This window comes from Budorcas taxicolor, chromosome 5, assembly GCF_023091745.1.
Source record: "Budorcas taxicolor isolate Tak-1 chromosome 5, Takin1.1, whole genome shotgun sequence".
Classification (NCBI taxonomy): domain Eukaryota; kingdom Metazoa; phylum Chordata; class Mammalia; order Artiodactyla; family Bovidae; genus Budorcas; species Budorcas taxicolor.
Window position 1 is genome coordinate 156,060,309 of NC_068914.1, and position 281,353 is coordinate 156,341,661.

Genomic DNA, 281,353 nt, shown 5'->3' on the forward strand with positions numbered 1-281,353 from the left:
ATTCTCCTAGGGTATCACAAGAAGGAGGGACGGAGTCCATGTAAGCAGATAAAGGGTACACATTTCCTACCACTCAGTGCATGTTGAAGGAGTGAATCCCTGGAACGAAGGTGTTGAATTTCTGCGCGTTCCAGCATTTATTCCAATCTCTCCTGCAATGCTGAAAACACACCAGCCTGGACCAGTATCACTGAAACAAAACAGAAACTCAGCATCCCTGGCAAGTGGGAGCGCTGGATAAAGGGTTAGCATATAAAGAGGAAAAAAAAAAAAAAGGAAAAAAGGTAATCATTTTTTACTGCTGAAGTCTCCATTTATCATGTGGTAAGGTGGGATGTTTTTTGCTTTCCTCAACGTGTGATTTCCTCTTGTCAGGGCTTAATTGTGTGCTGAGTTCCTACTCAAGCATTCCAGAGTCTCCTCCTATTTTGAATAATCACAGGTTGTAAGACATACACTTTGTTTTCAAGATGGTGAGCTTCAGGAGTAAGCATGTGCTCAGAGGGTGGAGGCAGCTCCCCTGTCTGAGAGTAAGCAAGTTATGCCAGATGTTTTGTTGTGACAAGTCAGGCTGGTCATAATTACCCCAATTAATTCTCAGGGGTGAGTCACTCACACACACATGTCCGGGTGAGAAATTTTGTAGTTTAAGTTATCTAAGAAAATAGAAAATTTGATTCTTCAGATCCACTGCTCCAACTGGGCAGGAACAAAGACAGCCACAACAGAAATTAACTTTGCAGAAGAGTGATTGGATGGATGCTGAGGGCAAATGATATGCTGTTTATTGACCTCATTTACCTCTAGTAAAGGAGGTAAGTGAACAGACCTGTTTTTGGCTAAGACACTAAAACTAGAGTGTCCAAAGGGAAGTATCACTTTAGCCTTGGTGATGGCAGACAGGCCATTTGGGGATATAGTTGATAAGGAACTAAATAACTGGCAAAAGATGGAAACTGGTTTTTTTTTTTTTAAGGCAGGGAAATTCCAAGGCAAAGAATCTTTCACCTTTATGTCCTTGGTTCAAGCTCTAAAGAACTACAGGTCAAAATGTAATGACATACAATCTCTTTTAGTTGAGTTTGATTCCCTGGGAAGTTAGTTTTCTTAATTTAGAAGCTACTAATTGCAGGCCAAGGTCCACATCTGGTGGCTCTATTGCCTTGGCATATACTGACACATTAAAAAAAATTTTTTTTTTCTTGGCTGCGCTGGGGCTTTGTGTGGCTGTGCTCCGGCTTTCTCAATTTGTGCTGAGTGGGGGCACTCCAACTCCTCATTGCAGTGGCTTCTCGTGTCGCAGGACATGGGCTCTAAGGTGCTTAGGCTTCAGCAGTTGTGGCTTAGTGGTTGTGGCACACGGGCTTAGCTGTTCCATGGCACGTGGGATCTTCCCAGACCAGGGATCGAACCGGTTTCCCATGCATTGCAAGGTGGATTCTTAACCACTGGACCACCAGGGAAGCCCCTACAATTTTTGAAGTGAGTTGACAGACAACACTTAAAGTTGAGAGGTCGTACAAAAATGTCTTAATTTGTCACTTGTTCTAAATTCAAAAGATATGGTAACACGGCATTCAAACTGGCAATTGTTTCAGTTGAATAGCAACTGTTCCCTGTAGACAGGGCCTGTGCTCTCTGGTTCCAAGCTTCCTAAACTCCCTATTGCCCCCCATACACTGAGGCCCAGTGCCACATACCAGTAGCCATTATGTTTGGGCTGCTCTTCTTACATCCCTCCCATGTTTTCTTTTTTTCTGCACCATGAGGCATGCAGGATGATCCCCGAGCAGGGATTGAACTGTGCCCCCAGCAATGGAAGGGTGGAGTCTTAACCACTGGACCACCAGGGAAGTCCCATCTCTCCCCTTTAAAAAAAAAAAAAATTATTTGGCTGTGTTGGTTCTTAGTTGGAGCATACAGGATCTTTCGCTGCGGCACACAGGCTAAGTGAGGGCTCAGTACTCGTGGCTCGAGGCATGTGGGCTCTTAGTTCTCTGACCAGGGATCAAACCTGTGTCCCCTGAACTGGAAGGCAGATTAACCACTGGACCTCCAATAAAGTCTCCCATCCCTCTCCTTTTAATCACTTATATTACTCACCCAGACTCCTAAATTTGTGAGTACTTTTTCTAGGTGTTTTTTTTTAAGAACAGAATAAATTGGAAAATACTGTACACACAGTAAATACTTCATGAAATGTTGGTTTCTGTTATACATATGTACCAGGCGTGAAAACAGTCCAAGTGAGAGATTGTTGTAGGGTACGGTGCATCTGGCAGCATTCATGTTGGGAGCTTAGGAAAGGTACAGAGTTGGCTGGATAATGTGACAGTGCAATGGTATTTCAAACAAAGGAAATGGAGAGCCAAAAAGATTCGCTATGCGTGAGGAATTCCCTCTATGAATAGAAGAAAACCTGAGGGGTAGGGAAAAAGGGGAACCATGTGGAAGACCTTCAATGCTAGGACTTAAATGCTTATCTATGAAGTAGAGGCCCTTTGCAAGAACTACCATTGAAAAAAGGAAAGCCTTCCCAGTAAAGGTCAGACATTTACCAGGTCAAATTTAATCCTTACAAAGCAAAGTGGGAGGCATTAATGTCCTTATGTAATAGATAAGAAAAAAAATGTCCCCAGTACAAAGATCAGTATCAGATCAGAATTCAAATACAGGACGGATAATAAAGCCAATGCATTTCTCATTACACCTTTTTTTTAGCAAGAGCAATGTGTGATGTTTAAAGGAGATTAAATTACCATATGTGTACAGAGCATATTTGAGAAGCTAGAAGCAAGACACTCAAAACACTGAATACTTAATAGTAATCATAAACCTGGGAAATGAAATGGCTTTCTTACTGAACTATAATGAATTTAGTTATTTCAACTAGACTTGTGTAAGTAGTGTCTACTTCAACAAATGAGAAAAACAGTAATTTTTAAGACCATTCTGTTTTTTTGTGGCCATACAGTTGGCTGAGATTATTATTCTAATTATTTCCAAAGAACTATATGCAATTGGAGGTTAAAATTCAGTTTGTAAGCAATATTTTCTCAACAGAGAATACTGTCATTATTCTGATTTTTAAAACTGAAAAAGATTTATTCTAAGGTCCAAGGTAGACAATAATTAAGGACCTGAACACTGTTTAAGATAGTCTTTTAAAAAATATTTTTTTTTTGGCTGCTCTAGCGCTTAGTTGCAGTAGGAAGGATTTTCAATTTTCATGGGCATTTGGGCCCTAGTTTCCTGACCAGGGATTGAACCCAGGCCCTTTGCATTGGAAACACAGTGTCTTAAGCCACCAGAGAAGTTCTTAACTTACTCATATCCTTCTCTTGGCCTCAGACAGCAAACAAATGGAGAATGGGATTGTGAAATTAGGTGACACAGGAACAGTGTTCAGCAGAATTCACTGGGCTGAGATTGAACTTACCTGTCACTGATCAGTATGGATATCTCACTGGGCATTAAATTTTAAGCTCCCTTGCAAGAACTTTTAGAGGCATGCACACTGAAGCTCACACAACACAGTAAGGTGGTGTTTTGCTAAAACTAAGCAGTAGCTTTTCAAACACTTGTAGATCCATGATGTTACATGGACCAAGGTGATTAATAAGTTTTTTTTGGCGGGGGGCATATCTCAAGGCATGTGGGATCTTTTCTCTGACCAGGGATCAAACCAGAGTCCCCTGCATTGGAGTTTTAACAGCTGGATTGCCAGCAAAGTCCCAATGAACAAATTTCAGAAATTGTTTAGTAAAACAAAACATTATGACTTAATATTACATGTTAAAACTAAAGTTAGTTACTAACTAACTAAAGTTAGTTAGAATCAGTGACAGATTCTAGTTATAATCTGGATTATCTGGTGTCTACAACTTTTGATATACCATAACCCTCACCTGATGCTTTAAAACTGCTCAGAGCTCCCCAAACACATCACCCTGTCCAAACTGTTTCCCCCACAAAAATGTGCATTATCAGCAGACCCCATCCCCTATGCTGGGAGGTTCCAATGTGGCCTTCAAAGCCCAGTTTATTACTTGGTTTCTATGACTTCAATTATTCATTCAACACTGGGTACCTGCTACCTGCTGGACACAACAGACTTGTTGCCTGCCATCATGGAACACAGCCTTATAGATGATAGTATCACCAAATGCTAGAAAAAAAATGCTCATGGTGATATATACGAGTATGACAAGAGGGACTTTGATTGGGGGTTGAATGAGGCATCTTTAAGGAAATACTTAGCTAAGGTCTGAAGGATGAGTAGGAGTTAGCTGAGCAGAAGCAGAACAGAGCTTTACAGGTAAAAAGAACAGAAGCAGGAGGGAAAGCAGCCATTTGAGGAACGGAAAGGAGTCCTCATGACAGTCCTATGGCTATGATCTTCCTCTAGCCTTCCTGAGGTGCCTCTCGCTAGGCCCTTGCTTTGTGCAGCCCGAGTTGCACTGAACTGTTTCTGTTAAGCTCAGTCACTAAATTCCTTGAAGGCAGAGATTATCTTAATTCTGTTTTGGACATTCAATACATCACAAATAAGCAAGTGTACATTCAAGACAAAACTCCGACAGATGTCAGAAGACTCATCTCTTCCTTTAGCTCTGCCACTAAGTTGCAATGTGACCTTGGGCCAGGTCCCTGGATCCTGCAGGACTTAGAAGCTCTTTCAAATCCACTGTCTTAAAGGCTTACTTGACTGGAAGTCTCCAGTTATGAATATGCCTTCTCCGGATAACTTATTGCCTCTAGCAGACAAAAAGTACAGATGGTTAAGTTAGGGTAGGATACATCTAAAGTTAATTTTACTTAAATCACACATCCCTTCACATCCTTTTTTTTTGGCCGCACCCACGGCATGTGGAATCTTATTTCCCTGACCAGGAATTGAACCCACACCCCCTGCACTGGACCACCAGGGTGGTCCCTTCCTTACATCCTTAATGTGAGTATATATATGTACTTTACGAAAAAAAGTCAATCAAGTTCAGTCTTCCTAACTCATTGATTTGAATACATTTTGTCTCACTCCCTTCACCATTACTGGAAGCCACCTCTTCAGTTCAAAATTCAAGTTGGGCAGGAAGGAAAAAGCGATGTTTCTAAAACTAACTTTGATTTACTTATCATAAAAGGCATGAGTGTTTTGAATTACAGTAGTAATAAGAGAACAAGGTGCTTAGTTAATCCCAATACCTCTATTTTGAATCACAAATTTCTAGGTGACTAAAATTCCTAGAGTTAAAATTAAATTGGGAAGGGGCTGAAAACCAGAAAATAAACACCTACTTTATTAATATAACGGCAAGAGAAAGGGTCTCCAATTTTTAGAACAAAAATAACATGAACCAGCACCACCTGGTAAAGGTTACAAGATGAAATGCCCACATTTATTGTTCTGCTGGCCCCCCCAACACTGCAGATATTAGGACAACTGCCATCAGAGATTCTCTAAGAACACGCTTTTCACTGCAGGTAGCTTCACAGCTGGCTCTTCAAACAGAAGACGGAAATGACGTATTATTTCTATGTCTAAATAAATGACATATATTTAGAAGCTTTTGGTATGAAGAAATTCTTGATGTGGATAACACATCCTTGCTTCTAGAATTTAAGGAATACCATGAACTAATCTATCAATTTTTCTGATATAGTCTGCCAGAGTGCTCTGCGAAGAATCTTTCTTCCATTCCTACCAGGTCCAGGTGAGAGGAGACAGTGGTAAGGTGCCCTGTACTAACAGGCAGATCCAGGTGATGCTCTGTGCTCCGCTTCCTTTCTGCTGGCAGTGGTAGGCATTTCTTTTGGCAGCTGCAGCAGTTTGATGGGGGGAGGAAGAGACAGCCCACCAATCACCTCTTCTTGAAGCCATATTTTTTGCGTTCATAGAAGAGATCTGTCTTAGAGCTTCCCAAATTGACAATCTTTGGGCAACCATCTCTCTGGAAAACAGAAAAGTTGTTAAAAGTCTCTGAGCTTGAATTGAAAGGAATCTAAGATAAAAATCTGGGCTTCCCTTGTGGCTCAGCTGGTAAAGAATCTGCCTACAATGCGGGAGGCCTGGCTTCGATCCCTGGGTTGGGAAGATCCTCTGGAGAAGGGCAAGGCTCCCACTTCAATATTCTGGCCTGGAGAATTCCATAGACTGTATAGTCCATGGGGCTGCAAAGAGTCAGATGTGACTGAGTGACTTTCACACTAAAATAAAAATAACTTTTGGATTAATGGTTCAGCCATTCATCTTACCAGTTCAGTTATCCTATTTGATCAATCAAGTATTTATTAAGCACCTAGAATTTGCCATCTATCCAGTAGCCTGCACTTAGAATGCTGGATTCTTAGTCCACTTCTGTTGCTAATATGATATAGTGGAGGCAAAATCTAAAACACTTTAAGGTGAACTTCCCTGAAAGCCCAATGGTTAAGGCTGTGCTTCCAATGAATCGAGTATGGGTTTGATCCCTGGTTGGGGAACTAAGATCCCACATGATGTGTGGCCCCAAAAAATAAACAAAACTCTTTAAGGTGTTCAAAGGATTTTCTCCAAGTGAGAGCTAGGAAATGGTAATAATCATCTAAGATCAAGTTCTTCAGCTTTCTTTCACCATCCCAAGAAAGGAGAGAATACCAAGGGAAAAAAACTGAAGACTTTAGGAAATAGTACCTTATATTTTAAGTATCATAGGAGAATACTAAGTTTGATGTGTCCTTATTAATTCACTTGCCACACGGTCTTGGGAGAAGAGTGCTCCTGTGCTAGAGATCGCTGTTGACAGTCCATACTCTGATTTGCAATGTCAGGCTCCCCTGGCCATTTTGTAAGCTTGAGTGGTTTCAGTGAAGCCCCTGGGAAACTGCGTTTTGCAGGGATGATGGCTCCATCAGTTGCTTTGGGATGATGGGAAGAAAACTGGGGGAATTACTACTGGAAGAAGCCTTCCTAGATCTGATGATTTTATTAAACGTCCATGTCAAAGGTAGTTGCTTGACATTGGGCTATGGAATGAATGAATGAATGACTCCAGTCCTCAGACACCTTACTTCTAATTCAGCTGATTTCTTTTTTGGGGGACTGATACCAACACTGTAAAAAAAATCTCTGAGAAGACACAAAGGCAACAATAACATTTCATTATTTTCTAGAAAACATGTATAGGTTGGCCAAAAAGTTCCTTCAGGTTTTTCTGAAAGATGTTGCTGAGGGGCTTCCCTGGTTGGTAAGTGCCCATCTTGTGGTTAAAAGCCACATGGTTATGTGGCTCTTCCAGTGGTTAAGAGCCTGCCTTGCAATGCAGTGGACACTGGTCTGATCTCTGATCCAAGAAGAACCCCCATGCTGGGTGAGAACTAAGCCCCTGCATCACAGCCATTGATGCCTGGCACCTGGAGCCTGTGCTCTGCAACGAGAAGCCACTGCAAGGAAAAGCCCACGCACCACAACGCAAAGCAAGCCCTACTTGCTGCAGCAAGAGAAAGCCTGTGCACGGCAGAAAGAACCAGCATAGCCAAAAATAAACTAAAACACAAGCAAAAGTAATGGAAAACCTCAAGAACTTTTTGATCAATTCAGTACCATGTATTACATTGAGAACTACTGTCTGTGGAGCTCTGTGTGCTGAGGGAGCCAGGCTGTGGGAAGCCCAGCCCCACCAGTGCTAGGTGCTAGGTGAACTCAAGTAAGCCACGTAATCTGTACTGGGAATCTTGGTACAAATGTAAGAACTGCCTCTCCTGACCCAAGATAGCCTGCTACTAGACACAACAGTGCTCGAAGCCCTTTAGGGATGCTATGAAATTCTGCGGTATGATGACAGCCTGTTCAGGTTTACTACGCCTCACTGACTTGCATGACTGGGCAAGCCACTTCTGTCTGGATTCATATCCAACTATAAAATAAGATGACTGGTTCAGGTCAATGTTTACAAACTGTATTTATAGAGCCCTAGAGTCCTGAGAGGTGCCAGGTGACTGCAGGACTCATCCCCTGATCTGTACAGCTATGTTCTCACTCATATTACGACTGTAGGCTCTGGAGACAGCCCACCTGAATTCTGAGAAGTTATTACCCTCTTTATGTCTCTTTTTAGTCATATTATTAAATTACTACAATGGTAGAACCTACCTTACAGAGTTAAGAATCAATAAATGTACTTAGAACAACACCTGGCATATAGCCAGCCTTTAATAAATTATAAGAAATTGCCAAAAATAAATAGCAGCAATTTCATAATGGTCCAACCTAACACACCCACGGCTTCTTTGAAGATAGAACTCCACGTGTTAAAAAGTTGAAAAAAACATCGGAAAACCAATGTTTTAGATTACTAGCTCTTTGGTTTTTATGGCGTTTTCTCACTGACTTATAAATTTCCTATTTTCTTGCCTAAACTCCTGTTTTTATTTTCTACATATCCTGTGGGTCTAGTGGTTGTTCCCAAATTCTAACAATCCTGTGAAAAGTGAGGATGTGTGCACTGGCTGGCTTTTGTAAATGTGCCTGTGAATGGAGACCATGAAAACGACGTTTAAGAAAACCTCAAGGACGGTACAGAGAGTATTCGTGAGCTGAGTTAGGGAGTATATTAAAAACAACCTGCAAATGTCTGCCTGGTGCCAGTAGCTCTTTTAGCAACTGTATGCCTGATACAAATTTCAGCCTTTCTCAGTCCTCCCAGAGGGTAACAGATTTCCCCATTCTGAGCATAGGGAGCTTTTATTTTAGGCAGCTACAGCTTGAATTGAGTGTACACGTTGCATGGGCACTTAATTTCTATAATTTCACACACAAAAAAGTAGACACTAGACTGCCAAATGCTTCTTCCCATTATACTAAATATGTCTGTTAAAACACCCCCATGTGTGCATGCTAAGTCAGTTCAGTTATGTCCAACTCTATGTGACCCCATGGACTGTAACCTGCCAGGCTCCTCTCTCCATGGGATTCTCCACACAAGAATACTGGAGTGGGTTGCTGGGCCCTCCTCCAGGGGATCTTTCTGATCCATGGATTGAACTGAGTCTCTTACGTCTCCTGCATAAGCAGGCAGGTTCTTTACCACTTTAGGGAAGCCCCTAAAACATCCCCAGAAGCCTAAGGTGGGCTCCATTACCAACCACCAAGGAGAATTCAATGCCTATGGATTTCCTTCCTGAGGAGGGCTGAACGTCAAGTCCATTTCTATGGCACAAAAGCAAGCTACAAAAATTACCCTGGACCTGGTGAAAATCCAGTATAAAGTAATACTTAAAAAACCAACACTGATTATGTACCAAAATATAACATACCATAGGGAAATGTGTACAGAACCAAAATGCAGGAAAAGGCAATTTACAAATTTTGAGATCAGAAAAACAGGATTACAGAAAATGGGTCCACACGTCCGTTTATCATCGGTAGCAAAGAATTACCAACAGCAGGCAAGGCCTGCTTGATTAACAGAAACTAGAAGATGAAACACTGATTCTTCCAGCAACTGTTTAATGAATACCTACAAGGTAAAAACCAGACTGTACACTGGTTTGAGATCTTAACAAGGGCATCACATTTTCTATTTGAAACTTGAAGCTCTCAGTAATGTATCCAGGAGGTAAAAGGGATTACTACTACCCTTTGTGGGCTGGGGGTCACGGTGAGATTTCCTCAAAGCCACACACAGTATCTTAGTAGCAAAGCCAAGACCAGAATTTGGGCTTTCTACCTCGTACTCTGGTGTTTTTTGTAATAGAGCTTCCTGGAGGCAAACCCCAAAACTTTCAAAAGGTTTAGGCAGTTGTAGAGAAGGGTAAACTTGTGAATTACCTTTGAAGACTATCACATATCTTTTCTATATATCTAACTGCTCTGCTGTTTACTTTGGGGAGAAGTGAATGGTAGACGTAGCATGAGACAGAGAGGCGCATCCTTAACCATCTTGAGAAGAGAAAGCACTTTAGGGTAAGTGCTTTGAGTTAGTTGATGCATCTTCAAAAAGGATGAAAACATCTTTGACATTACAGTGGTTTGTGATCTGAAGCTCACCCTTACCCAACAAAATCTTATCCAACTTTAATTCCTCTTGTTGTGGAGAAAATGTAAATAAAGTTTTTTGGCATTTGAGATCTTAGTTCCTCAACCAGGGATCAAATCTGTGTCCCCTACAGTGGAAGCACAAAGTCTTAACCACTGGACCACCAGGGAATTCCCAAGAAAATTTAATTTGGATTTTAACCTTTCTCCTTTAGTGGAGGGGTGATAATGAAAAACAACCACCACCCCCCCCCAAAAAAAAGAAAGAAAGAAAAAACTACCACCAAAAAAAAAGGCTGAAAAAGAGTTACAGAGACCTGGGTTCTAATCCCATATCTGCCATTTATTCATCATGTGACCTTGGGCCAAATCTGCCTTTAGGCCATTCATTTCATCTGTATCATGCACAACTTTTAGACAAGAAAGACCAGCACAGTACCTGGCATGCAGCAAGAGCTCCAAAAATACTATTGCTATTTTTCTTGTTATTGGGTTGGGAGAGCTGCGGAAAATAGTTAAGTAAAAGGAGTCAAGGGTACAGGGAGATCAGTAAGATGCCACATTATAAGAAACCACAAATTGGTCCTTTGGCAGCAGTGCCCACAGATATTGTCCCTGACCCCCGAGTACTCTCGAGGCTTTGAAAAAACTAGAGAACACCTAACTTAGCTTACTGGGCTAATTCTCTTATAAATTATGGAAGTTGCTGGAAGAGAGCAGTAAGAGGGGTTGCTTTGGCTGTAGGAAGATTTGTGTGTAGGAAAGTCTTGGGCACTTAATCTACATCATGATCTGTAAGGCTGAGAGGCTGGATCATGTCACTGGACTGTTTTGTGTTCCTTGGAAACTATTGCTGAGTAAACGCGAGCTAGATGCCATCTCAAATATCCTCAGAACATTCCTGTATAATGTGAAGTAAGGGAAGTGGTGACATCTAGAATGAGGCACAAGGATCCGGAGAGATCAGGTCACCTGCCACATGCAGACGAATCAGACAGCAATTAACCTTTATTAAGTACTCTCTGGTTGTAAGTGTATCAGATAAGAACTCTAGCTACAGTCATGGAAAATTCAAGAAAGTGTTGTCCTTAATAGATTCTTTGGCTAGTTTTAGCTAGTTTAAGACTTGCTTGTACTGTTTTTCACTGATATTGTCTCACCATGGTATAGACTGTAATCATCCAACACCTACTGTGTACCAGACGCTCTCTAGCAGGAGCTCCTACAGATGATTTACAGGAGCAGCACAAAAACGTGGACCAGACTTACACTATATGCCGGGACTATACCAAGAGCTGGGGCTTCCCAGGTGGCTCAGGGAGATCCTCTGGAGAAGGAAATGGCAACCACCCCAGTATTCTTGCCTGGGAAATCCTATGGGCAGAGGAGCCTGGTGGCGGGGCTACAGTCTACGGGGTCACAAAAGAGTTAGACACAACTTAGTGAACTAAACAGCAGCAGCATACCAAGAGCTAGAGAAAAAGGAAGACATGAGCAGGGTATGATTTGACAGTCAAAGACAAATGCAAATCAGAGTTTAGGATAAGAGAATGTTCAAATCAGGGACATCCCTGGTAGCCCGGTGTTTAAAAATGCAGGGGACATGGGTTTGATCCTTGGTCAGGGAACCAAGATCCCACACCTTGGAGCAAGTAACCCTGCACACCACAAGACCCAGAGCAGCCCCCCAAAAGAGAGAGAATGTTCAAATCACCAACTAAAATTATGTTTCTGGTACTTTATCTATGACCGTTCTCACTTCCCTAAATAACAGAAGACTTCACTGGTGTAAAAAATAGGTTTATCTGCTCTAATATGTCCCACTTATTAGAGGTAGACAAAATCTAACTGCAAAGATTCTGAGGTAGCTGAATCGTCTCTCTTCAACACAGGCACATCACAGACTTATGAAAGGACACCACAAGGTTTAGTCAGAAAGCTTGGGACTTGACACTTATTAGCTGGGAGAGGGGCTGTAAAATGGGGATAATAATACCCCCTAATTAACAAAGCTATTGAAGAATAAGGGAGATAAGATCTATATAGAAGGGGGATCTTCCTGACCCAGGGATTGAACCTGTGATGAACCCGAGTCTCTCACACTGCAGGCAGATTCTTTACCATCTGAGCAAACCGGGAAGCCCTATATATATATTTAATTATCTACTATTTGTAAAAGGGAATATATAGAATTATTTATCTTCTGGGAATTCGCTGGCAGTTCAGTGGTTAGGATTCTGCATTTCCACTGCAGGGGGCCTGGGTTCCACCCCTGGGTGGGGAACTAAGATCCCCAAAGCTGCCCAGCATGGCCAAAGAATTTTTTATTTCTTTTTTGCCTTATGTCTTATCCTAGATTAGGTAACCAGATACCTCATATTAGCCTATTGTTACTGTATCACACTTTGTTTTACTGTCATAAGAAGAACAGAAGGTGATTCATGGGTTGTCCTCTTCTCCTCTAAGAAACCTGTTTTTGGTACAGATCTATAACTCTCTATTGTATCCTGGCAACTGGCTCAACTGCATTTGCCAGCATACAATGTTAAGGGGAAAAAATGTCACAAACAGAATCCCAAGCAATTCTGAAAAATCAAAGCAAAAGTATTCTCTAGCTACTCAGAGCTGAAATCAACTTGAATAGTCCCAAATTCAGAAGTCAATACATCCACCTGAACAGTCCTTAATGATAATAAAGAGAATTACTGAATGGCTATTATACACCTTGCACCATGCTAGGACTTAAAAATGCAGAATATTGGGAGTTTCCTGATGGCCTAATGGTTAGGATTCTGGGTTTTCACTGCTGTGGCCACGGTTCAAGATCCTGTAAGCTATGTGGCACAGTTAAAAAAAAAGAAAAAGATATTGTTTGTGAATAAAAATGAGAGAGACATCAAAGGAATAGAGGGCTTTCGAAATTGCCAGTGTTGACCAAAATTTGCTTCTCTTGCACTTTTGTCCTTGATACAAAATAACTGCCTTTTGTTAGGCTACACCCAGTTTGGCTCACAGACACTGAAGAAATTATAACCTAGATGACTAAATGAACATATTCATCCACGGACCATACAGTTTGCTGTGGATGGCAAAGTGATACTAAACACAAGGGAAAATCAGATGAAAAGCTTCCTATATATACTCACATCTTTCTCCTGGATGGTGCATTCCTTACAATAATAGGCATCTGAAACTCCAGGGCCTCCACAGATCACACAGCGTCCCTGGTAAGAGCCATAGTTACACTCGTCGCATATGCGCACCAGAGTGCAAGGACGCACATAGGAGTCACAGATCACACACTTGCCATCACCTATAAGAAGAGAATGGAGTTACACCCATGTGCAAATACCTCAAGTCCTTTGCCCTCCTCCCGCTATGGGGACTACACCAGTCTCCTAACAGTGACTTGAGGACCCTCTACTTTGGCATCACAAAACCTGACTTACCTCGTGTCCATCTCAATCTCTACAACACAAAGGAAAAGTTAATCAACTACTGGGTAAAGACCTTAGAGAAGCACCTGGTAGATACGTCTATATAAATTAGTTGGCAGAACGCTGTATATGTCGATGGGGTCATGCTACTTCCGGTCCAAAGCTAAAGATTCTCTCAAAACCTAGTGTCTAAAACGTGCAAGCTGGAGTGAGGGTGGTGGCCTTTAGTTGCAGCCTGGCACTGTGTTGACATTCTTTGGGTCACGTCTACTCAAAGTCCTCCTAGTGCCACCGCTGAAAATGCTCGTTTGCTTGCTCTACAGAAACTGAATGGGCCAGGTGGGCTATTTGGGGAGGCGTGTTCCACTCACACTTTTCACACAGTCTTCCAATGGCTGCAAGATAAAAGACGGTAAAGAGCACAATTAGGATTAAAGTGTTGACGAAGAGGGGACAAACATCTTCGAGCTTGCGGTGGGGACAGGAGCAGGGACTGCAGTGAGCCCTGAGGGGATCTATCCATCTTATCCTCTTAAACTTCAATCCGAACCAAATCCAGAGCCTCCTGAAGCCCCTCACAGGTCCTGCGCAAACTAAGAATTTCTCCCAGCCCCATTCCGGCAGCCTGCCTCCGGCTCCCAACACGCGAGCCCCCGCCCTCTTTTCATCAAGAGACCGAAAACCCGCGCGCTCCTGCACTTTCAACCTAGAGGCGGGGAACGTGGCGCCTCCTGGGCAAGACCCTAAGCAAGTGACGGGAACCCCGGACCTCTTAGGTCCTAATACCATTCCCACCCAGAAAGCCGGGGGCAGAAGGCTGCCTCACCAACACCAGCCTGCTTGCGGCAAAAGATCAAGTCCGGGTGATGCTTAGCCATAGCTCCCTCTCAAGCCACCGGAAGCTTACAGAACTTCCGTCTGACCTTTAACCTCCGTTGCTCCTACCTCTTGGTCGCCGTGATTGGTTCTCTAGACGTCCGTCAGCGTTTATACTCTTTGCACCAAGCCCCGCTGGTTCTCGCGAGATCAAATTCCAAAGCCAAGTTTCCGTCCTAACGGGGGTCAGGTCCTGGCAAGTGTATGAAAGTTACTTTAAAAAAAATCACAATCTTTCCAGAACTAGAATGGGAGAGGCAAATTGCAAAGTACGAAGGTGAAATTTTCACTTCGATAAGACATCTCTTGCCCGGCATCTACTTCCTTAAGTGTTTTTATGTAGTTTTGTCCTCTCCCCTTTCGAGTCCTCACTCGGGAACTCCGCCCAAGGCGCTCGCAGGAGTAGGCGCCTCCGCCGAGGCCCAGCCTTCACGAGGCCGCGTTTCTCTTCAGGCCACGCCCCCAGCCCGAAGGCTTTAAATACTCTGAGTGGCACGTCACTTTCAAGCGACCTCATCTTTGTCAGTGCACAAAATGGCGCCTTACAGCCTACTGGTGTCCCGGCTGCAGGTGAGCGAACTGAGGGCCCTCTGGGTTCGCGGGGGCGGGGTGCCTCCTCCTGTGATTGCGGCTGTGGGCGAGGCAAGACGAGGCAGGCCCGACCTCCGGCCGGCTTTTCGTGTACCTGTCCCTGTCGCGGGGCAAGCACCCACGCTCGCTCCTCCGGCGCCCGAGGTCAAGGCGTCCCTGGCTCTGTCAGCTCTCTGCTCTGTCCCCGCCCAGCTGGAAGCTTGGGTCTAAGAAGCGGCAACTAGGTGAAGAGTGGAGGCACCTCTTTCTCGTTTTCGTGGACCTCACTTTCCACCCCATAGAGTTTCGTTTTCTGTTCCTCAAGGTGAGGACAAGGTGACTGGGGGGGCGCGGTGGTTGTTGAGCCCGCTAGGCCCAGAACCCGAAGGCCTCACTTCTCATCTCTCAGCAGCGGAGACTTGCTAGCCAAGTGCATCAATCGTCGTCAAACCCGAAGTCTGGAGAAAAAAACTATATTCCATCTTAAGGGGATCCTGCAGAACATACAGCCAAGAGTTCCAGGGGACCTTCCGTCCCCAGCCGTAGTAGTTAGTAATGATAACAGTAGTCTCACCTTTGCACAGATTGCAAGACCATTCCTCATCATATCACTTAATTTATATGATCATTTGGTAGGATGATTATTCTCATTTGATAGGTGATGAAACTGCTGGGTAAAAGTTCCTGCTCTGAGTGTTACCCAAGTGCTGTGGCCTTAGCATCTGCCCTACTACCCCGCTGTTCTCTTTGTTCGTGTCACCCTGCCCTCAGAACTTTTTGAGCCAGAGTGTGATCCTGGAGCTGACATTTGTATTTGTGAGAGTACCAGAATGGAGTATTTTGAGCCCACTTTCGTTGCTTTTCAATTACTAGATGGGGAGGTAAAAGAATCAACAGTTTGACCTTGACAGTCCTGTTATGAACCATCTAGAAAATTGACTGTGACTGCCAGATGGCTTTTTCACTCCTAACTTGACAACCCTAGGAAGGTGGTGTTACACACAAAGGTTCAATGTCAAGCGTGTATTTTAATAAAAATAAAGGAAGCAAGCATTTGTGGACATTCTATGCAACTTTTTACATTTAACCTGTGCATCTACTTTGGATTAAGTAGCCAACTATACTTACAGGTTTGAAGAAGATGTACTGTACCCTCAAAAAGTTTTGTGTTACCAGAAGTTATTTATTGTCACATTGCTTAAATTTAAACCGTTTAAAGTGAAGTCATCGTTTATCTTATTTATACTTATGGTCTCTCAGTTCTGGCAGAAACAGGGGATTTGGCCTAATTAATTATCTCTTTAGATGCTTTGATTCTCCAGGTTAACAATGTGGAATAGTTGTTTCTTCTTGATCCTGCTGTCACATGATCTAGTGAAGTTATACAGGGTTGTTTGATAAGGTAAATTATTACAGATTTGTTGAGCTTGGAAGAGAGAACTGATATCACAAAGAATCTTGGAAAGCATGAGCATTAGATGCGCATAGGAAGAGAGCTGAACTCTTCCATGTTAACCCATATGCTAACCCATCTAAGTGACCTTGAACTTGGAAACTGAATACCAGTTTCTTCCATCTGTCATTTGGAAATTATGTTCATTGACAAACGTTTATCGAGTACTTGGTGATCAGTTTCCATTCATATTGTTACAATAATTGTTACAAAGCAATGAGAAAGAATATATTTGTTTATGATCATCATGTTGTCCAACTTCCTCTTTTATAGATAGACACTCCAAGACCTTGAGAGCCTGGGTCTCCTTGTTTCTGCATTTAGCTAAGATGAATGAACAGCATTATACCACGCTGTCTGCTAATAGCCAGGCTGTCTTAAGTAATGGCCAGCTTCCACTGTTCTCTGAAAAGTTGGTAAATTTACCTCTTTTATGTTTAGCTACATTTGAGAAGTGATGGTACTACCTTAGTTGTTGTATGACAGAACCCTGTCCATGCATTCAGTTTATTTACCGCATATTAACTGAGTACCCTCTGCTTCCTCCGGATACAACGAGAAGCACAAAGAGCAGACAATTCCTGTTCTCATGGAACTTCCACTATATTCTAACATATTCTACTGCAGAGGATCTTGGAGATCTTTCTCAGCTGAAGTATTTTGGGCAGACCTTGATTGAACCTTGACTGGACCAAAGGTGATGGCAATTACTACTACCACTAAGAGCAGCTAACATTTAACTTAACTGTGTGCCAGTAGCCTCGCATGACCCTGTGAGATATCACAGATTTATTAACCCTGTGTTATAGATGAAGAAATAGGAGCAGAGCAGAAACACAGTGTAATGGCTAAGAGTGTAGATTCTGGCATCCACTGTCTTACTTTAATGCTGACTCTGAGACGCACTAGCTGTGGCTTTGGGCAAGTTACTTCACCTCTCTGTGCCTGTTCCTCACCTGTAAGATATGGATAATAGTACATCTGATTTATTTAGTAATCATAGTTGCAAAGTACTTAGAACCCTCGTTGTCGTGTCGTGAAGTCGCTCAGTCGTGTCCAACTCTTTGCAGCCCCATGGACTGTAGCCTACCAGGCTCCTCCCTCCATGGGATTCTCCAGGCAAGAGTACTGGAGTGGGTTGCCATTTCCTTCTCCAGGGGATCTTCCCAACCCAGGGATTGAACCCAGGTCTCCTGCATTCCAGGCAGACGCTTTAACTTCTGAGCCACCAGGGAAGCCCACTTAGAACCCTGCTTGCATCTAAAAGAACTATATAAGTATTTGTTGATTAAATTAAAATAAACTTGTCTAGGGCCTTATCACTAGTTGTTAGTGGATGTGGTTTGAATCTGGTACTTTCTGACTCACAAGCTTGAGGTCCCAGCACCTGCACCATACCACTGGTTCCCTTTGCCATCAAGACTCAGCCTGTCAACCAGGGTACCATTAATGGTCAATAACCAGAGAACAGTGCTCCACAAAGTTTTGTATTGTTTGACACCTGCTACCAGGTAGAAAGATAGAAATAAAGTGTAGAAAATGGAAGTGAAATTTTTGAAAAAAGCATATCTATTCTCCAGTTTTTAAAGTTAACTTTCGTGTAAATGACCATGGAATGAAAATAAAAGGGGGTGGACACTTCCAGATACATTTTAGTCTTTGGTTTTGCCTTGAGATAGTGGGATGCTGAGTTCTCACCATGTGACCTTGCGGAAGTTATGTAACTTCTTGCATGTAAATCTGAAGAGTCTGTTAACTACAAAGAAATCTGACACATTTGCAGGTGTTAAAAGTGCCTCTGTAAAGTGCCACATTAAAAAAAAAAATCTTGCTTTGAATTGGGAAATACATCATTCTGGTTCCCTATTCACTGTGGTACCTTCTCAGGTGACCAGTAGTTAGTTGTTGGTTTGAATTAAGTGAATGGATGAACAGATGAGTAAACTTCCAATCTGAAATTTGGGCAGAGTGAGTAGAATCTTGAGGATGAGGGGAGCACACCATTGCCTTTTGAACAGCCTGTTCCTGAAACATTTATTGAACACTTACTATGTGCCTATCTCTATTCTGGGCTTCCCTTGTGGCTCAGCTGGTAAAGAATCCGCCTGCAATGTGGGAGACCTGGGTTTGATCCCCGGGTTGGGAAGGTCCCCTTGGAGAAGGGAAAGGCTACCCACTCCAGTATTCTGGCCTGGAGAATTCCATGGGCTATATAGTCCATGGGGTTGCAGAGTCGCACACGACTGAGCAACTTTCACTTCACATTTAATTGTTAGGGGCTTCCCTGGTGGCTCAGAGGTTAAAGCGTCTGCCTGGAATGCAGGAGACCTGGGTTCGATCCCTGGGTTGGGAGGATTCCCTGGAGAAGGAAATGACAACCCACCCCAGTACTCTTAGCTGGAGAATCCCTACAGTCCATGGGGTCGCAGAGCCGGACACGACTGAGTGACTTCACGACACGATCTCTATTTTAGACACTGAGAGAGTAATGATCAACAGGAATAGTGGAGCTTGTATTGTAGTTCTGGGGAGACAAACAAGTGGGCAAGAAAATTCAGCTGTGAAGTAAGACAATGAAGATACAGGATAGTGTGGTCGAGAGAGTAGAGGTAAGGTTGTGGCATAGCTTTTGACTGGAGTGGTTGGGGAAGGCTTCTCAGAAGAGGTAGCATTTGAGCTGATTGATAAGAAGACAGCCCTTCAGGATTTTGGGAAGGGCCCAAAGTAGGAGGGGAAGGAGCAGTATGTGCAAAGCACCTGAGATGGATCTAAGGATAAGAAATAAGGCCAGTGTGGCTGAGGTGATGTGAGGAAGGTCTGAGCAAGTGGCAGGAGCCAGGGTCCTGTTGGATCTGGTAAGGAAATTGGGTTTTACTCCAAGTGTAATGAAAATCCACTGGAAGATTTTAAATGGTGAAGTGACAGGATTTGATTTATAAGTGAGAGGGATCATTCAGGCTGTATGAGTACTGGTGCTTGAGCAGTCTTGTCTTCATCGGCCCTGGTGTTCTTTGACACCCCTTGTTTTCCCAGCATGTGGTTTGGAAAGCAGTGGTGGGCTCTGCGCCCCTCAGCATGAAGAAGAGGAGGGACTGCAGGGCGGCTGCATTGGGGGAGGGGGGCAGGGGGGAATTGGATGAAAGTTGTCAAAAGGTGCAAAGGTTTATAGTTATAACTAAGTACTAGGGATGTAATGTACATGGTAAATATAATTAACACCGCTGTATGTTATATATGAAAGTTGCCAAGAGAGTAAATTCTAAGAGTTCTCATCACAAGGAAAAAAGATATGTTTCCATTTATTTGATTTTGTATCTAAATGAGGTAGATGGATGTTCACTAAACTTAATGTGGTAATTATTTCATTGTGTAAGTAAAATCATTATGCTGTACACCTTAAAATCTACACAGCTATGTCAGTTATATCGATAAAACCAGGAGAAAACATTTTTTTAAATAAAATGAGAAAAGGCAGCACATAGGATATCAGGAATCTTAGGAGACTTCCTCTAACCCATTCTTACCATGTGGCTCCAAGCAAGGCCTCAACCCCCTGTAGCTCTCTGGTTACACATCTGCAAAATGGGACAATTCATAGCTACCCTCCGATTGAGACGGCTCCTGAAGACCTAGTAATATTTGGAAAGCTCTTTAAACACTTGGTTTTCCCTGGTGGTTCAGATGATAAAGAATCCGCCTGCAATGCAAGAGACCCAGGTTCGATCCTTGGGTCAGGATGATCCCCGGGAGAAGGAAATGGCAACCCACTCCAGTATTCCTGCCTGGAGAATTCTATGGACAGAGGAGCCAGGTGGACTGCAGTCCATTTTTAGAGTGGTCCTGAAGACCTGGTAATATTTGGAAGGTTCTTTATGGACTATAAAAATTTTTGAATAGTTTCTAATGTTGTTTTAAAAATAGGCCTTTTCTAACATTGAGACAAAGAACAGATTTTTTTTTTCCTTAGATTATTCTAGAATGAACCTGTGGAAGCTCTTCTTTATTTAGTGGATCCGAAAAGGTAGGGAGAATGATTCTTTCTTGGATTCATTGTGCAAAGCCTGGGTCAAAGGAAAAGGTAGCAACGTTGCTGTGTGGCCCTGGGAAAAGTAGCTAAGTTCCGGAGCCTCAGTTTCTTCATCTATAAAATGGGCACTGTACCTTCTGTCTCTGGGTGATGGTGAGTATCAGGTGGGACTGTGTGTATAAAGTGTTTGGGGGAAATTGACGCAGGATATATGGGCACTTGGTGAGTTAGTCTATGTCTCCACTCCTCCAGATGGCCTGCAGCCCCCATTGCCCAGCATTTACCTTCAGCTCATGTGTTTAAGAGTCTTGGGACTCCCTTGGCGGTCCAGAGATCCAGACTCTGTGCTTTCACTGCTCTGGGCCCAAATTCCGTCCCTGGTCCGGGAACTAAGATCCCACACACTGTGAGGTACGGCCTAAAAAATAAAGAGTGGCTCTAGTGAAACTGCTTGCTCCTTCTGTAGTGGCCGTGGATACTGGGTGTGTAGTACTAGTGCAGGAAAACCTTTTGGGCACGGCTCTAAGAGAGTTGGGAGAAGAGGAGCAAATGAACACGGCTTCCTGTTTTTTAATTTTCTAAGTTGAAGGGCAGCATTGAGAAGGCGAGCTCTAGAATAACATTTGCAGTATTTCCATCAATAAAGATGAAGTTCCTTGGGGAATTTAGGCCCAGTGAGGAGCATTTCTGTTTTCACCCAGCAGAAGTTGAGACAGTTTCTCAGTGGGAGCTTTAATTCTGTGGCCGGTTGTGGGGGGCCCAACGAGGCCTCAGGAGCTCCTTCAGCTCCTACACTTCCGTGCTCTGTTGCTGGGCACTTCACCTTCAGCTGGACACTGGTGTTACTGTTGTGTTGCCGCTGCTCACTGAGAGAACTACAGAGCTTATTTAAAGGGCCCGGCCTGTGAACGAGCTTCTGTGCTGGTGAGGAAGAAACTGCGTCTTAGCAACTGTAATAGCTTGCGCTGAAGCGAGGAGGGTGGGGGCATGCTAGGTGGAGCTAAGTCCATGCCAGCCCGTCCTACTTGCTTGAGTGATGGCATGTTCAGTCTGCCCCACCGCACCCTTGGCATTTAGAAGATACTGATACTGAGCTGTACTCGTCACTGAACTAGGTCTTGTTGAACAAACACTGCCTCACTTGACCTTCACAACAACCTAAGATGTAGGTGTCATCAGCCTTGCAGAGTTTCGGAAATTAACTAGTTTTAAATCTTTGTATGTGGCCAAGGAAAAGAGGGCTGGAGAAGTGAAACAGTTAAACAGATCCCAGTTGGTTAAATGGCCTGCCCAAGGTCACAACTAGTATGCAGCTGAGCCAGATTTTAACTGCAGAACTCAGGGTTTTTACCCTTCAGTCCAACTGTTTCCCCAGAGGACTCCCCTGAGTATAGCAAGGAGAAACTGGATCTCTGCAGAGTAGGCTAGATGGAGGGGACGCAGTTCGGTTGGCTCCGTGTCCTGTTGGGATGTGGAGATGTTTGAGGCCGTGATTGCCTCCTGCCCCAAATACCAGCAGAGCTTGAGAGGGAGGGCCCAGAGCTGTGGGTCAGCCTCACAGGCTGCCTGTCAAGCTTTCAGAGGAAGCTATTGCCCCAGGATGGGCGGTAGGGGCCAGACGGGGGCTCAGAATTTATATGCAGTTCATGGTGTGCCTGGAGTCTGCTTCAGACGCCAGCAAAGGAGAATTAGGCAGATGAGTGAATGTATCAGCTGACTTCTTAAAGGAACCCCTACTGCCTTGGACCCCATTTAAAGTCTGTGTCTTGGATAGACATGGCTCCCTCCCCCTTCCCAAGCCTCTGAAAAGGACTGCATCACTTTTGTGCCTGCCTGTTGCATAGCAACCAAGCTCATTGATTGCCTAGTGATAGGAGGGAGTTGTTAAGCTTGGGAGTCTTAGGAGGGTTGCCAGACATTCTCATACCAGGAGTGGGAGACAGTTGTTAGAAGCAGCAGAGATGTGGAGAGATGACGCTCAAGGAAGGTGCTGACTGACGTGCATTCCTGCATTGCTCACCTAGACAGAGCCTCACTTGAGGCTTCCCTGCCAGGAAGAGCTGGTTGCTAAGAGCTGTGAGGCTAAAGGCCATTGAGGGTTATGGTCAGAGGAACCAGGAGTCTTTCCCTTCCTGAGACCTTGAGGTCATCTTGCTGGTGAAATGGGTGGCCTCCTGTGGTAGTGTGTTCCCCACTGCCAGAAAGGATCTCTCAGGCATTCAGGGGCAGAATGGGTGGATAGATGGGACCTTTTCAATTCTGAGATGTGCTATCCTGGTGCTTGGGACCTGCTCTGGGGCTGGGAGGGACCTGCTTTGACAGCTGGGAGAGGGCCAGAGGGCATGGTCGGAAACAGCAGGTCATGGTTCTTTCTCTTAACACGTAGGCAGGATGTATGTGAGAGGCAGCAACTCCTCCCAGGAGAAATAAGGAACAGCAGCTTACATTATTGAATGCCTGCCAGGAACCCAGCTGCTGAGCTCTGTGTTTTCCATATATTTTTTCCTTAAAGAAGACTATGTTTAAAAAAGCTCTCTTTCCTTCTCCCAGTTCTGGTTCCCAGAGGCAACCACTGATAGGAATTTTGTATTTATCATTCCACACTTATTTTTTTCTGCTACATTTACAAACAATACATTGTTTCTGGGCTTCCCAGGTGGTGCTAGTGGTAAAGCCTTCTGTCAGTGCAGGAGATGTGAGAGACATGGGTTCGATTCCTGGGTCAGGAAGATCCCCTGGAGGAGGGCATGGCAACCCACTCCAGTATTCTTTCCTGGAGAATCCCATGGACAGCGGAGCCTGGTGGGCTACCGTCTGTAGGGTTGCAGTCAGATGCGAGGGAAGCGACTTAGCACACACATTGTTTCCAATCCTCACAAAACCTCTGCTCTTTTACACCAGTTTTACAGAAAAGGAAGCAGAGGCTCAGAGAAGTGAAGACTCTGGTCTGAGGCCCCACAGCTAGGGGAGCTGAGGTTCTGGGCCGGGCCCCTCCAGCTCTAGAGCGGATGCCTTCCCTGTGGCTAGATTCTGGGGCTGCAGCGTTGCTGCAGTGGCACTGGGCGGGCCAGATGGGGCCGGCGATGTCTCTGTCTCCTGCGGAAGCAGCTGCCTTCAGAGACCAGGCTGCTCCAGGATCCCGGCCTGTTTGGACAGCTCAGCCACCTTCTCCTCCGCTTGCTCTGGGCTGTAGCGCCCTCTGACACATGGTTCCCTGAGGCAGCGCTGGCGTGTGGCATGCTTCGCAGTGTGGGCGGAGGTCAGACTGGCCCAGCCAGCCTCCCCCATGCTTTGGCTCTGTGAACAGGCACAGAGTCTCAGCACAGCCTCTGCCAGAGACGCTCACAACTTGAACTGGAAAGCAAGATGAAGAGCCTGTATTCAAATCATGGTTCTGCCTTCATTCATCTCATCATCAAGCGTTGGTGTCCTGGACTCTGTGTCCTAAACTCTGAGTCTGTTATGGTGACCACATGGGACAAGCCTTCTGCCCTTGTAGAGCTTAGCTTTTAGTGCAGTCTACCTTCTCACCTGTCGGAGTCTGTTTTACCCTTGAAACAAGACAACATGACCTGTGACACTCCCACTCGGCCCAGTTGTTGGGAAGGTGATATAAGATAACCTTTGTGGTCCTGCCTCACAGTTTTGTTGGTTCGTTTCATTTTATTTCTTAGTGATTCCCTGGCGGGTCCACTTGGGTTATAGTCCTTCCTTCGGAGTTTGTTCTGTGTCAGTTAAGCATAAGATCAGGAGAGCCTCCCTCACCCCTGGGAGCCCTGGAGGTTCATACCCCAGCCAGCAGAGGAGAGGGCACGGTCGGACCAGGAAGCCAGATTCCACCAGAGACACTGAGCCCCCTGAAGGACTGAGCCCACCTGGCTGCCGGGCCTGAGGTTGGGAGACACTGTCTGTAAGCACGCTGAGAAGGGCACGGCTCAGCAGGTTCCCAGCCATGTGACCTTGGGCCGGCCACTTGCTGTCACAACCTCTGCGTCTTCAGGACGGTTAGGGAGGCTGAGCTCTGTCCAGCCAGGGTTATAAGAGACACTGTCCTGGAACAGTGGGTCAGCTGTTGCTGTTTACTCCAAAACAGATCCAAGGGCTTTCTGGTCACCCTGAGGGGAGACTCCCACCCAAGTGAATGGAGTTTTGTAGCAAGGAAATACTATAGGAGTGCTTAGAATGGAGAAGACATGGTCATGGTTTTCAGTGATTTGAAGGGCTGAAGTGTGGAGGAGTGACTAAGCTCGTTTGATCTGGTTCCAAAGGACAGGGCTAGGAAGTGTGTTGGTGACTGGGCTGGCTGCTTTTACATGGGTGCTCTCCTTTAATAACCCCCACAGCGTTAGAGGGGCTCAGCAAAACCACACGGCATCGCGCCACTTGTCGGGGACAGAGCTGGGATTTAAGCCCCGGTTTCCATTGCCTGATAGGAAGGAGATGGGTTTCAGTTCAGCGTGAGAAGCATTGGTTGTTAAGTGTTAGAACTGTCTAGTAGTGGAATAGGCTTTCTGGAAGCATATGAGCTCCCTAGAATAATCAGGTTGAATCCGGGCTCTGTAGAGGTTGCTGAAGAGAGGTTTTCTGCCTTGAGGCTGCCCTCGACTTCCTAGTTCCTGAGAAAATGGAGGTTGAGGGCTTATCTGGAAGTATCTGTTCTAGATAAGGGCCTGGTACTTACTCATGAGAATTTCACACAGCCTGGGACTTGAACTTCAAGTGCGGGGAAAAAATTTTCCCATTTCCTAATTGTTGTGACATCTGAGTGGATGGCCAATGGATGATCGCTGGAATGACCGTGGGGCTAGGTTGAACCAAGCATTATGTTTTTCTTTTGGATTGAGAAAGCAAAGTCAAAACCCCAATAATTTTTTTTTTTAATATGCCCAAGTCATCTTCCTTCTTTAAATAATACTGATCTGGACTACTTATCCTCCAGCCACAGTGGCCAAATGTTATAAGACTCAGTAATAGCTATTTTTAAGGTAGAATTAATTTCTTACCTTTTTTTTTCTTATTTATAAAGATACCTATTTAGGAAGCTTGGAAAATACAGAAGTATAAAGAATACCATAAAAATTACCTGTAATTATTCATAATACCCAGAGATAACCCACCCCACCTGGAGATAACTACTGTTAACATTTTGATAGATTTCCTTGTAAAGTTTCTAAAAATTTGTAATTAAAATTAAAAATGTTTAATAATTATTTACAATTTATATTTCTTTAGGTTTTCTTCTGATTCTAAAATTAATCCATGTACAGTGTTAAAGGTTCAGATTACCTAAATACAAAAAACTGTCCATAATTTCACCCTCCAGGGATAGCTGCTGTTAACAGTTTGGCATCTATTCCATTTTGATGTTATTTGATTTCTTTAATTCATTTGTGTCCAACTCAGTACTTAAAGTTGCCAGGGTTCACTTGGTACTTGGAGGTTTCGGTGTTTAGGCTTAGAGCCAGGCTGTCTTTGAATGCTGGCGTATCTGCAAGACCTTGGGTGAGTTACTGTCCTCCTCCAGCCCTCAAGTTCCTCATCTGTTAAATGGGGCTCATATACATTAGGGCTGTTCATCCGCATAACCCTTACTGCTGCTACTAGTAATTATTATTATTGCCATTGTCTCTGCTTAGACACCTCAGCTGTGGCACCCGTTCAGTTTGGGTTCAGGGGGTACCCTGGTCCTAGGGGCTGTGAGGAGATGTGGATTTAGCGTGGACTGGTGTTTAGTGCCCTTCTGGGAATCACCGAGTATTGAATTCCACAGGGTACCTGGCATCAGGCCGGGGAGTCTGGTGGAGGGGTGGTGGTGGTAGGTATTTCTGGATGATCTTCAAAGAGTTATAAAATTTTGTGTTTTCTAAATTTTCTCCAAGAAACATATCCTACTTTTTTAAATGGGAGGAAAAACTCTAGTAAAAGCTATTTAATAAATAGCCTTCAGTCTCTCCCAGCGTCAGGGTCTTTTCCAGTGAATCAGCTCATCACATCTGGTGGCCAAGCATTGGAGCTTCAGCTTCTGCAGCCAACCTTCCAATGACTATTCAAGGTTGATTTCCTTTAGGATTGACTAGCTTGATCTCTTGTCCAAGGGACTCTCCTAAGAGTCTTCTCCAGCACCACAATTCGAAAGCATCAGTTCTTCAGCACTCAGTCTTCTTCGTGGTCTAACTCTCACATCTGTACATGACTGCTACCCTGATAAAAACTTCAAAAGAGAAAACTGGGTTCGAAGGTGAATCCTTGGCTTGACAGCACACAGCTAGTAAATGGTGGAGCTGGGCCTTTGAGCTGTATCTAAGTTCTTTTCACTAGGTGAATAAACCGCAGGTCTTAATTCAGCCTCCTCGGCCCTCCTGGGTGTCTGGCCTGACCTTCCACCACTGCCTGCTTTGTCTTTTACCTCGCACCATTTTGAGTGATTTCTAGCTCCTGCTCGCTTCGCTTGACGATTCTGTATCATCTTACATGCTGACTGTCCTCTGAGTGCCTTGCAAACCCTCCACGGCCCTGCTCAGTGGAGGCTTGCCCAGGGAGAGTTCATTGTTCTCTCTGCTGTACTCCTGCCCCTCGTGTGTGTTTCCTTCTTCCTGCAGGTCACAGCGGGTGCACTGACATGCTGATTGTGGCCAGACTATGTAAGTGTAGGGACTATCTTACTCTTCTTGGTATCTGTGTCCTGCTGACTGGCACAGGATAGATGCTCAAGTGTGAAAATACAAATGTGCTCATGGGACGTAAGTAGGTTACATGATAAGCCACTGTCAGCCTGCTTTGGCCCCCTTGAGTGCATTATCTACGTGGCAGCCACAGTGACTTTTTATTTTTTTAAGGCAGATATAATCCTGCTTCGATGGCTTCCCATTACTTTTAGGATCCAGTTAAATGTTTAACATGTCCTACTGTAAAGTTCATACATACTTATAAGAAGAGATCAAGGCCTGACTGCTTGATCAGTAAAGGTGCAGTGAACCCCTTTCATATTCAGACAGTTCGTTAGTTAGATACAGAATGAGAAGAAGAACAAGCTGAAGGTGCCAGCTCCCTGGGCTCTAGTTGCATACGCTGAAAAGGGCCACACACCGGAACACAAGGAGCTGAGGACTGAACCGAGAGTCGTGGCGGCCCTGGCACCACTGAACGGGTCTGTATTCTGCAGTTCTAGTCTAAAGAGTCCAGGGCAGAAAGCTCCATACCTCAGCAGGTCCTGGGAGGCGAGGAGAAACTGTCTCATGACTGCCTCCCAGGGAGGTAAGGAGTCAAGTGGGAGATGACTTCAGAGCTCCTTTAGAAGCCTTCTGCCCTCTGGTGTTCCGAGATGTTTCAGCAGGTATTCCACCAAGACGCAGAGAGGCTTTAGTCAGGGTTGCTGGGGGCTTTCCTCATGGATCTGCAAGGTCCTTTTCGGTGCCTGGCTCTACTTTACCTCTTAGCTCTATCTTCTGCCATCTCCACTGCCCTTTGCTCCAGCCAAGCTGGCTTTCTCTTTTTTCAACTACCAAGTGCTTTCCTGCCAAGGGGAATTTGCACCTGCTGCTCTCTCTGCCTGCCAGGTTCCCTGAATTCCTTCTCCTAAACCACACTTTATTTGCTTGACTAGTTCCTAGTCATGTTTCAGTTCTCAGATGAAAGATCACTTTCTTGGAAAAAGCCTTTCCCCCGCCTGGATTGGGCTCTCCAGCTTAATGCTGTAGCTGCCTCACCTTTCTTTCACAGCACTTACGTCATTGCTTCCATGGTCTCGTGAGTGATATCTGACTTGATATCTGTCTTCTCCACCAAACTGTGAGCTCACCAGTGGGAGGGACTGTGTCTTGTCTTGCTTATCTTATTAATTCAAGCACCATAGCACAAAGTCTTGTGCTTGTGCTGAGTCGCTTCAGTCGTGTCTGACTCTTTGCAACGCCATGGACTATAGCCCACCAGGCTCCTCTGTCCATGGGGATTCTCCAGGCAAGAAGACTGGAGTGGGTTGCCATGCCCTTCTTCAGGGGATGTTCCCAGCCCAGGGATCAAACCCGGGTCTCCGGCATTGCAGGCATCTCCTTCACTGTTTGAGCCACTAGGGAAGCCCAGCACAAAGTCTGAGGCTGGATAAATATGTGTTTAATGAATTAGGGCTACTACAGTTTTAATTAGGGCGAGGTAGTATGGTGGAAAAAGTTTTGACTTGCAAATTAAGTGACTTGAGTTCTGCTCCAGACTGCTGGATGTGTGTGTTTGTTTTGCTGTGCCACGCAGTGCGTAGGATCCTAATTCCCCAATCAGGGATCAAGCTTGGACCTCCTACATTAGAAGTAGAAGTCTGAACTACTGGGCTGCCAGGGAAACCCCCAAACTGCTGTTAACTAGGTATGTGTGACCTGAGACACTCTTCATCTGCCAAGTGAATAAAAGATACTTGGTGATCTGGGGTCACCTTGGGTTCTGATAATCTGTGCTTCCAGATGGACCATTTATTAGCCTAGTTCTAGAGGGAAGGGACCTAAAATGAAAATCCAGCTGCCTACTTGACCTCTCCACTTGGGGGTCAGACAGGCAGACTCCCAGGCTCACCCCAAGCCAGCCTTTCCTGTTACCTTCCCGATTTCAGTGTATAGCAGCTCCATTTTTCCAGTTATTCAGGCCCAAAACCTCAGTGGTATTCTTGACCTACCTCTCATGCTTTCTTGGCCAGTTTGTGAGCAGAGCCTGTCGGTAGAACGTCGCCTCACGCAGCCCTTCCTAACTATCCTCCTTTGAATTGCACCTCTCCCCACTTCCTTGGTTCACTCTCCCATTGCTCTGCTTCCTTCTCTCTTGTGACACTTATTAATATCTGACTGAGATTTTACTTGTTTCTCTGTCTCTACTTGACTGTCTCCCCTCCTCCCTTAACCTCCTGTAATGTCAGTCCCAAGAGGGCAGGGAGCACTGAAACATTTTATTCAGTGTTGTATCCTCAGTGCCCGGAACAGTGCCTGGCACCCACAATCACTAACTAGTTGATAGATGGGCAGAATGAGTAAACAGATGGTAAAGTTTGGTGGTAGGAGGGAGGGGAGACAGGGAGGATGACAGTGAAGATAGATGTTTTTCACCAGAGTCAACCCTGCTTATCATTTCTCAGATTTCTGGCTACTGCTGAGATAATAGGGGTAATATTAAAACCTAGCATTTTCCTCCTCCTTGTATCTTACTTCTTCAGTGTCCTCCAAAGACAGTTTTGTTCTGGGAAAGATGCATGATAGGGGGCACCAAAGTGTACACATGGAATTGAAGGGATCAACCTGAGGTTACAAGTTTAAAATTTTTTTTTTCAAGTAAGGACACCAAAACAACAGCAAACCGAACCAAAAAGCCCATCAAATCACCCTCTACTGTCACCATTATTTCCTTAAAGGACCTTTTTAACATCAAAGATATAGGAAGGCTCAACAAGGGACGTGTTTTAAGTGTAATAAAATTGACTGAAAAAAATAAAAAACTTGTTATGTCGTCTTTATTTATCCCATGTTCCCGGTGGATGTTTGTGTGTGGACAGGCACCTACCTAGTGGGTGGGCTGAGGTGGGGGCCGCTGGTGCAGGAGGTAGAATGCTGCAGAGGACCTAGGAATGCAGATGCCCGCGGTGGTGGTCCCTCGTTGTTTGGCTTTGATGTTTAGAAGTAACATTTTAAAAATTTGAGTTACACTTGACATACAACTTTCCAGTGGTTTCATGTATACAACATGATTATAGATATGTATATATTGCAAAATGATGACCGCAGTAAGTCTCGTTAACATCCATCGGCATACGTTACGTAACTTGATATTTTTAATTGAAAGGGGTCCCCAACCTCAGGGATCTAATGCCTAATGATCTGAGGTGGAACTGATGTAATAATAATAGAAATAAAGTTCACAATAAATGTAATGCATTTGAGTCATCCCTAAACTATCCTGTAGAAACATTGTCTTCCATGAACCAGTCTCTGGTGCCAAAAAGGCTGCATTAAGGAAGTATTTTCAAACTGCCTATATTGACCTGTTACTGGATCATGAAATTAATGGGGTGCAAGTTACTTTCAAAAAAATAATACAGAAAGCTAAATGGAAAAAGCCTGACCCAGAAGGCCACCTATTGTATGATTTCGTTTATAATAAATACCTGCGATAGACAAATCCATAGAAACAGCAGATCAGTAACTGCCAGCTGCTGGGACAGGGAGGGTGGAGAGGAGGAGCAGCCGCCCGCTTCGGATGGTGGAGAAGTCCTGGAACGAGACCGTGGTGATGGCTGCACACTGACTTGTACATTTAACAGTTACAGTGGTAAATTTTATGTGCACATGTGTATTTTACCACACTGAAAATAATTAGAGAATAAAAACTGTCAGTATACATTGCATATGTCAGGTGTGAAACTTTTGAGTTACATGCGCTGTCAAGTACCTGCTGCTGGATCACACCATAAAGTGTATTTTGTGCCTGTGTGTCTTCAGTCAAAACTGAAAAGTCCTCTCTGCAAGGGTCCTTTTAGCCCAGAACATCTTGTGGCCAGTATTTGGATGTTGCTAGGATACTACAACGGACTTTGAATGACTTCTTCCTTCCCTGATGACTCTCCACAAATGGCATTCGATTTGGGGCAATTCACTCATTCTCTGTTTGGCTTTTGCATCTGTAGCCAGTGTTTTTGATTTAAAACCAAACATGATCTTGTTTGAGCCTCGAGGAGGTCTCAGCATCCTTTTCGCTTCGCCGTTCGTCTTTTCCTTACTTCACTGACCCCTGTATACAGCAGCTACCCTGACACACTGCCATGCTGTCTGTTTCCACGTCTGTCGCATCCCACCAACTTCTGGTCTTGAGGGAGAGCATTGTGGTGTTCTAGAGTCCAGTGTGGTACAACTAAGCTCCCTTCAGGAGTCTGTAGCAAAGAGCATACAGGTGTGCAGAGATAATGACCCTACCCCACCCCACCCCCAGCAACTGAGGCTGCCAGTTGCCTCCTAGCAACAGCCTGGTATGTTTACCACAAAGAATTTTGTTCACGGACCTTGAAGTTTGGAAACCACTCAGAGACAGTTTTTGGGATCTAGGAACATGTTCATTGTTTGTTAAATGACAGGGATTATTTTCCCTGTTTAATAATTATTTTAAAATAATTTGACCAGGCAGGGAGCTAGTCATCACTGGAGTGTTCTGAATCTGGCTTGCTTTCTGTGACACTATACTGGGTTGCATTTGGTGTGTGCACATGTGCATATCTGTGAACAAAGGGCGAAGGCTGTGGCTGCTCCAGAAAGACCTGAGCCCTGGGGGTTTTCTTCCTTGATGCAGATAAATCTGTTGTGATGTTGCTATGCTTTCCCCTAGGCCTTTGGGGAATTAGTGGGTTTATCTGAGCGGGCTTGCTGGGGAGGAGTATTTATAGAATCTCTGAGCTGGAACGCACTCTAGAGAGCATCTAGGCCAGTAGTTCCAAGACCCAGCTGTGTCAGAGTAACCTAGGCTCTTACTGATGCTTAGGTTCTGCCTCTGGTGACTCTGATTGAGCGGTCTGGGAGCCCGTAGGGGCTAGGCACCATGTCTCTGAAATCTCCCAGGTGATTTTGAAGCATCCAGAATAACCTGCTTCTCCCATTTTATAGAAATGGAAAAAAGGCACGGAAAGTCTAGGCTTTTTATCCAAGGGGACGTTGTGACCCAACTCTGAGGCCAGGTCTCTGGATTCCCACCCCTCAAATGTTCCTTCTTGGTCCCCACCGCCCCTTGTCACCTGGGGGATCGCACTGTCCACCAGACCACACACAGGGAAGTGACCCACAGGGTGGGCACTCTGAGCTTGGTGCCTTCCCCAAATGTTGGATTTCAGAATTGAGGTTCAAGGACAAAAATATGATGATACTAGGGAACTTTGGTTTTTTTCTACACCGTCTGAAAACAGTATCACCTTGATAGAATTTGGGGAATTATAGGAGAAAATAATTTTCCATCTTAATCCAAACAGTTTTTTATAATGTTCATTGCCTTTATATATTTAGAATTATTTCTTGAGGATAGAGTCTCAGATACAGAATTATTGGGTCAAACGTATGGATGAGCCCGTGGGCATCTTATTGACAAACTGCTTTATGAAAAGATTGAATTATCAATGGTTTGCTTGCAGGCAGTCTGTAAGAGTATTTCTTTGGTTCTGATTTAATTAAAAACTAATGCTGTCTACATTCTTTCTAATTACAAGAAGTATTACAAAATGAATCTTTTGTAGAAAACTTGGCAAATACAGAAAAACCAAGAGGAAATTTAGGCTGTTATATCTAGCACATGGATTTAACTGTACTTGATGCCTTATTTAAAAGATTTTTTTGTCATGACTTTTTTTTAATTTAAATTTTATTTTTTTTTACTTTACAGTACTGTATTTGTCATGACTTTTTACATGTAAGGAAATATAGAAAACAGTACAAAGGATACCCATATACCTACTGTCCAGAGTCAAAAGTTACCAACATTTTGCCTTATTTGCTTTCTTTACTTCTCCCAAAAGTATCTTTGGTTTCTTTCTCTTTCCACATCAAAATCTAATTAAAAAAAAAATTGCACTGTACTGACGTGGCCTTTGTAGTCTCTCTTAACCTAGAACAGTCCCTCCTGCCCCCTCACACACACACACACCCCCCGTTTTCCTCTATGACATTGACTTCGGGAGGAGACCAGGCCAGTTTCTTGTAGACTGTCCACACTCTGGATGTAACTGATTATTCTTTTATTCCCTGCATTTCTCTTAAACTGGAAGTCAGGTCCCAAAGCTTTCTTCGGTTCAGTTGAATATTTGTTGGCAGGGACTCTTCCCAGGTGGTGCTGTCTGAGTGGAAGGCACAAACAAGGCGGTCTTGCTATTGCTGACGCTCTTTGGACTCTGGGTTAAGGTGGTGGTAACCAGGTCCCTGTAGTGTGAAGGTACGTTTTTTTCCCCCCTTTTCCTTAGTAATGATAAATTCCTGTAAGTTAACTTGCTGAAACCAGGGGTTTGCACATTTTAAAAAACTAGAATGCTTCTGATTGTTGCCCAGATGCTCCTCCCTGATCTTGCTGTGTATGCTATACTACAGTAAACGTGCTTTTCCTTCAGTGATTTGTCTCGTCCATTTTTTCCCCCTGATTACAAAAAGAGCTCACATGTGTAGCATTTGGAAATACTTAGCCTAGAACATAAAAGTGCCCATAATTCTAATCTCTGCAGATAATTGCTGTGAACAATCTAAGCAGATCTTACTAGTTTTTTTTTTTCTGAGCATATTTACATTTGTTAATTACTATTATTATACAGAAATGGGCCCATACCATAGTACTATTTTGCCAATTATTTTCACCTAATGTCATGGAATTTTTTTTCCTGCCAATAAAAGTAGATCTACTTCCTTTTTAAAATTATGGTAAAATACGTATAAAATTTGACATTTTAAAACATTTTCAAGTGTCCAGTGGCATTAACTACATTCACAAAGTTGTAAGACCACCACCATCACCTTGTTCCTTTTAAACAGCTGTAGAATGGCTTTCCTTCATGGGTAGACCAGAATTTATTCAACCAGTGCCCTATTTTTGTACAATTAGGTTGTTCTTTTAGAAACAGTGATGTAGAGAATGTTCCTGCCAGTCTCTGTGTTCTTTCAAATGAGTGTTTTTATGAGATAGCTTCCTGGAAGAAGAAGAAAAGTTAGTCATAAGATAGAGACATTTCACATTTTAATAGGTAGCGCCTAATTGTCTTTCAGAAATGTTCAGCCTGTTTACAATCTAACCGAAAGCATCTGAGACTGGTAAATTATTAATTTGTCTTCTTCTTAACTGTTTGCTGTTACAAGGTTAACCGAACTTGCTCTGTATTCAACCTTGTTCAATAAGGAAGAACTGGTTGGTAAAGTTAAAAAACCCTTTGGTTTAATTAGCCAATGTCTATGTAACACCTCCTGTGTATCAGACCTGGTGTTCAGTCATGTGGGGAATTTTATTATGAAGACAGAGACAGTCTCTCCCTTAGTGGATCTTACAGAGTAGTGGAGACAGATAGCATCTCACAAATGAATGTTAGAAAGTAGTAAATGGGCATACATGAGAGGAGACTGCTTGGATTGAGAGTTCAAGAAGTTTCCCTAAGAAAGTGAAGTTAGTTTGGAACTTTAAGGATGAGTGGAAATTACCTACATGAAGTGCAGATTGGGAAGGGATGGACAGAGCTTTCTAAGCAGAAGAAACAGCATGTGCAAAGGCCCAGTGGCAGAGCCCTTTGGGGTTTGTACTGGGTAAGGAAGTTCAGTGTGTTTAGTGCCCTGGAGGAAAGCAAATTCTGAGTTACTCAGAGACCAAATAGATGAGGTCTCACTGCCAGGACCCCATAAGTAGAAGGGATTTCAGAAGGATGGGAGACTTTCCAAGGAAAATTCTAACAAATTGCAAGTTGTCTGAAGGAGAGACAGAAGACATGTACCTATAGACCTCAGCTTAGATTTTCAGAATGTCTTGGCCAGAGTTGGAAGGAGGGCAGATAACTAAGGAGAGATACTAAGACAGCCGGAATACCAAGACAGACAGAAGAGGGTCAGGAATGTCGAAGGTCCACATGAGCTAAGGCTTCTGAAAAATGCTGATCAACCAAAAGCTGTGTTTGCAGTAAGCAAAATAAGAGGCATGCTTCTTCCGCCAGAATCCAGAAAAGGAGCACAACCTTATCTAATTTTGTGTCTGTCTCCTCCATGAAGGAAAAGAATACAGTGAACACGTATTCCATGAACACACTGTGCCAAGCACTTAGATTGTTTCATTTAAAGTTAATGCCAACATTTATCTCCCATTTTCTCTATGGGGAAGCTAAAGCTTGGTGAGGCTAGGTAACTTACCCAGGGTCACAGCAGTTTGGTGGTGCTGGATTGGGTGGTGTGACTATAGGTTTTGTATCTGAACCATCACACCAGGCTGCCTTCAAATGGGAAAGGATAGGCTCTGTGGGGCAAGAGGGCAGCAGAATCCAGGGGAATTGGCTCATCTTAAAAGAAACAGGCCCGTGCTTGCATCCTGGATTCACTGCTTTCACGTGTCGGACTTGTGACTTAACCTCTTTGACCTTCAGTTTCCACATCTGTAAAGTGGGAATAACAATCATCTCACACAAAATCAGACACGGAAAATGCCTGGTGGCATAGAGCAGGTACCAAATAAGTAATGACTGGGTTTGGTTTTTTTTTTTTCCCATCAATTTTGATATTTATTTTTTATTCACTTGGCTGTGTTGAGTCTTTAATGCTGCACGTGGGATCTTTGATCATCCTTGTGGCAAGGGAGATCTCATTCCCTGACCAGGGATCAAACCCAGGTCTCCTTCATTGGGAGCTGGGAGTCTTAGCCACTGGACCTCCAGGAATGTCCCTATTCTTATTTTTATTCTAAGATCACCCATAGCCTAGTGTTCATTTTACATGTGAGATATACGTGGTCTGTGAATGAATGATACATGGTGTCTTTGCCCTTGAGGTCAGCCTCTTCAGAGTTACACGTGACACTTCATACACTTCAAACCTCTCAGCTCAGCTCTGAAGCAGGGAGCACGGCTGAGGTTTCACCCTTTGAAAAGCTGAGGCCTGGAGGAATCGAGTGAATATTGCTTACAGTCTTACAGCCAAGCTAATAACATCCTTTTACTTTTTTGTTGCAGTTAGTAGATTAGTAAAACAGTGAGTGCAAGTGTTGATTTCTTTAGGACAATTGACAGGTCAGTCCGGCTGTCCCTAGCCATGAAACATAAGTGATGGCTTAGTGACATTTCAGTCAGGTGGTTATAATTATTGTGGGTTGAAGACCTGGGGACTGTCACTAACTAGGTTGACCTGACCAAATGTCCACCCTGGGGAGCCTGCCCTGGAATGGGTCACATTTGCACTGAGACTTGAATGAACAGCCTGAGAGTTGTGCCTACTGTGTGTGTGGCTGACGTCCACTGGGAAGGCCAGCCTATCAGACCTGGGGTGACTGACCCGAACTCCTGTAGACCACAAGGGGCCAGAGGTGGATAGAAACCGGTGCTGAAATTAAGTCAAGGTTAAGATATATTTATAACACACCATGAAATTAAAAGACGCTTACTCCTTGGAAGAAAAGTTATGACCAACCTAGATAGCATATTGAAAAGCAGAGACATTACTTTGCCGACAAAGGTCCGTCTAGTCAAGGCTATGGTTTTTCCAGTGGTCATGTATGGATGTGAGAGTTGGACTGTGAAGAAGGCTGAGTGCCGAAGAACTGATGCTTTTGAACTGTGGTGTTGGAGAAGACTCTTGAGAGTCCCTCAGACTGCAAGGAGATCCAACCAGTCCATTCTGAAGGAGATCAGCCCTGGGATTTCTTTGGAGGAATGACGCTGAAGCTGAAACTCCAGTACTTTGGCCACCTCATGCAAAGAGTTGACTCACTGGAAAAGACTCTGATGCTGGGAGGGATTGGGGGCAGGAGGAGAAGGGGACGACAGAGGATGAGATGGCTGGATGGCATCACTGACTCAATGGACATGAGTCTGAGTGAACTCCGGGAGTTGGTGATGGACAGGGAGGCCTGGCGTGCTGTGATTCATGGGGTCGCAAAGAGTTGGACACGACTGAGCGACTGAAATGAACTGAACTGATAACACACCAAACAGGAATCTGGGTTATTGTGACAAGGGGCACAAAACTTGTGACCTTCCTGTAAACAAACACCCAACACGTGTCCCCCTGTACCGCCACGTGGCTGCTGGCAGGACCTGTGGAACAAGGCTCAGTTTCGCTTAGAAAGCTACAGTGATTGGTTGCGGTGGGGGGGTTTGCCGCCTAGAGCCTGTCCATGCATGGGTGGGCCATGAGAGGTTAAAGGCTTGAGCCTCCCTTTTCAAGGAAAAGAAGAAAAATAGATTCCAACTATATGGTATTCTGGAAAAGGCAAAACTATGGAGGCAATTAAAAGGTCAGCGGTTGCTAGGAATTTGGGGGCAGAAGGGAGATGGATGTACAGTACAAAAGTTTTTATGAGCTGTGAAAATACTTTGTATGACAGCATAGGGGTGGCTGTAAATACTTTGTATGACAAAGTAGCAGCAGCAGTAATGGCAGATGGATGTCCTCATATTTTTGTCCAGACGCACAGAATGTACACCACTGTTCACTTCATTAAAGTGGACCCTCAGATGAACTGGGGACTTGATGTGTTACACAGTTGATCCTTGGTTAAAAAGGAAAAAACTTAAAATGACTTAGGATAGACGATTTGTCAAAACCTTTGTTTCACTGTTATATATGTATATGTATTATATGTGTTTGTGTATTTGTTGGACAGAGATATAAAATGTACTTTTTAGATCAAAAAAGTTTGCAGGCTCCTGTAGTTAAATTGTACTGGCGGATAAAGGCACAGATTAACCTCAAGGAAAAAAAAGATCAAGGTAGAGCTCTGCACAGCTTTGCTGGCTGTCCAGTGGTTAGGACTCCATGCTTCCCCTGCAGGGGACATGGTTCGCTCCTTGGTCAGGGGACCAAGATCTCACAGGATGTACTGCCCCCTCCGAAAAAAAGCCCTTTGATTGGCGGGTTCTTCACCCAATAGAAGAAGGGCAGGCAGTGGAGTCCCTGGTGGATTTTGAGCTGGAGGGCAGGTGGGCCTGAAGTCTGCATTGGGAGGCCGCTCCTGCTGTGCTGGGTGGGGGGTGTGCTGTTCCTAACGGGGTCTGCTCTCCTCAGTGGGTGACCTGCACAGGGAGCGGCCGCTACACACTCGTAGGGGTTCAGATACTGAGGTCAGCAGGGTTTGGTGTCAAAGGGGCGGTGGCCTGAGCTTTGCCTCTTTGCTTGCCCAGGGTGTGAGCTGCTAGACCCGGAGCTCCACTGTTCTTTCCCCACTGTCGCTTCATTGGATTCATTGATTCTTCCTTGGTCATAGTGCACTCTGTGAAGTTTGTCATCCAGTTTAAAATGAACTAACACAGACCTGACAACTTAACAATCATTCATCTGCTGCTGCATTAATAAGTTGTTTCTCCCAAACTTGGAGGATTCAAACAACAGTGAACACTTCTCGCTCCTAGTTCCCGTGGGCCAGGAATTTGGGAGCATCTTGGCTGGGTTGTTCTGGCTCTGACTCACTCAGTAAATTGCGGTCCAGATTGCTGGCCAGGCCCCTGGTTGTCTGTGGCTTGTGCTTTGGCTGGAGCTCTTCACCTGCTTACAGATGGTGTGCCTACCTGCCTGGCGAGGTCATGCTGGGTTTTGGCAGGTGGTCTAGTTCCTCTGTAGGCGGGCCTCTCTCAAGACTGCCTAGATGTTTCCACTGCAGTGGTGTCTTGCCCTAGAGCAATCAGAGAGAGCCGGGCGGAAGCTACCCTTTTATGGCCAGGTCTCAGGCCCCGCAGCAGCACTGTGCCGCGTTCTGGCCAGCTGTAAGTCTGCTGCACGTGCCAGGGGAGCAGGGTTAGCCACCGCCATCTCAGGGAGGGAGGAGCCATCCGAAGCTCATGTGCAGGCTTTCCTCACTAATTTTTCCATCAGTTCAGCTGCTATTCAGTCTCTAATGTGCCGAGTAGCCCAGACAGAAATAAGACAAAGTCCCCCGGACTTAGAGAGCAGGTAGGACGGCAGGGGCTACTTGGGTGGCGCTTTAGGGCTCAGAGAGCCTCCGCACGCGTTCGCATTCTGCCTTGCCGGTGGCAGCTGTGTGATCACTACAGCTGCTTTGCCCTCGTGGCCCATCTCTTCTGGCCCTCAGATGATGGAGGGTTTTCTCAGGTGGATAGAACTTGACTTTGTGACTGTAAATAGCCATTGTGACTATAAATCCCTTGCACTTTCTCCTACCACGGGCTGTGTTCCTGGTGGCTGCTGTATCATTCTGTGCTCAGGCGAGGAAACAGGCTGCACTCACCGAACAGCTCTTAACACTATAATTCCTTGCTGTTTTCACCATTCTGCGCCGTCCTTTGGGGTGCAGCGCCTTAAATGCTCTGCTGACAGTCACTGTTGTCTTCTTGCAGAAAGCCCTGGGTGCACGGCAGTACCATGTGGCCTCAGTCCTGTGCCAGCGGGCCAAGGTGGCCATGAGCCACTTTGAACCCAATGAGTACATCCGCTATGACCTGCTCGAGAAGAACATTAACATTGTCCGCAAACGGTAAGGCTGCAGGGCGAGCTGTGGAGACCATTAGAGGGGTTGGTGTTTCTGGTTTTTCTTGCCCCTCTCAGACAGTGTAGGAGGTGCTTGGCGGAGGAGGATGGTGGCAGGATCTAGGCGTTGAGGGCATAGCGGTCCCTGCTGCGGAAGGGTGTTCCGGATCACTGGTGGGCCTTCCGCCCTCTCTGCCAAGGAGAAGCCTGGAGATGTGGGCCCTAGAGAAGATCTCAGGCCCTCTTTGGTGCTGTGGCCTGAACATCCCAGCTACCCTTTGCAAGACAGACAACTGGCTCTGGGCCATTCCTCTGGGGTCTGCCAGGTCCAGGGACTTCAGAATTACTATATTTCCTCTTTGGTCCATCAGCTCGGGGGAGAGCTCAACCTTGAGACTCAGAAGGAAGCTCAGATGGGCACTTGAGCATCCCTTTTTTCTGGACCTCTCTTTGCCCATGTAGTGAAGTGGCAGCTGTCTTGCTCTGCTGTTCTGAGTGCCAGGTTCTGGGCTGGATGCCGGCTCAGGAGGGGAGATGGATGAGATCCCACAAGAGGAGGGATGGGGGCTGGTCCTGCATGGCAAGCAGCACTGCTTCTGGAGCTTGAACCCCTACAGACAGAGCTGCGCGCCCGCCTGGCAGGTGGCATGGCCCTGGCAGCACGAGGGAGCCAACATGAGCGCACACAGAATTCCCGCTCAGAGCCGGCGAGCGGGCTTAGGTGGACTGGGCCACACGCTGAGAGAGCGACTGGACCTCACCCACTGCTCTGGCCACTGTGCCACACGTGCTCCCGTTGGCATTTGCTTCCACCTTACTGGTGTCCTCACCTCCATTTTAAGGGTCAGGGACTGTCTTAGTCTTTATCTCCAACAGCCTCCAGCATAGCATCATCTAATTACAGTAAGGACCTATTCGTGTCCATCAAGGGTGTTCATCTGATTCAGGTGGTATGAACTTAACTACTCAAAATGTGGCTCGTGGATCAGCAGCATTGGTACCAGCAAGCAGGCCTGGGGGCTTGTTAGACGTAGAGAACCTCAGGCCCCGCCCCAGACCCACTGAGTGAGAATCTGCGGTTTTCACAGGAGCCCCAGGTGACTGAGTGGACATCAGACTGTGAGGAGTGCTGGCCGCTTTCCCGGTTGGTTCTGATGTGCACCCAGGGTTGAAGCCACTGTCCTCATCACTCTGCAACCTTATACAAGTACTTTTTCCCCAGAAAACGCTATTTTATTTATTCTTAGAGCTCTCAGATCACAGTTCAGTGGAAAAAGAATGGATTTTCCTTTAGTCTGCAAAAACACCTCCCCCTGCTTGGGAGAAGTAACACAGAAGCTTGCTTTCACATACCTTGACAAAAGAGTCTTTACCATTGTGTCTTTGCTTCAAAAAGTTAATCAAAAAACTTTGATTTAAATTTTGGTTTTAAAATTTTTTTGTTTTGGTTTAAATTTTTGTTTAAATTTTTTTGGTTTTAATTTCTATCAGCAAAATTAACTCTCCCCTTAAAATTTTTCCTTTGCCTTTTTATTCCAACCCTGCACCAACCGGAAAAGTCCAATCAATAACTCTGGGCATTTTCCAGATTAGTATAGACTAGGGATGTTCCATTTTCATTGTTGTCATAGAGAAGTGGTTCTCATTGAGGGTGAGGGTGAGGGGTTGATTTTGGTCTCCCAGGGAAATTTAGCAATGTCCGGAGACATTGTAGGTTGTCCTAACCCGGGGTGGGATGGTGGTTGACTGTTATCTAGTGGATAGAGGCCAATAATACGGTCAGATACCCTGCAGTATGGAAGACAGCCCCTGCAATAAAGAATCATCTGGCCCAAACTGTCAGTGGTGGCACAGTGGAGAGACCCTTCCACAGAAGAAAGAAGGCTAAAGTGGAGCCATTCTAGAAAGATGCTAAAAGATTAGGATAGATGTGAGGGTGTTTTAGAGGGCCAGGGGGCCTGCCTGGGGACGACTCCACCCCATGACAGAGGAGCCTGATTCTGTTCCTGGGAACCGAGTCTCTGTCGTTCAGTGAAGCTGGGCGACAGATGGACGTTGAGGATCCATTTTGCCGTCCTCACTTAATCCCCACAGAAATGTGGTGATGAACTCGTCCTTAGCTTTTTTATACAGCTTCAGGCATTTGCTGTCAAGGTCTTTGGTTTGAAAGCCCGTGTGCTATTTTTCATCGCCCCTGAGACGCAGGAAGAGGGGCCCTGCTCCACGCAGTGAGTCACTGCCTCCTCACCAGCCAGGGAGACGCTCCACTAAAGGGGGCAGGCTGTACTCCAGGCCAGGCCTATTTTTATTCAAGTTCTCATGACAGCAGAGCTGAGAGGCTTTCAGAATTGGCGGTTGCTCTGCTGTTGCCCACAAAACCAGCGGCCTAGGGAGCCTTTGCTCTCAAGGGATGAAGCCCACTTGGGGGTGAGGGGCTAGAACCCAGGCCAGCAGAAGGGCCTGTCTTTGCTTCCCCGCAGAGTCGTGTTGGTAACAGCAGTAGCAGTGAGGATAGTTGTGGAGCACTGGCTACAAGCCGGGCTGGACCCTGAGTTTCCAGGTGTTATTGAGAAGACAGTGTAAGGCCACGGTGGCTCCTTGCCTTCCAGCTCGGCCCCTTGCTACCTCATGACCAGGGTCAGGGTTCTCCACTTCACTGGGCCTCACCTTGCTCCTCTGAGTTGTGAGAATAAAGTGACTTCTGTACATCCAAGTATAGATATATGTAGATCAGCACTGCCCTGAGCACTGAAAGCGCCAGGAAGAAACTAGGACAGAAAGCAGATCAGTGGTTGCCAGGGGATGGGGGCAGGAGGGAGGGGTCATAAAGGGGAAAGAGGAGACTTCGGGCTGGTGGGTGTGTGCGTCGTCTCGGCGTGGTGACGATTTCATGGGTATATTCATATGTCACAATTGATCAGTTTTGCACTTAAATATGTGCAGTCTGTTCCGCACCAGTTATACCTTGGTGAAGCTGTTTAAAAAACGCGTGCTGTATAAGCTCTGTTATCTGTTTCCAGTACCAGCCCTGGACTTTAGAGATGGACTGGTGAGCTCCCTGGCTTATCTGGTTACACAGTGGGTTTAGTAATAGGGTCAGGTCTAAACCCAGAGCCTCTGACTCTGAGTCCAGTTTTGTGTGTGTGTGTGTGTGTGTGTGGTTCGTTGGGTATGAGTGGAACTCTGCCCTTTTGAGGAGGCCTTGGGTTTGGCTTAAGCTTTGCGAGTGGCGGAAGGCAGAGTGTGAGGTCCAGGCAGATGGGCTATGCTGAGAGGCAGTGGGGGTTGGTGAGAGGTGGCCCCCACGGAGGGAGCTTAGAGTGCAGCGGGGAGGCTGTAACGAGAAGGCAGCTGGACCTCCCCAGGGGCCCTGACGGGAAGGGAGGGGTGGGCCCCACAGGGAAACAAGGTCTAGGAACAGGGTCTCGTGAGGCTGGCATCAGTTTCTGTTCTGAGAGCTGGCAGCCTCACCCGTCTTAGTGGGGTGAGAGCAAGCGGGGCTGATGGGGAGGGCTTTTGTATAATAGGGGTTGTGGGTGCAGGGAGGGGAGGATGGGGTGAGGATGTCGCTGGGTGGGTTCTCTGTGTCCCGGTGGGCCAACTCCACGGGGAAGGTGGCCGTGGCCCAAGAGATGTAGAGGATCCCGGGTGAGGCCCCTCCTGCGAACCTGAGCTTTGGCCATCACTCCTCTGCGTCTCCATTAACTCTAGGGCGTTTTGCTAACGACGAGGCTACAGTAAGGATTAAACCATGAGACACAGATGAACAAAGCGCTCATCAGATAATAGGATTTTAATACGCATGGGAAAATAAATATCCTTTAGGGAAAAAGGAAAACCCTCCCCCTCTTGTGGTGGTGTTATTCCTCAAGTGATTTTGGACATAGCACCAGGCGCTGTGCTGTGTGCTGGGGGTACTGGTTCGTCTCCACCTTGGACGCAGGGTGCCCTCCCTGGCCGCCGTCGAGGTTGCCTTGTACTTGAGAGGGCCTGGCTGTGGGCAGACAGGATCGTGCAGCCGGAACCAGGCAAGCCCCCACTTCTCCTGCCAGGCTGAACCGGCCTCTGACCCTCTCAGAGAAGATTGTGTATGGACACCTGGATGACCCGGCCAACCAGGAGATCGAGCGGGGCAAGACGTACCTGCGGCTGCGGCCTGACCGCGTGGCCATGCAGGACGCCACGGCCCAGATGGCCATGCTGCAGTTCATCAGCAGCGGCCTGCCTAGGGTGGCCGTGCCGTCCACCATCCACTGCGACCATCTGATCGAGGCCCAGCTCGGTGGGGAGAAGGACCTGCGCCGGGCCAAGGTGAGCTGGAGGGCTGCGGAGGCGGGCGGTGGGGGTGACGCGGGGTGGGAGGCACCGCCCCCCAGGTCTAAGGGGTTCTGGTTTAGTCTTGTTCTCTTCTTCCTCTAAAAACACCACTTGCTCTTTGTGAAGATGTTAGAAAATACTGAGAAAACCTAGAGAAAACAAAAATCATCCCCAGTCTTAACCATACTAAAGGTACTCTTCTCAGGTCCTTTTTCTGTAATAAAACAGAGTATGAGGGAAATTGTGCAGGTTCTGATCCTTGTCTCCAGTTGCCCTGGAGAGTCATCTCTCGTGTTCTTCCCAGGGCCCTGGGGACCTCGGCAGGGAGGTGGGTTGAACAGTGTCACTGTTGGTAAACTTGAGGCGTCCAAGTTGTGTGCAGTCCCACAGCTGCATGGGGGTGAGGCTAGGGCCAGACCCTTCTCCCAGCTCCCACTGACCGATAACCCCTGTGGGCTTTCTTCATCTGTGAGTTTTGCTTAATGAGGTGGAAGGGGCTGGCTGCCACACTGATCACCTTGGCTTACCCTCTCTTTCTTAGGAAGCCGAATTCGTGCACCTTCCTCCAGGCTCTGCTGTGGCACCTTTGTGTGTGCCCACTGTTGGCAACATGCGGTCTCTCCCAGCTCTGGGCCTCCACCCTCTCCACCCAGTCATGGAAGTGGGCCCCGCTCTTGGGGGCCGTTGGCAGGAGCTGAGTGCTGGCAGGGCTGCAGCCCGACGGGTGCAGAGCAGAGTGCTCCGGCTCCCAGGGTCGGCGGCTCAGCCAGCCTCTCAGACCCCTGGGAGAGGCGCAGGGCAGCCTGCCCACTCAGGCCCCCCTGCCCACCCGCTCACTCTGTCCTGGCCGCACGGCGACTCCCCTCAGCCAGCAGAGTCCAGCTGGCCGGCCCGTGGTTCCCATATAGCAGCAGCCGTGGCACCTGGTAATGTGACGGGGTCCTGCGGTGCTGGGGACTGGGTCCCCAGCTTCAGCCTGAGAGATGCATGACCGCCCACAGGAGGGCCAGCCCCCTCGGAAGTCAGCCCTCTCCTGACTTTTTGGATTAAAACCTACTGGAGATGAGATTCAGAGTCATGGGGTCTCAGAACCCAATTCCTGCTTTACTTCACCCATGTTTATTGAACGTTAATTTTATGCCAGGCACTGTGCTGGGATCCAGTATGAACGTGGATCTTGGGAGTCCAGTAGAGAGACAGCAGCTAAGCAGTTAGCAGACTGGTAACTGCCAGTCTGTACGTGTGTTCTCAAGGAAGCCTGTGGGGCCCTGGAAGATACATGTGGAGTCGGGGGGGGGATGTAACATGTAAGCTGAGACCAGGACAGATGAGGAAGCACATTCTGGACAGAGCAGAGTTCCTCAAGGCCTTGAGGCTGGAAGAAAGCTGATGCTTTTGTGGAGCTGGAAGGGGCCTGTGGGCCTGGGGCTCTGAGGTGGGCAGAGCAGGAGCAGGAGGGCCTTGAGGCCTCTGGGAAGGAGCGTGGTCAGATTTCCATGTATCTGTAAAGGTTCCCTCTGGTTGGAGCTCAGAGAGGCAGGTCTCTGTGTCCAGGGTCACAGAGACCACCAGAGAGGCATCTAGGCTGAGTCAGGTGCAGACAGCAGCGCGCTCCGTGCCCACCTGGCTGTCTCCCCCGCCCCCCGCATGGACACAGGAGCAGCTGTGGCCACAGCAGCCCGCCTCCTGCCCTTGGGACCAGTTATACCAGTGACTGATTTGTAAATGAGGAGACCAACGGATTAATTATTAATCAGAAAGAGACGGCTTTGGGGACCCAAGCTCTTTATCCACCACTCTTTCACTTAGGGGAACCACACATGCCCTCAGAAGGATGTGTGGTTGGTCTGCAGTTTTTTTTATTATTATTATTACTTCTAATCTTTATTTATTTGGCTGCTCCAGATCTTATATGCAGTATGTGGGATCTAATTCCCTGACCAGGGGTCGAACCCAGGCCCTCTGCATCGGGAGTGTAGAGTCCTAGCCACACTGGACCACTGGGAAAGTCCAGTTGGTCTGAAGTGTAAATGAAGGGGACTGCATGCTTTGAGGGTGTTCCTTGGAGGGCCTAGTGGAGCCCACAGTGAGTCCTTCCTCTGCCTATGGTCCCATCCCTTTTGTCCCTGAGGTCTCACCTGTCCAGGGACATGCTTGGTTGTCCAGTTAAACGTTGGCCTCATATCCATGTGCTGGGATAGCCTTCCCTTCCCCCTGAGGCAGTTGCCTTTGAATTATAGGCATACTGGTTACCGTCTGCTGCCTGTTAGGCTGAAACCTACAGTTGGGAACATGGTCCATCTGACAGTCTTTCATTTGGGGCCCATGAAACATATTACCAAGTGTTGACCACCTAGCACGCGTTAGACAGTGGTCTAGGTGTTCTGAGATGTAGCCTCTGTGAGGGCAGTAGCTTTGTTCCTATTACAGTGTAACGACGGGCTCTGGCTGGACAGGCCTGGGTTCAAACTCTGACTTGTCTGTTTAACCCTAGGGTCTTGAGCAAGACCTCTGAGTTTCTGTTTTTGCGTCTGTAAAATGGGGTTTGTTTTGGCGTGGTACCACTTCCATAGTGGGCATTCAGTAAACGTTAGCCAGAATTACAGGCAAGGCATCTGAGGCTCCAAAGGAGAAACAACACCCAGCATGAGGCGTGGTGGGACCGGGTGGTCCACTCCGTCCCACTGCTTCCCTCTGATGTTTTCCCTCCCCCCACCATGTCCCAGTTAGTCCTGTGGTGTCTTGCCGCCCCCTCGCTGCTGGCCTTGACCAAGGACTTGAGTGCCAGAAGGACCCTTCTACAGATAAGGAAGCTGAGACCCGGGGGGTGGGGCGGGAAGGGATTTGTTCTGGACCTACTCCCTGGCCATGTGTCACAGAACTGGGCTCCGTCTCTGTTTCCTGGTCTTTCTCCTGGGCCTGCCGGCCGAGACTTGTGGGCCAGCATCCAAGCCTTTTGGGAATTATTTGTAGAAGGCCTCCAGGAGAGCGCCTGCCTTTCCAGTGCCAGCATTTCAGTCATAGGGGAGAGGAGGTGGAGGGAGGGAGGCATGAGCAAACTGTTTCTAATGCCCTGGTTATTGATTTCTCTCAACAGGACATAAACCAGGAAGTGTATAATTTCCTGGCGACTGCAGGTGCCAAGTACGGCGTGGGCTTCTGGAGGCCTGGCTCTGGAATCATTCACCAGGTAAAGCAGGGCCTGGCCAGCCTTTGGGGGTGGGCAGAGGAGCAGGCTGCCCTTTGGACCTGGGCAGCACCTCCCAGTCTGTATGAGCAGGGGCCTCAGCGGGCAGTTAGATGACGTTTTCCTCAACCCTTAGACTCCGCTTTCATTTTACAGTTAATTTTCATTGTGTCAGGTTACACATTCTCACTCTCCATGTGAGAGTTTAGGGTAGTTCCTTCTGAGCAGCGTTTTCAGGTTGGCATATTTTGTGCTGTACCTTCTCTGAACGTGCGTATCGCGGTGGTTTTTGTTTTGCTTTTCTCCACAAGCGTCATACCTTGGCTGGATTGCTAATACTTGGTGCGATAGGCACTCTGCAGATAGTAACTTACGCAGTGCTTGCTGGGACCCGGTGAGTCTGGTGGTTTTATTGTCCGCACCTTACAGGTGAGGAAGCTAAGAAATGGAGATTTAATCTCCTTGCCCAGGGACATCCAGCTGACCAAGTGTGGAGTCAGGCTCCTGCGAGCATCCGGGCAGCCTGGCCCTGGGGCCCGTGCTCTGCCCGCTCTGTGCTCTCCTGTCACACCAGGGCTCGTCCCCTCTCAGTGCAGGGGGTGCCCCTCAGAGTCTGGCCACTTGCTGGAGTTCCGGAGGGGGAGGTACCCAGGTCATGTGGCCACATCAGCCAGGAGCTCTCCTGGGTCTCCCCAGGGGTGAATATTCTCTTGACAGGAGAATATCGTGCGTGCGTGCATGCGTCCGTGCATGTGTGTGGGGTGTGTGTGTGTGTGTGTGTTTCTGGGGAGATAGTTGATTAGCTGTTTTCAGCTGGTGTGTGTTCATCTGCCCTCCATCCTGTGTGTGAAACCTGCCTCTTCGTACCTTCCCAAGGTGACCCTTCTCCCCACCCACCTCCAGCCTAGGCCTCACTTCCAGATGCGCTGAGTCAGGCTGTAACCCGACCCTGCCTGGGCTCCCACACCGCCCCACTCTGAAACCAGAGCCCACAGATCACCGCTCTGCCCTTTGAAACCCTCTCCCTCGCCAGGAAGGGGCTCCCCACGAATGGCAGGTCACATTGGTCTGCAGGGGCCAGAAGGCCTCTCTCAGCGGCAGGGCAAGGGATCAGGTGGCCCCAACCTTGGCTTTTTGTCATCAAGGGGACCCCAATCCAAGCGTCCCCCATTCCCCCTGAGCACAGATGCCCAGGCCTTTCTGGGAGCTTTTGGGCCAAGGTTTTTAAAAAGAAAGTTCCTGGGGACTGTGTGATCTCTGTGCGGCTTTCCTCTTCCTCCCCCCACCCCGCAACGTTAGGCAGCTTCAGTCGCCATGTCCGCAGCAAACCTTAGTCCCTTTCCCTCTGCCTCGAATGCCCTGGCCGCTCCCTCCTCCACCGTGCTGCTTCCTCATTCCCTCTGTGCAGCCCTGGCCCTCCGGCGCCCAGCACTGGGGTCTCTGTGACCCTCTGCGGGACCCTCTGCGCTATGGCCACAGAGTGTGCCGCGTGCCCTGTGGGGACCAGGCCTGTGGCTTGTTTACTCCACTCCGCTCTGGGCTGGCGTCCAGGTCAGTACAGAATAGGTCCTCAGTATGTGCGGCTCCTGCACATAGATGCTGCATTTCCAGTTTTATGTTCTCGGTGGTAGTCCAGCCTAAAAATACACTTCTTCCCCACCACACCCCCACCTGCCCAGCTAACCGCTGAGGTCGCTGTCACGACCAGCTTCTTTGTGATGCTTTCTGCTGCCCTCCAGTCTGCGCCGACCACTCCTTTCTGGATGTGGACCACACTCACAGTCTACACTGTGTGATCATGATGAATTCTGTGTGTCTGGTCTTCATGGAGCAGGCTTTACAACCTTGAGTTTTGGAAATTAACTGACTAGTTTTAAATCTTTGTATTGGCCGAGGATAGGAGGGCTGGAGAATTGAAACAGGTAAACAGTGTTCTCTGCAGCAGTTGAGTTTATTAGGGATTCCCTCCGTGTTGGCCTCTTCTCCCAGCCAGCTGGCTTGTTTCTGGGGGAAGGAACCAGGTCTTCTAACTTCTGCATTCTCAAGAGGCGAGACCCCTTGAACCTCACTCAGTCTGCTGAGCAAATGCCTCGCCCAAGGCAGAGGCCCTGGGATTTCTGTAATATTCCAGGGAAGCTGCCCACCTTTCAGTTGGTCTTAACAATTCATAAGAGCCTTTCACCACTCTGATCTCATTTAGCGTCCCCGACATCCATAATATGTGTATGTTGGGACATAAATCCATATGACGGTGAACCACAGAACCTCAGGTAAAGGCTTTTGGCTGCAAAACAAGAAGACTGCCTCTCCCAGGCATTGTTGCAGCTTGCTGCTGCTGCTGCTGCTAAGTCGCTTCAGTCGTGTCCGACTCAGTGCAACCCCATAGATGACAGGCCACCAGGCTCCGCTGTCCCTGGGATTCTCCAGGCAAGAACACTGGAGTGGGTTGCCATTTCCTTCTCCAATGCATAAAAGTGAAAGTGAAGTCACTGGGTTGTCTCCGACTCTTCGCAACCCCATGGACTGCAGCCCACCAGGCTCCTCTGCCCATGGGATTTTCAGGCAAGAGTCCTGGAGTGGGGTACCGTTGCCTTCTCCGATTACAGCTTGAGGGACATGCTTCCATCACGTCCTTGCGGTGGTCCAGTGAGGACAGCACTATTGTCAGCTGCTCTTTACAGATGGGCAGCAGAGGCTCGGAGAGAAGCGCATTGCCTGGGGCCCACAGCTGGGTGGTGGGGCCGGAACTCAGACGCACACATGGCTCCCTTTGGCCGCAGCTCTCCTTGAGCAACCCCGCAGCCGCAGAGCGTCCAGCACCTCAGGTGGTGGGTGGGGCCGCTCTGGGATTGCTGCCCCTGTGGCCGCATCAGGTATCTTGGGGGGAAATGCTCACTGCCAGCTCCTCCCTCCGCTGTGCGGGAGCCAGGCCATGGGAGACTGTCCGCTCTCTGGAGAAGCCAGATAAGCACACTCCACACATCCACCACGTGAGGCAGAGAGTGTTATCGAAGTACCTTTCAGCAGTCAGCATTGTCCCCGGGCCTGTCCCAGGACACACTCTTGGATCCCAGGTCATCTGGTTCTCACCACCATCCTGGGGTCGGGATGGTGCAGCCATTCTTAATACTGTACTAGCAGATGAGGAAACTGAGGTCCAGGGAGCCAGTTACTAGTCCAAGTCATACAATCAGGAGCTTTCAGAGCTGTTCCTGAGCCCAGGCTACCAGTTTCCCAGGTCTCTGGCTCATCCAGGCTACACTGGAGAGGCCCCGTGCAGGAGGCATGCCTAGGACTAACTCAGTGGCCCAGCGTCGGCAGGGGGCAGTCTTGCAGACCCCACTGGAGCCCTAAGCTCCTTTCTCTGCTCAGGGCTTTTAAACAGAAGACCTTGGATTCTTTTTCAGATCATTCTGGAAAACTATGCCTACCCTGGGGTTCTTTTGATCGGCACTGATTCCCACACCCCCAATGGCGGTGGCCTGGGAGGCATCTGCATTGGAGTCGGGGGTGCTGATGCTGTGGACGTCATGGCTGGGATCCCCTGGGAGCTGAAGTGCCCCAAGGTGAGAAGTGGGGAGGGCTTGTGTTGGGGTGGCAGCAGAGGGGTGGTTGGTGGGGCGAGTAGGAGATGTGGGACCCACAAGAGCTGAGCGCATAGGTCAGGCTCAGCTCTCTCTGGGAAGGAGGCAGGGATAAACAAGCCCGAGTGAGAATTCCAGCAGATAGGTTCCTGGTCGGAACGTGGGGCGTGACACACGGGCCTGTGCCTGCTTTCTTGCCCCACCTATTCAGGTGATTGGCGTGAAGCTGACGGGCTCCCTCTCTGGCTGGACCTCACCTAAAGATGTGATCCTGAAGGTGGCGGGCATCCTCACAGTGAAAGGTGGCACGGGCGCCATCGTGGAGTACCATGGGCCTGGAGTAGACTCTATCTCCTGCACCGGTGAGGACGGCAGCCGCAGGCGTGCTCCCAGCCTTTGTGGGCCCATGGGCCTGTGGTTGAGCTGTAGACGCAGCGGCTGGCCTGCCCGTGAGGCTCTGGCCAGTCAGTTTGGGAACTTGCAATGGGCTCTTACGAGGTAGAGGGGAGGTTGTCTAGTCCAGGCCCTTCATTTAATGGGATGCTGGGGCCCCTCAAGGATGGCAGGTCACTTCCCTGTGGCCACACGGAGTTAGGAGCTGAGCCAGCATGGCCATGGCCGTGTGCTGCCTTGAGTGATCCAGAAGAATCCACAGAAGGTGGAGGTGGAGGGCAGGGACTCAGAGCAGGACTTCAGTCACAGAGCAGCCCCGTTCTCACACCCTCCCTTGCCTGGAGTCAGAGCCTCACTCTCTTCCTTTGGGTTAGAGACCATCACCTGTCTCTAAGACCAGGTGGGAGCCAGCACCCTCCCTACTCATCACTCCTGGTGATCTGGCCTCAATGCCTGGGCCCTCAGAAATCCAAGTAGAGTTGGAATGAGCCTTAGAGATGGTTCAGTCCAGACTTCCCTGTCTGCCTCAGTTCCACAGCACCCCCACAGAACTGGAGTTCAGCTGGCCCTTGTATTCCTCCAGTGCTGTGGGGCTCACTCCTGTAAGAAGCGCTTACTGCTGATGGGCATTCTGTTAGGAAGTTGGCAACAAGCACAGACCCATGTCCCAGCAACCCCATGGGGCTGGAGTGCTGGTTGCCGTCAAGACGTCTGTAACCTCCCCAGTTCTGTGGGCAGCTCTGTGGTCCAGGCCGTAGACGTCATTCCAGTATTACAGCTGGAAAACCCCAGGCCCAGAAACATTTCCACCGTGGTGGGGCTGAAAGCACGCAGGCCTGCCCATCAAGCAGGCAGACAGGCCCAGTCCTGATGCCACACTGGCGTTTGCTTTATGGCATGACCATGGGCCTCTCTGAGTCGGTTCCCTCACCTGCAAATGGACACAGCAACGGCTGGGCGGTCTGGCCAGGTCAGCTCTCAACACATGGTGGCCATCTAGTCTGCTGAGCAGGCAGCCAGGCCCAGGATGGGAACTCTGCTCGTAGGGCTAGACTCTTGTGTTCTTCTCCCTGTATCCAGCAGCCACCCTGACAGCCAGGACACTGGGCTCCGGCCCCGTGGTCTCTCTTTCCCTGGCCCTCCTTTTAACCCTGGACCACAAAGGCAATGAGAGTGAGGGAAGAAGTGATGCCAGCTCCCTGGTGCAAAGATGTGTATGCGCCTCTAGCAGGTGTGGGGGCCTCGCCCAGCTGCTCAGCCAGCCCTGTGGGTTCTGTCTCTATACAGGCATGGCGACCATCTGCAACATGGGTGCAGAAATTGGGGCCACCACTTCAGTGTTCCCTTATAACCACAGGATGAAGAAATACCTGAGCAAGACAGGCCGGGCAGGTGAGCCGGTGGGGGTCCTAATCCCGTCTCTGAACTGACTTCAGGGCTCTGAGAAGCCCCTGGAAGTCTGTGAGAGGTTATGTGTGTGACTGCTCCTAAGTGGGTTTCTGTAGCTCTCATCAGCTTCTCAGAGGCTCTGGCCTCTCAGCATGAAACATCATGGCTCAGGAATTTAGTTCCCCTGGATGGGCATCCTTGGGATTTAGTAACCCCGAAAGGGCATCTGAATTCGGTTCTTCTTGGCCTGGTCCCTGGCGCCCTCTATGGGAAGCTCTGGAAATGACGTGGATTTGCTTCTGTTTGTAATTCCTACTCTAGCAGGGAAGGAGGAAAATCATTTGGTGCAAGAACCACTTTCTTAGCCTCCCCCAACAACTTCCCTGAGCTTAGCTTCTTTGAAACCCAGAGTTGGAAATGGGGCCTGGGGAGAGCTTGTTGGGTCTTCTGAAAGGAGGCGACTGGTGGAGCCAGAGGCTGGGGGACCTGGGGAGAGCTTGTCACTTTGTTTCCGAGCTCTTTGTACACAGAATCCTACCTGGAAGACTCTTCCTTTAATTATCAAGTAACTTCTCCTCCTCTAAAATCCAGTGCTTCTCCTCTCCCTGACTCTGAACCGCAAGTCAGTGCCTCTGCTCAGTGTCCCCACGTTCCTGTGCGTCTCCCGTATTGTGTTGTAACTTCTGGCTCACTGATGGCGCCTTCGCTAGACTGAATTCCTCGAGGGCAGGGACTGTGCCCTCTGCTGCTGTTTTGTTCCTTTGTTTGCCCAGTCAGTGCCCAGGGCCCGCTGTGTGTGGCGGGTGCTGGGTAACTGGTCCTTATGGGTGGATGGAGTCTTGTGACCAATTTCTGTCTTACATGCTTCAGTCTCCCTCCCTTGTTGATTTCAGACATTGCCAACCTTGCTGATGAATTCAAGGATCACTTGGTACCTGACTCTGGCTGCCATTATGACCAACTGATTGAAATTAACCTCAGTGAGGTGAGGCAGGGCATTGGTTCCAAGGACTTTCTGAGGGTGGGGGTTGTTCAGGCGCCATCTGGAGACTTCTGGTGGGCCTTGGGGAGAGCTTGGGCAGGTCCCTGGCTGCACACCCAGCAAGGCTCTTGGGCTTTTGGTTCCCCAGCTGGTCATTCAGAAACGTTCAGTTTGCCCCTGCCTCAGCTCTCAGAAAAGCCAAGATTTTACCCTTGAGCTTGCTTTATTGTGAGAATTCAGAGGGCAGGGCCCTAGATTCCAAGCCCTACCCTGGTGCCCTGAGACCTGAAGATCAGGGTAGCATTTGGAAGGCCAGAGGAAGGATGGGCTAGAGGGACCAAAGTAGCAGAACAGAGCAGCTGAGGGTTTAGGCCCTGAAGCCAACCCGCACAAGTTCAAATCCTGACTCTGCCACTTAAGCCTGTGACCTTACTTCAGGCCACTATGGGCCTCGCTTCATCACATGTAAAACCCGAGGCAGTCATGGGAACTGAATGAGCTAATTCATGTAATAACTGTTGCTGATATTTATTGAGGGCTAATTGGGTGCCAGGCACTTCACTCAGTGCTTCACGTTGGTGATAAGTAGCGTCACGGATAAAATGTCTGGCCTCCAGATTCCAGAAGTACCACCTCACGGGAGATAACGGGCTGAGGGAGCCGGCAGCCTTGATTCATCCCATGCCTCTGCTGTCTCCAAGCTCGTGACCTTGGGCGAGGCAGGCAGCTCTGCCATCTGCAGGCGGGAGATAATGACCTTGGGGGTGGGAGGGCTCCAGGAGCGGGTGCATGGACAGTGCCCGCTGCTCGGGTGCTTCCTGGGATGAGGTGTGAGCTGTAGAATGAGAGCTGGCCTCCCAGGCCCACCGTGACTGGGCGAGCAGGAGCCAGGCCACCTCTGAAGGGGAGAGGTGTCCTCACACCAAGCTGAGCTCCTCCCCACTGCCACCCCCCGCCTCTTTTGCTTCAGCTGAAGCCGCACATCAATGGGCCCTTCACCCCTGACCTGGCTCACCCTGTGGCAGAAGTGGGCAGTGTGGCAGAGAAGGAGGGGTGGCCCTTGGACATCCGAGTTGGTGAGTACCCCCTACCCCCAACCCCAGAGCCAGCAGGTCCACCCAGGGCTGTGGACCATCTCCCGTGCTTACCATGGGGCCCTTCCTGAATGGTTCAGGCACTTTGTGAAATAATTTTTTTCCCCTCCACAGCTTCTTAAAGAAACTACTTTTTCTTGGTGTAAAAGAAATACGTATCAGTGTAGAAACTGTTGACAAAACAAGAATTTTAAAACACCCCTAATCTCCACCCTCAGCCAGAACCAGCTCTTTGTACATGCCCATACTGATGTGTGTAAATTTTGTTTTACGAACATTTCCTCTTACCAACCACCATGCCTGATTTTACTTTACATGCTTTACACACACACACTGGCATGTTGGTACCGCTGTTGTCATCTTTTCGTGAAGCATGTGAACCCCGGTGGCCTGAGAGTGAATCTGACTCTGCCACTTCATAGCTGGGTGGCCGTGAGCTCATTGCTTCACCCCCTGTGCCTCGGTTCCCCAGCTCTGAAATGGGGGTGATTCTGTTGACCTTGCTGGGAGGAGGGGCGTGTTGAGGGCCGGTGAGAGCTTTCGACGGCGCCTAGCATGAGGCGCTGTACAGTGTGTGCAGCCTTATTAGTTGACGTAAATAAAAAGAAATCTTTGGGTAACTTAATAATCAGAAAATAAATCACTGAACTGGTAAGACAGACTGTCTCTCTCTGTAGACAGTGTGATGTCATCCAGTCTTTTTTGGCTTTTTGAATAACTATGATAGACTTCTTTAAAAGAATTATTTTCTTCCTGATTATAAAAGCAAGTAGAAAGCCAGAGAATGTTACAAAATATAAAAGAAAATGGGCCCCTCGGTCCTTCCCCAGCAGCGGCCCCTGTCAGTATTGCAGTGGGGGCCCTCCAGTGTGTGTCCACATACAGACGCTGTTCACTCTGAGACAGCGGGTTATACGCTGCCCAGTGTGTTCAGCGTCGTGCTCAGTGGCCACAGTTTCTCTTAAGTGTCTGGGTTGAGAGGAAAGACAGCGAGATAGGTTGCTTCCAATTTCTGTCTGTTGGGAGCAGGGTCGGGGAACCCTTGACCGGATGTGGATCGTTTGCGGTCAGGCGGAGGGCTCTGGTCACTCTCCTCCTGACGGTCCGTGCCCCCACCCACGACGCACCAGGTCTGATTGGCAGCTGTACCAACTCCAGCTATGAAGACATGGGCCGCTCCGCAGCCGTGGCCAAGCAGGCGCTGGCCCACGGACTCCAGTGCAAATCCCAGTTCACCATCACCCCAGGCTCGGAGCAGATCCGCGCCACCATCGAGCGGGATGGCTATGTGAGTGCCCGCGTGCCGCGCCCCGGCTCCCCCACCTCTCCTGCAGGGGCCAGAGCTCTGGGGTTCCCACCAGCCTGCCCCTGACCCCTCCCCGTCCTCTCTCCCCACTGCAGGCGCAGATCCTGAGGGATGTGGGTGGCGTCGTCCTGGCCAATGCCTGCGGCCCCTGCATCGGCCAGTGGGACAGGTGAGAAGCACAGGTGTTTTGTTTTTTTTTTAATATATTTTTTAAAATTAATTTTTTAATCAAAGGATAATTGCTTTACAGAAGTTTGTTGTTTTCTGCCAAAGAAGCACAGTTTTATAGGACGGCCCCTTGTGTCCTGGGGTACAGAGCCCCAGATGTGGAGGGAGATGCCCCTGGGGTGGAGCTTCCAGGGCTGTAGGGTATTAGAAGACTTTTCCAGGCAGGACTAGAAAGTTGGGCTGGAGGTAAAGAGGGTCCCCCGCAGCACTGAGTGGCTGCCTGGCTGAAGCCTGGGGTGTGGGAAGAAGCCAGGGAGGCCGCATCCTGACGCACACACTGGGGGCTCAGGTGGACCCTCCTGAAAGGACGCCATGGCCCCGGTCAGGGATTGCTTGGCCTCTTGTCTTATGTGTGGCTTCTAACGAACCTCGGTGATGCCTGAGGTTCCCTCCTGCTCCGTGGGTGAGTCGAGTCCTGGGAGGAGGTGACCATTTCCAGGTCTTTCCATTTCCCTGTCCTCTGCCATGAGCTTGGCAGGTCAGGCCACGTGATAAGGCCAGATGTCCCTAACTGTGTTCCCTCCAACTTGGCAGGAAGGACATCAAGAAGGGGGAGAAGAACACCATCGTCACCTCCTACAACAGGAACTTCACAGGCCGCAACGACGCAAACCCCGAGACCCACGCTTTCGTCACGTCCCCAGAGGTGAGGCTCCGCCCTAACCCGGGATGGCCTCTGGGGGCCTTGCCCTGGCCAGTCAGGGGAGTTGGGGCCCCACAGAGCTGCTGAAGGAAAGTTGGCATCACAGGGCCAAGGGTTGTCAGAGCAGAAACCAAGAGCCACAGGCCTTGCTGGCCCCAGGCATCGAGCTCCCTGGGTGTGCCCTGCCTGGCTCCCCTCAGCCCCAGGAGTCTAAGGTTTTGTTAGAGTTACCACCGGGGACAGAAGGCAGTCCTGCCTCCACCCGGCCACATGGGCCAGATCCTCAGTGCCCCAGGGTCCCGTTGGTGACCCATGAACAACGCAGGAAGCGCTTGCACTGCCCGAGCCAGGAGGGAGGCTGTGCCGTCATGATGAGCAGCCAGTGAGCTGCGTGCTCTGGGCACTCGGTGGTTGTCCACACACAGCCAGCTCTTTGTGCCCTGTTTTTCCTGCACTGGGTCTTTGTTGCAGTGCGCAGGCTTTTCTCCAGGGGGTCACTCTTATTGCTTGTTGGGTTTCTCACTGCAGTGACTTCTCTTCCTGCAGAGCATGGGCTCCAGGGTGCAAGGGCTCCGTAGCTGTGGTGCACGGACTTGGCTGCCCCACGGCACATGGAATCTTCTTGGACCAGGGATCAAACCCATGTCCCCTCCTTTGGCAGGGGGATTCTTAACTAATGAACCACCAGGGAAATCCATGACTTGGTTTTTTAAATGAGCATTCCAGAAATACTTCAGTGAAGAAATGGCCCCCTCCATGTTTTCAGTGCTCATGAAGGAACCTAGTCATCATGGGAGCATTTCTGTGCCAGGGCCCCATGGGGTCCAGCACTGGCCCTGCCCAAGGAGGCGGTGAGATCCAGGCCCTGAGGGGCAGTAGAGGTGGGTGCGTGAATCCTCTGCAGGCCCTGGTCCCAGAGATATTGCCGTAGCTCCTGCCTGTGAGGGGACAATCTGGACATTTCCCAGCTCCATCTCAGTTTCGGCCTAGGCTTCTGCTGAAGTAACAGGATGGGCGGGGAGTTTGGTGCGAATGACAAACTGGCTGCCTCCATTCCAGATTGTCACAGCCCTGGCCATTGCTGGCACCCTCAAGTTCAACCCAGAGACTGACTTCCTGACGGGCAAGGACGGCAAGAAGTTCAAGCTGGAGGCTCCAGACGCGGATGAACTTCCCCAAGCGGTGAGCAGGCACGGCCTCTGCCACCTGGCCTGGGGCTCAGGGCTGCCGAGATGCTTCCGGCCCAGGAGGGGCGCTCGCTAGGAGGGAGAGCTTGGCACCCGGGGAGCTTGCCTGCCACGGGAGTGTGTCCACATGGGACTGAGGGCTTGGCACCCAACCTGCCCTGTCACCTGCTACAGGAGTTCGACCCCGGACAGGACACCTACCAGCACCCCCCCAAGGACAGCAGCGGGCAGCAGGTGGACGTGAGTCCCACCAGCCAGCGCCTGCAGCTCCTGGAGCCTTTCGACAAGTGGGACGGCCGGGACCTGGAGGACCTGCAGATCCTCATCAAGGTCAGCGGCTCGGGGACGTGCGAACAGCCCTGCTGCCAGGGCACCCTCCCCTGGTGGGCAGGAGGGCCCAGGAAACCACACAGGCCCCCGTGGAGGACACGGTCAGGAGTCAGGCAGGGGCAGGAAGGGAGGTTTGGCTGCGGGGGAGTGAGGGGATCTGTGTCCCCTATTCTGCTGCCCTGTGCCATGCCAGCTGCTCAGGGGCCTCCAGGGATGTGGGCAGTGAACGCAGCATTAGGAGAGCAGGGTGGGCACTGTGACCCTCACAGCAGGCCTCTGTGCACTGGGCTTGACCAGACAGGCTCTGGCGCTGTCGATTCCTGTTCCCGTGGTTGAGCATCGGTAGGGCCTGTGTCTGGGGGCTGAGCTGACCGGCCAGAGGCCTTGGGCCCATGCCACACAGGCACTGTGCTGTTTACTGCAGGGTCTGCCGGCAGTGAACGGCCACCGTTAAGCCCATGTGGTAGACGAAACTGATCAGTCACCAGGCAGAACCCAGACACGTCCCCGGGCTCCTCTGTCTCTGGCATCAGTCTGCAGGTGGTCTTCCAACCTGGGCGTCTCCTACCTGGGTGCCTCAGGCTGAAGGGCGAGTGAGCAAACACACGAGTCCTCCGTGCCTGGCTCTGCCCCCTTGAGGGGGGGGGGACAGCCTTGCCTGAACCCTCTTGGCCAGAGCGTGGTGACGCCAAGACTGCAACCCGTGTCAAAGCCTGACCCGCTTCTCCTGTCCCCACCACCTGCCTCCAGAGGGCCTGTCCATCCACCACTCAAAACCCACACTCCGACCTCTGTTCTCTCTGCTCACCCACCCAAGGTCAAAGGGAAGTGTACCACCGACCACATCTCGGCTGCCGGCCCCTGGCTCAAGTTCCGTGGGCACCTGGACAACATCTCCAACAACCTGCTCATTGGCGCCATCAACGTGGAAAACGGCAAGGCCAACTCCGTGCGCAACGCCATCACCCAGGAGTTCGGTCCTGTCCCTGACACCGCCCGCTACTACAAGGTGGGGCAGAGCTGGCGCTTCCTGGTGGCCAGGTCGGGTACTCCCACTCAGGGAAGGGGCATCCACACTTGCAGCTCTGCAGTGGAATGGCGTCCCAGCGCCACCGAGGCAGCCCCATGTCTGTCGCCCCTGCTGCCCTGAGCTCTGGGTCACAGAAGGGTGGGTCACACCTTCCCAGGCCCTGCAGACAGCCAGGCCCTGTCTCATCCTGTCTTGCGAGGGCCTGGCTGGGGCTGGATTCAGCTCTAACCTCCCGTCCTTGGGGTGCAGGTGAGGAGGGGGGCTCTGGCCCCTTGACTTGTGAACCTTAGGCGGCCTGAGGGCTGAGCAGGAGGTGGGCCAGTGCCACCCTCTCCCTCATAAACTCACTCCTTACTCACCCCCGACAGAAACACGGCATCCGGTGGGTGGTGATTGGAGATGAAAACTATGGTGAGGGCTCGAGCCGGGAGCACGCGGCCCTGGAGCCTCGCCACCTCGGGGGCCGGGCCATCATCACCAAGAGCTTCGCCAGGATCCACGGTGAGCAGGAGCCTGGTCCCAGCCCTGCCCGCCTCCCCTCACTGGCAGCCCAGGGTCCCTGGCCCGCAGTGCCTGGTGGGGCCGGAGCCACGTGGCTGGTCTCCAGGGTGTGTCCACAGAGACCCCACAGCCCCCCGGCCTCCAGCCTCTCCCCCTTCAGGTTTGTCGGTTCTGACACCACAGCTCCCCATCCCTGGCATATACTGGTCTCGCTTCCACACTTGGAGCAGTTGAGATCCAGGCCATGTGGTCAGAGGACCATCTCTGATTGTCCGTGGCCTCAGGGAAACACAGGCATCCAAGCACACTCGCCTAGGGCCCCACGTCACTGGGAGAGCGACCAAGCTGGCCCTCGTGGTCAGTGACCCAGGTTTGTCCCCACATGGCAGGACCCGGGGTGACCCTCCCAGAGCCCTAACTGGACTTGGTTGGTGAGGCTCCTCACAGAGAAGGGAGGGACGGGAGGGACCTGCCCACTATGGACTACTGCCCTCTGCCTTCTAGAAACCAACCTGAAGAAGCAGGGCCTGCTGCCCCTCACCTTCGCTGACCCAGCTGACTACAACAAGATTCACCCTGTGGACAAGCTGACCATCAAGGGCCTGAAGGACTTTGCCCCTGGCAAGGTCAGGGGGCAGGGAAGGAGGGTGGGCCAGCCAAGCCCATTTGTTTCTCCCAGGGCCCTCCTGAGAGGGGAGGGGAGGGTTGCCCTCCTACACCTGGCCCCACCTATGCCTCCTTCCATGAGCCTTTGCTCTAGCTAGAAGACCCTGAATTCTCCAGGTAACCCCTGAGAGGGAAGGGAAATGCCTTCCCAGAGATGAAGGTAAAGCCAGCTCACGCCCCCATTCCATCCAGTCCGTGGCCCAGGCCTGGCACTCCACGGCCACAGCCTATACCCCACAGGGCCCTGTGGTCCCAGGAGTCAGGGCCTCTGGGTCTTCCCGTGGCCAGCCGCCGAGGCCCAGACCTGGCCTAGGATCTGGTTCACCTCGCTGGCCCCAGGCCCCGAAGCAGTGGCCCACGCTCCTGAGCCTCTAGCGGAACCAAGGGCCGTGCTCCCGAGGGCCTGTCCGCCCACACGCGTCCCTCCTCACAGCCGCTGACGTGCATCATCAAGCACCCCAACGGGACCCAGGAGACCATCCTCCTGAACCACACCTTCAACGAAACCCAGATCGAGTGGTTCCGCGCCGGCAGTGCGCTCAACAGGATGAAGGAGCTGCAGAAGTGAGGTCCCGCTCAGCCACCACCGCCGCCGACCTGCTCCTCGGACCCGGCTCCAGCGTCACAAGGGCGGTTCCGTGTCACCAGAACCGGATCCGACCCGATCCAGCCATGGCTCCACTCCGAGATGTGGCGGCCGGGCCTCCTGCCCTCCTCCCCTCGGCCCAGGGAGTGCCCCAGAGCCGGGGGTGGGGAGGCTCTTAACAGCGTGTCACCCCCCCACCCCGTCCTGTTTTTAGTCCGATTCAGATCTTAAGCAGCTTCATGCAACTGTTATTTATTTTTGATGACAGACGCCCATCTAAAGTTTTTCTCTTGCCTGTTCATTTCACTGGTGGCTGAAGGATCTGAAAAAATCCTTTTGCTCTTACAAGGAAAATAAGAATTCACATTCAGTGACTGTCGCTGTGTGAGTGGTGGTGTCTGCTGCTGTCAGCTCCAGCAAGGGGCAGGGGGGGTTCCTTCACAGCCAGTCAGTGGACACCCCCGAGAGCCACGCCACAGCGTGTTTCTCAGCCTCACTGCCTGAGGGGCAGCCTCCCCTCCCCATCCCCACATTCCAGTAGCTTCCCTGATGGGCCTGGGCCCAATATGGAGCCTCTCCTTTCCCCTGGGCTTTGGGTTGCCCTTCAGACACGCAGTGTATGTCTGTCTGTCGTACAGACCGGCCACCACATCCAAGGTCACAGCTAGTCCCTGTGTGCCGTGCCCCCATCCCTTGGCACTGGGCGGCAGCAGGCATGGCTCCTCTCCCTGGAGTGCCGTCCACTGGCACCACCCACAGCTCCAGACCTGTATCCATGTGAGCCAAAAGGCCGGGGTGGGAGGCAGGCTCCACAGCGACCCCTTCATCAGGACAAGACTTGCCTGACAGAAACATGGCGTCCGGTGGGGGCTATAAAACCATGTCCTGGTTCCAAGAGAGGTTTCTGGCAGAAATGAGTGGAGGGGCAGGAGGAATCTGGCAAAGCCATTCTGTTGAGTAAACGATGAGGCCCGCCTCCAGGATCTCAAATCACAAGCAGACCGACCCACAGCGTGTTCACAGTGTGGCCGAGGTCGCAAAGTGACAGCCAGCCCGAGGCTCCCCGCTGTACTGCTGGTGGGAAACGATGGCAGCAGGTTGCCAGCCTTTACCCCTGGCTCAGGAGAGCCCGCCGCCGCCACTTCCTGATGGAGCTGCCCGGCTGAGTCCAGGCCCCCGCCTTCCACACGCGGTAGGAAGGAAGGTGGTTTCCCTTGAAGGTCAGGCTGATGAGCACCTGGCAGCTGCCCTGGACCAGCCTCTTGCTCTCTGGGTTACTTGTGGGGTCACCAGGCTCAGCTGGCCCAGAGCTTGGCCTGAGGCGGCCGGGACCTCTCAGCCCCAAGTCCACCTCTGGGTCATCTCTAGATGTGATCTGGGGTCAGGAAGGGTGTGCTGTCCCGGCTGTGGCAACTTGGTGACTAGATCACTAAGACAAGGGCGGCTCTCCCGGGTGATGCTGTCTTCATTTATTAAATGTCCGCTGTCACCAACGAGCAGAAGTCCGTGGGGACCGCGGCACTCAGGTGGCTCTGGGAGGGGCAGGGGAGGGGACAGCCTGGCAGGGCGCAGACTGCTCCCCGTCTGCACAAGCGGTGGTGGTCTTCAGGGCCAGCTGCGCCTCCTTCCCGAGGACCAGGCGGGGTCCGTGGTCACAGCGTAGGGCTAGCTGCTTGTCCACCAGGAGAGGAGGCCCAGGCCCGGCTCGCTGATGGATCCCTGCCAGGGTGGGGAGAGGGAACCGGCGTGCTTCATCTACCGTTCAGCCTGGAGCCAACTCGGGCAGGAAGCAAAGAGGGGCCCTCTCTTCTAAGTGAGGCCCCAGGGAGGGTAGGGCACAGCCAGCCAGGAGGCTCTGGGAACAGCCAGGAGCCACACCAGCACCCCAGGGGGCAGGTGGACTCCCCTTGCGCTCCAGCCTCTCAGGCCTATAAGGACAGTGCTGGTTACCAAGGACACGGCCCCTGGCCCCTCACCTGCATGCCTGCCCACAAGGGCACCAGCGTGCCAGTCCTAGGCCTGCTCTCCTGAGCCGCTGGTGGTCTGGTCCTGCCAGAAAAACTTCGTGACCTTGAGCCCAGCCTCCAAATCATGCAGAGGGGACCACCCCCCGTCTTCCTGACAAAGACAGCTGCCCTGAAAGTGAACAACCTGGGCCCCACATGACACTAGAAAACCCTTCCCGCAGGCCCTGAAACCCCACTTGGGTCACGTGTCACCGTCTGGCTTCACGGGGGTAAAAGACAAGGGACCCAAGTCAGATCTGGTGGGTTTCAGCTTCCCCAGGCCCTCAGGCCACTCGGGTTTGCAGTGGGAGCAGCCTTGAGGGTCCACCCCCGGTTTCTTCATCACGCAGCTGGCTCAACAGCAGCCTCGTCCAGCTGGTGCTGTCCTGTCATGGGCAGGCGCCTGACTTGCCCGCCCTCCCCAACAGCGTGGCAGCTTTATGACACCGCCGCAAGGACCACTGCTGCCTTGGCCCACAGAAACTGGGTTCCCCAGGCTGGGTCCACCCAAGACGCCACAGCAGGGACTGCACCCCCACCCGATGGGCCCCCCTGCCCCTGGGCCTCATCAGGACAGCTCACCATGAGTGTATACGGAGCTGCCTTCTTGGGCAACTCCTCGCTGGAAGAGGTGGCCTCAGCCGAGCTGGGTCCCGTGGGGGATGTGTCCACGAAGCTCTCGTCCACCACCCGGAAGCGGACCTCCTCGCCGATGTCCATGTACAGATCGTGGGCGCCCTCCTCCGTCTCGTACTCCCACACCCACACCTGCTCTGCCTCGTCGCTGGACAGGGCACACGGTCAAGGCAACAACCGGGCCAGTGGGGAAGCCCTGGGTTTGGAGGCGGGGGGTTCTTCCCATAGTGCCCAAACCCCCAGGAAGAGGCAATTGCAAGCTGGCATGTTTTGCCCGGGAAGTCACAGGAAGAGAGGGCTCAGCCCCACATACAAGAGGTGAGGTCGGGCCGCCTGGAGCCCATGGAGTGACCAGAGTGCCAGGACCCAGGCTTGGAACACGGACATCAGAGCAGAAGGAGCTCGGAGCAGAGCAAAAGCTGCACCGCCACCTGGACCCCACCTGTGTGCCCTCTCAGAGTCTGGCTCCCAAGTTCAAACCTCAGCTCACCGCCCACCAGGGGCCAGGCCCAACCTCCGTGCTTCAGGGCCCGTCGGTATACCAGGGGCGCTAGGGAGACCTGCCGTCCAGGGCTGCGGCGGGGAGGTGATATAGCAGCACGCGTGGAGGGCGCCCTGCACAGGCCCCACGGTCAACCCGAGCGCCGGCTGGAGCTGGCCGTGTGCTCCGCATGGCGCGATCCCGCATGCCTCTGCATGCCTCAGTGCTCTCTGCCGGCAGGCAGCCCAGGAACCTTCTCGGTTTCCAACAGGACAGGGCAGGTCTTCTGACAAGTTCCAGAGTCACACAAAGACCCTGCCCCAGGCCCTGTGCATGCGTACACACACACCACACACACACAGACACACACGTACAAACGTACACACACACCATGCATCCACACACGTACACATGGACGCACACGTGCACACACAAAACCAGGGCCCCCTCCCTCAGCAGATCCCACACTGAAGGGACATACTGCCCTCCAGTGGCAGCCTGCAGGTGGGTCCTGCCTCTCCTCGCTGCCAGGTCCCCTGCTGGGCACTTTGGGCACAGCTGGGACAATATGGGGTCTCTCCCGGTGAGCAGTCTTGGGGAGCACCCACAGAAACAGCCACCCCAGTGCAGCAGGGCGAGGGCCGGGACCTGCAGCACCAGGCCCTCAGACGCGTGCCGAGGAGGGGCGGCGGGCTGGCCAGGGGCCTCAGAGGGAGGCGACCTGAGATGCTTCCTGAGGGGACAACCTGAGCGAGGCGAGCTAGAACCAGGCCTGGCAGCCCCGACGCAGGCGCAGGCCCCGTGGCCCGTGTGGGATGCACAGGCAGGTCCGTGCTTTGGGAGCAAATGAGAAAAGAGGTGGACAGAGGCCAGCAGCATCAGGTCACAGGCCCCAGGGCCACCCTGAGGAGTGGGGACCCTCCTGTGGAGGGGCACGAGTTCTCACCCTGGGAGGATACAACTTGGCCGGCTGCTGCAGCGACTCCGGAGGGATAAGAATGTCGTCGAAGAACCCTAGGGAGACTGGAAGATAAGCAGGTGACAACGTGAGTAGACCAGCCAGCCCTGAGTCTGTGCTGCCCGGGGACCCCTCCTCCACCTCGGAGCCCCACGCCTCTGCCCGGCCTGAGCAGCCACCCAAACCCGAGGTGGGCCCTGCACTACTGAGGCCAGCAGCCCGGGTCACCTCCACCAGCTCCGGTGCCTCCCTCAGGCCGTCTCAGCCTCCTGGCCAAGGCCCCGAGCTGGCCGGAGTCCACACTGTTACAGGACGGACAGCTGAGCAGCCCCTCAGGAAGGTTCTGCTCGTCTAGATGGCCGCTCCCCTGACCACCTGGAGAGGCTACGGGCCCGGCGCCTATCCCCGGCGTGCTCCCAGGTCTCGCGTGAGGATGCAGGGCCAACGTTACCGTGCACTCCCTCCGGGCTGCAGCCTTTGATCTTTCCGATCAGAATCTCGTCCAGGAACGGATGGAACACCACATAGCGAAAGTGAACTGGAAACGGAGATGCCATGGCGTGATGAGCAGGCCGTGAGCAAGGGCCACTCCGGCTGGGGGCGGCCTCACTCACCGGCATGCCAGCCCCCAGGGCGGCACCTAGAGCCCACCCAGCAGTCCATGCCAGGCCTCCCCATGGGCCTAGACCTCATCTCCTGCAAGGCCACTGCTTGGCCCCCACAGGAAGCCAGCAGTGCTGGCCCTGAAACAGGCCCGCTCCCAACCCATCAGCCACGCCTGAGCCCACATCCTGGCCATCAATGACGCCAAATCAATCTCAGCCTTCCTCCGGGCGCTCTCCTTGAAATTCTAACAAGGGCAGAAGCAACTGGCAGAGAGAACCAGGTTTGGAAACAAGTTCCCCATCTCCCGCTGACCAGCAAAGTTTGCCCCAGGCGCAGCTCTGACCTGGAAAAGGATGCTAAAAATGCCCTGAAATTTGGGGGGGCAGGGAGGTTGGGGGAGCCAATAAACCAGCAACAATGCCTCTGTGGGTTCTCAGGTTCTGCCCTAGGTGGTCCCTACTCACGTGAGCCCAAGGAAAGTACCAGGTAGGGTCTGTGCCCACATCACAGACTCTGACTCCACGGCCTGGCAGAAGCCGTCCCTTGATCACTGCTGCCCCTTGCAGAGTGCCTCAAAGGGGGTGCCCACTGAGCGCAAAAGGCATACGGTGTCTAGGGCCTGAACTCCGCCAGGGCTAGATAATAACCACGAGGCTGCCCCCGCCCAGCTGCCCAGGGCCCATCTCAATCCGCCCGTGTGAGTGTCACGCTTCCCCACTGGAAGCAAGCGGCTCCAGGAGGTCAAGTGGCCTGCCCACAGCCGCACAGCCGCTCTGCCAGCGGGAGACTCCAAGCCTTTCTGAGCCACCACCCAGATCCACGGGGTGGGATCTGCCTCCCCTGTTTAACCCCAGACACAGGCTTCTGCGCTCAGCGCCCTCAGCGGCCTGGTCTGCGGCTCACCCCAAGGACAGCGGGGTCCACCTGCCCCCCGCCCCGGCTCCCTGCAGGCTGCTTCCCATGAGTCCACCAGGCAGGAAAGCGTGGGGGAAGGACAGGGGGCAGCTGGTGCACCTCCCTCCCGGTGAGGGGAAAAGCACAGCTGTCCGAGCCTTCAAGACGGGAGAGCCGCACGCTGACCTCGGAGAGAGCAGCTGAGGGCCAACGTCCTTGATGCACAGAACGGAAAAATCCCTCTGCCCGTGTGACCCAGTTCCATCAGCTCAGTTTAATAAGTCCCCACGGAGCCTCTGCCAGGGCTGTGCCAGGCTGGGCTTGGGCATGGAGCTCTCTGGGGCAGGACAACACGTGATCCTGTGCCCAGGGAGCTCGAGTCTGGAACGACCATAAGCAAAGCACTGGCGAGCAGCCCAGGTGTTCGTGGACAGACGGATGGGTAATCACACTGTGACACAGCCACACAACGGAAGACTGTTCAGTCTCAGGAAGGGATAAAGGGCTAACACCGGGAACCACACAGATGACCCTGAGAATATTAGGCTGCAGGAAATAAGCGAAGCGAAGTCGCTCAGTCGTGTCCGACTCCTTGCGACCTCATGTACTGTAGCCCACCAGGCTCCTCCATCTGTGGAATTTTCTAGGCAAGAGTACTGGAGTGGGTTGCCATTTCCTTCTCCAGGGGATTTTCCCGACCCGGGGATCGAACCCGGGTCTCCCGCATTGCAGGCAGACGTTTTACCGTCTGAGCCACCAATAAGCCAACCACAAAAGGCCAGCGCTGTAGGATCTTGCTCACAGGAAATGTCCAGAAGAGGCATATTCAGAGATAAAGCTGATGGATGGTTGGCAGGGGCTGGTGGAGGGCAGGGAGTGATGGCTAATGGGCACAGTGTTTCTTTTGTGGGTGATGAAAATATTCTAGAATTAAGACAATGGTGACAGCCACACAGCTCTGTGAATACAATGCTGAAGCCCCTGAACTGTATGCCTTAAAAGGGTGAATTTCACGGTATGTGAACTATATCTCACTTAAAAACCAAAAGGAGGCCACAGACCAGGTGGAGGGCCAGCTGGGGTAGTGCTGTGTTGGGGGCTACCTCCCAAGAGTCCCCCACTGAAGTTCTAGGGATGTTCAGCCTGAGGTAGGAAACCTGAAAAGTCAAAAAGGATGGGTCTGAAGAACCAGTAAGAAGAGGAAGACCTGTTCTTAGTTGCGGGCCGAGGATAAGCAGGGGTGCCTTAGGACGTAGTGAGTGTCTGCAAAGGACAAATGCCTTGATTCCACTCCAGAGGTGCCTGGAGGAGCCAAACTCACACAGAAGGGAAGTAGAGTGGAGGCTGGGGGTAGGGGTAGCGGGTGGGTAGGGAGAGGGGAGCGGGAATCGGCGTTTAGTGGAGACGGAGATCCAGTGCTGGGAGACGATAAAGTGCTAGAGATGGATGGTGGTGACGGTCAAACAACAACGTAAACTGACTGTCACGGAACTATACGCTAAACGTGGCAAATGTTATGTTCTATCACAGCTTTAAAAAAAATAAAAGGGAAAAGAACAAAGCAAATGGCAGGCACAAGACAGGCTGCTCCGGAGCCATGAGTGGGGCCCTAGCTCAGCCGGAGGCGGGGCCAGCGGGCAGGTCAGGAGGGACTTCCTGGGGGCCGGGTCTACCCAGCTTGGAGGGCATGGGGCACGCAGGGCTGGTGCCAGGTGACACGGGATGAGGCTCAGTGTCACAAATCAAAAGGCTGGCATCTCACGAGCACTTACTATGTGCCGGGCGCCAGGCCAAAGGCTTCCTGTGGTTTTTCTCCTTGACTCCTTGTAATCTCTATGTGAGGCAGGTACTATGAGTATCATACTGTTTTCCCAGAAATGAGTCTCAGAGAGATAGGTAAAGTAACCTGGCCGGGGTAGAAGTAAAAATAGAAGAAGTAGAAGGAGACTGGCAAATGAATAACCCTCTAAGCAAAGGTGGAGGCCCAGTGCTGAGCACCCCTCAACACACCCTCAGCCACAGCCCTGGGGAGGCAGTGGGGGAAGGGGCCCTGGCCTGGGGTCAGCCTCGAAGCCTGGCCACTACCCCACCACAGATCGACAACTCGCCCTGCACGATGCTCCATGGGCCCCGAGGAGCCTGACTGCCATAAGTGTTACCCCATTTTACAGATGAGCAAAGTGAGGCTGAGCCAGGTCGCCACCTGCCCGGGGTCCCCCTGCAGGGGGGTCAGAGCCAGAATTCAACCCCAGGAACACCGGGGACCCAAGCACAGGGGGTCGGTCAGAAAACCAGCAATGACGCCAAACAGCAGAAACAACCCAATAAACAGACAGAATCTCTGCATATTTAACTTTTCTCTCCAGTCTCTCTTGAAGTTCTGGCCCCCATACCACTTGTCTCCTGGACAGCAAGGCCCCTGTTCCCCAGCAGAGACTGGCTCAGCTGGACGGCGTCCTTCGCTGTAAACAGGGCCCGCGTGGCCTAGTCTCCACATCACCATGTGACCTTTCTGCTCACGAGACCGTCCCGTCCACATACAACTCAAAGCTCCACGGCATCCTCGTGAATGAATTAAGTCTCCGGATTCCTGGACACACACACCAGGGAGCCTCGAGGCACGTTCTGGAACGCTTGCACATCCCCGTGCCGAGGCTGAAGCCCCCAGTGGGGGTCAGGGCTGGGTGGGAATCACTGCGGGGCCCTCCCCAGAGAATCTGACTCAGAGGGTCTGGGGCAGACGGGCGAGCACCCAGCTGATGGCGAGTAGCGTGTCTACACCGACTAACCCCAAACCATCTCAACGGCCTCCTGGCCCTCTGCTTCTGACTTGGTTTGTCCCAGCAGGAGAGAGATCAACGCCCCATTTCCTCCCTGAGAGCCCTCCTCCCATGGGGTGCACATCCCTTTGCAAAGTGACTGCAACTCCTCCCACGGGGGGAGCCCTTCTCCAGCCCTTGACGCTGGCCTTGGCCACATGACCTGCTCTGGCCAATGGGATCCGAGCAGAGGCTCAGCCCGGAGGCGCTTTGGTACCCAGTCTGTCTGCCTCCTGAAAGAAGAGACCACGTGGAGCAGAGATGAGCAGCCCAGCCGAGGCCTCCCACCCAACCAGTGTGCCAACCACCAGACACATGAGACCACTCTACACCATCCAGCCCTGGTCAAGTCAGCCCAGAAGACCACCACCGAGCTGACCGACAGAATCAGAGGAACAATTCAAATCGATGAGCTATCAGGGCTCGCTACAAGCCAAGGTCCTGTCCTGAGAGCTTTGCGTGTGTTAACTCGGTAACCCTCAACAGTCCCGTAACTTAGTCTACTCTTAACTGCCTTTTATTGAAGAGGAAACAGAGGCTGCCTATTCCTTACAGCAAACAAGCAGCAGAGCTGGTATCTGAACCCAGAGGCCATGAGTTTAACCATTATGCCCTGGTGTCCCTCAAGGTCTCCCACCCCCAACCAGCCTCCTGTGCCCTTCCTCCCTCTCCCCACTTTTATTCAGCAATGCCGACTCCACTATCTGTCCACTCCCCCTACCTGAGCACACTGACAGCCAGGCAGAGGGGGCTCAGACAACACACAGGACCGCAGGCGACACGTGCGCAGACAGAGCCACAGCCTCAGAGCTGGAGAGGCCTTGATGGAGAGGCCTCGAGAACCACCTCATCCACCTCCCCGTTTTTATTGGTCACGTTGCACTGCATGTGGGATCTTAGTTCCCCGACCAGGGATTGAGCCCGTGCCCCCTGCAGTGGAAGCACCGAGTCTCAACCACTGGACCACCAGGGAAGTCCCTGCCTCTTTTTTTATAGACAGGAAACTGAGGCCCGGAAATGGGAAGATTCTGCCCATACCACCCAGAAAATTCCTGGCAGAGTGCTCAGGACTAGACCCCAGATCTCCTAACCCCAGACCAGGACCCCTCACCAAAAACTGAGCCCCAAGAAACCCAAAAAACCCAGGAGGAGAGCACCCACCTTTCGTGTGTGACGCACCATCCCCTGGGAACACGTACGCATCCTCCAGCTTGGTGATGTCAAACAGACAGATGCAGAGTCCCACGTTGTACACAACCTGTGTGTGTCCATGGACACGCCAAGTGACTCCGAGGCCCAGCTCCCCAGGCAGTCTCTCCTGAGATTCGCACCTCCCCCCTCCACGGGGCAGGTATCCCCATTTTAAATGCACTGGGGCGCTGCCTGAGGCAAGGAACTCCAGTGGATGAGCTCTAAAAAGAACAAAGCCTTTGGTGACAAGACAGATTCAAGTCACAACACCAGCCCCACCACTCCCTGTGTGGCCTGCGAGGTCACTTCTCTGAGCTCAGTTTCCCCATCTGCAAAAATGGACATACCAGGCTGCGGGGCTAAATCCAAAAAGAACAGATGTGAAGCACCTAGCTCAGTAGCTGGCTCACTCGCTAGAAGAAACCCTCTCCAATCAAGGATCATTACTATTAGTAGCAAGGACTAGGTGGGGAACCCCCCAGGTTAAAACTACACTTTTCCAAGGTCCCAAATCCATCCTGGAGCTCACAGTTCAGAGTGTCAGAACCACAGCTAGTCGCTGTTCTGCTCACAAAGTCTCAGACACACAGGTGTGGCCGCAGGGACTGAGGCTGGCAGAGTGACACACAGGAGGCCCTGAGACTGGGCAAAACAGGCCAAGGACGTCCACAACCCGTTCCCACCCAACGATGCTCCAAAGGACTAGCCGCTCGGTGTCTGCTTATCTGACACCAGCATCATCACATCCCAAACAGAGACCTTGCAGGACTGTTTACGGATTAGCAAGAAGCTCGGAGAAGTGAGTCCTGGCCAGACCTCAATGCAGTGAGGCCCAGAGTCCAGCTGGTTTTGGAAGCACAAGGAGGCAGGCGCCCTTGCCTGCGCCTTGGACCACTTTTGCAAGGTCTCCTCCCAAATGACTCAATAATTCAAATGCAGAAATACTTGTCTGGGAATTCCCTGGCAGTCCAGTGGTTAGGACTCAGCACTTTCACTGCTGAGGGCCTGGGTTCAACCCCTAGCTGGGGAACTAAGATCCCACAAGACTCAAGGAGCAACAACAAAAAAAGAAATACTTGTCGGAACAGATCAGAGAAGGCCCTGTGCCACAGGAGGACCTCATTCCCTTCTTGGACTTCTCATAGCTTCTCTCTTTGTCCCCTCAGAAGCCCCCTCTCCTTGTATCTCACAAAGCAACCAGACACCACCCACTAAGGACTCTGTGAGTTCCCGCCAACAACGCCCCAGGTCTGTACACCCCACCTTCTGTGCCTTCAACCTCTGTGGCAGGACCTGCCTCCAGTCTCCAGCCAGCCAGTCTTCTTCCTGCTGGCTCTTTCTCAGCCTACTGGAGATGAAGGCCATCACTCCAGTGAGGTCCTGTGGGCCCTCTATGGGCTGGCTCCCACCACTCTCCAGCCTGCCCTCCCTTCTCTCCCTCTGCCCTGGCCTCATCAGTCTCCTCCAAGCTATGACAGGCTTGATATTCCTTCCTGCCACAGGGCCTTTGCACATGCTGTTTCTGCTTCCTGCATAGCTCTACTCTGCCCGGAATCCCCTACGTGAGTTCTTCCTCACCACCTGCTCTCAGCTCAAGTATCACCCACTAGCAAAGCCTCTTGTCTCCCTCATTGTAGGCGAAGTTCCCTCATTCCACAGGCTTATGAGAACACTCGTCATAGTGTAAGTAAGTGAAGTAGCTCAGTTGTGTCCCACTCTTTGCGACTCTGTGGACTATACCCTACCAGGCTCCTCCCTCCATGGGATTCTCCACGCAAGAATACTGGAGTGGGTTGCCATTTCCTTCTCCTGGGGATCTTCCCGACCCAGGGATCGAACCCGGGTCTCCCACATTGCAGGCAGACACTTTAACCTCTGAGCCACCAGGGAAGCCCATAACAGTTATCTCAGTTTGTCATCACACACTCAACTGTAGAGCCTCTTGTTCATATCTGCTGTCCCCACCACACTACAGAGTAGAAGCGTGTCTGTTTTATTCATTCAACAAACAATTATGGAACATCTGCTCCGTGCCCAGACTCTATGGGGGCTACCTGCGGAGAAGAAGAAGGTCACTGCCCTCGTGTAGAGGAAAAGAGAAAAACAGTAACCCAGTAAGCAAGCAAGGAGAGAGTGTGGCGACTGCTAAGAAGGAAAGAGTGATGTGCCACAGAATAACTGCTTCAGAAAAGGCAGAGGGAAGGCCTCTTGCTGGCACTAAGGCGTGCTGGCCTGGCACGTAAAAGGTGCACAAACATTTCTGTTGAAGGAATGAATGGCTAAACCTCCTGACAGCTGAACTACCACCCATCTTCACAGCAACAATGCATGGTTGGACAACAATGATTATTTCCATTTTGCAAATGGAAACCGAGGCCCAGCAGGGGAAATGACTTGATTTAGATTGCAAATTATCAATAATTTGGAAGTGGGGACGCTGCTGCTGCTGCTGCTAAGTCGCTTCAGTCGTGTCCGACTCTGTGCAACTCCATAGACGGCAGCCCACCAGGCTCCGCCGTCCCTGGGAATATTCCCCAATTACAAGAGCCTTTTTCAAACCCAATTTTTGATTCTCTCCAACATCCTAGTGGGGTAAAGGATGAGTTCATCCCACGTACAGGTGAAGAAACCGAGTTCTGGGACGTTAAGCTCCTTGCCTAAACGCCAAGGGTTGGCAAGTCCAGGCCGGCGGCGGGTTGGTATGCAGTGTTGGCCCTTCCCGTGCTAAAGACCTGCCTGCGACCCCGCGGACCCAGTACCTTGTTGGCCAACTTTTTGTTCAACTCTTCGGCGATGGAATCGTTGAGCTTCCTCTCAAACTGCCACGGGGGGATCCGCACGGTGTCCACCATCTCCACGAGGACAAACATCCCAGCCTGGGCCGGGGGCTCTGGGAGCCGGAGGATCAGTCACGCACCAGGGCCTGCGGCGGTGGGGATCCCTGAGCCCGCTCTGTGGAGTCCCCAGGCCGGTAAGGCGGGCTGCGCCGTAGGGCTCGGGGTGTCCCGTGCGGGGCGCGCTCCGATTCGACAGATACAGAAAACAGGCTCAGCGGCGGCGGGGAGGTCTCCTGGCTGAGCCGGAACGGCGCGCGGCCCGCCACATGCGGCCCCTCACCACGCGCCGCCGCCACACACCAAGCACCCAGACGCAGCCCGCTACCGCAAGACCAGGGGCGAGATTCCGAATTCAGTAGCTTCCGGAGGGCCGACCAATAAGAAGCTTCGGCCCGCCCCCGACGCGGGGCGGGGCTGCCTACCGGCTCGTGCGAGGGGCGGGGGGAGGCGGGGGCGGAGCCTCCCCTTCCGCCTGCGAGGAGCTGTCAAAACCCTCAGACAACGCTCTCAGGTTGCTAGGCGACCTCGGTGCCACCCAGTCAGCTCTCGCCTAGCCTGTACGTCCTCTCCTTGCTGGTCTCAGACAGTCCTCTGCACTACTGCCCGAGTGATCCTTTCCAAACGCCAACAAAATCTGCTTAGACCCAACCGGATTCTGGAAACGGGGAGAATTAACCGGAACCAGGCAGGCGGGACCTTTTCGGATAATAGAAACGTTTTGTGTCTCCTTTTAGCAGGTGGTTACACAGATGTATCGGAGAAGACAATGGCACCCCGCTCCAGTACTCTTGCCTGGAATATCCCATGGATGTAGGAGCCTGGTAGGCTGCAGTCCATGGGGTCGCTAAGAGTCGGATACGACTGAGCGACTTCACTTTCACTTTCGTGCATTGGAAATGGCAACCCACTCCAGTGTTCTTGCCTGGAGAATCCCAGGGACGGGGGAGCCTGGTGGGCTGCCGTCTATGGGGTCGCACAGAGTCAGACACGACTGAAGTGACTTAGTAGCAGCAGACACAGATGTATGTAATTGTCAAAACTCATCCAACTCAACATTTAAGATCTTTCTTTGCATTTAACTGTAAGCAGATTAAATCTCAATTGAGAAGCAATAATAAATTGGGACCAGAAAGAAAAAGAAAGAAAACAACCCCTCAGTGGCTTCTTGTGCGTACTAAGTCATTTCAATCGCGTCTGACTCTTTGCAACCCTATACAGACTGTAGCCCGCCAGGCTCCTCTGTCCATGGGATTCTCTAGGCAAGAATTCTGGAGTGGGTTGCTCTGTCCTCCTCCAGGGGATCTTCCTGACCCAGAGATCGAACCCCTATCTCTTATGTTTTCTGCACTGGCAGGCGATTTCTTTACCACTAGCACCATCTGGGAAGGCCCAGTGGCTTCCCATTCAGTTCAGTTCAGTTCAGTCACTCAGTCGTGTCCGACTCTTTACGACTGCAGCATGCCAAGCTTCCCAGTCCATCACCAGTTCCCAGAGCTTACTCAAACTCATGTCCATTGAGTCGGTGATGCCATCCAACCATCCCATCCTCTGTCATCCCCTTTTCCTCCTGCCTTCAGTTTTTCCCAGCATCAGGATCTTTTCCAATGAGTCAGTTCTTTGCATCAGGTGGCCAAAGGATTGGAGTTTCAGCTTCAGCATCAGTCCTTCCAATGGCTATTCAGGACCGATTTCCTTCAAGGTGGACTGGTTGGATCTCCTTGCAGTCCAAGGGACTCTCAAGAGTCTTCTCCATGGGATTTCCTTGGTCGTTCAGTGGTTAAGACTCATAATGCAGGGGGCCCAGGTTCGAACCCTGGTCAGGGAACTAGATCCCATATGCAGCAACTAAGACACAGTGCAGCCAAATAAATGAAAAATAAATTTGAAAAAGAGTTTTCTCCCACACCACAGTTCAAAAGCATCAATTCTTCTGCTCTCAGCTTTCTTTATAGTCCAACTCTCACTTTCATACATGACCACTGGAAAAACCATAGCTTTGACTAGATGGACCTTTGTTGGCAAAGTAATGTCTCTGCTCTGTCTAGGTTTACCAGAGCTTTTCCTTCAAGGAGCAACCGTCTTTTAATTTCAAGGCTGCAGTCACCATCTGCAGTGATTTTGGAGTCCCCCCAAAATAAACTCTGTCACTGTTTCCATTGTTTCCCCATCTATTTGCCATGAAGTTATGGGACTGGATACCATGATCTTAGTTTTCTGAATGATGAAGATCATGGCTTCCCATTGAACTGGTAATAAAATCCAAAATCTTTCTGGTAGCTCACAAGGCTTTGCAGGATCTTGACACTACCCACAGTCTCATTTTATTCTCTCCCGGCATTCCAGTCTCATTCATCTTCCTATGGTAGCTAACGTGGGCTTGGGCTAAGAGAAGTTAGTAACTTAAGATTATGGGTTGCTAAACGGCAGAAGTGGGCCCCACCGGAATCTCTACACTACACAGTCTCTAAAAGTTGGTGGGTCATGGAAATACACTGCAGGGTGTTGTGTGTGGTTTCTTTTTAATATTTATTAATTTGGCTACATTGGGTCTTAGTTGTAGCACTCAGGATCTCTGTTGCACCATGGGGAATCTTTCACTGTGGTGCACAGACTCTGCAGTTGTAGCCGTGGGCTCTGGAGCACTAGGGCTCAGCAGTTGCCGCCTGCAGGCTTAGCTGCTCTGAGGTCTCTGGGATCTTAGTTCCCCAACCAGGGATTGAACCTGAATCCCCTGCACTGGAGGGCAAATTCTTAACCCCTGGACCACCAGGAAGTCCCTGCAGTATGTTTTAAACAAATAAAAAGAGACTTGGAGTGCATGACAGAGACAGTCAGAAATGCATGGTCCTTCAATTTGCTGATTTTACGCACATAGGGATATCTCTGTACGTCTGGCTGCCGTGACCAAATTTGGCCTTCTCTGCATCTATATTATTTATAGGTCTGTCTGCTTTTCCTAGGATTTGAGCTTCTTGAAGTTGGGAGGAAATGAGACTTTAGCTCTTTATTCCCACAACTGCCCAACATCATTTCTAAGATGCCTTCAGTAAAAGTGTTTAGGAGATCATATTAATTCTTTCTCTCAAATCTCTCGAAGTTTTCCTTCTTCGTTTCATTCCCACAACTTATTGCCCTGAAGGACTTTTCATTGCTGCCCCAGAGCTTAGCCACCATACATCCAAGCTACTGGCCTCAGTCTTTCTTGCAACTGACCCACCCACTGTCACAAAAACCTTCCCTTCGTGGATTTCTTTTGTCTACACAGAGAGTTCTGGACTATGCCCAACTTTCCTCTCCAGCCTAACCTCCCTTCTGTCCTCCAGTCACTGGGAGCTTCCAGCTCCAAGGATGGAGAAAGTCCTTTTATAGCCCAGTCTTGAACACTTCTTTACCTGAAAAACTCCTACTCATCCATCAGAACCCAAATGTAATAACTTTCTCATCATTTATTCAATACAGTATGTGACAACTGTTAGAGATCCAGTGGGGAAGGAGAACTGGTTTCTAGGCCCAGCTTAAGCTCAGAGGGGTTGGGATAAGGAGAGGGAGGTCAGGGCCAGAGGCTTTGAGAAAACCAAAAAATGTTTCAGTGGGTTTATAGAGGAGATGAAAACTGGTAAGACTGAAGACCCCTGGGCAGGGTCCAGATCACAAAGGCCTTATTATTATATTCATTAACTTTTTGGCCACACCCCACTGTATGTGGGAATCTCAGTTCCCAGACCAGGGATGGAACCTACATCCCCTGCATTGCAAGGAGATTTCTTAACCACTGTACCACCAGATCCATTAACTTTGAATTCTTACACCAGCTGTATAAGGTAGGGGTTATCATCATCATCATTATCTAATTTATCTCACTATCATTTATCTCATTTCAGTTTGCCTCATCTAAGGCAAAGGGCTTCTCACGTGGCACTAGTGGTAAAGAACCCATCTGCCAATGCAGGAGACGTAACAGACACTGAGTTTGATCCCTGAGTCCGGAAGATCCCTTGGAGGAGGGCATGGCAACCCACTCCAGAATTCTTGCCTGGATAATCCCGTGGACAGAGGAGCCTGGCAGGCTACAGTCTGTAGGGTCACAAAGAGTTGGACATGACTGAGGCGACTTAGCACGCACTAGCGCACAAGGCAAAGAGAAGTTAAGTAGGTCATTCAAGGTCACACAGCTATCATTCAAGGTCACACAGCTAGTAAGTGGCATAGCTGAAATTCAGACTCCAAAGCCCTCCTAACCACTGGGCTTATGCCACCACCTCATTAGCCCAGGGGCAGCAAAGGGAAGTGTTGGAAGGTTAGAATCAGGAAATAACACCAGGACATGTGAGCTGGAGGAATAGTGGGAGGGAGGAAGCTGGTGGAGAAAAGAATACCAGGGAGGAAATTACTGGGTGGCCCCTGTAAGAGGAGGCCCAAGCAGGTTGGTAGCCATGGAGAGCAAAGTTGGGCCGAGTCCAGAGGTCTTTAGAGGGTGGTCTCAGATAGGGTGCAGGACCTGGGGATGGAAGTGGGAGGAGCCTAGGCCTGAGGCCTTTCACTGAGATGGGAAACTGGAGGGGGGCCAGGTTGGGGCGAAGAGGCCAGCGCTACTGAGTTCGATGTTTTGGGTTCCCAGGCTTCTTTTATGGTGTTCAGCTTACGGGGTTGTAACAGTGATTTCTTGGCACGATCGGTTTCCTCATTAGTGAAAACAGGGACCAGGCCTCCTTGTTAATTCTCTGCGTCGTTCCATGAAAGCTTTGAGGTGGCTGACAAAAACACAGAGACTTAGTCTGCCAGCTCCTTGCCGGCCCAGGACTCTTCCGTCGTGTCCCCCTCCATCCTCCCGGCCTAGCCCTGTGCCTGGCACAAGGTCAGGGCTTGTAAATACGTGCTATTTGAAGGAACAAAAGGATACCAAAATAATTGCTAAGAACAGAGGAGTGAGGGAGAAATGGAGTTGGAAACTAATCCAGGAGGAGAGTCCAGTGGGTGGTTAAGGGCATGGAGTTCCCACGCCGCAGCGCACTAGCTGAGCAGCGGCGGCCAGTGAACCTCTCAGCAGCTCATGGCCTCCCTGTAAAGTGGAGATAATAATAGAACCCATCTCAGATGACTGTCCATCAGTGGAGGGCTGGATGAAAAAAGATACATGGTGTACCATTGAGTAAAATAATACAAAGCCGTATGAAAGGATGAGAATGCATTCTGTGTATGGATGGAGAATGATATTGAGAATATATTATTAAGTATAAAAATGCAAGGTACAGAGCAGTCTACATGGGATGTTACTGTTCATGTCAAAAAGAGAAAAATAATACTGTGTGTCTGTGTGTGTTTCTGTGTCTGTGTGTCTCTGTGTGTGTCTGTGTGTTTGTGTGTCTGTATGTATATCTCTGTGGCTCTGAGTGTGTGTATATCTGTGTGTGTTTGTGTGTCTGTGTGTGTTTGTGTGTGTGTCTGTGTGTATATCTCTGTGTGTGTCTGTGTATCTGTGTGTGTGTCTATGTGTGTGGGGGGGTCTGTTTCTGTGTGTGTCTCTGCGACTGTGTGTGTATCTCTGTGTGTGTGTCTGTGTCTCTGTGTGTGTGTCTGTGTGTGTGTGTGTTTGTGCGTGTCTGTGTGTTCACCCAGGTATGTGTGCACTGATCACACTGGCTGTCTCCAGGGCAAGGAACTGAATGCCTGAGGGATGTGGAAGAGGGACCGGGTAGGAGGGAGAATGTTTTAAATGCCCTTCAGAATCTGTGATGTGTGGGATCATGGGGCACAGTGTCCACGGGCTTTGACCCATTAGGGTCACCAATCAGAATCTCAGGAGCAGCCTGTTGAAATCTCTGGCTGGGAGATGGGGACGTTCGAAAGCCGGAGTTCTCACTGCTGGGGGATTCCCATCACTAGGCGTGTCCTGAGTCGCTCAGTCGTGTCCATCTCTTTGTGCCCCCATGGACTATAGCTTGCCAGCCTCCTCTGTTGATGGATTTCCCAGGCAAGAATACTGGAGTGGTAGCCATTCCCTTCCCAGGGGTTCTTCCTGACCTAGGGATCAAACCCAGGTCTTCTGCATTGCAGGCAGATTCTTTGCTGCCTAAGCCACCAAGGAAGGGCAATGCAGGAGACCCGGGTATGATCCTTGGGTCAGGAAGAACCCCTGGAGAAGGGAATGGCTACCACTCCAGTATTCGTGCCTGGAGAATTCCATGGACAGAGGAGCCTGGCGGGCTACAGTCCATGGGGCTGCAAAGAGTCAGGACTGAGCGATGAACATACTTCTGTATTCTCGTGCAAAATGTGCAGTGATTGTTTTAACCTTATTATAATTTGTATCATGGGAACATATTACCTATTCAAATTCAAAGCGAAATAAAATTTAAATTAAAAAAAGCAATTAAGATTTTTTCCCATCTTAAAAAAACCCTCTCAGCCCTCTTTCCCTCCAGCTAGTGCCCCATTTTCTGCTCCCTTTACCAGCAAAACTGCTTGAAGGAGTCAACTGCATTTACTGTTTCCAAATCCTCTCTTCTTGTCTGTCTTCAGCCTGCTCGGTCAGGGTTTTGGCCCTACCTCTCAACCCACGCTGCTTTCTCAGGGTCAACAATGGCATCTATGCTGGCAAATCCAGAGGCAATTCTCAGTCCTCAAGGACCGCGCTTATCCTGGCTGATCACTCCCTCCTCTCCAACACCCGGGTCCTCCTCCCACCTCCTCTCCCCACCTCTAGACGTGGGCAGGCCTCAGGGCTCCGCTGAGCAGTCTATACACCTGTCTGCTCACATCCCCATTTGGAGACTCAAATTTCACCTGGGCCAAAATGGTCATCTCTTCCCCCACAAACCTGCTCCTGTTAGATTTTCCATCTTCAAAATGGACTTCATCAGGGACTTCCCTGCTGGTCCAGTGGCTAAGATTCCATGCTCCCAACACAGGGTGTCCGGGTTCAATTCCTGGTTGGGGAATTAGATTCCCTCGTGCTTCAACTAAGTTTGCAGGCTATGACTAAAGGTCGCACATGTCACAACTAAGAACCGGTGCAGCCAAATAAGTCAACTAATTTTAAAAAATAAATTAAATGTCACTCAGAAATTCTCAGTCCTCCTTTCCTGACCTGGCAATGCTTCATCTCACTGGAGGAAGAGCCAGTTCTTGGGACAGCCTTCTTAGCCCTGAGGGGTGCACCAGTGATCCCAATGACCGCGTGCACCCTTGCCTCTGCCTAGGGGCTGTTTGTCAAACCCTGGGCATCCTCCCCACTCACGGCCTCTGCCTGACGCTGTCTCCTCTCCCTAGAACATTCTCCCTCTCAGCACCCTCATGTCTTCCTTCCTCACCTCCTCCAGGTCCATCACCTCAGTGGTGCTTTCTCTGGCACCACCCCTCCCATTTGAAATTGCAAACCACCACCCCCCACTCCCTCCCTCACCTCCCTGTGTCATGGCTTTCCATAGCATTTACTGTCTCCTGACATGTGACATGGTTATTCATTAGGTTGTTTTCCTGCCTCTCTCCTTCTTCCTGACTGTAAGTGCCACGAAGACAGGGGTTTGTATCTGTTTTGTTCACTGTTGATTTCCCACTACAGTACTTAGAAAAGTGTCAAGTGCACAATAAGCCCAGGACAAATATTTATTGGATGATTAAATCAGATGAGGAAAAGAAAACATTAACCCTGAGATACGCATGGTCCTGTAAATGAACTTGCTATTGACAAAGGAAGAATTTGGCTCCAAGATTTCCAGCAGTCAAAACAAAGAGAAAAACATCTCAGTTATAAAATGGAAACTGTTGGTGGTTTAGTCGCTAAGTCGTGTCCAACTCTTGGGACCTCCTGCCAGGCTCCTCTGTCCATGGGATTCTCCAGGCAAGAATACTGGAGTGGGTAGCCATTCCCTTCTCCAGGGGATCTTCCTGACCCAGGGATCGAACACGGGTCTCCTGTATTGCAGGCAGATTCTTTACCAACTGAGCTACAAACTGCTGCTGCTGCTAAGTCGCTTCAGTCGTGTTTGATTCTGTGCAACCCCATGGATTGCAGCCTACCAGGCTCCTCCATCCATGGGATTTTCCAGGCAAGAGTACTGGAGTGGGTTGCCATTGCCTACTCCGAGCTACAAGAGAAGCCCCAAATAGAAACTAACCAATTGTAATTGGTTAGGAACGTTTCAATTATAAAATATAAACTAACCAGGTATCTGGATTTTCCTGATTCTGAGCTCTCGAGGGCCTTCTCCAGGTTCTCAAAGCATGGAAGCTCTGAGGAGCAGGATGATGCCCTTGGCCATGTCTGGAAAGGCCCAGGAATGACACACACCCCGCCGTGGACAGCTGGGGAGCACTGGGGAAAGTAGTCCTAGAAGGGACCTAAACAGAGCATCCCAGGACATTACTCTGCTCTGGTCTGAGCCAGAAAACAAAGTAGAGAAAGTCAATAGATGTTTGTTATGGTTGCTGTGCAGGAGGCCCTGCTCTGGGAGGCTTGTGCTCTGGCAAGGAGGACCCACAAGAAACAGGAAAACAAACAGAGGCAGGTCCTCTCTCAGGCCCTGCTGTTGAGAAAGCTCACATGCAAAATCTGATGGTGAGGGAGGGGCGACTGCCCCTCTGGCCAAGGCGGTTGGGGACGGCCTCGCTCAGACGGTGAGCGTGGAGGGAGCACTCAGTTTGGGAAGCCTGGAGGTGTTCAGGACCGCGTATCTGCGGGCAGATGGCTGATCGAGGCCTGCCTCACAGCCATCCCAGGGCCAGGTCAGCTGGGGGTCAGCCTGGCTGATCCAGCCCCAGTCCTCTGGGAAAGGTGCGGGGGAGGCTGGCCGTGGGTCAGGGACCCCCACCCCCTTCTCATCACAAAGAGCTCCTCCTAGTGGCTTGAGGAGATCCAGGCAGCTACATCACGCGGAGATGCTCACCTGGGCACCTTAGGGCAGGCTCCAGCCCCAGGCAAGGCCAGGAGAGCCTCCCACACCCCCAGCATCTTGCCTGCCCTGACTGCTATCCTGGATGAGCCGTGAGGCTGCCAGCGACACTGTCTCATTTCAGATGGAGGAGCGGACCTCTTGTCAGGCATCCCCCCAGACCCCACACAGCACGGCCTCTGCCCTTCTATTCTCTGCACCAGCCACATCGGAAACCCTAAGTTCCTTGAATATGCAGTGTTTTTTTGTTGTTGTTTTTTGGTGGCAGGGCATGACATGCAGAACTTCCTCATGCAGCAACAAAGACCCAGGACAGCCAAAAATAAAATAATAATAAAAAGAAGAATCCACTTTCCAATGCAGGAGATGCGGGTTCAATCCTGGATGGGGCAACCAAGATCCCATGTGCTTCGGGGCAACGAAGCTCACACGAGGCAACTACTGAGCCCATGAGCCGCAACAAAGACCCAGCGCGGCCAAGTTAATGAATTAACTGAAAAGTAAATAAATAAATAGGATGCTTGTGGAGGGCTGCACAAACCAGTGACATTTAAAATGAATAAATAAATAAAAATAAAATTGCTAGTACAGGCTGCAGATGAGTCCCACAGCATAGGATATGGGTGTCCAGGGAACGGAAGACATTTCAGAGCAGCGTGATACAGCAGAAAGGACAATAATAACGAAGCCAGAATTCTTGTGCTTTAATTCCAGCTCCGTTACCAGCTGTGTGGTGCTGGGTAAGTTTCTTAAACTCTTTGTGCCGAAGTTTCAGCATCTGTCAAGTGGCACCAACACCTTAGGAGGAGTGTACGTACCTTAAAGGGTTTTGTGGATTCAAGGCAGTGGAAGGCTAGGACGGGGCCCCACCGGTGGGCTGATCGTCAGTAACAAAATGGGGATTTTAAAGTTCAGTTGGAACCAACAGGACTAAGGGGCTTCTTTCTCCTGACCCACCTCTACAGCCTCCTTCCTACAGTGAGGAAGGATTTCTAGGGGGTGAGCTTGAATTCTTGGGTTTTCACAGAAATAGCCTGCATGGTGGAGCCCCGGGTTTTAAGCAGATGATTTCTTTGTTACTCAGCTGCTGGTGGGTGGGTGGGTGGTGCCTTGGGCTGCTCATTTCCTGAATGAACAGCTGTGCCCTCTCGTCTTCGTGGAGAATAATCATAATACTACTTCAAACCTCAGCCCAGCCTCCTTCATTCACGCCTCCCGGCTGCCTGGCAGCCGCAGCACATGCTCGCCCGCCGGCGGGGCAGGGAGGGCCTCAGAAGGGGAGGCTGGACGTGCAGGGAGGGGTAAGGCCCTCGGCCCTAGTGTACAGCAGACCAAGCCACAGCGTCCTCAGAGCTGGCCTTTGAGGCCCTGCCTCTCGGCCTCGAGACTCATGGCCTACCTCTCCGCCCCCGCGCCCCCTCCAGCCACACCAGCCTTCTTCCCAGTGCTCTGGCATGCCAGCACTCACACCCACCTGAGGGCCTTCGGACAAACCACCCCCTCTTCCCACAGTTCTCTCTAGACCCTGGCAAGACTGGCTGCTTCGTGTCACCAGAGGCTCAGCTTAAACATCATCACTCCAGAGAGGTCCTCCCTGACTACTTCCCTCTGCTGGCCCGTGACCCACCGTGCAGCCATCAGGACTCAAGGCTGGACCAGCTCCGGACCTCTCTACTTCAGGTACCGCCTTTGGGACTTTCTGGTGGCCCTGCAGCAGGGACTCTGTGCTCCCGATGCGGGGGACCCGGGATCGACCCTGGTCAGGGGGCCAGAGCCCACATGCCAACACCAAGACTCAGCACGACTAAATAAATACACAGATATTTTAAAAATATGTTTTAAAAAGTCACTGCCCTTGTGCCAGAGAAGTTCTCTTCCTGCAGTTCTGCCCACATCATTTTTTCATTGACTCCTACGTCACCCAACTCACTGGCTCGCCCTCCGTGCCTATTGCTAACCACTTTTATTAGGTATTTGTATCTTTCTGGTCTCCCTTAAAACTCTCTGCTCCTTTTTATTTTAATAAGACTTCTTTGGAAAATGCCAGGCTGCGTCAGCTGTACTAAAGATATACGAAGGACAGACTTTCTTCTTTCCTGAGGAGAAGGGATGGGTAGGGGGACAAGGAGCCAGTCTTGGGGGGGGGGGCCTCCTCCAGCCAGGCTTGTACACAAGCTGCCCTGGAGCCTCCAACAGCCCCCTCAGCAAGGGCCTCCTTCTCTGCTTTCCAGAGCTCATGGGGGACCAGAGTCGTGAGAAGCTTGCCCAGGTCACCCAGCTTGGAAGCGCTAGGGCGGAGACTCACACCCAGGCCTTCCCAGGCTGTGGAGTCTGTGTGTGTGTGTGTGTGTGTGTGTGTGTAGCTACCTTTCACTCCCTTAGGGGCCTCTTCAATTCAGTTCAATCCAGCAGAAACAGCTCAGGGTCTGCCACGGGCTAGACAGAGGAAGACATGAGTTCTTGTGACTAGACTTGCCCACATGGGTTCCCTGAGGAGGAGCCCAGAGCCAAGGGAGGAGGGAGCAGTGGCGGGCAGGGGCCACTCTGCCGAGGGGACAGAAGGGAGAGGGAGGCTGGCGAGTCCCTGGGGCCCTGCTGTGGCCTCCACGCTTCCAGACTCACCGTCCACCCCACAGCCTCCTGGCAGACACACAGACAAACACACACACACACACCACCCTCCTTGCTCTCTAACTGCCAGGAATGCAGGCTGTCCCCAAGCTCTTCCCCCTTGCATTCCTCAGCAGCTACTCCCACCTGGCAGGGCAAATTATACCCTGGCCTGGCAATAAAAGCCACTTTCCAGAAAAAGAAGCTTCGGGGCCCCCGAGAGACGCAGCTCACTCTCTCACACCGCCCGTGTCTGACTCAGGGGCCCGGTGTCCCTTTAAGCAGGGAGTACAAATTCCCACCCCGGTCCCTCCCTCCTGCTCTTCCTGACGTCAGGAGGAAGGCGTGTGTGAGTGAGTGAGGGGCCTGAGGTGCCGCATGCCCACACACACACACACACACACACACACACACACACACACGGAGTCAGACACACAGCACATCTCTCAGACCCATCCCTGCTCATCAGCTCCAAGCACGCCAGAGAGAGGCCGAGTCTGAACGGCTGCGGGAGGCTGTGTGGGACCTCGGCCGTCAGAGAGAGGTAAGGGGCTAGACCCTGGGGCCTCAGGCACTTCGGCCCTGGAAACTGGCTCTAACGATGGGGGACCAGAGGGAGGTGCAATGGCGGGGGGTGGGGTGCTCTGGGAAGGTGGGCCCCCTCCCCTGGGGCTGGCCCGGCCCAGTCCAGTTTACAGAGGAGAGGCAGGCATGTGTGAGCGCGGAAGAGCCCACCCGGCCATCCCGCCCCCCTCCCTTGCTCTGCCTGGCCCCCAGGGGAAGCTGAGGCTGCGTGGTTCCCTGTGAAAGGGTGTGGGTATGTGTGTGTGTGTGTCTGGGACTTATGTCTGGCTCAAGAGGCAGAGAACGGCAGACACCTGCCAAGCTGTAGCCGCAGCCTCCTGTCTGGGAACCAGAGGGGAGAGAAATGACTGAGACGCTGAAAGCAGAGTGCAGCAGGGAGCGACATGGATCGTTGCCCCTGGAATTTGGGGCTGGGGCCAGGGAGGGACCGTCAGGGGTGGGGGGCGCGCGGGGTGGCCAGCAGACAGTTGGACCTGGAGCAGCTGTCTCATCCTGACTCTGTTTCTTCCGCGATGTGTTGGGGATAATTGGGCTAATTGGCTTGGAGAGGTGGCTCCACGCTTTTATTTCCCCCTTGGCTTTGGAGCCACCCCTACCAGGAGCTTTTGCTTCTCCAAGGCCACTCCTCTCCCCTGCAGGCTGGTCTCGAGCTGACCTCCACCCTTGCCAGGGCACAGCCCCTGGAGGGCGGGGGTGATCAGCCAGGGTCCACTGGATCCCGTGCCGTGGGATTCACGTACTCAGGCAGCCTTGGGTAGTAGTGCCAAGTCCCCAAGTGGCCTGACCCTGGCACAAGGAGTCCAGGCAGAGATAAGGGGTGATGCTGGCACCCACAAGGGAGACAGCAGGTTCCTGCCAATCTGCCAGCCTGCAGACTCTTCCCAGGGAGAGGGGAGGGGGCCGCGGGGAGCGAGAACAATAATAAATACAGACTGTGAACTGCCTCATCTGCTGGGGCTGGGGGAGGGGAGGAGGAAGTGCACCCGGGTAGAGGGTGGGCCACCTTTCCGAGAGCCTGGCAGCACGCCCGTCTGGATGGGCTCCAGGGGAGGCCTCTCCCTGGGAAGGGGGCTGTCTGCAGCCCCCTGGGGGATGGAGAGCCTGTCCTGCAGACCTGGCTCTATCTCAGAAGCCTCTGAGTCCTCCAAATTCTGGATATCTCCTCCCCTCAGCATTTCCTTGAAGTCTTTTCCAAAAACATCTATTTCCCATATTTGCCCCGCCCCTCTGGATCTGTCTGACCCTCCTCCAAAAAAAAAAAAAAACAAAAAGAAAAGACAGGTGTGAGTAGGAACCAGCTCACAAGGGCCTGGGAGAGGCCAGAGGACACTCTTGGCCACAGAGGTTTCTCCCAGGGATGGGCAGTGGTCACGGAAGTCCACTGGCCGTGGGGGGAGCCTCCCTAAGAGGAACTCGGGGGTCCCACACTGCTGGCTGGTGAGGGAGGGAAACCCGCAGGCTGGTCTGGAGGCAAGTCCCCAGGAGTGGCACCAGCAGAGGGCGCTCAGGGCCTGGCTGAGCTGATCATACTGGTCACAACTAGCTCGGCCAGGACCTGAAGCCTGGTGGGAAGAGGAGGGCTCGGGGCAATTCAGACCTTTCTCCACACAGACTACTAAGATGGGAGACGAAAAGCAATGGGGCAGCTCTTCCCCTCTGCCCCAAGCCAACAAAATGATGGGCACCAGGATAAGTGGCCTGGCATTTGAGTTCAAGCTCAGCCACTCTTAAGTGTGACTTTGACCCGTCCATTCCTCTTTCCAAGGAGGGCTCAGAGTGGGAAAGCAACTTGCCCATGGTCATACAGCCCGGCAGGGCTGGGATGTGAGCAGGGCTCTCTCGTGGTGCCCATCCTGGCATCCATACCCTCATTAATGCCCACAAAGCCCAAAGGCCTTAATCATAGGAGCCCTCCAGGGCAACCTGGGGACATGACAAGGAGGAGAGTTAAAGGGTCTCAATTAAGCTCGAGTATTGGCTGGGGCAGTGCCCACCCCCCCCCCCCCCGCGCCTGCCCCGTACACACACGCTCACACACACACACACACACACACGCTGTGGGAGAGGGAAAGAACCAGGTTTAATTAGGTCACCTCCAGCTGCTCCAGCAGCTTTGGCACTGATGTATTTTAAGGAGTGTCTGAGAGACTGGGAGAGGGCAGGGGCACTGGGGAAGAGCCAGCTTCTGCCTGATGGGCTTGAGGCTGTCTCCTCGCCCTCCTCAGGCCCACCCTGGGTAAGCCCTCAAAGTCCGGAAAGCCCTTCCGCCATCACCCCGTGTTCCCTGTCCTTCCCCCTAAGCCATCGGACCCACGCCTCCCACTGCCTGTCCCTTCTCAGTGGGGGCTTGGGCTGGGATGCTTTTATGGAGGGAGTTGTTTTTAAGCTTGCCGTAGTTGGCAAGTGACTCACCCAAGGTCACGGTCTGAGTCAGCACAAAGCCAGGAATAGAACCCCAAGCCCCGTTCTTCCTTCTGCAGGGGCGGCGGGAGCTTGCAGGGACGAGCAGTCCTCCCTCCCTCCCTCCTGCCTGAGGCCTCTGTCCCAGCCCCCCCCAACCAAACATCTCCAGGATGCTAAAGTGCAGGCCCCAACTGGCTGTGTGACCCCAGCAAGACTCTTCACCTCTCTGGGCCTCAGTTTACTCCTCTGAAGAATGGGGTTATAATGATAATTACCTTGTAGGGCTGTTGTGAGGAATAAATGAGGAAAGGGGGCAAAGGGCTTGCACACCTCTTGGCACGTGGTTACTAATCCATCGATGGTGGCCATGATCTTGTTGTGACCAACCACCCTGTGTTCTGCTTGTCTGTCTGTTCCCCCCGGACCTGGGCTCTCTCAAGGCACGGCTGTCTCTTCTGTTTGTTGTCCCAGTGCCTGGCAGTCACACTCAGTTACGCGTGTGTTTTTGACAACCTCAGAGGAGAGGTGGAGTGACCCTCATGCGTCATCAGGATCAATGATGATTCATGTAGCCGAGGAGAAAATTGAGGCCCAGAGAAGGGCAGGTGCTTGCCCTAGGTCTCACAGCACCGGGTGGTTGAGCCAGCTTCGTTTCCCTGACCTGCCCAAAAGGAAAGGGATTCACAGGGTCAACAGAAGACTCTGACAGCCATCTCCTGCCCAGTTCTTTTGGGGGAGTGGATAATTGGAGGAGCCCCAACACCAGGCTGATGGTCACCTGCTGATGTGGCTGAATCACCCTTCACAGCCCCATGATGCTGTATCAGGACCTTGCCTAGGGTTATCTCTGAACAGCTCTGCTGTTTTATTTTTACCTCCTCTGGCCTTTTGTCTGCGGAATTACTGGGGCTTGATCTGCATGCAGGGAAATGAAGAGAAGCTTGGCTGGCAGGGTCAGAACCAAAATACTCTCGGGGCACCACTGACACAGCTCCTTGGCTCCTCTCGGAACCTGGACAGGGACTTTGATTCACGCTATTTGACAGATGGGTAAACTGAGTCTCTGGAGAAGGAAATGGCAACCCACTCCAGTATTCTTGCCTGGAGAATTCCATGGACAGAGGAGCTTGGCAGGTTACAGTCTGTGGAGTCACAAGAGTCGGACACGACTTAGTAAACCACCACCAGAGTCTCAAAGAGGAAGTGTTGAGACTTCCTTGAGGGTCCAGTGGCTAAAACTCCAAGCTCCCAGTGCAGGGTGCTCAGGGTTCAACCCCTGGTCAGGGAACTGGATCCCACATGTTGCAATTAAAGATCCCACACACCACAACTAAGATCTGGTACAGCCAAATATCTAAATAAGTAGATATATTGTTTTAAGGGAGGGTCACCCCGCTAGGATACTCTAGACCCAGGAGTCAATCCTGGGTCATCTGGGACTCAGGCTGTCCTCTTGCCCTCCAGCTGCTAGTTCTGAAGGGCATCATACCAGGCCAGAGATGGCCCCAGGCAGGCATACCAAATCCCTTAGGGGCCAGGCTCTAGCTCTGTTTGAGTTGAACCAAATGTTCTACGAACACATCTAGTTCTCTGCTCTCAGTTATTTCCCCTTTGCTTTCTCAGGGAAAATTCTTCTGGGAACTTATCCTCAGAGGAAGATACCATTTGCTTTCAGACAAGATCTGGCCTCTGTCACTTACCTGCTGTGTGACCTTGGGCAAGTCACTTAACTTCTCTGAGCTTCAACTTCCTCATTTGTAAAACGAACACAATTGTAATTTCAACCTTTTGCAGCAACTGGGAGATTTAAAAGTGGAAAATAATTTCTGTAAAGACTCTGTGGGTTTCCCTGGTAGTCCAGTGGTTACGACTTCACCTTCCGCTGCAGGGGGTGCTGTTCTATTCCTGGTCAGTGAGCTAAAATCCCATATGAATGGTGGCCACAAAATCAAAACATAAAACAGAAGCAGCTTTGTAACAAGTTCAATAAAGACTTAAAAAGGACTTTTTTGTAAAGACTATATAGCATTCAGACGATCAAAGCCCTCTCTTCCCTTGCCCCCTTCTGCAGCAACATTCTGGAGAAAGAATCTGAGCTGGAGGCTTGCTCTGCATCCCCTTGTTTGGCTCTCTCTAGTTTCCCAGGCTACCCTGCACTGGGCAGCTTCTTCAAGTCCAGGGCTCTGGCATGGATCAGAGAGGCAAAGACTCTGTCCAAGGTCACACAGCAAGTTGGTAGCAATACAAGGACTGAACCCAGGACCCCTGACTCCCCACTCCAGGGCTCCAGAGTCAGATTGCCCTGGTTCAAGCTCTGGCTCAGACATTAATTGCTGTGTGGCCCTGAGTGATTGAGAGCCTCCCTGAGCCTCAGTTTTCTCACCTGCAAAATGGGGTCATAATAGCAAGAGCCTTAAAGTACTGACACAGGAACTAAATGAAAGGAGAAACTGTTAGGGGCAGGGCAGGGACCTAGTGGGTGGGCGAGTCCTCGGGGAAACAGGAGAGGTGAGAATAAAGGGTGGGTTTGGCTCCAGGGTCTCTTCTTTCACCCGCTCCCTCTCCCCCCCCAACCCATGCCCACCTCAGCCACCCTGCCTGGGAGGAGCCCCCTCTCAGGTAGCACCTACTCAGTGCTTCCCACACTCCATCCCGTGTCATCCTCACTGACGCCCTTGGAGGGGGGGCTCTCGAAATCTTCATTTTCCAGCAGAGGAAGGAGAGAGGGGAGATCCCAGCCCCAACTCCTTCCCAAAGGCCCACTCCCCACCTTCTCCCAGGGTGGGTGGGGTGATGGATGGTGAGTGGGAAGGCATACATGTTCTGTCGCTGCTGTTTTTCCATCTCCTTCCCCTTCCCCTCTGCTGCCTGGCCCACTGCGGGAGGGGAAGGAGGAGGCTGCCCTCCACCCCTACCTTGGATAGTGCCCCTTACCCCTCCCCACTGCCCACATTGCATGGAACCTGAGAGCCGGGCTCGTTCAGTCTTGGGTCCGGAGGCCCGGCTGGCCAGAGCAGGGCCCAGCTCAGCTGCATCTCCCTGGCAACAGCTGTGGACCGCCTCAGCCCCTCCCCTACCTCCTTCCCTCCCCTCCACCCCCCGCGACCTCCCAGCACAGGCTGTCACTGCCAAGCACAATACCAGGCCTGGGAAAGCCGTGCAGTGGGCAGCCCAGGACCGCCTTGCTTCCTGGAGAAAGGGAGGCTGAGTTTCTCTCCCTGCCGCCTGCCACCCTCACCCAGGTAGGGTAGGGGGCATCCAGGAGTGCACCCCAGGGCACCTCCTGCTTTTCTGCTGTCATCCTGGGTAGCTTTGCTCCCTGTCTTCCTTTTCCCTAACAGTGTTATCGAGGTATCATTCCCACACTATATAATTTATCTGTTTATGATGGACAAGTCAGTGGCTTTTAGCGTATTTATAGAGCTATGCAACCTCACTATAGTCAACTTGAGGACATTTTCATCACCCCCTAAAAGAAACTCTGTACCCATTAGATGTCACTCCTCATTTTCCTTCGCCCTTCCCAACCCCTAGAACCACTAATCCTCCCATCTCCATGGGCTTGCCACTTCTGAACATTTCACGTACGTGGAATCAGGTAACATGCCGTCTTTTGTGACTGGCTTCTTCCACCTAGCAGCGTGACTTCAAGGTTCAAGGTTTCAAGTCCAGCTGTTGTAGAGCTCTATCAAAACTTCATTTCTTTTTATGGCTGAATCATGTTCTATTTCATGTGAACCACATAAAGACATAAACCACATGTTCATCTGTTTATCTGGGGTTGGGCCTTTGGGTTCTTTCCACTTTGGGGCTTTTATGAATAATGCTGCTGTGGACATTCATGAGCAAGGTTTTGTGTGATTGCTTTTCTTCTTGACGCTTCAGTTTTCTTCACTAAAATGAGGACAAGGGAATTCCCTGGAGGTCCAGTGGTTAGGACTCTGCTCTTTCACTGCCAAGGGGGCAGGTTCAATACCCGGCTTTTAAAAGTCAATTGATTAGTTTCTTGTTGTTCAGTTGCTCAGTTGTATCAGACTCTTTGTGACCCCAAGGACTGCAGGACGCCAGGCTCCCCTGTCTGTCACCATCTCCCGGAGCCTGCTCAAACTCAAGTCCATCGAGTTGGTGATGCCATTCAACCATCTCATCCTCTGTCATCCCCTTCTCCTCCTGCCTTCAATCTTTTCCAGCATCAGGGTCTTTCCCATTGAGATGGCTCTTCGCATCAAGTGGCCAAAGTATTGGAGCTTTCACTTCAGCATCAGTCCTTTCAATGAATATTCAGGGTTGATTAAATTAATTCAATTAGTTAACTAAATGGGGATAACAATGCTAAACCTGGCCCCTGCCTGCCTCCTCAGGTGGGCTCAGAGAGAAAAACCACACCTCAGCGTGAGGGCCCCTGAGGGGCAATTCTGACCCTCTGCCTGCCTCCCCACGCCCCCGCAGCAGCTCTCCTGGCTGGATGGGATGTGCTGGGGGCCTGCTGAAGGGGCGGGACACTGAATCTCCATCCCCAGGGACGGCAGAGCCAGCTCATCACCTTGACCCAGAAAAGTCCCACCTGCTGTAGGACATTGAACAGTGGCCAGGAGACCTGCCAGGGAGTTGAGTGGCGGTGACTCCTCAGCTATTCCGGTCCATGCAGGGCTCTGGAGTCCGAAGGCGTCTTAAACTCTTCCCTGGAAACTACGGGTTTGCAGGGGGCAGGGCAGAGATGGAGGTCAGAAATAGACTTAGCTCAGAGGTTCACCTCTGGTCCCAGGGTGGTGGGGGGAGTGAAGGAATGGGGGTGAGGGGATGGAGAGCCTGTCACCCTCACTCCTATATGTCATGGGCCATGGGCAACTCTTTGCATCCCTGCTTAGTCAAGCCTCACCATAGCCCATGAGGGAGTGAGGCAGGGTGTCTCAGCTCCATTGTGCAGGTGAGGAAGCTGTGGCTGTTCAGTCACTCAGTCGTGTCCTGCTCTTTGCGACCCCATGGACTGCAGCACGCCAGGCTTCCCTGTCCTTCACCATCTCCTGGAGTTTGCTCAAACTCATGTCCATTGAGTTGGTGATGCCATCCAGCCATCTCATCCTCTGTTGTCCCCTTCTCCTCCTGCCCTCAATCTTTCCCAGCATCAGGTCTTTCCCAATGAATCGGCTCTTTGCATCAGGTGGCCAAAGTACTGGCACTTCAGCTTCAGCATCAGTCCTACCCAAGAGTACTCAGGGTTGATTTCCTTTAGGATTAACTGGTTTGATCTTGCAGTCCAGGGGACTCTCAAGAGGAAGCTGAGGCTGGAGGAAGTGCTACCCAAGCCAACAGCTAACATGCAGTGAAATTGGAGCTCTCTTGGTCAAGGCGTCCTGCTGGCCCCGCTGTGGCAGGCCACCCACTCCAGGCTCAACAAATAGTCTAGCATCTTTTGGAGCCCAAGAGTTTCCGATCCCAGGGGACCCGGAGGGTGAGTGGGTGCATGGATGGGGTAACTACATTCTTTTCCTCCACAGAGAAAAATACAGGATGAAGGACTTCCCTGGTGGTAGAGTGGTTAAGAATCAGCCTTCCAATGCAAGAGAGATGCAGGTTTGATCCCTGATCTGGCAACTAAAATCCCACACACTCAGGGCAACTAACCCTGATTGCCCAACGAAAGATCCTACATACCCAACTAAGACCCAATGCAGCCCCCCCAAAATAAAATGGATGATTTTTTTAAAAAGTTTATCCAGGCCCTGAGCTGTTGTCAGGGGAACTTCTATTGATTAGCATTGACAATAGCAATTTATTGGGTATCTACACTAAATCATTGAAGCCATAGTCACTTTGCACGGTAAGCATTCTCAACTTTCTTTTAGAGAGGAAGAAACTGGGGCTAAGGAAAAATCTCCAACATTCCAAAGAGCTCACCATACCCCAGTCCTGTTCTAAGCACATAGAATGTCATCTAATCCTCACAGTGACCTCTCTATGAAATAAGAACCAATGCTTTTCCCATTTTACAGAACAGGAAACCAAGTCAAAGGCTATGAGTGTTGACCAAGGCTGCACAGCCAATAGGTAGAGACGGATTCAAACCCAGGTCATTGGGGTCTGGAGCGCACACTCCCACCCGCCATGTTGCAACTGTTGAGTGGCTTGCTTGAGGTCACCAGGTTACAGGTGACAAAGCTGAGATTCAGACCCAGGTCTGCAGATTGGAAACTGCTGGCAATTGTGCCAAACTGTGTTCCAGGTCATCAGCCACTTTATGCATCCCACCTCCTAGGCCCCCAAGTTGAAGAGCTGAACTACAGGCTGGAAGGACTTTGCGGTTAGTCTCAGTCAGCTCGGTCCACCATTAACAAAACACCACAGACGGGGGGCTCCACGGAGACATTTAGTTCTTCTGGTTCTGGAGACTAGAGGTCCAAGTTCTGTGTGGCAGCATGGTCTGGTTCTGGGGAGTGTTCTCCTCCTAACTTGTAGACCACCCCCTGCTAGGGCTTCCCAGGTGGCTCAGCAGTAAAGAACCCACCTGCCAACACAGGAGATGCACGAGATGCGGGTTCGATCTCTGGGTCAGGAAGATCCCCTGGAGAAGGAAATGACTGACAACCCACTTCAGTATTCTTGCTTGGAGAATCCCATGGACAGAGGAGCCTGGCAGGCTACAGTCCATGGGGGTCGCAAGAGTGGAACAGTAATGAAGCGACTTAGCACGCACGCACGCCCCCTGCTGGCTGTGTCCTCACAAGGCAAGAGCAGAGGAGGCAAGCTCTTGGGAAGGGGTGAGGAGGGAAGGGTTTCTCCTTGTAAGGACACCGATCCCATAATGGGGGCCCCACCCTCCTGACCTCATGTAAATACTTTTTTATTTATTTGGCTGCGCAGGATCTTAGTTGCAGCACTTGGGAATCTTTAGTTGTGGCATGAGAACTCTTAATTGCTGCACGTGGGATCTACTTCCCTGACCGAGGATCAAACTTGGCCCCCCTGCATTGGGAGCAAACAGTCTTAGCCACTAGACCACCAGGAAAGTCCCCTTCCTTACCTCATCTAAACCCAGTTACCTCCCAAACGCCCCCATATCCAAATACCATCACACTGAGGGCTTCAGATTTCAATAGGTGACTATTAGGAGACCACAGTTCAGCCTGCAGCAAGGTTCTAAGACCCTTTTGTCTTTCTGGTGAGGACCCTGTGTCAGGGAGGGGCTGTGAGTGGCCTGAACTCACGGTTGGGAGCAGCAGGCAGGCCCAGCCCTCCAGACGTGTGTCCAGAAGCTGCCCACCCTGGACCACACTCACCTGTACCTCTCTCTTCCCCCTTCCAGACGGAGCCTGTGGCTGGTGAGGCCGCCGAGCAGGGCCAGGCCGGGCCCTGCCCGTCAGGACGCCCAAGCCCTTCACCGGCCCCTGCGCCTGGGAGCCCATCAGGCTCTCCCGCTGGCCCCGCCATGACTTCGGAGCCTACCCCGCCCGCGGTCGTGCCCCCGCTGCACTCCCCCAAGTCCCCTGTCTGGCCCACCTTTCCCTTCCACAGGGAGGGCAGCAGGGTCTGGGAGCGAGGCAGTGTCTCATCTCGGGACCTGCCCAGTCCCCTGCCCACCAAACGGACCAGGACGTATTCAGCGTGAGTACCAGCCCCTCGCCCAGGCTCTGCTGATCTTTCCCAGGACGGGGCTCCAGGTGGGGCTGTCCAGTCTCTTCCTCCGCCATCCCCTGCTATCCTCACCGCAGGGCAGGGGAGCTGTGTAAGGACCTTCTAGTAACTACGAGCGTTCATTCATTCAGTCTACCAAGCTGTATGGAGCTCCTTCCCCAGGGGATCCAGTGATAAAAAAGGCAACACTTCAGTCCACAGACTGCTTATAATACAGGGGGAGTTTGTCCACAGTTCACAACAGCTGGCAGGGTTGGGGGAGAGGACCCAGTGTCGGGCTTCGGGGAAGATATCCTACCTGGCCTTGGAAGATGTATCAGGAGAGGAGGGAAGCTGGGTGCTCCTGCTGGATGAAACAGCCTGGGCAAGAACCGTGGCACGTGGCTGACCTGTGGAGAGAGGTGGGCAGGCTGGACAGAGACCAGCCCTGGGCCTTCAGAATTAGGTCACTGTGGCGGGGGGAGTCAAATTGAAGAGGAGGTTTGTGCCAGCCACTTGAGCTTCCCTGGTGACTTGAACAGTAAAGAATCTGCCTGCAGTGTGGGAGACCTGGATTTGATCCCTGGGTCAGGAAGATCCCTGAAGGGAATGGCTGCCCACTCCAGTATTCGTGCCTGGAGAATTCCAGGGACAGAGGAGCCTGGTGGGCTACAGTCCAGGGGTCACACAGTCGGACACCGCTGGTGACTAACACTGTCACTCATGGGGGCCACACGGAGGCTGGTTTGGCCAAAGGAGGGGTCTGATGGCAGGTGCGGATTGTCCCGTGTCCACACCAAGGCCAGGTGCAGAGCAGAGGCTTAATAATTGATGCATGAAGGGCTGAATGACCAATGAGCGAATAGGACGGAGACTGCTGCTTTGGGAGAGAGTGAGCTCCCTGTTCTGGGAGGTATTCACGCCTAGGCTGCACATTCTTCACTCAGCATTCTTACAACAGGAATTCGCATCAGCCAGACCAGCCTCAGGTGGGGAGGGTCCTGTGTACAGAGAGGGGAACTGGCTGGCAGTCAGACGACCCACTTGCTGGGCCACCCGGGAGAACCAGTTTTCCCTCTCTGGGCCTGTCTCCTTATTGTCCAGTGGGGCGATGAGAGGACTGAACTAGTCGCAGGATAGGTGGTTTCTGCTCCAGGGAGGGTTTTCTAGGCAGGCTCTGCAGGCAGGGTGCAGGAGGGCTGGGGTGGGGGGGCATCCAGGGACGCAGGGGGCGGCGTGCTCAGGCCACATGTCCAATCCTCCTACCCGATCTTTAGGACAGCCCGTGCCTCGGCTGGCCCCGTGTTCAAGGGCGTCTGTAAGCAGTTCTCACGCTCACAGGGCCACGGCTTCATCACCCCTGAGAACGGGTCGGAGGACATCTTCGTGCACGTGTCTGAGTGAGTCCCTCCCAGCTCCCTGTTCTCAGCTGGGCCCTGCTACAGGGTCCCAGCAGTGCCTCCAAAATGCCTCCCTAGGCCTCTGCCCTCATTGGCTGAAGCCTGTGGTCCTGGCAGCTTTTTTTGCTCCTAGGGCCTTCAGGGACAGGGGTGGAGGAGGGCTGGGGCCAGGTGGAGAAAGGGGAACCCCAGAAGCCCTGGGACCCACCGCCTGAGTCCTGGATCCTACTCCCACACCATGGGGGTTAAGAGGGCTGGGCCAGCCCCTGGGCCTTTCAGCCTGGAGGGAGGCTAGGAAAGGCGGGGTGGTCTTGGTCTAGACCCCAGCCCTCACGCTAGTCATGGCCTGTGGAGTCCCTGAGCTCTGAGCCTTGGGGACCTCCCTGAGTCCCTCTCACACTCTCAACATTATAGCAGTGGTCCCTAACCTTTCTGGCACCAGGGACCAGTTTCGTGGAGGACAATTTTTCCATGGACTGGGGAGGGATGATGTCAGGATGGTTCAACCACACTGCATTTACTGTGCACTCTGCTCCTATTATTACACCAGCTCTGCCTCAGATCATCCGGCATTAGATCCTGAAGGCTGGGGACCCCTGCTTTATAGAGATGGGCAGGTCTGATTCCTCTTTTACGAGTCTGGCTCTGGCTCCACGGCCTAGGGAAACCCAGGGTGAGGCTGACCTCAGACCAGACCACAGGGGTTGTCCAGGGCCGAGACCTCTCCTGGGCTGACACCCCTCTCCCCGCCACTAGCATCGAGGGGGAGTACGTGCCGGTGGAAGGCGACGAGGTGACCTACAAGGTGTGCCCGATCCCGCCCAAGAACCAGAAGTTCCAAGCTGTGGAGGTGGTGCTCACTCAGCTGGCCCCACACACTCCCCATGAGACGTGGTCCGGCCAGGTTGTGGGCTCCTAGGCTGGGGGGCCCCGTGCCAGCCGCCGAGGGAGGGAGGGAGCCACACAGGGTAGACGGGCCGCAGCCAGCCCTGCGCCCCACCGCGCCGGCCAAGCCAGTCCCCCGGGCGGCCTTGGTGTGAACATCTGTGTGTCTGTGCTTGTGGACAAGAGTGTGGGCCTCCATCCACCCCGTGACCCTTCTGAGCTGGACCGAGGCGGAAGCCACCAGACCTGCCTTCTCTGCTTATCTGCGCTGTCCTCCCGCCCCTCCCCGCTACATATGCACAGGACCCCCTTGCCCTCCTAACACCCGTCCCAGGGTCCACTGAGCCTCTGAGGGCCAGTGTCAGGCCTGGGGCTGGGTGTCAGGGCATTGGTGGGCCCTGCCCTACCAGCTTGCTCCCCTCGCCTCTGTCTCAGGCCTGGCCGGCGGGGTTGTGGGGAAGCGATTCTGCCTGTGCCACTCACACCTCCCCCTCTGGGCTGGGGTCTCCCCCTGGGACCTGGATCTCTTTCCCCCAGAAGCCAGGCCAGTGAGTGCTTTGGGGGAGCCCCCTGGCCTCTTGCAGGGGAAGAGGGTGAAACCTGGAGGCAGACAGCCCCCTTCCCCCACTGCCAAGGCCCAGCTCCAGCTCCTTGCTCCTCTCCCCGCAGCACACTGGAGAGGTAGGAGGCAGTGGGGAGCTCCTGGCCAGCCCTTCCTCCGCAGCCTGGCAATGGCTGTGAACCCCAAACTGAGGCCATGTCCACTACCCTAGCCCGTGCTGAGCCTCGCCGCCTCAGCTCTCCTTGGAGCTAAGGGTCTTCAGTGGGGTGGGGGCATAGCTCCCCCAGCCTGGATGGAGCCACCCCCTTTGCCCTGACTCACAAACCCCATGCCCACCCATCACAGCTGTGAGGACCCAGCGGTAGACACACACACACCCCTCAGGCAGGGCCGGGCAGGGGCACCCACCAGAATAAGCCCTTAGCCTGGGAGACCACCAGCCCTGCAGGCCCCTTGCTGGACCCTGTTCCCAAAGCCATGGGGTAGAGGCTCCCGCTGGCCCCCAACAGGCCAGTGGCTGAGGTGTGGTCCCGATCTTGTCCATCCCTTAAATGTGTGGCAGCCCTCTCCCCTTTGACCAGGACGGGTTTGTGTGCACTCTTGGGTAGCAGGCCACCCCCCCCACCACCACACTCCCTTCCAGAGAACACATCACCTGTGGGGGGGAAAATGGGGTTCAAAGGAGGGCTTGCCAGGGAGTCACCCTTAGGAGACCCAGTCTGAGTAAAAGAGGGGCCCAAATGCCCACGATGGGGGGTCAGTGACTGTCTAGGAGGATCCCAGCCCTGTGGCTACGTGTACCCCATCCCTGTCCTGAGGCTGGAAGACCAGAGCTGTTAGGGCGTACTGGCCAGCCCCCTAAAACTCAGAATGGCCCCAGTTTGAGCTGGGCCTACTCAAGCAAGGCCTGAAGCCTTTCACCTGAGGAACAGGCTCCCTGGCTTCCTCAGAGGAAGGTTTACTGGTGCAGGTTAACTCCTGGGAACCCCCAAGACACCACCGCCCCCACCAGGAGTAGGCTCCCCCCTTTTAGGCACGAACCAGGAGGCAGACTGTGCTAACAGCAACCCTGGGCCACCCCACTCATGGCCCCACAGTGTCCAGTCAGACCTCCTGAGACCCCCACCAGCCTCCTGGATCCCCCATCCTTCCTGACACTGGCAATAAACCCTCAACTGTGACTCAGCCTGGCCCAGAGGTGCCTGTCTATCGGGTCCCGGGGGAAGGGGCTGGGGGAGGACACCCCAAACAGCTCTTGTTTGGGGTTCAGTGGCCCACCCTCCTGGACTGCATCACATCTGCTGTGACCTGGGCCAAGTCCCTGCCACATGCGTCAGTCTCATCTGCAAAGTGGGGGGCCGGAGCAGTGTCTGTGACTGGGGCCAATTAGCCACTTGGATAGCCATATCACGCTCCACAGGGTTTAATATCCATGAGATAAAGTTCTCACGAATGTGCATGGTCCCCACTGCTCTGCACCCCATGGAGGGCAGGCAGGCAGGCAGGGCGGGCTCTATCTCGTACCAACATTCGCACACGCTTCCCGCGTAGACAGAGACCTGTTCTGCCAAGAGTCCAGGCAGCAGCTGCAGCCAGGGCCATTGGGTCGGGCTGAAGGCTGGAAGCCAGGCCCACCAGGAGCTGACCAGCTGCGGGTGGCTGTCCACACAGACCCTGGGCCCGTAGAGCTGGGCCTTCAGTAGGTAACACGAGGCAGGGGTGCTGGGCCAGAGGAGGGGCCTGGCACCCCCAGTGCTGGGGCCAGGGGCTCTCTTGGCGTGGACAGAGCTCCCTGAAGTCCCGAAGGGCAGGTGTGGGCCCTGGTCACGCCTCGTGGGCTGTCTCTGGGAAGAAGAGCTCACGGCATCGCTGCACCGTGTCCTGCGGCGACACCACGCTGTGGCCGACCGTCCGGGGGTCAGTGTAGATCTCAAAGTCGTTCCCGCCCTGCACACCGAGGAAGGGCAGTGAAGGCATGTGTACACGCGTGGTGCCTGGAGGAGGCTCCCAGGCTCGGGGACCAACACCCACCTGGGCCTGGGGTCCCCTCCCCACACTGGCTCCTACAAAGCTGCTCCTCCGGCCCCCTCAGAACCGCCAGGAGGCCCACCTTCTTCATGACATGGGCCCTGACTTGCTCTGTGACACGGGGCACGTGTCCAACCAGCTGTGGGTCCCAGCCTTCCAATCTGTATAATGGGGCTGGTGAACTCTGACTGCTTTCTGGGAGTTTCCCAGGAGGTGTGTCCCATTATCCCGTGTCCTGGCCCTGATCCGGGGGGGTAGGGGGACCTGGGCCGAGCCTGAGGCACACTTACAGGGCTGGTCTCGTTCCCAAAGAAATGGATGGTGTCGAAGCAGTCCTGGTCCAGGCTGTCCAGGCAGTAGCGCTTGTCCCAGCCCTCGGGGAAGACGTCAAAGCTGATCATGCCTCCTGCAGGGTGTGGGGAGTCGGGCAGACGAGGTGAGCAGAGGGGTGGCTCACGGGGCCTTGGGCAAGGCCCTTCATTTGTTCATTCATTTCAACAATGCCTGAGTGCCTAATGAGCACCAGGTGCAGGGCACAGACAGGCTCAGGATCCTCACGGGGTTACGATCCAGGTGGGAGGAGGGGTGGGAAGTGACCAGACCACCTCTCAGCTCATGTAAGTCAATGGCAGGGGTCAGGGGTGGAGGGGTAGGGAAGCTCCCCAGCTGGTGTGTTCGGGGGACAGCTCTCCAAGAAGGTGACACTGAGCTGAGACCTCAACCAGAGTGGCAGCTGGCCGGGAGCCATATGATCCTCAGGGCAGAGAAGGGGTGTGCAGGGCCTGAATTTCATTAAAGTCAGAGGGAGCCTCGGAAGGGCTCTAAGCAGGGATGTGACAGGGGCTGTTTGTCCACAAGGCTCCCTCCGGCCACCGTAGGGGGAAGTGGCAGTGAGGGTTGCCTGGGTTTAGGGAAAGCTTTGGGGGCTAGGGTCCCTGCCTGTGTTGGCTCAGCCTGCCCTTGATGCACCTGGGGGACTGGGAAGGGTTTCTGAAAATGCTCAGGGTGCAGCCTGGCCTTGGCAGGGAGGCCCTGCATGGTAGACCTCTCAGGCCCTCCATGGGGCGGACGTACCACGGGAGAATCTCAGTCCTTTGCCGGCAAACTCGGTTTTCAGGGCTTCCACGAACTTCTCCCGGATCTTCTCCTTCTGCAGAAGGGGAGGGAGCAGACTGAGGTTTAGGGGGCCACGTGTGCTGGGCCCTGGGCTGGGCAGACAGTGCCTGTGAGTTCACTGAGCCTGCCAGGTGGAGCTCATGACCCCCACTATACAGATGTGGAAGCTGAGGCTCAGAGAAGGCCGATGCCTTGTTCAGGGTCACCCAACCTCAGAGGCAGGGCCAGAAGTCCTGAAAGTAAATTCAGTGCCAGGTGTGCTAGCGGAATTCGGGCAAGGTATCCTGAAGGAGGCCTTGGAGCAGAGACTCGAGGAGGAGGGCTGAAGGGATGGGACGGTCTGAGTCCTGAGTCACAGTGTCCACCTCAGGGCGGGGCTCAGCCCTGTCAGCTCTGCCCAGCCCAGCCATAGCTCAGAGTGTTAAGAGCCAAGAGCATGCAGAGACCTGTGAGTAAGAGGCACTGGTGGTTTAGCTGCTAAGTCGTGTCCAACTCTTTACGACCCCATGGGTTGTAGCCCACCAGGTTCCTCTGTCCATGGGATCCTCCAGGCAAGAATACTGGAGTGGGTTGCCATTCCCTTCTCCAGGGGATCTTCCTGACCCAGGGATTGAACCCAGGTCTCCCGCATTGCAGGCAGAATCTTTCCCAACTTAGCTATGTGGGAAGTGGCAGCAGGCAAAGAAGTCAGCAGGAGTTTGGGACGATCACAGCACCCATCACGTAGCAATGTGCCTTCATTGAGCACCTTCCACGTGTTCCTGGTTCCTACCCCTCTGGGCGGGACCTTGGAAGCCTGCAGCATATCTATGGACACCAAGAAGGGGACACTCACTCACCAGCCCAGGGATTCCCCAGCCTGGCCTTGCTGGGGCCACAGAGGGGAACAGCTGCACTGGGCCTGGAGGGGAGCGTCTTAGCTGCTGAGCTGACGGGGGCCATGGTCGCGGGAGCAGACGGCAGGCTCGCTGTGGCCGAGGCACCAAGGTGGGCAGCCCCCATCTGGCCACCTCGAAAGATCAGCAGGATGATCAGCACACAGAGGGCCTGGAAGCCAGGCTGGGGAGCTTGGACACATCCCAGGGGACCAAGAGCCACTGAGGATTTCAGAGCACGGGGGTTAAGGCGCCCAGATCTGCACTGTAGTCAGTCAGTGATGGGTAGGACTAGAAACGGAGGAGAGACAGGTGGCGGCCAGCAGTCTGGAGCCTGGAAATGTGGTCCAGGGAGCACATGAGAGATAAAGGCAGGCTGCCTAGGTCCCAAGCCCAGCCGCTGTGCCTCCTGGCTATGACTCTGAGTCAATTTCCTGGGCTTAAAGATGTGTATTGAATGAACCCTGACATACTCTCAAGGGAACAGAGATGAGGGATATAACCTTCCCAGAAAGCCTTGGCTTCCCAGGGAGACCAGCATCTATCAGAGGCCACTCTGTGGGTCCAGTGTTAGTGCTAAGGGTGCCCCAGGCTCAGAATAAATGGTCCAGAGCAGCTGCACTGTCTGTCTCCAGAGAACCAGGCTGGTCACCAGACAGCCCCACATACCAAGTCCAGCCTTAGCAGAGACCAGCACGGTGTCCTCAGGCTGGTTCACATGCTCTCTGGCCTCAATGTCCTCAGACCCTGTCCTCTGAGGCGTCTGAAGGAAGGTAAAACATTAGTATTAGATCTGTGCTGGTGAACTGCACACAGATCAGAAGGTTCATGTCCCTCTCCAGTATCAGAAAAGGGCAGAACAAGACCCAAAATATAAGAGAAGACCCTGAGGGCTGTGGGAAGAGTCAGTGTGTTCCACCTCATAAGATGGGAACTGTGATTATTCCCACTTTACAGGTGAGAAAACAGAGGCACGCAGCAGAGAAGCCCCTTTTCCAGGTTGCTGGGCAAGTCAGAGGTGGAGCTGGGATGGGAAACCTGGGTGGTTCGAGACAGGGCCACCTCTCCATGTGTGTGTGGGAGGAGGTTCTTGGCCAGTGCTCAATCACACACTCCAACAAGGAAGTCTCCATGCCCGCGGGCACTGCCTGTGGGCCTTGGGGCCCCGGGAGGGAATGGGGATGAGCTGGATAAGCTGGGAGTTGTCACCAAGTCCCACACAGCCTCTGGGAAACATCAGAAGGAAGCAAGCAGAAGGCCAAGTTCAAATCTTTGGGCTGCAACTCATTCCCTACATAACCTTGGGCAAGTCACTTTTCTCTGAGCCTCAATTTCCTCATTCATAAAATGGGGATAACATCATCTATTTCATTCAAAAAGTATGTCTCGAGCACTTTTGTCAGGCTTATGCTGGGCCCATGGATCTAGCAGGCAACAGCCACAGAAATCCCAGCCCTGAAGGAGCTTACAGCTTTACTGAAAGAGACAGATAACCAAGATGTAAAAACAGGTGATGCCCTGGATTAGTGGGTGGTAAAGGCTGCCTGGGAAGAAAGAAAACTTTGAAGAGGAGGAAGTACAAGGAGGCACTGGGTTATGTGTCATGCTTAGGGAAGGTGATACTGGCAAGGTGACAAAGAGGTGACACTTGAGCAGATGTGATGGAGGTGAGAAGACACAGCCCTGAAGCAGGAGAGTCTGCTGTCTCTAGAATGAGCAGGGAGGGCATGGCTACGGCAGAGACAGCAAAGGGGGGAGCAGAAGGGCAGGCCAGGGCACCTCCCTGGCGCTCCAGTGGCTGAGAATACGCCTTGCAATGCAGGGGACAGGGGTGCCACCCCTGTTCAGGGAACTAGATCCCACATGTTGCGAGGAAGACCTGAGGCAGCCAATAAATAGTTTAAAAAGGGCAGCCAGTGGGAAGGTCAGAGACGGGCTGATATGAAAAGGCCTGGGGGACGGCCTCCAGCCCTGAGAGCGGAGGGCAGGGAGTGATGAGCAACATCCAAGTCAAGGTCAGTGGGGGCAGTGCACCCAAAGGTGACAGGCACCTTGGTGTGTTCCAAAGACAGACACACAGGGAGAGGGTATCTGAGCCAGGCAGACCCCTCAGGGCTCCAGAGACCACGGGAGATTGGCCGGGGGCCCATGGAAGGACTGTCAGGCAGGGCAGCCAGATGTGCTTCAGAAGGTTCTCAGTGGCGCTGCTGGAGAACAGGTGGGCAGGGTGCAGAGGCACACACAGGGGTGAAGGGATTTTTTTTTGAGACCAACTTGGGCGGCTGAAACCCCAGGAATTACTGTTGGGCTCTATGGGGTGGGAAGGTGGAAGAGATGCCCCAGGTGTTGGCTCAGGCGAGCAGGCGGCTGGTGGTCCTGGTCGCCAAGGGCAGTGACCGAGCCAGCAGTGCTGGGAAGACACAGAAGTGCCGACAACCATGGCACAGAGCGGGTGTCCGAAAGGGTACCGGTCGAATCAGAACAGCCTGGCACCACCGACCCTTTTCACGGATGAGAAAATAAAGGCTCAGAGAGGTCAAGTGACTGAGGTCCTAGAGACTAAGGCTGACAGTGGGTGGTGGCACCTTGTCTAGTTCGGAGAACTCAATTCGCTCCTCCAGGGTGCAGCTCCGGCCGATGGGCGAGATGTTCAGCATGCCGTTCCGGAACTCGATGAAGGTCCCACTGGGGGCGAGGGGGCGGGTAGAGGGGCGGGGAGGCGGAGCCAGAGAGAAGAAGGACCCTGAATTCAAATCCAGTCCCACCGGGACTTCACCGGGGACACGCATCCACCCCTGGGCAAGTCAGAGCCCGTCTGCGAGAGCCCAGGCCCACCACTCCCATTCCGGGGAGGGGGCCCAGGAGGGGCGGGGTCTCACCGCTTCTTGGGCAGTCTGAGCAGGGCCATGTAGCGGAGGCAGAAGTTAATCAAGTCCTGCAGGAGCTCTTCCCCCAGGTGGTTCTGGATGGTCTGGGCAAGGGACACAGGGCTCTGAGGGTAGTGGGCACGGCGCCCCTCCCCCCACAGGACAGAAGGCACCCAGGGACTGTTCCACTGTGGAAAAGTGTCCCAAGACCCAGGGGGAGAGGCAGGGCACCGACCTGCTTGGAGAGCAGCCGTCCATGCTTATACTGCACTGTCCCGTTCTCAGCAAACACATAATCAAACTTCTCGATAACTTCAGGTCCACATAGAGGCCAGAGGGAAAGACACAGTGTGAGACCAGATACCCAGAGCCAAAGAGAGAGGTGAAACCCACACTCCTTGGTCTGGCATTCAAAGCACCCTTGTTCCATCCCCAACCTGCTTTTCCAGCCTCCTCGCCTTCACAACTTGGTTTTTTTCCAAACATCCACACAAGCCCGTCACAGCCCTGGGCCTTCCCTCCTGCAGCTCCTTCTGCCTGGGATGCCCTCCCCCCTCACTTTTCCTCCAAGCTCCAGTTCCCTCCTCTGGAAGTCCCCTAGGACTTCCCGGCAGAGGACATCATTTCTGTCCTGCACTCCTACAGGCCCTGGGCACAGGAACTTCCCTTCTGTTTTACAACTTCCATCACTGTGCCATCGAGGCTGGCTGCACAGGGGATGTTTTTGACTCTGACTGCCACCAAGAAGTGGCTGGAGCACAGCCAGGAGGCTGCTGTGGGGTCGGGTAGGGGGAGAGCACCCGGACGATGGTGGGGTGATGGAGACACAGATACAGGAGATCAGGGTGCGGGGAGACATTTTTGGACTTGCTGATAAAATAGACAAGGGGTTGGGGAAAGGGGGCTTTCTTAATGGCTCAGATGGTAAAGAATTCACCTGCAATGCAGCAGACCCAGGTTCGATGCCTGGGTCGGGAAGACGACCTGAAGAAGGAAATGGCAATCTACTCCAGTATGCTCGCCTAGAGAATTCCATGGATTCAGGAGCCAGACGGGCTACAGTCCATGGGGTCATAAAGAGTATGACAGGACTGAACAACTAACACTTTCACCCTTGGGGAAAAGTCTCTAGGTCCGCAGAACTGCCAGGATGACTTTAGAATCCTGCTCTGTTAAATGAGATTATCATACCCACCCTAAAGCATAGTTGTGAGGATTAAATGAAAAGAAGTTAATACAAGGTCATTTTCAACCTGTGGTAGCCCACTTTAAAGATGAGGAAATCAAGACTCAGCAGGGAGAACTAGGAAAGGAGACTATGTAAGGGCTGGATTCTGTCTGCTTGGTTCCCTGCTGTTTCTCCAAAGTCAGCACAGTGCCTGGCATATAGTAAGTGTTGAGGTGTTTTTCACTCAGCTGTGTCTGACTTTGTGACCCCATGGACTGTAGCCTGCCAGGATCCTCTGTCCATGGAATTCTCCAGGCAAGAATACCATTCCCTTCCCCAGCAGATCTTCCTGACCCAGGGATTGAACCCAGGTCTCCCACATTGTGGGCAGATTCTTTATCGTCTGAGCCACCAGGGAGGCCTGGCACATAGTAGGTGTTGACCAAATGTTTGTTAAATCCCTGGAGCAAACACCTGCCTATTCACTCGGCTTCCTTTGCCCCACAGAAGCAGGACTGGGTCTTTGAAGGCACATTGCTCCAGGGGTCTCCCAAACTCCCCACACCCTCCACCCCCACCACCCAACTGTGGAATTGGTTCTGGCCTCTCCTTACCTTCATCCCCCTCTCCCAGCTGCTCGGCAATTTTCGAGTAGTCAGAGCCGCCCACCACACCGATCTGCACCCTACTTCGCAACTTCTGCAGGAAGGCAGCCACCTCTGGGTCGATTTTCTGCAGGGGGCAGGGAAGCACAGGCTCCGTCGGCATGTCTGGGCCCTCCACCCAGCCCTCACTCAGGGCTCAGAGTCCTGGGAGCCCATGTTCCACCCAGATCTGGGGCCAGTCAGGGTTTAGAACCCAGATCTCCAAATTAGAAGCGCTTGGGTTCAAACTCTGGCTCAAGTTCCTCAATAGCAGGATGACCTGAGCAAATGGCTTTGCCTTTGCCTCAGTTGTCCCATCTATAAAACGGGGATCACAGTAGAACCTGGAGAGGGTCACTGTTAAGGATTAAATGAGACAGTGCTTGGAAAAACAACCAGCAACTGGCTTCCCTGGTGGCTCAGTGGCAGAGGATCTGCCTGCCAATGCAGGAGACAGAGGGTCATTCCCTGATCCGGGAATATCCTACAGGCCGCGGAGCAACTAAGCCCGTGAGCCACAACTACTCAGCCTGTGCTCTAGGGCCAGAGACATGCAACTACTGAAGCCCAAGAGCCTGTGTTCCACAGGAGAAGGCCCCACACTGAGAAGCCCAAGCACCTGCAAGGAAGAGTAGTCCCTGCTCTCTGCAACTAGAGAAAGCCCTCACTCACAGCAACGAAGACCCAGCACAGTAAAACTAAATAAATAAACAAAACAAAACAAAAACAACTAGTGACTAATCACTTGAAAAGATGTCCCCCCAAGGAAATGTAAACTAATGAGTTTCAGTCCTCGTTACTCAAAGCTGACACTATCTAGGGTGGACATAGGAGAAATGCACTCAGATGTTGCTGGTCAGAGTGTAAATTGGTATAGCCACTTGGAGGGTAATCTGGCAAGATCTAGCAAAACTTTACATGCCAGGACTCGTCACCCAGAATTCCCCGGGTGTATATGTTCACTGGGATGGTTTATAACAGTGAAAAACTGCAAATAAGCTAATCAATTGGAGAATGGCACACAGCTGCTCTGAAATTCTATCCTGTGCTTGCACAGAATAAGGCAGGACTGTGTTCCCAACATGAGAGCACCAAAACCCGCTGTTAATGGTTAAAAGCAAGTTGCAGGAATTTCCCTGGTGGTCCAGCGGGTAAGACACCGAGCTCCCAACGCAGGGGGCCCGGGTTTGATTCAGGGAACTAGATCCTGTGTGCTGCAGTGAAGATCGAAGATTCCATGTGCCGCAACTAAGACCTGGTGCAGCCAAATTAATTATTTAAAAAAATTATGATATCGACTAATTTTTTTAAAGCAAGTTGCTGAAGGGCACACACAGTATGATACCAGTTGCTAAAAACAAACAAACACACACAACTTTGGGATGCGGCTGGGCCGCAATCCTGACTAGTTAGAAGGGACTTTACCCTTCTCTGTTACGCTTTCATTCTTAACAAGAGAATGTGTTTGTGAATATGCGTACAATTAAAAATTAACTTAAAATGTACTATGGACAGATCTTAGGTGGATGGACAGACAGCACTGACACTCTAGTCTTGTTTAGGCCCTGGGAGCAGTGGGAAGGCAAGGTGGCCAGATTGCCTCCTGTGACCCCAGGGCTCTCATTCAGGGGCCGGGATGCTAAGACCAGGCAGGGTTCCTATAAGCCCCTGCCTTGCCACCCAGATCTACTGGCTCCTGCTCTAGGAGATCCCTCAGTAGGTCCTGGTGGACCCAGACCAGAGGGCAAGAAAAGAGGCCTGCTTATCCACGCACCCAGCTGCGGGAAGCAGGGGTTGGGGGGGGTAGATGGGGGTGGGAGGCTCATCCTGAGTTAGATCCAATGGGAGAAAAACTAGGTGTGGAGCAGAGGTTGGAGCATCAACCCAGTGAGATGCTTTTAGAAAGAAAACCACACTCCCACCCACCCTGTACCACAACATCCCTACGGAGACCAGACCAGCCCCCCACCCCTTACCTCCAGGAGGAAGAAGCCCCCAAACTCAGCCTGAATGGTACAGAAGCCCTCCCTCCCTGGAAGAGGAGAATGGAGGTGGGAGAGAAAGTGGGGAAGGGGCTTGAGAAACTAAATGCAGGCCAGCCCGATTTTGCTAAGGGATGGCTCCGAGACCCCCACCGATGGCTCTCGCGCCCCACCGATCGGGACTCTTAACGCTTGGGTGTGTTGTCCTGTATGGAAACCCAAGGTCCAGACGACAGCTCCGGGCTACTGGTGTGACCTAGGGCTGAACTGGGGGTGGGAACCAAGGCTGGGGAGACGGGGGCGGGGGCGGGGGCTGGCGTCCCAAGGCAGGCCTGGCGGGGGAGGGAATTAGGCCCCTGCTCGCAGCTTCTTCCCTCAAGAATCCGACCCATTCCCCTCGCACCCAGGCAGAGAAAGTGGGCGCCGATGCTCGGGGGGGGCTGTGACGTGGGGAATCGGGAGGGCTCATTCCCAGCGTGCAGCCCTGGGGTGTCAGGGGCCGGGTGTTGCAGCAGCCCACGCACGGTCCCAGGGGATCTGGGATCACGCCGCTGCAAGTCACTCATTAGGCTTCTGGGTGTCCGCGTGACACCCCCAACGGGAGCTTCTGAACGAGCGGGGTCCTACCTGGCGAGCCGGCGTGAGGGTCCCGTCCACGTCAAACAGGCAGAGGACGCGCTCCTTCCTGCGGGCGCCCTCAGCGGTGACGGCCATGGTTGCAGCTCCCGGCGCCCAGCTGAGACTATGGCTGGGGCCGCCGGAGCCGCTTGGGATAGAGGACGGACGGGGCGGGGCCTAAGGGGGCGGGGCCAGCAGGCAGATCGGAGAGCGCCAAATTGGGAAGGGGCGTGGCCCGGATGCGGCCGACACCGGGCCTGCGCTGACGTGGGACGAGAATTCTGATGGCACTAAACGGAGAAGGGCCGTGGCATCGGGAGGGGCAAAACCTCGCAGGTTCCGTCAGTTCAGTTAGTTTAGTCGTTCTGTCGTGTCCGACTCTTTCCGGACCCCAAGAAATGCAGCACGCCAGGCTTCCCTCGGATTTTACCAAGCCGAACCGGAGGCGGGCCTAGGCCTCGGCCCGGAAGTGAGGGATGGAACCCGGAAGGAAGGGGCGGGGCCAGCTTTGGCCCTTGGCGGGGTGGTTCCGACGGCAAGTGGGGGCGGGGCGGGGGCGAGGCCTCGATCCCGCAGTGCAGAGTCCGCGGGCGAGGCGGGGCTCAGCGCCCCGCCCCCTCCCTCTAGCAGTAGGTCTCCCCTGCCCCTCTCTGCCCAGTCCGCCACTCACCCCCGGGCAGTCAGTGCCTCTAGGGCTCACCCCCTCCCTCCTAATGCCTTTGACCTACAGATCTCCAGCTTTAAGAAATCTGATGGCCTTTGCTCAAGGCTCTGTACTTTGCCGAATGGCCTTCCCTGACCCTTCTCCAGCTGTCATTCTGCCCACCCCATGAAGTGAAATGAAATGAAATCGCTCAGTCGTGTCCGACTCTTTGCGACCCGATGGACTGTGGCCTACGAGGTTTCTCCATCCGTGGAATTTTCTAGACAAGAATACTGGAGTGGGTTGCCATTTCCTTCTCCAGGGGATCTTCCCGACCCAGGGATCGAACCTGGGTCTTCTGCATTGTAAACAGATGCTTTTACCGTCTGAGCCACCAGGGAATCCCGTCCACCCCTATAAGGTGTAGCTAATGGTTTACTTTCTTTAAGAAACCTTAAGACTTCAGGCCTTCACTGCAGGGGGCACAGGTTCCATCCCTGGTCGGAGAACTAGGATTCCCTGCCAGCCGTGCGCTGCACTGCCAAAAAAAAAAAAAGTATATATGAAAAAAAGAAATTTCTTGGACCCCTCTCTATTCACAACTATTTAACCATCACGGTGACTTCTTCCCAGGTTCACCATCTATGTGACTTTGGACAAGTTACTTGACCGCTCCAAGGCTCTTACAGATGTGTTTCCATATGTAATGGAGAAGGAAATGGCAACCCACTCCAGTACTCTTGCTTGGAGAATCCCATGGAGGGAGGAGCCTGGTGGGCTACAGTCCATGGGGTTGCAAAGAGTCAGATAGGACTGAGTGACTTCACTTTCACTTTTCCATCTGTAAAATGAAAAGAACACCACCTATTTTGTAGGGTTGCTTTGCTCATGAGAAAGAGCCCACAAAGTAGCCCCTCTCTGGATGTTGGTTTTACGGCAAATTTCAAAGTTCTTTCTGCTCTTGGAAATGCATTGGCCCCAGCTTTCTCCTCTCTAAGATTCTTTGTTTCCTCCTTAGAAGCCAGAACCAAAGCCCCACCTCCACTCCCCTCTGTATCCCGATGGGTTGGTTGCCTGCGTAGGCAGGCATTTTTGCTACACCCACCATCTTTACCCTGATACCTGTGATTGCCTCTGGTTGTTTTGGTCATACTGAGACACATGTATCCATTGCTGGCCAAAATCTTGGTTTTCTCTGCCTGCTGAAGCATAATAAAAAAAATACAGAGACAGAGTTTAGAGGAAGTAGAAAGGTGGCTTTAATTCTCAGCCAGTGGAGAGGGGAATACAGTGGGCTAATGCCTCAAGAACTGTGCCCCCTCATTCAGGAGTCTAGGGGCTTGTATAAGATAAAGGAGCTGGTGATGAGAACAAAGGTGTTAGGATCTTGACTTCTTCCTCTCGCATTGTTTCAAAGACAGTCATAGACTGGCTGTCAGTAATCCAATAATTGAGTCTGGCTCTGTGGCCTTCTTTCTGATATGTACCTACAAAGGGAAAGGTGTTGTAAGGATAAACACCAGATACTGGGTGTATTTAGCATAGAGTCAAAGGAAAAATAGGTGTGAACTGTAGCTCCTACAGAAGTTCAGTTCAGTTCAGTTCAGTTGCTCAGTCGTGTCCGACTCTTTCCAACCCCATGAATCGCAGCACGCCAGGCCTCCCTGTCCATCACCAACTCCCGGAGTTCACTCAAACTCATGTCCATCGAGTCAATGATGCCATCCAGCCATCTCATCCTCTGTCGTCCCCTTAAAAAAGCAAGCTTAGTTATAAACATGCACAGTTAGGAGCAGTTTAAAAAAAAGGGCTTCCCTGATGGCTCAAATAGTAAAGAATCTGCTTGCAATGCAGGAGACACTGGTGACTTGGGTCCGATCCCTGGGTCGGGAAGACTCCCCTGGAGGAAGAAATGGCAATCCACTCCAGTATTCCTGCCTGGAGAACCCCATGGATAGAGCCCATGGCTATAGTCCCTGGGGTCACAAAGAGTGGGACAGGACTGAAGTGACTGAGCGCACAAAGTGAAACAAACACTAGGAACGTTCGCGCCTGCTCACTGTTCTCTTTATCCTCTTAGTCCTCAGGAAAGGGAAAGAGAAAAACTCATTCTTTTTTCTTTCTTACTGAAACACATCCACACACCTGTGAGTAAATGCTCTTGATAGGCCTGTTTGTTTTCCCGTCTTGGTAGCTGTGGTACCCTGGGGAGATCCCTGGAGGCAGAGTCCGGAGAACTGCAGTGAGGTGTCTGATAATTTAGGGTCTTGGACAGGTCACCTTCCTTTGCTAGGCTTCAGTTTCTTCATCTACATTAATGAGGATGTAATCCTGGCCTGTTAGGACTGTGAGACCATTGTGGCCAGGGAGTGTTGCCTGGCATCCTCTTGCAGAGAATACCATACCTGACTCTGTGTTGGAACTGTTTCTTTTGACTTGCTTTTCATCGCTGTTACTATAATCATACATAATGGCCTGTCGCAGAGGACCCTGCCCCTCTACCTGACTGTTAAACTAAAGAAAAGCAAAGTGAAGTGGCTCAGTCGTGTCTGACTCTGTGACCCCATGGACTGTAGTCTGCCAGGCTCCTCCATCCATGGGATTTTCCAGTCAAGAGTCCGGGAGTGGGTAGCCTTTCCCTTCTCCAGGGCATCTTCCCAACCCAGGGATGGAACCCAGGTCTCCCTCATTGCATGTGGATTCTTTACCAGCTGAGCCACAAGGGAAGTCCTGTTAAACTAAAGGACCTTTGTTTAGCTCACAGGGAGATTATCTGACCCTGCTCACCTGTGAAAAGAAGAGATTAACATACCCCTTCCACAGGCTTCCCAGCTGGCTCAGTGGTCAAGAACCTGGCTGCCAGTGCAGGAGATGCAGGTTTGATCCCTGGGTTGGGAAGATCCCCTGGAGAAGGAAATGGCTACCTAGTCCAGTATTTTTGCCTGGGAAATCCTATGGACAGAGGAGCCTGGCGGGCCCAGACCATGGGTTGCTCAAGAGCCAGACATGACTTAGGGACTAATCAACTACAACAAAGGAGCCATAACTAGAGAGGCAAAGGGAAAAATCTTTCTTTCCAGTCCCTGCAGCAGAGTTTGTTTTAGTCATTAAACAACACGTTGGGCCAGATACCATTATGGGTCCCAGCAACACTGCAGCAACAAAACCAGAGTGCTGACTGCGGTGACTAAGCATGCACGGGATGTGTGGGATCTCAGTTCCCTGACCAGAGATCCCTGGAAGCAAGGAGGCTTAACCTCGGGACCACTGGGGAAGTCCCAGGAAGCTTTTGTTTTTTGTTGGATGCAGATAGCAAATGGAACCCTCTCGGAGGAAGTGAAGACTGAACTCTTTTTCTGCACTTCCTGTTCCTTCTAGATCTGGCCTCTGGGACTCTGGGTGTTCCCAGGGCCCAAGACCCCTCCCAGGATCTACCTAGTTTACAGGCAGTTGGTGGGGCTGGAACTACCTAAATCAGTCTCTAATATCTCACAGTCAATACCTGTTCCTTTGCTTAAGAATTCCTATAGAGATTTCCCTGGTGATCCAGTTGCTAAGACTCTATGCTCCCATGGAGGAGGCCTGGGTTCGATTCCTGGTCAGGGACTAGATCCTACATGTTGCAACTAAGACCCAGTGCAGCCAAATAAAAAAAGTTAAAAATATATGTTACAAAGTAAAACGTACTATATGATTTCAGTTAAAAAAATGAAGATATATGGGCATGGGAAATGCATAAATTGTGATATATTCCTACAATGCTATACAAAATAACAATGAAAAGAAATGAATTAGCCCTCATGTATCAGCTACATAGAGCTCAAAATTATATAGCTGAGCAAAAAAAAAAGAAAAACAGTAAGAAAAGAAAGAATTCCTATAATATCCATCACATGCTCAGTCGTGTCTGACTCTTTACGACCCTCATGGCCAGGCTTCTCTGTCCATGGGATTTTCCAGGCAAGAAAACTGGAGTGGCTTGCCATTTCCTTCTCCAGGGGATATCTCCCACGCAGAGATTGAACCCTAGTCTCCTGCATGGCAGTTCAGTTCAATTCAGTCGCTCAGTTGTGTCCAACTCTTTGCAACCACATGAACCGCAGCATGGCAGGCCTCCCTGTCCATCACCAACTCCCAGAGTTTACCCAAACTCATGTACATTGAGTCGCTGATGCCATCCAACCATCTCATCCTCTGTCATCCCCTTCTCCTCCTGCCCTCAATCTTTCTCAGCATCAGGGTCTTTACCAATGAGTCAGCACTTCACATCAGATGGCCAAAGTACTGGAATTTCAGCTTCAGCATCAGTGCTTCCAATGAACACCCAGGACTCATCTCCTTTAGGATGGACTGGTTGGATCTCCTTGCAGTCTAAGGGACTCTCAAGAGTCTTCTCCAGCACCACAGTTCTAAAGCATCAATTCTTCGGCATTCAGCTTTCTTCACAGTCCAACTCTCACATCCATACATGACCACTGGAAAATCCATAGCCTTGACTAGACAGACCTTTGTTGACAAAGTAATGTCTCTGCTTTTTAATATGCTGTCTAGGTTGACCATAACTTTCCTTCCAAGGAGTAAGCGTCTTTTAATTTCATGGCTACAATCACCATCTGCAGTGATTTTGGGGCCAAAACAAATAAAGTCAGCCACTATTTCCACTGTTTCCCCAACTATTTGCCATGAAGTGATGGGACCAGGTGCCATGATCTTCGTTTTCTGAATGTTGAGCTTTAAGCCAACTTTTTCACTCTCCTCTTTCACTTTCATCAAGAGGCTTTTTAGTTCCTCTTCACTTTCTGCCATAAGGGTGGTGTCATCTGCATATCTGAGGTTATTGATATTTCTCCCGGCAATCTTGATTCCAGCTTGTGCTTCTTCCAGCCCAGCGTTTCTCATGATGTACTCTGCATATAAGTTAAATAAGCAGGGTGACAATATACAGCCTTGACGCACTCCTTTTCTTATTTGGAACCAGTCTGTTTTTCCATGTCCAGTTCTAACTGTTGCTTCCTGACCTGCATACAGATATCTCAAGAGGCGGGTCAGGTGGTATGTTATTCCCATCTCTTGATGAATTTTCCACAGTTTATTGTGATCCACACAGTCAAAGGCTTTGCCATAGTCAGTAAAGCAGAAATAGATGCTTTTGCGGAACTCTCTTGCTTTTTCGATGATCCATTGGATGTTGGCAATTTGACCTCTGGTTCCTCTGCCTTTTCTAAATCCAGCTTGAACATCCAGAAATTCATGTATTGCTGAAGCCTGGCTTGGAGAATTTTGAGCATTACTAACTAGTGTGTGAGATGAGTGCAATTGTGCAGTAGTTTGAGCATTCTTTGGCACTGCCCTTCTTTGGGATTGGAATGAAAACTGACCTTTTCCAGTCCTGTGGCCACTGCTGAGTTTTCCAAATTTGCTGGCGTATTGAGTGCAGCACTTTCACAGCATCATCTTTTAGGATTTGAAATAGCTCAACTGGAATCCCATTACCTCAACCAGCTTTGTTCGTAGTGATGCTTTCTAAGGCCCACTTGACTTCACATTCCAGAATGTCTGGCTCTAGGTGAGTGATCACACCATTGTGGTTATCCGGTTCATGAAGATGTTTTTTGTACAGTTCTTCTGTGTATTCTTGCCACCTCTTCTTAATATCTTCTGCTTCTGTTAGGTCCATACCATTTCTGTCCTTTATTGAGCCCATCTTTGCATGAAATATTCCCTTGGTATCTCTAATTTTCTTGAAGAGATCTCTTGTCTTTCCCATTCTGTTGTTTTCCTCTATTTCTTTGCATTGATCACTGAGGAAGGCTTTCTTATCTCTCCTTGCTGTTCTTCGGAACTCTGCATTCAAATGGCTATATCTTTCCTTTCCTCCTTTACTTTTTGCTTCTCTTCTTTTCACAGCTATTTGTAAGGCCTCCTCAGATAGCCATTTTGCTTTTTTGTATTTCTTTTCCATGGGGATGGTCGTGATCCCTGTCTCCTGTACGATATCTTGAACTTCTGTCCATAGTTCATCAGGCACTCTATCTATCAGATCCAGTCCCTTAAATCTATTTCTCACTTCCACTGTATAATCATAAGGGATTTGATTTAGGTCATACCTGAGTGGTCTAGTGGTTTTCCCTACTTTTTTCAATTTAAGTGTGAATTTGGCAATGAAGAGTTCATCATCTGAGCCAATGTCAGCTCCACAGTCTTGTTTTTGCTGACTGCCTGCATTGCAAGCAGATACTTTATTGTTTGAGCCCTCAGGGAAGCCCCAGGGAGCTGGTTAAATACAGATACCTCCATCCCACCCCCAGCTCTGGGATCTAGAAGCCTTAGGGTGGGGCCCACAACACAGGACAGGTTATTCCCTTTAGGGGTTGGATACACTTTTCCAAAGACAAACAAAAATCAGCCAGTACCTTAGATCTTTAGTGAACCCGAGTTTCCTTACAAGTACCTTTCACAGTCTCACCACAATCCATTTCACAGATTCAGTTCAGTTCAGTTCACTCGGTCAGTCATGTCTGACTCTTTGCGACCCCATGAATCCCAGCACTCCAGGCCTCCCTGTCCATCACCAACTCCCAGAGTTTACCCAAACTCATGTCCATTGAGTCGCTGATGCCATCCAACCATCTCACCCTCTGTCATCCCTTTTCCTCCTGCCCCTAATCCCTCCCAGCATCAGGATCTATTCCAATGAGTCAACTCTTCACATGAGGTGGCCAAAGTATTGGAGTTTCAGCTTCAGCATCAGTCCTTCCAATGAACACCCAGGACTCATCTCCTTTAGGATGGACTGGTTGGATCTCCTTGCAGTCTAAGGGACTCTCAAGAGTCTTCTCCAACACCACAGTTCAAAAGCATCAATTCTTCGGTGCTCAGCTTTCTTCACAGTCCAAATCTCACATCCACACATGACCACAGGAAAAACCATAGCCTTAACTAGACGGACCTTTGTTGGCAAAGTAATGTCTCTGCTTTTTAATATGCTATCTAGTTTGGGCGCAGGAGGGCCGAGAGGAGCTACTCAACGTTCAAGGTCAGGAGGGGCGGTGGTGAGGAGATACCCCTCCTCCAAGGTAAGGAGCAGCAGCTGTGCTTGGCTGGAGCAGCCGTGAAGAGATACCCCACGGCCAGGGTAAGAGAAACCCAAGTAAGACCGTAGGTGTTGCAAGAGGGCATCAGAGGGCAGACACACTGAAACCATAATCACAGAAAACTAGTCAAACTAATCACACGGACCACAGCCTTGTCTAACTCAATGAAACCAAGCCATGCCCGCGGGGCAACCCAAGACGGGCGGGTCATGGTGGAGAGGTCTGACAGAATGTGGTCCACTGGAGAAGGGAATGGCAAGCCACTTCAGTATTCTTGCCTTAAGAACCCCATGAACAGTATGAAAAGGCAAAATGATAGGATACTGAAAGAGGAAATCCCCAGGTCAGTAGGTGCCCAGCACGCTACTGGAGATCAGTAGAGAAATAATTCCAGAAAGAATGAAGGGATAGAGCCAAAGCAGAAAAAATACCCAGTTGTGGATGTGACTGGTGATAGAAGCAAGGTCCGATGCTATAAACAGCAATATTGCATAGGAACCTGGAATGTCAGGTCCATGAACCAAGGCAAATTGGAAGTGGTCAAACAGGAGATGGCAAGAGTGAACGTCAACATTCTAGGAATCAGCGAACTAAAATGGACCGGATTGGGTGAATTTAACTCAGATGACCATTATATCTACTACTGCGGGCAGGAATCCCTCAGAAGAAATGGAGTAGCCATCATGGTCAACAGGAGTCCGAAATGCAGTACTTGGATGCAATCTCAAAAATGACAGAATGATCTCTGTTCGTTTCCAAGGCAAACCACTCAATATCACAGTAATCCAAGTCTATGCCCCAACCAGTAACACTGAAGAAGCTGAAGTTGAACGGTTCTATGAAGACCTACAAGACCTTTTAGAACTAACACCCAAAAAAGATGTCCTTTTCATTATAGGGGACTGGAATGCAAAAGTAGGAAGTCAAGAAACACCTGGGCTGCTGCTGCTGCTGCTGCTAAGTCGCTTCAGTTGTGTCCGACTCTGTGCGACCCCATAGATGGCAGCCCACCAGGCTCCCTCGTCCTTGGGATTCTCCAGGAGAGAATACTGGAGTGGGTTGCCATTTCCTTCTCCAATGCATGAAAGTGAAAAGTGAAAGTGAAGTCACTCAGTCATGTCCGACTCTGACTCTGCGACCCCATGGACTGCAGCCTACCAGGCTCCTTCGTCCATGGGATTTTCCAGGCAAGAGTACTGGAGTGGGGTGCCATCGCCTTCTCGGAGAAACACCTGGAGTAACAGGCAAATTTGGCCTTGGAATACGGAATGAAGCAGGGCAAAGGCTAATAGAGTTTTGCCAAGAGAACGCACTGGTCATAGCGAACACCCTCTTCCAACGACACAAGAGAAGACTTTACACATGGACATCACCAGATGGTCAACATCGATATTAGATTGATTATATTCTTTGCAGCCAAAGACGGAGAAGTGCCGGGAGCCAGTGTGAGGAATCCCACCCGTGACAAGGTCATGAGGAAGGAAGCTGACATACGCAAGGCATGCTCAGACTTCAGGGGCCCCTCTGGAAATTCCTAAGCATGTACCCCAACAAAAATCTGCCAGTTTTGTGCTCTGCTTTTCCACTCTTCTGACACTCTCTGGAAAAAGTCAATTCAGGGCTTTAGTCTTCTGCATTTGAAAGTGTTTCAACCCAAAAACCCCTCTGATGGCTTTCTAGCCTGCCTGCAGGACTCGTACAGCTGCACGTGTGATTGTTTGAGGCCTCCTGACCGCAGGAGGCACGGGAAGCTTAAAACATCTGAGGAATGCAGGGGATTCCGAGGAGTCAAAGTCACTAGAATAGGACTGATTAAAGGTTTCATTTGTTGAGCCAATACTTGCTGCCAAATTTTCATATCCTTTATTTTTAGATATAGTTGGTATATAGAAAAACAAGTAGTAGACCTGGTATTAGCAACATTAGATCTTTGAGTTAAGTACCTTCTTTGTTATAACCCACAGCACCTTTGTTCTAGAGAGATGTAACTTTAGTGCTTTAAGGAGATGCAGATTAAAGAAAAACACTTCGGGGAAACGAGATTAACATTCATTAAGAAAGACAGCCAAAAAATTGTTAACAAGCCTCTTGGCCAGAAGATAATGGAAATCACCTGAGACCTTTTGTATACAAAATGATATACAGAAAGAGTCTGGGTTTCGAACGCTACATAATTTTGTGTTACCCATTGATCTCCATGTTTTATCAAAAGTATAAAAGGCCTTCTGAACAATAAAGGATGGGACCAGTTTCTTGGACCAGTTTCTCGGACTAGTCTCTCAGCCTGGTTTCTTGAGAATCTGGCTCCCCCCATGTCTCTCTCTCTTCTTCTCTCCCTTTCCCTCCCTCCGCTCTTTAATTTCAGGCTGAATTTTCACCTGGGGCGCGGAGGCCCGCCAAGTCTACTTACTTGCCCTGGCTGTTAAGACCCGCGCGAAAGGGAGCCTAAGGTGAGGCACCCTTAGATATTCAAGCGAGCGCCGGTGGCCCAACGTAGATGGTGCAAATTCCTTGTCTGGAATTTTATTGGTCTTCCGCGTAACCCAAGCTATTCAGCCTCTTCCTCCACTTAATCTTCCTACTACGCTATAGTTTCTTAATCTAATCTTATATCAGTCAATAAACAAGTCTTTCCACGCCAACGCAGTCCACCCTTCGAATTCCCTGGATCCACCGGGGCTGGACCCCAGCAGAGAAGCTCTATACAGTCAGCAAAAGCAAGACTGGGAGCTGAGTGTGGCTCAGATGATGAACTCCTTATTGCCAAATTCAGACTTAAATTGAAGAAAGTAGGGAAAACCACTAGATCACTCAGGTATGACCTAAATCAAATCCCTTATGATTATACAGTGGAAGTGAGAAATAGATTTAAGGGACTGGATCTGATAGATAGAGTGCCTGATGAACTATGGAATGAGGTTCATGACATTGTACAGGAGACAGAGATCAAGACCATCCCCATGGAAAAGAAATACAAAAAAGCAAAATGGCTATCTGAGGAGGCCTTACAAATAGCTGTGAAAAGAAGAGAAGCAAAAAGTAAAGGAGGAAAGGAAAGATATAGCCATTTGAATGCAGAGTTCCGAAGAACAGCAAGGAGAGATAAGAAAGCCTTCCTCAGTGATCAATGCAAAGAAATAGAGGAAAACAACAGAATGGGAAAGACAAGAGATCTCTTCAAGAAAATTAGAGATACCAAGGGAATATTTCATGCAAAGATGGGCTCAATAAAGGACAGAAATGGTATGGACCTAACAGAAGCAGAAGATATTAAGAAGAGGTGGCAAGAATACACAGAAGAACTGTACAAAAAACATCTTCATGAACCGGATAACCACAATGGTGTGATCACTCACCTAGAGCCAGACATTCTGGAATGTGAAGTCAAGTGGGCCTTAGAAAGCATCACTACGAACAAAGCTGGTTGAGGTAATGGGATTCCAGTTGAGCTATTTCAAATCCTAAAAGATGATGCTGTGAAAGTGCTGCACTCAATACGCCAGCAAATTTGGAAAACTCAGCAGTGGCCACAGGACTGGAAAAGGTCAGTTTTCATTCCAATCCCAAAGAAAGTCAATGCCAAAGAATGCTCAAACTACTGCACAATTGCACTCATCTCACACACTAGTAAAGTAATGCTCAAAATTCTCCAAGCCGGCTTCAGCAATACATGAACTTCTGGATGTTCAAGCTGGATTTAGAAAAGGTAGAGGAACCAGAGGTCAAATTGCCAACATCCAATGGATCATCGAAAAAGCAAGAGAGTTCCACAAAAGCATCTATTTCTGCTTTACTGACTATGGCAAAGCCTTTGACTGTGTGGATCACAATAAACTGGAAAATTCTTCAAGAGATGGGAATACCATACCACCTGACCTGCCTCCTGAGATATCTGTATGCAGGTCAGGAAGCAACAGTTAGAACTGGACATGGAAAAACAGACTGGTTCCAAATAAGAAAAGGAATATGTCAAGGCTGTATATTGTCACCCTGCTTATTTAACTTATATGCAGAGTACATCATGAGAAACGCTGGGCTGGAAGAAGCACAAGCTGGAATCAAGATTGCCGGGAGAAATATCAATAACCTCAGATATGCAGATGACACCACCCTTATGGCAGAAAGTGAAGAGGAACTAAAAAGCCTCTTGATGAAAGTGAAAGAGGAGAGTGAAAAAGCTGGCTTAAAGCTCAATATTCAGAAAACGAAGATCATGGCATCCGGTCCCCTCACTTCATGGGAAATAGATGGGGAAACAGTGGAAACAGTGTCAGACTTTGTTTTTTGGGGCTCCAAAATCACTGCAGATGGTGATTGTAGCCATGGAATTAAAAGATGCTTACTCCTTGGAAGGAAAGTTATGGTCAACCTAGACAGCATATTAAAAAGCAGAGACATTACTTTGCCAACAAAGGTCCATCTAGCCAAGGCTATGGTTTTTCCAGTGGTCATGTATGGATGTGAGAGTTGGACTGTGAACAAAGCTGAGCGCCGAAGAATTGATGCTTTATACCTGTGGTGCTGGAGAAGACTCTTGAGAGTCCCTTAGACTGCAAGGAGATCCAACCAGTCCATCCTAAAGGAGATGAGTCCTGGGTGTTCATTGGAAGGACTGATGCTGAAGCTGAAACTCCAATACTTTGGCCACCTCATGTGAAGAGTTGATTCATTGGAATAGACCCTGATGCTGGGAGGGATTGGGGGCAGGAGGAAAAGGAGATGACAGAGGATGAGATGGTTGGATGGCATCACTGACTCGATGGACATGAGTTTGAGTGAGCTCCAGGAGTTGGTGATGGACAGGGAGGCCTGGCATGCTGCAATTCATGGGGTTGGAAAGAGTCAGACACGGCTGAGTGACTAAACTGAACTGAACGAGGTTGGTTATAACTTTCCTTCCAAGGAGTAAGCATCTTTTAATTCCATGGCTACAGTCACCATCTGCAGTGATTTTGGAGCCAAAACAAATAAAGTCAGCCACTATTTCCACTGTTTCCCCATCTATTTCCCATGAAGTGATGGGACCGGATGCCATGATCTTCGTTTTCTGAATGTTGAGCTTTAAGCCAGCTTTTTCACTCTCCTCTTTCACTTTCATCAAGAGGCTTTTTAGTTCCTCTTCACTTTCTGCCATAAGGGTGGTGTCATCTGCATATCTGAGGTTATTGATATTTCTCCCGGCAATCTTGATTCCAGCCTGTGCTTCTTCCAGTCCAGAGTTTCTCATGATGTACTCTGCATATAAGTTAAATAAGCAGGGTGACAATATACAGCCTTGACATACTCCTTTTCCTATTTGGAACCAGTCTGTTGTTCCATGTCCAGTTCTAACTGCTGTTTCCTGACCTGCATACAGGTTTCTCAAGAGGCAGGTCAGGTGATCTGGTATTACCATCTCTTGAAGAATTTTTTGCAATTTATTGTGATCCATAGTCAAAGGCTTTGCCATAGTCAGTAAAGCAGAAATAGATGCTTTTGTGGAACTCTCTTGCTTTTTTGATGATCCAGCGGATGTTTGCAATTTGATCTCTAGTTTCTCTGTCTTTTGTAAAACCAGCTTGAACATCTGGAAGTTCACGTATTGCTGAAGCCTGGCCTGGAGAATTTTGAGCATTACTTTACTAGTGTGTGAGATGAGTGCAATTGTGCGGTAGTTTGAGCATTCTTTGACATTGCCCTTCTTTGGGATTGGAATGAAACTGACCTTTTCCAGTCCTGTGGCCACTGCTGTGTTTTCCAAATTTGCTGGCATATTGAGTGCAGCACTCACAGCATCATCTTTCAGGATTTGAAACTCTAGAGGGGTCTAGTGAATTGCCCTGAGGCACAGATGCAGGAAGAGCAGGTTTGGTAGGCCTTATGGCCATCGGTATGTTCCTTTAAGAGGGAGGCTCATCGCTGGCAACTGGTGCTCAAGCAGGACCCAGGGGAGGCCCCAGTGAGAGCCAGGAGCAGGGTTGGGCAACTGGGACCGAGAGGTCTGGCCAGAAGGATGTTTTCAGAGCAACAGAGGAAGCCAGGCCTGAAAGCAGGGGGCCTGAGACCCCAGCCTGGCCGGATCCTGCTCAGAAGGAAGGCTCTTGGCTCTCTGGACCAGACAGTGGCTGAGGTTTGGAGGTCAGTGACTTCTGTATTTGCTCCGGGCGGTGTAGCTCCTACCTCGTGTGTTTCAGTTACTTTTGTAAGAACCCTCTGAGGCGGGTACCCTTATTATACTCAGTCTCCAGAGGTACGTGCTGACACCAGAGAAGAGGATCTCCCAGCATCACAGCAGAGCAGGATTCTCATCCAGTTCTGTTCCCATAAAAGCTCACATTTTCCCCTGACCCTGACTGTTGGTAGAAGGTCACTAGTCACTGAGTTAATGAATATAGGAGATGTTGACCCTCTTTTTCCCTCCCTGGAATGTGGCCTTCCAAGGGTAGGCAGTCCCGGCCCCATAGACAGGCAACCTGGGTGTAGTAGGTGTACAGTCAGATTGAGAGTTCTCCGCCACAGCCAGGTGACCTTGGAAAGCCCCCTCCCACTCCGAGCCTGGTCCACGTTTATTAATGAGACTGCCGCTGCCAGCCCCCCTGGGCTGTTAGGAAGATGAGGAGTGAAGGGAAGGAGAAGGGCTTAAAGAGGCTCAGGTCGGAAGAGGTCAGGGATGGTTGCTGGTTTTAATTCCATCTCAGTTCAGGGCCAGCGGGAAGGTGGAGAGACTGTGGATGTTGGCTGCTCTTTTCCTCCATTTTTCAAAATGCCAGCAGCGCTTACACTGTTTTCACAGTAAATAAGTCCCTTGAGCTTAAGCTGAACAGCACATGCTCAAAGGTGGTGTTTATGGAGGGGGTGGAGGCTGTTGCTAGGTTGTCAGAGGCCCCTTTGGGGCTCCCTTAGCCAAAGCCAGTGGGGACAGGGATGACTCTGCCCTACTTGGGGCTGGGGAAAGGGGCAGCAGCCCCCCAAACCTGGAGTTAGTGGTCTTTGCAGATCAGAACACAGCCCTAGAACTGGGAGATCCTGGGCAAGTCACTCCTCAACTTTCAAACTTCACTTGTGGGATGAAGCTGGGGGTTGTGGCGGGGATTAGGTGGTGGTCAGGAGTCCCCCTGAGAGGGGCCTTAGAGGTTATCTGATCCAGAACTATCAGATGCAGACAGAGGCCCAGAGAAGGGAATGCCTTGATCAAGGCCTCTGAGGTAGGTCTCTGAGGTCCAGTCCAGGTTGGTCTACCTCCAAATTCAGGTTTTTATGACCTGCCCTCCCCTGAAATGTCAGCCCTACCAAGACTGAACTGCTGGGTTGATTTGTTAGGGGAGTGTAATCTCCTCGGTTCTGTCTCGTCACAGCAAAGATTCTAACCGACAGACATAAAAGCCCTCGGCGCCTCACAGCTCTCAGACAGTCCGTGTTATAATTCTTGGACAGATCAGTTTTATTTAGAAAATAAAGGAAAATACATCCTCGAGGCTTGAGGGCATGCCGACACAAAGACGCGAAGAGAAGAGAGAGAGAGAGAAAGAGAGACAGATAGCATGTGCACCGGGCCCTTTGGCTCCTCTTTTTATACGTTTTTTCTCCTCCCTCTGGGCCTGCCCTATGTATATTGGGCCAGCCAGAAGTGCTGTTCGTTCCACCTGAGGTCCTCACTAGCGTCCTCGGACCTTCCTTTGTTCTGCTTTTTGCGGGTTTTCCCCTTGTCCTTTAGCCACCGCTATTCTGGACTCCTTTTTCCTATTCTAATTACCTAACAGGTTCATTCAGAGCTGGCTTTGTGCCAGGCCCTGTGCTGGGCATCAGGTAATCAGAGCCAGACCTTGCCCTTGGAGAGCCCCAGCTCGTGGAAGTGTGCGGGGAGGTTCCTAGGGAGGAAGAGGTCTGCCCCAAATTAGGAAGGGCTCAGGAAGGCTCTGGGCTTCCCAGAGGCTCAGCAGTAAAGAATCAGCTCGCAGTGCAGGAGTTGCAGGAGACTCAGGTTCGATCCCTGGGTTGAGAAGCTCCCCTGGAGGAGGGCATGGCAACCCACTCCTGTATTCTTGCCTGGAGAATCTCATGGACACAGGAGCCTGGTGGGCTACAGTCCATAGGGTTGCAAAGAGTCGGACACAGACTGAAGCGACTTAGCTTGCACGTAGGAAGGCTCTGCAGAGGAAATGAGGGAGCTGGGCCTTTAGCGCTGAGTACGTGTTGCTCTGAGGACAGGTGGTAAACCAAGGCTGGAAGTGGAGGCCGGAAACCCTCTGCAGTGCTGTGCATGCTAAGTCACTTTAGTCTTGTCTGACTCTTTGTGACCCTCAGGACTGTAGCCCACCATGCTCATCTGTCCATGGGATTCTCCAAGCAAGAGTACTGGAGTGAACTGCCATGGCCTCCTCCTGGGGATCTGCACTGATAGGGACCTGCATGTGCCTTTGGGGGTGGTGGGACGGAGTGGGATGTAGGTCTGGGGACAAATTTGGGAAGAACCTTGATCCATGAGAACAAAGCGTGGCTGTTGCTGCTTGGACTCTACAGGAGTCACGGAGAAGTTGAGATGTGTGGGGAGCAGGGTAAGCTTAGGTGACCAGTAGGCAGTTCAGTTCAGTTGTCTCTCAGCCGTGTCCGACTCTTTTTGACCCCATGGACCGAACCACGCCAGGCTTCCCTGTCCTTCACCAACAACCGGAGCTTGCTCAAACTCATGTCCATTGAGTCAGTGACGCCATCCAACCATCCCATCCTCTGTCGTCCCCTTCTCCTACCTTCAACATTTTCTAGCATCAGGGTCTTTTCCAGTGAGTCAGTTCTTTGCATCAGGTGGCCAAAGTATTGGAACTTCAGCTTCAGCATCAATCCTTCCAATAAGTATTCAGGACTGATTTCCTTTAGGATTGACTGGTTTGATCTCCTGGACCAGTGGTAGCTCGGTTGATAAAGAATCCGCCTGCAATGAGGGAGACCATACTTTGATTCCTAGGCTGGGGAAGATCCCCTGGAGAAAGGAAAGGCTACCCACTCCAGTATTCTGGCCTGGAGAATTCCATGGACAGCCCATGGGGTCGCAAAGAGTCGGACACTGCTGAGACTTTCACTTCACTTCACTTCACCCGTGTTGTACCCAAGGCATTCCGGGAAGAACTGGGCCGCGTGAGTCCACAGCGCCACCTGGTGTTCATCTTCCTCACTGCAGCTTGACCTTACTGGGTTCTATCTAACCAGGGAAAAGGCAGAGGACTCCGGGGTCCCAGGCAATCTTGCAGACCAGGACCAGTCTGGGAACCCCTGCCCCTTACCAAAACAGCCAGTCTTCACGGGCAAGAGCTCACATTTAGTGATGTGCCCTCTCAGGCCAGGGTCCCCATGTGCGCATAAGGAGACATGGGTCTCCTGTTTCAACATGCCTGCAGGAATCCTCCTGTACCATCATGCCCCTCCCCGAGCATCTTACTCTTTTTTTTAAAATTTATTTATTGGCTCTTCTGGGTCTTAGTTGAGGCACCCAGGATCTTTAGCTGTGGCATGTGGGATTTAGTTCCCTGACTGGTGATGGAACCTGGGCCCCCTGCATTGGGAGCAGGCTTCTCAGCCACTGGACCACCAAGAAAGTCCTGAGCATCTCACTCTTTCCTACTAGCTCCCTCAGGCTTTGGGGAAAATTGCTGGAATGACTTCCTCTTGGAATTTCCTTGGTCCAGCACCCCCACTCCATGGTTCTCCTTCCACTTTGCTAGGGGCTTCAGATCTTCGCTACATGCTGGGTAGAGAACAAAGCCAGGGATGACACAGCATGCCTAACGTGTACCTTTGAATCAACAGAAACATCTTGCAAGGATGTTCACAAAACGTTAACGTATCTTAGGATGATGGAATCTTAGATGACTTTTTTTTCATCTTTATACTTTCATGGGTTGCTTACATCTTCTAAATATACGTTATCTTTATACTCATATGAAAGTGCTTAGTTGCTCAGTTGTATTCGACTCTTTGTGACCCCATGGACTGGAGCCTGCCAGGTTCCTCTGTCCATGGGATTTCCCAGGCAAGAATACTGGAGCAGGCTGCCATTCCCTTCTCCAGGGGATCTTCCCGACCCAGGGATCGAAACTGTGTCTCCTGCAACTCCTGCATTGCAGGCAGATTCTTTACCGTCTCAGCCACCAGGGAAGCTCATATAATCCCAACTTTTTCCCTTTTGGAAAAAACAAACTAAGAAATCTAAGCACATCCAAATAGAGCTGGAACAGTACATTAAAAGCTGACAGAAGCGGGCCATGTAGCTGACAGCAGCCCTCAGTCCTGGTAGCTCTTGCCTTTGCGTGTTTCACAGGGGCTGTTCCATTTTTCTTGACATTCTAAGCGCCCGGGGGACAGGGACCAAACCAGTCTGCAGGGCTTCTTCACAGCTCCAGACACACGGCAGAGGTACAGTTCCCCTCACCTCTTGCCTGACAGCTATCCTGTCCTCCTTCCTGATTTCCTGCTGCTCCTCTTGCCATCTGTCCACCCCAACTCCCCCGCCCCAAGTCTGTTCTCAACAGTGCAAACCAGTCACATCGTTCTTCGACCTACTGGGCCAACTCACTCTCCAGCTTCAACATCCCCCACCACCCCCTCTGCTCAAGTTCCATTCAGTCCCTCTGACATTTTCTCACTTGCTGCTGCTCTCTCTGCCTGAAATGCTCTTCTCTCAGATCTGCGTTTTGTCATTTAGTTCTGATTTGTTTACTGTATTTTGAAATTAATTGAGCATCTTAGTTGCCACACATAGGATCTTCTTTGTGGTGTGTAGGATCTAGTTCCCTGACCAGGGATAGAACCCAGCCCAGGGCAGCGAAAGCGCCAAATCCTAAGAACTAGACCAATCAGGTAATTCCCTAGACTAGGTTCCCCCTAAGGACTTCTGACCCTAAAAATGCCAGCTCTTGGGAAGCAAATATGTCAGCTAAAGCCACCTGCCCTGTGTCTTCTGGAAAGATAGAAACTCATGCTCTTTTATGTTTTTAATTGAAGGATAATTGCTTTACAATACTGTGATTTCTGCCAACAACATGAATCAGCCATGGGTATACATATGTCCCCTCCCTCTTGAACCTCCCTCCCGCCTCTTGCACCTTCTTGCTTTATTTTTAAGCTAGCACATTGGAAAGGGGCAGTGCCTCAGTGATGATGTCTCAGCTGGGCGGTGGTGAGACATGGCCTGGATTCAAGAGCTCAGCCACTCGCCACCTCTGCACCCACTTGCCCATCTGTAAAATGGGACCAGTGCTCACATCTCACATCCATTGTGAGGGGAAGGTGCTCACTCCAACTGACCTGACTGAACCCGCAGACACTCACCACCAAGCTGCTATGTCTGGTCATATCAGGGGTCATTCAGAGAGCTGTCCATCCACCCCAACACTTGCTCAGTGAGGTGATGGTAACAAGGTGGGGAGAGATCCCCGGGGCCACAGACCCAGCCTACAGCCAAACTGAAGCCAGAAGTGGACCCTTCTTGTGAGGTGGATGTCCTCTGAGGCCCCAGCACACCAGGCTTCTGAGCCTCTCTCCACCCCCAACCACGAGGTGCCCTTAGGCTAGTTGAGCTCTCTCTGGGCTTCTCCACCTTTATAGTCCGGTGGTGCGTCATAGATTCTTCTCTGCTCTCATCACTTTTTACCCAGGAGGTGTAGAGCCAAGCAAGGGCAGCATGTCTAGACTCAGCGAAGCTCAGCTCAGAGGGAGACAGAAGCAGCAGCAGCCTGAAGTTGCTTCACGTTGGCTTCAGCCCCAGACCCTCAAGCAGCACACAAATGCAGCAGGCAGAAGTGAGTTTATTGCATTAGAAAAAATACCAAAGAAAACCAGCAAACACCTCCATACTAGACACAATTATTAGCTTGACTTCAAGGGTGGAAAGGAATTTCCAAGGTACAAACTTTATTTCTGGGAGGGGGGTGACAGTTTCATCCCCTCTCCTCCCCTCCTGCCCCTTTAGACCCATGGGCGTCGATGGGGGCGTCCCACTGTGATACAATCACACACGCCTCCTCTCTCATTCCGCTTGCCTGTGTGTGCCCAGGTGGAGCTAGCTGGCCACGAGCAGCAGGCTCCTGAGGTTCTGGGATACAGAGAAATGTGAGGATGGGGTTGGGGGTCCTTGCCTGAGCCTGGGCTTCCAGTTAGTGACAGTGGGACTAGGGTGGGGGAGGGAAGGTTTGCCTTCCTGCAGAGCTGAGGGGAAGGCTTACTGCTCCCTCCATGTCCCCAGCAAGCCCTAAGGCACGGGCTTTGGCACAAATGGCTGTTGCGCATGAAGGGCGACTTTCCGTGAACCGAAGGACTCAAAGTCTCTCAGGGGAGCAGCTCAGGCTGACTTCGTGGTACGGCCCTGAGTCTGGAGGTGACTACTAGGAGGAGAGAAATCAACTGAGCCCGGATGTGGGGGAGGACAGAGAAAAGGAGGAGCTTGGGAGGCCCATCATGCTCTGGCCAGAGCACAGCGCCCTGGGCAGAGGGGTCTGGAGCAGGCGCCTGGAAGAGAGAGGGCTGGGCAAGGCGGGCTGAAAAGAGGAGAGCACCTGGCTACGCAGCAGAGCCGTGGCCTCCACCAGCATGCTGCCCTCCCAGAAGGAGCCCGGCCTGAAGCGTGTTCTCCACAGGCCAGTTCTGCCAGTCGGTCCACATTGAATAGCAGCCCTACTAGTTTCTGCTCTGACGTATCATTACCACGCACACTGGCAAATCAGTGGGTCTTGAGAAGGATTAAAGTGCTCACTGGTTTAGCTCCCAATCTTAAAAGTTCCAAAATGTCACTTGATAGCACAGCTCATCATCCTGGACGTGCCCTGCTCAGGTCACAGGCAAACACTAAGGCAGAGGAACATCTTTTCCTCCAGCTGAGACCTGACGACGCCAGCTGCCATGATAACGGCAGAGATGGGAGATGAGGCCAGACGTGAGCAGCAGCTCTTTGGAGAGGAAAGGCAGCTGCTGCAGGCCAGACCCCAGGAGAGAGAGGGTAATTCAAGTCTGAGAACTGGTGGGAGCCGCGGCAGGAGGGGCCCATGGAGGCCAGGGCTGGGGCTCAGGCACCAAGGAGCTCTGAGTTCTCCACATCCTCTCCCCCAACTTAAGGGCTCACAGGAAGCAAGAGAATCTGAAAGCCTCTCCAGGTTAGAAACTTCCAGATTGTTCCCTGCCTTGAAGCTCCTGGCCAACAGCCCTTTATGAAAATGGCCACTCACACCCTCCATCTTGCTTCCTTCAAGTCAGGACACCAGAAATAACACGTGCCTTCAAAACACACTTAGGATACTATAAAAGTCCCTATCAGAAATAACTCTACATTTTCTTGCCACCTTGATTCTGCATTATTATGCTTTCTACATCAGGGACATCTTCCAAGAACAGGGAATCATTTCCTCTTGGTCCCTAGCTGAATACTGCATATTGGTCTGGGTGGGGTGGGTACAATGACTGTCAATAACCTACATTATTACTTGCAGACAAAAGGCCTGGGTCTCTGCTGCTCCAGACCTTCATTAACTGTGACAGGTCAGCTACACGGAGGGAGAGCAGACTGTAGACAGCAAGGCAGGCTCTCCTAGAGCGATGTCAGAGGACTGGCCATCAGTCTAGGCGGAAGGAGGCATGGCTTTATCCTGTTTCCTCTGGACTGGCACTTGCTGTTACTCTCCCCGCATCCTGAGGCTTTTGGTTGCTCCAGTCCGGGCCCCCTGGCCTTGCTGGGGGAGGGGAGGGAAGGCGAGAGAGATCGTGGCTAGAGTTCACTTAGGTTGGGTGAATTTCCCTGAAACTGGCCCCATGTGCACCAACCCTTTGGTTCATTTCATGGTGGCGAGTAACCACTTCCAGGTCACGGATAATGTGAAACTCACCTGGGTCCCACAGCAGGTGGCAACCTGGGTGGAGTATGGGCATTCTCTACAAGGAGGTTCTGGGCTGTGTCTCCCCCAAACAGTGCCTCTTGCTTAAACAAAGCCCCTCCCTTTCTCCAGTGGGGAGGACGCTTAGGAAGCAGCGTCAAAAGTGAACTCACAGACAAGAGAGCCTTAATAAATTAGTATAATACTATTAGAAGGGATGGCATTTTGTTCTGTGTCTTAGCAGCTGTGTCCTACATGCAGCCTGGTGACTTCCTTCCCTGGGAAATTTAAAAAGCCGTCCCCTGGTTGTTAGCTCTGATGTAAAATTATAAAATAGAAATCTGGTAGGGTTTGTTTTGTTTAAAAAGGAAAAGCCCTGGTGAGGCAGGGCGGTCCCATGCAGTCCGGTTAGCTCTGGCCATTGGGTCGGCCCACCGGGCTCCCTCCGGGAGGCTGGATCGCAATTGAGTCCAGGAAGGGCCTCAGGGCCTGTCCAAAGGGCCTGCGGAGAGAAAAGACATGGGTGCTCGGGTGGGCTTGTGAAATGAGAAAGTCAGAAATGAGGAAGGCATACAGTTGGACTTCGGGGGGACTGGGGTCCTCTGGGGGTATCGGCAGTACTCAGGAAAAGTGACAGGTGCAGGCTGTCAGAAGGTGTTGATGCCACTGCCCAGTTTGCTCTCAGAGTAGCTTCGCTGGAAAAAAGACTGCAGACACTGTAGTTTTAAGACACTTTCCAGGACTTCCCAGGTGGTCCAATGGTTAAGACCCCCTGTTTCCAATGCAGGGGATGTGGGTTTGATCCCTGGTTGGGGAACTAAGATCCCACATGCTGTGTGGCACAGCCAAAAATAAAAAAAAGAGACTTTCCAAGATTACTACAACTTTAAATTGGGTTGCCTGCAAAATATCTCAGTTATTGGCTTTCTTTTTTCTTCAGTGGCTACTGCCATTTTTGAAAACCATCCCTGAATTCAAAGGAAGTGAAAAATTCTAAAGCATAAATAGAGGAAACCAAGAAATAGTAAGCCTAATTCAGACAAGTCCAGGAACTCCATGCATCAAATAATAATAGCGAGAACACTCCAGCTACTCAGGGCCCATAACCTAGATCCTGCTGGGGGGTTTAACACGCCCACTAAGGAGTAGGAAGGCAGGGCCAGGGACATGGGGCTCTCCTCGCTGGCTGGACACTGACAACAGCCTTGTTTCCTGAGGGGTTCTGACTCAGGTGTGAAGGATAGCTCACCTTGCTGAGCCTGCTAAATTTGTCAGGATCTCTGCTGGATAGGTCCTCAGTTCAGAGTAACTGAGTCAGAGTCAGGAAATGGGCCTGGTCGTGCAGTGGGCAGAGGCTGCCTGAATGCAAGGGGAGGGAGGGGTACGATGGCACTGAGAATGCATGTCCCCTGAAAGGACACTGCCTGGATGGTGGTCACAGAGCTTGGACCACATCAGGGTGGGAGGGGCTACAGAGTGTTTTTGAAGAAAACATCTACTGAGGGCTGTCTATGTGCTACGAGGTACGAGGTTGACTGATGTCAAAGACCTCAAGGTGCAAGGGAAGAAAGACTGACAGTTTCAAAACAAGTCCCCTGACTAATTCTCCTACTTACTCTGCTCGTCCATCTAAACTGCCTTTTAACTGGGCACTTCTGGGGAGTGGCAAGCTTCATGTGCAGTGGGAAAGACAGATGCCAGGATTCTGTATAAACACTGGGGCCGGCGTCAAGTGGGTTTCTAAGCTCTGCAGTTGCACTCAGGCCACCCTCAGGAGGAGGGTGAAGGTAACATGGGTGAGCCTCTGAGAGCAGAAAGGATGGTGGCCTTCCAAGGCAGGAGCTGCCATCACGACATCCCACCCAGCCTGGCAGGATTCGGGGTCGGGGCGGTGATGGGGAAGGAGGCGGATGTGGGCCAGAGGAGAGACCTTGTGTGAGTGGGGACTTCGAAGGCAGAGACAGAGACAGAGGCCACTTACGTGGAGAGAATTTCAGAGGGAAGGTCAGTGATGTAAGAAGGGATCTTCCGCCCGGTTAGGAACTGTGCCACTTCGTTGCTGAAGGTGTTACAGTTGTTCTCAAAGATGTTGTAGGCCTCACTTCTGCACATTATGAGAAAGGTTTGGGACACAGATATGAGTCAGTAAGTGTGTACATGAAACTGAGATCAGGCAATGGGAGGGCGACCATAGCTGAATCTGAGGACAGGGAATTCCTTTCCTGCACTCCCAAAGCAGAGCCTGGTTTGCCACTCTGGGTATTTAAAGGGAAGAATGAAATAAAAACATATGGCTCCTCCATTTCAGGAGAATCTTTGCATTCACAAAAGCCGAGCTCCGGGGTTAGAATTTTAACAATTGAAACTGACTCAAGCTTCAGTAAGAGAAAACCTGCTCCAGTGTATTTCATCCCAACCTCTCTACAAACCCTGTTTCTGATTTTCAGGACAAAATACTTGGTTGAGAGCAGCATGTGCTGAAATAGCAGCAGCTGCTTTTAATCAGAAGGAATAAATAGCTCTTTCTTCCCTCCAAGTTTCAGCAGTAGGTGTGCCGGATGGAACAGCGGCCTTGGAGGCAGTACTGAGCTCTTTTTGTGGCACGGTAGCTCCTTTCCCATCCTACCTGTTCAGCAAATACAGGGCCAGACCTTGGGCTGAGTGCTCTGGGGGAAATTACCTGGTGGCTGCCATCTGGGGGCCAATTATCTAGTGCGGGAGATGGACACGACTACCGTCTCCCCTGTTCTCCACTCACCGGAACAGAGATTCCCCAAGGGAGGACAGGTACTCCAGAAAGATTTCTTCTGTGACTTCTGTGCTCCCAACATCAACCACAGAATCTGGGGGCCCAAGCAAAGTCCTTCCCTACAAGAGCCAACCCAAAGAAAGCCAGTAAGTCACTCCCTCTGCTGAATTTTTTTCCTTGCCATGGAAGACCACAAATGCTCTGCTCCAACAACTTCTATCTTTCAGAGCACCTGGGGCAGAGGAAGACTTATTTCCTCTTTGTGTCAAGGCTACAACAGCCTAGAGGCTCCTGGAGACTGTCCGTGGCTGTGGGCTGACTGGGTGGCTGAGAAGTCGGGTGTCCGGTTTCTGGTGGGGCCCTGGGAAGCTAAGTCTTCTGCAGGTCAGACTCCTGATACTGTCCACTCCTTCAGTGGATAGACACAGAAACCCAGAGCCCGCAGTCTCCCTTTGTTCCCAGCAGGCCTAGTCACGAGGGCCGAGCAGGACAGCCAGAAATGGCTCACACCTGGCGGCCATCGTTCCATGCCCATATTCATCATGGACGCAGCCAGCTTTTCATATGACACACTTGCTTCCCCCTGTAACACTGGGAAAACGTGAAGAACTGTGAGAAAGCTGGCAGATATTTCCACGATTCAGTTCCTTTATCTGTGAGGCTAATTTAACCAGGTGATAGGGTTTTCCCCTGGCAAGGGAGTTACTGGCCCCTGAAAGGCCTACCAAAACCCCTCAGCCATGGGTTAACAGACTGCTGTGCCATCTATGGGGTCACACAGGGTCGGACACGACTGAAGTGACTTAGCAGTAGCAGTAGCAGATACAAGGAGAGACTGAGGCCCTGGGGGAACCAGCCAAGGGGAAAGCAACAGGATCAGTGGGGAGGAGAGGGCTGGGAATGGGCTGGGGAGTAAGGGCGCACACTTCAGAGCAGCGCTCCTCGAAAAGATCACAGATTCATGCAATAGCTCTTGAGCACCCACTGTGTGCCTGACAAGATTTGAGGGGAGAGCGTGGTGAGCAGATTACTATAGCCAGAGGTGCAAGAGACCGAAAGGTCACTATTTGACCCACTACTCCTCACTAGCATAACAAATATGTTATTGAGAACCTACTACATGCCAGGCCTTATGCAAGGCACAGGAGGTATGTGGACAAAACAGGTGAGATTCTTGTCTCACGTGGAGCTTACGTCTAGTAGTAAAGGCAAACCAATGTATAATTGGACTTCCCTGTGGCTCAGACGGTAAAGCCTCTGTCTACAATGCGGGAGACCCGGGTTCGAGCCCTGGGTTGGGAAGATTCCCTGGAGAAGGAAATGGCAATCCACTCCAGTACTATTGCCTGGAAAATCCCATGGACAGAGGAGCCTGGCAGGCTGCAGTCTATGGGACTGCAAAGAGTTGGACACGACTGAGCGACTTCCCTCCAATGTATAATTATGAGCTGTGATAAGGGTCTTGTTGGAAAAAGTACAGAATGCCATTAGTACATAAAACAGGGGACCTTCCAGTCCAAAAGGTCAGAGAAGACTTGTCTAAGAAAGTGACAATGAGCTCACCTGGAGGATGGAGAGTTAACCCAGTGAAGGATCAGGGCGGTGGGCGGATGTCAGAGGACAGGTTTAAATGTCCAAGGTGTTCAAGGAATGAGAAGGGGGGGGAGGGTAAGGGTGGTGAAGGGCACAACCTGCAAAGGGGCTAACTAGAGAGAGGGAGCGAGCCCAGATCGGATGGGGCCTTGAAGGCTATGCTGAGCTTTCTGGGTTTTATTCTGAGAGCAGTGGGGAGAGTTCTGATTTAAGCAGGGGAATGCCATGATCAGAGTTGGATTTTGAAAAGATTGCTTTGCCATCTGTACAGAGAACTGACTGAGAAGGAAGAGCAGATGCGCTGCTGTGGTCCAGGCTAGAAATGAGGGAGACTGGATTAAGGTGAAAATTCCGGAGAAATGAGAAGAGATGAAGAGGGACAGACTGCTCTGAGATACACTTACAAGGTGGAACTGAATTGGGCTTAATGGAGGACTTGTTATAGGAGGTGGGGAGCCAGTAGAAGGGAGAAATAAGACATGGCATCCCATTTATGAGTATCAAAATGAATATTTTTTTGGTCTTTGCTTGAGTACCTCCTGGGACAACCCTTAGATAGCCCAGACAGGAATTTCTGGGGAAAGGACACGGGATTTGGAGTCAGAGAAACCCGAGTTTAGCACCAGTGCTGCAACCGGCTGCGTCTTTGGGCACCTCACTTTCTCTCTCAGCGCCCTCACCAGCTTCACAGTGACTGAGTTCATGCCAGGACAGAGGCACTGAGCTGGTAATGGTGACAGAAGAGCGAGACGGTCTCAGCTTACAAGGCGCGCACGGGGCTCTCTGTGGAGACTCAGCAACGGCCCGTTTCACCATCACACGCCCAACGTGACAGAGGAACCACGAATGCCAGGGGAGCAGAGGGGGCAGCTGGCTGGCGGATCTGGGAAGGCTATTCTTGAACTGAGACTTGAGGTCATCATGAAGAAGCACGCCACAGGGCTACCTACACTGGCTAGATGCCAGAACTACGGAGGACAGCAAGATTCCTGGACTAGGGGAACTCCCAGGAACCTGGGACGGTGGACGGGGTGGGGGCACTCACTGGCGGACAGCTGGAGATGCCACCACTGCCGAAGAAGAACTCATCCTTGTGCACGACTATGGAGGTGTGCCTGCAATGCAGAGAAGAGGCAGAATGAGCCAGATGGCTTAAAATTGGTCTGAGGAAAAGCAAACACCACCCTGCTGTAAGAGTAATTTCTGCCTCAGGATATGACTTACAAGGTCAACAGCTTTATAATCCTAACCAAACAAAGGTAAGATAAACATCATAGATCAGTTTCCCAGCGTTGGCACTAGTGACATTTGGGGCTGGCTAATCCTTTGTTGTGGGGGCTGGCCTGTGCATTCTAGAAGGTTTAGCAGATCGTGGTCTGTTCCCACTAGATGGCACTAGCATTCCTCATGCCCTCTGTGGTTATAACATGTCTGCAGACGCCACCAACGTTCTCCTCGTGGCAGAAATGTCCCTTGTTGAGAACCACTGCTGTGGATCATGTGAGCGAAGGGGAGTCCTGAGAGTCACCCCAACATTAACAAATCAATACTGAAATAAAGCTCTGCAGACCAAGATGTGTTTTCAGACTTTTCATATAAGATCAGGTGTGTTCAGGGTGGTATGGCTATAGATTGTTCCCAGACTTTTCAAACTAACAGGAATAGTTAACCTGGACCACGTTGAGGGAAAGACCAGATGGTGTTCAGTGTGGACCTATTTCAAGTAAAGGTGCTCATATTACTTCTTGGTCCCAGTCAAACAAAGCGATGGTCATCTGGTCAACCAAAATGTCAGTAGGCTCTAGAATCCAGTCATAACTCTGACCTACGCTTTCCTCAGAAATGGAACAGAGCCCAGCCATCATCCTGTGTCTGACAGACCAATGAAGTTGCGTTTTACGACCCATGTGGGGTCCTCATGACTTCTATAGTTAGAAAACTTGGCCAGGGGTGGGCATACATCATTCTGCCTTTCCTTAGGACAGGTGAAATATCTGCACCACTGATATTTTTAGCTGGATAATTCTTCATTGTGGAGGGGTGTCCTGTGCATTGCAGGATGTTTACGGCAGCAACCCTGGCCTCCACCCATCCACCCTAAACGTCTCACTCAAGACACTGGTAACTTCTGGCTGGGAACCACTGCGTTAGAATGTGAAGATTTGTGGCTTAGAGAGCTAAGTTTTAAACTGGAAGCCACAGACTGAAACCTGAAATGCATGATGCTGTTTGGTTTCATAAACCAGCCAATGTAAGGAGTCCCACGCAACTTACCAGATGCCTTCCAGTTGTTTCCCTGTGGAGAAAAAAAAAAAGAGAGAGAGATTTAGCCACTTGGGACTAGACTAACTTGGGACTTTTGCCCCCCAGCCAGAGCAAATTCAGATCATCAGAGGAACCCATTATAAACCTCTTGGGGGACCTCTGATAAGGTCCTTAGGTTGTGACATAATATGTCGTGTTAAATAAGTTGAAAAGTAATCAGAATCCTTAAGCAGAATTCAAGTAGAAACACTGGTATTGACGTACCCTTTTTTTTTTTTAAAAATTTGTGCCAAGTCTTAGTTGCAGCATGAGGGATCTAGTTCCCTGACCAGGGATAGAATTCGGGGCCGCTGCACTGGGAGTGTGGAGTCTTAGCCACTGGACCACCAGGGAAGTCCAATGTACCCAATTTTACATCTGCTTTTCTTTCTCCTTTAGGGTCAATTCAACTCTATCTTTTTAATTTCTGTCTCATCTACAGAGACAAAGTAAAACAAGAGTATAGAAAAGCTATTATCCACTTCTTCATTGAGCATATGTGAGGTGAAATCCTCTAGAAAATAAGAATGAACTCTGACGATGCCATCCATTTGACCAGCCATGTATTCTGTACCTCTATCCCTCTACGTGCCAGAAGTGATGAGAGATATGGAAATGCAAGTACGAAATGCAAGTTCTGCCTTTAAGGAGCCCAAAGTCAAAAGGAAAGAGAGCCACACATAACTAACTAACACATAATGCTGATAGGCTCCTTAATAGAAGTAAACGTAATAAAGGGAACCTTCAGAGCTGCAATCTAACCAGCGAACAAACAGGGAGGGAGTGGACATTTCTGCCAGAGGGAACAGCACATGCAGACACAGAGCTATGAAAACGACCAAGGCAGGGGACACAGAGGGGGCAGTGATGGCGGGAAGAGGACAAGTGCCGGGGGTGCGGGCAGAAGAGCGCAAAGCTGCACGGAAGGCCGCCCCACACTGCAGGGCATGGCGGGTGCGAGGCAGCACAGGGCCTCTACCAGACCCGGTTTTCAAATGATAACTGTTACCTTCTAAGAGAGAACTATAGGAACAGAAGATGTATTGGAGGGAAGAGAGCTGAGAGAACAGACTGAGGAGGTCTGTGCAGTAAGACACGGGAGATGCAGGAGTGCCGAGGATAAAGAGGAAGCACGGTGAAGGACACGAGAGCGTGATCGAACATCACTCACCCACCTCTGGTTATCATTTCAGGGTAACTGTTTACTGAGTGCTAAGCAAAGAGTGCTTACTTTTGCTTTCAATGCTTTGGTGTTTGCCCTGTGACTTTCTAAAGGAAGAAACTAGGCCTTGTACAGAAGGGGAGCTGATATGATTACACTTTTCCCTTTGCCTAACCTGCAATATCTTGCCCCTTCAAGCAAACTTAAAACAGATAACCTTAGCCTAATTTTCTTTTTTTTGGAAGAGACAAAAGAAACCATGGCTCCTCCATGACAACTACTGATGATTCAGCATAGTGTCATTAAAAGCAGTTAAGAATATGGCATAGGACTTCCCTGCAGTCCAGTGGTTAAGACTCTGCCTTCCAATGCAGGAGGTACAAGTTCAATCCCTGGTCAGGGAGCTAAAATCCCACACACTTCGTGGCCAAAAAAACATTAAAAATGTGAATAATACTGTAACAAATTAAAGACTTTAAAAATAGTTCATATCAAAAAAAAAAAAAATATGGCGTAAGTTCAGATCTGAGCTTTTCCCTTTGCTAGAGGTGGATCCTGGGCAAGTTTACTCAACCTGAGCTGAAGTTTCATCAATACAAAGTTGCTGTAATCAGTAATGATTATTGGTGTAAAGCATCATAGTGTGTGGGACACAGAATTCTGATAAATGGAGATACTGGATATAATTTTTTAAAAAGATCAAAGAAATTCCACTTCAGGGTTGATAGGCAAGATCTAAGAACAGATTTCAGTATCCATCAGATTAGTCCGAAATCTTGTATTACATGCAATCATTTTACCCTCTGCTGTTAGTGCTGCGAGGCTAAATGAAATAACAAAGGAAAATAAAATGTAGCAGAGTTCCTCTGCCTCTAGAGACCAGTCTGCTTTTCACTAGGAGACGGGCTGCTTTGACCACAAGGTCACAAATGGGACAGAGGGATTCTGGCCCAGGGTTTTGGGGACTGTGGGGCAGGCTCTGCCTTGATCCAAACTGAGCTGAGATTCCAGAGATGGATCAGAAACAGAAATGGATGCCAAAAGGAAGTGATAACCCATGTAGGACAGGCACTGAGTTGGATTCTTCATCTCTTCCAGCCGACTCTAGGAGACTGAAAGACCACACTCTTCCTTTCACAATGTGTAAAGTGGAGAGACTAAGTCGCCTTTTAAATCGAGCTGGTCTACTCTTCTGGACTGACACATAAAAAAACAGCTTATTGTCTAAATGGCAGCAATCTGATGTTTATTTCCTTGGAGACAAGCAATGACGCATGAAACGACAGATAAGGGATCCTGCTTTCTCCTGGGTGATCCTGCTCTCATCTACTTTGGGAAGAACACTATACTTATAAGAAAGGAAGTACAGTGTAGTAAAGAAGAACACAGGTTCTGAGAATTCCCTGCTGATCTGATGGTTAGGACTCTGCACTTTCACTGCCCAGGGCCTGGGTTTGGTCCCTCGTTGGGGAACTAGGATCCTGCAAGCTGAATGGTATGGCTAACATTTTTTAAAAAGAAGAAAAAAAGAGAACACAGATTTTAGTGTGGACAGGGCAGGTCTGAATCTTATCAGTTCACTCAGTGAATCAATGTTTATTAAGTGATTATTATACTTCAGGTGATGTTCTTGGCATTAAGGATATGTCAGAATGCAAAGGAGACAAAATAAAAACAAACTCCTTCAATGCATTCACAGGGTGGGGAGATAGGACAGTCAATAAATACTACTAATAAGCATAATAAACCACAGTAGGCTAACAATAATGAGTGATAAAAATAAGAGCAGGATAAGGGAGACTGGGCATTTCAGGGACGGCCAGGGTGGGCCTATTTGAGAAGGTGATATTTGAGCAAAGGCCTGAAGGAGGCAAGGGAGGGAGCCATGCAGAGGCAGGACATGCTAGGTGTACCCGAGGGGCCTTCAGGAGGCCAGTGTGGCTAAAGTGGGTGAGAGGAGCAAAGCAGGGGGTGAGCAGAAATAACGGAGAAGCAGGTCACGTAGGTCAACTTGGTGAAGTTGAGAACTTTTCTAAGCCTGAGCTGTCCAGCATGGTAGTCACTGACCACAAGTGGCTTTTAAAATCAAAAGAACAAATTCAGTACTGCATTTCAAGCACTCTCAACAGCCACGTGTGGCTAGCAGTTAGCCATGGGACAGTGCAGATCTAGAACGTTTCCATCACTGCAGGAAGTTCTATGGGTTGACACTGTGGGAACCTTGGTTTTCGATTCTGTTAGGGAACAAAAGGCATAGTACTAGTGTCCAGCTCATAACATTTCCAAGGTCAAGAGATGACCCATGAAAGAGGCCCAGCAAAGTGCCTGCCACATAATATGTGCCCCGTAAAAAGAATACCTCTTGTTTCTTTTAGGCTTTACAATTTGAAAGTTTTATGGTGGCTCAGACGGTAAAGCGTCTGTCTACAATGCGGGAGACCTGGGTTCGATCCCTGGGTCGGGAAGATCCGCTGGAGAAGGAGACGGCAATCCACTCCAGTACTATCGCCTGGAAAATCCCATGGACAGATGAGCCTGATAAGTTACAGTCCATGAGGTCGCAAAGAGTCAGACACGACTGAGCAACTTCACTTACTTATTTCACTTATGGCTGCTCTCACAGCACCTTGGTATAAAAACTACCTACTTATAGGTCTTTCCCCCTTGTTAGACTATAATGGTCTCAAGGACAAGGGCCATGCTTATGCACCTTTGTGATTCCAGGGCTGAGCAAAGAACCTGGATCAGCGATATTACACGCACAGCTGCGGTGGCTGACACACGGTGCTAATGAGGCCAGAGTTCTTAACCTCAATCTTGGCTGCCCTGGCTTGTTATTCAGATGACTCTGCAACCCTGGCATGTTGCACCCTGCTTCTGCCTTCTCAGATGCCCGTGCTCAATGACCCAGGAGCACAGGTGGCAGGTCCAGGTGCACTGGTTCAAACCCAATCCTACTAAAATACTGGGTTTTTGGTGTGAGGCCTCAGAGACCTTCCTGCCACTTATTTTTACACCTGAAAAATAATGCAAAGTTGTGGGATACAAGTCCTACTTCATTCTCCTTGATATTCTCTGTACTGTTCATTGAACTCAACTGTAAGCTGGACATTATGCATGTGTGTGTGCCAAGTTGCTTCAGTCCTGTCTGACTCTTTGCGATCCAGTGGACTACAGTGTGCCAGGCTCCTCTGTTCATGGGCTTCTCCAGGCTAGAATACTGGGGTGGGACTGCCATGCCCTCTTCCAGGGGATCTTTCCAATCCAGGGATCGAACTCACATCTGCAGCTCCTGCATTGCAGGCAGATTCTGTGCGCTGAGGCACTGGAGAAGCCCCAACCTGGACATACTTCCTCTTTATTCAACCACATCAAGGTATGCTTAAGATCCCATCCACCCATAGGATGGTGATAGAAACTATACAAAAAAAGATCCTCTTATTTATCCTTCTGTCATTTATCAATCCATCTATCAAACACCTAGAACCAACAACTTAAAACGGATTGAGTGGATTCACATCCTTTCTTAAAGTGCTTCATAGTTATCCTTATTCTCACCTCTTTACATAGTGGAGTGGGACAAATATTTATTAACATCATTTCAAACAGGTAAATAAAAATGCATGATTTGTCCAGTGTAATGAGGGAAAAAAAAGGGATATGACCATGTACTTGTTAGAGCAGCTCAGGTAGAAATGTAACGTTAGCTGCCCTGTAAATGTAACATTAGCTTGTCCTCATGGCGCTCTCATGAAGACAAGAACCAGGGTCATGGCCTCCTCTGGGGGTGACCAGCATTGGAAAGTGGGACTGGAGTGATTTTTAAATTTTTTCGTTCAGACTGAGACACAGTAGGTGAGTAGGTGGTGAGGGTTTGAGACTGAATCAGGGCACAAGGCCACTGGGGGATGTGAATTAGACTCAGTGGCTATAAGCACACTACAGAAAAGCAGACTGTTTTCCCACTAGGACTTCCTCAGCAAGCTGCAGAGTGCGTGGGTCAGATGGCTGCATGTCTCTAAGCTTGCTGGCACACCCATTGCATTGATTTGGAAGCCTGTGAGGTATGTGCATGGAAACAAATGGAAGCTGTGGATATTAGCCCTGTTGTTCATCATAAACAACAAAGAATGTAGACTGAGGTCCTGATCATAAGAGTGAAGTCAGTATATAAAGCCAAACAGAACATGCGCCATCTGCCTCCCTCGCCGATTAAGGCGGTGGAGCTTGTGTGTATAGACATGCAAGCTAGCAATGGGACACGCTCACCTTGTATACTGCTGGTGCTAAGTAAATGTCTGCTAATAAGCAAGAAGTGGGTGGCAGGGATGGGACTCCAGGGGCAGGCGGCATTAGCTCATGGGTGCACACTGAAAGTAGCCCAGGCTCACTTTGGGCTTCTCTAGTAGCTCAGTCGGTAAAGAGTCTGCCTGCAATGCAGGAGACCCGGGTTCAACCCCTGGGTTGGGAAGATCCCCTGGAGAAGGAAATGGCAACCCACTCCAGCATTCTTGCCTGGAGAATCCCTGGGACAGAGGAGCCTGGCGGGCTACAGTTCATGCGGTCGCAAGAGTTGGACACGATTGAGCAATTGAGCACACTGGCTCACCTCCTAAGTGTCTCTCCACAGGGACAAAGAGCTCTTAACTGGCAATGTGTTAATCTGATTTTCCAGATTACCAGCAACGTGAAGGGGTTAACTTAAAAAAAAAATCAGCTTATTCTCTAGATGGTGGTTTAGTCACTGTGTCCTCTGTTCATAGGATTCTCCAGGCAAGAATACCGGAGTGGGTTGCCATTTCCTTCTCCAGGGGATCTTCCCAACCCAGGGGTTGAACCCGGGTCTCCTGCATTGCAGGTAGATTCTTTACTGACTGAGCTATGAGGGCTTCCCTGGTGCCTCAGCTGGTAAAGAATGAGGTGCCTACAATGCAGGAGACCTGGGTTCGATTCCTGGGTTGGAAAGATTCCCCTGAAAAAGGAAATGGCAACCTACTCCAGGATTCTGGCCAGGAGAATTCCATGGACTGTATAGTCCATGGGGTTGCAAAGAGTCAGACATGATTGAGCAACTTTCACTATTCTCTAGAACCACTAGGTAAATGTTGAATCTATGTGGGAAAAGGTAAAAAGAAACATTTGTGTATCATAAGTGGACCTCTGGACCTATTTTGTAAAAAAAAAAAAAAAATGCTTATTAGCAGGGGGCTTGCCCCTCCTTAAGGCAGGGAAAGGTCATCACAAAATCAAAATGCAAAACACTGTTAAAAACTGAGAGGTATTTTAATCCTCAGAAAAGGATAGATTTAAAACTACTTAATACTTTACCTCTAGGAGCCAGTACAGGATTCTTTCTCAGGATAAAAATAACTAATTTGTGAGTTCTTTTCTTTCGGTACTGAGTGGGTTCCCTCTTAATTATTGCTTGGTGTTATGAGTCAGGCCTTGTAGCAATGCTTGGAAAGATCTGCAACATCCTGTCACTTACGCCATTTGTATGATATTTACTGAATTCCAGGGCTTCCCAGGTGGTGCTAGTGATAAAGAATCTGCCTGCCAATGCAGGAGACAAGAGGGTTCGATCCCTAGGTGGGGAAGATCCCCTGGAGAAGGAAATGGCAACCCACTTCAGTATTCTTGCCTGGGAAATCCCATGGACAGAAGAGCCTGGCGGGCTACAGTCCACAGGGTCACAAAGAGTTGGATACAACTAAAGCAACTTAGCACGCATGCACAATCAGGGATTCTTGTCCCCAGTGGAGCTTCTAGTCCAGGTGGGGCTGGGGGAGTGGACAGAGATGAGAAAACATGCAATTATAAGATAGAATAAACGCTATTAGAGGAGATCACAGGATGTTATCAGTACTTTATAGAGACACATGACCAAGATTTGAGGGGCAGGGGGATAGGGAAGGCTTCCTGGAGGAAGTAACACTTCAGTTGAGACCTCAAAGATAAGCAGAAGTTATCCAGGCTAAGAGATGGGGAGAGAAAGTATCCCTGGCAGAGAGCACAGCCTTTGAAAAGCCTGGAGGTGAAAAAGAAATGAACAGTTCAGTCCTGTTAGGATGTACAACCATCTTCTCAGACCCTGGGTTTTGTTAAGACAATTAAGCCATAATGCCTTGAGGATCTACTGGGAGAAATAGTTACTCAGATCATTTTCCCCAGGGCTTAGTTTTCCAGTAGAACCCAGCTGAGAAAGTCTTAAGTAGAGACTGTTCAGGATGTGGGGACAGGTGAGGGTGGAGAGAAAAGCAGGAGGAGGATCATGAAGGGCCTAGTAAGTCACATTCGTTTTTTCATTTTGTCATTAAGAAATGGCAGTTATTACTAAATTAACTCATTGGATGGATATAAAACAACACACACAATGAAGAATAAAAACCTAAAACAAAGCACAATAGATGGCATTAAAACATTAAATAAACCCCCTCAGATTTAAATACATTCTGTCTAATCTTTAAGCCTGAGCTTGTCTCAATCATTCCTTTAGTCAATATTTACTGACCACCAGCTCTGAATGACCACTAGGGAACACACAGGGGAGATAGCGTCCCTGCCTTTCAGGAGCTCAAGGTTCTTGCTGAAGTCTTTCTGGCACATTCAGCCCACAATGGCCTGTCCCATCTTTCAAGGCCTAAATAATTGTTTCACCACTCACTTCTTTTTGGCATCTAATCATAATCTCTTTTGGGGTGTTATCTAATGTGGCATATGTACATTATTTTTAACTAAATAAATTCCTCAAGGACAGAGTCTATGTGTTTTATTTTGTTACTATTTGTACTACAGAATTAAGCAAGAAACTGAGCAGTGTAAAATCTCAAATATTCATTAGACTGCATTCTGCCGAGAATATACATTTATATATATTCTATATGCCTAAGTCTTTAAATCTGAGAACAATTTTGAGACAGGCTTGTAAAGAGAAAATAAATGTGATCTTGGAACATGTATATGCAGGCAAAACTTCAGATCGGAAAACAATCAACAAATACAAGAATCCCTTAGCACAATTAAATAAATACACAAACCTCCACATTTATTTTTACGTACTTTAGCACAAAAAGAGGTCAAGGAATTTAAAGAGCAGCCAAAATTATTAAAAGGACAAACTGAAGGACAATCATAATAGCTAATTATCTTAGGCAAATAGTGACCATGAAAAAAAAAGTACAATCAGGCCATCTGCTCGATTAGAAAGTAAGGATATTTCTGGGATCATGTTCATGGTGAGTGAGAGACTGTGGAACAGCAACAGCTTCATGAGAAGCAATTCTAGAAGACTGAAAAGGGGACAGGGTAAAACTGTGGCGTCCACACTGTTTCAGGGGAGAGCGGAATTACACTGGGCTCTATCTGGTCTAGTCATGACTGTAATAGACTAGATGGGGTCTCATAGTGAGGAAGTGTCACAAGAGTACAACAACTAAATTAAAGAGCCAGGCCACCCCACCTTAAAAAAACAAGATTAAGAGGGCACTGCTGATGAGGTCACACTAGTTCGGGACAATGAAGGCCAGGAGGGATGGTCATAAATCTGTGATTATGATTGGCACACACATTGAACTCAGCTATTTTCCTCATCCAGATTTGAAACACCTGGCCAAAAATGCCTTTATAAACTTGAATGAGGTACCTACTTTACATCAATTATAAAGGAACAGATTACACAAGAGAGGTGGTATAGCAAAATAACTGAGAACATGAGCTCTGGAAGTCAAGACTGCCTGTGTTCACAACCCAGCTCTGCTACTTACCAGATGTGACCCGGGGGCAAATTTCTTAATGCCCCTTGTCTCAGGAATCTCAACTAAAAAATGGAGGTAATAACAGGACGTATCTCACATAATTGTGGTGAAGAATGTAACACATGAAAATACTCAGGAAACCGAAGGGTCTGGCAAATGGCAAGCGGTCAGTAAGTTCTAGCTATTAATATACTTATAGAATTCATTAAAAAAAAATCAGGAAAAAAACTGATTTTTTTAAACATTCAAATATATTAATATTTAGGAATGGGAAATCAATGGATGGCTACTCACAGAATTGGGACACACTCAACTTTAAGGTTAGTGATGTTTGGATGGGATGAACCAGTAAGGCAAAGCCCATTTTCCATGTTTTTAACTCTAGAAAGTAATGATTATCAGCTCTGATAACCCTTTTTTCATTACTTTTACAAAAGGCAGAGAAGCAATATGAGAAAAGGGGATAGAGAAGAGAGAATTAGATTTGCAGGCAAGGTGGTGTTCTCAGAAATACTACTGGAATCAAAGGTGCCCAATTGATGAAGTTCCAATTTGGCTGAGGTCTTCTAGGATTTCACATCTATTAAAAAAGCTTTCAGATGGGATGGGAAGGAGTCCCAGTATTCCACCTTCAGTTAAGGCACTTTCTTCTTCACCCATTGAACTCCACAAAGGTCTTCTTCCAGTGCCAGGTCAGGCTCTTTTTGCCTCAGAGCCTTGGCAGGTTAATTCCCCTTCTGCCTGGAACCCTGTAACTACCTCACCACCCACCTTACGACTACTTCTTCCTTATCCTTAAATTTCCAACTTAAAAGCCATTACTCCTGATTCTCTTATTTAAAATAGGTCTCTATTCATATTTTTTATCTCAGCACCTAGTTGGCTTCTTGCACAGCCTAATACTTTTCACAATTTGTAACTGTTTCATACGCTTATTTATTTTTACTGTCTTCCCCACTAAATAGCTCCATGATGGCAGAGAACATCTTTATTCACATCATCTTCACTTCATCTTAACATTGACTAGCATATAGCAGGCACTCAATATGTTGAATGAATTATGAACCAATGGCTCTAAGGTCCCTTTCAGCTAAAATCAATAACTGTTAGATAATAGAACAGAAAATATCCAGTGTAAAGGTGGAGGCTTTTATGGATGGGCCTAGGAAGTATCGAAGTGACACCTCACTATGATCAAGCTAACTAAATGGCTCCATTCCAAGAGGTTTAGTCAGAACTTGACTGATGTAATATACTAGTGACTATCACCTTCCTCAAACAGTGACTCTGTAAGTTTTGCTTTCAGATTTGCCTTACTCATTTTAACAACTGGAGAACTAGGCCCAAACTTCTAAACATGGATTGGCTACGTAAGAATTATCTGAGGAGCTTATTAAAAAGACAGGTTTCTGGACCAAAACTCCAAAAGATTCTTGTTTAGTACTTGTGTAATAAGGCTCTAGAATCCATATGTTTAAAACTTTGTGGGAATTCCCTGGCAGTCCAGTGATTAGGGCTCTGTGCTTTTACTGCGAAGGAAGAGGGGTTCAATCCCTGGTTGCCAAACTAAGATCCCGCAAATCAGCGTGGCCAAAAACAATGCTTATTTTGCAATATATGTATAGTACACAATTCAAAAGATACAAAAAAGTTTATAGCAAAATCTCCCTTTCATTCCTGTCTCCCAGTCTCAAGTTGCCCTTTTCATAAGCTAACACTGTTAGCAATTTTCTTATGTATTTCTCCAGATCATATTTGCCTAGACAACATGTATCCTTTGTTTCAAACGCCCACATGCATATAGAAAGAACTATTTCAGTTTCACTTTTTCTATTCCCATTTAACAATATATGCTGGAAAGGAAGGTATCTGTATTTTTAACAAGCACCCTAGGTGATTTCTGATGGAAAGCCAAACAGGAATCACTCAGTGGCCCAGAGTTAGGTTTAAGTTCACTCCACTAACGGGCTTCCCGTATGGCTCGCACGGTAAAGCGTCTGCCCGCAATGCGGGAGACCCAGGTTCGAGTCCTGGGTCCGGAAAGTCCCCTGGAGAAGGAAATGGCAATCCACTCCAGCACTCTTGCCTGGAAACTCCCATGGGATAGGCTCCTCGCAAAGAGTCGGACACGACTGAGCGACTTCACTTCATTTCACTCCACTAAAACACGTTAGAAACTCAAAGACACACGAACTCAAAGGTAGCCTTGCTTACATGACCTCTCCCCTCTTGTCTCATGGACACGAATTAAAACATTCTCTAATATCTCCACCTAAGTCAAGAAAAACGAGCCATTCACATGGATGCTCCCCAAATGTTCACTTTTCAATTCCCATAATCCTTTCCTGCCCAACAGCACCTGAAATCACAAACCGGACTATTCCTAGGTTACACAAGACATTTTGCTATTTGGGTTATAAAAGAGGATTGGTCTCCTCTGAACTGGGACTGGTTTTCTCTCCTGGTAGTTAAGTAGTTTAATGGAGCACAACCGAAAATACTTCCTTCACTAATCACTACTGACCCAACAGCATCCAATCCTCCAACTGCTTTCTCACCATGTGGGCAAAAGCAATTAACTTAGAAACTGTCCAGAAGACCGCATAAAGTCAGGCCGAACTCGGTGAATTCTCGAGTTCGGAAGCCGGGAGATCCCGACTTTCTTCTCTCTCGGGGCGATTGGCGCGGGCCCCGTGCAACACGCTCTAGCCTTCTCTCCCCACCTACCCCAGGGACTGCAGGAAGAGTTTCGCTTTGGCGCGGAGCGAAGGCTCTCCTCCGCAGTGTCCCTTTCACCACGCGGTGCACTGCGCGGAAAGGCATATCGCCTCCCCTCCGAGGAAGGAGTGTAAGGGGGCTCCACGAGCGTGTCAGGGCACCCACCGGGACACAGCGCCGGCTTATCCCTCCTCCCAGCTGGAGGGGCTCTGAAGGGCTTGGGGAGGGCGTGACTCCTCCCTCCCCTCTCCCGGGATTCAAACGTGATGACTGCAAAGGGGGGCTTAAGGGGCCCCCACCTCAGATGCACACCTTCTCTCCTCGGGTGTTTCTGCATCCTCTGGGCCTTCCCTTGAGTCATGACCCAGGCCTGGCCCCCTCGGCCGGCCGTCCCGGAGCCCTCTTGCCCGGTTCCCGCCCGCTCCCCACAGCCCCCCTCACCCAACATGATGGGGCTGAGCCGCCGGGCCAGGCCCTTGGACAGGTCGTACACGTAGAGCTTCACCGGATAGAGATTCGGCGGCTCCATCGGGACCCGTGGCGGCGGCGGCCACGAAGTCCCTCAGGCACCCGGCAGCGGCTTGGACCTTCCCGTACCCGACGGGGGAGGGAAGTGGAGGGAACGGGAGACCGAGCCCCGGCCCGGCCTCAGGGGCGGGGAGAGGCCGCCCTGGGCTGCTCGCGCTCCCGCACCCGCCACCGGCAACGACTACTGTGAGGTGACAGAGCGGGGACGGGCACGGTCCGTGCGAAAGACAGCGCGGGGGCGGGGACGTACTTTCGCGCATGTGCGTAGTGTCCTGACGGACGGCGAGGGGCGGGGTTTGGCGGGCGGGGCGGGGCTTCGCAGACGGCGTGGTGGTAGTTCGGGTCCGGTGCGGAAAGCGCCTTGTGGGAGTGGGCGTGTTTGCTAGACAGGAACAGGGCACGCTGTGCGTGATGACGTAAGCGGAGTTGATTGGGTGCAAGAAAAGGAGCTTGCGCGTGCGCGGCGCCCCGCCTTCTGCCTAAATTGATCTCTTCCTTGAGTTCAAGGTAGGCGGGAAGGGGCTGTTCTCTGTTTGTTGTTTGCTGGCCAGGGCTGGCTTCATTCTGCTTTGCCTATTCAGACTTGCGAGTCCCTCGTAGCCTCGCGGTGGGGCGGTGTCAGCGAGAAGTGTGCAGACCCGAGTGGGTGGAGGAGACAGCCTCTCATCTCCGTTTCTTCCTTCGGGGAGAAGGCGGCACCTGGCCTTGGAGGGCGGCTTCGTTTGAGACCTCAGCGGGCATAGCTGGCTGAGGAGTTGGGGAGGATTTGGGGTCGGGATGAGGATAAGTGGGTCTGCTAAGAGACGGAGTACCCTGGACTGGGAATCTCCAGTCCAGATGATGCCGGAGACGAGACTGGACCACTAGGTTAGGCTACCCAAGCACACCCATTAGAGGGGTTATCACGGGCCACCGGCCCTGAATCGTCCGTAAGGGATATAGCTCATGAGAGGCTGCTTCAGAAATGGTCCCCATGCCCGTTTACCTTTGCATCTCAATTACCAAGCACTCCAGGCAGCAGGATCCAGCATCCACATTTCTCACAAGTAACCTATAGCCTTTAGGACAGATCTCAGAGGATCCTAGGAGTGGATAACTTTTAGGTTTAAATTTACTTTGTTACTGATCTTCGCTTTCTTTCACCTAGTGAGCAGTAACAGCATGTCAGGGTGGGAGTCTTACTACAAAAATCAGGGTGATGAGGAAGAAGAACAAGAAGAGGGTCTTGAAGCAGGTGGTAAGTGACTTTCATTAACATGTACCATTGTGTGTGTGTGTGAAAGACTTTCCCTGCCTATCTCTGCTGGATGACCCTTATTGTCTCCTGGCCCACCCTTCTCTCCCCAGAGAATCTCCAGTACTTTCCTCCCTTTGAACTTTGCAGAGCTGCTCTGAAAGTGAAAATGAAAGTTGCTCAGTCATGTCTGACTCTTTGCGACCCCTGTGGACTATACAGTCCATGGAATTCTCCAGGCCAGAATACTGGAGCGGGTAGCCATTCCCTTCTTCAGGGTATCTTCCCAACCCAGGGATCGAACCGAGGTCTCCCAAATTGCAGGCAGATTCTTTACCAGCTGAGCCCCCAGGGAAGCCCTAGGCACTTTTATTCGGGTCCTACTCTAGTCTATGGTACATTCCTAGTCTTAAACTTTGGCTGGGCACTGATAGATTGAGCTCCAATAAATTACGCTGAAACATTGGTATTAAGGGTCACCTTAGGTGGCTCAGGTAAGAACCTTCCTCACCCAGGAAAGTAGTTTTTCTCATTCTTGGACCTCAGTGCAAAAATGCTTTCACCCTACAATAACTGCAGCAACCAAAGAGTAAATGTTAGCAACACAGATACAAGAGTCATTCCTTCACCTTAGCCTGGTGTTTTGGGAGTATGTGTTCAGGCAACACAGTAACACATAGGCCAAAGGAAAAGAAACAAGGGTTGCATGTCTTGTTCAGTTAATAAGTTGCATCCAACTCTTTGGGATCCCATGGACTACAGTACGCCTCCCCTGTCTTTCATTGTCTCTCAGAGTTTGCTGAGATTCATGTCCACTGGGGCAGTATGCTATCTAACCATCTCATCCTCTGCTGCCCCCTTCTCCTTTTGCCTTCAGTCTTTCCCAGCATCAGGGTCTTTTCCAGTGAGCTGGCTTTTTGCATCAGGTGGCCAAAGTATTGGAGCTTCAGCATCAGTCCTTCCAATGAATATTCAGGGTTGATTTCTTTTAGGAAATCATGTATTCTACATACTGGTTAATTTAAGTCCTGGGTAGAAAATTTTAAAGTATTTTTATTAAAAGTGAGAAATATAAGAAATATAAAAATGAAAGATCTGTAATCTACATAATCTGCCACTCTTACACAGCCATTACTAGCATTTTGGCAGTTAGCATATTTCCTTCCTATGTCTTTCAGACTATGTGTTTCCTAAGTATATATAGTCTGTTTTTGTTTGTATCTGATTTTTATATAATTGTAATCATAGTGCTTATATTTCCTCCTTTTTAATTTATACTTTCATATTTTATGTTTTTCAAAAAGAATTTTAAACATAACTTTGTGTACCTTTTTTCTTTACTGTACTATAGATATATCTTTCCATGTAACTGCAAATATAGCCTCTGACTCATTTTAAATGTGCTGTGAATTTTTTCAGTCTACCTTCCTTTGGACATTTTAGTTTTCAGTTTCTTACTTTAATAAACAACATTGTGGAAATTTTTGCATAGGGTTTTTCCATATCTTATTTTCTTAATATAGATTCCTAAGAAGTAAAATTTATTGGCTCAAGGTAGAATTTTTCTTTGAGGTTCTTGACATGTATTGCTTTAGAAAAGATGGGTAAATAAATTTATTGCATTAGGAAGAAGCATAGTCAAAAGGGAGACAACCAGATATTATATGTCTTTTTATGAAAAACTCAACATCACCTATAATGTAATTATGCCAGAAAAAAAAAAAAAAGAACACCAAATCTGATGAAGTCTCTATAGGTCCTTTGTGGAAAAGACCGAACTATGTTAATCTACATCAGAAGAATGTAGTCAAGCAAAATCCAGAAGGTGGAAAACTATATGACATAGTATCTAGGTCCTTCGGCAAATAAATTATAAGAGACAAAAGACAGAGGGGCTATCCATGGATTAAGAGGCTTTAAAAACTGTTTTTTTTGTTTTTTTTTTTTAAGTCAAAACCAGTATGTAGGAATGTTGGCTTGGATGATTAAACTATAAAGAAAAATAATGAAAAATGATTACCAGTCAGGATGGTGGTTACACTTGGGAGGAAGGTGGGTGTTAAAATTGGAAGGGGACCTGGAGAGGGCTTCAGGGGTGACTGGCAAGATTCAATTTCTTAATGTGCTGTTGATTTTAAGAATGCTCGCCTTTTTTTCTTTTGGGTTGCATTGCGTGAGCATGGCTTGCCAAATCTTAGTTCTCTGGCCAGGGATTGAACCTGTGTCCTCAGCAGTGAAAGCATGGAGTCCTAACCACTGGACCACAAAGGAGTTCCCTAGGGGCGTTCATCTTATAATAATTCATCAGATTATAGTTTTGCTTAATGGGCTTTTTCTATTTGTTTTATATGAATAATAAACATGATAAATGTGAAACAACTGCAAATACTTCCTTCAAATTTTTTTTCCCCCCATAGGAGATTATTCATATTCAGGAAGAGATAGTTTGATTTTCTTGGTTGACACTTCCAGGGCCATGTTTGAATCTCAGGATGAAGATGAGTTGACTCCTTTTGACATGAGCATCCAGGTGAGACTACCTTTTCATTTAATTAAACAAACAAAAAAGTATTAACACCCCTTTAAAAAATGTGGACTCTTAGAAAAGTTTGTTTGGATTGATAAATGGTGGTTAGCCTCCTAGGATGGCTACCTATACTTGAGCTGAAAAAGAGTAGCAGGAGTTGGAGAGCAGGCCCATTTTATTTTGGGTTTGAGCTTCTGACCCTGGGAATACATTGCTCCCACCTTCTGTGTTAGCTCTGGTAGTAGAAGTCGGCTCCTCTTTCTCTAGAGATGTTTGTGTAAAGGAAGGAAAGAAGTTCCAACAGTTATGCTGTGAGATAAGTCCTTTTGTAAGTAATTATGTGGAAGCTGAGTATTACTTGTGATTGTGGAAGATTATTACAACAAGAGGACAAACAACCTAATTTTTATTTATTAATTTTATTTTGGTTGTGCTGGATTTTTGTTGCTGCACGCGGGCTTTCTGTAGTTGCAGCGAGGCGGGGCTGATCTCTACACTGTAAGGGCTTCTCATTGCGGGGGCTTCTCCTTGCAGCACGTGGGCTCTAGGTCATGCAGGCTCAGTAATTTTGGCTCCTGGGCTCTAGAGCCCGGGCTCAGTAGTTATGGTACACTGGCTTAGGCGATCCTTGGGATGTGGGATCTTCCTCCACCAGGAATTGGACTCATGTCACCTGTATTGATAGGAGGATTCTTTTGTTTGTTTGTTTAATACTCATTTATTTATTAGGCTGCATTGGTCTTAGGTGCGACACTCGAGCTCTCTAGTTGTGCACATGGACTTAGTTGCTCCATGGCATGTGGGGTCTTAGTTCCCCTACCAGGGACGGAACCCATGTCCTTTGCATTGCAAGGCAAATTCCTAACTACTGGACCACCAGGGAAGTCCCTGGCAGGAGGATTCTTAACCACTGTACCACCAGGGAAGCCCTGGACAACCTAATTTAGAAATGAGCACAAGACCTGAATATACATTTCTCTAAAGATGTTCAAATGTCCAAAAGCACATGAAAAGACGCTGGACATCTTGAGGCATTCAGTTCAGTCCAGTTCAGTCGCTCAGTCGTGTCCGACTCTTTGCGACCCCATGAATCGCAGCACGCCAGGCCTCCCTGTCCATCACCAACTCCCGGAGCTCACTCACACTCACGTCCATCGAGTCAGTGATGCCATCCAGCCATCTCATCCTCCGTCACCCCTTCTCCTCCTGCCCCCAATCCCTCCCAGCATCAGAGCCTTTTCCAATGAGTCAACTCTTTGCATGAGGTGGCCAAAGTACTAGAGTTTCAGCTTTAGCATCATTCCTTCCAAAGAAATCCCAGGGCTGATCTCCTTCAGAATGGACTGGTTGGATCTCCTTGCAGTCCAAGGGACTCTCAAGAGTCTTCTCCAACACCATAGTTCAAAAGCATCAATTCTTTGGTGTTCAGCTTTCTTCACAGTCCAACTCTCACATCCATACATGACCACAGGAGAAACCATAGCCTTGACTAGACGGACCTTAGTCGGCAAAGTAATGTCTCTGCTTTTGAATATACTCTCTAGGCTGGTCATAACTTTCCTTCCAAGGAGTAAGTGTCTTTTAATTTCATGGCTACAATCACCATCTGCAGTGATTTTGGAGCTCCCCAAAATAAAGTCTGACACTGTTTCCACTGTTTCCCCATCTATTTCCCATGAAGTTATGGGACCAGATGCCATGATCTTCATTTTCTCAATGTTGAGCTTTAAGCCAACATTTTCACTCTCCACTCTCACTTTCATCAAGAGGCTTTTTAGTTCCTCTTCACTTTCTGCCATAAGGGTGGTGTCATCTGCATATCTGAGGTTATTGATATTTCTCCCAGCAATCTTGATTCCAGCTTGTGCTTCTTCCAGTCCAGCGTTTCTCATGGTGTACTCTGCGTATAAGTTAAATAAGCAGGATGACAATATACAGCCTGACGTACTCCTTTTCCTATTTGGAGCCAGTCTGTTGTTCCATGTCCAGTTCTAACTGTTGCTTCCTGATCTGCATACAGATTTCTCAAGAGGCAGGTCAGGTGGTCTGGTATTCCCATCTCTTTCAGAATTGTCCACAGTTTCTTGTGATCCACACAGTCAAAGGCTTTGCCATAGTCAATAAAGCAGAAATAGATGTTTTTCTGGAACTCTCTTGCTTTTTCCATGATCCAGCGGATGTTGGCAATTTGATCTCTGGTTCCTCTGCCTTTTCTAAAACCAGCTTGAACATGAGGAAGTTCACGGTTCACATATTGCTGAAGCCTGGCTTGGAAAATTTTGAGCATTACTTTACTAGCATGTCAGATGAGTGCAGTTGTGTGGTAGTTTGAGCATTCTTTGGCATTACCTTTCTTTAGGATTGGAATGAAAACTGACCTTTTCCAGTCCTGTGGCCACTGCTGAGTTTTCCAAATTTGCTGGCATGTTGAGTGCAGCACTTTCATAGCATCATCTTTCAGGATTTGAAATAGCTCAACTGGAATTCCATCACCTCCACTAGCTTTGTTCGTAGTGATGCTTTCTTACTGGGGTCCAGCCCCAGCAGGATCCAGGGGTACCCTCAGGAGAGACGGTGTCGGCGAGAGAGAGAGAGAATGAATGTTGCAGTTAAGAAAGTAGAGGAGAGGAAGAGGTTGATATTCCTTGGTTTACACAGAAAGCCGTTAAAGTACCTACATGGGACTTGCTCTGTTCACGAAGGTCTCAGGCGCCCTCTCACCCTCAGGTGAAGGCACAGAGCACCTTCTCGAGAGGGTCTTAGAAGCCCTGGCAGGAAAGTGAACTCAGAGAGCCTCTGTGCTCCAGGGGAATCACCTGAAAGAGAAAGAGAAAGAGAAAGAATGACACGGGGAGACCAAGCCTCAGTGAGCAAGGCCCACAACTTTATTTTCAAAAGGAGCTTTTATACCTTAAGTTGTACATAGAGAATAATGGAAGATGTAGAGTCATGCAGGGTCAGCAGTCCTGACCCTTCTCAAGACCAGGCTTTCTTTCTGCATACCTTTCCATTTACAAAGGTCTTAGGTGATTTACATCATCTTCTGGCCAGAAGGCCTGATAACATTTTATGACTCTTTGTTCTGATAAAGTTTCAGTTCAGTTCAGTTCAGTTGCTCAGTCGTGTCTGACTCTTTGCGACCCCATGAATCGCAGCACGCCAGGCCTCCCTGTCCATCACCATCTCCCGGAGTTCACTCAGACTCACGTCCATCGAATCCGTGATGCCATCCAGCCATCTCATCCTCGGTCATCCCCTTCTTCTCCTGCCCCCAATCCCTCCCAGCATCAGAGTCTTTTCCAAGGAGTCAACTCTTTGCATGAGGTGGCCAAAGTACTGGAGCTTCAGCTTTAGCATCATTCCTTCCAAAGAAATACTTATTTTCTCTAAAGGTGATTTTTCTAAAGTCTAGCACCATTCTCCAAAAGCACTAGATAAAGTTGCATTCCTATAGGGCAAAGGTGCAGTGGGCTATAACAAAGAATTTATTAACTCAAGGTTTAATGTTGTTAATACCAAGGCTACTACTTATATTTCTATATATCAACTATATTAATTAATGCACTCCCAGGCACACAACGAAAGATATGAAAACTTAGCAGCCAGCATTGGTTCAATAATGAAACCCTCCACCAGTACTACTATAATAATTTTTAACTCCTCAAAAGGCTCTATATTTTTAGAATGTTTTAAGCTTCCCGTGCCTCTCGTGGTTGGGAGGCTGTGAACAATCACAGGCATGGTTGTAAAAGTCCGGATAAACCTGTCAGGCAAGTTAGAAAGCCATCAGAAAGGTTTGAATTGAAACACTCCTATCATGCCCAAATCTTCCCTGGTGGCTCAGAGGCTAAAGCGTCTGCCTCCAATGCGGGAGACCTGGGTTCGATCCCTGGGTTGGGAAGATTCCCCTGGAAAAGGAAATGATAACCCACTCCAGTATTCTTGCCTGGAGAATCCCATGGACGGAGAAGCCTGGTAGGCTACAGTCCATGGGGTCGCAAAGAGTCGGACACAACTGAGCGACTTCACTTTCACTTTCACTTATCATGCCCAGGAGACTTATTAACTAGAGCCCTAAGTTGATTTTCTCCAGAGAATGGTGGTTGGGGATAGCCCCCTGTTAATGTCAGAAAGCTTTAGTGAAGACATAAAATAGTAAGACAGACAGATTCTGGTTTTGGGGTAGATGCTCGAGCAGGTCCATGGGGTCCCTCGAGTCCTGATCCACCTTGCCCGTTAGGTCTCTTCCGCATAACCTTGTCATGGGTGGGATCTCCCGTGCTGGCTCCCGGCACTTTCTAAGGCCCACTTGACTTTCACATTCCAGGATGTCTGGCTCTAGATGAGTGATCACACCATCGTGATTATCCGGGTCGTGAAGGTCTTTTTTGAATAGTTCTTCGGTGTATTCTTGCCACCTCTTCTTAATATCTTCTGCTTCTGTTAGGTCCATACCATTTCTGTCCTTTATCGAGCCCATCTTTGCATGAAATGTTCCCTTGGTATCTCTAATTTTCTTGAAGAGATCTCTTGTCTTTCCCATTCTGTTGTTTTCCTCTATTTCTTTGCATTGATCACTGAAGAAGGCTTTCTTATCTCTTCTTGCTATTCTTTGGAACTCTGCATTCAGATGCTTATATCTTTCCTTTTCTCCTTTGCTTTTTGCTTCTCTTCTTTTCACAGCTATTTGTAAGGCCTCCTCAGACAGCCATTTTGCTTTTTTGTATTTCTTTTCCATGGGATGGTCTTGATCTCTGTCTCCTGTACCATGTCAGGAACCTCATTTCATAGTTCATCAGGCACTCTATCTATCAGATCTTTAGGCATTAGAGAAGTGCAAACCAAAACTGAAATGAAGTTCATACCCACTGCTGCTACTGCTAAGTTGCTTCAGTCGTGTTCGACTCTGTGCAACCCCATAGATTGCAGCCTACCAGGCTCCCCTGTCCGTGGGATTCTCCAGGCAAGAACACTGGAGTAGGTTGCCATTTCCTTCTCCAATGCATGAAAGTGAAAAGTGAAAGTGAAGTCACTCAGTCGTGTCTGACCCTCAGCGACCCCATAGACTGCAGCCTTCCAGGCTCCTCCGTCCATGGGATTTTCCAGGCAAGAGTACTGGAGTGTGGTGCCATTGCCTTCTCTGATCATACCCACTAGAGCTGGTATAATTAAAAAAAAAAAAAAAGAACAATAGGAAGTGTTGTCAAGGATGTGGAGAAAGTGGAACCCTCATACGTTGCAGGTGGGAATATGAAATGGATCAGCTGCTGTGGAAAACAGTTTGGCAGTTCCTCAGAAGCTTAAACATAGACTTATTATTTGACCCAGGAGGGGAACTTCTGGGTATTTACCCAATTAAATAAAAAACAGCTTCTCAAATCCTAATTCTGCCACTTACAAACTGTATGATATTAAGAGAGTTGCTAAAGCTTTTGTACATTTTCTCATCTGTAAAATGGAAATAATACTAGTACCTGCTGTGTCAAATTGTCAGAATTAAATATTTTCATTTTTTAGATTGAGATGTAATTCACAAAACAAAATTAGGAAGTAATTTCATAACCATTTTGAAGTATACAGTTTTAAGGTATTTAGTCATTCATGTCACCACTCCCTATCTCATTCTAAAACTTTTTGAATGGATAAACAAAATGTTTATATATAGTCAGTCAGTTCAGTTGCTCAGTTTTGTCCTACTCTTTGGGACCCCATGGACTGCAGCACGCCAGGGTTCCCTGTCTATCACCAACTCCCAGAGCTTACTCAAACTCATGTCCGTCGAGTCAGTGATGCCGTCCAGCCATCTCATCCTCTGTCATCCCCTTCTCCTCCCACCTTCAATCTTTCCCAGCATCAGGGTCTTTTCCATTGAGTCAGTTCTCGCATCAGATGGCCAAAGTATTGGAGTTTATATTTAGGTGGAATATTATTGTTGTTATTTAGTCACTAAGCCATTCTGGCTCTTTTGTGACCCCATGGATTGCAGCCCATCAGGTTCCTCTGTCCATGGAATTTTGTAGGCAAGAATACTGGAGTGGGTTGCCATTTCCTTCTCCAGGGGGTCTTCCTGACCCAAGGATCAAATCTGAGTCTCTTTCATTGGCAATCAGATTCTTTACCACTGAGCCACTGGGGAAGCCAAATGGACTGAAGCCATAAAAAAGAATGAAGTACTGATACAAGCTACAAGGTGATTGAACCTTGAAAACATTAAGTGAAAGAAGCCAGGCAAAAGGTCACATTCTGTATGTTTGCATTTATATGAAATACAGAATAGATAATCCACAGAGAATGCAGGTGGGTAGTTACCCCAGGCTGGAGGGGGAGGGAAGAATGGGGAGCAACTTCTTAATGGGTATGGGGTTTGCTTTTGGGATGATGAAAATGTTTGGTAACTGTTACAGATAGAGGTGGTGGCTGTACAACATTGTGAGTGTGTTAATTGAACACCGAATTGTTCACTTTGAAATGGTTAGTTTTGTTCTGTGAATTTCACCTCAATTAAACATATTACTATTTCTCCACAGAGAAGAATTTCTAAGGATTTATTGTATATCTTGTTTCTCATATTTTTTGCAGTTGGGAATCAAAGAGAGGTTTCTCATGTTCTAATTTCTATACAAATAGTTCTTTCGGTTGACAAGTCAGAATATCTTGCATCTAAAAAAAAGAATAAAAACAATTTTGAACCTTAAAGCAGTGGTTTTCAGTCTTTAACCTACATCATGCAGCGCTTGTTGACACAGATTGTAGGACCTCGCCCCGCAGTCAGAATTTCTGATCCTATAGGTCTAGAGCAGAGTGCAAGAATTTGCATTTCCAGGGACTTCCCTGGTGGGGCATTGGTCGTGTTTCCACTGCAGGGGACTTGTGTTTGATCCCTGGTTGGGGAACTAGATCCCACATACAGAGGCCAAAAAGGAAAGAAAACGCTTGTCCAGCGAAGTTCCAAAGCGATGCCAATGCTTGCAGATCACTCTTTGAGGAACACTGCTTTAACATTTTTTGGATCACGGGCCTCTTAGGAGATGTGATGAAGGCTATATACCCTCTGCCCCAAGATGATACACTTACAGTATATGTAGAAAGATTGCTATGTGTAATTTTACAGGGCTCAGTGAAATGGGAATACCTAGAGAACCCGGAAAGAACCGCCATATTATGCAGTGAATAAGTGGAACATTCACAGATGAACATAATGTATTTGATAAGGAGCAATGAAAAAACATTTACTTATAGTCTGTTTTAGTTTGTATGTGCTGTCTCTGTGTGTGGTTTATTTTAGAACGTGAAGAAACCCTCACCAGATTTTTTATAGAAGTTTGTAGAGTGCTCAAAGAATAGATTAAAATTTTTATAGGAATGATTGCCTTAAAGATTTTAATTGTCTTTAGACTTAATAAATAAAAAATTTTAATTAAAAAAATGACTCCTTGCCGTGAAGATTACTGTCAATGACTAGACATGCCATATATAAGTTCTGCATTCCAGGAGAGAGTTGCTAAGGAGGAAGACCAGGCAGAGTCTCAAGCAGGATATGGAGAGGGGTTGCCAGGGATGGTTTATTCCTCAGCTTTGCAGAATCAGAAACTTAATTTTGTCAGTGTCTCTAGAATTACAGGCCACAAGGACTAACCCACTTATGAGACACTGATTTATCACATGCTGGCTTTGGTTTAAATGGATGGCTAGAACTTTCCTGGAATACTGACGTCTTTAAATGTGTAGTTAAGCAAATTTTATTTCAAAAAATGCTGTTGGTAGTTACAGATTTATTTCAGGTCACATATACTTTTTAAAAAAAACCATTTTATTTATTTATTTATTTTTGGCTGCTGTGTGTCTTCATTGCCTGCAGGCTTTTCTCTAGTTGTAAGGATTGGGGGCTACTCTCTAGTTGGGGTTCTTGGGCTTCTCATTCTTCCGTTACCGAGCGTGGGGTCTAGGTGCGTGGGCTTCAGTAGTTGTGGGGCACAGGCCTAGTTGCCCCACAGCATGTGGGATCTTCCCGGACCAGGGATAGTACCTGGGTCCTGTGCATTGGTAGGTGGGTTCTTAACCACTGGTGGTGGTGGTGGTTTAATTGCTAAGTCACTAACCACTGGATCCCCAGGGAAGCCCCCAGGTCACATATATTTAACATTTGCTTTAATTTTATACATGTATATTTTGTTTCTTAGTATCAAGCTACTAGAGAAATGATAAAGTGGTCTGTCTAGACTCAGCGACTTAAGTAAATGACATCATTGGGACTCAAATTCTGGTTTTCTGATTCTGCTGCTGCTGCTGCTAAGTTGCTTCAGTCGTATCCGACTCTGTGTGACCCCATAGACGGCAGCCCACCAGGCTCCCCTGTCCCTGGGATTCTCTAGGCAAGAACACTGGAGTGGGTTGCCATTTCCTTCTCCAATGCATGAAAATGAAAAGTGAAAGGGAAGTCGCTCAGTCATGTCTGACTCTTCGTGACCCCATGGACTGCAGCCCACCAGGCTCCTCCATCCATGGGATTTTCCAGGCAAGAGTCCTGGAGTGGGGTGCCATCGCCTTCTCCGTTCCTGATTCTACTGCTGGGCTTTTATTTATTTATTTCCCTATAGTAGAGTTTCCTTCCTGGGTATATACCTGGTTTCAATTCTCTGTTATTATCGTAGGAACTGCTTATACTTCTGTTCTGTGTTTTATCACAGTCTGCTTTTTGTTATCATAATGTAAATGGCCAGCATTCTCACTGGTTTGTGAGTTTCCTGAAGGTAGGAGTCACGCCTTACTCTGGGGCCATGTACAAATTCAGCAAACATATATTGAGGGCCCTACTATGTGTCAGGCACTTGTGGAGCTTAAGTTTAGTGGTAAATAATATTAACTGAAGTTTTGTTTTTGTTTTTTCAGTGCATCCGGAGCGTATACACCAATAAGATCATAAGCAGTAATCGAGATCTCTTGGCAGTGGTGTTCTATGGTACCAAGAAGGACAAAAATTCAGTGAATTTCAAAAATATTTACGTCTTACAGGAATTGGATAATCCAGGTCAATAGTATTCTGTGATCAACCTTTCCCTTTCACATGAGAAGGTAACTGCCAGGCACAAGGAGGGCTGTGGAGGAGGAAGCAATGACATCTTGACTGGGAGTACGCTTTCCTACACAAGGGGGTTCTTCCTGGGATGTGGACCTCTGTGGCGTGGGTTAATCAGCACTGGGTGAGAAAGAGACCCTAGGCCCTTCTGTTGGTTTTGTACGTGTGGCCACTGACACCGTTCTGACTTTGCTGCTCATTTAACCCCCTGTCTCCGATCAGGTGCTAAACGAGTACAGGAGCTTGACAAGTTTAAGGGGCAGGAGGGGAAGAAATATTTCCAAGACCAAATTGGCCACGGCTCTGATTACTCCTTAAGTGAAGTGCTGTGGGTCTGTGCCAACCTCTTCAGCGATGTCCAGTTCAAGATGAGCCATAAGAGGATCATGCTTTTCACCAATGAAGATGACCCCCACGGTGACGACAGTGCCAAAGCCAGCCGGGCCAGGACCAAAGCTGGGGATCTCCGGGACACTGGTTGGTATTCTCATTCTGTTTTTTTTTTTTTTTTTAACAGCTCCATTACAGCTCAGTTTTATTCAGCAAACAAAGGATAGTACACCCTCTCCCCAAAGGAGAGGCCCCCAGTCTTTAATTTATTTGATCACGTTTTGTGGCTTGTGGGAATCTTGGTTTCCCAACCAGAGATTGAACTCATGCCCCCTGTGATGGAAGCATGAAGTCTTAACCATTGGACCATCGGGGAAGTCCCTTCCGTTGTTTTTTATTTTGGTCATTGTTTAGTTGCTAAGTCATGTTTTATTGCTTCTTCATAGCTGACGTCAAATATTTGCTTTTCACCCTTCAGAGGAAAATGAAAAAATAAAGTGAAGCTAGAGGAAACCCTTATGTAACATTCCCAGTGAAAACGGCCAGGCCATTAGCTGTCCGAAGGACTCTACCAGAGTGAGCTTTTCTTGACTTCAGTGCCACCACGAATGGTGGTTCTTTGAATAACTTTTCTGAAGTCATTAGAGCAGCTAATCCCCTTAACCACTTTCTCTAAGTCCTGAAAATGTTTATTATCAATCTAGTCTTAGAAGCATTTGTTTAGCATATTTGAACTTAACTGAAAAAAATTGTCCCTTGCTGGAAATTGTTTCCCCTCATTGTTGTCTGTCTTCGCCCCAGGTATCTTCCTTGACTTGATGCACCTAAAGAAACGTGGAGGCTTTGACATATCCTTGTTCTACAGAGATATTATTGTAGCAGAGGATGAGGACATAGGGATTCACTTTGAGGAGTCTAGCAAGCTCGAAGACCTGTTGAGGAAGGTTCGTGCCAAGGAGACCAGGAAGCGTGTGCTCTACAGGTGGGTATTAAGCCTGGGTCAGCACCTTCAAGGCCCCTAGCTAATCATAAGCCATGCATAGCTTTGACCTTCTTGGCAACTTAGCTCTGGGTTGTACCAGCTCTGGGTTATAACAGCTCTGGGTTATAATACTGCCTCACTGTGTTCCTCTTAAAAAATGTGCTTTATTTCAAGATGACACAAGTTATTTGCTTTTCTTTCTCTAGACAGAGCAGGTATGCTGTTTGTCCGAAGTAACACACCTCTCCACTCCTTTGGGGTAAACAACTGTGGCCTAACAGTGTCCCCAGGTTCACTCTCGAGGACATTGTCAGTTTTTTCTCCTCTGTAGATTGGGGATAACAATAGTACCTCATATAGAACAAAAACTCAATGCATGTTAATTATTATCATTGTTGTTGTGTTATTCTAGTTTCTTATTAAAAATGAAAAAGAGGAAGTGTTGGTTGCTCCCTCATGTCTGACTCTTTGGGATCCTGTGGACTGGAGCCCACCAGGCTCCTCTGTCCATGGAATTCTCCAGGCAAGAATACTGGAGTGGATTGCCATTCGTTTCTTCAGGGGATCTTCCAGACCCAGGGATTGAACCTGAGTCTCCTGCACTATAGGCGGATTCTTTACCATCTGAGCCATGGGAACCAGAGGGTTGGATTATCTTCTTTTAGAGAAGTTAGGATTAGAATCCTAAAGCCTCTTCAGTGTTTCTTACTAAAGAGCATCAGGCTTTGATTTTAGACAGCTTTCCTCAGTAGAGAAGAAGACGACCATTGGTAGTTTTTGAGCTGTTTTCAAAAACTACAATTCCACTAGAAAACCCATGAAGTTTTTTAAGGAAACCAAGATGCATCTCTTTGCTGTAGTTAATAGTTTTGTCGTTGGTCTCTCTTTCCCCCAAGAAAAGAGGGGGGAGATTTCTCTTTTTCCTCAAATAAGCACCGTATCACCTTCCCCCTCTTCCTGAAACAGTGGAATATTGTTACTACTCCAGTTTGGAAATCTAGCATATTGGTGGAAGTGGCAGGGAGGATGAAACAGTGGTTGAAAGTAGGTTATGGAGTCTGATTGATTTGAATTATAGTCCTGGCCCCTTTGCTGTGTGGCCTGGGGTGAATCATGTAGCTTCTCTGAGCCTCAGTAAAATGGGAGCAAAAATGGTTCCTCCTTAAAGGACTGCTGTAATGATTAAAAGGAATAACGTAATTATAAACGGTAGCTAGTCTTACTATTTTGTGAAAGAGTCATTATAGGGTACTGGATAGAATAATAATAAATTGGAGCTATTTGAAAACGAATTGCCGAAGGCTTAGAAAATTATTATACTTATCGTTGTTATAATAAAATAACATAATTATTTATTGCATGATTATTATGTGCCAGGCACCGTCCTAAGCTCTTTGTCTCCAGACTCTCAGGAACAAGTCTGATGGCTTGAGCCTGGACCAGATATGCCCATCCTTTGGTCAAGGTAGGGCATGGTACTTTGCTGGACATTTTCCCAGAGCAGTAGGGAAACGGAGATTCTCAAAGAAAAATTGCGGTTTCATGGTTAAAAGAAGAGGGAAGGTATACCAGACAAGCAGAAAGCACAGATAACATAGTACATATAGGGTTATGATGATGATTAAATGAGAGGAGAGCTGTAAATTGATTTAATAAATGGCTAGACTCAATTAAAAAAAATCTTTACAGTACATTCTTTATCATTCTTTTAACAATACGTTCTGAAACTAATTTTTTGTGGTACAGACCCTAAGATGTATTATAGCAAACTCCATTGTATTATTAAAATGCTTTATGTTTGTATTCAAAGAGCTTGAATTATTGGACGGGATAAAACAAATCAGGGCTTGGGAGCCATGAAGGAATTTTAGATAGGAAAGTATAATCTTTCAGTCCAAATTTAAAATTTTTTCTCTCCTTCAGGTTGAAGCTTAAACTCAACAAAGATGTAGCTCTCACTGTTGGCATTTATAATATGGTCCAGAAGGCTTACAGACCTTCTCCAGTGAGGCTTTATCGTGAAACCAATGAACCAGTGAAAACCAAGACCCGGACATTTAATGTAAATACAGGCAGTTTGCTTTTGCCTAGTGACACCAAGAGGTCCCAGGTAGGTCTTCCTTCTTAACTGAATTTTGTCCTGTTGAACTGTTGAGGAGGGAGACAGGATCAGTCTAACCATTTAAGTAACCTTTCACGTGTGCATCCTTCCAGCCAAGTTGTTGTCATTACCCTTTGGAATATGGCATCTGGATCAGTAATACCTTAGGCACTAGAAAGTTAGACCCAGTTATTTGAAAGAAATGTCAGTGAAAACTTCAGCCCTCAGTCACTCAGCACATGCTACTCTGAGTCTCAACAGTCTAATTCTTTGCTCAGTACCACGGCAGAAAGTGTTTTATAGTTGACTAGGTAGCGAGTTGTGTGTACTCAGTCGTGTCCAACTCTTTGCAACCCATAAACTGTAGCCCACCATGGCTCCTCTGTCTATGGGATTTCCCTGGCAGGATTACTGGAGTGGGTTGCTATTTCCTACTCCAGGGAATCATCCCAGCCCAGGGATCAAACCCAGGCCTCTTGCATCTCCTGCATTGGCAGGCAGATTCTTTACCACTGTGCTGTAGGGCTTCCCTAGGGGCTCAAGTAGTAAAGAACCCAGCTGCCAGTGCAGAAGACCAGGTTTGATCCCTGGGTTGGGAAGATCCCCTGGAGAAGGAAATGGCAACCCATTCCAGTATTCTTGCCTGGGAAATCCCATGAATAGAGGAGCTGGGCGGGCTGTAGTCCATGGGATCACGAGAGTTGAACACAGCTTATTAGTGACTAAGCAGCAACAAGGAAGATGAGTTAGGGAAAGTGTGAAGTGTGTTAGATGTGAAGTGTACTCTTTTTTTAAGAGAGAGGGTGGTGGTGGTGGTTTTTTTCCAAACTAATCACAGTTCTTCCTGTGTTTTGAAATGATTCATGCATGTCTTCCTTAATCTGAAAGACTGACTAAGAATGTAGAACCTTATGTCTCATCCTCTCACCTTTGTTTAATCTGTAGAAGGATTTTAATTTATTCGGTTGTGCTGGGTCTTAGTCGCAGGATCTGTGATCTTCCTTGTGGCATGAAGGATCTTCTGGTTGTGGCGCGGAGGATCTTTATTATTTAGTTGCAGCATTCAAACTATTATTAGTTGTGCCACGTGGGATCTAGTTTGCTGACCAAAGATGGAACCCAGGCCCCCTGCATTGGGAGCGTGGAGTCACTGGACCACCACTAGCCACTGGACCACCAGGGAAGTCCCAATATTCTGTTAATTTCTGCTGTATGGCAAAGTGATTCAGTTATATCTAGGGCTTCCCTGGTAGCTCAGCTGGTAAAGAATCCACTTGTAATGCAGGAGACCCGGGTTTGATTCCTGGGTCAGGAAGTTCCCACTCCAGTATTCTTGGGATTCCCTGGTGGCTCAGTCAGTAGAGAATTCGCCTGCAGTGTGGGAGATCTGGGTTCAGTCCCTGGCAGCTTGCTCAAAGAAGGGAAAGGCTACCCACATCAGTATTCTGGCCTGGAGAATTTCACGGACAGAGGAGCCTGGCAGGCTACAGTCCGTGGGGTTCCAAAGAGTCAGACACGACTGAGCAACTCTCACTTTCATATATATATATATATATATATATATATTTATGTTTTTTTATATATATTCTTTTCCATTATGATTTATCTCAGCTCAGCATGTTGAATATAATACTTCCCTGTAGAAAGGTTTGATATCTAAAATTAAAGTTGAATGAGTCATCCTTTCTTTTTAATTATGCAAAATGTGGGAGAGCAATTTTGCATAAGTTCAAGACCTAGGAGGATCAACTAAGTGACTAAAATTAGATATTATTTTGATTCAACCCTTGAGATGTTTTTTGGAGCACAAATTTCAGGCCAGAGTGTCTTGCCCTACTTTCCAGAAGGAGAAGATGACAAGAAATTTCCCCTTCCATTTTGGAGGTAGCTAGCACTCTTGCCTGGAAAATCCCATGGACGGAGGAGCCTGGTAGGCTGCAGTCCATGGGGTCGCTAAGTTGGACACGAATGAGCGACTTCACTTTCACTTTTCACTTTCATGCATTGGAGAAGGAAATGGCAACCTACTGCAGTGTTCTTGCCTGGAGAATCCCAGGGACGGGGGAGCCTCATGGGCTGCCGTCTGTGGGGTCACACAGAGTCGGACAGAGTTGGACATGACTGAAGCGACGCAGCAGCAGCAGCAGCAGCTTTCCATGTTGGTTTATTGATAGGCAGTACCTCTTCTGCTTACTGAGTTTCTTTCTTGATTCATTGTGCCTATAAGAAAAATCTTAAGAGCTCTTTTTTTTTTTTTTAATAAAACTCAAATTTGATTGTTACTAATTTCTGTTACAAATCACATATTTAGGCTCCAAATGCAAATGTTGACATTTGAAAGTGTAACAGATAGTAACAGACGTTTGAAAGAGATGTGTGTATGTCTGCCTCCCGTACTGAGACCTCTCACAGTACCTGACATAGGTCCTCTCAATGAATAGGTAAGGTTTGAGCATCCTTTATGTGTCGGGGTGGTGCCGAGAGTTTGTTGTTGTTGTTCACTAAAGTCGTGTCCAACTCTTTGCAACCTCATGGACTGAGAGTTTAGTACATGTTGTTACATGAGAGAAAGCATAAATGCTTAAAGAGCCAGGTCTTTAGCACCAGACAGATGTGGTTTGGTTCAAGGCCCAGTTTACTTGTATAACGTGGAGCAAGTTAGTAACTATTGAGCATCAGTACTGCTGCTGCTGCTGCTAAGTCGCTTCAGTCGTGTCCGACTCTGTGCGACCCCACAGACGGCAGCCCACCAGGCTCCCCCGTCCCTGGGATTCTCCAGGCAAGAACACTGGAGTGGGTTGCCATTTCCTTCTCCAATGCATGAAAATGAAGTCACTCAGTCGTGTCCGACTCTTAGCAACCCCATGGACTGCAGCCTACCAGGCTTCTCCGTCCATGGGATTTTCCAGGCAAGAGTACTGGAGTGGGGTGCCACACTCATCTGTAAAGCAGAGTTGTTAACATTTATCGCCCAAGAAGTTGTTACAGATGATAAACTGGGTGGCAAAAGTGCAGTGCCTGGTCAGCCCTCAATGAATGTCCATTCTTATTGGTAGGAGGAAGGTGCTTCCTGCCCCTTAGGAGAACGCCGGTTTTAACTCGCTGTTGTCATGTAGCAGCCATTTTGTCTCTGCGTAGCCTCTACATGGCTCTCGTCTTTCCCTTTCTATAGATCTATGGGCATCGCCAGATTGTATTAGAGAAAGAGGAAACAGAAGAGCTTAAGCGGTTTGATGAACCAGGTTTGATTCTCATTGGTTTCAAGCCCTTGATGATGCTGAAGAAGCACCATTACCTGAGGCCCTCCCTGTTCGTGTACCCCGAGGAGTCCCTGATAAATGGTAAGGGGCACAGGCCATGGGTAAACGAAGAAGTGATGTAGAAGGCAGTTTACCGAGCAGCATTTCCCAAATGCCTGCTGCTGGAAACTGTATAGGAGGCGTTACTGGGTGTTTTGAAAGCGTTTCTTATTTTAGAAACATGGGACTAAACAAAGATTTCTTTCAGTTCAGGTCAGTTCAGTCTCTCAGTCGTGTCCGATTCTTTGCAATCCCATGAATAGTAGCACGCCAGGCCTCCCTGTCCATCACCATCTCCCGGAGTTCACTCAGACTCAAATCCATCGAGTCAGTGATACCATCCAGCCATCTCATCCTCTGTCATCCCCTTCTCCTCCTGCCCCCAATCCCTCCCAGCATCAGAGTCTTTTCCAATGAGTCAGCTCTTCGCATGAGGTGGCCAAAGTACTGGAGTTTCAGCTTTAGCATCATTCCTTCCAAAGAAATCCCAGGGTTGATCTCTTTCAGAATGGACTGGTTGGATCTCCTTGCAGTCCACGGGACTCTCAAGAGTCTTCTCCAACACCACAGTTCAAAAGCATCAATTCTTCTGCGCTCAGCCTTCTTCACAGTCCAAGTCTCACATCCATACATGACCGCAGGAAAAATCATAGCCTTGACTAGACGGACCTTAGTTGGCAAAGTAATGTCTCTGCTTTTGAATATGCTGTCTAGGTTGGTCATAACTTTCCTTCCAAGGAGTAAGCATCTTTTAATTTCATGGCTGCAGTCACCATCTGCAGTGATTTTGGAGCCCAAAACAATAAAGTCTGACACTGTTTCTACTGTTTCCCCATCTATTTCCCATGAAGTGATGGGACCAGGTGCCATGATCTTCATTCTGAATGTTGAGCTGTAAGCCAACTTTTTCACTCTCTTTCACTTTCATGAAGAAGCTTTTTAGTTCCTCTTCACTTTCTGCCATAAGGGTGGTGTCATCTGCATATCTGAGGCTATTGATATTTCTCCCAGCAATCTTGATTCCAGCTTGTGTTTCTTCCAGTCCAGCATTTCTCATGATGTACTCTGCATAGAAGTTAAATAAGCAGGGTGACAATATACAGCCTTGACGTACTCCTTTTCCTATTTGGAACCAGAGTGTTGTTCCATGTCCAGTTCTAACTGTTGCTTCCTGATCTGCATACAGATTTTTCAAGAGGCAGGTCAGGTGATCTGGTTTAGGACCTACAATACACTGATACATATTGTGAATATCCAGGAGGGGATATGAAATTAGCATATTTAAAACTTACTTGCTTTAAAATTCTTTCTTGGAGGCATCAGATAGGGAGTTTGGGAAAAACAAAACACAAACCTGGCATCTTCCTTAGGGTTGCAATTAGAGATGCATGAACTTGGCCACTGGACTGATGCTGAAGCTGAAACTCCAATACTTTGACTACTTGACGCGAAGAACCGACTCATTGGAGAAAACCCTGATGCTGGGAAAGATTGAAGGTGGGAGGAGAAGGGGAGGACAGAGGATGTGATGGTTGGATGGCATCACTGACCCGATGGACATGAGTTTGAGTAGGCTCCGGGAGTTGGTGATGGACAGGGAGGCCTGGCGTGTTGCAGTCCATGGGGTTGCAGAGTCGGACACGACTGAGCAACTGAATTGAACTGAACTGAACTTGACCACTGGGTTTATCTGTCCAGACCTATATTCCTCTGTGCTATAACTAATGAACCCCCTGGAATCTGGACCTGACTGGTTTTCATTAGCAATTCAGGCTTATATCATTAGCCTGTTGTTGCTGCTAAGTCACTTCAGTCATGTCCGACTCTGTTCGATCCCATAGACAGCAGCCCACCAGGCTCCCCTGTCCCTGGGATTCTCCAGGCAAGAACACTGGAGTGGGTTGCCATTTCCTTCTCCAATGCATGAAAGTGAAAAGTGAAAGTGAAGTCGCTCAGTCATGTCCGACCCTCAGTGACGCCATGGACTGCAGCCTTCCAGACTCCTCCGTCCATGGGATTTTCCAAGCAAGAGTCCTGGAGTGGGGTGCCATTGCCTTCTCCGATCATTAGCCTAATGACAGTGAAAGTGAACTGACATCAGTAATTCACATTCCTAAATGGAGTGTTCGATGCTCCCAATCTCTTACTCCTTTCCTTTTTGTGCCTCTGCTCCCCCAACTTTTCCCTCTGCTCTGGGTCCGTCACCCCTGAGCTATCTAAGTGTCAAAAGTCCTTTTAAGAAAATGGAAGAGAAACTGTAGGCTTATAACTTGGGCCAAGAGGGAAGAAAGGAGGAGACACCTTTAGGATGTAGACCCCTGGGACGTTTGTTTTCCAGGGAGCTCAACTCTGTTCAGTGCTCTGCTCACCAAGTGCCTGGAGAAGGAGGTCTTGGCTGTGTGCAGATACACACCGCGCCAGAACACCCCGCCTTGTTTTGTGGCCTTGGTGCCACAAGAAGAGGAGCTGGATGACCAGAAAATTCAGCTGGCTCCCCCAGGTAGGTAGAAGAGGTGATTTCAGGGCTTTTGAACCTGGCTTAAGCTTTGGAATCACTCATGGGATACCAGCTCAGACCAGCCAAAGCAGAGTCTCTAGGAATGGAGCCTGGGAATTGTGTATTTATAAGGTTGATGTTGTTGTTAGTCGCGAAGTCGTGTCCGATTCTTTTGCAACCTTATGGACTGTAGCCTGACAGGCTCCTCTGTCCATGGGATTTTCCAGGCAAGAGTACTAAGTGGGTTGCCATTTCCTTCTCCAGGAGATCTTCCAGACCCAGGGATTGAACCCGGGTCTCCCACACTGTAAGCAGACGCTTTACTGTCTGAGCCACCAGGGAAGTCAGCCCCAGCAGCACAGGACACAAAAGGGTGAATCAGGGCTAAGAGAAAAACGACAACTCGGTGACTGAAGCCTTTTATTAGGTCAAGTCTCTGAAGACATACCTTTCTTCCTCAGGCTTCCAGCTCGTCTTCTTGCCCTATGCTGATGACAAACGGAAGGTGTCCTTTACCGAAAAAGTCATGGCCAACCCAGAGCAGGTAGACAAGATGAAGGCTATTGTTCAGAAGCTCCGCTTCAAGTACAGGCGAGTGATGCATTATTCACAGGCTTTTTTTTGGATCTGCCTCTTGAGTTGAAGCTCTAACTGGAGTTTCGACTTAAACACAGACCAAGAGAATATGATTTTATTATTTTCCATTAACTGATGGTTTATAACTCTTTAGGAGCTATGCAGGGAGCGAAAGGTCTGGAATTGTCCGAAGTGTTTATAGCTGGTTGACCTGTTGTGCTGAGAAAGCCAGGTTAGTTAGTTGAGTTTGCTCAACAAAGAAGCAGTAAGGAGGAGGTTCTTGGATGGCCTTCTTCTTGATTGTTGTCACACAGCAAGTAAAAGTAAGTAAATCCAGTGTCACCTGTTGCAAGCTTAAAAGGATAATTATATAATTCCAGTTACTCCCCCTCACATGCATGTAGACCATCTCCCAGAACCTTTGTAAAGTGACACCATTTTTTCACATTCCATCTTTTGTCTCTGGGCTACTTCTGAGCAAACTGACCTTCCTCCTTCAAAGGAAACCTCCTGGTATAGTCCTTTATTGGACAAATGGAAGCAGTGTTAAGATTCTATCATGTGTCAGGCACTGTTCTAGATACAGTTCCAACAGTATTTCATTTAGATAATTCAATGGCATTTTCATAAGAACCTGCCCATTTTACAGATGAAGCAACTGAGGCTTAGAGGAGTGAGGCAACTTGTCCAGATTCACCCAGCTAAAAGGAACGGGGGCCAGGGTTCAAGTCTAGGACTGTATGCCTCTAGGTTCTTTCTCTTTTTTACTCTCACGTTGCTTTTGAATGTGGTAAAAGAGACTATCAAGTTCATTATCTCCTCACCGCCCATCATCCGTCCTTCATCTTTTCTCTGTATGTGCCTCCCCTGGCCCTGCCTCCTCTATTTGTGTCTCTGCCCACAGCTGCCAGTGTCAGACAGATAGGTGGGTATTGTTTTGCTTTTAAGTTCACTTTTGGATCTTTAGCATCAGATAATAAATTGAAAACTGGTAAGAAAGAGGTTGATTCAAGAGAGAAGACTCCCAGCTATTTTACCCTGGGTGTATTTCTCAGCTGACCTTGGGCCTGGACTGTCTCAGCTGAGTTTTTATTTTCGTTTTTTAAATATTTGCATCTTTTAAAATTTATTCATGTTACTGTTTTATCAGAAGTGACAGCTTTGAGAACCCAGTCTTGCAGCAGCACTTCAGGAACATGGAAGCCTTGGCGCTGGATTTGATGGAGCCTGAGCCAACTGTGGACCTGACATGTAAGGAGGCCATAACCGAGCTGAGAAGTTCTTTTCATGGGAGGCTTTCATGTTAATTTTTCCTGCTCCAGGAAAAATTTTTCCTGCATGCATTTCCTGGCAGCCTCTAAGTACTTGACCTTGTTGTCCAGGTCATCTCTGCTCGAGAGATTTTCTAGACCAGCTTAGATTGCCTGGGAACAGATCTGGCCAGTTCCACAGTAAAAGGAGGAGAAAGTGCCAGGTTTCTGAGACCCATCTCTGAAGTAGGCCACCTATGACTCCGTGTTGGTAAAAGTTAAAAACAACAATCTGTACCATTTATTGAGTGCTTGCTGTGTGCCGGGCACTGTTGTCCTATGTGTTGACTCATTTATTCATGATGACCATGAGGTGGGTGCTGTTACTATCCTAGGTTACAGAGAAGGGAGTGACTTGCCCCAGGCATTAAGTAGTAGTGGTGGATGGACCTAGGTTCAGAATCCTGTGAGCTGGCCCAGAGCCCTTGCTCTGAACCGCTGTGCCCACTGCTGCTCCATCAGATGGCATGCTCTGCCTTCAGAAAATGTACCTCGTTACCCGGCATGGAGGAGATCTGCCTGGCCTCTGAGCTCCCTGCTGTTCCCTGTCTGGATTGTGACTCTCTGATGTATTTCGGAAAAGGATGCATGACATTTAGCGATGTCAGTAAATACCCAGTAGAAAACAGCTTGGATTTAAGAAAGACTCTAGACAGTGGTTGAAAAGATCAGAACCGTTAGTTTGGCCTTCCTGGCTTCCCAGTTATTAATGTTCTCTTTCATACTAGACAAAAGGAGCCAGCCTTAAAAGCATAAGAGTTATTGGACCCGGGTCATGGTGGTGACTATCAGCTGGGCCTGGCATGCCCCTGACCCCCCACCGCTTCAGTCTTCTCTCTCACCCTCCTTCAGTTCATACGCTGCACAGCTGGCCTGCAGGGAGATCCAAAATGTCAGTCTGATCATGTCGCTCCCCCGTTCATAGCCCTTCAAAGTCTCCCCAACACTCTTAGCCTGAGGCCTAGTTCCTGGGCAGGCATCTGAGGCTTCCGTGGCCTCGCCATGCTGCCTTTCTAGCCTCCTTGCTGGTCCTGCCCTCCTCATACCCCACCTGCAAGCTGTGCCACCTGCTGTCTCTCATTCCCGTGCCTTCTGCTGAGACTGGACTCAGCTTGCCAGACTGTCTGCACAGAGTCCTTCCTGGCCACTGCCCCACCATGATCCCACATGCCTGTGTGGCCTCTTCCTTCACGGCACTGCCGGCCTTTGCTGCGTTGGTGATTTTACCTCCTCTCGCCTGGCCTGTAAGCCCTGAAGGCAGGGACTCTTGTTGAATCCCCTGGCTCTAGCCCTGTTCTCAGCTCTGCCCCTTCTCTGCTGTTTGACCTCAGCAAAGTAGTTTAACCTCTCGAATTTCCACCTCTGTAAAATAAGGAGAGGTTTCCCTACTCCAGAGATTGTTGGGAGGAGTAAATAAAAATAATAGTAAGTTTAAAGCATTTAAGAGAGTGCCTGGCTGTTGTGCTCATTAAGGGCAGTTGTTAGAAGCTACTTGGTAAATGTTAGACTTTTACTGAACATTTTCGTGGCCAGGTGAGCTGCCTCCTGGAGCCACCTTACACCTCCCCGTCTCAGCAATTCCATATTTTCTTCTCTGGTTCCTGTAGATTTGGACTGGGCAGAGGCTGGGCTTGTGACTCACCAGGCCACTCTTCTTGTTTTTATTTTCTAGTGCCCAAGACTGAAGTAATGGATAAAAGACTGGGCTCCCTTGTGGATGAGTTTAAGGAACTTGTCTACCCACCAGATTATAATCCTGAGGGAAAAGTAACCAAGCGAAAACAAAGTAAGCAGCTGGGCATGGATGTTCAGTGGGTTTTTTTTTTTTTGGCTGCACCGCACAGCTTACAGAGCATACTGCCTGTGTTTTCACCTAGAAGTTTTATGGTTTCAGGTCTTACATTTAAGCCTTTAATCCATTTTGAGGTTTTTTTAAAGTATGGTGTGAGAAAGTAATTGATTCTTTTGCACATAGTTGCCCAGTTTCCCCAGCACCACGTATTGAAGAGGCTGTCTTTTCCCCCTATTCTTGTTTCCTTTGTCATATTTATTGCCTGTGTAATGCAGGTTCATTTCTGGACTCTATCTGCTTCACGGATTTGTGTGTCTGTTTCAGGGCCAGTACTATATTTGATTACTGTAGCTTTGTAGTATAGTTTGAAAGTATAAGTGCTTTTTGAATAAAGGAAGGAAGGAATGAATGACTTGCTCACCCAGAATGATCAGGAGTTTGGGGTAAACTGGTAAGACTTATGACCTTTAACTCCCTCCTAGATGTGATACTTTTTAAATTTTGTGTATTACTGAAGCTGCCTTATCAAGACACCTGTCTTCCCCAAGGTGTGCTAGGTGGGCATCACAGCTTTATGGAAGATGGTTAGCTGCTGCCCTGATCACATGAGGGCCCCTGTGCCATATAGCTGGGATCCCACTGGTAGCCTTTCCAGTCACTCCCACCTGACCTCTGTCCTCAGATGACGAAAGTTCTGGAAGCAAAAGGCCCAAGGTGGAGTTGTCTGAAGAGGAGCTGAAGGCCCACGTCAGCAAGGGCACGCTGGGTAAGCTCACCGTGCCCGCACTGAAGGAAGCCTGCAGGATGTATGGGCTGAAGGGCGGGCTGAAGAAGCAGGAGCTGCTCGATGTCCTCACCGAGCACTTCCAGAAGGCCTGACCAGAGAGCATACAGCCAGCCACCCTTCCACAGCGTAGCCAGGCTGCCCGGTTTTGTTTATATCAAGTCAAAGCCTTTCTTCTGATCCAGGACGAGTCTGCGTGACAGAACTCAAGAACTTGGTTTATGAGACTTTCTGTTGCCATGGAGATAGCCCGCCCTCTCATTTTGCTGTGCCTTACTCTACTGTCTGAATAAAGAGCCTAACTTTGTACTATATATTGTTCTATAGTGTAAAAGAGAAAAGATGTCTCCTGTGCATCCAAAGATGCCGTTGGCTGTGAGCTTTACTTTCTCTCCCACTAGGAATGTGTTTCCTCACAACGGAAACATCAGTGAGGGTAGGGAGGAGTGGGACAGTTGGGGCACATGAACATGCTTAGGGATGGTAGTCCTGGCCAGGTTATATTCTGATCCTCTGTTTTCCCACCTGTTTTCCTTTACACGTGTCACATTAAGATCTAAAGATCAGATTTCAGAAATAATAACAAGGTAACTTGTCTAATTCTTGTACCACTCGCTTCATGAGTACATAGCAACTCCCCTACTCTTGTTGCATTTTCTTAAGATGACATTCAAGTATATGAAGAGATACACATTTTCTGTTGCCCTGAGAATGTGGGTTGCAGTGTAAGTGAAATGAGTTATTCCTGTAATTTTTCAGGGGAGCTGTAGGAAGTTCAAGAAGATGAGAGATTTGATGGGAGAACAGAAAAAGGAGGGGTCCTTGGATTGGGAAAAGGGGAAGAGGAGGGGAGGGATCTCTCCATGTCTCCCCATACCTTCCCTCCTTTATCCTCCCTGCCCCTTTCCTTGTTCCTTCTGCAGTTACTGCTTTTGAAGAATTAGCCTGAGAGAAGGAAGGAAAGCACCTGGAAGGGTTTTTATCCTCTGAGGATGGCTTGTAGGTCCTGTGTCTTTGAGACTAGAATGAGCATTTCATGAGGTGAGTGTAGGAAGGATCAGGTTACTCTTGGAAGAGGTTTTCAGTTTTGGATTCTTTGCTCTGAGTTTTATGGATTTTTTTTTTAACTTCTTTTTGCCTGTGTGTGTTTGGAAAGATGTTATATTCTTGTTTGGATTTCTTTCCTTATTTCGAGGAGAGGGAAAATAATTATCCAATTAGATTTCTTTGAGGAGACAGCAAGATAATGCAAAATCATTTAATACAGGAAGTGTTCATTCTTGTTGCTGGGAAATAAGACCACCCCTGTTAAATGACACATTTTTGGAAAACTCTGGGTTCTAGAGGGGGTTACAATACCACAGAGGTGGATCGAAATCAGGCTGGCCATCTCAAGTAGGAGGGTAAGAATGAGTGCCACCGCTCGCTGGGCCTTTTCTTTCAAGCTGGTGAGAAGGCAACCTGGAGAGTCCCAGGCTTTTCTGTGCACGCCTGCAGGCCCGTGGGGTCCTTTTTGAAACTCTGTCCTGTTTACAAAATGGAGAGAAGAGTTCAAGGGTCAAACAAAACATGGGTAATGTGAATGATGTTAGAAAAATAACCACTGAGGTCTGTGATAAAGAGCAATTGTGTGATCTCTGTTTCTCTGTAGATTAATAATGCTTGCCTTCTCTGCTGTTGAGCTCCTGGGAGAAAAACCATCATGTCCAAACATAATTTGGTTGGGCTTTTGTAAGCTCACAAGTCAGATTTAGTAGATTTACATCTTGGCTCCATCACACACATACAAATGATAGTAGGCAATTTACTTCGCATTTTCAAGCCTCAGTTTACTGATAAGAATAATAACGCGGAATAATGAAAATAAGAAAACACGTAAATGGACAAAGTGCTCAAAAGGCACAAACTTACCTAACTCCTTAAGACTGCAAACATGCTTCAGTCCAGCAGGTGGTGGTGACGCACGGCCACTGAGCAAAAATGGCCTGCGCTTGCACGCCGCAAACCTGGCGCAGAGAGCACGCGGGGATGGGAGGAACGGGGAGGTGCACCCGCCTAAGTGGCAGTCCGCAGAGGCAGGTGGGGGCGGGGCTGCTGGAGAGAACTGCTGCGTCTGTGCACGTGTGTATATGCCTCCAGGCCGAATGCAGAGGGGACATCTCTTTTAATGTCTTATTAAAAGGGTAGAAGCAAAGCAGGACCATGAAATCTGGGAGAGCCTGGTCATCCACTTCTCCGTTGCCTTCAAACAAAATTCCAGCCTCAAGTCCATCTGAGAGGGAAACACACACCTATTATAATGGACCGGGAGCTATGACGACTATCCAGCCTTTCCGGTTTGATCCCAAACCATCCCTGAGTGTGTAATCTTCATTGTAACTGACTGTATCACACATGAAAGCCAGTCTTGCCTGAGGTTTACTCTGGACACACATGCAGCTGGGACCTTCTCACCTGTAGGCCCTGCCAGCACTTCCGCGTTCTTCATCACTAGAGCAATTCTGACATGGTCATATTGCTTTTTATTTTTTGGCTGCACTGGGTCTTCGTTGCTGCTTAAGGGCTTTCTCTAGTGGCCATGCTGGGGGGCTACTCTCTAATTGTGGTACACAGGCTTCTCGTGGTGGCTTCTGTTGTTGCCAAGCACGGGCTTTAGAACACGCAGGCTCAGTAGTTGTGCAAGGGTTTACTACCCCCTGCCTCATGGTGAAGGAAATGGCAACCCACTCCAGTATTCTTGCCTGGAGAATCCCATGGACAGAGGAGCCTGGCAGGCTACAGTCCACAGGGTTGCAGAGTCAGACATGACTTAGCAACACCACCACCACCACCGCCACCTGCCTTGTGCAATGTGGGATCCCTAGCGGATCAGAGATCGAACTTGCACCCCTGCATTAGCAGGTGGAGTCTTAACCACTGGATCACCAGGAAATTCCAGAGGTTGGATTACTTCATCCCCCTTCACCCCTAAATTATTTCAGTCTTTTACGGTATGACACATAAAGATAGATATGCTGGAGTGAGCCCAAGATTACTAGCCCAGTAGGAACAGAACAGGTTTTAGCACAACAGGGTAGTTTTAGCTTCCCTAGGAACCCACTGCTGGAGAGGTTACATTCTAGTGGGTAAAGGCCAGGTTTGCTGCTAAACATTCTACATTCTAAGCATACAGGGCAGGCTCCTATAGGAAAAGATTATCCAACCAAAAATATCAACAGTGCTGAAGTTGAGAAATCCTCTTCCAGAGTGACAGCGACACCTCAATGATTAAGTCTGAATATTCTGAACCGCCAGAAGTCATCTGGAAGTGACTACGGCTTTTGCACAGCTTCCTGGTGAAAACTGAGAAACTACGAGAAACTATTAACCACTCTAATGCTTCAATCAAGTATCAGCTGGACGCCTACCAAGAATCACACTTTCTTTAAACTGGGATATGAATGTATGTATTCTTTATTAGGATGCTCACAAGAACGACACATTAGCACTGTCCTTCTGGTGGGACAGAGAATACACATCTGACCCACATCATAGCAGGAGACAGGCCTGGGGAACGGCTCTCAGAGCTGATACAAGGGTCCACTGAAGAAACTGCCATTCAGCAAAGCGAGGATGCTTCCTGGATTCCACCGTCTCTGCTGCAGCTTCCAGTCAGTCCTCCGTGATGGGCCCAGAATCCTCCATTCCAGAACCTCCTGCCGTGCCTTCAAGACCTAGGTCAAGTGGCCCATGTCTCACCCACCCGGGTGCCTCTGGAATTTGGCAGCATGTCTCTTTGGTATGCTGCTGCCCCGCCACCCTCAGGGGGCAAAGGTGGGAGCTGGGGGGAATACATTACCAAAAGCAAACAGCAGGGTACATCAGCAACCGACACTTTGGGCATACACCCAACAACCTCACAGAACACATGCTTCCTCCCCAAATGGCACATTACGGCCTGCAGAGCAAAGAAAACCCCTTGATGATTCAGATACGTGTGCAACAATCCTGTACGCCGGGAACGAGGGGTACAAGCAGACAGTTATGCCATCATGCCCTGCACAGTAGGAAGCAGGCACCTGAAAGCTGGAACCAATTCTCTATCTCGGCTCTTCCCTGCCTTTAAGTGGTGTTATCCAGCCTGTTCCACCTGTTCTGGGCATTAGTTCATTTTCTAAAAGGGAGAATAAGATGGCAGAGAGGAAGGGTCGAGATTAGGGGAGGGGCTGACAACCTGTAAAACAAGACAATACAAAAATGCAAAAACCAAACTGAGCATTAAAATACTTTATAACAACAGAAGGTAGCTGGAAACACTACGTGCTAACAGACAATATGACACATAACTCGGGGTGGGGGTGCAGAGGAGTCAGCTGGGAGTGCGGCTGAGGCCACCGGTTTAGACCAAGAGCCTTTCGATGGACTGCTGGATGGACTGGATCTGCTGCTTCAGTTGTGAGCCCTCTTTGATGGTGACGGAGCAGGCGATGACAGGCCTGGAGACCCCGCAGGCTCGCCCCAGAGCCTGCTTGGAGCGCACGAACACATAGGGCACGTTCTTGTCCTCACACAGCAGCGGGAGGTGCAGGATGATCTCCAAGGGCTCCGCATCTGCAGCCATCACGATGAACTCAGAGATGCCTCTGTTGAGGGTTTTGGTGGCTGCGGAGAGAAGGACATGAAGTCAACAGGTGATGGGGGCTGGGGCAGGGAAGGCACAACAAAGCAATTTCCAAGGAAAAGAAAACAGGTGCAAGAAAAATGGGCAGAAATGTCCAGGACTAGGCAATCCTCTGTCCCACAGTGGCCCTGGGAGGAGATAGGGAGCCAAGCATCAAATCTCCAATGCCTTCCTCAAACTCTACATCAAACCCGTCAGTTCTGTCAAAATGCACTCTAAATCCTAAAAAGAGCCCTCTGTTCCTGTCCTCTGCCACCACACTCCCCGAGCTTCACCAGCAGGAAGCAGTGCAGTGCGGCACTTCTCCAGCCCCGTGACCAAGGATCAGGAGTCCCCATTCTGATCTGCCAGGATCAATACTTCAGAAAGCTCACATCACGCGCAACTCACCAAGCAAGCTCAACACCCCACAGCACTGTTCAAATCCTTATCATCTTATTTAACTTACACTTTTATTTCTGGCTGTTCCGGTCTTCCTTGCTGCTTGGGCTTTTCTCTAGTTGTGGGAAGCAGGGGCTACTCTCTCAGTGGTGGTGTGCGGGCTTCTCACTGCAGTGCCTTCTCTTGCTGAGCAGCACAGGCTCAAGAGTCGTGGCACACAGGCTTAGATGCTCAGCTGCGTGTGGGATCTTCCCAGACCAGGGTTCTAACTGTGTCTCCTGCATTGGTGAGTGGATTCTTCACCACTGAGCTACCAGTGAAACCCCCTCAAATGCTTATCCGTGACTGCTTATCTCTGTGACCCAGTGCTAGCCCGCAGGCCACACACGCTGCTGCTCCCCATGGTGGGCCTAATCAAAAGCACCCAGCCCTCTTTCCACCTTGGAAATCTAGGCCAGACCCCAGACAGGGACGGTGCTGCTGACACTCCTCTCGGACCATCCTCTGGCTGCCTTACCCTCATTGGCTCCTTTTCGAAGCTGCTTGTAGTTACATGACTGCTGAACAAGGTCCAGTAGTTTCTTGGTGAGGTGGGCATCTGCAAGAGGGTAGGCCTTTGGATTGACGTCAGCCTCGGTCTGTTGCAGGGAAATCAAAGCACGAGTCAAACTGAACCAGAAGTTGTTCCAGACAAGTCACAAAGAACTTCAACCAAAAACTGAGAGGGACAATACGGAGCTTCCCTACTTCCCCTCCCCCAAACACACACATTTAATTTATTTACTGAATCTAAACAAGTATAATTTATAGAAACCCAGCACAAAGTTCTATTTCCTTTATATTTGAATCTTCAGTTTTCAGTAAGAATCCTGGTTTCCAAAACATCAAAGTATTTTCTCATTTATTCTACCCTGCAATTCACATAAAATAGTTTCAGAGTTGCTATACCAATACTACCTCCATCAACTATAAACCCAGCGAGGTCAAAATTTCCTTTTAATCTCACAATATATCCAACTAAAACCATCCAGTCAGAGTACTATATTCAAAAGTTATTCAAACTATATTTTACCTTATGGCTATCAATCTGATATACAATGAAGGTTCCTTTGGAGTAACAGGCAAATTTGGCCTTGGAATGGGGAATGAAGCAGGGCAAAGACTAATAGCGTTTTGCCAAGAAAATGCACTGGTCATAGCAAACACCCTCTTCCAACAACACAAGAGAATACTACACATGGACATCACCAGATGGTCAACACCAAAATCAGAGTGATCATATTCTTTGCAGCCAAAGATGCAGAAGCTCTATACAGTCAACAAAAACAAGACCGGGAGCTGACAGTGGCTCAGATCATGAGCTCCTTATTACCAAAGTCAGACTCAAATTGAAGAAAGTAGGGAAAACCGCTAGACCATTCAGGTATGACCTAAATCAAATCCATTATGATTATACAGTGGAAGCAAGAAATAGATTTAAGGGCCTAGATCTGATAGACAGAGTGCGTGATGAACTATGGAATGAGGTTCGTGACATTGTACAGGAGACAGGGATCAAGACCATCCCCATGGAAAAGAAATGCAAAAAAGCACAATGGCTGTCTGGGGAGGCCTTACAAATAGCTGTGAAAAGAAGAAAGGTGAAAAGCAAAGGAGAAAAGGAAAAATATAAGCATCTGAATGCAGAATTCCAAAGAATAGCAAGAGATAAGAAAGCCTTCTTCAGCGATCAATGCAAAGACATAGAGGAAAAGAACAGAATGGGAAAGACTAGAGATCTCTTTAAGAAAATTAGAGATACCAAGGGAACATTTCATGCAAAGATGGGCTTGATAAAGGACAGAAATGGTCTGGACCTAACGGAAGCAGAAGATATTAAGAAGAGGTGGCAAGAATAAACAGAAAAACTGTACAAAAAAGATCTTCACGACCCGGATAATCACGATGGTGTGATCACTCATCTAGAGCCAGACATCCTGAAATATGAAGTCAAGTGGGCCTTAGAAAGCATCACTATGAACAAAGCTAGTGGAGGTGATGGAATTCCAGTTGAGCTATTTCAAATCCTGAAAGATGATGCTGTGAAAGTGCTGCACTCAATATGCCAGCAAATTTGGAAAACTCAGCAGTGGCCACAGGACTGGAAAAGGTCAGTTTTCATTCCAATCCCAAAGAAAGGCAATGCCAAAGAATGCTCAAACTACCGCACAATTGCACTTATCTCACATGCTAGTAAAGTAATGCTCAAAATTCTCCAAGCCAGGCTTCAGCAATACATGAACCGTGAACTTCCTGATGTTCAAGCTGGTTTTAGAAAAGCCAGAGGAACCAGAGATCAAATTGCCAACATCCGCTGGATCATGGAAAAAGCAAGAGTTCCAGAAAAACATCTATTTCTGCTTTATTGACTATGCCAAAGCCTTTGACTGTGTGGATCACAATAAACTGTGGAAAATTCTTGAAGAGATGGGAATATTAGACAACATGACCTGCCTCTTGAGAAATCTGTATGCAGGTCAGGAAGCAACAGTTAGAACTGGACATGGAACAACAGACTGGTTCCAAATAGGAAAAGGAGTGCGTCAAGGCTGTATATGGTCACCCTGCTTATTTAACTTCTATGCAGAGTACACCATGAGAAACGCTGGACTGGAAGAAACACAAGCTGGAATCAAGATTGCCGGGAGAAATATCAATCACCTAAGATATGCAGATGACACCACCCTTATGGCAGAAAGTGAAGAGGAACTAAAAAGCCTCTTGATGAAAGTGAAAGAGGAGACTGAAAAAGTTGGCTTAAAGCTCAACATTCAGAAAGATTCAGAAGATCATGGCATCCAGTCCCATCACTTCATGGGAAATAGATGGGGAAACAGTGGAAACAGTGTCAGACTTTATTTGTTTTGGGCTCCAAAATCACTGCAGATGGTGACTGCAGCCATTAAATTAAAAGACACTTACTCCTTGGAAGAAAAGTTATAATTAACGTAGATAGCATATTCAAAAGCAGAGACATTACTTTGTTGACTAAGGCCCATCTAGTCAAGGCTATGGTTTTTCCAGTGGTCATGTATGGATGTGAGAGTGGACTGTGAAGAAGGCTGAGTGCAGAAGAATTGATGCTTTTGAACTGTGGTGTTGGAGAAGACTCTTGAGAGTCCCTTGGACTGCAAGGAGATCCAACCAGTCCATTCTGAAGGAGATCAGCCCTGGGATTTCTTTGGAAGGAATGATGCTAAAGCTGAAACTCCAGGCAGGAGGAGAAGAGGACCACAGAGGATGAGATGGCTGGATGGCATCACTGACTCGATGGACGTGAGTCTGAGTGAACTCTGGGAGTTGGTGATGGACAGGGAGGCCTGGCGTGCTGCGATTCATGGGGTCGCAAAGAGTCGGACACGACTGAGCGACTAAACTGAACTGCAGCAACCAGGAGAAGGCAATGGCAACCCACTCCAGTCCTCTTGCCTGGAAAATCCCATAGACGGAGGAGCCTTGTAGGCTGCAGTCCATGGCGTCACACAGAGTCGGACACGACTCAAGCGACTTAGCAGCAGCGGCAACGAAGGGAGAATACTATATATTTGATATTAACGAATTATTAAATTTGTGGGTATTGTAGTGGCATCGAAGTTGTTGAAACTTCTCATTTTACAGACGCATACCTATAATCTGTATAATTTTATCTGTAATACCTATAGATAAAATGCAACCCCATTGGATCCATTGCAAAATAACACATATAAAACAAACTCAGTGGTGCCTCGCCTATTCCATTTCTCCTACCCTATTTTCACCTCTGGACTTTTTTTTTATTAATTTCTCATTTGCTTTCCCTGTGATTCTTTTTACAAATATGTATTTTATTATATACATAACCTGGGTGCAGCCCACATTACCATTCCTGAGCACCGAGCAGTTTGCCAGCAGTGCTGCGGTCTAACCCTGGGTTTGGAAGCTGGAGTGCGGCACGCAGCTTGTGGCACGCGGTGACCCATGGGCGATGGCCCAGTGGATATACTCACCATGTTGAGTCCGCCTTGAACGTCTCCTGCCTGATCCCCCAGGAGCTTGGAAGCGACCCCCCAACCCACCGCCGCAGAGGAACTAGAAGAGAAGTCAGCGGAAGTGACGTAGAGAACCCGCTCGGACCCGGAAGCCTGGTCCCACACACCAACACAACGCACTGGGTCAATCTGTCATGGTACCAGGGTGATGAGAAATTAGAGGAAGTTCGAGACTTCCCTGGTGGCTCAGATGGTTAAGTGTCTGTCTACAATGAGGGAGACCCGGGTTCGATCCCTGGGTCGGGAAGATCCCCTGGAGAAGGAAATGAGAATCCACTTCAGTACTATTGCCTGGAAAATTCCATGGACAGAGGCGCCTGGTAGGCTACAGTCCATGGGGTCGGAAAGAGTCAGACATGACTGAGCGACTTCACTTTCGAGATGTTTCATGAAGTGGGAAAGATCTCTAATTATTTGCTCTTCTTCATACAGCCAGGTGGCTCAGTGGTGAAGAATCCGCCTGCAATGCAGGAGACTTAAGAGATGAGGGTTCAATCCCTGGGTCAGGAAGATCCCTTGGAGGAGGAAATGGCAAGCCACTCTAGTATTCTTGCTTGGAAAATCCCATGGACAGAGGAGCCTGGTGGGCTATATACTTCTTTGTTAGAGTCCGACATGGCCAAGCGACTAACAGCGACTGAGCACGCACATACATTTTATAATTAGGTTTTTCAAATTCTACCAAAAAAAAAGAAAGAAAGAAAAAGAAAAAGCCTGCTGGGATAGCATTGATTTGTAGATTTAAAGTAATCCCAATTAGGATAAAACACCTTTAAGATACAGAATCTGTCAAACCAGTTAAGGATATATATTTACTTAACTCTTTAGTGCTTTTAAATAAAGCTTTATAATTTCTCCAAAAGCCTTAGTATCTTTTAGATTTACTCAGATATTTCAGCTTAAGAAAATTCACCCTATTCCTTAATATTTTAAGAACTTTTATAAATGAATTGGCACTGAATTCTATCATATTTTTTGAATGAGATGGATGAGTTAAGACTCTTCTCCTTTATTCTTAAAGTTTTTCTAGTGTTGGTTGCACAAGGTTGTAAATATAAGAACAACCACTGAGTTATACTTATTTTTTTTCTACTACACACTTGTTTTTAAAATTGATGCATAACTGACCTATGATATTATGTTAGTTCCAGGTGCACAACACTGTTATTTGATATTTCTATACAAACTGATCACCACTGACTCACACACTAAAGAGCGGAACTTTATGGTATGAAATTATCTCAATAAAGCTATTGTTTAAAGTAGGTGTAGTGGCTCAGATGCCACAATGCAGGAGGCCAGGGTTCAATCCCTGGGTCAGCAAGATCGCTTGCAGAATGGAATGGCTACCCACTCTAGTATTCTTGCCTGGAGAATTCCATGGACAGAGGAGGCTGGTGGACCAAAGTCCATGGAGTTTCAAGAGTCAGACAGGACTCAGCAACTAACACTTAAAATTTTTCCATGTTAAAAAAGTTTTAGTTAGAAAAACAAAACTTTAGTTTTTCTTACTGAATTATAATTAACATACAATATTAACTTTGTTTCTTTACTATTATTCAGCCCTCCTACTTCTACGTTAATTTGTTTTGATTCTATTTTTTTCAGGTATTTGTTCCTCTAAGTTTCTGTATTTATAGATATATCACATTGCTCATATTTTCTTGATTAATCTCATCAGAGGGGACTTTTCAAATACTCTTCTGATTCTGCCCACCTTACAATAAGATATATTTTCTATTTCAGTAGTTTCTGCTTTTCTTTCATGTTATTTTGTCCTTTTGATCTTTTCCTAGCTTTTTAATGGCCGCCCCCATCTTAGGTTCCAATACTTTAGTTGTACCCTACATACTCTGATATTTGGTATTTCCATTATTGTTCAGTTCTGTTTTCAAATTTCCCTTATTATTTTCAATTTGACCCAGGAGTTCTTTACATCCTCTTCACACTTTGTTTCTATGTCATCTGCATTTTAGTTGAGAGAATATGGTCTATACTATTATCAATCTTTATCTTCTATAATTGATGGGTGCAGCATTCACTGGTTTCACTACCACCACTAGATCCAGGTTTATTCATAGTGTTATTCACATCTTCTATTTCCATACTGATGTTTTGGCTTCACAATCAATTAAATGCTACATAACTGCGTATCTACTTCTTCTTGTAATTATGTCATCCTCATTTTACCTGTACTTTCTTTCCTTCGAGTGTCGTGTACCCACCCCACCCGCCCCCGCCATTTTCCACTCTAGTGATTTGGAGTTATCTTTATTTTTTTGATGGCTACTGAGAAATCACAACTTATGTTTTTAACTCATCAAAATCTAACGCTCACCAATAACGTCACAATTAACCGCTTCTTAAACAGTTAAGTTCCCAGAAACACTTTAATTCCTATCACTCCTCATAAATATACTTTTTAAAATGCCAAGATATTTTTACTGTAGCTTCCAATCACCCATCTCTGGGAACTAGGACTCTCATCTCTTAATAAACATCAAAGGCATAAAAGGGGAAGACTTCAGGAGATCCACTATGATCATCGGTCCCAACACTTCATGGCAAACAAATGGGGAAACAATGGAAACAGTGACAGACTATTCTCTTGGGCTCCAAAATCACTGCAGATGGTGACTGCAGCCATCAAATTAAAAGACGCTTGCTCCTTGGAAGAAACTGAAGTGAGTCACTCAGTTGTGTTCAACTCTTTGTGATCCCGTACAGTCCATGGAATTCTCTAGGCCAGAATACTGGAGTGGGTAGTCTTTCCCTTCTCTAGGGAATCTTCCCAACCCAGGTCTTCTGCATTGTAGGCAGATTCTGAAAAGCTATGACCAACCTAGACAGCATATTAAAAAGCAGAGACATTACTTTGTCAACAAACGTCTGTCTAAGTCAAAGCTATGATTTCCCCAGTAGTCATGTATGGATGTGAGAGAGAGTTGGCCCATAAAGAAAGCTGAGCCCTGAGGAATCAATGCTTTTGAACTGTGGTGTTGGAGAAGGCTTTTGAGAGTCCCTTGGACTGCAAGGAGATCAAACCAGTCAATCCTAAAGGAATCAGTCCTGAATATTCATTGGAAGAACCAATGCTGAAGTCCAATACTCTGGCCACCAGATGCAAAGAACTGACTCACTGGAAAAGACCCTGGTGCTGGGAAAGATTGAAGGCAGGAGGAGAAGGGGACAACAGAGGATGAGATGGTTGGATGGCATCACCAACTGGATGGATAAGAGTTTGAGCAAGCTCTGGAAGTTGGTAATGGACAGGGAAGCCTGGCCTGTTGCAAGTCCATGGGGTAGCAAAGAGCTGGATACGGCTGAGCAACTGAACTGAACTGAAAGAGGAGTTACTTTCTTGGTTTAATAATAAAAGTCAACAACAACGACAACAAAAGTTCCACTCAATTTTAAAGCCAAACCACCGACCTTATAAATAGCAACTGAAAGTTGCTTAGGGTGTATTTATTCACCTTTTAATTTTTCCAAGGGTTAATTAAATGAGTGAATGAATGAAATCTTACTGCTAGACAACTTTAACCCGTAGCTTGATGTCTTTGTTCTCCTCCTACACCAGACAGCCAAAACCTGCAAGTTTTGATTTGACAATAAATACTGCATGCTCACTCTCTCCATACCAGGCGCAAAGGCAATTAAATGTATTATTAAACTGAGACCACCTGATTCCAAAACTATTCAAGGAACTCCGAAAAATGAGCACTAGTTTAGAAGGTTCAAGTTCTAGACTCAGCAAATACCAACCTCAAAATGGGGGTGGAGCAGCAGGAAAGATATCCATTGGGACCCAAGAACCGTTAAAAGGATTAAACCTCATTATGAAAGTCGAATTGTTTTTGCAAACTCTTCCCTCCTTACTAAGTGCCGACCAAAACTAAGTACCAAGGCACACGATCTGATTAAAAAGTTGAGACCATCAAGAGTTTTAGAGGAGCCCCGCACGTGGTGCTACCAGGACTTTTGATTTCTGAGGTTACCGCCTCGCAGGAGGAATCTTTCCTGCATTCCAGGCTGGGGTTCCCTCCAAACGCAGGCTCCAAACGCCAAAGGCCCCTTTAATCCCTGGCACACGTAACTTGCGACAGGCACTAGGCGCAGACCCAAGGAGATATCCTTCTCCCGAACCTCAGCATTGGGAAAGTGGAGCTGGGGAGGTTGATCCAAAACCAGGGTTCCACATCATCCTCTAGGGACCCCTCCAAAAGAAATATAAAACCAATAAAATCAAAATTTCTCATTCGACTTTCTACTCTGTCCCACGTGGGTTGGTCCCTTTCTCCCAGGCCAGGCTATGCCCTCTCTCCGCTCACCAGAGGCCTTCGGCCAGGAGCACTAACTGCTGACAGACGCTCCATCACAGAATCCGGGACTCATCTCTAGCGTTCTAACCTCGGATCGGGAGAAAAGACAGTGCTTGGGGTTACTCGGCCGTCCGAGCTCGAACCCCTCACCGAGCCGGCGAGACTGCGCATGTTCTAAGCCGACAAGCTAGTGAGAGAACAGAACCCCGAGTCTCCCACTTCCTGGCTCTTCAACCAGGCGCACGCACTCACCATAGCTGCGGTTCAGTGGTACCGTCCCTCCTCAAGAAGCACAGGCGACCTCAGAAAAGAACTTTCCGCCGAGAAAAGTCGCAGGGAAGAAGTGGAAATGGCCGCTCGCGGCCGGAAGCGGAAATGACGTTAGAAAGAGGGCGGCTCTCCCCTTAAAGGACACCAGCGCGGAACGACTTAAGTTCTGGGGGAGGGACAGCCTTTGCCGTAGTTTTAGTGTCGTTCTGTTACCGGTTATTGGCAGGAACAGTGAGTTCAATATCCAAAATATAACACACCAAAACAAAGAATTTTAATGGTGTCATTCCATTGCTAGTTTATTTTGTAGCACATTTATGTGATTTTAATATCATTTTTTTAACTCTACGTGGTAGTAAAGGAATGGTATGGAGATAGTAATTGATAATCCTAAATGTTTTCCTTCATATTCAGATATCTTTGTTAAATTTTCTGGTGAAGTGTGGAGTCCACCAGAAGTGGAATCCACCGAGTAGGGAATTCAGTGGAGTAGGGAATTCTTCTTCCGGTTTGGGGATGGAGGTTGAGTTTCTGGCAGGTTGGGTTTGGAGATGTCTAGGACAACCCACTTTCTTCCTGCCCAGCATGCTGCTTTTTCCCTGCGCTGCTCCGAAGTTCCGCTATTTAAAGCTAGACTCATGCCTCATCACCTGTAAGAGGTCCTCCTAGATCCCTCACCACCTCCAAAAAGTTCTCCTGGATCTTTAATAGCCCTTACTTGTGTCTCTTACCAAGACACCAGGCATGTCTTGGGACCATTTGGATCTAGCCAAAAGTAGACTGTAAGGGGTCAGTTCCAGGTATTTCGTTTGGAAACCTGGAAGTAGAGATCCATCAGGGCACTTGGGACTGATGAAGTGCAGCTCTTTAACTTCACAGATACTGAGGCCCAGAGTGGGTACGTTGCTTGTCCAAAGTCACCTAATGACACAATGGCAGAAGCCAGAACCCGACCCTGGGATTTTTGGCTTTCGGCTTGGGTTACTTCCACCACATCTGGTTACTATGCTTGAAAAGCCAGCTGGATGGATTTGAAGTGGCTCCAGGGTTGAACTTTTATTACATGAAAAATCCCATCAGACTTCATCCATGAAGTCTGTGACATCCACAAATCTATGACTTGTCAAATAATAAAATTTGTCTCCAAATTAAGAAATTCCCACTGATGACTCCTGTTAAAGAGGAGAACCTGTGACTTGGACCCTGCTCCTCATCTTCCTTGGATGCAGTTTTATATTTCCATGTTTGTTTGTTTTTAATATTTATTTGGCTGCACCAGGTCTCGGTCAGGGCTTTCCTTGTGGCTCAGCTGGTAAAAAATCGGCCTGAAATGCGGGAGACTTGGGTTTGATCCCTGGGTTGGGAAGATCCCCTGGAGAAGGGAAAGGCTACCCACTCCAGTATTCTGGCCTGGAGAATTCCACGGACTGTATAGTCCATGGGGTTGCAAAGAGTCGGACATGACTAGCGACTTTCACTTCACTTCAGGTCTTAGTTGTGGTATGCGGGATCTTCAGTTGTAACATTCGAGGTCTAGTTCGCTGACCAGGGATCTGCCCGGCAGTACCCCTCTCCCCCTATATTGGGAACACAGAGTCTTAGCCACTGGACTACCTGGGAAGTCCCCATATTTGCATATTAATTGACCCTATCAACTACCGCTGGAGAAGAGTCTTGAGAGTCCTTAGTCTCAATCCTAAAAGAAATCAGTCCTGAATATTCATTGGAAGGACTGATGATGAAGCTGAAGCTCCAATACTTTGGCCACCTGACTCATTGAAAAAGACCCTAATGCTGGGAAAGATTAAAGGCAGGAGGAGAAGGGGACGACAGAGGATGAGATGGTTGGATGGCAACCATCCATTCGATGGACATGAGTTTGAGCAAACTCTGGGAGATAGCAAACGACAGGGAAGCCTCGCGTGCTGCAGTCCATGGATCAAAGAGTCAGACACGACCGAGCGACTAAACAACAACAATCAGCTACCACTGTTGGGGGATGTATTATTCCTATTTATAGTCATAGGTGTCATTATCATTTGTTTTTTTGATGTCTTGCTTTATCACAATTTCAAGTGGTTTTTTGGCCTACCTGGCATCTTGAACCATTATATCCCAGATCTCCTAGTAATGACTGATAGGAGCTTGGTGTTTTTATGACTATGAGTAGTAAGACAGTAAACTCTACCTAATTAATTCTGTTTCCCAACTGTATAAAATCAACTCATTTTCCATGTTCTCATAGGACTAGCCCACCCTTTCGTAGTTTGCTCTTTCCCTTACTAGTAAGTTAGTAAATGTTAACATATACTCAGAATCAGTTTGTCTGAGAAATTTGTCTTTTACCACGGTTCTGTGCTTAAAACCCTAAATGCTTGCCATGGCTTACGAGGCCTCTCTTCACTGGTTCTCCCCTTCTCATCCTCATGTTGCAGCTTCACCTTCTTTCTCTACCTTCTTCACCCTCCACCTTCTTTCTCTACCCTAAGCACACCCCAGTCTCCCCAAGCCCATCCTTCACCCTCTATCAGAAGTGATGTGCTGTGCTCTTCTGCTCAGCTGACTTGTGTTCATCGCCTCTTCAGTGAAGACTCCTCGATCACCCAGACTAGGTAATTGCCCCTGCTGGATGGACCCAGAAGCCCCCGCAGTTCCCTCTGTAGTCCTCATTGACTCCGTCTTTATTCAGTGTTTGCCTTTCCAAACACACAGAGTGCTTTATGACAGCAGGGCTTGAAGCTGCCTTGGACACTTTGGATACCTATCTTTTGGCACTGTGTCTGATCCAAAGGGCGTTCTTCTTTCACTTAGGGATCTTTGGTGACAAACAAGCTGAAAGGAATTAGGAAAAAGACTCTGTAATGGTCAAACTTAGGTCACACCTCCACTCCTTAGCTGTCCTGAGCCTGTGAAAAAGAATCAGCTATAACCTAGGGTAACGTTTAGCCTTTTCCAGAGGTCATGTATGGATGTGAGAGTGGGATTATAAAGAAAGCTGAGTGCCAAAGAATTGATGCTTTTGAACTATAGTGCTGGAGAAGACTCTTGAGAGTCCCTTGGACTGCAAGGAGATCCAACCAGTCCATCCTAAAGGAGACCAGTCCTGGGTGTTCATTGGAAGGACTGATGCTGAGGCTGAAACTCCAATACTTTGGCCACCTCATGCCAAGAGTTGACTCATTGGAAAAGACCCTGATGCTGGGAGGGATTGGGGACAGGAGGAGAAGGGGACGACAGAGGATGAGATGGCTGGATGGCATCACCGCCTGAATGTGCATGAGTTTGGGTGAACTCCAGAAGTTGGTGATGGACAGGGAGGCCTGGTGTGCTGCGATTCATGGGGTCGCAAAGAGTTGGACACGACTGAGTGACTGAACTGAGTGTTTAGCCAAGATGCATTGTGTGGTATATTGGGATTTTCTTGTGTTTTTTTAAACTTCATTTATTTATTTATGGCTGTGCTGGGTCTTCATTACTGCACTTGGGCTTTCTCTAGTCGTGGCGAGCAGGAAGCTACTCTCTAGTTGCAGTGTGCAGGCTTCTCATTGCGGTGACCTCTCTTGTTGCAGAGCATGGCCTCTGGGGCATGTGGGCTTCAGTAGTTGCAGTGCAAGAGCTTAGTTGCCCCATGACATGTGAAATCTTCCCAGACCATGGATTGTGGAATCAGTGTCTCCTGCCTTGGCAGGCAGATTCCTAACCACTGGACTATGAGGGAAGTCCTGGGGCCTTAGAATAGAGAGATACTTTCCAAATGGCTGGTAAATAGGTGACACCCTTCTGCTGTAACCCCACGGACCACTTTTGTGTGTACATGCTCACTTATGTCTGATTCTTTTTGACTCCTTGGACTGTAGTCCATCAGGTTCCTCTGTCCATGTGATTTTCCAGGCAAGGATTCTGGAGTGGGTTGCCATTTCCTCCTCCAGGGGATATTCCCAACCCAGGGATCAAACTCTCATCTCTTGCGTCTCCTGCGTTGATAGGCAGATTCTTTACAACTGCACCATCTGGGAAGCCCCAGGGACGACTTACAACCTAGAAATTAAGGAGTTAAGGCCTGGCCCATTCTGATTGGCTGATGACCCTGCCTGCTCTGTTATTCAATATTTTGAACATAACCTTTGGATGAAAGTCTTCAGGATAGCATTTATATTCCTATCAACACTGATCCTGAGTTGGGAAAGTAATCCCCCAACAAAAAAATCAGGATATGCTGGGTTGTTAAACAGGAACACACATGTTCGTTAGGGTGTTCATTAAGTGTTTGGTATTGGATACCTGAAGGACAAATGGATGAAAGTATCCCATAGGAAGAAAGAAATCCAACAGACTGCAGTTTCCATCCCTCCATCAACATGGGGGGAACATAATCTCTTCACTCCAGAGGGCAAGGTGTTTAAGTTCTTCTTCCTCTTAATTCCTTTTGGGCCGTTCCCCGGTGTTGTCCTCATCTATACTGTGGACATATAAGCCAGCTCTGATGTCACGTGCAGCAGCTGGAGCTAAGGCCGCAGCATCAGAAGCCTTTGTGAGGTGGCCTTAGTGACAGCGGTTCTGTGAGGCAGGGGCTACCCCGCCCCGCAGTGGCTAGGTCAGCCGTATCAGCCCTGCCCTCCACCTCCAGAACACCACCTGCCTGACCTAAGCTGTGTCATGTTGCTGCCCCTCCTGGGCGCCTGTGCTGTCGTGGGGCCGTTCCGGGGTCCTGAGTGGGAGCCAGTGCGGGGCCTGGTCTCTGAGGATCGCAGCTGCAGGGACCCTCGGTGCTGTGGCAACCTGCTTGTCCTCTGCCTCTTTCTGATCTGGCAGGTCCGGCACTACTGGTATCAGGTCACCAGGACCCACTGCAGCATGAGGAAGTTCATCAAGGTGAGGGGGTCCCACCCACCTCTTTCCCTCCACACCATGATTGTGTCAGTCATTTGTTACAGGGACCCTGTTCTATGCCCTGTGTACCGGAGGTGGATTCAGACTGAACTCTGATGAACTCAGAAAGAGCATTTTCTTGCCTCAAAGCCAGCAGTCACCCTGGACTTCTCTCTCCTTCATGCCACGTTTTCAATCCACCTGCAAGTCCTATGGGCTTTACTTGCAAACCATAGCTCAAATCTGATCATTTCTCAAACCCTCACCACATCCTTTTGCACTATAGGTACCACCTTCTGCCTGGTTCCTGCCTCCTCTCTCACCCAACCATGGAGCTCAGTGCTCCATGCAGCCAAGAGAATGAACTTCTGTCTCTTTTTAAAATTTTTCATCCAAGGATAATACATACATACAGATTATAAGTGTGTATTTTAATTTTTTTATTTTAAAAATTTATCATCTCAACTATTTAATATACATATGTATATTTTGTTACTTATATGTACATATGTTGTATATTTATTTATTTGGGGCTGCATTGTGTCTTAGTTGTGGCATGCGGAATCTTTCACTGTGGTGTGCAGCCTCTTCATTGTGGTGATTGGTTTTCTCTCTAGTTGCGATGCCCGGGCTCAAGAGCCCCCCAGGCTCAGTAGTTGTGACAAGCAGGCTTAGTTGCCCTGCGGCATGTGGGAATCTTAGTTCCCCCAACCAGGGATCAAAAGAGTCCCCTGCATTGGAAGGTGGATTCTTAACCACTGGACCACTAAGGAAGTCCCAGATTATAAGTGAATTTTTGCAAACTGAACACATCCAGGTGCAGCATTAGATTAAGAAAACAGACCACTACCAGCAGCTCAGAAGCTTGCAGACACCACTCCGCTGATTTCTAAAAGCATTAGACTGGTTTTGCCCATATGGCATCATGCAGTAAATATTCCTTTGCACCTGGTTTAGGCCTAACATTATGTTCATGAGAAAGACCAAACTTTTAAAAACAGATCATAACACTTTGCCACTCAAGACTTTGCAACAACTCATGGATATACTTCCAGTCAAACTCAGAACAAAATCTAACTCCTAACCACAACTCCAAGGCTTGGAATAATCTGTTCCGCATTTCTCTCTGACCTCATCTCTTCGTGTGCTGTCTTCCTCACGCACTTGTTCCATTCTGACCACACGGCCTCCTAGCTGTTCTTATACAAACGACCCTGTTCCATCCGCAGGGCCTTTGCATGAATGTCTCCTCACCTACAAGGTTCTTTCTTCAGATGTCACTTGGTTTGTCCCTTGCTTCATTCAGGTCTCCAGTCAAACATCACCGCCTCTGAGAGGATTCTCTGACAAAAGGCGCTAACCCCATCCCCACACTAGCTTTTATCTCGTTTAGAACACTTTTTGATACCTAACATCATGTTGTATACTTTGGTTATTGTGTTTCCAAGTCTGGAAGACAGCTCCCAACAAAGACTTTCTGTCTTGTGCATGCTGGTACATCCAGCACCTAGAACAGTGCGTGGCCTGGAATAAACTCTCTATCTTTCTTTCTTGAGTATTCTCTTTTTCTATAAGTTTAATTAGTTAATTAACTTTGCTGTGCTGGGTCTTGGTTGCTGCATGAGGACTTAGGAGTGGGGATTAATCTCTCGTTGCGTTGTGTGGGCTTCTCATTGCAGTGGCTTGTTTTGTTTCAGAGCACAGGCTCTAGGCACACGGGCTTCAAAAGATGTGGTGCCCAGGCTCAGTTTCAGCCCGTGGGCTCTACAGCACAGGCTCAGCAGTTGTAGTGTAACAGCTTTGCTGTTCCTGCGGCATGTGGGATCTTCCCAGACCAGGGATCGAAGCCACATCGTCCGCACTGGCAGGCAGATCCCTATCCATGGTACCACCAGGGAAGTGTAAATGAATACTTTCCTGAATGGCTATTTTCCTTAAGAGAAGTGACTCCCCATTTCCTGAACACCAGCATCCTCATCGGGATAATGAGGATTACAGCCCTGATCTGTGAGGATTAGATGAGATAAAGTAAATACAAAGATTTTTACTTCTCTGTTCTTACCTACAGGTGCCACCGCAGAAGTGGGCAGTGCCCTCCATGAGACATGACACTTGTTTCAGGCTGACCCCTGAATTCTTTCTCAGTCCTGGCAAGTTCAGGGGCCTGGATGCTCGTGCCCAACAACGGGCCCAAAGAAAGAGCAGGGAATACTGGAGGAGCCTCGAGGGATCATGGACCCAGTATCTGCTCTCTTGTCAGCACCCAAGTCATGCTTTACTGTGGGATGCCCACACCGCTTCTGATCACATCTTTTGTACCACCTCCTTTCCAAGCACCAGTATGCTACCTTGGGACAGTTCTTGGGAAGCATGGCAGGTACCCTGGTGTTGTAGTGATGATCAGACTCACCTGATTTGCAAGCCACGGCCCCCTGCCCTGGACAGGTGCCAAAGGATGGAGCAGCTGTTGGCCCATCCCCAGGAAGAACTGGCACCACTGGAGCATATTGTCAGCATGAGATGCCACCCCACCTCCATGACCCCTCTCCCAAACCTCCCTTCAGCCCAGAGCTTGCCGTTTTGTTCCAGAGAGTTCCTACTGGTTCCTTCCAACCAACGAGTGGGAATGCCCATGTGGAAATCCTGGGGCTGCCCACAAGAGGCCTGCACACCAGGAACAGAAAACCGGACATTAAGTAGAGAGGCTAGTAGACAGACCCAGGCTCCTGGGTGGGCGAACCAGAGAGAGAGCAGAGGGGATAATGCTTGGGAAATTCAGGCATCTGGAAGGCAACTGCCAATAAACTTTGGGATGGAGGACATGGCAGAGGGTAAGGTCCTGGACTGGGGCAGCCGGAGACTAGTAATAAGTCAGGCTGTTGGTGAGATCTTGACACCATGGTGGGAGAAGCAGGACCAGGTGCAAGTGGAAAGTAGAGCTGAAATTCAAGAACTATGGAAGAAAAGTCCGGGGGAGGCTGGAGGTGAGAATCTTCCTGAAACCCAGGCATGTAGAAGAGAGAAAGTAGAACAGTTAAGATGTAAAATTGATGCAGAGACCCAAACACAAATGTGGGAAACTCAGGATAGGAAAAGGGATAAGGATGCTATAGAGACCCAGTCTTTTGAGAACAAGAAGGAGGCCAGAGGAGAGGATGAAGGGAACAGTGAGGCCCAAGTGTTGAGGAAGCAAGGCCAAACTGGAAGTGAGAATGGTGAGGATACCCAGCTCACAGGGTGGGGAAAACAAGAGCAGATTATAGGTGATACTAGTATAGAAATTCAGGCGGAAGAGAGGAGAAAAGAAGGCCAGGGTGGAGGTGAGAATGCTATGCAAATCCAGATATCTGGGAAGGAGAACTTGGGAGAAGTGAAAAATGAGGATGGCATAGAGACCCAGGCCCTGGGGTGGGGAAAGCAGGAATGCGTTCAGAATGAGAATGTTACAGAGATCCAGACACCAGGGTGGGAGAAGCAGGATCAAGATGGAAGTGAGAAAGCTGGGAAGGTCCAAGTATGTAGGGCAGAGATCCAGAAACAACTAAGACGTGAACTTCAAGTGGGGTGGAGTAAGCAAGGTGTAAAAAGAGGGGGTGATGCTGGGGAAAGCCAGATATCTAGAAGGAACAGCCTCAGGGAGATAAGAGAGGAGGATTGGGTAGTGATCCGGGCACAGTGTTGGGGAGACCAGAAACCAGTAGCACGTGAAATTGACAGAGAATTCAAGACACCATTTTGGGGGAGTGAGGACCAGATTGGAGGTGAACATAGAGCAGAAATTCAGGCACTGGAGAAGAGAGGCCAGAGAAAGGACAGAGATGAAGATGATACAAACATCCTGGCACCAGAGGCAGAGAACCAGAGACAATTAAGAGGTGTAACTCAGGTAGAGACTCATCCATCAGGGATGGGGAACCAAGAGCAGTTTGGAGATGAGACTAGTACAGATATCCAGGCAACGGGGATGAAAAACCGGAGAGAGGTTAAAGGTGAAGATAGTAAGGAGACTCAGGAACTTAGGGAAGAAAACCAGTACCAGTTAAACAGTGAAATTAATGGAAATATTCACATAACAAAGTGGAAGAATCAGGAACACATTAGAAGCAATGATGGTAAAAATACCCAGGCATCTGAGGCAGAGAACTGGGGAGAATTAGCAAGTAACACTGATGTAGAAACTAATTCAGCAGAATGGAAGAAAGAGGGGCAGGCTGGAGGCGAGAATGGTGCAGAAATTCAAGCTCCAAAAAAGAGAAACCAGAGAGAAGCTGGAGGTGAGGATGGTAGAGAGACCTGGACACCTGGAGAAGAAAGCCAGAGTCAGCTGAGAGATGACACGGATGAAAAGACTCATTTGTCAGACAGGAAGAACCACGAGCAGATGGGAGGTGAGAATGAAACAGAAATTCAGACACCAGAGAAGACAGACGAGAGAGAACCTGGAGCTGACGATGGTGTAGAAACCCAGAGACTTGAGAGAGAGAATGAAGGACAATTCGATGGTGAAACTGGATTGAGCCACTCACCAGGGGGAAGAAACTGGGAGCAGACTAGAGGAATGGACAAGCCAGAAAATCCAACATCGGAGAAGAGCCAGAGAGAGGTTGGAAGCAAGGATGGTAGAAATATTCAGAGACTTGGGGGAGGGAAGCAGAGACTGTTAAAATGTAAGGTTAATGAAAACATCTGTTCACCAGAGTGGAAGAACCAGGAGCAGATTGGAGGTGAGAATGGTGCAGAAATTCAAATACAAGGGAAGAGTAACCTGAGAGGGATCACAGGTGATGATGGTAAAGAGACCCAGGCTCATGGTGGAGATTATCAGGGAGAGTTAAGAAGTGAAACGGATGGAGAGATCCAGATACAAGGGCAAGGAAACCAGAACACGGGTGGAGAGGAGGGTGCTGCGGAAACCGGGGATGTAGGGAGCCAGAGAAAGTGCAGAGCTGAGGATGCTGGAAGGCTTCGAGTGCCAAGGCAAGGAAACAAAGGGCAGGTCAGAGGAAAGGATGCTGCTGAAGGCCCTCTCCAAGTTGACTGTTCTGGCGGTGATGGGCCCCCAGCCCTCACTGGCTCTGACTATGGAGCCATGGCCGTAGATCAGGAACAGGCTGTGGCCGCTGCTCCCCATCCTGAGCTGAAGGCTCTCCCTGACCAGAACGAACTTTTCCTGCTCGTCAGTGCAGACGGGGAGCATTTGGCCAGCCAGAGCATGGCCACTGCTGGGAAGCCAAGAGTCGATGTCATTCCAGCTTCCCGCCAAGCCAGACCTAAACCCCAGAGAAGCCGACAAAGGGACAGAAGAGTGGATCCAGGGAAGGCCGCTGACCGGACTGGACAGCTCCGGAACCCACAGTCTTTGGCTGCTCCCCTGGGCTTGCCTTCTGCCTGCCCCTCTGTCTCATGTGGCCACGCCCCCCAAGCCGCCACAGCTCCATTGGGTGGTCCCACTGCCCTCACTGTCCTGCCCAAGTGGCCAGTCCTCAAGAAGAGTCAGCGACAGCTCCTGGAGTCCCTTATGCGGCGGAAGATCGCCCACCTGCAGTGGGGCCTCCCCCGGCGGATCCTAGAGTCCTACACGCACTTTAATGTCTTAGGACCACGCCCACTGCCTCTTGCTGGGCAGCGGCTCCCTGGTTGCACAGAGGGTTCTTTACCACTGGCCTGTGAGTTGCAGGGGCAGCAGGAAAGTGAGGCCCAGGGTTCCAGGCCAGGCCTTAAGTCCCAGAAGTTTCGGCCTCACGAAGGGAGAAGCTCAAAACCTACACAGGCCAGAGCTCTAGAGAAGCCTACCCGGTCCGGGTTGGAGCCAATGGGCAGTTCTATCCCTCCTGTAAAGCCTAAGAGAGTCAGACCACCAGGGGGCGCCAGAGAACCACAGGATGTCCAGAAAGAGGCTGCTCCCAGGGCGGAGCTCACGGCTTCCAGGAACCCCAGGCCTGCTGCAGAATCTATTAGCGGGTGGGACCAAGAAAGGGTCCAAGAACCTTCCAGTGAGAACAGCAGGGGGAGAAAGATGGTCAGGCCGGGGATCTCCCGGATGGCAGAGAGGGCTTCCCGCAGAGTGAGGATCTCATACCCCAGGGCAGGCTATGACCACTGGAGGAGGGAACACACATCTCAGAAGCCCCTCAGAAACCAGTGTCAGCAGCCCTCACACAGAAGAGGAAGCCTGGAACCTGAGGAACGCAGAGGGGCTGGGCAGCAGCCTTCCTCCTGTTCCACAGACACCTTCAGCTTCAAAAGGAGTCTCCACTCTGCTGCGGCAAGGCTGAGCATGACCTTTCTGAACAAGAGCTCCCGGTTGCCACACTTGGCCAAGGCCCAGCATTCAGCCCCCAACCTGAGTGTGAGAGGTCCTGGTCCTATGCCGCTTCCCAGAGTGAGTGCCTCACATGCCAGGGAGGGCAGCATCAGAGTCCACACTTCTCTGAAGAGGGACCTTCAGCCACCAGGTCACTGCGGTGCTGGGGCTCCTCTTCTCAACAGAGAAGAACTGGAGGAAATTGAGAACCCACATGGGGCCCTATGGAATCCACCAGCCCCCAGAAAGTCTGGTTTGATAAAATATTTGAGGGGTTTTCTGCTCCAGCATGGCTTTGGGAAGTAGGCTGAGGGCACAGAGTCTTCAAAACACATCGAGAGAAGGCATGAGAGTGGCCTGCTAACCCCTAAGGGGGATGATAAAATAACCTCTAATAAAATTGGTTATTTAAGCCCTGTGAGGGTTCTGATTTCTTTGATGCATGTTTTATAAGTGCCTCTTTTGGGGATGGGATACCATATGGGTGGGATAGTTGCTCTATGGTTTTGAAGGTTTGGGGAATGTGGGTCAGCCCACATTCAGTTCAGTTCAGTTCAGTCACTCAGTCGTGTCCGACTCTTTGCGACCCCATGAATCGCACCACGCCAGGCCTCCCTGTCCATCACCATCTCCCGGAGTTCACTCAGACTCACGTCCATCGAGTCCATGATGCCATCTAGCCATCTCATCCTCGGTCGTCCCCTTCTCCTCCTGCCCTCAATCCCTCCCAGCATCAGAGTCTTTTCCAATGAGTCAACTCTTCTCATGAGGTGGCCAAAGTACTGGAGCTTCAGCTTTAGCATCATTCCTTCCAAAGAAATCCCAGGGCTGATCTCCTTCAGAATGGACTGGTTGGATCTCCTTGCAGTCCACGGGACTCTCAAGAGTCTTCTCCAACACCACAGTTCAAAAGCATCAATTCTTTGGCGCTCAGCCTTCACAGTCCAACTCTCACATCCATACATGACCACAGGAAAAATCATAGCCTTGACTAGACGGATCTTAGTCGGCAAAGTAATGTCTCTGCTTTTGAATATGCTATCTAGGTTGGTCATAACTTTTCTTCCAAGGAGTAAGCATCTTTTAATTTCATGGCTGCAATCACCATCTGCAGTGATTTTGGAGCCCAAAACAATAAAGTCTGACACTGTTTCCACTGTTTCCCCATCTATTTCCCATGAAGTGATGGGACCGGATGCCATGATCTTCGTTTTCTGAATGTTGAGCTTTAAGCCAACTTTTTCTCTCTCCTCTTTCACTTTCATCAAGAGGCTTTTTAGTTCCTCTTCACTTTCTGCCATAAGGGTGGTGTCATCTGCATATCTGAGGTGATTGATATTTCTCCCGGCAATCTTGATTCCAGCTTGTGTTTCTTCCAGTCCAGCGTTTCTCATGATGTACTCTGCATATAAGCAGGGTGACAATATACAGCCTTAATGTACTTGATGTACTCCTTTTCCTATTTGGAACCAGTCTGTTGTTCCATGTCTAGTTCTAACTGTTGCTTCCTGACCTGCATACAGATTTCTCAAGAGGCAGGTCAGGTGGTCTGGTGTTCCCATCTCTTTCAGAATTTTCCACTGCTTATTGTGATCCACACAGTCAAAGGCTTTGGCATAGTCAATAAAGCAGAAATAGATGTTTTTCTGGAACTGTCTTGCTTTCTCCATGATCCAGCGGATGTTGGCAATTTGATCTCTGGTTCCTCTGCCTTTTCTAAAACCAGCTTGAATATCAGGAAGTTCACGGTTCAGGTATTGCTGAAGCCTGGCTTGGAGAATTTTAAGCATTACTTTACTAGCATGTGAGATGAATGCAATTGTGTGGTAGTTTGAGCATTCTTTGGCATTGCCTTTCTTTGGGATTGGAATGAAAACTGACCTTTTCCAGTCCTGTGGCCACTGCTGAGTTTTCCAAATTTGCTGGCATATTGAGTGCAGCACTTTCACAGTATCATCTTTCAGGATTTGAAACAGCTCCACTGGAATTCCATCACCTCCACTAGCTTTGTTCGTAGTGATGCTTTCTAAGGCCCACTTGACCTTACATTCCAAGATGTCTGGCTCTAGATTAGTGATCACATCATCATGATTATCTGGGTCGTGAAGATCTTTTTTGTACAGTTCTTCCGTGTATTCTTGCCACCTCTTCTTAATATCTTCTGCTTCTGTTAGGTCCATACCATTTCTGTCCTTTATCAAGCCCATCTTTGCATGAAATGTTCCCTTGGTATCTCTAATTTTCTTGAAGAGATCTCTAGTCTTTCCCATTCTGTTGTTTTCCTCTATTTCTTTGCATTGATCGCTGAAGAAGGCTTTGTTATCTCTTCTTGCTATTCTTTGGAATTCTGCATTCAGATGCTTATATCTTTCCTTTTCTCCTTTGTTTTCACTTCTCTTCTTTTCATAGCTATTTGTAAGGCCTCCTCAGACAGCCATTTTGCTTTTTTGCATTTCTTTTCCATGGGGATGGTCTTGATACCTGTCTCCTGTACAACGTCATGAACCTCCGTCCATAGTTCATCAGGCACTCTATCAGATCTAGGCCCTTAAACCTATTTCTCACTTCCACTGTATAATCATAAGGGATTTGATTTAGGTCATACCTGAATGGTCTAGCGGTTTTCCCTACTTTCTTCAATTTAAGTCTGAATTTGGTAATAAGGAGTTCATGATCCGAGCCACTGTCAGCTCCTGGTCTTGTTTTTGTTGACTGTATAGAGCTTCTCCATCTTTGGCTGCATAGAATAGAATCAATCTGATTTTGGTGTTGACCATCTGGTGATGTCCATGTGCAGAGTCTTCTCTTGTATTGTTGGAAGAGGGCATTTGTTATGACCAGTACATTTTCTTGGCAAAACTCTATTAGTCTTTGCCCTGCTTCATTCCCCATTCCAAGGCCAAATTTGCCTGTTACTCCAAGTGTTTCTTGACTTCCTACTTTCGCATTCCAGTTCCCTATAATGAAAAGGACATCTTTTTAGGGTGTTAGTTCTAAAAGGTCTTGTAGGTCTTCATAAAACCGTTCAACTTCAACTTCTTCAGCGTTACTGGTTGGGGCATAGACTTGGATAACTGTGATATTGAATGGTTTGCCTTGGAGACAAACAGAGATCATTCTGTCGTTTTTGAGATTGCATCCCAGTACTGCATTTCGGACTCTTTTGTTGACCATGATGGCTACTCCATTTCTTCTGTGGGATTCCTGCCCGCAATAGTAGATATAATGGTCATCTGAGTTAAAATCACCCATTCCAGTCCATTTTAGTTCGCTGATTCCTAGAATGTCAACATTCACCCTTCCCATCTCATTTGACCACTTCCAATTTGCCCTGATTCATGGACCTGACATTCCAGGTTCCTATGCAATATTGCTCTTTATAGCATCGGATCTTGCTTCTGTCACCAGTCACATCCACAACTGGGTATTGTTTTTGCTTTGGCTCCATCCCTTCATTCTTTCTGGAGTTATTTCTCCACTGATCTCCAGTAGCATATTGGGCACCTAATGACCTGGGGAGTTCCTCTTTTGGTATCCTATCATTTTGCCTTTTCATACTGTTCATGAACAGTATGAAAATGTCAGCCCAATGCCGCCTCCTAAACACCTGCCCTCTCCCGGTCCTCAGAGGAGGGTGTACTGAAATTTCTATCATGGTTCTGCCTGTTCTACTGCTGCTAAATTGCTTCAGTCATGTCCAGCTCTTCACGACCCTGGGGAATGTAGTCCACCAGGCTTCTCTGTCCATGGGATTCTTCAGTCAAGAATACTAGAGTGGGTTGCCATTTCCTTCTCCAGGGGATCTTCCCAACCCAGATATCAAACCCACATCTCTTATGTCTCCTGCATTGGCAGGAGGGTTCTTTACCACTAGCACCACCTGGGAAGCCCTGTCCTGTCCTCAGTTCAGTTCAGTTGCTCATTCATGTCTGACTCTTTGTGACCCCATGGACTGCAGCACGCCAGGCCTCCCTGTCCATCACCAACTCCCGGACTTTACTCAAACTCATGTCCATTGAGTCAGTGATGCCATCCAACCATCTCATCCTCTGTCGTCCCCTTCTCCTCCTGCCTTCAATCTTTCCCAGCATCAGGGTCTTTTTCAAGTGACTCAGTTCTTCAGTCAGGTGGCCCAAGTATTGGAGCTTCAGCTTCAACATCAGTCCTTCCAATGAATATTCAGGACTGATTTCCTTTAGGATGGACTGGTTGGATCTCCTTGCAGTCCAAGGGACTCTCAAGAATCTTCTCCAACACCACAGTTCAAAAGCATCAATTCTTTGGCACTCAGCTTTCTTTATAGTCCAAATATCACATCCATACATGACTACTGAAAAAACCATAGCCTTGACTAGACAGACCTTTGTTGGCAAAGTAATGTCTCTGCTTTTTAATATGCCATCTAGGTTGGTCATAGCTTTTCTTCCAAGGAGTAAACATCTTTTAATTTCATGGCTGCAATCACCATCTGCAGTGATTTTGGAGCCCCCCAAAATAAGGTCTCTCACTGTTTCCCCATCTATTTGCCATGAAGTGATGGGACCATATGCCATGATCCTCATTTTCTGAATGATGAGCTTTAAGCCAACTTTCCACTCTCTTCTTTCACTTTCATCAAGAGGCTCTTTAGTTCTTTGCTTTCTGCCACAAGCGTGGTGTCATCTGCATATCTGAGGTTATTGATATTGCTCCTGGCAATCTTGATTCCAGCTTGTGATTCTTCCAGCCCAGTGTTTCTCATTATGTACTCTGCATGGAAGTTAAATAAGCAGAGTGACAATATACAGCCTTGACGTATTCCTTTCCCTATTTGGAACCAGTCTGTTGCTCCATGTCCAGTTCTAACTATTGCTTCCTGACCTGCATACAGATTTCTCAAGAGGCAGGTCAGGTGATTTGGTATTACCATCTCGTTAAGAATTTCCCACAGTTTGTGGTGATCCACACAGTCAAAGGCTTTGGTATAGTCATGTCCTGTCCTATTCCAAGTTAATTCTGATTGAGGTAGGATGCTCAAACAGCCTTTGCTGCTTGAGGAAGGGGTAGTACTTTGCACTGGACACTATTATTCAGGTCCTTTTGAAGGACCTGAGGGAAGAGAGCTTGACCACTGAGTAGCTGCCCTTCTGGGATTCTGCTGTCCATGTATAGAGCCCATGGAGAAAACATTTCTACCTCTTCAGTTCTCAAATACTGGTTCTCAAGTCATTAGAAGCTGGAAAAAACAAGGAACTGTTTGCCTGCTAGTGCCTAGGGCTTCCTAGGTGATGCTAGTGGTAAAGATCCCACCTGCAATGCAGGAGACATAAGAGATGTTCATTTGATCCCTGGATCAGGAAGATTCCCTGGAGGAGGAAATGGCACTCCACTCCAGTATTCTTGTCTGGAGAATCCTATGGACAGAGGAGCCTGGTGGCCTACGGCCCACAGGGTCTCAAAAAGTTGGACATAACTGAGCACGCAGTGTAGTCCTCCTGACGTATGGCCTCCAGAACTGAGAGAATAAATTTCTGTTGTTTCAAACCACCAACTTTGTGGTAATTTGTTAGAGTAGCCATAAAAAACTAATATACCCCAATATTTAGCAGCTTAAAGCAACATTAAACTTTTTTTTTTTTTTTTTGCCACACCATGCAGCACACAGGGTCTTAGTTCTCCAAGCAGGGATCGAACCCATGCCCCTTCATTGGAAGCCCAGAGTCTTAACCACTGGACCACCAGGGAAGTCCACAGGAGCATTTGTTAACTCATAGCTTCCGTGAGTCAGGAATCCAGGCACAGTTTGGTAAGATGACCTTGACTTATCCCCTTCAATGCTAACAGCTTGCTGGGCATTTTGGTGCTAATTAAATTCTTGTAGATTGACCGATTTGCTTAATATATTTAATAAACCAATTTTTCTACTTCAGGATTTCTTCTGGGCTCACAAAATTGGAAGTACTGTGTAGCTCTCTGTGAGAGGATACTTTAAGGGGATCACCTTAGAATCTCTGAGAGAAAGGCATCACCTTAGATTGTCTGAGAGAAAGGTGTCACGTAAATTTAAAATAATAGTGCTGACAGTTTTTGATAAAAATCACCGAGATCATTTAATTTTTTAATAGCACAAATAGATTGTTTCCTTTCCTTTCTTTTTCAAGGCTAATAACAGCGCCTTTATAAATGCTTTTCAACCTTCGGCGTGGTGAAGCCGAATTCCTGCAAGTTACAAGAGCAAACATCATCTTTTAGGATTTGAAATAGCTCAACTGGAATTCCATCACATCCACTAGTTTTGTTCGTAGTGATGCTTCCTAAGGCTCACTTGACTTCGCATTTCAGGATGTCTGGCTCTAGGCTGGTGATCACACCATTGTGATTATCTAGGTCAAGAAGATTTTTTTTGTATAGTTCTGTGTATTCTTGCCACCTCTTCTTAATATCTTCTGCTTCTGTTAGGTCCATACCATTTCTGTCCTTTATCGAGCCCATCTTTGCATGAAATGTTCCCTTGGTATCTCTAATTTTCTTGAAGATATCTCTAGACTTTCCCATCCTATTGTTTCCCTCTATTACTTTGCCAACAAAGGTCTGTCTAGTCAAAGCTATGGTTTTTCCAGTCGTCATGTATGGATGTGAGAGTTGGAGTATAAAGAAATCTGAGTGTCAAAGAATTGATGCTTTTGAACTGTGGTGTTGGAGAAGACTCTTGAGAGTCCCTTGGACTGCAAGGAGATCCAACCAGTCCATCCTAAAGGAAATCAGTCCTGAATATTCATTGGAAGGACTGATGCTGAAGCTGAAACTCCAATACTTCGGCCACCTGATGTGAAGAACTGAATCATTTGAAAAAGACCCTGATGCTGGGAAAGATTGAAGGCAGGAGGAGAAGGGGACGACAGAGGATGAGATGGTTGGATGGCATTATCAACCGACTTGACGGACATGAGTTTGAGTAAAGTCCGGGAGTTGGTGATGGACAGGGAGGCTTGGCGTGCTGAAGTCCATGGGGTCGCAGAGTCGGACACGACTGAGTGACTGAACTGAACAGAACTGATACGAGCAAACAGCTTTGAGCTTAGAGGTTCAAGGTGAGTCCTGAGTCCCTTCACCCGCCTTTAGGTGCCGCTGCTCGCCCGAATTGCCAGGTACTCGGTTTACGCAGGCGCATTACCCTCCTTCTAGCGCGCCTGCGCGGAGCTCTGCCAAGTGCGCTTGCGCATAAACTTGGCGGGAACAGTGCTGTCGCGGTAGAACGCCGGTCGAGGGATGGCTGTGAGGGAGGCGGCGGCAGGCCTCCCCGGGCCCGGGAGGGACGAAGAGGCGGCGCTGCTCTTCGAGAGCGCCCATTACCGGCACGACTCGCGCTGGCTGCTGCCCGTGTCCCCACGCTGCTGCCTGGCCTGCGCGCTGGAGCTGCTCCCGGAGCCCGGCGTGTCGGTGCGAACTGGGTCCCAGCATTTCCCTCACCAACTAGGCCCTCCCCTCAACGGAGCAGGTCGCTTGAACCTGACTCACCTCCGGGGAAACTAAGCCGGGCCCCCGCCTGGTTAAATCTGGCTCCTACCCAGGCCCGCCCCTCACCCTACCCTGCAGGCCGCCCCGCAGCCTCTTTCATCACGAGGCCCTGACCTTGGCTCTGCGCCTCGTGTGGGCCTACGCTCTCCGCACTAAATCCAGGGCTCTCGGGGCCCTCCAAGACTCATTGTCACGCGTTCCCAGCGTTCCTTCTGCCCTCCTCTCAGCCGTCCGCCCTTTGCTGACCCTCCCCTTCTCCAGGGTCCAGCCTTCGCTCAGGCTCCCTCCAGCGCAGCCTGTGGGCTGGGCGCACACACCGCAGGGCCTTATTCCCTTCAGCTCTCTGAGGGAAATGTGAGGCGGGGGCGCTTTGGGCTCTGTGGCAGCAGGAACGACGAGTGGATGTTATGGGCAGGCGGGAGTGGGGTGAGGGGAAGACCTTTCTGAGAGGCAGAGCCGGCTGGAGCGTGACACTCCCGCTCCCTCAGTGTCTGCCCACTTGTTCTGTGAGTTTTTTGTCCATGGACACCTCCAAGTAGAGTTCGGGAGATAACTTGTTTTTCAGATTCTCAGGAGGGGAATTCTTACCATGGGGTGGATGGGGAATCAGCTAGATCAGCGGTCCTCAAGGTTTTCCTCTGGGGATACTGTTCCATTTTTTAAGTGTTGAGGACCCCAGAGAGCTTTTGTTTATTTACTGTGTTGAAAGTAACGAAGTTCAAGATACTCATTTAAAAATAATAGTAAATCCATTACATATTAATGCAATTCTTTTTATTTTGACAAAAAAATAGGTAACATCCCATTTACCATTTTGACTCTTTTAAATGTACACTTCTGTGGCATACATGATTTTCAAAATGAAAATAACTACTTTCAAAACAGCAGATAATGGAAGGAATGTCTGTTTCACATTTTTGCAAATTTTGTTAACATCTGATTTAATAGAGGATGGCTGGATTTCTGCATTTTATCTGTTGTGACATATCTCCTTGGAAAAACTCTACTGTAAACTCAGTGGAATAACTGAAAAAGTCAAATAGCATCTTAGTATTATATGGAAATAATTTTCGTCTTGTGGATCCTATGAAAGGATTTTGGGCACACTCGGTCCAAAGACTATACTCTGAGAACCGCTGGACTAGCTGATAACATCTGTAATATCACTGAGGCTTAAGTTCTGAGACTGCCATTCTTGGACAGTGAGAGATACAGAGATGAATAAGATAATGAGGTATGGGAGAAAATAAGAGAACACATTTCTGGGAATTTAGAAGCTGGACATGTTTATGGTAAGTGCTGTTTGGTGGGATAAGGAGTGAAATTAAGGAAGTTTTTTTTAAGAGGAGGAAGCATTTGAATTACACTTGGAAAGATGGGTGATATTTGGGCCAGAGGAAATGGGGGAGCTTTTTCCAGGAGGTGGGATTAGCAAGGATGAGTTTGGGGAGGTCATTAGAATGTGTCTGAAGGGCAGTTGAGGGAGGTGATATCGGAGAGCCACAGTTGAGATCAGTTCCTGTAAGAGTTTGAATCCAGGCTAAGGCTTGGATCTAGCAGGTGAAGGAATGTCATTGAAATTTTTTTAATAACTCATTGAGGTCACTAGCTTAATGAATCATGTGGGAGGAACTGGTGAAGTTCAAGAACGAGAGACTTGTGATAGCACAGGTTAGAGGCAATAAAAGACGCAATTCACCTTTTATTGAACGTACTTGTCTTAGCTTCAGTTTTCACCAACTGAAGGGGTAATGTAGTCAGTTGTACCTATGTTCTTGTTCTATCCTCAGTACACCCTTTTTTTGATCTATCTTTTGTTACTGTCTTGAACACTTTGCACAGCTGCTACCCAGTTCCCTGTATAGGGAGGCAAATTGAGTGTGAAGATTTATGCCTGCAATGAATGGAAGGATGCATTTTTCTCTACCTACTTCAGTGAGACTTATGAAGGGTCCCCAGTATCATTCTCATAGACTGTGGAAAGAGCCTTGGACAAGACCTGGTTGGATACTTAGATTTGAGTCCTTGGCAAAGTCTCTGACCCTCAGTTTTCTCATCTCCAAAACAGCAATAGTAGTACCTTTTCCTGCTTACTTTACCAATTCAATTAGGCTTAAATGAGCTAGTGGACAAAAGAGTGATTCGTGAACAGTAAAGTACTCTGTAAATATAGTGTATTAGAAACCTTAGTTCTTGTATCATCCTTTGTTTGAACATGTGGATTCCTGTGTGTAAATGATGCCTCTTCATACTCCATAGTTCAGATGATCCCACTGGTGTAATCTTGTAATTGTATTTGGAAATTATACTTGTTTGGGTTCAGAACAACTGAGACTTGGTTGCTACTGAATATTTTCTTCATCTGCCCCAAGTTGGTGCGCAAGAAGCATGTGCTGTCCGGCTTCCGAGATGCTCTCATGAAGCATGCCTCCTTGGTTGTGCAGCTGGTGGCTCAGGATCAGAAAGTCTGTATCCACTTCGTAAGCATGCTTTTTGGTGAGACTGAAAAGGAAACCTGGAGTGAATTTTGCCTGTATACCTGGTACATTTGTTTTTGGGGTCTTGGAGAAATGGTCTTGGAACGATAGTTTCCACTGTTTGGAATGTAAAAGTTTAACTTACTAACAAATTATTTTGTTATAATGGTGAAGAAATGGTCCCCTTCCTAAGATACACGATGCATTGTATGGTAACTGGCTTTACTATGGCTCAGGTATTATTAAAAGTGTGAAGGTGGATGTGTTCTTTTAAAAAGTCTAGACTGTCTGGTCTTTGAACAGGATTAATAGTCAGATCTGGAGTCTGTTGATATGACTGTGACCTTGATTGAGTGACTTCTTTTCTGTACCTTTAGTTTCTTCATGTATAAAATAAGATGAATTAAGAAGTCCCTCCTCTTAATACAGTTATAGTGTCCTAGGGAATGAGCCCTTTCAAGGAGGAAGGGAGCCAACTCAAAGTGAATGCTTTTCTCTGCTAGAGGCTTTTCAGGCTTTCAACTGCCAAAATATTCTTTTAAGGGAGAGAGAATGATCCCCAAGGCTCAGGCAGGCCTTAGCTAACAGCTGGTAGAACTGGGATTTTACCCCAGGTCTGTTACAGACTCCAGAACACACAGTTTTTATACTGTGACACACTGACTATTTTTATCCTTTTAAAGCCAGAGTGCTGTTATTGAAAATCTGGGGTTTGGTGCTGAGGATAGAATTTAGCTGGGACATTGCTTAAAGCTGCTATTAGTCTTAGAATTCATAGTGTGCCTTTCTGGATTTGTTTCTCTTTTAACTGTTAACCATCCCCCTCTTCCTTCTGCTCCAAGGACTGTTATGTAATGTAGAGGATGGGAGCATAACAGACCTCTGTATTGAAGGTAAGATAAAACTCTGTGTTCTCAGCATTTGAAGCCGGGAATATTACCCTGAATTGCTGCTCTGACTATTTGAGACCTGGATGAAGCGTTCCATTTTACAGACAGATAAAGAAAACTCCATTTTTAATAATTAATTCTGCATTTTTTATCTTGGCACGTACTCTGTGTCAAGTACTGTATTCAATACTAGTGATATTAGTGATATATCTGACATAATTCCTGCCATGTTAGAGTTTACAATCTGGAGGAGAGGTTGGCTGATAAGTGCTATTACAAAGACATGTACAAACTCTGCTTTTTTACATTAGTGTTGGGTGATTGGTAGTTGTCTGCACATAGATGGTATTTAAAGCTGTGGAAGTGTCTGAATTTACCTGTAAGACTCAAGAAGAAGGAAGACAAGAGCATTGGGATGAAAGGATTCTTGCAGAAAGAACAAGAACTGTATCAGGAGTCTAGTGAGGAAACACAAACCACTCAAGTTATTTGAACAGAAAAAAGAACTTTAAAGAATTATTAACTAGGTAACTAAAGGCAAAAAGAGAACCAAGTTTTCACCAAGGTAGCAATTTCTGAAAACAGCTGCCACCCCTGGGACTAGGGAAGCAAAGGGAAAGGTTGAAATTATTAAAACTTACAAGTTTGGAGGAAGGACCCCATATATGAAACTCAGACCGCTGAGGAGAGGGATGCTGCTTGGCTGCTGCTGGGTCCATGACCATACAGCTGTAGAGTTAGCAGCTGTAACTGCTAGCAGTTGTAACAAAGAAGTCAATATGATCTGCGTGTACTTTTGACTATCTCTCAGTATAGAGAATGTGGATAAACAAACGTCTCACTTGAAGTTCCGACCACTGGCGTGGGTGGGGAGATCTCCCTTTGCCATTTTCCTCAAGGCTGCCCTGTTGTTATTTAGTCACTGAGTCATGTCTGACTCTTGGCGACCCCATGGGCTGTAGCCTGCCAGGCTCCTCTGTCCATGGGATTATCCAGGCAAGAATACTGGAGTGGGGTGCCATTTCCTCCTCCAGGGGATCATCCTGACCCAGGGACTGAACCCATGTCTCTTGTTTGGCAGGTAGATTCTTTACCAGTGAAAGTGAAAGTTGCTCAGTTGTGTCTGACTCTGTGACCCCATGGACGATACACTCCCTGGAATTCTCCAGGCCAGAATGCTGGAATGGGTAGCCTTTCCTTTCTCCAGGGGATCTTCCCAACCCAGGGATCAAACCCAGGTCTCCCTCGTTGCAGGCGGATTCTTTACCAGCTGAGCCACAAGGGAAGCCCCAAGGCTTCCCAAGGCCACTCTAGAGTGGAGCTGTCATCCTAAAGCCATCTGCTTCTGGTAGATGCCAGCATAGCTTGGAATCCTCTGGAAACTTCATGAGGTGGTGAGCACTAGATGGAGATTGCAAAGCTAGAGGGAGAAGGACTTGCTCCTTCCTCACTGTTTGCTGTTTACTTCCTGCCTTCTTTCTGTTTCTGTCAGTGTTGTTCTAGAATGCTTCTTTACTCTGGGAGTGGTAGAGTCTTCCCTCAGCAGCAGCCAAATCTAGTTTGCCGCTTCCCCACACTTGCAGAGCAAGCCTCTTCTCCACTCCTCATCAAAGACATCAGCAGAAGCACACAAATGATTGTATAGAAGGATAGGTTTGGGGTTGAGTGATAATATTATTGTCAGTTATCAGCACAAGAATTAACTCGTAACTCTTTTTTAGTATATGAAGTAGCAAATTCTAAGGAAGGAAAAAAGTGGAAATAATATAATGATAGTAGTTTTCAACCTTGGTTTCGCAATAGACTTACCTGGGAAACTTAAAAAATATCCAAATGCTTAGACTCTTTTCTCTAGAAATTCTAATTTAATTGATCTGGGATGGAATTGAGCAGTAGTTTTTATTTTTTTTAAAGCTTCCTAGATTATTGTAATGTATTGCCTTGTTTTGAACCATTGATGATAAAACGGTTAAGAATGGAGGAGATAGAAAAGACTAATGCCAATTAACACAAGCAGATGACTTTGATTAGAAGTCTGGGCCTGGGGTTGTCTTCTAGTAAGTAATGTTATTGTGTCTGTTCAGTTCTTATCCAGCTTATGACTCAGCTGAAGTTGGAGCAGACCATTCATTGCCTGCTGGATGAATGTCACAAAGAGGTCAGTAAGTATCCGTGGGTTCTTGAGTACCTCTTGGAATCCTCAGATGTCAGAGCTGGGTCAGCCCTTCTTTGGATAGACTGGAAGATTGAATCTGGAGAGGAAAAGGGACTTGCCTGAGGTCACTGAGTCAGTGGCAGAGCCAGAGTCGGGGCCTGGGTCTTCTGCTCCAGTGCTCTTTGCAGCTTCCTCCCTTTCGCTTTTAGTCTCCCAAAGGCTACCTCCATGTTGGTGAAGTCCATTTTCTGGCATAATCATCCCATGGCCATTCTCTATATCCTCCTAAATATGAACAGATTTCCTTCAAAAATTTATAAAGGAAATATGTTCACTATGTCTTGGCTTAGTATTTTTGTTTGGTTTAAATTGTATACAATATTTTGTACTGAAGGCATTTGTTTTTATCAGCATCTAACGTAAGCACTGAATAGTTATATTTAACCTGCTTTCTTCAATATAGTCAAAAATATCAGTTAAACAAGCAGCTTTTGCATTGTGTTTAAGATATAGGAATAATATCAGAATAATTTTTTTTTGCAAGAGAAAGACAGATGTTTATTTAACACCATTAAGAGCAACATTTAATTAAAAAGTTAAATTAACATGTCATAATTATTCTGCATGTGATTAATGTATAAGATTACATTTATAAATTTATATTTATAAATATCAACACATCATTATGGTGATGCCCCTTTATTACTGTAGGCGCTGTGTTGGTGCTTCACATGCAATATCTCATTCAATCTTCTCAGCAACCCAGTAAAGCTGATACTAATTCCCATCAGAAGAGTTAAGAATCTTACTTAAGGTGCTATAGCTAATCAATACAAAAGGTGAAATAAATACTATTGACTCTCCCTGAAAAGCATCAAGCATTCATGCATGCTCAGTTGCTTCAGTCATGTCTGACTCTGCAACCCTATGGACTATAGCCCATCAGGCGCCTCTGTCCATGGAATTCTCCAGGCAAGAATCCTGGAGTGGGTTGCCATGCCCTCCTGCAGGGGTCTTTCCAACCCAGGGATCAAACTCGAGTCTCCTGTGCATTGCAGGCGGCTTCTTTACCCCTGAGCCACTAGGGAAGCCCCAAGCATCAAGCATAGTACCTGACAAATAGAATGTTCAGTAATAGTAGCTATAATAATGATAATAATAATAATTTTTTGCAATGAACTAGAATTCCATTTTTATGATGTGTCCAACTTTCACCCCTCCAGTTTCTGGCTCCATAGGGGGCAAAATACGCTAATTTTAATTTAGTGTAACAAACACGTACTGAGCTATGTACTGAGGATTCTAAGAGAAATCTGATTTGGTCCCTTTCCTCCGGGGTTTCCCAGTCCAATAGGGGCAGTTGATACTTAGCTAAAGAGGCTGGTTACTAACTGTTGTGAGAGACACAGGCAGTACAGGCTTTGGTGTGGATAGGGCAAGGTGAACTTTGATGGGAGATCTGTTTTCATCCTAACTTACAGAAAGGAATGTGTTCACTTTCTGTAGCTGTGTAGCATGCCCTCCATGCGAGGCAGCCTGGCCACCCTGACCCTTCTTGGCAAGTTGGTAGATGCTGTCCCTGCTCTGGCAGACAAACTTGTGATGGAACATGGTGAGTGACCTCTGGGGAAGAGCTGCTTCTACACTCTCAAGAGCTGCTTTGATCACACTTCCATCTGGGAGGTCCATTCACTGTGTACACCTAGAAAGACATTACTTTCCTTCTATAGGCTTCAGTTTCCTCATCTGCAAAATATGCTTTATATTGGCTAATTGGGGAAAAAAAGTGTTGCTCAACTCTGGTCTTGGGCTGTTTCTATTCATTATTTTAACACAAAATAATTAAGTATCTACTATGAGTCTTTCAGATGGGAGGAGGAATTAATTCTGGAATATAGAAGCACTTTCTATTAGTAAAAGGAAATAAGTTACCTCATAGAGATTTATCCAAGGGTAAATCACTTAACTTCTCTATGCCTTGGTTTTCTCTTTTAGGTTCCCAGAAATCATGTATTGTGGGGGATTATAGGGGACTACCATGACTGCCCCATTCAGGGCAGTAGTTTGGAGTGTCATCTAGCAGTTGACATTGTGAGGTTCCCTTGATCCCTTGGTTGTTTCTGGATAGGTGACCTGATGGAGCATCTGTTGAGAGGTTTAGTGTACCCCAATGAGGGGGTGCAGGCTTCTGTCTGCTACCTTTATGGGAAGCTGTACTCCTCCCCAGTTGCTACTGAGATGCTTTTGGGCCATTTCCGGGAGAAGCTGGGTCCTCTCTTCCTTTCCACCATGGATGGTGCCCAGACAAAGGAGCTACAGATCAACTGCTTGGGTAAGATGTGGGACTGGAGAGAAAAGAGAAAGCTTTTTGAGATTTTTTTTTTTTTGAGGATTTGAGATGCAGACTCATTAGCGGTGGGGAGGCTTGCTGCTTTGCACGGGGTAGAAGTCATGGATTTGGGAGATAAGAGGCACAGACTGTGAAAGATGCCTCGTGTTGGTGTGGTATCTTAAGAACGTCACCTTTGGAAGGAGAAGAAGAGGAAAAGTGGGACAGCAGTTTTTTTGCCTCTGGTCTTTACTGCCTGCCCTGGTGCATCCTGCACTTGCTGCCAAATTAATCTTCATACTGCATAGCTCGTGTCCCGTCAGTTTCCTATTTGGAAAATCATCTATGGCTTCCTTTGGCCTCCAGGGTGAAGTCCAAGTTTCTCTTGTTGTTTGAGGTTCAGTGTACCCTTTCAACCTCTCCTGTTAACTTCCTTGCATAAATACACAAAATCTATCAAATGCTTTTGAGCAGGGAGCTTTCGTATTTTGGATAGAGCAAATGGGCACTGTGGTGATTGGGTGCAGACCTGTTTCAGAGCAGGGGCTACAGGGAAAAGCATAGTCTGGGTAACAACAATTTATTTTCACAGTTTGGGCCAAGAGCTCTGTTTTGAATAGCTCAGCAATACATAGAGAGTGTTCATTCTGAACCAGGACCCCTTCTGGATTTGTACAGATGATTAAACCCATGCTCTAATCTGGAAATTCATAGTCCATTGTGGAGGGCAGATGTGGACAATTAGAATTAATTGTGGTGTGCGCTGTCATGGAGATTGCAAAGAAAAAGGTGGGATTCTATTCAACGTAGTACTCGAAGTCCTAGCCAGAACAATTAGGCAAGAAAAATAAATAAAAGGCAGAAATAAAAGAAGGAAGTAGTAAAATTGTCTCTGTTTTCAGATGATATTACCTTATAGATAGAAACCCCTAAAAACTACACTGAAAGAAAAGTGAAGTTGCTCAGTTGTGTGTGATTCTTTGTGACCCCATGGACTGTAGCCTACGAGGCTCCTCTGACCATGGGATTTTCCAGGCAAGAATACTGGAGTGGGTTGCCATTTCTTCCTCCAGGAGATCTTCCCAACCGAGGGATTAAACGCGGGTCTTCCGCATTGTAGGCAGACGCTTTACCGTCTGAACCACCAGGGAAGTCCAAGAAACTACACTAAAAACTGTTAAAACTAATAAATGAATTTAGTAAAATTGTAGGATACAAAATCAGTTGAATTTCTATATGGTAGCAGCAAACTATCTCAAAAATAAATTAAGAAAACAGTCCCATCTACAGTAGTGTTAAAAATAATAAAATGCTTAGGAACATCTATGGAGAGATGAAGAAACTTGTAGCAGATGTCTGAGGAGCCACCTTGGGCGTGTCCTTGCACCCATGCTGCTCTTGCCTCACTTCCCCACCCCTTTGTTGTCTAGGTTTGCTAAAGCAGCTGCTGAAGTATGACCTCTTTGTGTCCATGCTCATGAACAAGCCTGCGCTGGTAGAAAGTGCTGAAAGTGTTGAGGGGCCACCAGGAGAGACCCCACTGCCTTTGGTGCTCAAAAAGGTAGTTGTCCTGTGACTCCTGGTCTCTAGCGTTAGTAACCCAGGAACCTGAATCTCCTGGGGCTTTTTCCTTATCCTTCTACCTAGGATTTTCTAAGTACTTTCTCACTGGCCAAAACAACATGCTGTTGGAAGACTCAACGTTGGTTTTCTTTCAGTCATGAATCTTAATGTTTGTATCCTCCGCTTTACATCTGGGTTGTCTGAGAATGGAGAATACATGCAGCTGTGGAAACAAAGCCACCTCAGTTGTTTTGGGGATTATTCAAGCTTCTCAGCTTGGTACATGGAGCCCTCTTTCTCTGGGCCCAGCTTATCCCTTCAGCCTTACTTGCCTCTCTTCTATCCCACAGCCCAGCACTCCAGCCAGATGCAACTTCTCCCTGGTCCTGTATATGCTAGGACCTCCTGTTTCTGTGCCTGTGCAGATGCTCTTCCCCTTTGCCTTTAAAGCCTTTCCCCTCTCCTTGGTCTGATTCAGCTTTCAGGGCCTATAGAGCTCCCCTGTCCCCTGGCTCCTTTAGGTAGAATGTGCCCTCTTCACAGTGCTTACCTCACCATGTTGTGGTTGATCAATTGGGAGTTTCTTTAGAGCAGGACCTGAGTCTGGCTGTCTCTGTCCACAGTGCTCAGCACAGGGCTTGGCAGAGCTGCTTATCCTCAGCTGATACCAGGGATGTCACTCATTGACTAGACTGTGGGACCCCTTCTGCAGAAAGGAGAAGGTACCTTGGTTATAAACAGGAAAGGGACAGTTAGGATTAGGTAAGGTAGGAATCAAAAAACCAGAGCAAACTGCCCCTCCTAACCTCCCTGGGATGCCTCTGGAATGGTCCACGCAGGGCCCTTGAACTCTCAAGAGCAAGTCTTGAGTCTTTGAACCACAAGAGCTCATGGTGGGTTAATTTCTGTGTTCACTTAATTGCTGCTGTCCTGGAGTCCTTGGTGGTGTCAGGTTAGAATGTTGCTCCTGGACTTAGCAGGAGCGCACCAAGGCAGCATGAGAGTGGCGGGGACGGAGACTGGAGAGCACCTCCCTAGGGAGAGAGAGCTTCGTGGAGACAGGAATCTTGGTTTAGAGCTCCATCCATACATGGAGACTGTTCCTCTCTTGGCCATTTCGGATGATTAGTGTTTTATTTACTACAAGAATCAGCAAGTCTGGAACTTGGTGAGGTGAGCAGGCACTTGCCTTGGGTGGAAAACTTAAGGGGGTGCTAAAAACTCAGCAATCAAAAAAGAGTAAGAAGACCTCAGCAATCAAGATAAATAGTATTTTAATGCAGAATTTAAAAAAATCAAAGTTAATGCAAAAAATTAATGATGAACAAAATATCAAAATTTTAAATAAGGACTGGTCTGTATTCTTCTACTTCCATTCTTCCTTTTTTTTTTTTTTGGTCAGTCTAATCCCAACACAATAAGGAAATACATTTTAAGCCAAGAATCATTGCTTTGCTTAGTGGTTAAATATCATTTTTCTAAGGTTTAAATACTGTAACAGCTCTCAAACTGGGAGACACTTTACCATTAATGGTATGTCATAGTTTAATTATAGCTCTTCTTTCTTAGTGGTACATAAAATAATGGTTTGCCTTTTATCACTAGGCATGACTGAAATACATGTCATTTCCTGTATAAAAGAGAACAAGATAAAGATTAATATCTAGAAACTCCTTTACATGCAAATGGAAAGGCTGTTTATCCATTTTTAAGTCTAACATAACTGAGATGGGTTTAAGTTTGTAGTCCTCAAGAAATGTGCAGCTTGGTCCTTTTCCTTTGAAGCTCTAAAATCATGCACTCTCTCCTCTGTCTTGTGCTATGTTTTGCTTGTCATTTCCCCCCAGAAGGCCAGTTTCTTTTATACTTAAAATCTCTGGTTGCATTAAACTCTTTCCTTGATTTCTGAAAGTGTTGTTCAGTTCAGTTCTGTTGCTCAGTCATATCCGACTCTCTGCGACCCCATGGAAAGTGTTTTAGGGACTCCTAATAGCTATGGTGTCTAGTAGGAGTTTGGATGTTATTCAAAGTTCAATGGAAATTCATTGAAATACTTAAATTAGAGGAGTAACCTGATTTAAAATTTTGATGAGGGAGGCATCTCAGTTGTGGAAAGACTCCTAGATTTGGATGTGGCTGACCTGAGATGGTGACTGCAACCATGAAATTAAAAGACGCTTACTCCTTGGAAGAAAAGTTATGACTAACCTAGATAGCATATTCAAAAGCAGAGACATTACTTTGCCGGCTAATGTCCATCTAGTCAAGGCTGTGGTTTTTCCTGTGGTCATGTATGGATGTGAGAGTTGGACTGTGAAGAAGGCTGAGCACCGAAAAATTGATGCTTTTGAACTGTGGTGTTGGAGAAGACTCTTGAGAGTCCCTTGGACTGCAAGGAGATCCAACCAGTCCATTCTGAAGGAGATCAACCCTGAGATTTCTTTGGATGGAATGATGCTAAAGCTGAAACTCCAGTACTTTGGCCACCTCATGCGAAGAGTTGACTCATTGGAAAAGACTCTGATGCTGGGAGGGATTGGGGGCAGGAGGAGAAGGGGACGACAGAGGATGAGATGGCTGGATGGCATCATGGACTCGATGGACATGAGTCTGAGTGAACTCTAGGAGTTGGTGATGGACAGGGAGGCCTGGCGTGCTGCGATTCATGGGGTCGCAAAGAGTCGGACACGACTGAGCGACTGAACTGAACTGAACTGACCTGAGTGTCTGCCTGAGCTTTGCCACTTACGAGCTGTGTGGCCTGGCATAGGTAACTTAACTTTAGTGAGCTTTTGTTCCTTCCTTTGTGTTAAGGGTCCCCAAGACCACTCTAGTTTCAGTGACTCACTAGGAAGACTCACAGGATTCAATGTACAGTTATATCCACAGCCGTGATCTATTACAGCAAAAGAATACCAAGCAAAAACAGCAAAGGGAAAGGTATGTGGGATGAGGTCTAGGGGAAAACCAGGCACAAGCTTCCAAGAGTCCTCTCCTAGTGGGGTCACACCAGATGTACTCTATTCCTCCAGCAATGAACTGTGACAGCATATATGAAATGTTTAGCAGGAAAGCTTTTTAGAGTCTCAGTGCCCAAGGTTTTAATTGGGAGCTATCTGATTATGTAGGTATCCTCTGCCTAGCATGTACCAAAATCCTAGATTCCCAGAAAGAAAGCAGGTGTGCAGCATAAACTATTGCTTGAACAAATGGTTTAGTCACAATGAGCCACTCTTATCAGTTCTGGGGGAATTGGGAACCCTCCTGAAATTCAGCTTCCCAGACTCGGTGAGTGACCAACCTTGCAGACAGGACTTTCTAAGGCTACAGTCTCAGGTCTGCAGTATTAACTCTTTTCTGCACACTCTGTTAAGTGAGGCTAATAGTAGAACCTTGCCTTGTCACATCCCAGGCCTGTTGCAGACATCAAAACTGGACGAGGGCTGTGAAAATACTTTGGTCAGTGAAGGCCAGAGCATTCTTGGGGACAGGTTTAGTGTTCTTGGAATGCCACTGTGTTCTTTTGTTCTATTTCACGCCTGCTACTTTTCATAGACTCTTTTCCATAATCCACAGCTGCTCTCCTTAAGTATCATGATTACACCTGGTGCCAGTAGTGTGGGAGGGATTCAGAGACAATCAGGCTCTTGCCCTGAGGCGCCCAGGTGCCTCCCTCTGGTCCTGTCTGTGTTGTGACTGGCACATTTCGCTGCCTGTTTCTCCAGCTTCTTCTCTCCAGAGATGAGACTCTGCAGGTGGCCAGTGCCCAATGTATAACTGCAGTATTAGTCCACTCACCAGCGAAGCATGCCCTGGCCTTCATCCACGCTGACATCCCAGGTGGGAATTCCCTTCTAACTTTCTCCTCTGAGAACCCCAGAATTCTGACTGGAGATTTTTATGTAGCAGCGGCAGCAGCAGTTCTGTTGGGATTCTTTGTTATGCATACTGAAGGGACTGGCTGGTGTCATATTCATTATATATGACAGAGTCTAGAAAATACACCTCAGGAAATCTGAATCCTCTTTTGACAGATTTCTAACTGACCTTGAACAATTTATTACTGACTTTTAGACCAGTCTAGGAATAAACCATCTAGAAATAAACATCTAGTGTGGGGTAGTAGAAAGACCTGTAGAAAAAAAGGAATTAATGTGTCTTGAAAGTTTGTGATGAGCAGGAAATATGCCCTGAGGTGCACTGTAAATGTTGCCACATTTAGGTCCTCATCTTTGCTATTTTATGAATAAGGAAATTGAACTAGAGAAGGGAAAGAGTGAGAGTGAAGTCGCTCAGTCGTGTCCAACTCTTTACGACCCCATGGACTGTAGCCTACCAGGCTCCTCTGTCCGTGGGATTCTCCAGGCAAGAATACTGGAGTGGGTTGCCATTTCCTTCTCCAGGACAGCTTCCCAACCCAGGGATCACACCCGGGTCTCCCACATTACAGGCAGATGCTTTACCGTCTGAGCCACCAGGGAAGTCAGAGAAGGGAAACAGCTGGTTTAAATCGACAAGGCTCAGCATTGGCAGAGAAGGGATACAAAATCAAGGCTCTCTGGCTCTAAAACCTCTTTTCTCTGCATCATGTTGCTGCCCATCCTGAGAATTAGGGGACCTAGGTTCTAGTCCCTTTGACCTAGGTTCTAGTCCCTTTTCTACCACCAGCTGTCTCTCTCTGGACCTCAGTTTCCCCATCTGTAAAAAGAAGAAGTTAGACAATAAGCCAGAGGGCATTTTCCAGGTTTATTTGTGAATTAATGATCATGTCTTAGGGCGAGGGTATATGAACAGATGAAGTGACAGGTATGAGATGCTTAATAAATCTAAACCGTAGTGTTAGTTAAGGGAGCATTATCACACAGTTTTCACATTGCTTCCTCCCTCTCTCCCTGGCCAGAGTTCCTCTTTGAGCATCTCTCCTCTTCCAGTGAAGTGCTCGTCTGGTCCTGCTACAACTGTTTGATACTCCTGGCAGAAGAGCCACTCTTCTTTTCCAAGTGCCACACGGTGTATGGTTGGTACTATGGGTCCTGCATTAGCTCTGGCTCGGGTGGACAGCACCTTGAAGTTAGGTGGCAGCAGCAGTGATGGGCGGGCTGGCCTATACTTTGGAGGAATGTGCTGGTCTGGTCATTTCCATCAGCCCCAACTTGTCACCAGATTCCACAGGCAAGCAGTGATATCCAAACAGTTCTGCTCTCCGTTAACTGGCGGAAGTATATGTTTAGCGAGAAAAGGACACTCCTATCAGCCACGAGATGAATTCCTGTTTTACCTCAAGAACAACCTTACTCAGCCTTGGAGCAGTCTTTTCCTGTGCCCCAGAAATCTCCCCATCTAATTAGTCCCCCAACTTTGATTTAACCTTTCAAAGTTTTTTGAAACTATCCCTTCTTTCATGGTAATACCTTCCTTATCTGTGACTTTTTATATCACATCTAGATTTTTAGACTGGGCACATTCAATTATTCATATTCTGTGTTCCTATGCTATGCCAGGCATCAGGCTGGGAGCTAGAGGTTTAGAGATACATATAACGTGGTCCCTGTCCTCTGGAAGGGGAGGGAGATATAAACAAGGTGGTTAGGGTTATACTCAAGGGGCTGGACAAGAGGTGGAGGAGGTCAGGGGAGGCCCATAGCTCTGCCTGAGTGGACCAGAGAAGGCTTCCTGGAGAGTGGAGGTCTGAGCTGATTCTTTGAGGAGAAATAGGAGTGTATGTAGTAGTGAAGGTATAGTAGCCCAGCCAATAGGCACTGACAAAATACCTCGAATGCCAGGGCCTGTGCTGTGGGTTGCGCTGGGTTTGGGGAGACAGAGGTGAATCAGATAAGGGCCTGCCGTCAAAGATCTCACAGCCCTGCCCCATCAGCTTGTCAGGACTGCTCCAGGAGGGCTGCCAGCAACTGTGTGCTGTCCAGAGCCTCTCCTCTTTCCTGGGAAGGCAGGAAGGAGACTCCTGGGCACTGATCCCTGGCCTCTGCTGTGTCATTTTGAGGTAGGGATCGAGTCGGTGGTGAGGAGCCTACAGGGAAGCCTAAAGATGAACAACACCGAGCTGCACAAGCAGGGCCTGCTGCTCTTTGCTGAGATCCTGACTCGGTGAGCTGAGTGGCGGAGCATCAAGCCTGCAGGGGCCAGACTGGAGAAGCAAAGAACTGGAAGTATTTATTCCTGGTGAGGTCAGTGATGGAAGTCCACACGCTTATTCTTCATTTACAATTTCTCAGGCAGCCAGAAGAGATCAAGCTGTTCACAAGCTCAGCCATGTGCAGAGATGCTGGCCGTGCCCTCCAAGAGGCAGTGAGCAGCCCTGTGCTGGAGGTGGCTGCTGAGGCACTGAAGGCCATTTCTGCCTTTCTGAGGTGAGAGACTCAGACAGACTGAACTTTCCACCTCTGCGTGTACCCAGAGGCCTGTCAAGGCCAGAGTAGCTTCCAGAGGATGCTTGTCCTTTAGGTCAGGGAAATTTCATTGAATTATTTCTTTCCATTATTCTGCTTACTCTGTTCTGCCTTTATGAAACTGCCATTTGGATGTTGGGCATCCTGGATTGGTCATCTGATTTTTTTTGTTTTGTTTCTTTTCTTTGTCTGACAGTTTTTCATCTTTTTGTCATTATATACTAGTTTCCAGGAGATTTTCTTGACTTTATTTTTCAACTCAACTATTGAATATTTTACTGCTACTTTCATATTTTAATTTGGAAGAGTTCCTTCCAATTCTTTGCATGTCTTTTAAAATAAGATTTTATTCTGTATTTATTTTGTGGATATAACTTTTTAAAACTCAGTTTTTTTTTAGTCTGGACTTTGCTTCCACTTCCTTTCTTCTAATTTTTCCTTCTGCCTAAAATGCTGTTCCCCTTAAATCTTTGCATGACTGGCCTCTTTCCATCATTGAGGTCTCATTCAGAGTGTCCTTTCCTAACTGACCCATTTGGCTATTGCAGCACCTACTTGAAAGTTCTTGTTTATTCATCTGTTTTGTGTCTTCTCCACAATATAACATAATCTCCAAGAATTAAGAGATCATGTCATTTTTTTTAAACTGCTATATGCCTCACTCCTAATAGATAGTCAGTTATATGAATGATGTTAAAATGGATGGTGAGACTAAATGATCCTAGGGTCAAAATGGGAAATCATTCCTTAGTAAGATGCTTGATCTTGAAAAAACTAATGAAGGAAACCAATATTTATTTATATAGAAAATTTTACTTTGTTTCTACATTCTCCCTTTTAAAAATCTGACAATATATTTAAGCAATAAAAAATAAAACATGCACAAGGTTTATAATGAAAAGAAAAAGTCCTCTGTCCCTACTTACTAAAGGAAACTAATTTTAACTCATTTTGGTTTTAGTTGCGGTGACTTATTTCCCTAACTCTAAACAATATGAGTACAATGTTATTTCTTTGTCCATTTAGAACATTTCATTGACTTGCTAATAGGAAAGACCAAGATTTAGCTGTAATGCCTTCTCTACATTTCCTTGACATTTTTGCTAGTTAATATTTTGTTTTCAAGCTTTTAAATATGCTTAAAACTTGTATTTCTTGTTCCCTCAACTTGAAGCGGTATCTCTTGACACCCTACTTGGTTAGCTAGGTGTATTAGCACCCTGGCTCTTCCTTAGCTTTCTCCTTACCTTCTACTTCTCAGTATCAGCTGTACCTTTAATTTTGTATTATACTTTTAATTTATATTGTAAAGGTTGTTAACATTTATAGTCTCATCTGTAACCATAATTAAGTCTTTGTCAGTTGCATAAAATTGCTTCTAAAAACTGAAAGAAAGAATAGCATTTATATTATGATGGCTTCAGTTTGTCTCTTCCCCTTTTGTCCTTTCCTGGATTTGAATCTCTAAATCTGGGGCATGAATCCTAACAAGAGTGAGATGAGTAAACCAACAGGGTAACAAAGGCCTAGAGTAAGAGCAAGAGTCAATCAGAAGTTGCCAGGCAGTGCTGCAAGTCTCCCAGGAGGTCAGTGTTATGGGGGACTGATAGCACCTTTCAGGCAGGAGGCAGGGTTTGAGCTGTGCTACAGGGGCTTCCCTGGTGGCTCAGATGGTAAAGAATCTGCCTGCAGTGCAGGAGACCCAGTTTTGATCCGGGGGTTGGGAAGATCCCCTGGAGAATGGCTACGTACTCCAGTATTCTTGCCTGGAGAACCCCATGGACAGAGGAGCCTGGTGGGCTACAGTCCAAGGGGTTACAAAGGATTAATAACCTTATATTATTAACATTATAAATGTTAATTTTATTATGTATACTAACATATACATACATAAGGAATGAGAGAGAGAGATTTGTGGAAGGACTAGGATTGGTCAAAACATGTGGGTGGGGGTTATTAATCCTTAGATGCTTTTATTTTTGACTTTAATTTTCCTGAATGTTTAGTGAGGTGGTCCCTCGGAGGTGGAGTGATTCAGAAGGTCTCTGGGAAGCCCAACCAGCAGAGGGAATGAGGAGTGAGAACTGTTGAAAGAATGTAAAGATGGCAGAGCCAGAGCTTGGCTGTCAATGTAGGATAGAAAGTTAGAGCTTCCATTCAATACTGTTCACTAATTGTAACAGATGTGCCGCACTAATGCAGTGTGTTAATAGTAGGGGAAACTGCAGTAGGGCTGGGGGAGTATGGGAACACTGCGCTATCTTCTGTATTTGTTTCTGTAAATCTTAAACTGTTGTAAAAGATAAAGTCTAAAAAGGGGGAAAAAAAATGAAAGAGCTTCCAGAAGGGAAAGGGGAAATCAAGCCTTCACTATATACAGTTAACTGAGCAATTAGAAGGCCCAATGGATTGCTCTCAGAGTTCAAACACAGCCCAGAGATGAGGGTTAACTTAGGTTTCCCCTTAGTTACTGCATTGGGTTGAATTAGCATCCCTCTAAAATTTATGCCCTTGTTTGGAAATAGGGCCTTTGTAGACACAATTGAGTTAAGATGAGGCCATACAGTGTGGGCTCCTGAATCCAGTGGCTGATTCCCTTAGAAGGAGAAGGGAGTTTGGACACAGGCACTCATAGAGGGCCATGTGAAGACCGAGGCAGAAATTGGGATCATGCGTCTATAAGCCAGGAATGATAAGGATTGCCAGCAACCACCGGAAGCTAAGAAGCAAGGCAGGATTCTTCCCTAGAGCCTTCGGAGGGGCTGACACCTTGACTGCAGACTTCCAGCACTCAGAATGTGAGAATGAATTTCTGTTGTTTTAAGTAACAGTTTATGGTAACTTATCATAGCATTTCTAGGAAATCAATACGGCAAACTATACCCTGTCAAGTAGTCAGTCATTCATTTCTTTAACTTTTTTTTAAAATTTAGCATCAATTTACAGTGCATCTAGTTCTGTTAGGTAAAGTGAAAAGGCAGAACTGGCCCCTGGCCTCTTGGAGCTCACATTTAGACTAACCATGACTCTTGCCTCCTCTGAGTCTATAGAAATATGAGAGTTCAAATGGACCGTAAGTGTTACTTTTCACTTTGTTTCACATTCTCATATTAATTGATTCTCCAAACATAGTTTCCAGTCTCTGTTTATAATCTCCAAGAGAGCTCGCTTTCTCCTAGATACTCCTGTCTACCTCTATAGAGATTTTTTTCAGCTCTAAAAAAATTTTATTGATGTATAGTTAATTTACAGTGTTGTGTGCCTCTATAGCGCTTTGACTCTTAGAAAGTTCTTCCTTATATTCATTCCTTAAATAAAATCTGGGTCCTTGATAACATTTACCTATTGATCATGATTTTCCTCATCAAGGTAGCAGAAATCAGATTTGATTTTTCTTCTCTAAGAGAGCTTGGAATAGGGTGGGGAGGGAGGTGGGAGGAGGGTTCAGGATGAGGGGACACATGTATACCTGTGGCTGATTCATGTTGGTGTGTGGTAAAAACCATCACGATATTGCATAGTAATTATCCTCCAATTAAAATAAATTAATTGAAAAAATAAGAGAGCTTATCAATTATTTGAGAACAGTGGCCATATACATCTCTTGATACACCTTCTGTTCTAGGTAGTACTTCTTTAATTGGGAGATCCTTTTCAGTGAGAAAACCCTCTGTATCCTTAATAACAATAACCATAGTCATGTGCGTGCATGCACGAGTGCTGAGTCGCTTCGGTCATGTCTGACTCTGTGCAACCCTACGGACTGTAGCCCGCCAGGCTCCTCTGTCCGTGGGGACTCTCCGGACAAGAGTACTGGAGTGGGTTGCCATGTCCTCCTCCAGGGCATCTTCCTGACCCAGGGACCGAATCCACATCTCTTATATCTCCTGCATTGGTAAGTGGGCTCTTTACCACTGGTGCCACCTGGGAAGCCCAGTCATAGTCATAGCTGTCATCTATAAGGACTTCCTATCTAGTAAGCACTGTCCTGAGTTCTTTGCATACATTATCCAGTTTGATCCTTAGCATAATTCTGAGGACAGTACTGTTACCTTTCACTTACTAGATGAGGAAACTGAGGGCTGGAGAGGATGAGGAATGTGCATAAAGTCACGCAGCAGACAAGTGCTGGAGCTGGGATTTTTGTCAGATCAGTTCCTGGACCCAGGTTCGGATCCACCACGTGCCCCCTCATTGCCTGAGAACCTGGGGCTATCTTGGGGTACCCTGACCTCACCATAGGCCTACCTTTGTCTCCCTGCGTGCAGGAAGGATCATCAGAGTGCACTGCCTGTGCTGTACAAGGAGCTGCAGGCCTTGGTCAAAGCCATGCTGAGCCGGTGTGCAGACCTGTCCCAGACGCCGCTGAACTGGAGGCCCCTGGTTAGTGCACAGCAGCTGCTGCTTCTGGAGATCATGCTGCTCTGTTTTTTAGAAGACAATTAGTACATTGCATTATCTTTATATGCCACTTTGTAGCTTTTTCTCATGCACACACACTTACAACGAGATGTTATTTTTTACTGTAACTGCAGAGCTGCGAGGCTTAATAATTGTTATCCTCGTTAGGAAACCAAAGCCGCAGGGGTTAAGCAGTTTTTCTCTTAGGTCCAAAGCTAGCAAGGACCTGAGTTTGGGTAGTAAATCCCAGGGCCTGCTGCATACTTTGTCTTTTATATCATCCAAGTGGGTAGGGTAAACATGCTCACAAAATTATGTAAGGCTGGATTCACTAGAATCATAGAATCTGACGAGTGTGCAGTGTGTCATAATTGTTGGGTTTTAGTGGTCCATAGGCTTAAAATATCAGAGGAAATACTATTAATACGTGTGCTTTATGTCTTCTAGATTAACTTTGGAAACTAAGCTCTTTGCACATGATACGGTGGGGGAATTTGTGTGTTTTGGAGCAACTAATATGGGTGTTACAGCCAGTTAGGCTAATGTCGACTAGCCTGTGACAGCTTTCTGCGTATAATAGAACAAGAACCAGTCGTGTGCTTCATAGGGAGACAAGGGGTTAAGGTTCCCCTTTGTACCATGTTTTTAAAGGAGCTACTAGATGTCTGAATTTTTGAGGATATCCCTAAGACCCCCTGGGAAGTGTTAGGTGTGTGGGAATGCCAGACTCCAGTGTGGGAGGAAGAGGTCTGTAGTCCTCTAAGCAAAGACTGGAATACAGAGTATGTACTTGACCAGTAGTTTCCCTCTTTCCTTCTCACCTCAGGGCCACGCCTCCAATAGAAATTCGGAGAGGGCCATTCTTCGAAGAGGGAAGTTCCTCTTGAACACTCTGGAGGGATTTAGAAATGCCTGCAGGTGAGGAGCTCTTCATGGTCTAATGAGGCAGTAGCATGGAGGGTGGGTACAGAGAGGAGTGGACAAAGGGTGAAGTTCTAGAAGCAACACTTGATTTCTGATGCTTTGCTGCATAGTGAGAGGACTTTAGCTGGGGTGGAGAATGGGGATGTGTGTGAGTTTGGAGTATGTGGAGGAGTTCTCTAAAGGTTCGCTTCTGGTGAGGTTTTTGTTACTGTGCAATGAAGTTGTATCTCATTCAGCTTTGTGCCTCATCCCAAGTAACCTAGCGCTCCACGTATTCACTGACTGCTTGTTGGATTAATTCAGTTCTCATCAGCAAACATTTGTTGTACCTATTGTGTGCCAGCCCTGATGCTAGACAGTGAAAGTAGATAACTCAGATCAGCTCTTGCCCAAAAGGAGCTCACAGTCTCTTGGGAACAGAGACAGTTTTGTGTATATGTGTGCAATCCGTTACATTGTCACAAACCTGGGGAAGGCGTTCCAAACAGAGAGAGCACCACACCTATAGGCAAAGAGATGTGAAGCAGCAGACAGCATGGTATGTCGAGGGAAATACTAATACACATAGTCGGGTGGAGTGTCATGTGTTATGGGAGAGAGGGCAGGGAGCTCGGAGCTGGAGGCAGGGCCCAAGACCAGGTTCTCTCTCACTGAGGCCTCTGGAGTTTTCTCCAGGTCTGCTGGTGGGGATGCTTGCCCTGAGCCCTGAACTCAGAAGTCCCTCTAAGAGGATGAATCTGACCTTGTTGCTTAGACAGTAGTAAATATACTCATATTTATCTCTCAGGTTGGCTATGGAATTCCAGAGGGAGCCTTCAGCCCAGGAGAATCCATTCACAGCTCCCAGTGCTGAGAAAGAAGACACTTTGGAGGCCTTCTCAGAATTTCTCCTCAGTGCCTGTGACTCCCTGTGTATCCCCATGGTGATGGTGGGTTGGGCAGTAAGGATCTTGAGGAGGAGAAAGATGTGAAAGCAAGCCAGGCTGAGAGGCACAGGACAGTGACTCGACACTGAACAAGACCTTCTGAGGGTCTTAGCGGTGTTCTTGCAGCTACTTTTCCTTTGGTTTTAAAATCACAGTACAGTGTTTTGTTGTAAACACTTTAGATTAATAGATGCCTCTTAAAAAGTAGAAAGTAGTAGTAATAAAATAATAAATCGGTAATGTTTCAGTTCAGTCGCTCAGTCGTGTCCGACTCTTTGTGACCCCATGAACTACAGCATGCCAGGCCTCCCTGTCCGTCACCAACTTCTGGAGCTTGCTCAAACTCCAGTCAGTGATGCCATCCAACCATCTCATCCTCTGTCGTCCCCTTCTCCTCCTGCCCTCAATCTTTCCCAGCATCAGGGTCTTTTCCAATGAGTCAGTTCTTTGCATCAGGTGACCAAAGTATTGGAACTTCCTGTGAATATTCATGACTGATTTCCTTTAGGATTGACTGGCTGGATCTTCTTGCAGTCCAAGGGACTCTCAAGAGTCTTCTCCAGCACCACAGATCAAAAGCATCAATTCTTTGGTGCGTGTTAATGAAGTGATAAATGCCTTATATTCAGAACTTAATTTAACCTTCCCATTGACCCTGTGAAATAGGTCCTATGATTTTCCCCAATTTAAAGATGATTTTTCTATGGCTGTAAAGCAAGTATATGACAGTGCTGAGGTTTGAACCCATGTGTTTTGTCTGCCTAGTAAAAATGGCAACCCACTCTGATGTTCTTGCCTAAAAAATCCCATGGACAGAGGAGCCTGGTGGGCTGTGGTCTGGGGAGGGGGGGGCGGGTCACAAAAGAGTTGGACACGACTAAGTGACTAGGCATGCAAAGAGCAACAGTCAGTGTGATTTAGGCTTCAGTAAGTAGCACATATGTGAGTTCTGTAACATCAGAGATGGCTACTCTCAAGAGACCTGGTTTTGAGCTGACTTGAGACAAAGATGGTAGGAAGAGCAGGGTCCATAGTGTTGACTGCCCAGATGACCCTGGGTGAGTCTTGTCCTGTTTGAGTTTTGGACATCCTATGAACAGTCCGTTAGTTGGGAAAGGAAACCTCCAAAACACCCACTGGAAACAGTAGATGGCAGCAGGGGAGCATCCTCTGGCTATGACAGGAGAGCCTCTGTTCCTTGAAGAAGCCTTTGAGCTAGCATGCCAGGGTCTTTAGGAGGTAACTCCCAGGGGCCATGGGTTACAACCCTGATTGGCACACACTAACAATAATAGTTGGGCCATTCACTTTGGTTTCTTCCCCTTCTCTGCCTTCCTCCTAGATTTATGAAGTGTTAGAGCTAGATCTAGAATTAGATCATAGAATTATTGTGTTATTCTTGCTTTCTACTTTTCAGTATTTTATATATTTTCTCTAATGAACTTGTCTTACTTTTCTAGTTGAAAAAAAACTCGGTTTGAAGACCAAATGAAAAGTATCTGTAAGAACCACATCCCTGAGGCCCTGGCTATTTATACATGAGGAACCGAAACAGTGAAAGGGGAGGGGGTGACTGACCCAGGGCACACAGTGACCTTGTGCAAAGCTTGAAATAGAACCCAAGTTTCTCTACTCTGTCTACCACATCAGGCTGCCTCGTGATCCTGGTCAAAGATCACATGAAAAATAAACATGAAGGAAGTTTGTGAACCATATTATTATATGTTAGAAACATGAGTGTCATTCATATCACTATAATGCATAGTTTAGAAAGTGCTTTTTACATGTGAGATGTGATTTGTTTCTGGGAGGTAGGACTTGTGGTTATTCCTGGTTTACTCTTTGGTAGATGCCCAGAGCAGTAGCGACTCTTGCACAGTTTATTAAGTGGCAGATGTAAGTCTTGGAGGTAGGCTTGTGACTTCAGGTCTCTGAGCTTTTTTGTGTCCATCAGATGAAAGAATTTAGTCTGTTACTGCTAGATGATGCAGTTTTTGCTGATGCTCTTTCTTCTTCAGAGGTTCAGTCCTAGTGGACTATGCGCTCCCTCTTGGTTCTTTGCAGAGGTACTGGGAGCAGGCCACTCACCCAGCCGTGATGGAGGTTTTCCTCTCGGTTCTGCACAGCCTTTTTGTCATCGTCCCTCACATGAAGGAGAAATTCTCCAAGAAGCTCGGTAGGCCGCAAGCAAGTGTGGAAGTTGGAAGGGAGGCTGGCGCCTTAGGCAGTTGCTCAGGGTACTCAGAGAGAGTACAACCTGTGGGTGGAGGGTTACTCATTCGTTTAGAATCAACATCCACACTCTGCCTAGTGTTGCGTGGAAGGATATATCATCCAGCAATCAGAAGTCTTTAAAGGCAGTTCTCAAATTAATTGATACTTCTCTGAGTCAACAAGGTTCCAGTTCAGAGCCATGGGTTAAACTGCTGTCTCAGAAAGTTGCTGTGAGACTCTGAGAAGTTAATTCCCTGCCAGAAGCCCTAGGATAGAATACAGATTATCCTCAACACGAGCTGGGGCAGTGGTAGCTCTTGTCTAGAATCCTGCTCTTACAGGGGCCCGGAATGGGCAGGACAGTGGTCACTTTTAAGCAGGGTGAAGTGGGAGGGGGAAGACTAGGAGAGTCAGGCAATGCAGGGGACTGGGCCAGGGTCCCCAGCTAATGCGGAATGTTCATCAGAAAAGAAGGTGAACATTTATTCAGCACTTGCTCTGAGCTAAGTATTTGTTAGATCTTCTATATACATATATCTTACTTAGTTTCACAGCAGGCTTTGAGGTATAGATATCGAAACTGAATCTCAGAGAAGGTAAGTTAGTGTCTCAAGGTCACGTTACTAGTTAGCGATGGAGCATATTTGAACCGAGGTCTGTGTGACTCCAAAAATAGTACCACTCAGACTTGAGAATCCCTGTAACAAGCCTGGCTTAAACCACTCTCTTCTTCCCAATTCTCGCAAGCTGCCTCATCCTTCATACGACTGGCCCTGGAACTGAAGGCTAGGTTCTGCAGTGGCCTGAGGTATGTATTGTCCCAAGGGGCCAAGTGTCCTTCTTGACTGGACAAGTGGAAATTTCTGACTGGTGTGGTTTAGTTATAGGACCGTGGAGGGATTGACACGGTGTCAGAATTGCTCAGCACCTGATGGTATAAGCTGGATGGGCTTCTTTAGCTTCTACTTATCTGGTTCTGATAAGACTCTCATTCCATGTGATACTCAGAAGGGCAGCTTTTAGCATCAAAACTGGAAGGGCTCTTAGAGATCATTTGTCTAACCCTCATTTTATAGACCAGGAAGCTGAGGCCCTCACAGGGTAACTGATGCCATGTCCATCAAGAGGTCATGTCCTGGTTGCTGCCAGCCCAGCAATTCCAGAGGAGAGGCTCTCTTATACAGAGTAGAGAGGTTGCTGCTTCAATCTCTCTCATTAGGTTTCTGGAGCAGCCTTCCCATTTCTGACTTGCTACCTGTTTCTGCATTTGCTTGGCAGATTCCACTTGTTACTGCCTACAGTCCTCAAGGTAACCTCAGTGTAGTATCTAGCCCTCCTTCCATATCTCTGGATAGAACAACTGACATTCAGGAGCGAATACAGGGATCCACCTGGGTTTAGATTCACAGTTTTGGATGTTTGTAATTCTCCTGAATCACTCATTTTGGGTTCAACAGTTTCCCCTTTTTCTAGTATTTGCTATCCCCTTCCTGACCCGGGAGCACATTTTGTTTATATGTTTTATTAATTTGGAGCTTAGTAGCTCCACTTATTTTTTTCAGGAAATTTTTCGTGAATACTTCTATGGGCCAAGTGACTAAGTTACACCTGTGGGCAGCGGGTTCCATATTTACTTTTCACAGCCACCTCCAGACCTTCAACTTTCTCTACCAGGGCCATGGTTAGAATTTCCTTGGGCTCTGGTACAAAGCAGTGGTGCCTCAGTACCTGGCAGAGATAATGCTGTCCCAGCCAGAGTAGCAATGTCCTCTCTCTTGTTCTGTCTTCCTCTCCTCCCACTAAGTCACTCAGCCCTGAACCAGGTGTGTTCCAGTTTCCTGTACTACATGTGCATCAGCCTCCTCTCAGCTCCAGAGAAGACAGGACCACCTTGCCAAGAAGGTAAGATGCTGTAGTTTGACCACTCACGAGGTCCATGGTGGTGTCTTAGTGTCTGGATGTCTTGCTGATTGGCTGAGTCATAAGTCAGTACAGTAATAAGAAATCTTTGCCTAAAGCTACCCAGAAGAACCATGGAATCATGGAACGATGGAACTATAAGCTGCTTCCTAGGGAGGGAGGTGAGGTAATAGATCAGCTCTCTGCCTGTCCAGGTGTGGTCTGGCCTGCACAGAGACTAGCGTGATGACTTCTGCCCTGGTGGCAGCCACGTCACAGCAGCCTCTTGTGCTTACCAGCACCAGTCCCCTGCTTCTGGCCAGTTCTCTCTCTTGTCTGAATAGGAGGAGCCCCACTGGCCAGTTCTCTCTCTTGTCTGAATAGGAGGAGCCCCACTTCTGCCTCCTCAGACCCTGAGACCCAGATATCTTGTCATATCTCAGAGCACCAGGAAGAGCAGCCAACCTTACTTACATGCAGACTGCATCTTTTACATTTCAGGAGAAAGGGCAGGTGGGTGTGCGAGGCTCAAGGATATTAATTTTGTTATGATCACAATGATCATAGTGTGCTTTGGTGGAAAAAGCAATAAACTTAGAATTAGGAAACCTGACCTGATTGCTGCCACATCTCAGTGGCACATTCCATCTCACTCTCTACTTGCCTGTAGGCCCATTGCATTGGCAGAATGGACCCTTTCATGTGACCTTTATCTTGGCCCCCTGCTTTCAGTTTCTCATCCTCCAACCGGTCTTCACCACCTGCTGGAGGGTCTATCCAAAAATCCAAGTCAACGTCTCAACTCCCCACGTCAACATCTCAACTCCCCTGGCCTTCAGCAGTCATCTCCAATCAGCAGTCTATCAGGCATTGTTTGACAGTGATGGAATTTCCTCTGGTCTGTCTGTGGTGAAATTTGGAAAGTAAGGGTAATGTAGTGAATTTTCCATGAAGTTGAGTTTATTTGAAACTTAAGCTCTGAGGTCCTTTTCTTTCATATTCTTTTGGCATTCAAATGTTCTTTCTTGTGAGAAACAGAGGTTTCATGAGAAATGCAGGAATCTGCTCTCAGGTTAAAATCCACATTCTATACTCCTAGTTCAAGGTCTTTCCCAGCCTACCTACAAATTACATCACCCAGTTCCTAAACCCTTGACACTCCACATCTTTTCACTGATGGTCCAGTCACATTGAGCTCCTTGCTGCCCGCTAAACATGATGTCCTCTTATGCCTCCAGGCTGCTGAACACCTTGCTTCCTGGCTTGGCAAGCCTTTTCTCTCCTTTCTCTGCCTGATTTCTGTTCACTCTTCACGGTTCCCTCCTCTTTGAGCTTGCCCTCCCCATCGCAGGTGGCATGAGTCACTCTCTCTTCCACACTTGAACATGGCACTGATCATATGTCCTGCAATTATCTGTCTCATTATCTATTTTTTTCCCACCAGCTGCCAGCTACAGGAGGTAGGGCCCATGTGTCATAGCCTGGCCTAGAATAGCCACTCAGCGGACATTGTCAAGTAGACGAATGTATCCGAGTCCTTCCACATGTTACCTTCAGTCTTTCCTGAGAGACTAAGAGAGGGAGAAGAGGCTGATTGCCTTTTGTCCTGTGTGTGTCCTTGCTGTCCTGTGCAGTACTCTGTATGTACAGACACGCATGTGACCATTACCTGCTCTCCTCTGTCCTTTGTGTGATTTTCTCCGGCCTGTTTCCTCCCCAGAGCTCTCTGCAGTGTCTGAGCTCCTGCAGCACGGGCTGCCCCAGATAAGCAGCAGGGGCCCTGAAAGCCTTGCTCTCCTGTCGGATCGCCAGTACGTGGAGGAAGCTGCTCGCCAGAGACAGTACTGCATCCTGCTCCTCTTCTACCTGGCCTACATTCACGAGGACAGGTCAGTGCTTAGAGCTGGCGACTGACAGTTGGTTCTGGAAGCTACATCTGTAGCCAGGTTCAGTTCAATAACTATTTACAGAGGCATCCTCTCCAGGTCTGGTGCTGAGCACCGGGGAAATGGAGATAAGTGAGAAATGGCGTGTATTCCTGAGGGGGTCACAGTTTGGAGAGACAGGTAGTCTCAGGAGTGAAGGACAGAGCCTTGAATGCTGATGAGAATTCCTTGATATCCCTGAGGGTGTTGTTTATGCACCAAAAAAAAAGTAGTTTACTTTGGTTTTAAGAATTACTATAAAATTTATTAAAATTTAAAATCAAAGTACTATTTTTCATTAAGCTTTTAAAAAATTATTGAGGTAAAGTTTATATACCTAAGTTAACCATTTTAAAGAGGACAACTCAGTGGCACTGAGTATATTCACAGTGTTGTGCAAACCATCTCTGTCTAGTTCCAAAACATTTCCATGACTCCAAAGTAAAGCCTCTTATCCTTCAAGCAGTCACTCCCCTTTCCTTCTCCTAAGCTTCTGGCGACTAGCATTCTGCATTCTGTCTTTGTGGACTTATCTATTCTGAACATTTCTGGTAGATGTGGTCATATGTATGTGATCTTTTGCACCTGCTCCTTCCACTGAGCATAATGTTTTCAAGATTCATCCAGTAAGCATAATGTTTGCAGCAGGCATTGGTACTTCATTCTTTTTCATGGCTGAATACCATTATGTGTATACACCACAGTTTGTTTATTCCTTCATTCATTGATGGGCGTTTGGGCTGTTTCCACCTTTTGGCTATTGTGAATAGTAATGCTGTGAATATGTGTGTACATGTGTTTGTTTGAGTACTTGTTTTCTATTCCTTTTCTGTATACACCACGTTTAGAATTGAGGAGTCATATGGTAATACTATGGGTAACATTTTGAGGAACTTGTGAACTGTTTTCCAGAGGAGCTACAGCCCTGCCAGCAATGTTCGAGCAAGGGTTCTGGTTTCTCCATATCCTTGTCAAGACTTGTCCATCTTTTTGATTATAGCCATCCTAGTGGTTATGAAGTGGTTTTTGCATTGTGGTTTTGATTCTGTTCAGTTCGGTCGCTCAGTCATGTCTGACTCTTTTTGACCTCATGGACTGCAGCACCCCAGGCCTCCCTGTCCATCACGAAATCCTGGAGCTTGCTCAAACTCATGTCCATCGAGTTGGTGATGCCATCCAACCATCTTATCCTCTGTCATCCCCTCTCCTGCCTTCAATCTTTACCAGCATCAGGGTCTTTTCCAATGAGTCAGTTCTTCACATCAGGCACCCAAAGTACTGGAGCTTCAACTTCAGCATCAGTCGTTCCAGTGATCAAGGCTGATTTCCTTTAGGATTGACTGGTTTGATCTCCTTTCAGTCCAAGGGACTCCCAAGAGTCTTCTCTAACACCACAGTTCAAAAGCATCAGTTCTCTGGCACTCAGACTTCTTCATGGTCCAACTCTTGAAACCGTACATGACTACTGGAAAAACCATAGCTTTGATTATACAGACCTTTGTTGGCAAAGTAATGTCTCTGCTTTGTAATATATTGTCTAGTTTTGTCATAGCTTTTCTTCCAAGGAGCAAGTGCCTTTTAATTTAAATTTTTATTAAATCTAATTAAATTTGGGGGGGATGAAATTTGTCTATATTTTCTGTTGTCATTTGTTGTTGAGCATATTTTCATGTGCTTGTTGGCCATTTGTATATCTTCTTTGGAGAAATGTCTATTCAAATCTTGTGTCTAGTTTTGATTCAGATTGTTTGAGTGTTTTTGTTGTTGAGTTTTAGGAGTTATCTATATATTCTGGATATTAGTTCTTTATTAGATTTGCAAATAATTTCTGCCATTCTGTGGATTGCCTTTTTACTCTGTTGATAGTGGTTTTGGATGCACAAACTTAAAACTTTCATAAAGTCCAGTTTATTTTTTTCTTTTATTCCCTGTGTTTTTGGTGTCATAACCAATAATTCATTGCCAAATTCAATGTCATGAAACTTTTGCCTTATGTTTTGTTCCAAAATTTTTTTATAGGTTTAAGTCTTTCATTTAAGTGTGTTTCTATTTGGAGTTAATTTTTTTTCTATCATGTTAGGTAAGATTCCAACTTCATTCTTTTGCATGTGGAAATCCAGTTTTCCCAGGGCCATTTGTTGAAAAGACTGTCCTTTCCCCACTGAATGGTGTTGGCACCCTTGTTAAAAATCATTTGACCATATGTGTGGTGGTACAATACTATTAACTAAACTTTATTCAGATTTCACCAGTTTTCCTGTACTGTCCCTTTTCTGTTCTAGGATACAATCCAGGATACCACATTGCATTTAATATTACCTATTTTAAAATGTTTATCAGAGTCTTAATCTGATAGGTGAGACATACCCATGGTAGAAAATTTAAAAAGCATAAAAGGACATGTAGTGAAGTTGGTCTCCTCATCCACATCTTCCTTGCATGTACAAGTGTAGAAGTCTCCCTTCCACAGAAACGAGCCCATTGAACACACAAATGTTTAGTGATAAATATGAGAAGGGTGAACTGGCTGTCAAAGCAGGGCCTCCTGAAACCCCAAAGCAGCACCCTTCTTTTTAACACTGCTGGTCCAGCTGCCTGATGCTTTACCTTCTAGGTGTGAGTGAGGAGTCTCTGTCCTCTAATAGATCCTTGCACAAAGCAGAGAACTGCGTGCTGTGCATGTGTGACAGTGCTTTGTTAAGTATGTACAGCACCCTCTTTGTGCAAGATGTCATTAGGCTGTGGACATGCTGGGACAGAAGGGCAGAGGGAGGGTGTGGCAAGGCAGGACAGCCATCTCTGCCTTTTTCACTCAGACTGTCCTTGGTTGACAGGTTTGTCTCAAAGACGAAGTTATTCATGGCTGTGCAAAGCTTCCTCCTATCTCTGCAGGACCAGGGTGAACGCCCTCCACTCATGGTCTTCAGAGCTTCTGTCTATCTGCTTGCAACCTGCCAGGACAAAGATGGTACCTTAGATGAGGTATGGACCAAAACTCCTGAGGCTTTTCCTCCTTCTCCTGCACCTCTTTATTATGGTTCCTTGGAAGACTGTTTGGTTTATGTATAGAGATGTTGGGCGGCAGAGAGACAGGGTGTGTTGGGGGACTAGAGGGAGACAGCGCTGACACATACAGAGCTTGTGTAACTACCCAGTTCTCTCAACAGTTCTGGGAGGCAGAGGTTACTATTTTTATTTTATTGATAAGAAAATCAAGACTTAAGGATTTCCCTCAAAGTCCAGTGGTCAAGACTCCATGCTTCCACTGCAGGGGGCATGGGTTTGATCCTTAGTCAGAGAAGAAGGATCCTGCACGCCATGGACCTAAGTTAATTAGGTCCTAATTAACCTAAGTTATAAAGGTGAATTAGGTTAAAGGCTGTTTTCTTAGTACCACCTCTGGTTTGTGCAGGAGGAAAAAGGTGTGAGATGTCTACAGATAAGAGTTTATGAAACAAAATGTATTGCTGGGACCTACATCATTGTTAGCCAGGCTGGTCTTGGATTACTTTGATGAGGTTATTTGTTACAGGTTTTCTCCCTCCAGCTTCTTTATAAACTCTTAAGGCTGGAGCAATCATTTCACAATATATGCATTTATCAGATGATTATGTGGTATCTCTTAAACTTCAAAGTCCCTCAGTCGTGTCCGACTCTTTGGAACTGGACTGTATAGTCCATGGAATTCTCCAGGCTGGAATTCTGGAGTGGGTAGCTGTTCCCTTCTCCAGGGGATCTTTCCAACTCAGGGATCGAACCCAGGTCTTGTGCATTACAGGGTTCTTTACCAGCTGAGCCACAAGGGAAGCCCATACCTGAGATATCAGGGAAACTTTAAACTTATGCAATGTTATATGTTAATTATGTCTCAATCCTGGAATGTGAAGTCAAGTGGGCCTTAGAAAGCATCACTACGAACAAAGCTAGTGAAGGTGATGGAATTCCAGTTGAGCTATTTCAAATCCTAAAAGATGATGCTGTGAAAGTGCTGTACTCAATATGCCAGCAAATTTGGAAAACTCAGCAGTGGCCACAGGACTGGAAAAGGTCAGTTTTCATTCCAGTCCCAAAGAAAGGCAATGCCAAAGAATGCTCAAACTACCGCACAATTGCAGTTATCTCACATGCTAGTAAAGTAATGCTCAAAATTCTCCAAGCCAGGCTTCAGCAATACGTGAACCGTGAACTTCCTGATGTCCAAGCTGGTTTTAGAAAAGGCAGAGGAACCAGAGATCAAATTGCCAACATCCGCTGGATCATGGAAAAAGCAAGAGAGTTCCAGAAAAACATCTATTTCTGCTTTATTGACTATGCCAAAGCCTTTGACTGTGTGGATCACAATAAGCTGTGGAAAATTCTGAAAGAGATGGGAATACCAGACCACCTGACCTGCCTCTTGAGAAATCTGTATGCAGGTCAGGAAGCAACAGTTAGAACTGGACATGGAGCAACAGACTGGTTCCAAATAGGGAAAGGACTACATCAAGGTTGTATATCGTCACCCTGCTTATTTAACTTCTATGCAGAGTACATCATGAGAAACGCTGGGCTGGAAGAAGCACAAGCTGGAATCAAGATTGCCAGGAGAAATATCGATAGCCTCAGATATGCAGATGACACCACCCTTATGGCAGAAAGTGAAGAGGAACTAAAAGCCTCTTGATGAAAGTGAAAGAGGAGAGTGAAGAAGTTGGCTTAAAGCTCAACATTGAGAAAACTAAGATCATGGCATCTGGTCCCATCACTTCATGGGAAATAGATGGGGAAACAGTGGAAACAGTGTCAGACTTTATTTTGGGGGGCTCCAAAATCACTGCAGATGGTGATTGCAGCCATGAAATTAAAAGATGCTTACTCCTTGGAAGGAAAGTTATGACCAGCATATGAAAAGCAGAGATATTACTTTGCCAACAAAGGTCCATCTAGTCAAGGCTGTGGTTTTTCCAGTAGTCATGTGTGGATGTGAGAGTTGGACTGTGAAGAAAGCTGAGCACTGAAGAATTGATGCTTTTGAACTGTGGTGTTGGAGAAGGCTCTTGAGAGTGCCTTGGACTACAAGGAGATCCAACCAGTCCATTCTGAAGGAGATCAGTCCTGGGTCTTCTTTGAAAGGACTGATGCTGGGGCTGAAACTCCAATACTTTGGCCACCTCATGCGAAGAATTGACTCATTGGAAAAGACTCTGTTGCTGGGAGGGATTGGGGGCAGGAGGAGAAGGGGACGACAGAGGATGAGATGGCTGGATGGCATCACCGACTCGATGAACATGAGTTTGGGTAAACTCCAGGAGTTGGTGATGGACAGGGAGGCCTGGTGTGCTGCAATTCATGAAGTCTCAAAGAGTCGGACACGACTGAGCGACTGAACTGAACTGAAAACTAGGAAAAAAGACTTAATAGTGTTTAAATGGCAATACTCCTCAAATTGTTCTATAGATTCAACATAATCTTCATCAAAATTCTAGTTGCCTTCTTTTTCTTTTCTTGTCTCAAAATGGACAAGCTGATCCGAAAATTTATTTGGAAATGCAAGGGACCCAAAATAGCCAAAATAATTTTGAAAAAGAAGATCAGGTTTGGAGGACTCACACTTCTTCATTTCAAACTTACTCCAAAGATAGAGTAATCAAGATAGTGTGGTTCTAAATATGTCTAGGAGAGACATCCAGATCAACCGAATAGAGTTGAGAGTCCAAAAATAAACCCATAGGGAATTCCCTGTCTGTTCAGTGGTTAGAACTCAGCACTTTCACTGCCGGGACCTGGGTTCCACCCCTAGTGGGAGAATTAAGGTCCCTCAGGTCAAAAATGAAAACAAACAAAAACCCCGAAAATAAACCCATATATTTTTTATAAGAACAACAGAGACACTTCAGCAAAGGAAAAACTGCCTTTTTAATAAATAGTAAGAAACGAATCGCCAGTCTATGTCCGATGCAGGATACAGCATGCTTTGGGCTGGTGCACGGGGATGACCCAGAGAGATGTTATGGGGAGGGAGGTGGAAGGGGGATTCATGTTTGGGAAGGCATGTACACCCATGGTGGATTCATGTCAATGTATGGCAAAACCAATACAGTATTGTAAAGTAAAATAAAGTAAAAATAAAAATTAAAAAAATAAGTAAATAAATAGTGTTGGAATCAGTTGCATATCTACATGCAACAGAATGGAGCTCGACCCTTAGCTCATATCATACACAGAAATGAACTCAAAACGGATGAAAGACCCAAGTGAAGAGTTAAAACTATGAAGCGTAAAGTCATGAGAATAACATGCTCAGGAATTTGAGCTTTCTTATATGTGTGTATTATTTTGAATTATTTTGGAAGAGAGAGGTTTAATAAATGGTTTAACACACCTCCTCTTTGCTGTCTCTATGCCAGGCCCTGTGCCAGGGCACAAATTAATCTGCCGCAGTCCCTGCCCTCAGACAGCTGAAGTCTAGTGTGGTAGGTAGACACATACACGCTGACAGTTGTGGCACACTGTGCTAAGTGTCATTATGGAGTGGGGGTTTCTCAACCACAGCACTGGTGACATTTTGCACAGTCTTTTCTGTGGGAGGCTGTTTGGTGCATTGCAGGATATTTAGCAGGATTCCTGCTCTCTCACACTAGATGCCACTAGCACTCCCCCAATCAAGACAATCAACAATCTAGACAGTCTAGACATTTTTACTGTCCCTTGGGGAGTGAAATCACCCCAAGTTGAGGGCCACTGTTACAAGGTAAGCACAGTGAGGATGCTTTTTTTGCTGGAGGGTGCCAGTGAAAATAACCTGGACCCTGAGAAGCCAGTACATTTTTTCCCAGTTACATCTTGGCTGTCTCTATTTGTCGGGGATTGGAGTCTCTTGGGGCCTCTGCAAGGTGTATTTAGCCTCTTTTATTCTTTGCCTCCAGGCTGTGGTTGGCGCCATCAGAAAATTCCTAGAGGACACCCCAGACCTGCACCGAGTCTACAGCCACCATCCGCTCCTGCTCAGGTTGTTCCTGCTGCATCCAGAGCTGATGAGGAGGTTTGGGCACCGTGTCCTGGAACTTTGGTTCTCCTGGGAAGAGAGCAGCTGTGAGGAGCTGGACGGTGTCCCGTCTGCTGGGCAGCCCACCCTTCCCGCCAGCGTAGCAGCCCTGTTTCACATACTCAGGAGCAGCCCCAGCATCCTACTCATTTTGCTAGTAGGTGACCACTTGCTCATTTCTACAGTCAGAGGTGGTGGGCCCTCTCTCTCTGGGAGCTGGTTTCCTGAGGTCAGGAGGCACTCACAGCTGCTTCTACCCACCTCTGGACTTACTAGTGTTTCCATGCTAGTAGGAGGTCTTTTCAGCTGGCAGGTGCCTGGTAAATCCATACCCTTTCCTAAGTCTGATGGATGTCTGCTCACTGAGAGATACGTGCCCCTCTAACCCTCAGGGGATATACTTCTGAAATGCTGACCTTTGTCACCATTCCTTCTCGCCTCCCTGTCTTAAGTATATTCTGTTAGCAAGGGTTTGATGTCACAGGGGACCCCTGGGGCATGTAGTGGCAGATGTCTGATTGGCAAAGGGACTCAGCCTCTTTTCTGTCATAACTCTCAAGATAATGTTACATGTGCAACACTCTTCTTTGGGCATACCCAGAATTTTTTTTTATCAGGAGTTTATTGCATATTCCAATGATTTTTTTGTGTGAAGTAAGACATTCCTATAATTTCTGTCAGGTTCATCAGTTAGATAAGGAAGCTGCTTGTATGCAGTTGATTTGATAGGGGCCACATTCATGCTTTGGCTCAAATTCTTCCTTGGATGAGGAAGAAAAGGGAATAAGGAATGGGTTAAAAACAAACCATTAGTGCATAAGGAAAGAAAACAAGATGGGACACAGAGTAGCAATGGACAGAGCTAAGATGCTGGATTTTCTTTGCCAGATAAAGTATTCAGGGTCAGTTCCTCACACAAAAGTAGTTATAAACCTTTGCTGACCTGTTAGGGATCTGAATAGATCTAAGTCTTTCAGAAAAGAAAAAATTCAGATCTTCTGAGGACGATACTAATCATAGTATCTTATTTTTTTTCTTTTTAAACAGAATAAGAAATAGTTTTAGAGAGATTTGCCCAAGGTCACAAGAGCTAAGATTAAAACCCAAATTTTGATTCCGTATTGTTTTTTCCAGTAAACTGAGCTAAATCTCAGGACAAGAGGGAAACCAACCCTGACTTAGGGTTTCACCTAATGGGAGAGCTGTTTGTTTGAGCACAGGGAAGAATTAGACCTAGTTCCTGGCCCATGGGCCAGTGAGGGACTCAGATACAACAAACCCCTAACAACTGAAAGAAGTCTTCTCTGAGCTTTGGTTTCCTTATGTCTAAAATGGAGATAACATGGGGATAAATGAAAGAATACATAGGAGCACTCATGGTATGCTGTACACGGTAGACTATCATTCACTGATTCCTTACTGACTCTGAACCAGATAAAGAATCTTAATCTCAGAAAGGCTTATTGAGGGCCTTCCCTTGTAGTACATTGGTTAAGAATCTGCCTTCCAATGCAAGGGATGCAGGTTTGAACCCTGCTTGAGCAACTAAAATCCCACATTCCACCTGACAACTAAGCCACAACAAAGACATGATATAGCCAAATAAATAAACAGTTTTTTAAAAAAGGAAGACTTATTGAATTCTGAAGGTCATATAGCTAACAAAGGTCATGACCATGACGGGAGCCTAAATAATGAGTTTTTACTAAATTAGATCCTAGAAACATCAGAGTTAAGAAAGAAGAGCAAGGAACAACTTTGTTGTTTGTTCATGTGTATAATTCCTACCATTGCTTCCCAGCTTCTAACTGCAGGAGGGGAAAGAGTCTAAAAATATGTGTTGGTACAATTTCTGTTTCTGATATGGGTAATTAACAGCTGAAAACAAAGCTGTTAATTGCCACTCTTACCAACGGGTGGTCTTTCACGTGGGTTGTTTATATGTAAAAAACAGTGATGTCATAGAAGCTCTGTTTGTTCCCTGCTTGGGCCATGTCCCTCTGGTCGGCCCAGTCCCAGAGTTCTGGACGACTCTGGACAGGAGAGGCTTCAGAGGGGGCCATGCTCCACCCAGAGCCTCCTCACTGACCCATAGGGTGGGGTGCACCCCTTCCCCTGGCATTCATCACAGTGCCCCCTTCGTTTGGCACTTTGAACATTCACTAACTTAGGTTTCTAAGAGACCGGCTTTGGCAGTCAGGCAGCCGTGTGCTGGTGAAGGAGCAGAACTAGGAAACTAGTTTGGCTGTGGGTCCTGTGACCTCAGACAAATCACACCTCATCTGGCTTCAGCCTCACACTCTATAAAGTAAAACGGTTGATGGAAATGAACTGAGATTCCCTTTAGCCTTCTTATTCTGAGAGCCTCTCCTGCCAAAAATGTTTTCTGAGTCTCTGTGTGGTATGTGTATGTAAGTGCTGCGTCCAACTCTTTGCAACCCCATGGACTGTAGCCCAACAAGCTCCTCTGTCCATGGAATTTTCTAGGCAATAATACTGGAGTGGGTTGCTATTTCCTATTCCAGGGGATCTTCCCAACCAAGTCCCTATAAGGTAACAAAGATGAAGCCAACCTCATCCCTGCCCTTCCTTAAATCATAGTGGCTATAGAATTTATAATGCCCCTGCTTTCTTGACAGGCAAACTAGTTAATCTGCCTCAGTGTGCTGATTTGAATAACTGGAGTGACACCTACTAGGAAAAATTATCATGAAGATACAGATAATGTATAAACAAACCTGTAACTACAGTTTAAACACAGAACAATACCTGACATTATTAGGTCCTGATTGAGTGATTGCTATTGATGTTGTTGATAAAAATTAATCAACAGTCTATCTCAGAAGGAAATGGCAAATTTATTTGAGCCAACCCGAGAATTATAACCTGGTAGACAGTCTTTCAGAAATCTCTGAGGGGAATTCCCTGGCAGTCCAGTGGTTAGGAGTCAGTGCTTCTGCTATAGGGAGCACAGGTTCCATGCCTGGTCCAGGAACTAAGATCTTGCAAACCATGTGGTGTGGCCAAAAAAATAAATTAAGAAAGTAAAATAAAAAGCTCTGAGGACTATTCTGCCCATTAAGAGGTCAAAGCACAGTGATTTAAGTTTTTGAGACAAATGGTTAAATGACATATTATTGATCGTTTACACAATTTAAATCTATACATACAAAGGTAGTAGTGGATCACAGGTCATCATGGTCCTTTGCAGAGTTAGGAAGGAAGTTATCCCCTAAAGACTTATGAGTTGTGACCCTTGATGAGATTGAGAAAGAATGTTATCTCCTAAGGAGGTCTGGTTAATTCAGATGTACAATACACTATAAAAGGGGAGGAAGAGGCCCAAGCTAGCAAAGAAAAATTTTATGTTTAAATGTTTCACATTGTGCCATAAAATATGAATTATTTCATCAGTATTATAGTTGTTTCTCTGGCAGCTGTGGGGGTTTTTAGAGAACTAAGCACAGACGCCCCTGTGCTAGCCAGTGATCAGCACATCTGGGCTTGTCTGGCTAGTTGCCTGGAATCATGGTTCTGTGTGTCAGGAGCTAGGAGTCTGTGTGTGACACTGGTTTCGTGGCACCCAGCCCCCTCTGCCTTGTCCAAAGGAATTGACCTGTTTGAGCTGGCAGATCCCAGGAACTCTCAATGGGATAGTCTCTGGTGTAGCTTCTGCTGACTTCCCCTCTAACATATACTTATTAACTCTGAAAGCAAATAAAAAGCAATGTTCTTTCCAGCCTTCTGAAACCAAGGCCTTTACTCCTTGGGGCAGAAATAGCCAGATGCCATGGTGGAGACGGGGCCTGGTCTGGTCCTTGCTTCTCTTCCTGTGTCCTGAATCTGTCCTAACCCATCCTGTCCTTGCCCTGTGACATCTCCACCCCCACCCTCTTCTCCCTTAAGGCACACTCAGGTCCCTGATTCTGAAATAACCTCTTCCTGGCCCTTGTACTTCCATGTGCAAGAGAGGGGCATCCTGAAAAGTAGAAAGAGCTCTGGGCTTGGAGTTGGGAGTGTGTTAGTCACTCAGTCGTGTCTGACTCTTTGTGATCCAAGTCCTACCCTTGGGACTGTAGCCTGTCAAGCTCCTCTGTCCATGGGATTCTCTAGGCAATGATACTGAAGTGGGTAGCCATTCCCTCTCCAGGGGATCTTCCTGACCCAGGGTCTTCTGTATTGTAGGCAGATTCTTTACCATCTGAGCCACCAGGGATTCAGATCCTAACTGTGCCACTTACTAGTTTATCTGAGCTTTGGCACATCACACAATCTCTCTGAGCCTGTTTTTTCCCGTTTAGGATGGACTTGTTTGACAGGATGATGCATGGTAGGTCCTGAGTGAGTGCTTCCTTCCCCAGTTCTGTGACAGCATCATTTGGGGCTCTTCTCCAGCCCCTCTTCACTGCTCAACTGTCCCCAGCTATAATGCCCTCTGAGCTCTGGCTTCCTTCTCTCCTGCTCAGGACCTCATCTGTTCCAGTCCCGTGGACATAGCCCGCAGGGTACTGATCGTACTGAAGACCTTTCTGAGGAGGAATGAAGATGTCCAAGTGGGCGGTCTCGTCCGAGGCCACTTCCTGATGATCCTACAGCATCTGCTGATGGAGCATGGGTCCTCCCCCTCAGGAGGTCAGCCTGTAGCTGCTGGAGGCATGTTTAGACCTGAAGGAAGGTCACTCAGGAGTGGGCATCTCTACTGTGATGAGATCTGCTCTGGGAGAGAGTCAGAGTTTTCTCTGCAAAAGAAAAGTCAGGCCAGTGGGGCATCAAGTGAGAAACTTTTATCTCCTTCTCTTGTGGGAGAGTAGGTGTTCAACATACTTGTGTGTGTGTATGTGTGTGTGTCTGTGGTTTGAGTGTGCTTATGTTTCATGTCTGCATGGGTGGGTGTGTTTGATGCATGCATGCCTATCCCCACCCTGCACAGCATGTGCTCAGAGCTATTTGTCACAAGAATGGCAGCCCCCAGTTGGGAAGAAAGAAGTGGTGAATGTTGGGGAGGTGAGGGAGGCAGCAACAGCCAGCAGGGGCAAGGGAGGGGGTGGATCTGTGATGGATTGGAGCTCCTGGTGAGATCTAAAAGGATGGTTTCCAAATCTGGAATGGGACTTCCTGGAGTCACAGAAGCTTGATATTTGGTATAGTGTGAAAGGCTAGGATTAGTCTGTTTTTTTCCTGCTCTTAGAGAGTTGAACTTTAAAATTTTCAAGCAATTAAGAAGAAGTGGATGGAGAACTATGGCTCACTTGGTCCAGTTCTATTGAGCACGGGGGTTTGGAGGCATGTTTAAGGGGATCTCAGTTCAGTTCAGTTCAGTCGCTCAGTCATTCCACTCTTTGCGACCCCATGAACCGCAGCACGCCAGGCCTCCCTGTCCATCACCAACTCCTGGAGTTTACCCAAACTCATGTCTGTTGAGTTGGTGATGCCATCCAACCATCTCATCCTCTGTTGTCCCCTTCTCCTCCTGCCCTCAATCTTTCCCAGCATCAGGATCTTTTCCAAATGACTCAGCTCTTCGCATCAGGTAGCCCAATGAGGCGTTGGATTTTCAGCTTCAACATCAGTCCTTCCAGTGAACACCCAGGACTCATCTCATTTAGGATGGACTGGTTGGATCTCCTTGCAGTCCAAGGGACTCTCAAGAGCCTTCTCCAACACCACAGTTCAAAAGCATCAATTCTTCAGCTCTCAGCTTTCTTTATAGTCCAACTCTCACATCCATATATGACTATTGGAAAAACCATAGCCTTGACTAGACGGACTTTCGTTGGCAAAGTAATGTCTCTGCTTTTTAATATGCTGTCTAGGTTGGTCATAACTTTCCTTCCAAGGAGTAAGCGTCTTTTAATTTCATGGCTGCAGTCACCATCTGCAGTGATTTTGGAGCCCCAAAAAATAAAGTCAGCTACTGTTTCCCCATCTATTTGCCATGAAGTGATGGGACCAGATGCCATGATCTTAGTTTTCTGAATGTTGAGCTTTAAGCCAATTTTTTCACTCTCCTCTTTCACTTTCATCAAGAGGCTCTTTAGTTCTTCACTTTCTGCCATAAGATTGGTGTCATCTGCATATCTGAGGTTATTGATATTTCTCCCGGCAATCTTGATTCCAGCTTGTGCTTCTTTCAGCCCAGCGTTTCTCATGATGTACTCTGCATAGAAGTTAAATAAGCAGGGTGACAATATACAGCCTTGACGCACTCCTTTTCCTATTTGGAACCAGTCTGTTGCTCCATGTCCAGTTCTAACTGTTGCTTCCTGACCTGCATACAGGTTTCTCAAGAGGCAGCTCAGGTGGTCTGGTATGCCCATCTCTTTCAGAACTTTCCACAGTTTATTGTGATCCACACAGTCAAAGGCTTTGGCATAGTCAATAAAGCAGAAATAGATGTTTTTCTGGAACGTTCTTGCTTTTTTCAGTGATCCAGCGGATGTTGGCAATTTGATCTCTGGTTCCTCTGGCTTTTCTAAAACCAGCTTGAACATCTGGAAGTTCACGTATTGCTGAAGCCTGGCTTGGAGAATTTTGAACATTACTTCATTAGTGTGTGAGATGAATGCAACTGTGTGATAGTTTGAGCATTCTTTGGCATTGCCTTTCTTTGGGATTGGAATGAAAACTGACCTTTTCCAGTCCTGTGGCCACTGCTGAGTTTTCCAAATTTGCTGGCATATTGAGTGCAGCACTTTCACAGCATCATCTTTCAGGATTTGAAAAAGCTCAACTGGAATTCCATCACCTCCACTAGCTTTGTTCGTAGTGATGCTTTCTAAGGCCCACTTGATTTCACATTCCAGGATGTCTGGCTCTAGATGAGCGATCACATGATCGTGATTATCTGGGTCGTAAAGATCTTGTTTGTATAGTTCTTCTGTGTATTCTCTTCTCTGTGCCACTTCTTCTTAATATCTTCTGTTAAGCGGATCTGGAGGAGCTGAATCCTTCCTTTTCAGGGAAGGAGAAGCCACAACTAAGTGATAATAGTGTTTAAGAATCATGAGATTTCTTGGAAACCCATAGTGGAAAGACTTTGAACCTTGGATTCAGATTTGGGTTCAAGTCCTGGCCCTGTCAGTGGCTGTGAGACCTGGGAGATGTCATTTAGCCTCTTTGGGCCTCAGTTTTTTTAACTGTAAAATAGAAATGACAGTCCCTGCTTCCCATGATTTTAAAGAGGATTAAGTGAAATAATGAATTCTCTTACCCAATCCAGAGTTGGCACTCAGTCTGTCAGTTGCCCCTTTTCCAAATAAAGAAGACAGAAAATAGGGGTAAATCCCAATGAACTATTTACTGCTGGTTGGGTGGTGGTGGTGATCTGTCTGTCATTCCCCTTGACCAGCTCTCCTTGTTCCTAACAGCCTCTGGGAACCTGCCTTTGCTGTTGAACCTCCTCTCCTTAGTACAGCTGAGGAATGAGTCAGAGCAAGAACTGGACAGCATGGCCATGAAGCTGCTTCACCAAGGTGCTCTGGAACAGTGCCTGAGGGCCCAGGGTGGGCTGTGGGTCGGCCCTCATAGCACTGGCCTTGCTCCTTTCCTCCACCCTTTCACCTTTTGGAAGAAGCTGGTGGGTCAGTCTATTCCTGTGGGCTTCTCTCTCTATTTTTGAGTAGAGAGAGGTTTATTGCAGGGCCATGCAAGAATGGGGCCTCATGCCCCCCACAAACCCAGACTCCCTGAAGGATTTCAACAAAGCATTTTTAAAGGCAACGTGAGGGAGGAGGGTAGCAGGGTATGCGATCAACTCACGCACAGTTCTCTGACTGGCTGATCGCCTATGGGCTTCTTGATAAAGGACCTTCCAGATCTTCTGCTCGTCCTCTCGGGATGTTTGGAAAACAAAAACCAAAACAAGTCACTGTGACAAGCTCCAGAATCAAGAAGGCCTGATTTTGTTCTCAGCTTAGTCACTAGTTATGGAACCTTGGGCAGCCTCTAGCCTTTGTGAGCCTTTGGTTCCTCATTAGTAAGATAACAGTGTGTACTGATTTAGGGTTGATGTAAGGAGTAACTTTAAGTGTAGAATGCCACAAGGTACTTGGCACAGAGTAGGCCTTCAGTGGGTACTGTCTATGTATCCTTCATTTTTCCTGGCACAAGCTGTTCTCCACCTCACCCTGCAGCTGACTCCAGATCTGATGATCCAGTTCACAGATCTCTAGGCCTTTCCTCTCCCCATACCCCAAACCTTATTAGGATCTTTTACTGCTCGCTGATGCAGCCACCAGTTCATAGGCAGCACCCTCAGGAAGATTTGTTGAGGAAAGCTTGAAATTATTAGGAAAAAAGGTGTGTCTCCAGTCCCTGTGGAGTGTCGTGTCCTCTGGCCACAGGGTAGTATGGTTTTTCCCTGCCTGGAGCCCAGATCTCCTCATGAGAAGATCAGTGTCCAGCCTGGCCTGGTGCTGGTCATTGCCTGCCTATCTTATCAGGTGGCACTCAGCCAGGAGGGAGGTTTGTGTGTGACAGAAACAGCTGTCAACAGGGCCTGTAACAGGGAGACATAGCAGACTGAAGCATATTTGTGAAATGAGTATGTGTTTACATATAACCCTGAATAGTTTTATTGGAGAGCATTGAGGGTAGAGGACTGTGGTTCAGGGGTGGGGCTGTGGTTGGGAGGGGCCTGGTTGTCTGGTTGATCATGAGCCATGTAAAGTCAAGTGTAATATGGCTGCCAAAAAAGTGAATGGAGACTTAGGTAGGTTTATATCTAGGATGGTAGGGGCAGGGGAGCAAGGACTGGTAATGCCCAGGAGGAAGCGGTTGTGCTCTGTAGATGTCTACCCCACAGTGTTGTAACCGCTCTGATGAGGCAGGTGGAGTACGAGGAGGCGTTTAACCTTACCTTGAGAGATTAAGGGAAAATTCATGAGGGAGGTGAACTTTGAGCTGAATCTTGATTGCTGAATCGGAGGAAAGGTGTTAGCTAGATGGAGGTGGTATGACAGAGAGAATGTGGCAACTTTAGGGAACTGCACATTGATAGCTACAGACCTCCTTTGGGAAGGTGGTGAGTGCCTGTTGCTGGAAGAATTCAGAGACTTGATCGTCTTTCTGCTGATGGTGGCAAGTTGGCCTACGTAACCTCTGCAGACCCTGCAACCTGAAGTCTGGTTGGCACAAGGGCTGTCAGAGGCTGCCTTTTGATCTCCTAAACTTGTGCAGTCTGTTTGTACACGCACCGGTGGGCTGCTTGCCTGATGTTTGTTCCTGTGGAGAGTGTGAACATGTTTTTGGGTTTGTCACTGCTTCTTTCCATTGGCAGTAACATCAGGGACACCAGGTTTGTTCCTGATCCCTAAGACTGACAAATGAAATTAGCCAGTTGAGGGCCATTAGCTGTAAGAAGTGTGAGTGCTAAGTGCTGGGGCTCCCTAGGACTCTGATCTCTTGCAGTGAGCAAGCTGTGTGGGACATGCAGCCCCGCTGACTCGGACATCCTGCAGCCCTCCTTCAACTTCCTGTACTGCAGCCTTCACCAGACCACGCTGGGCAGTCAGAGAAGAGGTACTGGGGCCCTGGCTGGCACAGTGAAGAGGAAGGGAGGGTGCTGGGCAGTGTCTGTGGCTCTTGCTGCCCTGTTCTTCCATCTTAAATAAATCAGGGTGTGTGTGTGGCTGGAATGGATGGTCATAAGGTCCTTTCTGGTTCTGATAACCTTTGGCTCCGAAACGAAGCTGGGAGCCTCCAGGTGACCCTTTTGTTCATTCACAGAGCATATGTGGAGCACCTTCTGGGTACTAATTGAGCACTACCTGCTCTTCCCAACCCTCTGCAGCCGCTGCAGTGCTTCTGAGTAGCACGGCCCTGATAGAGCTTCTGGAGAAGATGCTGGCCCTGACCTGGGCTGAGGAGGGCTCTCCCAGGACCGGGCTCCTCTGCTCCGCCTGGCTGCTCACTGCCTCCTTCTCTGCCCAGCAGCACAAAGGCAGTCTTCAGGTTAGTCTCTAACCCCTGTAGCTTTGGGGCATGGGTGTCACTCAAAGGAACGATGAAGATCCGAGTTCTGGTCTCAGCTCTGTGGCTTATTACCTATGTAACCTTAGTGAAGTATTTACCTCTTTGAGCTTCAGTTTCCTTGCCTACAAAACAGGAGAGTAACATGCAAGGCTGTTGTCAGGTTGATTTACATCGATCCATTTAGCACACATGGATCACCTCCATTCCAGGAGGTACTTTAGGAACAGAGGAATAAAAAATGAATACAGTACACACCCCACACTTGGGGAACTTGTGTTGTAATCTTTAAGAAAAGGCTTGAAAGGTAAGTATTCTGTGCCAGGCAAGGGGGAGAGCATGCTAGCAAAGAGAATGAGATGAGCACAGGCCTGAAGTTGCACAAGACATGATTTATGTATTTGAAGAGTGGTGAGGTATTGCAGTGGCAGGGTGTAGGGAGTGGATTGTCCAGCTGAATGGGAAGGCAGAATCCAACCCATGATTCTGGAGTGGTAGGTGGTAAGCTGTGACGTGCCATACACATGGGAGCTGTCATGTGCCTGTTAGAGAAGGTGATGCGGGGAACGGAAGCGCATGGGCTTACCCACAGCGCGCCTCCTGTCCTCTCGGCCCCTCCCCCTTGTATGACCTTGGCGTCCTAGGGCCCTGCATGGGCTCCTCTGTGGGCTGCTCCACTTTTGAGTGTTTCCCCTAAGGCTGGCTACTCCTGGTGGATGTAAACCATTGCCTAGCCCTTGAGATATCCTCTCACTGTGCCCAGCTCTGTGCCAGCCTAATGCCAGGCACTCACTCACTGGTATAGAATTGAAGTGAGTTTTAAAATTTTGGCTTCTAGACTTTAAGTAAACCGGCAGATCTACAGCATAGCAGATCCTCAGGTAGTTTCCATTGGGGTCAACTTGGGACAGGAACCTCTCTGGTTTTCTCTGTTGGGCCCACCCCTGCCCCTGCAGCTACTTGCCTGAATGGAAGCCTGCACCATGTCATCAGTTCTGCCCTGGCCCTCAGCTCACACCCAGCCAATCACCTAATTGCCTCTCCTCCAAGTCCTCCCCTCTGCCCTCACTCAGGCCTGGTCATTTATCCTCACCACCAAGGCGGCCTGTTGACAGTCTGCCGGCCCCAGCCTCTCCGTCCCCCTGCCTTTCTATCCCCACGGCACCGTCTGTCCACACTTCCCCTCTGCCCACTCTCCTTCAGCACCTTTCTGTTCTCTTCATGGCTGCTGAGACCCTTCCTACTAGGCCCCTCTGCAGCCTTACTTCCTGTCATTCTGCCCTCCTCTTCAGAGCACGTGCTTGCTTTTCTCCCAGTTCACTGTGCTCTTTCACATCTCCATACCTTGTTTTGTTTGTTTCTGGTTGATTTTTAGTAGCTGTTATTTTTTGGACAGTTTTAGATTTACCAAAAAATTGAGCAGATAGCACAGAACTTGCACACAGCTTCCTCTATTAACAGATTAGTATGGCATCTCAATATCTTTATACAAGTTGGTTCTTCTGCCTAGAACCTGCCAATTCCACCAGCCAACAAGCATTTTTGAGGAATTGCTTTGTGCAAAACTGTGATAGATCCAAGTGGAGGAGAAGCTGCCTGGAGGCAGCTCATGTTCTGGGTAAGGAGAGCAGAGCACACTCACAGCTTTGAACCTGTTGCCTAAACTAACCCCTCAGTTTGGTCACTGCTTTGACGTCAAAGAGCACATTCACAGTGCTGATCCTCAGCTGTTCTTCACAATGGCTCTGGCAGGAATGAAAGCAGGTGGTACTGTTCCCGTTTCACAGGTGAAGGACGTAAGACAGGCTGAGAGAGGTGCAGGGCAGTGACTTGTCCACAGCCACTCAGCTGGCAAGTGGCAGAGCCAGGATTTTGAATCTGGGCCATCTGACTCCAGGTCTGAGTTAGGTGGATGGTGGGCTGAGATAGAGACGGACCTACAAATAAGGCCGGGATCAGTTTCTCCCTGGTGCAGATGCTCTCTGAGGATGGGGGAAATTTGGGAGAAGCAGGGTTCTCCAGGTCTGGGTTTGATTTTCCTCCTCAAGCTCCTGAATCCATGTGAGGTTCACAAGACCCTGTGTGGCCTTTTCTGTCCTTCTGGGTATGTGTATGAAGGTACACGAGATACTGTGGCAGGTTATTTTCTCCCCAGGCTCCCAGAAAGTGGGGGTTATGCCTTTACCCCATGCTCTGCCAGGTTCATCAGACGTTGTCTGTGGAACTGGACCAAGTACTGAAGGCCCTCAGCGTCCCGAAGAGAAAGGCTGCACTGCTGTCAGGTGTGGGGCAAGGGCCTCCAGCAGGGAGAAGAGAGACCTTTCCCCTAGATCCTGAGATGGGACCACCCCCCGAGACCAACCTGTGGTCACCCCACTGTATCTCCATGGTCTTCCCCCTGGAACAGAGCTGGGCACAGGGAGGTGGGGAATGAGACAGGAACTGGGTGTAAGGAGTTTCCTGCTTTCAGCTGCCATCTTACGCTTCCTGCGGACAGCCCTGCAACAAAACTTCTCCTCTGCCCTGGTTGCCCTACTGCCCTCAGGGGCCCCGTCACCTCCAGCCCCTGAGGACACTGTCCTAGCTCCGCTGGGAACATCACAAGTGCTGTCCCTGGTCATCGGACTGCAGAACCTCCTGGTGCAGGTAAGGCCCTTGCCAAGTGGGACCCTGGCAGTGGAGCCTGCCTCTCCCAGGATGACGGCAGGAAGGGGTAACTGCCTGTCAAGATCCTGGTATTCCCACCAAGGCCTGGAGAGTAGATTGATTGGTTTTAAAGTTACAGTGACAGAAACAAAACTCAAATTGTCCCATAGCTGAGAAGTCCCGGGGTCCAAAACTGGCTTTAGGCACATCTGGGATCCCAGAGGCTCAGACAGTGTCATCAGAGCTCTATCTCTCTGTCTCCTGGCTCTGCATTTCTCTCAGCTTTCTTCTCATGGGATGGCAGGATAACCTAGAACAACTCTTGGCCTATATCCTTCTGGCAGAAAGAAAGTTTCTCTTTCTCAGTAGCCCCCAGAATTGAGTCTCATGAGCCTGGCTTGGTAATGTGCTAGTCACTCTGCTTGAAACACGGGGTGCTCTGATTGGCCTGGCTTGTGCCTCTCATGAAGGATGGGGCATATGGTCAACTCTCCGTAACTCACACGGACTGAACATAAGAGAGGAGTGTTTCTGCAAAATAAAATTGTTCTCAGAAGAAGGAGGAATGGATCCTGGACAAGCAAAAAGTCGCTAATCTTGAGTACCTGGGAAGAAGGTTGGAAGTGCCCAACTCTTAACTGGTTAAGAGTTAATTTTTGATTGGAGAAGGAGAAAGGACACAAGGCCTAGATTTAGGGGTTGTTAGGGAGAATGTTTCCCCTGTTATGCATTTCATTAAGATATTCACCACTTTTTTGTGCTAACTCAGTGCTTAGCACTCGTTAGATACTCTGTACCCATATCTCATCAAACCCTCTTAGCAACCCAAGTAATCTTTTTATCCCCACTTAGCAAAATTAAGTAACCTTGGCCAGGATCCTGCAGGTGGTAAGTAGCCAAGCAAGTATTCAAACCCAGATCTGCCTCATAACTTAACCTCCAGGTTGCTGTGTTCCAAAGGATAGCATGAGGCGAACATGGGATTTTTTTTGTTGGTTTGTTATGTTAAAAAAAATCAGTCTTATTGAGATATAACTTACATGTAGTAAAATTCACTGATTTAAGTGTAATTAGATGAGTTTTGACAAGTAGATACAGTTTAGTGAAGTGAAGTGAAGTGTAGTTGCTCAGTCGTGTCCGACTCTTTGCGACCCCACAGACTGTAGCCTACCAGGCTTCTCTGTCCATGGGATTTTCCAGGCAGTAGTACTGGAGTGGATTGCCATTTCCCCCTCCAAGGGATCTTCCCAACCCAGGGCTCGAACCTGGGTTTCCCGCTATGTAGACGGACGCTTTACCGTCTGAGCCACCAGGGAAGCCTTAGAGTTCACAGTTTTGTGACCACCACCACAATCGTGGTATAGGTTTCCAGCACCACAAGAAGCCCCCATGTATTGCTTTGTAGTCAGTCCCCTCCCCATCCCCGACCCTTGGCAAACACTGATCTGCTTTCTGGCACTACAGTTGCACCATTTCTAGAACTCCATGTAAGTGAAATCATACATTATGTTGCCTTGTGTGTCTGTCTTCTTCAACTTAGCTTAATGCTTTTGAGATCCATTCATGCTGTTGTGTGTATCAGTACTTCATTTCTATATATTGGTGAGTAGTGGCCTACTATGTGGCTATACCACAGTTTGTTTATCCATTTACCTACTGCTTCCCTGGTGGCTCACTTGGTAGAGTCTGGCTGCAGTGTGGGCGACCTGGGCTCAATCTCTGGGTCGGGAAGATCCCCTGGAGAAGGAAATAGCAACCTACTTCAGTATTCTTGCCTGGAAAATTCCACGGATGGAGGAGCCTAGCGGGCTGCAGTCCACGGGGCCACAAAGAGTTGGACATGACTGAGCGACTAACATAACACTGATAGCTATTTGGGACTTCCAGACTTTTAGTTGTTATGAATAAAGACTGAAGTACAAGTCTTTGGGTGAATATCCATTTTTACTTCTCTTAGGTAAAATACCTAGGAGTGGGATTGCTGGGTCAAATGACATATTAGTTTTCTGTTGCTGCATATCTACACACCCACTAGTTATCTGACAGTTCTTTATGTTGGAAGTCTGGGTGGGCTTAACCAGGTTCTTCACTTAAGAGTCTCACAAGGCTGAAATCAAGTTATTGCTCAGGCTGGGTGCTTATCTGGGAGATCAAGGAAAGAAACACTTCTTTCTCAGTTTGGTGTAGGGGGTGCTCTTCCATCTCTTTAAGGTTGCCCCTATTCTGTCTTACATGGCCCCTCCATCCTCTAACCAGCCAATGCATGTTGAGTCCTTCTCACCCTTCCAGTCTCTCTGGTTCTTCTTCTGCTACTAGCCAAAGAAAACTCTGCTTTTAGAGAACTGGTGTGATCAGATTGGACCAACCCAAACAATCTCCCTTTTGCCATATAATGTAACCTAATCACAGGAGTAACATCTAGGAGCAAAGGTCATGGGACCATCTTAAAATTCTGCCTACAACATATGGTAAGCATATGTCTATAAGAAACCATCAAACTATTTTCCAAAGCGGCTGTACCATTTCGCCTTCCCATCAGGAGTGCACGAGAGTTCTAGTTGCTTCACATTTTTGCTAATACTTAGTATTTATTGTCAGTCACAGCTATTGGTGAGCATGTGGTGTTATCTCAAGGTGATTTTAATTTGCATTTCCTTAATGACTAATGATGATAAGGTCTTTTCATGTGCTTATTAGAGCATAAAATTTTGTTTGGTAAAAGGTTCTGCTTTAACAAAAAAACCTACCCAGGCTGACTTAGATAAACTGCGTGGCTCTTACAGCATCTGTAATTTGGGAATCGCTTGAGGGGCCCCAGGGCCCACTCTTCTCTGGAACAAAACAGTCTGTCAAATGCTGGTAAATCATCAGTATACACACTGTGATGTGTGTGTGAGTGAGAGATGAAACCAACAAACGTCTTGATTTTCTACAGAGCCACAATCCCCAATCTGAAATCCTGAAATCCAATTGTTTTGAAAACCAAATGTTTTTTCTTGATTGGCAGCAAAATCCATTGATAGTGAAATCTGATGTGTACATCTTTGGGTTTTGTTGGTTTTTTGCAGAAGGACCCTCTGTTGTCCCATGCCTGTGTCGGCTGCCTGGAGGCCTTGCTTGACTACGTGCATGCCCGGAGCCCACATGTCGGTACAAACCCTCACCCTTCTCTGATGTTCCCATGGGGGTGGTTGGAGGGAGCCAGCACCTGCCGTGACACCCTCCTACCCCAAACTCCCATTCTGTGTTCTGTGATTCACACTCTTCTGTTTTTTTGGCTTGTGGGATGTCAGTTCCCTAACCAGGGATTGAACCTGAGTCATGGCAGTGAAAGCCCAGAATCCTAACCACCAGGCCACCAGGGAGCTCCGTGATTCACATTCATCTTGTTTAATTCTTTTTAACAATACTGCAAGGGCACTGCTATGTCCATCATACAGATGAGGACACAGGTTGAGGGATGTCAAGCAGTTGCCCCACATAGCTCTTGCATGGCAGAGCTCCTCCCACATATAATGGGATATATGGTCTCCCTGTGCCAGGCAGCATGGGTGGATAGAAGCCCAGGAAAAAAAGAAACCCCTGGAGTCAGCTTGTCCAGGGCCCTGCCTCTAGTGGAGCAACCCGGTTTTGAGCCAATAGGAGAAAGTTTTCTTTATCAGTGTTCCATGGCCTTTGGAAAAGCAGCATTAACAACACAGTAACTGGTGTTTCCTGTAGCCCTCCATGTGGCCTGCCAGCCCTGGAATCGGTTCTTGATGTTTACTCTCTTGGAAGCTGGAGAGAATTCCTTCCTCAAACCTGAAATCTTGAGACTTATGACCCTGGTAAGTATAGAATGGATGTCTTGTGGTCTGAAGAATGTCATCCTCCAAGAAGCATAGAGGGGCTGGGTGGGCCTTCACCCTATAAGAAACCTGCTTAGAGGATTCCTCTAATTGCCCACATCTTAGCCCAGAAGACCTGGGCATTCTTTCTTATTCACGCACTAATGAAACATTGACCAGAGCCTGCCCACCACATGCCAGATCCTGTGCTAGCTACCAAAGATGTCAGTGAGCCAACTGTTCTTTCTTAAGGGTCCCTCAGTCTAGAGAAGGAGATAGACAAGGAAACTAAGACTTAAAATACGTTGTTATTAATGGAAGAGTAGAAGATAATGCTAAGTGCCTAGAACACAGTAGGTATCTACTGAATAAACAATAAGGCAGGGAGCCCGTGAATGATAGTGAAACAGATCAATGAGTAACTCAATGGTTGGTGTAGGAACCCAGAGAAAGTAAATTTTTTGTTGCTGTTGCGCTGGGTCTTCATTGCTGCTGGGCTTACTCTAGTTGCAGTGAGCAGGGCTACCCTTCCTTGTAGTGCATGGGCTTCTCATGGCGGTGACTTCTCTTGTTGCAGAGGACAGCACAGGCTCTAGGCACATAGGATTCAGTAGTTGCGCCTCGGGGGCTCTAGAGTGGTGGCTTAGTAGCTGTGGCACACAGGCTTAGTTGCTCCGCAGCGTGTGGATTCTTCCCAGACCAGTGATTGAACCTGTGTCCCCTGCGTCGGCAGGCAGATTCTTATCAGTGAGCCAACAGGGAAGTCCCAATAAAAGAGTAAGTGTTTCTGCCACAGCTGGGAGGGACAGTTAATACCTGTTGTTGTCAGTCACTCAGTTGTGCCTGATTCTTTGCTACCCCATGGACAGCAGTATGCCAGTCTTCCCTGTTCTTCACCATCTCCCAGAGCTTGCTCAAACTCATGTCCATTGAGTCAGTGATGCCATCCAACCATCTTGTCCTCTGTTGTCCCCTTTTCCTCCTGCCTCCAATCTTTCCCAGCATCAGGGTCTTTTCCAATGAGTCAGTTCTTCGCGTCAGGTGCCCAAAGTACTGGAGCTTCAGCTTCAGTATAAGTCCTTTCCGATGAATATTCAGGATTGATCTCCTTTAGGATGGACTGGTTTGGATCTCCTTGCAGTCCAAGGGACTCTCAAGAGTCTTCTCCAACACCACAGTTCAAAATCGTCATTCTTCGGTGCTCAACATTTATGGTCCAACTCTCACATCCATATATGACTACTGGAAAAACCAGAGCTTTGACTAGACAGACCTTTGTTGGCAAAGTAATGTCTCTGCTTTTTAGTATGCTATCCAGGTTGGTCATAGCTTTTCTTCCAAGGAGCAAGTGTCATTTAATTTCATGGCTGCAGTCACCATCTGCAGTGATTTTGGAGACCAAGAAAATAAAGTCTGTCACTGTTTCCATTGTTTCCTTATCTATTTGCCATGAAGTGATGGGACCGGATGCCATGATCTTAGTTTTTTGAATGTTGGGTTTTAAACCAGCTTTTTCACTCTCCTCTTTCACTTTCATTAAGAGGCTCTTTTGTTCCTCTTTGCTTTCTGCCATAAGGTTGGTATCATCTGCATATCTGAGGTGATTGATATTTCTCCCGGCAATCTTGATTCCAGCTTGTGCTTCATCCAGCCTGGCATTTCTCATGATGTACTCTACGTATAAGTTAAATAAATAGACAGGGTGACAGTATACAGCCTTGATGCACTCCTTACCCAATTTAGAACCAGTCTGTTGTTCCATGTCCTGTTCTAACTCTTGCTTCTTGACCTGCATACAGATTTCTCAGGAGGCAGGTTAAGGTGATCTGGTATTCCCATCTCTTTCAGAATTTTCCACAGCTAGTTGTGATCCACGCACTCAAAGGCTTTAGCATAGGGAGGGAGAGTTAATGCCTATATTATCTTTAATAAAGTTAAGAGACCACTCAGTAGTGAAGGTAACACTTTGGCCGAGCCTTGGAGGATTAATTGATAAGGAGAAGGGAAAGTATCGCGGGCACTGAGGTGAGATCAGCAGGTGTACGAGCACAGGGTGGCGGGCGGGGGTGGGCCACACGCAGTCCAGTGTGAGAGGCAGGGCTGCAGGGCCAGCAGGGCCAGCTCTCCGCCTTGCAGTCCTCGTGACTTCACTGTCCCAAGACACAACCCCACCTGTGCGTACCAGTGCTGAGCTCCTTGAAGGCAGAGTTCCGTGTGCTTCAAATCTGTGTCCACAGCCCAGTGCTGGGCATGGCAGGGACACAGGAAATGTTTGTGAATGGAGGAGATGCCGAGTCACTGCATGCTTGGCTTCTCTCCCTGGCCCAGTTTGTGCGGTTCCAGAGCAGCAGCATCCTCTCTCAGGAGGTGGGTCACGTTCTGCAAGGCGCAGCTTCGACCGACCTCTCTACCCTCCCTGGCTCCACACTCCAGGCTCTGCATGGCTTCTTCCTGCAGGTGAGTGGGGAGGGGATGCCATTTAGCCACTGGGAGGCCAAACCCTCTATACCATCTTCTCTTGGGGCGGGGTGGGAAGGGGGAGCTCTAAACACAACAGCCAATGGGAGGTCAGGAGTGCAGGGGGTGGAGGGCAGAGAGGGCCTGTGTGGAGTGGGCACTGAGAAAGCCTGTCTTTCTTACCCTCTTTTTTCTCCAGGTCCAGAGCATGGGCCTCCTGACTGACCACAGTGTGGCCCAGACCCTGCAGGCCTCCTTGGAGAGCCTCTCCCCCAGGGCCTCCCTGGCCCAGCCAGCCCTACAGGACATGCTGTATCCTTTCTGTCATCTTGGAACTTTGGCCTGTACATGGTCACCCAGGCCACAGGAGGCCATGGCATCATGCTTCCGAGTAGAGAGGCGCTCTGTCTACAGTCCTGTCCTCTTAGGCAAGCAGGGGTCAGTGAGAATGATTAACAGTGGGAGCAGTGACAATGACTTGTTCTGTTTGTTAAGTTCCTACCAAGGACCAGTCATGTTACATGCACTGTATCAAATCCTCACAATAGCTAGGGGTGTTAATACAGTAGTAACTTAGATCAGAGAGGTTAAATGACACGCCCGGATCCACACTGATAGCATCAGGATTTGACCCCAGATTTTACCATCTCCAAAGTCATGTCACCAAACTCAGAGGGAGTGACCCCTTCCCCAGGAGCTTTGGAGAAAGTTGCTCAAGCCCAGTTGGCACAGATGCTGCCCTGAGTGTAACTTGGGGGAGGGTGCTGGGTGTCTGGAAGGTCCCTGAGAAAGCCAGGGGCTGTGGCAGTGGTCACCCACCCTCTGAGGGGTTGCTCCGGTGCTCCAGAGACACTTGGTCTGGAGTTGCGTGTGCTGGAGGTGCCTCTTCACGGACTCTCCTTCCCCTTTCCATGGAACAGTTCCCTCCTTGATGTATAGTGATTACTGAGCTCAGGTATTCAGGTCCCAAATTTAGAGTCCATCCCATTATTCTCAGGAGCACCTCTGCTCTTGTCTATTTTTGCCCTTTTGGGCACGAGAAGCATGGTTCTCCCATGGTTGGCCCCACCTTCTTGCTGTTCTCCTCTCATGGTTGTTGCCAGCTGCCTGGGAGGGGTGTCTGTATCCCTGTCCCACATCAGAGACTGACCCTCCGGCCGGATGCCTAGAAGCAGAACTGAGACCCGGAGAAGACAAAGTCAGGGCACAGTGGTTTGGGGGAAATGTATGACAACTGCAGCCGTTCATCTGGGGCCATTTACTCCGTCACTGGAACAGGATCAGTAAATAAAGTGAAACACTCAGATGCCTGTGTGGGCTCTCCAAAAATATGTCACTTTGCACTTACCTGGGCTCCCTCCAGCTGGTTCCTCAGCCAGGATGGGTGGCTTCCTCAGGGAGAGAGGGGGCGGACTTGTTCTTGTTACACCAGCTGGTCGCCTCAGTTGAAGACATCAGTCAGGCCATCTTTGGGGCAGGAGAGGCAGAGAGAGGCCACATGTTTGGTGCTGCTGTGATCCAGGTGCTCTGGGATCAGTTTATCTGCTGTTTTACCTCAAGTCAAAGTGGAGAGAGGTACAATTTCCAGGCAAGGAAAGTGAGCAGGTCAGAACTTTCTCAGCCTTCTTAACTAAAGAAAGCTGTTCCAGCTCATCTCCTTCCTGGCTGAAGCAGGTCCCCTGTGCGCCTTTCACTCCTGGCTCTCCTTGGAGCGTGTATTTGTGCACCTATGTGTGAAGTTCTTCCAATGTCTGCTCTCCACAACTTCCCACTCCTGTTCTGCACTCAGCTCAGCCAGAGTGTCAGCTCCCTTACTGACTGTCTGCCAGGGCTCTCATGGAAACTCAGCCACTGTTCATTGGTGCCAAATAGTAATAGAAACTCGGAGACAGAGTTTTGGGTAAAGTAGAAAAGAGTAGCTTTAATTGTTTTGCCAGGCAAAAAGGGCCACACTGGGCTAATGCCCTCAAGACTGTGTGATTCACCCTGGAAGGGGGTAGTGAGGAATTTTATAGTCTTAAAGGGGCGGGGCATGATCCATGGACAGTTCTCAGATCAGTTGGCATCAAGATGAAGTTTCAAGTATCATCAATTTTCTGGTTTCAGCTAGTCAATGGCCTGTGGTTCTTGTGGGCAGCAGTTTTCATTTGGTGGGGTGGGGGTGGTGGTCTGCTTCCTATAAAAACAATTTAGAAATGTGTGTCAGACCTTTATATCTTCTAGGGAACTGAGAGTTCGGTGATTCTGCTATGTGGCAGAATTATAGTCTAAACTGTTACCAGTTCCAGAAGGCAATGGCATCCCACTCCAGTACTCTTGCCTGGAAAATCCCATGGACAGAGGAGCCTGGTAGGCTGCAGTCCATGGGGTCGCTAAGAGTCGGTCACGACTGAGCGACTTCACTTTCACTTTCATGCATCGAAGGAAATGGCAACCCACTCGTGTTCTTGCCTGGAGAATCCCAGGGACGGGGGAGCTTGGTGGGCTGCTGTCTATGGGGTCGCACAGAGTCGGACACGACTGAAGTGACGTAGCAGTCCAACAGCTGTTTGTTTCTACATCTTCACCTTTCGCAATCATTAACGCTAGAGTCAGCGTTTTACTTCAAAAGACAAGGATACCGAGTTGTACCCGGTTTCGGAGCTCTCCTCGGGTCTGTACTGATGCTGTACAAAATCATAGACCAGGGAAGAACCAACGAGCTTGGTTTAGAGTTTCGTGGATCGAAGCGGCGAGCAGGGGATGTCCCACCTCCGCATTGCACATTACTTAGAAAAAGGGGTTAGTCACGACCCACTAAACTGATTTTGACAAATGCAGTTTGAAAAACACTCAGCTGACAAAAGTTTCAGGGAGGGCGCTAGAAAGACCGTCCGGAAGGGATCACGGCGTCAGTGTGCTGATGCGCCCTTTCGCGCTGTTTTCTCCAAACCGATCTTAACACGCGACAAGGTGGGCGGGACCGGAATCCCACGGACCTCAGGCGGGCAGATGCCTCCGCCTACTGGGCGGGGCCGGAAGTGAGGTCAAGGAGCGGCCGTCGCGGCCTGCGCTCGTTGGTCAGGAGTGGCACGGTGGGCGGGGCCAGTAATCGGCGGTCCCTGTGCTGCTGTTAGCGGGCATGTTATGAGAATCCACGGCTCTGCTGGTCGCCTAGTAGACCCTCGAGTCGGTTGCCGCCTGACTCCTGCCCCCCCCCCCGCCCGCCAGGCCCGGTAGGTGGGGTGAGGGCCGTGGGCAAGCAGACCCCTTTGGAGGGCGGGGGGAGGGACCGAGGGCCCAGAACTGGCTGCAGGGGGTGGGGTGTGAGATTCGCGGACCTCATTGGAAAGACTCTCCTCTAGGAGCTCTAAAGGCACGGGTGGCATCCTTGGTCTGCAAGCCCGAGTGGCCCGCTCAGAACCCACCACCAGGTCACCTCTCTCATTTCCCACTTCTTCCCCGCTTCAGTCATTACCGGCCATCTGATATTCCCTGACTCCCAAGTTTCGCCTTAACCAGGGTTTGGTTCCCTTGAGTCTGGAGTATGACGGTGGAACGTAGGGCTCTGGGTGAGCTTGAACTATTTCCTCACATTCTCTGGGTTTCAGTTGTCTGATCTGCACGGGATAGAGTTGGTTCTCCGGTTGACCTCTGTGAGAGGTCACTGACAATAACTGAGCATCTCTCCCCTGGGGCAGGTGTCCCGGTAGAACAATGGCCAGTTCTGAGATAGCCTGTTCATTAAGACTCTTAGTTTAACTGGAAAATCTGTGAGTGATATATAAGTGATTGGGCAGTCATCTCATTTTTCTGTGCATTTATCTCCACATTGTAGATGCTTCCTCTGACTGCTGTTTTTAATATCACACTTTGCTGACTCCCTCTTATCCTTCTGTGCTTGTTTTACAACTTTGTTGGTTGTCTCTTAACCCTACTAGAGATAGAAGTGCCATTGTGCAGGGAATGTTGTTCCTGCTGTATTCCTGGCTCCAGAACATGAAAGTCACTCAGTAAATAGTTGGGGAATGTTGCCTAAATAGGAACAGGTTTTGCTTGTGGTGCCTGTGGTTCCTAGGAGAGTAACAGCCATCTTACCCCAAAGCTGCCTTGCCTCCCTTCCCACCCCGCACCCCTTCTTCCCTTCTGATGACAGCAGTCAGGAAAAGCAGGAAAGCCTACAAGTTTCACGTTTTGACTGCCTGGGCCTCCTGGAAGGCCAGGGAGGGGGACCTGAGGGGGAATGATGTTGACCCTCCTTCCTCAGGCACAGTGCCTCACCCAGGTCTCTGTCTCTGCAACAGGGAGATGACCTCCTTATCCTCATTTTGCAGTGAGGAAGATGAAGCTCAGAGAGGCTGAGCAGTTTGCCTTCTTTAGGTCCTGAAGTCAGGCACAGCCAGGGCTCCAGTGCAGGGTTCCAGACCTGTTCTCTGAGCATCCCTGCTGTGCTGACATTTATCTTTCTTCCTCCCATTATCGCATGTCTTCACCATGTGTCTCTTGGTCCCTGGCCCTGGGCTAGGGACTGGGGCTTCAGGGATCCCGAAAGCTGGCTTCCCGGTGTTTGGAGGCTGTGTCATGTCAGGGGAAGTTGCTTTTCAGTTCACTTTCTGTTTTATATAACACTAAGCTCTGGATCTCACCTTCTTTCACTGGGTTGCTCTTTTAGCTCCAGAGTCTTGGATATGGACCTTCTTCAGTTCCTGACCTCCCTGTCTGTCCTGCTATTGTCTGGAACAGGAGTCACAGACACCCTGAGGACCTCCCTGGACCCGAGCCTGGAGATATGTATCCTTTGGGGTTGGAGGTATTTTAGAGGGATCTATAAATGAGGTCTCTCTATATCCACAGTTGCTTGGGGGATTCCAGGGTAAAGCAGGACCCGCCCCCGTCAACCAGTAGAAATCGGGGAGAAAAAGTAATGTGCTCTAACCAGATCTTGATCAAGTCAGTTCTCTTCTGAGCCTCAGTTTTCCCATACAGATTGAGAAGGCGAGGCATATATTTCAGGACCCTGAGGACCCTGAGGATTTCACATGTACCTAGCACTTTCTGTGTGAGACCCTGGGCGGAGACCAAATCCTGGCATTTTGGGCTACCTACTAAAAAACCGGGTCTTGAAAGAGTGGAAACTCATAGAGAAGGGTGGGAGGGCATCCTAGGCAGAGTGTACAGTGTGAGCAGAGGAGCAGAGGTTCTGGGAACAGTGAAGGGTTGTGGGAGATGGTGGAAAGACCACAGGGAGGGGAGGGCGGGGGGCAGGAGCCAGGTCCTGATGGTTGTATTCAGGCTGTTGGGTGTGGAATCCTCTGTGAAATAATGATATGTTGCGGGATTCATATGCTTCTCAGACAGCTTATTCATTCGCTGGGAAGTCCTAGCCATGCACATCTATGCCCCTTGCAGAGACTTGCTGGCCAGGAATGGGCCCTCTGGATCAGGACCACTGGATTGTCCAGGCAGGAGAGTTGGTGCCAGCTCCTTAACTTAATGATGCTCAGACAAGAAGATGTTTGAGGTGAAGCGGAGGGAACAGCTCTTGGCACTGAAAAACCTAGCACAGCTGAACGATGTCCACCAGCAGTACAAGATCCTGGATGTCATGCTCAAGGGGCTCTTTAAGGTGCACGCAGGCAGGGGGCAGCTCATGGCAGGCCTGGTCTTTGATCTGGACACTGATGGATGAGTAGGAGTTCCCTACGGGGATGGTGTTCAGTGAAGGGGAAGCGAACCCACAGAAGATTTGAAGTAGGGCCTCAGTAAACAGGGCTGGGGCTGGTCTGGGAAGACCTTGGCAAAGCCACTCAGCCCAGGCGGGCTTCCCTCAGGTGCTGGAGGACTCCCGGACAGTGCTCACTGCTGCAGGTGTGCTCCCAGATGGGCCCTTCCCCCAGGACGAGAAACTGAAGGATGGTATGGTCTTCCCCCCCTGCAACCTTGATCTTCTCCAGCTGCTCCTTCCCTCTTGTTCTTGTCACTCTTCTTTTCCTCTCTGGGAATGCCCTCTTGCAGCACCTTCATGGAGTCTCTTGGGTGGTTGGGCACTCAGTATAAGATTCTCCGAGTGTTCTGGTCTCGTTTCAGAGCCAGGTTCTGTATCCCTGACACACATACAATATGTAGTGCTGTCCTGTGCTTGGGGGAGGGGAATCAGGGAGGAGCCTGTGCCCACTTCCAGTCCCGCACTCCTTGCCTTCACCACCTTGACCCTTCTGGTAGAGATGGCAAGGGTTGTTCCCATTTATAGAAGAAAAAAAACTGAGGTCTGTTGAAGTGACTGGTCCATGGGAGCAGTTACCAGCACTCTTTACTGCTGTTCTAAAAGCCTTGACCTCCTTAAATCCTTTTCGAGACAAGGTGGGACCAACATAAATAAAAGAATATTCTATATCCCTTCATCTCCTCTTCCAGGAATTTCTCTCCAGTGGTAATTTCTCCCCATTAACTGGTTACATTCTAACAATAAAGTATGTTAGGTCACACTGTCTGAGGACAGAAGTAGCCTTTACATATTGAATGCTGGGCAGATACCATCTCTGATCTCCACTGTAACTGAGGAAGGCACCATCAACTCCAGTTTCCAAGGGAAAGAGGACAGGTGGTTTGCCTGGCTCTTACCTATAAACCTAGCGAATTCCTGAGTTCTTTGTGATTCAGGATTGTTCTGAGGCCCAGAGATCCCTGCCCCACTGGGATCAGACCCAGCCTGGCATATCTTTGGAGGAGTTCCCTTATCTCTTTGTGTGGTCTGGCCAGTGCTGGTAAGGACGTGGGCCTTATCTATGGGGGGGTCACTCAAATAGGCCTCCCCGCCGCAACCAGGGCCGGGTGTATAGTTAGTATTCTTCACGCTAGCTTGGGTCAGGGGAACCTGCCACTGTAATAGACACTAAACTCAAACTGATCTGTTGACTAAAAGATATTGGTGGAAAAACTGACCAAAATCAAATAAGGTCTAGGGATTAGTTAATAGTATTGTACTGATGTTAATTTCCTGTCTTAGATGGTTTGTACAATGGTTATATAAATATGATAATATTAGAGGAAGCCGAGTGAAGGAATTTTGTGGTGTATTATGTAAGTCTAAAATTATTTCAAAATAAGAACTTAAGCATTTAAAATAAAATTGAACATTTACTAAAAAGAAAACAAGCCCTGATGTGTTCCCTGGCCATCCTAATAGAACTGACCCCTCACAGACACTAGTTAACACCAGAGCCCAGCTCTGGACATTATGGTACCAAGTTGGGGAGGTTAGGAGCAAAGCCTCATGGGATGCAAATGCCTCCATCTGTGCAATGGCACCCCTCTCTGGTCTCCACGGCAAACGAGTGTTCTGAGCTGCAAGGTATGGGGGAAGAAGCATGTCCTTTGGAGTCAGACAGATGCGGGTTTGCAGCCCAGGTTTGCTGCTCACTAGCTGTCAGCTTCAGTTTCCCATGTGTGAAATGGGAATTACAGCCACATGTCTCTCTGAAGGTGGTTTTGATGATTTGGTGACATGACTCCCTCAGTACTCACTGCACATGTGGTCAGCAGCCTGTGTGCCACAGGCACTGTTCCCTTCTCTGGTTAGTGGGCTTGTCGCTGTCCTCTGGAGGGTGTGTAGGGCTGGCCAGGAGGCTGCAGAGGGCCATCTCTGCCAGCCACTCACCAGAGTCCTCTTGCCAGCTTTCTCCCAAGTGGTGGAGAACACAGCCTTCTTCGGCGACGTGGTGCTGCGCTTCCCAAGGATCGTGCACCACTACTTTGACCACAACTCCAACTGGAACCTCCTCATCCGCTGGGGCATCAGCTTCTGCAGCCAGTCGGGCGTCTTTGACCAGGGCCCCCACTCACCCATCCTCGACCTGGTAAGGACTGGGGCGGAGGAGGTCCGGGAGCCCACTATGTGGTTGCACCATAAGCCTCCTTCAGTGGGGCTTGAATGTCAACCCTTGGTTGCATTTTCTCTGATAAGCCTCCGGGCCACTTTGAGGTGCCATTTGAAGGGCTTCTGTGTTGATCTTGGTACCTGGGGGTCATCACCTGACCCACATCCATCCCAGCCTTGGAGGGAATGGCCTGCGGGTGAGCAAGATGCGGGAGAAGGCAGAGGATGACTAGCTTTTCCTCATCCACAGATGGCCCAGGAGCTGGGGATCAGCGAGAAACACTCTGACTTCCAGAACCCATTTAAAGTAGACCACACAGAGGTGAGCTGCTGGGGCCTGTGGCCCTGTCTGTACTGCGTCTGCAGGGCCCTGGGAGGCCAGGGCCAGCAGGAGCTGCAGCACCTAGAGTGGAGTGTGAGGGCTTTGGACTTGGAGCCGGAAGTGCCTGGGTCTGGGTGTAACCTACCTCTCACTCACTGGTACCTTTGGGCAAGCTGCTGGCCCTGTCTTAGTCTCAGCTTCCTCTCTGTCCATGCGAGGTGAACCTCAGCTATGGGGGTAGTGAGGGGCTATGAGGACATCCATCCCAGGGCACGGTAGGCACTGTTCACGCCAGGTGAATGGTAGGGAAGCCATGGGAGGTCAGGCCCTGCTTCTCTGCCCTTGAGCCTCTGAGCACCCAGCCAGCTTTCTGTCCCACATTTCTGCACGTGTTCTCATCCTAGAGCTGAAGTGGGCTCTGAGGGCTGGAGGCCACAGGGGGAGCAGGACAGACAGCAGAGGGGAGGGTGGGGTCAGAGTGGCTGGGCAGGAAGGGCTGGAGGACTAGCCTCCGCAAAAGACAAGCTCTCCCCAAGTGTCGGGGGGTTACTGCTGAAGGTCTAGGATTTTGCTACTGTTTCATGGATGCTGACAGGTTAGAGACATCAGAGTTCATTACAGCGAAAGCACTTGCTGTTAACCTGGTCATGCGGGTTTGCCTTATTTCCCAAGTCTTGGTTGGTGGAGAGAGGTGAAGCAGAAGGGTCCAGACAGATGCCAGTGGGTTTGTATCAAGTTGAGAAACATCAAGCTTGGGAAATCCACCACCTTTGTAGTTAAACAGAAGCAAACGTGGTCTTTGTTTGTAGGCAGACAGTACCTCATCCTTCAAGATAACTTTTTGTAAGCACGACCTGAGAAATAGCTCAGGTACAGAGGGGTCAGGTGTACCCAACAAGAATGCAGGGATGCTCAGGGCCATAGAGAGGATTCCATACACACTCCCACCACCACCACACACACCAGTCCATCCACCAGCCCTGTGTGTCTTGGCTTAACTAACATTTCTACATGAATGCCTTATTCCACATCATAGTCTGATCAGTAGAGACTAGGACCACATTTGTTTAGTTCATCTCAGGTTGCTGTCAGTAGGACTGTAACTAGCAAGATGAGGCCACGTGCAGTGTTGATCTTAACCATATGCTCCAGGGTCCTGAACTCAACCAGCTCTGATAAGTCCTGGGGGATCAGTAGAACTTATATTAGAAAATTAGGATGTCTTATGAGACCAATCTATTACCTCTTACCACCCACACAAGAGTTTAGACTGAGCTGCTGATCTTCAGTGTCACTGCTAGTGGCTACCAGGGCCAGTCTGTGTGTGTGTTCAGTTGCTCAGTTGTGTCTGGCTCTGTGCGACCCCACAGACGGTAGCATGCCAGGCTCCTCTGAGCATAGGATTTTCCAGGCAGGAATACTGGAGTGGGTTGCCATTTCCTTCTCCAGGGGATCTTTCCAACTCAGGGATCGAACCTGCATCTCCTGAGTCTCCTGCGTTGCAGGCAGATTCTTTACCACTGAGCCATCGGGGAAGCCTCATACTGGGGCCAGTAGGTAGACCCAAAGCCATCTTCATGTGCACTGGGGAGGCATTCCATGGTCTACTGTCTCCCACTTGATTTGGGTCACCATTGCATTGTTTGAGCTAAACAGTGGGGGCAGTGTTATCATGGAGTTGTTCAGCTGCCTCAGTTGCCCTGTGTGGTATAACCCAAGGTCGATCAGGGATCCGGACAGGTGGAAGGATTCATACCAAGGTTGGATTGAAGCAAGGTTGTACTGGTCTGTGTGTCTGCTCAGGGTTAGTTCGGAAGCTGCCTTTGATGGCAGCAGGCAGAACCAAATAGTTTAGCAGTGACCTCGTCTATGTGAATTTTCCTGTCACGTGGTTGAGAATGACACACTGGACAGTTGGTCTGACTCAACTGCAGCTGCCACTTGGCTTGCACGAACCCTAGGATTGTTTGGCCAGGCAGCAGTGCTGGCTGTAAGGGACAAAGAGAATTAATTGTTCCACATGCCTCCTGGGGGCTAAGGCAGTCCCTCCCTAGAATATTGCTGCAAAGTCAACATGTCACATCCCAGGACCTATAATTTCACTTTTCTCCAGTTATTCCCTACTTTCACCTAGACTTTTTATCTGAAAGGGTTAGAAGTGAGTGGGACAAGAGCATTTTTTGCAAAATTTTCACAGACATCTATTTCCCATCTTGGCCTACATGGGCCACTACAAGGGGACTTGGCAAGGAATGTACTTAGCCAAGTGGTCATTATTATTTTTTCGGAGAAGGGGGGCCGTGCCGTGTAGCATGTGAGATCTTTGTTCCCTGACCAGAGATTGAACCCGTGCCTGCTGCAGTAGCAGTATGGAGTCTTAACCACTGGATTGCCAGGGAAGTCCCCCAGGTGGTAATTATTCTGATGATCTTGGGCCATACTGTTCCATCCAGGGTTTCTAGGTGGTTGAATCAGAGCTTCAGAGTCCTCTGCTTCATGTCAGTCTGTGCTGGTGGGTGTACCGCCATATCTAGTACAGTGACACGTATAGGTGGCAGTGCCGTCAACTGGGCGGTGTCGGCTCGATCGGCAGTTTGATTCTGATCAGTCTCATCAGGGAATTGGCTGTGGGCATCTAAACGAGTGACCCAGACTGTCCCGTTGTCAACCATGGTTTGTTTCCACAGATCATGGCCCCCGAGAGGGATGGCCGTGTGTGACCTGCCAGTTTGCAGCCTGCTTATCTGCCAGACCAGATGGCTAGGACGCTGACAACAGTCAGTAAGAATACAGCATGCCTGGCCGCTAGAAATACCATCTAGGCAAGAGTCACGGCTTTTAATTCAGGTTGTTGTCTTACTGGACTTTATGACAGTTGATCTCCCAGCATCATCCCTGGGGCTGGATGGCTGCTGCCGCCCATAGAAACCCACCCCCAGGTTGGTGATTTGCTGGGAGGACTGAGTCCTGTGAGTTAATACTCCTGTGTGTCGTTGTCCTCAAGGCTCTGATTTATTACAATGCAAGGGATCCACAATAAAATCAGCAGTAAAAAAGGTAAAAAGGCTCCTGGGGTGAAGTCTAAGGGAACCTGGACACAAGCTTTGATGTGTCTCTCCCAGTGGAGTCACACAGGGCACACTTTATTCCCCCAGCCACAGGTTATGAAAACGTGTGAGAAGCCGTCTATTAGGAGAGCCTGTTAAAGAGGCGGCACCCAGAGTTTTTACCAGGGACCGGTCACGTAGGCACCCTCTGCCTAACACATACCAAAATTCCACACTCCAGAAGGGAAGCACGTGTTTGTGGCATAAACCACACTTTTGTACGGTTTAGGCGCAGGGCACCACTCTTATCAGTCAGGGTAATGGAAATCCCTCCCAGAATTCTGGTTCCCAGACACCAGCCAAGGGCAGAGTTCCGAGATGCCAACCAAAGGCCGGCCTTTGACGCAGGCCCTCCAAAGGAGAGCAGTCAGGCCAGCTTGATTAAGAGCACCATTAGCGCTTCATTCAGATGAACAAATCAGTGGAGTTCCTGAGTAGAGGAACCTCTGACTCAAGGTCCCTGTTTAGCTAGTGGCTTTGCTTCAGGTGACGGAGTGGGCGATACGGTTTTTCACGCCAGCATAGCTGCCTCCCCTTCATGTGAAACCAAGATGACACACCCTGCACGGCGGCTTGCTGCCACCACAGCCCTGATAAACAGCCTGGACAAGAGCAGCAGGGCTGATTGTTGGTGTACCCAGCAGGGACACACAGGCAGGCTCCAGGCCATGGCAGGTTGCCTTTCCCAGCGCGGGCTCTCATGGAGATGTTTTCCTGCTGCGATGCTGGCTCTCCTTGCCCTGCAGATCATGAGATGAATGCCTCTCCCACAGGAGGTAGACCTCAGAGAGAACAGGCTCCAGAGAGCTGTGATTTAGTGTCATTGTAATACACTCTGCTTGGATATAGTCATACAGAAGCAGTACACTTCCCTTCTCATCAGCTGGGGCCAGTCCCAAGATTTTACTCACTTTTCAGTATCCAGTGTAGACCCCTCCGCCAGCAAGGTTTTGAGATGACCTTTTTTTTCTTAAAGGTCATTTGTGCTCTATTACACAGCACTGGCCCCTCACGGAACCTGCATTATAGGGCTCCTGGGAGGCCAGCCCCTGCCCCCACCCCAAATACCCGAGTCCTGCCTGGCTCCCAGCCTGGTGCGGGGTGGATGGGCTGGGGGACCAGAATTCCTTTCCATGAAGTCCGTGCTGGGCTCAGTTTTGGCCTCCTGGGCCCCAGGGGGCTGGACAGGGTAGGCAAGGTGAGATAGGAGAGCCCCATCAAGTTCTCTGGGGCCCAGGGCCTATCCTGGCAGTTTCTTTGAGGTATCCACTTGGGGAGGCCAGCAATAGCCCAGGTTTACTCAGCTCCCCCCATGCACTGCCTCCATACCAGTGGGTGTTCTGGGAGGGCCCCTACTTACGATACTAGAGCCAGCTTGTATCAGGCTTTGGGCTGGCCTCTGTCCCCATCCAGAGGGAGCTGGCCCTCTCCCTGCTGTTCAGATGCTTACAGACTGCTGGGGAAGGTAGCAGAGGAGCACAGTTCCAGTCGAGCGTGATCGTTGGACCCAGTGGAAGAGGGAAGCATCATGAGCCACGGGACCCATGCGAGGAAACCTGTGGAAGCAGGTGGCCAAGGCTCTGGGACAAGTAAGAGTTGCCGGGTGGACCATCTCAGGGAAGACCTTCCAGGGAGAGGGACTGGCTTGCATGAAGGCTCAGAGGCAGAGCGCATGCCTTCATTCAGCGTTTAGTGAGCATCTGCTGAATCCCAGCCACCAGAGAAGCCCTCTGGCTCTGCCCACCTGGGAAAGGCATTCTGGTTGGAGAAGACAGACGGGCAATAAAAAATACATGGTAGATGGAGACGGGGGATGGAGGAAAAGGCAGAGGCACGTGGTTAAGGAATTCCAGGGATAAGGTGAGGATATCGTTGCTGTTTCATGTGACTTGGACACAGGAGGTTCTAACTGCAAAGACCTGAAAGCAGCAAGCGAGCCAGCCCTGTCTCTGGGGGAAGAACTTTCCAGACTGGAGGGGCAGCGAGTGCAAAGGCCCTGAGTTGGAAGCGTATTTGGAAGGGCAGGAGCATGGGAAGGGGAGGTCAGAGTCGTAGGCCAGGTCATAAGATCCTTGCAGGTCTTCTCCAGGGCTTTAGCGTTTACTCCGGGACACAGAGGAGCAGGGCGAGGGGCTCTGACTTAGCTCTTTTAGGGGTCAGCCTGGCAGCCACATGGCAAATACTGTGAGGACCAAGGTGGAGACAGATCCTGGTGAGGAGACCGCTGTGCTGGTCTGTTTGGAGTTAACAGTCCATTGGAGTTAACAGCTGGTCCATTTGGAGTTAACAGTGGCTTGAACCAGGGGGACAATAGTGGGGCTGTTGGGAGTGGTGAGATTTTGGTTCTGTTTTGAAGGTAGAGCCAGTAAAATTTACTAAGGAAACAAATATGGAGTGAAAGAGAGGCATTAAGGATGACTTGACAATTTTGGAAGAATGGAGTTGCTATTTTCCATGAGATGGGCAAAGTGGTGGGGCGAGGTTGAGGGCTGGATTGGGGATCAGTGCCTTGTTTCTGGACCTAATGGGCATCTGAATGAAGATGTCAAGGAGGTAACTGATTTTGACCTGACTGATGTCAAGGAGGAGGACTAGATTTCGGGGGAGAGCTTATTAAAGCCAGAGCTACAGATGTGAGAGTCGTGCCGATGACAGACCATGTCCCATCACTCCAGGAGGCAGGGGGACGGGGCAGGTAGAGCGGTGGTCTGAGGACCAAGGCCTGGGATGTGCCTGCAGTTAGAGATGGGAGAGTGAGGAGGAGCTCACAGAGCACCCCAAGAGGGATCAGTCAGTGGAGCAATAGCAGACCCAAGAGGGAATCGGTTCCCTGAAGCCACATGACAGGAAGGAGAGAGTGGACATGCCGTCGGACACCGCTGGAGGGTCAGGAAGTGGGGCTGAGAATCGGCTGCCGAACTTGGCGTGGAGACCAGCCCTCAGAGAGCTGGGTCAAAGCTCTTTTGGTCGAGTGGTAGGGATAAAAGACTGAGTTTCAAGAGAAGGAAATGAAAGGAAGTAGACTCGTCCTGTCAAATACAGCTGACTCTTTTGAAAAGTTACTCTTTTTTTTTTGTTTTTAATGTTTCAGGTGTGCAGTGTAGTGATTCAGTATTTTTACAGATTCTACTCCATTAAAAGTTATTACAAGACAGAGGCTGTAATTCCCTGTGCTGTGCAGTATATCCTTGTTACCTGTTGTAAAGAGATGTGTTTTCAAGGGGAGCAGACCCAATGGGAGACTAGCTGGAGGAGGGCATGGGTTCCAGGGAAAATCTTAGTCGGATGGGAGAGACCACACCACGTTTGCATGTTGAGGGGACCCACCCATGGCAGGGGTGGGGAAGAGCCCCTGGTGCAGGGGTAGGAGAGTCTCTGGAGCCTCATCCCTGAGGAGGTGAGGAGGGAGAGAGAGGCGAGCTGTTGCCTGGGGGAGGGTTGGCCTCACCTGGAAGAGCAGCGTGGGCACAGCAGCATGGGCCCATGGGTGTGGCGGCCGGGGCTCACGGAAGCTGTCTCCTTAGCATCTCCATTCTCTGTGAAACAGGAAGCGAGGTCACGGTCTGCGAGTGAGAAGGGGAGGAGAGATGGAGGCTCGAGGAGAAGGTCTGTCTAGGAGAGCAGGACAGGGAGTGGACCAGGGCAACATCCTGGGTTGCCAGGCAGCAGGGAGGGCCCGCTGGAGGTCAGCATCCGAATTTAAAGTAGGCATTAGCCAGGCCCAGCTGGGAGGAGAGCCAGAAAAGGACTAGGTGTTGTTTCTCTGCTGACCCAACCTGCTGGGGCTGGAGGGGCCAGGATCTCTTGACTGGTCCTTCCCCAGCCAGAGCCAGAGGATGGGGTCTTCTGTGGCCCAAGGGGTCTCCTGGCTCCTCCTTGCTTCCCAGGAGGATCTGAAGTAACTGGTAGGGATAGGAGGCAGTGTGATCGGGGAAGCACGGGGCAGGGAGCTTGGGAAGCTTGGGGGCTGGTCCCAACTGGGACTAGCTGTGTGACCTGTGCAGATCATTTACCCTCTCTGGGCTGCACTTTGGCTTCATCCCATCTTCCAGACTTGTTCAGTCTAACACAGTAGGTGGATTACTCCACAAGGTGGAGCTCCTAGTTTGTTTTTAACATCTGCCTTGACCAACCATCAGATTTACCATATGAACAAGTAAAAGGGGCATATTTCCCAACAGAGTTATCTGAGTTGTGGATATTACTGTATTTCATACTCTAACATGATTCATTCATTCATTTAAAAAATACATACTAAGCGCTGCCTGTCGGCCCATCAGACCACACTGGGGGCTTGTGTCACAGTGAGCGGCACCCCACACTATCCACCTGTCCTTGGGGAGAGTGTGATCCAGTGGGGGCAGCAGGCACGAAGCAGGTGTCACAGAAGCAGGTGGTTGCAGGGGAGAAGCACTGAGAAGGAACTGGAGGAGACAGCCCCAGCCGGGAAAGTCAGGGCAGGAGTCACCCTAGGGATGGGAACCGCTGAGCTGCAGCTACTGTGGCAAAGAGGGTGGGGGCCGGGAAGAGCGTTCTGGAACTGGGGCACAGCAGGGAACAGAGGGCTGGAAGTGGGCACAAAGGAACCCAGGTGCCAGAAATGAGGCGGGAAGGGGGGTGGGCAGGGTGGGCCTGCAGATAGAGCTGTGTGGAGAGTCAAGGAAGTGTTTCAGCAGGAGTCCGATTTACATTTTGAAAATATCTGACTGCAGCGAGGAGAATGGCTTCAGAGGGACCAAAGTGGGTGTGGAGAGACCCTGGGATGTGCCGAGGTTTATCAGGAGAGGTGTAGGGGGGTGGTGATGGGGTTAGCGATATGATAGGTGAGACAGAAGAGATGGGTTCGAGACTTAGGGGTTAAAATGGGCCAGACCTTGGCAATGGACTGTGAGGGGTTTGGACCTGCGGCTGGGGAGTTGGGGGGCGAGTGGGGGCGATGCTTGGTCTCTGCCCTACTTGCTGACTGGAATGTGGGACTCTGCTCTTCACAAGGACACGGACTCTGGAAGGGGACTGGGTTTTGGGGAGATGGAGCCATGCTGAGTTCGGGGCACATGTGCACACGTGTGGAGGTGTCAGACAGGCATTTAGATAGGGAGATGCAAATCTGAGGGGTGACGGACTGTGGAGGTGCGACAGAAGCCCTGGGTTCAGATGAACCGGTCTGGAGAGTCGGGGAGGAAGAGCTGAGGGCCTGGGGGTTGCCCCGGCCGGAGTCCTGTCCTCCTCCCGCCCAGCATGCCCCATGTTCCTTTCTTCTCACTGGGTACCACCCTGCACCCACTAGGGAAGCCACAAGCCTGGGCATCACTGTCATCTTCTTTCCATCTCTTTCCAAGTCTGGCAGTTTAACCTCTGATACAGCTGCTTCCTATATACTCCCTTGCCTACACCTTGCAGCTTGTCCGCAAGCAGTAGGACCCCTGTTGTCTTACACTCGCTGACTGCCCCCTCCCACAAAAGGCTCTGGGGGCCCATGCTGGGTCTTGGGCACTCAGTCCCTTTTACCCCGAGTGCAGTCTGTCACTTGTTTCTCAGATGTGCTGTGCAGGTTCAGCACCTGTCCCTCTTCCTGGAATGTCCTCTTCCCTCGCCCTGTTGGCTTGGCAAGCGCCTGCTTAATCTTTTGAGACCCACTCAGCAGTTTTCCCTGAGCCCATTTACTAGCTCCATGTCTGTGGGCTTCCCTCAAGGCCAGGGCCTGTGTCTCAGTGACCTTCCTGTACCCACAGCCCACAGCAGCCTAGCTCAGAGCACACTCTTTGCTGCCAACTGACCTAATAGACCTCTCTGCTTTTCCCCTCAGTTCATCTCCAGCACTGACCCTTTCCAGAAGGCCCTGAGGGAAGAGGAGAAACGCCGGAAGAAAGAAGAGAAGCGGAAAGAGATCCGAAAAGGCCCTCGGATCTCAAGATCACAGTCTGAGTTATAGCCCTGGAACGGGCCAGGGCTCACGGGACCAGGAGGCGGCCAGTTGGGAGGAAAAGGAGAGTGCAGAAGCGTAGCTGATGGTGAGCGCTGGTGCCTTCAGAGAGGAGGCCAGAGTCTGCTTGGCCCCCTGGGGCTGGCTCCAAGCCCCCACTGAAGGGACTGGGCCATAGAGGGCTGGACTTCCTCCCAGGGACCTCCCTGGAGGGGTGCCAAGGGATCTTCCAGAGGGCACTGTTCTGCAGACCTAACCCTGTGGAGATGCTGGGGGAAGCAGGAGGGATCCTGGGCTGGACTCCTTCCCCCACCACTGTGGGTTTGGACCGCTGGCCCGCTGGCAGCCGCTCCTCACGAGGAGGCGGCAGAACTAGGCTCTGAGCCATGTGCAGAGGTGTTATGCCTGCTGCTGGCCCCACTGTATCACTGAGTTGCCGGGCACAGATCCTAGCCCCCTGCAGAGAAAATAAAAGCCAGCAAATGCTCTGGGCTGACCAAGGCTGGTTTGGGCCCCAGGGAGATGTGAGCCTCTCCATGGAGCAGGTGAAGGGGCCTGGGCAGGGGTGTCAGGGGCCCTCAGCTATAGAGACCACCTTAGAGAATGTTCTGCCTACCCCAGAGGAGCCTCAGGCCCTGGCAGGGCAGCAAAGCAGAGGCTTGGCTTCGGCCTCCTATTCCCTTCTCAGCACTGTCTTTGATGAGGGGTCAGTGTTGGGAAGGGACCAGAAGTATCCTTCCTGGGAGGGTGTTTAGCCCAAGATAGTCTTGGAGCAGCCTGATCTCTGTCCTCAGGTATTGAGGGACAGTCATTGAGCAGGCAGGCCCAGGGAAGAATCAACTTGTCCTCTCTGGCAGTGCAGGGAGCCCCTGGGCCTGTTGGGGGCACTGTTGGGGGACAGGCTGCAGCTTTGCAGGAGGCTGTACTTTGTAGCGGAAGGGCTGCTCCTGGGATGGATGGGCCAGACAGCAAGCTCCCTGTGTCAGGAGGCCTGTAAGCAGAGACCAGGGCCAGGGGGGTAGGGAGCTGCAGAGGGACTCAGGCCCTGAGTAGGCAGCCACCCTTCAGTCACGCCCCTCCCAGGCAGAGAAGGGAGGGGCTCTGGGAGGAATTCTAGCTCTGTCTCTTGACTTTGCCAAGCCAGGGAAGAGACACACAGCTATCCCCAATATCCTACCACTAACGGAGCCCAAGGGAGAACCAGGGTCTGAGCCCATCAGACTTGCTGAGTGA

General features: G+C 48.6%; 10 protein-coding genes, 2 non-coding genes and 1 pseudogene across 19 annotated transcripts in view; 8 read left to right on the top strand and 5 right to left on the bottom strand.

Moving 5' to 3' along the window:
- Positions 1-5,269: 5,269 nt before the first annotated feature.
- Positions 5,270-14,359, bottom strand: PHF5A (PHD finger protein 5A). 2 transcript variants are annotated; one of them, XM_052640288.1, is made up of 4 exons: positions 14,279-14,359; positions 13,824-13,847; positions 13,162-13,328; positions 5,270-5,951 (listed from the first exon to the last, which is right to left on the bottom strand). In XM_052640288.1, the coding sequence occupies exons 1-4, from the start codon at positions 14,328-14,330 to the stop codon at positions 5,862-5,864; spliced, it is 333 nt and encodes a 110-aa protein (XP_052496248.1). In that variant the 5' UTR covers positions 14,331-14,359; the 3' UTR covers positions 5,270-5,861. The 2 variants fall into 2 exon arrangements, with proteins under 2 accessions (XP_052496248.1, XP_052496247.1); XM_052640287.1 differs by lacking the exon at positions 5,270-5,951 and adding an exon at positions 11,297-11,424.
- Positions 14,360-14,830: 471 nt separating this feature from the next.
- ACO2 (aconitase 2) lies at positions 14,831-61,331 on the top strand. Its single transcript, XM_052640825.1, has 18 exons — positions 14,831-14,898; positions 39,400-39,536; positions 43,582-43,840; positions 46,944-47,036; positions 50,441-50,599; positions 50,829-50,979; positions 52,298-52,402; positions 53,293-53,384; positions 54,352-54,457; positions 55,606-55,763; positions 55,877-55,950; positions 56,544-56,655; positions 57,712-57,834; positions 58,014-58,169; positions 58,987-59,178; positions 59,568-59,700; positions 60,205-60,326; positions 60,800-61,331. Exons 1-18 carry the CDS (start codon positions 14,863-14,865, stop codon positions 60,932-60,934), a joined length of 2,343 nt encoding a protein of 780 aa, XP_052496785.1. The 5' UTR covers positions 14,831-14,862; the 3' UTR covers positions 60,935-61,331.
- On the top strand, positions 18,633-18,704 carry TRNAS-GGA (transfer RNA serine (anticodon GGA)). Its single transcript has one exon. It is a non-coding gene; the product is annotated as a tRNA-Ser (tRNA).
- On the top strand, positions 36,957-37,108 carry LOC128049173 (uncharacterized; annotated as a pseudogene).
- Positions 61,229-73,696, bottom strand: POLR3H (RNA polymerase III subunit H). Of its 3 annotated transcripts, XM_052640827.1 has the most exons (7): positions 73,303-73,696; positions 70,514-70,610; positions 65,485-65,571; positions 65,035-65,098; positions 63,541-63,742; positions 62,929-63,001; positions 61,229-62,671 (listed from the first exon to the last, which is right to left on the bottom strand). In XM_052640827.1, exons 1-6 carry the CDS (start codon positions 73,411-73,413, stop codon positions 62,966-62,968), a joined length of 597 nt encoding a protein of 198 aa, XP_052496787.1. In that variant the 5' UTR covers positions 73,414-73,696; the 3' UTR covers positions 61,229-62,671; positions 62,929-62,965. The 3 variants fall into 3 exon arrangements, with proteins under 3 accessions (XP_052496787.1, XP_052496786.1, XP_052496788.1); XM_052640826.1 differs by lacking the exon at positions 62,929-63,001; XM_052640828.1 differs by lacking the exons at positions 62,929-63,001; positions 65,485-65,571.
- Positions 71,501-71,573, top strand: TRNAE-UUC (transfer RNA glutamic acid (anticodon UUC)). The gene has a single exon. It is a non-coding gene; the product is annotated as a tRNA-Glu (tRNA).
- An 11,555-nt stretch (positions 73,697-85,251) lies between the features above and the next one.
- On the top strand, positions 85,252-99,503 carry CSDC2 (cold shock domain containing C2). Of its 2 annotated transcripts, none has more exons than XM_052640300.1 (4): positions 85,252-85,425; positions 95,173-95,471; positions 96,758-96,880; positions 97,637-99,503. In XM_052640300.1, exons 2-4 carry the CDS (start codon positions 95,296-95,298, stop codon positions 97,797-97,799), a joined length of 462 nt encoding a protein of 153 aa, XP_052496260.1. In that variant the 5' UTR covers positions 85,252-85,425; positions 95,173-95,295; the 3' UTR covers positions 97,800-99,503. The 2 variants fall into 2 exon arrangements, with proteins under 2 accessions (XP_052496260.1, XP_052496259.1); XM_052640299.1 differs by lacking the exon at positions 85,252-85,425 and adding an exon at positions 93,270-93,321.
- Positions 99,504-99,750: 247 nt separating this feature from the next.
- PMM1 (phosphomannomutase 1) lies at positions 99,751-110,053 on the bottom strand. Of its 3 annotated transcripts, XR_008199370.1 has the most exons (10): positions 109,635-110,053; positions 106,996-107,113; positions 105,449-105,525; positions 105,226-105,317; positions 104,932-105,031; positions 103,016-103,109; positions 102,311-102,481; positions 101,430-101,505; positions 100,646-100,761; positions 99,751-100,274 (listed from the first exon to the last, which is right to left on the bottom strand). XR_008199370.1 is itself a non-coding variant. In XM_052640437.1 (8 exons), the coding sequence occupies exons 1-8, from the start codon at positions 109,719-109,721 to the stop codon at positions 100,152-100,154; spliced, it is 789 nt and encodes a 262-aa protein (XP_052496397.1). In that variant the 5' UTR covers positions 109,722-110,053; the 3' UTR covers positions 99,751-100,151. The 3 variants fall into 3 exon arrangements, 1 of the variants encoding a protein (XP_052496397.1); XR_008199371.1 differs by lacking the exon at positions 102,311-102,481; XM_052640437.1 differs by lacking the exons at positions 102,311-102,481; positions 103,016-103,109.
- Positions 110,054-131,378: 21,325 nt separating this feature from the next.
- Positions 131,379-150,206, bottom strand: DESI1 (desumoylating isopeptidase 1). Its single transcript, XM_052640308.1, has 6 exons — positions 149,916-150,206; positions 137,811-137,832; positions 136,582-136,651; positions 133,953-134,062; positions 133,176-133,298; positions 131,379-131,696 (listed from the first exon to the last, which is right to left on the bottom strand). Exons 1-6 carry the CDS (start codon positions 150,001-150,003, stop codon positions 131,603-131,605), a joined length of 507 nt encoding a protein of 168 aa, XP_052496268.1. The 5' UTR covers positions 150,004-150,206; the 3' UTR covers positions 131,379-131,602.
- Positions 150,207-150,493: 287 nt separating this feature from the next.
- On the top strand, positions 150,494-176,822 carry XRCC6 (X-ray repair cross complementing 6). Its single transcript, XM_052640189.1, has 13 exons — positions 150,494-150,509; positions 151,150-151,239; positions 153,654-153,766; positions 162,653-162,791; positions 163,062-163,316; positions 163,971-164,151; positions 166,075-166,261; positions 169,425-169,593; positions 171,890-172,051; positions 172,510-172,639; positions 173,775-173,875; positions 175,607-175,720; positions 176,409-176,822. The coding sequence occupies exons 2-13, from the start codon at positions 151,164-151,166 to the stop codon at positions 176,603-176,605; spliced, it is 1,824 nt and encodes a 607-aa protein (XP_052496149.1). The 5' UTR covers positions 150,494-150,509; positions 151,150-151,163; the 3' UTR covers positions 176,606-176,822.
- Positions 176,823-180,761: 3,939 nt separating this feature from the next.
- SNU13 (small nuclear ribonucleoprotein 13) lies at positions 180,762-190,311 on the bottom strand. The gene is made up of 3 exons (XM_052640120.1): positions 190,193-190,311; positions 182,069-182,189; positions 180,762-181,151 (listed from the first exon to the last, which is right to left on the bottom strand). The coding sequence occupies exons 1-3, from the start codon at positions 190,193-190,195 to the stop codon at positions 180,889-180,891; spliced, it is 387 nt and encodes a 128-aa protein (XP_052496080.1). The 5' UTR covers positions 190,196-190,311; the 3' UTR covers positions 180,762-180,888.
- Positions 190,312-208,631: 18,320 nt separating this feature from the next.
- On the top strand, positions 208,632-264,156 carry MEI1 (meiotic double-stranded break formation protein 1). Its single transcript, XM_052640266.1, has 31 exons — positions 208,632-208,802; positions 211,253-211,376; positions 212,200-212,250; positions 214,332-214,405; positions 215,909-216,014; positions 216,531-216,734; positions 218,162-218,292; positions 222,020-222,134; positions 223,195-223,311; positions 224,300-224,399; positions 224,528-224,662; positions 228,970-229,084; positions 229,929-230,020; positions 230,814-230,955; positions 233,017-233,128; positions 233,914-233,974; positions 234,971-235,068; positions 236,786-236,954; positions 239,825-239,972; positions 243,896-244,171; positions 248,481-248,646; positions 251,382-251,486; positions 253,423-253,533; positions 253,805-253,965; positions 256,184-256,265; positions 256,454-256,629; positions 259,698-259,779; positions 260,350-260,456; positions 262,785-262,913; positions 263,113-263,225; positions 264,017-264,156. Exons 1-31 carry the CDS (start codon positions 208,632-208,634, stop codon positions 264,060-264,062), a joined length of 3,819 nt encoding a protein of 1,272 aa, XP_052496226.1. The 3' UTR covers positions 264,063-264,156.
- A 1,899-nt stretch (positions 264,157-266,055) lies between these two features.
- CCDC134 (coiled-coil domain containing 134) overlaps positions 266,056-281,353 on the top strand; it is a 16,281-nt gene continuing 983 nt past the window's right edge. Inside the window, exons 1-7 of one of the 2 annotated variants that reach the window (XR_008199353.1) lie at positions 266,056-266,128; positions 267,565-267,683; positions 268,397-268,518; positions 268,724-268,808; positions 270,567-270,748; positions 271,019-271,090; positions 280,004-280,208. Coding sequence is in view for 1 of the 2 variants with exons in the window: in XM_052639899.1 (XP_052495859.1) it covers positions 267,581-267,683; positions 268,397-268,518; positions 268,724-268,808; positions 270,567-270,748; positions 271,019-271,090; positions 280,004-280,129 (690 nt within the window). In the remaining variant the exon portion in view is untranslated. Of the gene's footprint in view, positions 266,129-267,564; positions 267,684-268,396; positions 268,519-268,723; positions 268,809-270,566; positions 270,749-271,018; positions 271,091-280,003 lie in introns of both variants that reach the window. The other variant, XM_052639899.1, reaches the window with a different exon arrangement.

Coding starts and splice junctions, on each gene's coding strand:
- PHF5A (XM_052640287.1), bottom strand. CDS start 14,330: ATGGCTAAGCATCACCCGGACTTGATCTTTTGCCGCAAGCAGGCTGGT. Junction 13,848..14,278: donor CCGCAAGCAGGCTGGTGTTG/GTGAGGCAGCCT, acceptor TTTATCTTGCAG/CCATTGGAAGACTGTGTGAA. Junction 13,329..13,823: donor TGGAAGACTGTGTGAAAAGT/GTGAGTGGAACA, acceptor CTCTTCTTATAG/GTGATGGCAAGTGTGTGATC.
- ACO2 (XM_052640825.1), top strand. CDS start 14,863: ATGGCGCCTTACAGCCTACTGGTGTCCCGGCTGCAG. Junction 50,980..52,297: donor AGACTCTATCTCCTGCACCG/GTGAGGACGGCA, acceptor GTCTCTATACAG/GCATGGCGACCATCTGCAAC. Junction 52,403..53,292: donor GAGCAAGACAGGCCGGGCAG/GTGAGCCGGTGG, acceptor TGTTGATTTCAG/ACATTGCCAACCTTGCTGAT.
- POLR3H (XM_052640826.1), bottom strand. CDS start 73,413: ATGTTTGTCCTCGTGGAGATGGTGGACACCGTGCGGATCCCCCCGTGG. Junction 70,611..73,302: donor ACAAAAAGTTGGCCAACAAG/GTACTGGGTCCG, acceptor GGACACACACAG/GTTGTGTACAACGTGGGACT. Junction 62,672..63,540: donor CAGCTCCGTATACACTCATG/GTGAGCTGTCCT, acceptor CCACCCTGGCAG/GGATCCATCAGCGAGCCGGG.
- CSDC2 (XM_052640300.1), top strand. CDS start 95,296: ATGACTTCGGAGCCTACCCCGCCCGCGGTCGTGCCCCCGCTGCACTCC. Junction 95,472..96,757: donor CGGACCAGGACGTATTCAGC/GTGAGTACCAGC, acceptor CCCGATCTTTAG/GACAGCCCGTGCCTCGGCTG. Junction 96,881..97,636: donor ATCTTCGTGCACGTGTCTGA/GTGAGTCCCTCC, acceptor CCCCGCCACTAG/CATCGAGGGGGAGTACGTGC.
- PMM1 (XM_052640437.1), bottom strand. CDS start 109,721: ATGGCCGTCACCGCTGAGGGCGCCCGCAGGAAGGAGCGCGTCCTCTGC. Junction 105,526..106,995: donor GCTGGGAGAGGGGGATGAAG/GTAAGGAGAGGC, acceptor GTGGACCTGAAG/TTATCGAGAAGTTTGATTAT. Junction 105,032..105,225: donor CTCAGACTGCCCAAGAAGCG/GTGAGACCCCGC, acceptor CCTCGCCCCCAG/TGGGACCTTCATCGAGTTCC.
- DESI1 (XM_052640308.1), bottom strand. CDS start 150,003: ATGGAGCCGCCGAATCTCTATCCGGTGAAGCTCTACGTGTACGACCTG. Junction 134,063..136,581: donor GCATCTCCAGCTGTCCGCCA/GTGAGTGCCCCC, acceptor TGGCTCTTGTAG/GGAAGGACTTTGCTTGGGCC. Junction 131,697..133,175: donor CCCTCTGAAATTCTCTCCAC/GTAAGTGGCCTC, acceptor TTCTCTCCGCAG/GCCCTTTGGACAGGCCCTGA.
- XRCC6 (XM_052640189.1), top strand. CDS start 151,164: ATGTCAGGGTGGGAGTCTTACTACAAAAATCAGGGTGATGAGGAAGAA. Junction 163,317..163,970: donor TGGGGATCTCCGGGACACTG/GTTGGTATTCTC, acceptor TCTTCGCCCCAG/GTATCTTCCTTGACTTGATG. Junction 164,152..166,074: donor AGGAAGCGTGTGCTCTACAG/GTGGGTATTAAG, acceptor TCTCTCCTTCAG/GTTGAAGCTTAAACTCAACA.
- SNU13 (XM_052640120.1), bottom strand. Junction 181,152..182,068: donor TCGAAAAGGAGCCAATGAGG/GTAAGGCAGCCA, acceptor TTCTCTCCGCAG/CCACCAAAACCCTCAACAGA.
- MEI1 (XM_052640266.1), top strand. CDS start 208,632: ATGGCTGTGAGGGAGGCGGCGGCAGGCCTCCCCGGGCCCGGGAGGGAC. Junction 235,069..236,785: donor AGGACCACCTTGCCAAGAAG/GTAAGATGCTGT, acceptor TTTCCTCCCCAG/AGCTCTCTGCAGTGTCTGAG. Junction 236,955..239,824: donor GCCTACATTCACGAGGACAG/GTCAGTGCTTAG, acceptor CTTGGTTGACAG/GTTTGTCTCAAAGACGAAGT.